This window comes from Syngnathus acus, chromosome 10 (assembly GCF_901709675.1).
Source record: "Syngnathus acus chromosome 10, fSynAcu1.2, whole genome shotgun sequence".
Taxonomy (NCBI): domain Eukaryota; kingdom Metazoa; phylum Chordata; class Actinopteri; order Syngnathiformes; family Syngnathidae; genus Syngnathus; species Syngnathus acus.
The window spans coordinates 15,471,382-15,726,955 of NC_051095.1; the positions used below are offsets into that span (position 1 = coordinate 15,471,382).

The 255,574-nt window shown below is 41.7% G+C and overlaps 14 protein-coding genes and 1 long non-coding RNA gene across 33 annotated transcripts; 13 read left to right on the forward strand and 2 right to left on the reverse strand.

The window, feature by feature from the left end:
* Positions 1-8,729: 8,729 nt before the first annotated feature.
* On the forward strand, positions 8,730-26,773 carry LOC119129023 (ras-GEF domain-containing family member 1C-like). 3 transcript variants are annotated; one of them, XM_037261987.1, is made up of 15 exons: positions 8,730-9,101; positions 9,896-10,003; positions 20,055-20,266; positions 21,270-21,392; positions 21,503-21,640; positions 22,852-23,073; positions 23,998-24,072; positions 24,459-24,560; positions 25,214-25,316; positions 25,390-25,469; positions 25,655-25,750; positions 25,827-25,922; positions 26,013-26,136; positions 26,345-26,417; positions 26,621-26,773. In XM_037261987.1, exons 3-15 carry the CDS (start codon positions 20,057-20,059, stop codon positions 26,643-26,645), a joined length of 1,467 nt encoding a protein of 488 aa, XP_037117882.1. In that variant the 5' UTR covers positions 8,730-9,101; positions 9,896-10,003; positions 20,055-20,056; the 3' UTR covers positions 26,646-26,773. The 3 variants fall into 3 exon arrangements, with proteins under 3 accessions (XP_037117882.1, XP_037117883.1, XP_037117881.1); XM_037261988.1 differs by lacking the exon at positions 9,896-10,003 and adding an exon at positions 18,004-18,121; XM_037261986.1 differs by lacking the exon at positions 9,896-10,003 and having other exon boundaries at positions 8,731-9,101.
* Positions 26,774-28,474: 1,701 nt separating this feature from the next.
* On the reverse strand, positions 28,475-29,890 carry tmem126a (transmembrane protein 126A). Its single transcript, XM_037261992.1, has one exon. The coding sequence runs from the start codon at positions 29,741-29,743 to the stop codon at positions 29,126-29,128; it is 618 nt and encodes a 205-aa protein (XP_037117887.1). The 5' UTR covers positions 29,744-29,890; the 3' UTR covers positions 28,475-29,125.
* Positions 29,891-30,122: 232 nt separating this feature from the next.
* On the forward strand, positions 30,123-34,949 carry LOC119129022 (dual specificity protein kinase CLK4-like). Of its 2 annotated transcripts, XM_037261984.1 has the most exons (13): positions 30,123-30,278; positions 30,692-30,852; positions 31,209-31,452; positions 32,012-32,114; positions 32,396-32,462; positions 32,544-32,660; positions 32,729-32,895; positions 32,971-33,065; positions 33,160-33,289; positions 33,366-33,448; positions 33,528-33,607; positions 33,687-33,777; positions 34,310-34,949. In XM_037261984.1, the coding sequence occupies exons 2-13, from the start codon at positions 30,692-30,694 to the stop codon at positions 34,481-34,483; spliced, it is 1,512 nt and encodes a 503-aa protein (XP_037117879.1). In that variant the 5' UTR covers positions 30,123-30,278; the 3' UTR covers positions 34,484-34,949. The 2 variants fall into 2 exon arrangements, with proteins under 2 accessions (XP_037117879.1, XP_037117880.1); XM_037261985.1 differs by lacking the exons at positions 30,123-30,278; positions 30,692-30,852; positions 32,012-32,114 and having other exon boundaries at positions 31,316-31,452.
* Positions 34,950-35,432: 483 nt separating this feature from the next.
* On the forward strand, positions 35,433-127,054 carry LOC119129021 (collagen alpha-1(XXIII) chain). 10 transcript variants are annotated; one of them, XM_037261980.1, is made up of 32 exons: positions 35,434-36,066; positions 36,507-36,576; positions 100,080-100,124; positions 102,201-102,208; positions 103,204-103,230; positions 107,796-107,822; positions 107,912-107,938; positions 110,124-110,150; positions 110,818-110,844; positions 115,264-115,338; positions 115,840-115,956; positions 117,943-117,969; positions 118,103-118,129; positions 118,242-118,295; positions 118,390-118,449; positions 118,545-118,589; positions 118,903-118,980; positions 119,227-119,250; positions 120,102-120,146; positions 120,309-120,353; positions 120,426-120,506; positions 120,754-120,807; positions 121,051-121,107; positions 121,181-121,207; positions 121,292-121,351; positions 121,440-121,511; positions 121,589-121,615; positions 121,695-121,748; positions 122,668-122,754; positions 122,906-123,004; positions 124,002-124,040; positions 124,416-127,054. In XM_037261980.1, exons 1-32 carry the CDS (start codon positions 35,770-35,772, stop codon positions 124,416-124,418), a joined length of 1,812 nt encoding a protein of 603 aa, XP_037117875.1. In that variant the 5' UTR covers positions 35,434-35,769; the 3' UTR covers positions 124,419-127,054. The 10 variants fall into 10 exon arrangements, with proteins under 10 accessions (XP_037117878.1, XP_037117875.1, XP_037117877.1 ...); XM_037261974.1 differs by lacking the exon at positions 102,201-102,208 and adding an exon at positions 101,910-101,917 and having other exon boundaries at positions 35,435-36,066; positions 124,771-127,054; XM_037261975.1 differs by lacking the exon at positions 115,264-115,338 and adding an exon at positions 114,876-114,935 and having other exon boundaries at positions 35,435-36,066; positions 124,771-127,054.
* Positions 127,055-128,174: 1,120 nt separating this feature from the next.
* Positions 128,175-130,940, forward strand: rack1 (receptor for activated C kinase 1). The gene is made up of 8 exons (XM_037261990.1): positions 128,175-128,404; positions 128,817-128,988; positions 129,347-129,494; positions 129,609-129,704; positions 129,914-130,024; positions 130,189-130,329; positions 130,531-130,641; positions 130,829-130,940. The coding sequence occupies exons 1-8, from the start codon at positions 128,296-128,298 to the stop codon at positions 130,892-130,894; spliced, it is 954 nt and encodes a 317-aa protein (XP_037117885.1). The 5' UTR covers positions 128,175-128,295; the 3' UTR covers positions 130,895-130,940.
* Positions 130,941-131,401: 461 nt separating this feature from the next.
* LOC119129025 (nucleoside diphosphate kinase homolog 5-like) lies at positions 131,402-134,157 on the forward strand. Its single transcript, XM_037261991.1, has 6 exons — positions 131,402-131,597; positions 132,368-132,564; positions 132,975-133,075; positions 133,165-133,283; positions 133,384-133,479; positions 133,932-134,157. Exons 1-5 carry the CDS (start codon positions 131,472-131,474, stop codon positions 133,468-133,470), a joined length of 630 nt encoding a protein of 209 aa, XP_037117886.1. The 5' UTR covers positions 131,402-131,471; the 3' UTR covers positions 133,471-133,479; positions 133,932-134,157.
* A 969-nt stretch (positions 134,158-135,126) lies between these two features.
* On the forward strand, positions 135,127-137,520 carry LOC119128587 (nucleoside diphosphate kinase homolog 5-like). The gene is made up of 5 exons (XM_037261106.1): positions 135,127-135,431; positions 135,622-135,818; positions 136,330-136,430; positions 136,509-136,621; positions 136,705-137,520. The coding sequence occupies exons 1-5, from the start codon at positions 135,285-135,287 to the stop codon at positions 136,786-136,788; spliced, it is 642 nt and encodes a 213-aa protein (XP_037117001.1). The 5' UTR covers positions 135,127-135,284; the 3' UTR covers positions 136,789-137,520.
* A 1,194-nt stretch (positions 137,521-138,714) lies between these two features.
* On the forward strand, positions 138,715-142,145 carry hnrnpaba (heterogeneous nuclear ribonucleoprotein A/Ba). Its single transcript, XM_037261104.1, has 9 exons — positions 138,715-138,865; positions 139,258-139,454; positions 139,829-139,997; positions 140,073-140,231; positions 140,304-140,435; positions 140,506-140,602; positions 140,680-140,847; positions 140,950-141,032; positions 141,422-142,145. Exons 2-8 carry the CDS (start codon positions 139,273-139,275, stop codon positions 141,015-141,017), a joined length of 975 nt encoding a protein of 324 aa, XP_037116999.1. The 5' UTR covers positions 138,715-138,865; positions 139,258-139,272; the 3' UTR covers positions 141,018-141,032; positions 141,422-142,145.
* A 419-nt stretch (positions 142,146-142,564) lies between these two features.
* Positions 142,565-146,393, reverse strand: phykpl (5-phosphohydroxy-L-lysine phospho-lyase). Its single transcript, XM_037261099.1, has 12 exons — positions 146,047-146,393; positions 145,813-145,931; positions 145,568-145,727; positions 144,952-145,026; positions 144,791-144,878; positions 144,596-144,712; positions 144,446-144,528; positions 144,154-144,379; positions 143,893-144,047; positions 143,717-143,806; positions 143,140-143,273; positions 142,565-143,060 (listed from the first exon to the last, which is right to left on the reverse strand). Exons 1-12 carry the CDS (start codon positions 146,103-146,105, stop codon positions 143,020-143,022), a joined length of 1,347 nt encoding a protein of 448 aa, XP_037116994.1. The 5' UTR covers positions 146,106-146,393; the 3' UTR covers positions 142,565-143,019.
* On the forward strand, positions 144,937-153,955 carry LOC119128584 (protein FAM53C-like). Of its 4 annotated transcripts, XM_037261101.1 has the most exons (6): positions 146,609-146,665; positions 147,317-147,363; positions 148,218-148,417; positions 150,093-150,153; positions 150,228-151,051; positions 152,627-153,955. In XM_037261101.1, the coding sequence occupies exons 3-6, from the start codon at positions 148,340-148,342 to the stop codon at positions 152,870-152,872; spliced, it is 1,209 nt and encodes a 402-aa protein (XP_037116996.1). In that variant the 5' UTR covers positions 146,609-146,665; positions 147,317-147,363; positions 148,218-148,339; the 3' UTR covers positions 152,873-153,955. The 4 variants fall into 4 exon arrangements, with proteins under 4 accessions (XP_037116997.1, XP_037116995.1, XP_037116996.1 ...); XM_037261102.1 differs by lacking the exons at positions 146,609-146,665; positions 147,317-147,363 and adding an exon at positions 144,937-145,059; XM_037261100.1 differs by lacking the exon at positions 147,317-147,363 and having other exon boundaries at positions 146,560-146,665.
* A 1,624-nt stretch (positions 153,956-155,579) lies between these two features.
* Positions 155,580-174,187, forward strand: ctbp1 (C-terminal binding protein 1). Of its 4 annotated transcripts, none has more exons than XM_037261637.1 (11): positions 155,580-155,709; positions 157,637-157,685; positions 159,398-159,524; positions 166,955-167,109; positions 167,238-167,382; positions 167,470-167,676; positions 167,786-168,000; positions 168,315-168,445; positions 168,533-168,660; positions 168,865-168,982; positions 170,320-174,187. In XM_037261637.1, the coding sequence occupies exons 3-11, from the start codon at positions 159,464-159,466 to the stop codon at positions 170,504-170,506; spliced, it is 1,347 nt and encodes a 448-aa protein (XP_037117532.1). In that variant the 5' UTR covers positions 155,580-155,709; positions 157,637-157,685; positions 159,398-159,463; the 3' UTR covers positions 170,507-174,187. The 4 variants fall into 4 exon arrangements, with proteins under 4 accessions (XP_037117532.1, XP_037117530.1, XP_037117531.1 ...); XM_037261635.1 differs by having other exon boundaries at positions 155,614-155,796; positions 170,320-170,506; XM_037261636.1 differs by lacking the exon at positions 155,580-155,709 and adding an exon at positions 155,889-156,039 and having other exon boundaries at positions 170,320-170,506.
* A 6,717-nt stretch (positions 174,188-180,904) lies between these two features.
* Positions 180,905-195,025, forward strand: spon2a (spondin 2a, extracellular matrix protein). The gene is made up of 7 exons (XM_037262330.1): positions 180,905-181,206; positions 183,221-183,302; positions 187,160-187,388; positions 189,744-189,964; positions 192,823-193,014; positions 193,412-193,583; positions 194,227-195,025. Exons 3-7 carry the CDS (start codon positions 187,160-187,162, stop codon positions 194,415-194,417), a joined length of 1,005 nt encoding a protein of 334 aa, XP_037118225.1. The 5' UTR covers positions 180,905-181,206; positions 183,221-183,302; the 3' UTR covers positions 194,418-195,025.
* Positions 195,026-197,017: 1,992 nt separating this feature from the next.
* On the forward strand, positions 197,018-216,268 carry kdm3b (lysine (K)-specific demethylase 3B). Its single transcript, XM_037261482.1, has 25 exons — positions 197,018-197,516; positions 200,095-200,250; positions 200,714-200,827; positions 201,011-201,116; positions 201,356-201,480; positions 201,548-201,607; positions 202,115-202,810; positions 203,289-204,495; positions 204,572-204,788; positions 204,892-205,106; positions 205,893-206,045; positions 206,165-206,272; positions 206,368-206,495; positions 206,569-206,866; positions 206,960-207,213; positions 207,408-207,680; positions 207,821-207,992; positions 208,081-208,171; positions 208,285-208,415; positions 208,531-208,650; positions 209,505-209,528; positions 211,434-211,573; positions 211,683-211,859; positions 211,935-212,069; positions 215,349-216,268. Exons 1-25 carry the CDS (start codon positions 197,310-197,312, stop codon positions 215,427-215,429), a joined length of 5,388 nt encoding a protein of 1,795 aa, XP_037117377.1. The 5' UTR covers positions 197,018-197,309; the 3' UTR covers positions 215,430-216,268.
* LOC119128755 lies at positions 209,535-210,215 on the forward strand. Its single transcript, XR_005099075.1, has 2 exons — positions 209,535-209,770; positions 209,845-210,215. It is a non-coding gene; the product is annotated as an uncharacterized LOC119128755 (long non-coding RNA).
* Positions 216,269-220,683: 4,415 nt separating the features above from the next.
* Positions 220,684-228,911, forward strand: reep2 (receptor accessory protein 2). The gene is made up of 8 exons (XM_037262292.1): positions 220,684-220,999; positions 222,918-222,990; positions 224,239-224,315; positions 224,528-224,648; positions 224,750-224,863; positions 225,088-225,268; positions 225,761-225,924; positions 227,217-228,911. The coding sequence occupies exons 1-8, from the start codon at positions 220,968-220,970 to the stop codon at positions 227,283-227,285; spliced, it is 831 nt and encodes a 276-aa protein (XP_037118187.1). The 5' UTR covers positions 220,684-220,967; the 3' UTR covers positions 227,286-228,911.
* Positions 228,912-255,574: the final 26,663 nt, after the last annotated feature.

Here is a 255,574-nt window from a genome sequence, read left to right on the forward strand (position 1 = left end):
ATAGGCTCCGCTGCCTCTGATTACATTCTGTGTGCACTTTGTGGCTTATGTCCGATGAGGTGATGTCACACTCCATTATTCTCGGATTGCCCCGTGTGTGTGTGAGTATGCGTGTACGCATGCTCGTGTGTGCGGGCATGAGTGTATCCACTGAGAGCCTGTCAAGAGGGGCAAGCGAAGGGCCGGTGTGAACAGGAGTAGAGTCGCCTCTTGTTAAATTAAGGAAAGGATGGGAGACAAGGGGGCAGGAAGAAAGTTTAGAAAGCAGATTTCCCTCAAAGGTCCCTGTCACGGTAAAGGGACTTCACTGTCTGCGCTCCCCCGCCATTGTTATACCACAATCTTGTAAGACACAGTGAGAAATGTCTGCTTCGATCACAGTCCGAATTTAATCCGCACATATAATGGTCCTGCATGTTAGAGTGGTTGCCTCCCACCTTGAAGGTTGTGGGTTCAACCCTCAACTTTGGTGTCCTTGTCAAAGTGTGACACTGAACCCTGCTCCCAATGGACCAGGCAGGGGCCTCCCATTGGTGTATGAATATGTGTGTCAATGGGTGAATGTCAGGCATTGTAAAGCTTTGGGTAGATAAAGCTCTATATAAGTGTAGTCCATTTACCATTACCATGGCAACGCTAAGTCACGTTCTTGTGCTGTCTGCAATGCTGCAACCAGCAGCGTGAATTGTGAAGTGAATTGTAACAAGTTCATTAGAATCTGCCTTGTCGGAATTTCTGTAAAGGTGGCTGCCAGCCATTTGCAACACATATGAACAAATAACTATTCACATTCACACAAATGAGCAATTTTGTGAGTCATTCAAGCGAGACATGACGTCAGACCTCGAGTGGTATCATGAATATGAGTGATAACGACAACAATGCAAATGCCGCTCCAAGTGAGGATGTAGAACACATAGTACAAGCATCTAGCTCCATTTTATACAAGCTGCCAGAACAGAATCAGAGTACTTCCGTTTTGAGGTGCATATCTTTGGACTTTATCAGCTGTGTTTAAAAAAAAAAAAAAATCGGGGAGAAAATCCAGGTGTGCACATGTGCTCCACGTGAGCAACGTATTGACGCTGCAGCTATGATTCATCACACGTGACATTTGTTCCTGAGTGATAGATGATCGCTCTTTTGGGAGCACGCTTGCACTCACTATCATTACAAGCCAAGAGCAGACAGATTATTAGACATTAGCGATTCTAATAAGTGACTCAGCTAGGATGATGTCAGTGCTTCTGTAGCGAGACTGGCTGAACCATGATGTCATGGGCTCCGGCTAATCATGTCCGGGGCTCTTCATTAGCGCACGGTAGCCTGACTGGATTGGCGGAAATGCACAATGGATGATGTCATCTGCCTCGCTTGCCGCTGGCCCAGTTGGGCTGAGAGGGCACTGTCAGTGTTAACAATGAACTGTAAGTGCTGATGCTTAGTGACAAGACAAAAGACCAAATGCAATTCAGAATCAAACAAAGCTGATTCGTCCTCAATGCTTCACATGGGGAACTCATTGAAACATTGTTCTCTACTCAAAAAATCTATTTCACCCGTTAGAGCATTAATAATTGTCACTAATTCTATGCGAAATACATATTCACATAGTCCATTTACCATTTTACCATTAATATATTAAGGTACAAGGTAGCCTTAATATATTAGAATCATGATTTAGTTTGTAAATATGTATGCAAATTCTGAAAATATGAAGCTAAAGTAAAATGCTGTGGAATTAGAAATTCACTTGATTATTGATTTGTTGTCAATTTATCGTTGCATCTCTAGATTAAAGTGATATCCCTACATTTTTCACATTACTTAGAAAATCGAATTTATTTTTGAGAATTTTGGGAGTACGTAGTGCTGTAGATGTCCCGAAGCAGCCTAACATTCTGTATGTGGGGAGTGGTTTGAACGAGAATTACTAGAAGTATGCATGTATTAAATATGACAAATAAAATCAATTAATTTGGGGATTTTAGTTTTGGAAAAAGTTTGACAATAGGAATACTTCCAAATTTTGGTGGGGATCAACTGAACATTTTGAAGCTGGAATGGCTGAGGAAGGCTGGTGGGAATAATGTGGAAAATGTCTTAATGTAGGAATTTCAGTGTGACAAATTATGAAGTGCTATTGTGAAAAATGTAGAATTTGGGGGATTGCAATATTGTTGAATACATGTCCCTGGGTAAGTTGAATAAGTTTGAGAATTTGGAAAGGTAATCATAGGGAACTTCTTTGCTGAACATAAATTTGCATGGTAAAAATAATAGTTGCCTTCTCGTAAATATTTGGAATCTTATGACTGTTGGTTTATTCAAATCAGTTGAGAACAGTGGGACGCTCATATACTAATGGCGACGACAGCAACATTACGTAGGAATTGGATTTTATCTGCTCGTGGTCTGGGAAGTCAATGGCCAAACAAGCATGTGAATATCTCGTGTCGGGAAATAGGTGCTCAAATGTTCTGTCAAAAGTGAGTCAGTGATGCCGCAAAGGCACCAGCATGCTCTTAAATTCCTCTGCAGCCTTCAGGCAGAGAGTACGTAGTGTTGAGCCGATTGCGTGAGTGGCTGTCACACTTAGAAACATAAACGGACACATTCGGTGTGCACTGTTTCTGTGGCACTTCTGTCATTTATCATCGCAAATATCACCTTGCCACCTTTCTTTCACTCTCTCGCACTCAATCATTGCTATAAGGATGGAGACAGAGTCTTTGGGCAAAGGAAACCCATCTATCACCGTGGCAACGGGGAATGAAGGGAGGGACATGATCCAGCAGAGGCCTGCTGTCAGTCATGCTGCCTGCAGGAGCCTGAATGGTTGATGAAAAAAGGCTGGGTAAGCATCGATGGAAGGACATATTCAGAGATGTCGTGTCAAGAAAGTATTGAAGGATCAGTCACCCCACTTTTCTTTTACAATCACTTAAGGAATGACCCATAAAACATTTGATTACTGTGTTTATTGTCAGCAGAATAGTGCCTCCGTCATTGTCATAGCAACCCTGGGACAGGCTCTTACGTATATTATCGATAAACGTGAACAGAGCCAATATTTTGGATAAGACGTCATGTGCAAGATCAAAGCGTCCAATTAGATTACTATGATGTCATCCCTCTATACTGGTGTGATGGCGATGATATTTTATTCAGTGTCATACAGGAAAATAATTAAGCGGATACGACTCTATTGTCCATTATTGAGTCTCATACCGATTCTTATTAGGTGATGGAATAAAATAGTGCAAATGATGTATGATGAAATTCATTTTATTATTATTAGATACATCTGCATACATTATATTAAAAAAAAAAATGTCTGTCTGTACATTGGAAGTATTTTCCCTATTTAACGAAATTGAAACTTTGCAAATGGCCCCGGTATAATATTTTTGCGTGAAATATGGCCAGATTTTACAGTGCTTCTGTTGGAAAAGTTTAGCACTGAATTGTCAGGAAAGCAAACAAGTGATTCCTTGGAACCAAATTCCTACCTGGGATCAAGTGTTCAAAGAGAAAAGAGGATTTTTGATAACTGGCCCTATTCATTACCTATTTTTATTAATGGCATTGCCAAAAAAAAAAATCATACCATGAAGTTGGATTACCATGAGTAAATCCTGTGCATTGTTGCATATCTGTATGTTCTGTTAGAAGCTGTATTGTCCAATAACTCGCCTAAATATTTACATGAGAATTCCTCTTTTCTAACCAGTTAGCCTTCCTATCCAGCTTGGTGTCAAACAGACATGAAGTCAGATTTTTATGACTGTTCTGTATCATTGAGTTCCCTGAGAGGTGCTTGAAATAAAATGCATGATGATTACCGTTAAGAAAAAGGATGTGCATTTTTTTCACCACGACTTGATACATTTTGAAGTTTACCTTCTTGGTCCTTTTCCTCAAAATTTAATTACTTTTTCTTTATACAGTGTGTATATTTATAGAACTTAACTTCAGATTGAGCATAGCTTCTAAATCTAGTGTTTTTTTGGAGGATATTTTTCTCCATGTGGTTGTGTAATCTCCCGCATCCTGCTGATCCGTGAACCACAAAGAGAGTGAGTGGACTCCAGTAAATTGAACGAGCTCTGCTGTGGGCCCATGAAGTACCTAACAGACCCGTTCACCCCGGGGACTCTGTGGCAAATGAGAATTAGGGGGACCTCTGCTTGGAGGCATATTTGAGACAATAATGTGTAGCGAGGAAGAGTGAGTGCTACGAGGGAGTCCCTGAATAGACATACCCTTTCCCTCTGGTTGTTTCTGAAAAAGCTCAAAGACGACTCACGGCAGTTTCTTGAAATAGCTTCATTTTGGCGTCATAATTCTGTTGAAAATACACTGACCCCTAAATGAAGACAAATGTTGCTTCTTTTCTTTCTTTCTTGAATAGTGCAGCATGTGCATCATGTTACGAGAGTTTGAGGCGGCAAGACTTCCCATTTTTGTTACTGAACTGAAGGGATTTACGAAAGCCCGTACTGTAGTCCAGTTTGAGTCCATTTATTGTCACTGGAGAGAGCGGCTTTGATGAACTCTAGCAGCTGTGCATTCAGAAGGGTGAATGGGAGACGGACTGGTTCATCGCCTCTGTCGTAGTTCATCATAAAGAAGTTTAAAGTGCTTGAAGTCAGGGGTTTCAAGTCCTGTCCCATCAAACTCTCCCGAGTGCTTATTTAGGAACTTTGCTATGTGTAGACATTCTGCAAAATTTTGCCACAATATTGGGGGAAGGGAATGAATTCCTGCTATTGATTGATTAATTGATTAAGATGCATGACTTTGTTCCATAATTTATTGTTTGCTTCATTTCATTGAATGTCTCATGGCTACACTGTTTTAGTACACATAGTATTTTATGGTATGTTAGATTTTATTTTCATTTATTTTATTACTTTATTTTAATCTTTGACACTGTTTCTTTAACTAATATCAGATTTTAACTTCATCCTTTGAAGGGCATCTTGCGGGCCCTCGATGATGTCATTATTTTTCTGCCGTCATTGGTTGGACAGAGCAAGCCTAGTTCGACTCGGAAAACACGTCTATGGCGATCAGCACATGTTAATATAATAAATACTCAGGGTCTCTGGTGGGTATGATGTGTTTCATTTAAATTGTTTTTGTCATGTCAACTACGACAATTTCTGCCACTGTATTTGGCACAGGTTCTGTCATTGCAATTTTGTACAGTATCAATGGGTTCTATAATTAATATGTAGAAGTGATGTTTTTTTTTTTTTTTAATTTAACAATCAGTAACTCCATACACATGCTTTCATAACCCTTTTTGACTTAGCATGGACCATTCTGTTGTGCTTTCTGTTTTGTCTCGTCGCTCCTAAGTGCTTGGCCGAGGGGGCAGGCCAGGCTGGCAGAGTCAACCAACCTGCCCTTTCCTCCTCTTCCCCCACAAAAGACTGCTCTTTTTGTCACATTAGCTGTTTATCCCTCCGTCTTTTGAAAGGGAGGACGGCGGGCCAAGACATTCGGCGACACAGAGGCGCCTGGGGAAATGAGAAGTGAATGACCCAGGCTGGTAGCCGAGACTGAGCCACATGGCATATGTAATTCTTTTGCTATCATTTACTCTAACCAAGTGGCAGTACACAGTGGATTGCACAGGTCCTTCCTCTCTCATCCAGACCTCTATGCAGTGAAGTGCTTTAAAGGGGAAGAAGTCAAAAATGTTCTTTACATTCATATGCTCCATATTCCCCCATTAACCTTAGCATGTTTTTTGTCTTTTTTTATCAATACTGTGTTTGTGGACTAGGAATTAAGCAGGAACCCAATTTTATCCATTTCACAGGGGACAGGTACTTTGCCTTGTCTCACTTGCTGTAGACTAAAAATGACATCACAGTGCCTAAGGTCTCAGGTAACGCTTGTAAAGCTTGTCTTCTGCGGTTGGTCATGTGACATTGGCAAATGCAATCACCGTCTACTGCTTAATTCATAGCCACAAATGCAGTACTGATCAGAATACCATGCTTAGACTAGTTGGGCACATTGAGAGCACATTATGGTAAAAAACATTTTTGACTTAATTGCCTCTTTAAGGCCCATGATTGCAATTTTCATTGCTCTCCTTGCTCCCACCCAATATGTCAATCTGTCCTGCTTTGCTTGACAGAGGTCACAGCACCTGAACAGAACATCTTTTATAGATCCTTCTTGGCAAGCCATTTTGTCAGTTAGAACAGGATCCATGCAATGTTTGACTGACAACTCATTTCTTTGTCCTGTGTAACAGCCCATTTCAGAGGTGACTGAAACACGTTGCGGATGGAATTGCGATTTCACATCATTTTCGTTCCACTTTCAGCAAACCACATTATAATGAGGCGTTTGGGCCTGCGGGGGTGTGAAAGGTGTTGGAGAAATATAAAATATATATTATGATAGCTAAAGTCTGGAGTCTGGCGTGGCGTCTGAGAGGCCAACAGCAGAGGAAACAAAAGTTAAGTTACTAGTCGTAAATCAGCATAGATAGATCTGAGACAATAACTGTAGCACCATAATGTACACCTTCATATAAACCATCTGCCTGAATTAGGCATTTGTGGATGCCTTTACCGGAAAATAATATAATGTAGACATTGTGTGAAATCAAAAGTATCCTCAGCTCTCGTCATCAAGAGCAACAAGGCGTTAAATAGTCATTTCATCTTAATAAAACTCTTTGATTTCACGGATCAATTGCAACAATACATTGCTGTCAGATGTATGTACTGTAACACTTCCCCAGGTCGCTTCCCCATGCAGACGCACCAAGCAACAGCTTCTGATAAAGGCCAAATGTGGTTGTTATATTCCCCATGCAAATCGTCTTGGTGGAAGAGAAAAAAAAAAGGGAAAAGAGCAAACAAGCACTGTTACTTTGTAAGTGTGAAAGCGCCGTCACGGATACTGTTGCAAGACGCCGCTTTATAATTTTGGCGTCTGAGGGGAGAGAAGGGATGTGAATCAGTTGAATGGCTGTGTGTGTGTGTTTGTGTTTGTCACTATGTCTCTGTGTGTATTGCTCTGTGGGCCTGTGTGTGTCTGCTACCCAAACTGTTAGGCAACAGCCCTGTTCTGAATATGAATAAAGCCCCACTGAAATAAATAAAGCGTATTGGGGATTTTGATATTTTCCTTCTCCTTTGACAGTTGTCTAATATTTGAATGCCTGTGCTACCCAATAAATAAATAAATAAATAAAAATACATATGTACATCTTCTGCTAGAATTTGTATTTTGGGTGGCTGCCATTTTCTATTTTCCTTTCAAAACGCTTTTAGTATCGGTGCACAAGAGATTTCCAAATATATCTCAATCCATCACTGTACACTTCCTTGCAATTTAATTAGCCCCTTTTGACAATTTTATACTATCCTCATAAGAAACACACCAACTGCAACAACCATTTGTCGCAACTTGTCACTCGGGCTTCTCTCTCAGCGAGGAAGCTTCTCCCCATTCTTGTGCTTGAATGAGGTTAATGATATTCATTAACTGTAGTTTCAGTGCAAATATAGTCGGGCTCAAAATGTCAGGGTCTCATTGGAGAGATGACCCTGAGAGTGTCACTCAAACAGTGCTCATGGAAGTGCTTGCCCTGAGATTGCAGATGAAACTGACTGTTTCCTAATCTTCCAATCGATGTTTGTGTGTTGCCATTTTCATGTGTCACTTTCGCTGATTAGGTGATGCAATTGGTTAGTCAGTCAATCATGTTTTAATGTCAATGTCATGCCATGTAATCAGCATGTGTGTGTGTGTGTGGGGGGGGGTTCTCAGGATTATGAGTGGATGCCATTTAATTATATCTTCAGATTTAAGATTAAACCTCCCCGAGGTTCTATTCTTTTCTAATCTGTTAATGATGTTGAAAAAACACGTTTCTATATTCACTTATGAAAATAATAATAATAATTGTCCCTTTCATTTCCCGTACCGCTTGTCCCCACCGGGGTCGCAGGCGTGCTGGAGCTGATGTTTTTTGAATGCGGGAGGAAACCAGAGTTACCGGACAAAGCCCACGCAGGCACGGGGAGAACATGCAAACACCACACCGGCAGGGTCGGAGGTGGACTCCAACCCACAACCACTGAACTGTGAGGTGGTGCTAACCAGTGTCACCAGGCCACCAATAATAATAATAATAATAATATAGCAATTTATTTAGTAGTATTTATGAGTTAAGGGTCGGAGGTGGACTCCAACCCACGACCACTGAACTGTGAGGTGGTGCTAACCAGTGTCACCATGCCGCCAATAATAATAATAATAATAATAATAATAATCTAGCAATTTATTTAGTAGTATTTATGAGTTAAGGCTTTGGAGTCAGTAACAGGTAGAAGTTTTTCTTAATGAAAAGTAATGTGAATTACAAAGCAGGGAATATTTCACATTGTGCAAGACTTTGTAGCTCAAACTTAAAAACAAGACTTAAAATATCTCAAAAACCTGGTGTGCTAGAAAAAAATCAGAACTTTTTTAAAACACATCAGAAATATGTTCACAAAAAAAGCCATATTTAATTAAAATTTGCGGTTGACCAATGTAATTTCAGACAAGTAAATCATAACGGTTGGGAAATACTAATCTATAATGATAGCACCGCCCCTTCACAAAATGTGGTTAATGAGCACTGATTGTGGGGGTCAAAATCCTGTTTTATTTATTGTGAAGGTCTGGACCGGATGTATCGCGTGTTATTCTCCTCACTTGATGACTGCGAGTACTTCACTCCTCTCGCGTCTGATCTCCTGCACTGTGGACGTGTTGATAATCTCCATCGTGTCTCGTCTCAACGCGGAGCAGGGCGGACGCCACGCCTTTGGGGAGCCACTTTGACACCTTGTCAGATTATCTCCAGTGTTCGTCCTCCCCACCTGACAGGATTGCGTCCGCTCCACTCCAGAGGAACATTTTCTTCTCCATCATTTACGCATGCTGCGCTGTCTTTTTGGAGTGTGATCGTGCTGCTGCGTGAACGTCAAATCAGGGGTGATATCTGGAAGTCCCCCTCGTATTTACATCGGATAGCAACACGTCGGATCAAGAATGGGGCTTGCAGTGTAGTGGTGGTAAGAACACGCTTTACATTATCCTTATTAACGTAATTGTATTAGTCCACGCCCTCGGTCAGTACGTTTCCTCTGTGGAAACCTGACGATGGCAATTTTCAATTGCACTTAAACGATGCTTGGCGCGAGTGTGTGCGTATGTGAACGTCTTAAACGCCTTTAATTGGTGACCATGTGATGGTCCAGTATTTGAGTAAGATGATGATCATCGACCGTTCATGAATCGTCACACTGCTGAGTGAGAGTGGAAATGTTCTTTTTGTAAGATTGGTGAGTAGAACAGAAGGTACACCTGCGCACTCATGAGAGCCAATACAAAACCTAAATAAATAAATAAAATAAAAAACAATTACTGTTGAGAAGCTGAAAATCCAAGGGGTGGGAAAATGTATCATTTAAAAAAGCTGTCTTAAAACAATTAACGGTTAGAAATAATTATCCATTAATTTGATAATCGATCAGTTGTCGATTTAATCGTTGCACCTTTAAGGGCTAACAAATGAGTAATTTTCGTTGACAGATAAATTTGATGCATGCCCATTGTTGTGTATTGATGTAATTACAGTATCAAGGGTTAGAAACACTTCTCAGGATGATAGATTTCCCCGGCACCCACAATAATAATCCGAGAATGAATGAGCAAGATCATTGGCATCTTTGCCTTTTGGCTTGTGCAAGTGTAAATTGCATGTTGTGTATCAAGTTGAACAGATGCATAGGTGGGATTCATTCTATACGGTAGGAAATGAATAAAATCTGAACGGTGCACTAAAGCAGTCTTTTTTTTGCCTCAGGCTGACTGATGTAGCAGCTTGGCAAAGCAAGCCGAAGAGGATTTGTTATCGGTCTTTGGCAGCTTACTGCAAGGTGCACAAGTGCGAGGCGAGCTCTGTCACAAACAGGTTAGGTGGGGAGCAAGTCCAACTCGGGCTTTTGCTGATATTACCAGTCGAGCCAGCCACTTGCGTGCACTGCGTTCCCACGCCCTCAGCTCCTCTCAACCTTTCAGTGCTTCTCATCACGTTTGTGCAACTTTGAAGCTTCCTCCCGCTTTGAATACCTCACTCACAAATGTGTCTTTGCTCATAGCTATGTTGGCTGTGTTATTGTTGTTGTTGTTGTCGTCGGAACCGCACGTCATCTGAACTGCGAGCTTTCCTGCCGTAATGACCTTTTCACAGCAGTCGTGATGACTTGATAACAACTCTATTAATTAAAACTCCATTCAATTTAGGCTTTGCAGCTTCCCGCAACTTGATATTGTTGTACAATTTAAAACGAGTAATAGAGTAGTCAAGCTCACTCTTAGGAGAGGCTGGTACATCTTAATGCACATGTACCGTATTTTCCGCACTATAAGGTGCACCTAAAAACCTCCAATTTTCTCAAAAGCCAACAGTGCGCCTTATAATCCGGTGCGCTTCATATATGGACCAATATTGAGCCACTACAGCAGGCGTGTCCAAATATATGGACTTATATATGGACAAAGTTTTAAAATGGGCCATTCATTGAAGGTGCGCCTTATAGTGCGGAAAATACTGTAATATATTTTAGTGATGGGACAGAAAAGCAATCAAGGCTTCAACATAATTGTAAGTGATTATTTAGAACACAAGGGTTTGAGTTTACAAACATCACATGAACTAGTTGGCACAAGAAGGCACACTCAGGTACTCTTTTTTTATTTATTTTTTTATACTATGTCTTATATTAATGTCATGTTTTTGAAACAAATATAGACAGTGTTTGTGACTTTTACTACTTAACATCAGCTAGTGGGAGACTTGGTTGCCACCATTTTATCGTGGTAAAAGTAGCTCACTGGTGATGGGACATTGTGATTTCCTATAAATTTTGTAGATGTGATCACTTTAAAATGTGAATAGGCTACTCGTCTTAGTAGGACAACAAATAGATCTATATTTTGAATCATTTGATTTGACTGTATTTGTTTCTATGACGGTCTGTCGAAGTATTGCTTTAGGTGAAATTGATCCAAGTGTGCAGGTACATACAGACAGAGGCAGCAAAATGTTGTTCCTTGCAACTTGACTTTGGTGAGGAGAGAACACCAGTTGTGTTGCCGTTAATGAGACTGTGAGGCAGGTCTGCAAATTTGGAGGCCTCTCAGTGTGTGTGCAAGAAGAGGGCAGGGACTTTTTCACTGTCTGGGGCAGGGCGACAGGGCGGGAGACACGGTCGTACGTTTGCAATGACAGCTTTATCGCCGCCGCAAGGTTTATGGCCCTGCGCGGTGTACGAGAGCCGAGGCTCGTGCGTGTGCGTCAGTGCGGGAATTCCAATTGACTATTCCACAGACATGAGATGATTCCATCATGGCCTTGAGGAAGAGCAATCAAAACAGCAATATAGGAAAGCGCATCTGCCGGGAATTGATACAATCCCAAAGAATCTTGGGAATCCTTTTAATCAATTAATTAATCTGTCATGCTGTGATTGGCTGGAGAGTAGTCCAGGGTGTTCTTTGCCTCTTGCCCAAAGGCAGAAGGGATAGGCTCAGCTTATCCCTAATGAGGACAAGTGCTAATGGCAAATGGATGAATTAATACAATTCCATATTTCCAATTAGTGCTGTGCAATATTCAGATTTTTGTCACTATGCTATATAAAAATCTCGAGCATACAATCCAAACTATCATTTCTGTTGTTTTGATGCAGCCTGGCTCTGTTGCCTCACTAATAAAGTGTCTGAGAGGGAAACAACATTGGTTATGCCTGGAAAGTGGGACGCAATAATGACGAGTGACAAGAGACAACAGTTGCTTTTTTTGTTTTGTTTTTTTAAACAACATCCATCCTTTCATTTTCATTTCATGTAGCTATCATGGTAGTGTCTCAATACCAAATCTTGTATGTCTGATAGGAACTGAAACCTTTTCAGGAGGTCTCCTGCGAGGAAGTTTTGCAATAAGAAAAGGAACTACTTCATTCTATATAAATAGGGAAAAATCAAACAAAAAAAATGCCCAGTGTGCATTTTCACCTCATTATCAAAACATCTTACAAGTGGTTCTGCTCAATGGGGAAATACCTCAGTTTGACAAATCACAGTATGTAGCGCAGGGATGGGAAACAAAAAAACATTTTGAGTGTACCCCCCCTCACAAACACATCTTCATGAAATGCTGATAACGACCCCACGCGTTTCAAAATGTTTAATTGCGCTTGCATTGGGTCTTATACTGCCCTATACTACGGGAGTACGCCTAATATTTTTTAGTTGGATTTGGAATGAACATTTTATACATGCATTGAAAAATTCATTATTAAAAATTAAATATATTAAGAACACTTTTTTTGCATGTATGCACACAATTATACACATTTTTAAAACAGCATTTTTTATTCTACAACTGGTCGCCAGTTATCCCGGCCGGGTCATACCAAAGACTATAAAAAATGGGACCCATTGCCTCCCTGCTTGGCACTCAGCATCAAGGGTTGGAATTGGGGGGTTAGATCACCAAATGATTCCCGAGCGCGGCACCGCTGCTGCTCACTGCTCCCCTCTCCCCCAGGGGATGGATCAAAATCACATGGGGATGGGTTAAATGCAGAGGACAAATTTCACCACACCCAGATGTGTGTGTGACGATCATTGGGACTTTAACTTTTTTTTTAACTTAACCTATATGGCTTTGGAGTAGCAATGATGAAAAAGCATTCAACTTGCAATTCCCCGGGGGTGGGGTCAGTCGGGCAGCATTGTGTCACTTCCCGCTCCGTTCTACATTTGATTGACTGATGGCCCGAAGTCAGCTGGAAGTCTCCAGCCCACTGTGGCCCTGAACAGGATAAGTGGCATAGAAAATGGACTGATGATTAGAAAGGAGGACAGAATGTTTTGATGGTGCACCTGACAGAGCTCACATGATTTCATCAGACGGCCGAACTGAGAGTCAAAAGACTGGTGCGCCTCGATATAGGGTCAAAAAGCAAGGAAAATGAGGAATTCTGATGGAATACAAGGAGAGACGTATGTGTGTGAGGAGGCACAGTGGGTAATTCAACAGGCATCTAATTACCTCCCAACAGGAGCCTTGACTCCATGGAAACGCTTCACATAGTCAGAGCGACCATTGCTGCCGCCGCATTGCAATTGACGCACATGCATTGGGCCGGATTGAAAAAGCAATGCGATATGATTGCATCCGACTGGACTCAATCTTCTATTATTCCCCTCATCCCAGCATCTTACAACATCTCATATATTGATTTCTTGGGTCGAGCCAACTAATGATTGTGCTTTCCCTAATCATATTCGGACAAGAATTACAATCAGAGCAGATTGTGTATTCCCCCAACGCTAATTACACATCAGTCGCGATACGGTGTGCGGCATCTGCCCGTAGTAGAGTCGTAATGAGCAGATAGATATCTCACCTGTACAAGAAGAGACAGCCGTGATGATTCCAGTAGACGTCTGATGATTAGATTCCCATCTGTGAGCGTCATGCTTGCATATTGCGCAGGTTTGCTGTGTTTGTCCGTGTGTACATGCTCATTAAGATGAAACCTACACAGACTTTGAGGTATTATGCACGCATGTGTTTCAGCATTTGCTCTTGTTTTTGTTTCGTCATTCTTCCGTTCACTAGCTCTTAAATGGGACAAAATGTTGGTATTTAGAGAGGAAAAATCCCCTATTTTATCCTATGTTGCTTTCAGGGATAGTTGCAGATTGGAATATTTGGAAGAATACGTGACTCCATTTCAAAGATTTATGTCTATTTTGAATGGCGGATTTAGGACACTCACAGATAAGCTTTGTCACCGCCAAGCGAATACCTCATCTCGGCTTCAATTATGTGTAAATAAGATGCACATAAAACGTCAGACACTCAATTCATATTTAGTGTGCCATTATACAGCATATCAAAAAAAGAGGTCAAACATTGTATTTTTTTTATTGTATTTTTTTTATTTTTTTTTACACGTAGAGTGTGTTTTCAAGTGGTGTTGTCGAGTTGGATAATGGTAAGCTTTGTCTTAGGGCCTAAGTGATCAGCCTAAGACTTAGGCTGATCACTTGTCTTTTTCACCTTCAGTCCAGTGAAGCGTAATTGACAAGGAACGGAATGCAGTCTGGTTTGGGCCATTTGTTTACTTGACATTGTCAACTGCGTAAAAATGCTGGAAAACAGCAAAAAAATACCAAATAACACTTAACCAAAAAAAGAATTGCAAAATATTAAGGGTGGAACTGTTCATAAAATCCAGTTTGGTTTGTTTCTCGGTTTTGTGCTCACAGTTGTCGATTTGCTTCGTACTGAATTTTAGTAAAATCATGTCTTGAATGGTTAGGATAAAGTATTATGTTCACATTATTATGAATATTTCAAGTATTATATTTCTTTTCTACTTGTGCCAGTGCCATATAGTGGCAGGCATAACATAAATTATAAACATAAATTCAGTTTGATGACAACGGGTATAATCAACCTGTGCCCACTTGTTGCGCTGCAGACAACAGAATTAGTCATGGCCCTGCTAAATACAACACAATGCATCTTTATTTAGATAGCACTTTTACAAAGGCTTTTGCGGTAACAAAGTGCTTTACAAAAACATAAAATTACAGAGAGGGGAGAAAAAAATTGCATAGACCAGCTGGGTTTTGTTGTGTTTCCATGTTGGTTGTGTTGGTGACACCAGCAAGAGCAAAACAGCAGCAACGGCAGTACCACCAAAAGCAAAGCAAAACAGACAAGATTCCAGCAGTCAAAGTTTCGATCACTATTCAATGTGCGCTACTTTTCTTTTTCTTTTATTTTGAGTGAAAGGACTATAAGAGGATCGCACGGAGGGAAAGTCGCTGCGGGCTGATTGCGCCAAACATCAATGCCATGAAGCTGTGCACTCAGTGTTTATTGCTTTATGTTTCTTTGCCACGGGGACTCACATTCATTCAGGGGATGATGCTGAAAATTTGAGCAAGAACAGCATCTTTGTACACTCCTTTTTGTCAAACATGATGTGATTGATATGCTTTTCGGTCTTCATTCACAAATAACCATTGCAGTAGTATACATTACAGTCTTTTCATTCCTTTTTAATGAATGGGGATCGTTTGGACAACATTGTCCTGTACCTTTCAAGCCATGCAGCCTGCCTTTGCATAGTGTCTAAAAGATATACTGTATCCCCCTCCTCCTCCTCTCCAGCTGAATAGTAGCACAGATGGTTTCACTTACAGAGAAGGTGTGACTAAGTTACACTCGCAACTCTTTCAGCCCTTTCGTACAAGCCCATACACATGACCCTCCCATATGCTTGTGCACAACTGTGTCCAAACTCGCTCAAGAATGAGGATGGCTTGGCGGGGCTGTGGAGGAGAATTCCCAGTGGTCTTTGCAGTCGGATGGTGGCTGTGGAACAGGTGCCTCATGTTGACCTGCCTACTCTGAGTCACATGACAATAAACATGACAATAAAGGGACGCAGGGAGGCTGTCCCTGATGAGTTTGAGTTCCCCCCAACATGTGTCCAAGCATATTGCCTGAGAGGAGAATGAGTGTGTGTGTGTGTGGAGAGGTGGGGCAGAAATGCCTCTGTGGTAACTCAATCCTATGTGGGGTTGCAGCGTGGGTGCAAGTGTGCATGCAAGTTTATTTTTTCTTCAAGGCACAATGAACTCATTTGTTTGTGGGTTTCGCTCCTCCTCAAACAGACACACACACACCACAAACCACAATGGATGAACATAAGGGTGCTCTATTACATGTTTAGTGTTGCATGTATACATCGCCATTCAGTCTAGCCACATTGGGGTACAAAAGCCCCCCAATAGGGAAGCAGAATGTTGACTGGGAAATGAATGGAGGGGCATGCAAGTGGATTTGCCAGAAGGGACAGTGTCAGGACCAAAATTACACGAGGAAGCACGTTTTTAGAGCAAGCTCCCAAAATAGAGGACAATGCCATGTGTTAAAGGAGCCATCACGTGGGTGCTAAATTTGTGTAGGCAGAGACAATTTTTCCCAGTTTGCCCCTTTTCTTACGGCTAAACTTATCCCATCCATGAACAAGGAAGTATCCACAGAAGCAACGCATGTCAAGAACCCTTTAAATCTCATAATGTGCCCCTTAAGGAACTTTTGACATGATGTTTTCATGAAGTCATCTATGGAAGAAAGCACATCCAGCCATAGATGATGAGGTGGGACACAATTATTGGGAGCGTATGTGATATTCTGGAGCTTTTCAGGAAGTCATTTGCACAGCTGATAAAAGGAAAGAGGAAGGTGTATATGACATTTGTTCTTTATAGTCAAGTGTTGTGTAACTGACGCGTCTATGCAGCCAGTAAGCGTTATTTCCTTATTTTGACTCCTCTGCAACACTTTTTAGTCAGAGAAATTAGTCATGGGACAGTAATTTGCACTCCAGTTTGCCTCGATTGATTACCGGCACAGTTAATTAACAGTAAAATCTGCACAATCATCAGAATTCTTAACCCTTGATTTATCGACTAATCCCATGTGTGTGAATTATATTGTTTGAGGATATGTCTGGCATGTTCTTTTTGTGTAAATTATCTATGGAATTTTTGCGTGACTATCATCGTTGTGGGCAAAATAATTTAACAGGGTTCCTGTGTGATTATAAATACGATGACCTTAGAATTCTCTTTCACAACCTCCCAAAATTCCCCATTGCAGATAAAGCCAATATGTAGCCTTCAATTTTTTTTTCACGAGAAAAACACCACAATGTGATAATGGATAGGATAGAGTCAGTCCTTCGACCACCATTTTACTGACTCTGTAAGGACAAAGGTCAGATTGCAATTTGATTGGGACTGACTAAGCCTCTTGTCTGCTGCCTTTTAACCTAGTTACTCCTTACGCACACTTACACACACAGTGTGTGTTGTGCTAGTTCTATCCAGCGAAACAGGTTTCACCAATGACTACGCAACCAAAGAAGAAAAACTATGCCGTTAATCTGTGTGGCGGCTTCAGGTTTTAGGCCATTGTTTCATCCACACTACGGTGACACACCTCCGCTCGACTCACTCACAGCTAGACACACAAACACACAACTAGACAGCCATCCAAAGGTGCTGATCAAATAAATGACTCCAGACAGTGGCATTGTGTTAATCAAATTCGAACAAAGCAAGCGGATCCCCCCGATGGCCAAGATAACAGGCCCACTGAAGCACAGACGACACATGCACGCTCCCATGCACGCCGTAAAAGGGCTTGGACAATGACGCTCTCAGTCTAGTCTGAGAGCAGGGCTGCTGTGGTTTTGCGGTCACAGCACCACACTCACCTGTTCTTAGCTGCGTATTTTTATGTGCATTTTCATGCAGCGTTAATACAAAGTGACAGCCACTGAGAAGAGAGTAGTGTCTCTATGCTTGATATCTTGGTCAAATTGGAAGTAAAAATTCAAAAGTCAAAATCGAGTTTAGAGATATGTTCCAGACTTCCCTGCACCAGAGCTTGCTCTCATTTAGTATTTGAAAGTACGTATACGTATGTCACTTGCATATATTTTTACCACAAGCTTTGCTATTTCATGTACATATGAAATTATAAATATGGTCAAGTATTGTAATGTGTACTGTATTTCTGTTCTTTGGTATGCGTCTCACTCACTTATAACCAAGAAATCTATTTTTTGCCTGAATGAAAGCTTCTGTGTATTTTGATCAGCTACAATTTGCGTCGTTGCCACATCGTGGAACTGCCATTCAAATTTGGAATCGCCGCAAAACCAGAGGCCGAGACTGTCTCACTCGGGAAATCTTGTGGCAGAAGTCAGCACACATGCGCGAGTGTGCCTTGGGAAATCCCAATAAGTTTTATATCTGTAGCTAATTTTTTCGTGCTTGTAAACATACAGCGTGATTTGATGTGTCATTTAGGTGCAGACATTGATGACTGGTTTACATGTGTGGAGTGTCTGCCTGAGCAAACAGACTTTGAGATATAGTTGCTGCAGTAGGGCTATGACGCAATGACCAATCACAAGCAGGCAGGCCGGTAAGTAGTAAATAGGGAATACTTTATCTCGAATGATACAGGAAGTCTTTGACAGTGTGAGGGCGAAGAATAAATCTCACTAAATTTTTTATTTGTCAAGGTTTGCATACATGGAATGATTTATGGATGCTGGATATTTAAAAGACAAGTTTCTCCCAATTTTTTCCCCTTTATTTATCAGGCCACATCTCTGTGGTAATGCAGTCCAAAGGAGGTTACTGTAGGGACACCACCAACTAATTTAGATAGTGACACATCACATTTTGAGAGAGAAACACGAGATAGGGACCTATTTAGATTTTTTTTCCAACTTTAAGTCTAATGCCACAAAAAAGTCAACATATGTAATAATTTTTCTTTAAGATGTCTAATATTCTAGAAGGTATGGGCATGAAGCTGGACATCTATTTGTCAGGTTTCAGAAAGCCAGTAAGACCACCCATCCCCCTTAGCCTTTTGTTTGCCTGTCTGTGTGTGTTTGGGTCGAGGTGTGTACACATGCATGAAGAGGTTCTCCTGTTCAGAAGAAATGGGGAGGGGGGCGCTAAACAAAGAACAACTGAGCTATTCTCACAGGAAACTCGAGACATGTGTGCCAGTGAGGGGTTGACCTAACCCAGACACCCGGGGGGGGAGGTCGAAGGTCACCCATGGATGAAAAAATGCCATTCTCAAGTTTCTTCCCGTAACAGAGGGCGTGCTAAATTGATCGGTATCGTCATTTCCTTGAGTGATTTATATCTTACGCGATCACCTCAGTTCAGTATTTTGCTCAAGGAAACAATGAACTGTCAAGCTTCAGGTTGGAAAAACCTTACAAGCTCCTTCACACAAGCTTTAATCAGTTAACTGCTAGCTTCAACTTCTTTGCTAACCAAAACAGCAGCTCTTACTAAGTCACCAATTGTCTCGCAGATAATTTAACTGTAGCGGAAGCTGCCATTTGGATGTAGTATTTCCAATGGTCTTATTTTATGTTGTCTTTGCTGGCATTCCAGTTGCCTCTGTGACTATCCATAGACTTAAAGGTTTAATGGATGAAAGTGTTATTCATTTTTTGGTCAAAACAGTTTTCGGGTTGTATTTGTTTAAAAAAAAAAAAAAAGACAGACTGATGTAATGTCAGAAATGAAATCTTCCTTTTAACTGTTGTGCGATATAATTTTAAACACTTGAATCATTTTGCATAAAAAATGTCATTGCAATGCTTTTGTTCAATAGAATCATCATCATTATTGCAAAAGCTGATATATGAATAAAATTCAGTCACTATTACTAACCCTAAGAAAATACAAAAAAAAACAGTAATTTCTTTTTTTGGAAGGCAATGTCGTTTGCGTGGCCCGCCTCCTCGCTAACTTGAGCAAGAATAGGCATTGTCATCATCTGAATAACATGACATGTTGCTTTAGATTTCTCTCTCAGCTTGTTTTTTTTTTCCTGACAACTGTACCTTGAGGAACATGAGAGCATCTGTTTGTATCGTACCCGTGCACATCTCTCATCTTACACAACAGTTCGCCGAGTGCTCAGATGCAGTGTCAGCCCAGCGAGGGAAGCAACATGTTGAATTTTTAAAGCGTGTAACCGCAAAGCCTTTGTACAGTGAAAGACATACAGGGTGGAAATGGAGGCCACGCACTCGTTTTACAGCTGGTTTCCTTGGCGACTGAGTGACCCATATTTTCATTGGTTCTTCTGTCATGTGGGAGACGGGACAGCTGTTGGGGCGGGGGGTACCCTCTGTCCCGCAATGACGACAAAAGTGAAAAGTGCGCTGGGAGGATAAATAGAGGCGCTAACACAGAGCATCATCCTCTACTGTACCCCTCCTACATGACAGTGTTTTCTTTTTAGCTAACTCTCCATCCTCATTCTGTCTTTTTTTTGCTGATAATATATTTTTACGTGCGTTTTGTTCTATTCCACTTAGGAATGCCCCAGACTGGGTGCTCAGGCACAATGTTCACCACTCCTAGTGGCTTCAGCCCCCATCTGGCCTGCGCTGAGCCTGAGGAGGAGGAGGAGGCTGCACAGGAGGGCCAGGGGCCAGCAGCTTGCCTGGCTGATGGGCCCCCCATCAGCTCTGCCTCACTGGAAACCCTCATCCAGAATCTCGTGCCTACTGCTGACTACTACCCTGAGGTAAAGGGCACTTGAATGACTCTTTGTAGAGCGCTGACCTCGATTACAAAGCAGAAAAATCTCAACTTGGATCAGCACCAAATTTTGCACTTCCTACTTTTGCTTTCGTTCGTGCATTGCTTGTCAAGAGACAAATGTGAGAATAAATCTTATTTTACAATTGAAAGTGAAAAATATCCCCTGCGACATCACTTTGCTTTCTGTCAGTGCATCAATTATCGTAGAAATGCTGCCAGTGCGGCTGTGATTATTAGCTCGTCCATCTGCTGAAAATGCAAAACTTTCTTTTTAGTCCTAAAGTCTAAACATAAATCTTGTTGCAATACACTTGTTACACACTTTTATACACACTTTTTTTTTTTATACTTTTCTACACTTTTTTCAAAACAAGTATTAGCGTTCTCACTCCTGTTTTCAAGAAACGGGGGAATATCAAATCACTGGAAATGAAAAGACAACTCACTCGCTCAGTTCTGTGTATTTGTCATTCCCAGATGGCGTTTATATTATGTATTCATTAGCCATAAAAGAAACTCAACCAAATAATGTAATTTCGTTTTAATGCAAGCCAATGGTAAAATAAAGTGCAAAAACCATAAAGGGGCTTCCAGAAATTACCATCAATGTTATGGTCATTAAAAACCTTCAAAGAACAGAGCACCAACACAAACAAACTAATCTGATCTGATCTGCGGGAACAACAAATATTAAAAAAAAAAGGAGCTACTGTGTCAAAGTGCAAGGACGTTCTCTTTGTGCTGTTTATTACGCTGCCTCTCCTCCAGTAAACTTCATTTCTGCCTTGCATGTTGTGGCACGACGTGCTACAACTCCGAAGCCGTGCACTAAATGTAGACTTACTTATTGTAAAATAAAAATCCGAATGGTCACAGTGGCATGGATGATGAACTGCGATGTGCGGGGTCCAAACCATCGTCATTCACTTTACAGATGAAATGTTTTGTTGACACGTGAACTAATGTCTCCTTCTGTCCTTTGACAGAAAGCGTATGTGTTTACGTTCCTGCTGAGCGCCCGTCTGTTCATCCCTCCTGCGGAGCTGCTGGCGCGCGTGTGTGAGCTGTGCATCAAGCAGCAGCAGCTGGACCAGAGCCCACTTGATACGGTGAGCACTGCAGCACACTTAAAACCACACGGCACTCCATAATGCACATCCTCCCTCTTCTCTGCATGCACGTATATGACCGCTTTATGATTGTTCTCATTCAACAACAGGCCAAAGTGCGTAGGTTTGGCCCAAAGATCCTGCAGCTGCTCACAGAGTGGACGGAGACGTTCCCCTCTGATTTTAAGGAGGAGAAGATGGTTGGACTCCTTAAAGACATCATTCACAGGATCGCTCCCTGCGATGAGGTCAGTCCATATTTATTCCTTCTTTGTTTGGGAGTGACGCTGCACTCCAAGCAAGTTACGTATCTGTGGCCATCATTACATAAGATGCTATATAGCTGTCATGTGGAATGCAGTGATGGGGAAAGAAATTCTGCTAAATCACTACCACTGTGTCAGCGTGAGGTTGAGTAGCCACGTCACAGTGTTACACAATCTTTGTACAGCAGGGCTGTGAGGAAAGAAGGACAGTTGGATGTGCAGCCTCAAGGGAGGATGGATGGATGGATGGGCCGAGAACTCGGGGGGATGGGATACGGACAGCAGTGGGGAAAGGTAGAAGAGGAGAAGGAATCTTAGCAAAAGAGCAGGCAAGATGGAGGAAGAAGATTTGCGGGCAGAAAGAAGGGAAGGGCAGGCAGTGATGAATGTGTTGCTATTTTCAGCCCGTGTGTGTGTGGTGGGGAGGGGGGGGGGGGGTCATTCATTCGTGAGGCACACTGACCTCGCGGCCTCTGTGACCAGAATTTGGAGGGAGGAGCGAAGCGAAACACTTACTCACCGCATGGCTGCAACTGCATGTGTGGAAAAACATGGAGTGAATCACATTTTCAGAAAGTATTTGAAATGTCTGAGTTACATCATTGACAATTTTTGGGTGGAAATGCATTGAGTTGACCACTTTACAAATATGACTCGTTTTGCAAAAGAAAAATAATGATTTTGCAGTAGAATAGCAATTAAAGATACATATATTGGAGCCATGGTGAAAAGAAAAAAAAAACACCAAGCATGGGCGTACTAGAAGAAAAATATTAATAGTATATTTAGTATGCAAATGTCCAAGGTACAGTATATAGCAACACAAAAAATTAGGTTTTGTTTTAATGCATCACATTTGTACAACCACTTGAAACAGATCAAACTGATGATGGTGTTGACCACAAGATCCTCATCTTTTTGTTAAATGATGACTTCTCCCCATTCATAATATACATTAAAGTACAATAAGTTTTTAATACTAAAACTTTGTTTTGTGAACTTTCAAGCATATTTTTCTAATAGCTTACATTTATAACCGTTTTTCCAGTGGACTTTATTCTAATAGTATTGATTTAATTTCCAGGGTGGCCATGATACTCCTTGGTGCAGATGGAGAAGTGTCTGCTAAAATATGCATTGTCCTTAATTAAGACTTACTGACTGATCTCGCCTCTCATTCTTCTTCTATTCAGGCTTACTGGAAAACCTTAAACCAGGTACTGCAGAAGCTAAGCCAAAGGCTGGCCTTGATGAGTCAGGGGGAGGAGAGCATCATCAAGGTCTCCCTCAATGCCTCCTACATCTCCGACAAGCTCGTGGCCTTCAAGACCAAGCCCCCGCCCATCCAGAAGGACATGCTTTCCATCTGCAATGACCCTTACACCCTGGCACAGCAGCTCACCCACGTGGAACTGGTGAGGGAGGGGAGCTGAAGTGGGGGAGGAAGGGAGGAGGTTGAGGGTTGGACGGAGGTCAGGAAATGAGATGATAGCAAGGAGAAACGGCTGGTGGGAGATTGGAGAGAGGAGGCCAAGGTTGGAGATAACATCAATGTGCCAGTAGGTGAGGAACGTACTAGATGAAGGGAAAGAAGTGAAAATAGTTGGGCTCCGTTATTGCACATCAAGATATCACAAAATGGCAATCAAGCACTACTTTTATGTTAGAGCAAACAGTGAGTGGATGGCACATCAGTCTTGCAGCTCTGAGGTTAAGGTTTACTCTGCTCAACAGCACCTCTGTTGGTGGTGGCAAAGTACTGCACTCCATTTTGCAGTCAACAGACAAATGCAGTGAGGAAAAGTACATGGCAAAAGAACACTACTGATTGCGTGCACAGTCCCTTCAGTCCATGTGTGTGTGTCTGCGGTGTGGGTGGTTGTGTTTGTATAAGCGTGTACACCCGTGTTTGAGTGCTGACATCACCCCACAAGTCAGTCATTCGCCTGAGGCAGCAAACTACGTGGATAAACTGCAGTGATTGTATGTGATGTGACAGCTTCACACTCTCCCACTTCCGCCCCCAGAACACGCCAAACAAGGATCCGCACGCTCAAACTTAACATTCAAATGATTTGCATTTGTTTCCTTGGGACGTTAACTGCAAGCTTTGTAAATTTCATGTATGCAACACAAGTTGTCGTTTGATGGCTGCACAAGTTGACAGTAGTTTACATTCCCGCTTGTACAATACTTGCATTATTATCTTAATAGACAAGAATATTGCGTCCCCTTTGAGGAAATGTAATTCCTGTGAATTCCGTCCATGTGTGGTTACGTCCTGTTGATCGACTTTCATGACTGAAATGAAAATAAGCATTTGTGTGGGTCTTTTCCAGGAACATTTGAGTCATATTGGACCGGAGGAGTTTGTTCAAGCTTTTGTTCAGAAAGACCCTCTGGATGGAACCCGGGTAGGTTTTCAGAAGTCACGTTTGAATATTTTTGGTTAAATTTAACTTTCCAGAAAAAATGCATGCATATTTTTATTTTAGTAATGTATGTGTGGCTATTTGGGTTGACTTATGTTATGGAGGGTCAAAACAAGCACAATGCCATTGTTGAAAAATGTCAGGGTTTACTTTCTCATTAGCTTGCCATCTCTGAAGTGCCATACGGTCTTCCTCACGCTATCGATCGTGTTACCGCTGCTTTCAGCCTGCTGCTGCCTTTGTCATTTACGTTCGCACAGGGGGTCATCCTGTAGACAGGAAGCTAATTACCATCAGAGCAATTCCCTCTGGAAGCATTTCCGTTACTCACTTGTATTTGCTTGTGTGTGTGTGTGTGTGCACATCAGCAACAATCATGTTTCAGTGACCAGAAGAAAACCTCCAACCTTGAGGCATATGTCAGGTGGTTCAACAGGCTGTGTTATCTGGTTGCAACTGAGATCTGCATGGTGAGTAGTGGAAATGGGTGCACTTACTGAGAAAAAGTATAAACACCTGTCAACATTTTAGCGTGTCATTGTGTTGTGGGCGGCCAAAGGTACATTTGCAATAATCATGCTGTCAAATCAGTATTTTGCTAATTCCGCTCACAACTGGACATATAGTGCTCACTAACACAGATTTAGACAGATTTGTGAATAATATTTAAGAGAAACTGTCTTTTGGTGGATATTAAGGTTTTGGTTTAATCTTTTAAATTGCGTAGTTCGAAACAATGTAATGGTAACAACTGTTTTGTAAAAAAAATATCTATGTGTACATTTTGTTTGATAGATTTGCTTCATTTTTTGGAACCCGTTCAAATTAAAATAGGTTTGTTACGAATCGTGACTACCCTCTAGTGGTTACTGTTTATGCAAGACGCTAATCCTCTGTTTTTATTATCTTAACAGAATGTTTTTTTTATACCTTTACTATGCTTTTCAGCTCTTTATATCTACAGTAGTTACCATTGGCTTCCTTGGATCTTCTTTGGCAGTAAACTCATGGACTAGCCAGGCGTCTGACCTTTAGTGAAATAAACGCTTCGATTCCACACAATAATGAACAGACCGATCGATTTGTCTCCATACTTATTATGGTTGTTCATTGCCTATTGCAGCCTGCAAAAAAGAAGCAGAGGGCCCTGGTGATAGAGTTTTTTATCGACGTGGCCAGAGAGTGTTTCAACATCGGAAACTTCAACTCGCTCATGGCCATCATCTGTGAGTCCACTAATCTTATGCTTGATTGAATTACAAGGCATTAATAATTAAAATGTCTCCCGCCCCTCGTTAGCCGGTATGAACATGAGTCCTGTGTCAAGACTGAAGAAGACCTGGGGCAAGGCCAAGACTGCTAAATTCTTTATTTTGGAGGTAAGAAATTCTGTACGGCCATTCACTAAGACCATCATACACCACACAGTAAGATGTGTCCTAATGATAAATTGTTTTTAATAGACTATGCCCTTGGGAATGATAAATGCTTGTCCATTTTTTCATTACTACTGCCACAGCAGGTTCTATTCTGAAGTTGACAGTCTTGCGCTTTCCCTTGACAGCATCAAATGGATCCTACAGGCAACTTTTACAACTACAGGACCGCGCTGAGGGGTGCCGCCCATCGCTCTCGGACGGCTAGCAGTAACAGAGAAAAGGTAGGCGTCCATGTTGTCTCTCGGCTTTGCTCGCTCTTTCGCTTGCTTTGCCCTCACTTCTGTTTCCCCACCTCAGATTGTGATCCCCTTCTTCAGTCTTCTCATTAAAGATATTTACTTTCTGAATGAAGGATGCGCCAATCGACTTCCCAACGGCCATGTTAATTTTGAGGTGAGATTTTTTATATTTTTTATTGTGACCATCCAGCAACAAAACACAAAACGTTCTCTTTCTATTCTGTTTCTGACAATGTTATTTTAGAAATTTGTGGAGCTGGGCAGGCAAGTTGGGGAATTCATGATCTGGAAGCAGGTGGAGTGTCCATTTGAGGAGGATCAGGCCATTCTACATTACCTCCACACTGCCCCCATCTTCAGTGAGGATGGTTAGTGTCTCGTGCACTTGTTTTTCCCTTAGGGCCACAGCATTGGGGACACCTCAAAAATCTGATGAGGGAGAGCAATGTCCTCCCCGCTAAATTATGCCTTTCGATAATAATGCTCAGATTTTATTAACAATGTCGGTGTGGTATTAATGTAATGATATCTTAAATGTTTCAACATTCTAATGTTGAGTAAATTGCTTCTTCCCAGGACTCTACCTTGCATCCTATGAGAGTGAGAGTCCAGAGAACCAGGTGGAAAAGGACAGGTGGAAAGCTCTCAGGTAATTGTTGGAATGTTGTGGGATGCAAAATGTTTTAATGTAATTTGTGATTTGATATAGGCAAATCTCTCTGGGGTCATTCTAAGCCGAAAGTCAAACAACAAGATTCTGAATTGACCTGCAAAACAGCGACTGTGTGTGCATGGTCAAGGAGCAGACTTTGACAAGAACCTGTCATTCACCATCTCTGTTCTCCCTCCCAGGTCAAACGTTCTGGGAAAGACATGAGGCACTGAAGGCAGCTGATCCTCTCACCAGCGAGGGCGCGCATGTTCCCATTGCACTATAATGAACTGAGAAGGAACCAAGCTGGTACTTAGGTGTTTTCTATCAAGAAAAGATTACTAAAAAAAAAATGGATGGTGAACAGGATTCATCAAGAATATGGTGTAATGAAGGAAAAAAAAAAAGATGTGAAAATAATGAAGCTACTGAACAAATTATGATATAATACCATGATGAGGATGTCCATGTACTCTGTGAAGACGTGTTTGTTTACTACCACGGAGTGTGCAGTTACAGGGAAAACTAGTTTATAACAACGAATTCCTACTGATGTTGTTGCCGTTTTGGTATTTGCTTTGCTCTCTTTTTCTCCCCATCTTAGGTCTAAAGCCACAATAGCTATTTTATTTGATGTTTTCCTTGCATTGTAATGTACTGTAATGAAATATTCCATGATGTGAAGGGCGCTGGTTTGCCCATATCAGCTGTTGAGTTTTATAATGTTGGTCTACTGTAGTGAAGGAATTGCTGTGTGTGCCTGCGAGGTTTGGGAAGTATTTGAAGTGTGTGTGTGTGAGTGAGTGAGTGAGTGAGTGAGTGTGTGTGTGTGTGTGAGTGAGTGAGTGAGTGAGTGAGTGAGTGAGTGAGCGAGCGAGCGAGCGAGCGTGCGTGCGTGCGTGCGAGCGTGCGTGCGAGCGTGTGTGTGTGTGTGAGAGATTGGTGTCCACATGAAGCATCCAATGTCAACTGAGATTGCCTATTATAAGAATGACTGGAAATTCTTATTTGTCTTTTTTTATTATTATTTATTGTATTTTATTTTGCAGGTGGGGGTAATATGTGCTGTTGCTAAAGTGTTTACTCCTATCAGATGTGTTGTGCCATGAATTTGGGAAAACTGCAGTTAGCTTAGGCAAGTGTGTACATTCAGACCCCACCTTTCTGCTCCTCAGGAAGTCTTTTCTCTTGACTGATGTTCAGTTGTCTTATATTTATGGAGATTTCTGTGCTGACAGATGTATTGTTTTTATTGTATTTTGTTTAATATGAAGTGATATGGCATGTTCGGGTGGGTTATTTCATAGAGAGGCATTGGGCGAGTTCACCTTGTGACCACTACCGCAAGCTGTAGTGATGATGCGTAGTGTTATGCTAATGAAGGAGAGTGTGAAGGAACAAAGGACGATCGTGCCATATCGATTTACTGGTTCAGGTCCATCTTATGTGTGGTGTGATTGTTTTGTGGGTTTGTTTTTGGCCCTTTTCTCGTGCTTTTTGGAACTCTTTGTAAGGATGTCCTAATAGGAAAGTAAGCGGAACCAGTGTATTTAGAAGCATTTTAAAACCAACCTCTTCATTATTATAGGCTTGATGTCAATATTTTCTCCTAATAATTTTCCTGTAAATCTAATAACTCTGCTCCTCATTCATAAACTTTCTCTAACCCACATATCAGTTATGACAACCACAGATGTGGCGTCCAACCTAAGATTGGTTTTGCTTGCATCTGTCCTGTGATTTTGATGACAATCGCCGATACACAACATCCACCACATTCATCTTAGCAAGAGTGTGTTTTAAGAATGGGATGCACCAGTGTTTTCCTTTATTTGGGTCAAACTGAAACCTTCATGATTCCAGCATCACTGCAAAATGTGTGTTCCTTAAAACCTTTAATAAAGTAAGCCATGCTCAGTTGTTTAACTGATCTTTATTTGCACCACCACTTTTTAACTCTGCAACATGCTGACACTTTACTCGTTTGTATGTTTTGGTGATCTTGTGCTTTTGAATAGGAAAGTCTAAAATACTGTTTGCCTATTACACGTCTGTCGTTTGTTGAACAGTTTTATTCCAAACAATATAACAGTTCATAACTTTTGTTTTGTAGCATATCATATTTTATGATGGGTGTGTCATCACTCATCAGTTTACGAATTAAACATTTTTATTCTGGTCTACTAACACCCAAGATAACGAAATCTCTTTGAAAAGGTGACAAAAGCACACATGCTCTGTAAAAGTATGGATACTTGAGTAAAAGTGGACACATGGTAAAATTAAAAGTAGGCTTTTGATTCAACTCATTTACAAAGTATAAAAAAGTAGACTTGTTGCCTTTTGGGCTGGCATAAAACATTCATCACAAATCATTCCTACAGATCTTTTGCTTCTATCATCGATAATACTGCATGATTCTCATTCCTCCATGTCGCTGCTTTTTCATCCCTGAAGTTGATTAATCAAATCTCATTGATGACTTTACAAATCAGTGATTCCATGAAACAAAATGATGCTGATCTAACAAATTAAATCCAAAAACGCATCCAAGTAATATCAATGTATCATCCATCCATTTAGTAAGTAGGGCAGTGATCACATGAAATTAAATCATGCCTAATTTATGTCCAGTAAAAACTAATCATACCCCACAAGAATTGCTCTTAGGTCAATAGGCAGTTTATTTTTATTTTTTGCACATTCTAGTTATTTAGTTCCTCTGCGTGCGGACCAAAAGTGATCTTGGCCAGTGTGTGGTAGCTTTCAAAGTGCCTGGAGCCAAGGAAAGTACCGAAAAAGGCCTGGAGGAGAATCACTGCCCTCATCTTCCTTAAAATCGGCCTGGAAAGGTCCAGCCAATACCGGAGGACGTTTCCCTTCTCCGGCAATGGCGCCGTGTTGTATCTGGACGCAAGGCCGATGTTGACAGGTAAAGCCAGGATGATGGGGTACACTGCGCCGCCGATCACACCCACCAGTGCGCCCCTCATGAGCGCGCAGGTGGGGCAATTGAGGTCACCAGACAAGAGAGGGCTTGACACCGTGGCGTTGTAAAGGAAGTACGTCGTCATAAAGGGAAGCGCGGCCATCGGAAGGCTGGAGCTGATGGGCGCCTGAGTGACGTTCAGGGCTCGGCGGTACAAGCTGTTGGCGATCAGGCCGGCAAGCCCCCCGTTTCCTCCCAGATACATGGGCCCGTACAGGAAGAGCTTTTGGTCAATGTCGGGCAGCTTGTCGAAGTTCTTTGCCAGCAATTCGGCGATCGCCGCTTGTGAAAGTCTCTTGCCAGCGACGCTGTCCTTTGCGAAGTATTCTGACATGTTCCGAGTTATTTGAACACATTCAACTAGGACCAGGCCGCTAAAGGGTAAGATAAGGGCATCTCAACGTAACACGGGGTAGCGTTTCATTACTGTCAAACAGGGAGCTGACATTATTTACCCACAAGGCAATGCGTACGATTGAGAATTTCGCCCTGAAATTTGTCTTCCAATCCGCACATTTATTTGAGCTAGTCCAAAAGAATGGTACTATAATCTGTTATAGTGAGAATAACAAACCAAAACATATTAACTGATAGTAATTCAAATAGCTTATTTTTAATTGAAATTGTGACAATGTGGAATATTAGGTGCCTGGAAGTGTAAACTCGGAACATCAGAAAATAATACTACCGTGGGCGGATCTGTTGTGCATGACGGAAGGAGGGGGTGGTCTCATCCGCCACACGGTGAGGATTCACGGCATTCGCCATCTTTGAGAGAGAGACGTCGAATATATTTTCCATCTTTTATTAAGTTTTGTTTCTAGTACGCTTAAAATAAAGCGCCGTGGTCTACTTGTATATCAAGTGAGGTAAGGTTAAATGTTAAATTGTTGAAAAAATAGCTGTTTGAAAGCATTAGGGTTTATTCCAAATTACGACGGCTAAATTTAGCCAGTTAGCTTTTATCTTCGACGCCTCGATGGCAGGGCCAACATGGCTGCTAGGCACTTTAGCTACGTTAATGTTAACGCTCATAAATACTAACAGCCTTTAGGAAATCGATTTTGCATGGATTTTTAAAAAATATTTTGAAACAATTGTAGTTTCATTACATTTAAACTCCAGCTGCAAACTTGCATATATCTTCAGTCAGTGATATTTCCACATCCATCGGGCCTTATACAAGCATCGCGGCGGAGCTAGCATTTACCGTTGTGTACATTTGGTGCATTTGCTGCATTTTAGCGATTACCGTGCATTTATTTTCTGCAATCTTATTTAGATGCGCTATTGCACAAGTGTGTACTCTCCGGGTGTCTGGATCGACGAGTACAGCTGGGAAGAAAGAATGGAGTATCGCAAACGGAAGGCCCGGGATTCGCACAGCAGCGAACGAGAAAACAAGTACAGAAGAACTCATCGATACCACAAGACTAACGACGGGTAAAATAAACATATTGTCGGTAAATGTTCACTTGGTAGTTGTTTTTGCTAAAGCGTGCGGTGGGGTGGGGGCTAAGTGCTGTTGTTCCTATGTCGTCCAGGGTGAGTACTGAAAAAAACAGCGCAGACATTCAGGCGTGTCACTGCGCAGATGCATACCAAGCATTTTCTTATCATTTTTTTTATGTGAGCACAAAATAAGCACGTAAAGAGAGAACAGCATTTAATTCTACTTACAATTATGTCTTTGGCATTCACAGAGGAACACATTAGATATATTAAGGAACAAATGAAAATATAAGTGAAATTGATTGGGGTTCTTTTATGGCACTGCTGATATTTTGGCTATTTTGTAGGTTCTACCTAGAGAATCGAAGCTTGAACCACAGTGTGGACTCGCGGGACAGGGAGACTTGGGAGCGCAATTTGGATGTGGCCTGCGGAGAAGACAGCCATGACTATACCTTCAAGGACAGAGACCGTGATTGGCACCATTACAGCAAATCATCCGGGCGGAGCGGGCGCAGTCGAAGAAGCAGACGAAGCAGACACAGAGACAGAAGGCACAGGCGGAGCCACTCTCGCTACAGGTCGTCCTCGGTATGAGTAACCCCTTTTCCTTTCTGAAGCACTGTGTATCACAAACCATCAAAAGGGTCATTAGCACTTTTACTTAGCCAATCTGACATGCATATACAATTTTCTTTTAATCATAATCAAAAGTAGGAACATAACGGCTTAGAAAGATTATTGTTGAGAAAGAGAATATAACATGAGTGCTGTTATGAAATCTAATGAATGACACAGTAATGCAAGAGTTGCAAAAAGATTCATGTAACAAAAGATTTGTCACTTCATTTTTTTTTCTGCACTACTCTGAGAACGTCTCATCTGAAAATCTTGTTGCCATGTTTTTCTTCTGTAACACACACTATGTGGTGGCTGGCGCCCAATTTCTCGATGGGGCTGAATTTGAATTTGCTGCTCCGTCCAATCGCCTGGCGGTGTTACTGAACGGGCCGAAACTATCCACCCCTACATCTCCCCCTTCGGCCTGCTTGAATGAATGACGATGTCGCGTTGTGGTGGCCTGGTGCCGGCTGGCTGGCTGACTGATGGGTTATTGATGTGATGGCGGATTGCGGCGGTTCCGATGCAGAGGAGGAGCCATCGGCGCAGGAGCAGGAAAAGATCCCGGAGTGTTGAGGATGATGACGAGGGTCACCTCATCTATCACAATGGAGACATGCTGAAAGCGAGATGTATAGAATATACACCTTTTTTCCTACTGTTCACATTTTTTTTCTTTCACACTCTTGTCTGGTCTTTATTTCTAAACATGATTTAGATAATACATGTTTGCGTTAGATGTAACTTTTTGGTTTGCTACTTCTCGTGTAATATTAAACATAATTTTTTTCATGACAACTACTGTCAAAGCCTCTTACACTAGTGTAGCTATTTTAGTTCAGTGAAGCTGCCAAACGGCAGCGCTTGACCTTCCACTGCTTTGTATCTAACATTCATTCTCTATTTTGTGTAGATGAGATAGTGTGTACTCTTGGAGAGGGTGCCTTTGGAAAGGTTGTCGAATGCCTTGATCACCTAAAGTAAGAATCAACAGGACTTGCTTGTCAGCCACTCTCCTTTCCCAGCAGATTTTAATGCTTTCCTGCTTTTCTGTCTTGCAGCAAAGGAGCTCGAGTGGCTCTGAAGATCATAAAAAACATTGATCGCTACCGCGACGCAGCAAAGTCTGAGGTCGCTGTGCTTGAACATCTCAAGTCCCTCGATTCTCAGAGCAAATAGTAAGCAGCTGCACGCCATACGAATTGTCACCAACATTGACACACCTTGACATGACCTCTCCCAATAGCGCTTGCGTTAACATGCTGGACTGGTTTGACTACCACGGTCACATCTGCATCGCCTTTGAGTTGCTGGGCCTCAGTACCTACGATTTCCTCAAGGAGAACAACTTCGTACCTTTCCCCATTGAGCAAATCCGGAAAATGGCCCATCAAATTATTCACGGTGTTAGATGTGAGTTGATGATGACACGACGATCTATTTTGTCCGTATTTATTTCACAAATGTCTTTTGTTTGCCTCTTTTCAGTTCTGCATAATAATAAGTTGACCCACACAGACCTGAAGCCTGAGAATGTTCTTTTTATTGATTCAGAATATGGTTTGGATTACAATCCATCAAAGGTAGGTAAATTTACGTGCAATTGTATTTAAGATTGATTGGGATTTACATTGAATGCGAGCAGTTTGATCAGCACATGTGTATTATCATTCCAAGAAACGAGATGAACGGACTTTGAAGAGACCTGATATAAAAATAATAGATTTTGGAAACGCTACATATGAACATGAGCATCACACATCAGTTGTTTCCACACGTCATTACCGCGCTCCTGAAGTCATTTTAGGTAGGTGGTCTGTTTAAAAATGCAACAAGTTTAGTGGCTGCTTCTTGTTGAGTGGACTGTACATTTTGTTTTTCAGACCTTGGCTGGGACCATTCCTGTGACGTCTGGAGCATTGGCTGCATCCTCATCGAATACTACCTTGGGTCAACCCTCTTCCAGGTGTGTGTGTGCCTGTGTGGGCTGCAAAAGTGTAGAGTTTCTGTCCAAAGCATTCATCACTTTCTGTTTTTACCTTCAGACGCATGACAGCAAGGAACACCTCGCTATGATGGAGAGGGTCCTGGGTCCGATTCCTACGCATTTCCTTCAGAAAACCAGGTTAGGGGCAGCTTTTGGAGCAAAGCCATTCAAAACACTTGTGTTGCCATCCGTAACCATGGGGAATATTATTGTACAGGAAACAGCGCTATCTCCACCACAACAAGCTGGACTGGGATGTTGACAGCTCCGGTGGCCGATACGTCAGGAAACACTGCAAGCCACTCAGGGTGAGAATGAGAAGACAATGTATGCTGCCACAAGCAGTCACGTATTGTTTCCTTCCATGGACAAAAATGTTGCCTTTGAACAATCTGGTCTTGTGAAGAGTCAATAGCAAATGCTGTTGATGCCTAACAAAATGACAGAATACAAGTACCTTATTTGAAAAAGTGATTTGTTGGTGTAATTTTGCAGTTTATACTAGAATTTGTAACATCAATAATTTCTGTTAGCAGCTTTTTTTTTTTAACTGCACATTAGATCAGTCCTTCAAAAATGGTAGTACTTATTAGAATTTCAAAGACAAACAATTCTATTTATAGTCATTAAGAGTTCAGGTGCGTGAAATATTTTCTTCCAGAAGGGGCATAACAGAAAATAATAAAGAAGCGCTGCATTACATATGTTTGTCTGTATCAACGAAACCGCTTGAATTTTAGTAGTATCGGAAAGGAAATTAGTGGTATCAAACCGATATTTCACATTATGAAAGCAATATATGCTGATTATTCTGAAAGCTTTGTCCTATCTTTTTTATAGCGTTACATGGTGTCTCAAAGCGCAGACCACCAGCAGCTATTCGACCTCCTGGAGAAGTTAATGGAGTACGATCCAGCTAAGCGCATCACGTTGGATAAGGCGCTCCAGCACCCCTTCTTCTCCTGCTACCACGAGAGCAGCAATGCAAGCAGTAGCTCCAACAAAAAGCTCTGAGCCTCGAAAGTGTGTCATAACGTGACCTCTTCAACAGGGTGCTCGCTCGGTTCCGGCCTCAACGTCCTCACTCTCCAAGAGAGGTGAACGCACATGACTGTATCAGTCCTCTGCCTTTCTTCTCTATGCCGGTCCTTGCCCAACATTTATTTACATCTCGTGTACCAATCGCCAACTAATGTCTATTTATTTGCCATTCATAAATGACATATTTTGAAAAGATGCTTTGAAAATTAGATTTGGTTTTCGCCATCATTGGTCCAAATTAGTCTGTTATTTTTGCATTGTACAGTTCCTAGTGGGTGGTGTTAATCATTGTCAATAATAAAAATTAATGTGTATCAGCAAAATTGTATTGTAAAAAGTTAGGGGGCAGACATTTTTTGTACTGTACATAGAAATGATTGTGGTATTTTGGTCTCTTGCAGTATCGTGTTTTCTCAATAAATATGAATAATGTCAAACACTTTGGTGGATACCTGTGTTTTTTAGAACAATGCAATTGCCTCGCTGATACTTAAGGTGGCAGCAAAACACTTGAAAATGCGGCCCGAAGAGGTCAGCGTTTACAGTATACTGAACCACGTGTGAAACTAAGCAGACAAGACTGTCACCAGTGCACACCTGAAGGCCTCCACCGCACCTACTGGAACAACTGTAGATGTTTGATTGAAATCCTTTTATTAGTTATTAATCGTACCTGGTACATGGGGATTCTGATCATCGCGTTAAGATTAAATAAAATAATTTTCAAATTTCAATGCACCTACTACTCGTATCAGTGGACGCTTGAGGTCATGTAAATTTAATTTTGAGGGGCAAATTGTCATTTGTAATAGGCAGTCAGGCATTGTTATGGGCCTGGCCAATCCGCTTCTGTCTACCTATCAGCTGTCAATCTGTGATGACCCACGTGTTCAGGGGCGGTCTTATGTTGAGTTGACTTGCAACTTTTAATGAGGCAAACAATTGCATGTGCTCCAGTGCGAGTCGCACCTACGTTTGCACCGCACAGTCAACAGATACCTTTGCAACGCAGCGAGCTCCACCTTAAGAGGCACCTCTTCAACCCTTTTGGGATCCGCAAGCAAGCATCTATTGGCGGCGTGAACCCCTTGTGCACCTCCGGTTCCGATACCGGGGTTTGAAAAGCACGTTGGCGAATGATGTGAATGTGTCACGCGTCGATTATTGTCCACGGAGGCTTTTGGAGGAGTATCACCGCTTTGACGCATCTTTCCAATTCACTCAAACTTTTCCAAGTTCTAAAGTAGGAGGATTTCAGCATGGATTCTTTGCGCGACTCTGCCGGGGACAGCAAACCATCTGCGTGCCAGTGTGCGCCTAAATCCGACGTCCACCGGTGGTCTCCCGGGCTCCCTGTGGCCATGTGCATTCTCATGTCCCTGTGCTCCATCAGCGTGTGTCTGCTGATGAGTTTCAAGACTCTCCAGTTGGAGCAGAGACTGAAGATGGAACTGGACAGAGTCCCCATCTTTCATGCAGGGCACGGAAGTTTTCTCAACGAGGATGGGAGTCTGGTTCCAGAGTTGAGCGCCTCCGTGGGGAAACTCGTGGAAGAGGTACTTTAGAATGTTGCCAGACACTACTGACACTGATCACAAACGTGTGTAAAAACCTGTGATCAACGCAGCTCAATATTCCCTGTGCCTGTGGCTTCCAAAGTTATTGCATCTGGCCAATACGTTTTTTTTTTTTTTGTCAACTCAAAATATTAACTTGGCATATAATATTGGCCGTTTGCAAAATATATTTGCCTAGTAAAACTAACAAAAACCAAAGTGTAATTGTTTCATGTAGTTGTGGTTTAAAATAACTAACAGCAATAGAAAAAAATAATTTCTTGTTTGCGGTGCAACAACAACAGCAAATCATATAAAATACAATAGAGGAGCTGTTTTTAAATAATATAGGTTATATTTTGCTGCTGTGCTATTTGAAGTGGTCAGTCAGTGTCACTCCACTTACAATAACTTCATCTTGCTTTTTGTGTATTTCGCAGAAAGTCATGGTACTGATGCCAAAAATCCGAACAACTCGAGATGTTGGGCAAGAATGCGCCTGTCCTGCAGGTAATGTGTCTCTCTCTCCTCACAAAAGTAACTGGATAACTGAAGGTTCTTACATCAGTGAGCGCGCCAAAGCCAATTGTGTATTTGCCAGTGATGCTTTTGGCACTGTTCTGTGTGTTTCTTTTTCTGTGTTGGAGCCTTCAAGTATGTTCCGTAAGCTTTTATTGTGACAGCCGTAATCGAACACTCTCGCTCCTGCCAGTGGGAGATGCTCGCCTTGATCCATTTGGCGTCTTACTGATGCAAAAAAGCAGTGTGTGAGCCACACCATGTAACTGTCTCTTATTTCCCTCTGAACTGAATGTAAAGCGCTTCATTCAACTTAGTTGTGGTTGCATGTCGAGTACTGCACCTGACTTGAGGTCTGCAAACAATACACACCAGTGGATGCAATTGTTGGTTGGTTCCTCCTCACTTAATGAAAGAAAACCCCCAAAAAAGTGTCTTGAGTCGGATAACAATAATAAGACACAATGAAAATCAACCATTGAAAATTGGTAATGGGTGACAAGTTGTCTCAGGGGATTAGAAAGAAAATTATAGGAAGGTATGTGAAAGGTAAAATGACTGTCGCCAAACTACTCTGGACATGGCATCAAGAAAAACATTTGTGCAACTTAAAGGCATGGTTTCTGAAAAGAAAAAAAAGAAATGTTGGGTAATTCCAAATTGTATGACCTAAGAGACTTTAGATGTTCCACTGCATTTATTTTTGTCAGTTTGAGTCCTGGTGAGGCGGACCTACCTTTGAGCTGAAAAGATTTTGAGAAATGCTGACATGACTGTTTCATACAAGTATTGTTTAACCTAAAGAGTCAGGATTAGTTTGTTGGCATATTTCTTCTTTCCTGTGAAAATAAGGACCGCGTGTGCGCTTATCAAAATAGTGCTGATTTATTTTTTTAAGATGCTTATCTGCAGATTTCGGGAATATTCTCTCCGGGCTCCCCGTTTTTCCCCGTTCTGCAACAGCTAGAGCAGGTGAAAGTGTTCACAAGTGGAATTTCTGGCCTGCTGTCAACACATTCTGTTTTTAAGTGTGAGGTTTTGTTTGCCAAGACGGAGCACTGCCTCTGACTGGCTGGACCATCCACAGCCAAAGCTACCGATGCTTTTAACACAAATACAACTGTAGGCACGTCATAAAATGTTGATTTGGACAAACCTGTTTTTCCTTTTTGCATGTGTAATTCTTTTGCCACTGGCGGAGCAAGGATATTGCAGAAAAATCTGATTTTTGACACAATTCTCATCTTTTCAACACAGCCGCAATGCACTTGAAGTGAACCAAACAAGATGTTCTTAAATTTGAGGGTATCAAATCAGGTGAACAATATAGAAATTGCAACACTTTCTCCCACATTTGAAGGGAACAGAAGTAATGGGACAGTCATGAGTTAGTTTTTATTTTTTGATACTTGGCAGTAAATAATTTGCAGCTAATTACATCCTGAAGGCTGGAACAGACAGCACCCGGATATGGGGTTTCATCCCTGGTGATGTGCTGCCAGGCCTCTCCTGCAAGCGCCTTCACGTTCTTGCTTGTTCTTGGGGCATTTCCCTTCAGTTTTGTTTTCAGTAAGTTAAATGCCTCCCCAGTTGGATTCAGGTCATGTGAATGACTTGACCTTTGCAAAATATTCCTCACTTTTGCCTTAATCAAACAAAACTCCTCATCAGGTCATTGTCCATCTGCACTGTGAAGCACCGTCCAATGAGTTGTGAAGTATTTGGCTGAATATGAGCACTGAGCAGATAATATCGCCTGAAACACTTCAGAATTCATCCTGCTGTTTTGTCAGCGGTCCCACCGTGAATAAATACACAAGAGAGCGAGTTTCCTTGGTAGCCATGCATTCCTTAAGCGAGGAGGTGGTACTTATGCTGACTTGAAATGGAAGTCAAGGAACAATTGTTTAAAGTTCTCCCGGGACACATATCATCAAGGCCCAGATCTGGCCTGTGGGCCTTGGATTTGACACCAGTGCCATCGGAGGGATTCAAATGTTTGTTTCTGCTCAGCTGGTGTTGCTTAAATCAAGAATTCGGCATCTTGATTGTAATTTTCTTTATGCATTTTCTGCTTGTTAGCAGTGGTATTTTGTTTAGTTCAAACTCTAGCTGCGGTGTGCGCCAAATTGCCTGTGGACTTGATATGTTTTCATGTCCCAACAATTAGATTGCTCAATAGAGGGTTGTTGGCGTTTCTCTGAAGATTGTGCTGGCTTGTTTGCTTGCATAGGGCAGGAACTATGTGCGTGGCTATTGTTGTTTTTATTTGTGAGGCTCACAAGTGGAAAATGTTTCAAGGGGCATTTTGCCGGACTTTACATGCGTGCATCCCGTAAATTGAAGCAAAGTCTTTGAGAGGCCGACCCGGGCTTCTCTCTCAACACCTCACTGTAAGAAGAGACCCTCCTCTCTCTCTTTAGCACCAGATCGTACCACTTGAAACCCGAGGTTTATCTCCAAGGCATGCATTTGTGCGAGAGATACAGCACCACATGCAGTATGAGTGGCATTTACTTCTGCCACGACGACATTGCCCTCCAACATTACGGGGCTCACCTTTCAGCATGCGTCAGCCTGCGGCCAACAGGGGGCGGCATTTCAACTACATCACTTGCCTTTCAAAGATGCCGGTTATATCATTAGCGCAAGACTTTGTGACAGCCAGCCACTCTGTCTTAAAAGATAGCATGACACTACTTTGATAAGAAAGCGGGGTACAACATTTATCTTGTGCCCTCTCAGGCCATCATGACACTTGCACAAACAAGCTGCCTGCACCCACCAAGGGAAACTCAGTGCAGCGCTGCTTGCAAACTTGTGTGTTTGCTATGAACACCCGCTTCGCGCACACACGTACACACACATTCATTGCTTGCACATGGACACAACAGTGCCCTAGTCTGGGCTAATTACAACCATGTGAGTGTTGTATGCAGACTAGAGTGTATTGTCATTGCTGCCATTTGCTTTTAAAAGCCTTTTAACAGGTCTGATTCAGCTAAGGGGGGGGGGGGGGCAGAATTAAGTCTGCCCCCTTTTGGGCACACGTCCAAATTTTAAATGTCAGGCAGACGTGCCTATTAATACTTGCGTTTCTCGGTGAAATTCAGTTGGAACTTTTCTTAAAAGATGTCTTGACACTCAGATGACTCCCCAATGCCCACCAGTCAGCCAGATTTAGTCGTTAAATTGTCTTGAAGCAACTTATTGACGTCAACGATGGAAAGTTGATCTTCATCCACACTGTGGCATTATTCTGACCAATAGTACAGTTTCTGCAATCACATTAAAATTGATATTTGAAAAATACATCAAATAAATTGAGTGATTCCTCATTTTCATTCTTGTCAACGGAGGACATTCAAATAAGTGAAATGTCCATGTAAGGATAGGGCATCCAAGTGTTGGATGCAATTAAGTCTGCATGGAGGCATGAGGTCAGACCCCTGACTGTGTGGTCAGATCTATTTCCATCAGATAAGAGCTCATTAACACACTGAATGGCAACACAGACCTCCAGATAAGAATGTTTGTGTGTATTCGTATAATGGAGAGGGCATGTTCATGGTGGGGTTCCTTGACACTCAACATAAGAAAATAAGATAAAGTTTCTTGTTGTGTTTTCTGCAAGCTTGGCCTTCCCACCCTCATTGTGTGACGCTGAATTGGCCGCACACGAGCATACTGTGTCGGTCCGCCCTCACCTCGTAGGCAGAGGGGAGCTTGGGGCTCTTCCTGCTCCCCTGCCTTGAGTTGAGAGTGAAGCAAAGTCAGCTTTAGGGGGAGACTGAAACCCAGGATGGGGTGAACAAACCCCCCTGAGCTGCAATTGTTTTTAAAGCCACAATAAATCAAGCAGGAAGCTCGCCTCCAGCTAGCCAACGTTACGCCACAGGAAGAATACGTGGGCCATATTAAGGGTCATTAATGGACATTTGAAAAGTGTAAATGTAGGAAATGAGTTTTTATCAGGTGTTCTCACTTATTTGTTCAACTTGGCTGCTTAAAGAATACATCTGGCTTGTACCGTGACTCTCATGCAGTATAAATTATATATATATGTATATATGTGTATATCTATATTTTTTATTCATTCTCTCAGGCCAGAACATTAGGTACACTGGCACAGTCTTATATAATGGAAACCAAGGGCTGGTTGAGAAACAATCAGCTTTGATTAATGTTTCACCAGACTTGGAGAAAAGTCTTACCAATTTCCTTTCATAGCCTTCCGCTTAGATGACCTGAATGAAATAAGAAATAAAGTGCAGTGTGAAAATCACAGATTTGGCACTATTAAGACAAAAAAAAAAATTGGTGTAAAAAATTGTCGCGAAGTGAAACCAGAATAGTAAATTAGTTTTGAATTTGCATGCACAAAATATAATATCTGTGCATATTTTTAATTTGCGAGTTTGATCACGTATGCTTCACGGCCTAGGTAGTACTTTAACAAATTGTACAATCGCACACTATACTCATTTAATTAATATTGTGCGATTCAAAACCAAGAAATACTTGAGATAAGACTTTGAATTTTGATTGTCACTATCACCAATGCGTTGATTCATCAATATTTCGTATGATATGGTTGTAGTTTGCAGTGATAATTCCATTGCGTTTAGTCCAGTATTATTAATAAACACATCCTGTCGTTAAAATCACATTTTGAGTGATTCAAACACGTCTGAGCGATAACATTCACTAGCCACGCCCCTTTGCCTTGAAATTGTTTAGGCATATATGTATGTAAATATCTCATTGCGTAGAGCCGCAGTGGCTGTTGTATAAATTCTGTATGGAAGAATATGAATAAATCCAGTGCAAAAGTGGCTCCCACGAGGTCGCTTTACTGCTTCAGCTGCTGCGTCGGCAGTTTTCATGGCCATGAGAAGCATTTTCTTATCTTGATGTTTTTTTTGCTCCATTTTGAATGATGATGTAGGAACACTTGCCAAAGTGTGTGTGCAGTTTATTTGCAGAATACGAAGGGGACCGCTTGAACATTTGAGGCTATTTAGCTTGGAGATGTTTCTCGTGGTATCTGTGTCTCTGGAAGTTTGCTAGGACACAGCGGGTGTGTTATTTTTTTTTTTTAAGGGTTGATCAAATTCTAACTAACCTGCTAACTGGAAGTGAATAATAGGGTTACATACTTAAAACCCACGCTGTCGCCAGGAAACATCTGCAGCACACCGTAATTGTGAACATGAAGTTGCAGGTATGACCCTAATGTGTTCCTAAATTACAAAATGTATATGTTTCAGCAATAACAGTTTTCATATGGACACACATGCACACAAACCATATCCTGAACCCAAAGCCCCTCGGCCTCTCATCAGCCGTCTTATTAAAGTTGGCTTTGTGCATTTAATAGTCGGCCCGACATTCTTTCTTTTTGAAAAATAAACAGTTGGACCCAAACCGGCCGCTTAGCAGCCTGCGCAGGGGCCTCGAGGGTCCACAAGGAACGCACAAAGGAGCAAAGGGCTAAGCACCCAGCAGCCCCCGCCCCCTCCGCACATGCACACTCACACACACTTGTAGTGTTGTCATAGTATGCTTGCGACACTTTCACATCATCTGCTGGATGCATCAATATGGAAAGAACATGTTTGCTCATGCATCCATCCATTTTCTAGATCGCTTGTCCTCTAAACTGGGGGGGGGGGGTCATATTGACAAAGTACCTCTTCCTTTTTTCATTTTTTAGCTCATGACAGACAATATAGTAGTCTTGATTTTAGTTTACTCCCAAAAGTAAAGTTTCGGCCATCAAATTGCACGCAGTCCTACTGAGGAATGTTCTAATTTTGATTCATTCCACGAGACAAGAGAATATAAAAAAACTTAGAACTCATTGTTACATTTTGAAGTTTTATACTTTTTTGCCCCCGCAATTGATAATCATTCTTTGAATAACTGGTGAAATTGTTGCCTAATTGAATTTCGTTTTACTTTAACTGGGATTATACAATTTCATTTTGACTATTATGAAATCTAAATTCAATGCTTGGACTACGCGTGCCCTAGCAATGCAGCCACGTGCTGCACTCCACTTCGTTTTGCTTCAGTTGCTGTATTTAATCCACTTACACGTAATGCAAACATCAGTCTGTGCTCCGGATCTCCGAGACCTCAAAGGTGATGGATGATGACGGGCGGGGACTCTTAAATGCTCAGAGAGGGGGGAGCGAGCCGATGCGGTCAAAACGCCTGTTGTAACTCTGAAGGGAAAAAGAATTATGTGCACCTCAAAATGTTGCCCCTGAGAAGAAGTAAGACGGACACACTCCCTCGAGCAGTGCTGAGCAGACAATTTGTAAGTGTGGAAACTATTAGAAAGTTGTCTTTAATTATCACAAGTGGGAGGTGACAAGCTGGACAGACTTTTAATGCAGGAGCAAAATAAATGTGCAACACCGCCACTGCTTGATTCCATAGTAAGGTCACACAAGCCTCGTAACTTCAAATATACAGCCTATATAATCTTCCAACATACCTGCAAAGCACACCAAAAGGCTTTGATGTAAATTGTGTCATCTGTTAAAATGTCTAACTTGGAAATGCATTTGTATCGCTCTTTTGCGTATTATTTACAATCTAGTTAGTGTAACAAGAATGTAGTGCGTGTGAGTTTGACTGCGCTATGGGCTTCAGACGGATGTACCAGACAGATAAGCAGTGCAGAGTTGGAGAGTTGGAGCACAGGTCATCATTCATTCCTCTGTCCCTCCTCCATTCCTGGATATTTGTCTTTGGGAACTACCAGTGTGCTACAAGTGTGAAGGTCGGTGATCCAGATGTTCCTCCGTGGCTAACGTCGGTGCGCCACCGTTCGCCCCGCTCAGCCCAACAGGCTCGTCACTCTGCCGGCACCTCTTTAATGAAAGTAGCGCTCATAAAAATGATGCGGAGACCTTTGAACGAGCCCTCAGCGTCAACGTTCCATGTTGTTTTGCCATAAGGGGGAGTGGAGAACAGGATGGCTCTCAACAAGTTAACACCAGTGCGTGGGAAGGGCAGCTAGGGGGGGTCCGTGTTGGTGTGGTGCGCCTGCTTTCCCTCTGACTTTGACCTCTCCACATCTCACCTCTTGTTACCACTTTTTTTTTTCTCCTTCGGATGCCTTAAATCCTGTGGTGACAGTTGTTACTCTCTTGCTTAACTATTTGCAGACTCCACACACACCAGCCACAACATTAAGCGCATATTCTCAGGAGATCCAATTCAAAAGCTGTATCAAAAATTCAGATTCCTATCCAGTGAAATGCAGGCTTCGCCAAATGATGGAGTTTGTTTTCTCTTGCTATTTTTACATCTTCAAAACAAAAGCAGGTGGTTAACTTGGTCATGTTTATTGTTCTGTTGTTAATAAAAATAAAAGGGACAAAACAAAACAGGCTGGCCTCGTAATACATCGTGGCCAAATGTTTTGGCTGTAACTATTGCGCAAGGCGATGTGGCCTCCAATTCATAATCATGGTATAAATTGAATCCCTTCATGCTATTGTGAGATAATATTTCTGAATGGGTAAATAGCTACATTAATAATTATTTAAAAAAAAACGTTTATGGTTCAAACAAATAAATAACATTGCCGAGTGGTATAAATATTGAATGGAGGCTGCTTGGGTGACCTTAAAGGCACCTTCCTCTGGCTGATGTATGGGAATAACGTACTGATCCAGTTTTGGGACGTTTCTGCTTGCTGTGTTGAAGTTGTATTTGTGATTCCAGTCAGACTTGTGTTGAAATTGTATTGTAGCACCCAAGCATTTATTGTGATGTTTCTTACAGGAAAGGTTGCGTTGCGGTCAGCATCTCTTTCTTCTCCTGTTCGTGCTCGTGTGTGTGTGTGTGTAGAGCTACTGTGGAGAAAGTTAGCTTCACCTAAATTTCTTTGACATTTGTCATACCGTAACAAAATGTCAAATGTTTCTTCCTTCATCTGTTGCTGCTTTCTTCAATGCCATTGGGAATTTGGTAAGACACTTTTGTGTAATCCAGTTTACACAAATCAACGTACAGAAATGGGATCAAAACATTGCCAAATCTTTTGTGTTTAGGAACATATTTGTGGTTGTAGTTTGCAGTGTTGTAACAAGAAACTTGCCATGAAAGTTTTACTTGATACAACTCGCCTATTGGATGTCATTGTACAGGTGTGCCGAATAGTTTGCCTGGGGAGTGTCTATTTCAGCCAAACTGGGATCTGGATGTCCCGAGCCTGCTGAATGCTTCCACATTGTGACCGGTATTCTTCCATTGTGTAAACATTCTCCAAGTTGAGCTTGCAGTTAGGGTGGGGATGAAGATGGCATATGTTGTAAACAGAAGTGAGTAGACACAGAGGGATACTCGCAGGATAAAGAGGCTGGCTGATTTGATCTCCTTGTTTTCTCAGATCACACGATTCCATGTTAAATTGTAGAAATCCATATATATTTGCTTGAGTGCGAAAATGGAGAAAGATTTGCTGAAGGCGAGTTGACTTCATGTATCACATTTTCATACGGGATATGAAAACTTAGAAATTGTGTTCTGTATGAACTGCAGGTGCTTGAGATGTGAGCATCTTTCCACACACGCACACAAGATATTATACTGTCACGCTATGCGCAGTCAGCTGTTCTTTAATATCTCATCTTCAAATTCAACATATGGACGGACCCTTGAGTAAAAATCACCGTTGTGCAACGTGTACACACAGGTATGTTGCAACATGGTTTATTTTTTTCTCCTCTTTTACCATCACAGATACCTTTCTGTGGTGGCATCACGAAAAAACTAAACGCACTTGTGCAGTTAATTGAGAATATTTGCCAAGAATCGTATGTTCTGTTTTGGTTTTTGCAATTGGGAACTCAAGTGAAAAATGTTAGTAGCATGAAGTGGAAGCTTGCATCACACTGAGACAGGACAAGTTGAGACTTTTTTTCAGTACCGCATCAGTTTTTTGTTTTTTTTACCTTTTAAGATGACTTGGTTGCACATCTGGGCCTGTATGTCAAATTGCTTCATGCATGTCCATTCTCATGTTTGAATGTCCCAGCGTTTCTCAATAAACAGCCCATCTGATCAGTTGGCTTCTATTCGGGGGTCCTTATCTTTTCTTTTTGTATCTGCATAGATACATTTTCATGTAAAAAAAAAAAAAAAAAAAAAAGGATACCCGAGGGCGTTTTTGGATGCGGGAGAGTATTTCTGGCTGTGCCTTTTGAAGAAATATCATGAACATGTGGACAATCTATTTGGCAGAATCTTTTTTTGGCTGCCCTCAAATGTGTCCCCACAGATGTCCTTCCATTTCCTTGCACATCTGGATGTTTTGATGTTGGACATGTAGCCTTCACTACAGTGATCTAATGGTCATCCAGTTAAGCATTTCTGGCTAATTGTGTCTCATCTGCAAGTGAATTGAGAGTTCACAGCCCACATCAGAAGATGAAGAAGAGGGTTGCTGTGGTTGGAGCATAAACATACACGCACATAATCATGCACACAAATACGGTGTGTATGTTTTTAGTGGCAAGTGTCACGGTTTGACTTGTTTTTCTGCTGATTCGATCACCACATCAGTGATGCTCTTCCGGCTTGTTAATGTGTTGGGGTTTCTCGCTTCCATGTGGTTCTGATTTTGAGCGAGGACAGGAATGGACAAAGATGAGCCCTGGAAACTGATTGCATACAATGTGGCTCTTATAATACAAAATACAAGAAGCTTACCTTGCAATGAAATGTAATATTGCAATTTGTCCCTCAAGTATGTTTTATCACCGGGAATGAGCTGCAACACATTCTTGGCTATGGCTCCTCTACCCCCCACCACCAACTTTAAGATCACTTTGGGAACGATAGCATTGTTTGGCATTACAAAGTGACCTACTGTATGTATGCGAACCTGTAACGTGGATAATATTTTCAAGAAGGAACTCATTTATAACACATGCAACTGAGCAATAGGAATACATATTCGCGGAACCAAAAAAGACAAACCACTCATGTAAAGAATTTATGAATACACTTTAAATTAAGACAATTTGGTCACGGAATGAGCTTATCTTGAATCCAAGTTTCTATGACTGCAGCATATTATTTGTATCAATATGCTGTATGCAATATGTTTCTGTTTAAGACCAGTCGTACCATTCTTGCTCAAAAAGTCAAAAGTTTGAGGTCTGTTATTTGTAGAGCTCTCTGTGCTTTCTGTGGGAAAAATGTCTGGACTGCAGCATCCTTTATTCTTCAGGGCCATTTGTCAGTTTTTGACTTAAAGTCATTTGATGGATAATCAAGTGTCCCGGGTGTCCATTGTTTGTTTTTAGCCTTGTGCTGTTTTCTCACTCTTATTTGGTGGATTCCTTTTACTAGAATCCATCTGCTTGCTGTCTCCACAAAACCAATAAATCTCATATTTTCCGGGGTCTATTATTGTGGTTGTAGTTTTCAGTGAATCATACTTTGAGCCACTCCCAGTATGAACGAGTGCAGTTCGTCACCCCTGCGAGCCACAACCACAATAATGAACAAACTGTCAAGTATATACCAATCTGTCAATTGTGTGTCATTGTATCCCAGATGTGATGTACGTATTGTCTGCAACAACCATCCATCACTTTTTTTTAATGTGGGTGCGGAACATAGCAGTCGGTTGTCAAGACATGTTTTCCTTCACGGTTTGGATCACATTCAAAGGCTGGTCACTGTTTTAATTATTATTGGAATCTGATTGTATCTCGTGCAGTGAAGGTGGTACAGGTGTACCTAATTTTATGACCTGTGAGTGTACGTTCTCTTAATTTTTCATTATTATATGTATACCGAGGTTCTCCGTTCCTGCTTGTGGAAATGAGCCGTGACATGGATGGAGGAAAGACAGCTACCACTGCTACTAATTATTTAGCTAGTATGTAAACACTTGGGAGGCTCTAAAGTGATCAAATTTACATTGTCTGTAGATTAACAACTGTTGTCTTCACACTGATCAAATATACACCACACATGCCACAGCTGGGTCACAAGTACCATGCAAACTAGGAAAACATATTGCTGTTCTGTTAGTGTTTAGCACATGCACTGTGCAAAAGTATTTGGCCAATATTTTTTGCAGCATTATGCAAACGTTGCCCAAAGGATTCTGACTGAACTTTGTGTGGTTTGATACATGGCTCAATTGTGTGTTCCCTTTTGATTAGAGTTTGGTGGATTTTTTTTTTTGCCCTTCTGTTCATCCGCCACCGTGGATCATAAAGTAGCCACCTACAGCTATGTCAAACATATGAACAGGAATGATGGTCAGTTTGTGTTTGGTTGCTATAGCAGTGCTAAAACCACAATTCCAAAGGTGGCCTTTTGCAAAATGCTTCTAATGTCAGCATTTTCTTATCACTTCCACTTTTTACAGTCTGCTACACTTGAACTCCAAGCGAGCACATTTTGCCCGACGTGACTCCTCTTGATCCTTTTAAACAAGCACATGTCACAGGGGATGACTTTATTGGCACTAAATGCCCGGCTGCTTTATCGGCGGGAGATGTGTGTTGATCCAGTCAGACAGACGTGATAATGGATCTGTCTGGGACTCCGGTTCATTCCCGGACGAGATCAGCTTATTTGATTTGCCCTCATTTGCATGCAAAGCGTTGAACTTTGTTAACCCGGCCGTACGTGCAGCATTGGTTTTGCCTTTTGTTCTTCATATCTGAAGCGTGTGCTGTCTGGTGAAGGTGGACGACATGTGCAGGTGAGAGAGCGCTTTTTGCTCTCCCCAATCCACCAAAGCCTGATAAGATCAGAATGGAGGGGCACAGCTGGAAGCTTTCCTGAGTTGACCCTTTTTTTTTTGTCTACTCAAATTCCTCCAGACCTCGCTGCGCTGTTTCCCCCCTACCTTCCTTTCCCGTGCATTGACCCATCTTTTCTCCCCCAGCCAGCTCCATTATTCGTTACTTTCCCAGCAATATCCTCATTTGCGCTTCCTCGTTTTTCCTCCTCCGCGGTGTCTCCGATTTTACTGCTCCCTTCTCAGTCTTCCTCCTCCTCTCAGCAGGGCTTCAGTAAAGTGGGGTCAACCTTTCACATTTAATGCGATGTCGTGCCTGCTCTTTGACCACGTTCATTAATACAAGCCTCTCCAAAGTGACTGATTGCCTTTCATGTCTTCCCCTGGGTCGTGTCCTAGACATGACAGTAGGCCTAACATTTCAAAGTCAGGCCCCGCAGCGGGGACGTGTCTGTTTTTGTGTGAATTTACATTCGCAGGTCCGTGCAGGTCAAAACGAAGCAAAAAATAGAGCAAAGCGGATTTGCTTGTTATCTTTCGGGCCTTGTTTTAATATCAAGTCACGATGGCGCCGTTCAATGTCGATTTTTCTTCACGCCCCCCCTTGAAAGTGAAAATTCATAACCCAAACGAGGAAGTGTAAGTGAAGACTTGGAAGGAATATGATCCCTGTGATGTCTTGGAATGATTGTCATGTATATTTAGCTTTGCTCAAATGGAGACACAAAGACAGCTGTTGTTGCGAGCTCACTTCTATTTTGGCTCCCTGAATCGGAACCCTATCTGCAACTAGTCTGCTGTGTGAAGCAGATCACATATGGCAGACCTATTTCCAATATTAGTACAAGACTGAATTTCATCATCTGATGAAACTTGCATTCAACTTAAGCCAGTCTGGGGTCGTTTTTAAAGACTAGTGTGCATGCTGGCTTCCGTAGAGCGTCACTAGTGTTTATCTCATTCCCTCCATCCAGTAATGATCCTCTGCCAGTAACTTTGCAACCCCTTGACCTTTTTTTTTTGTTTTACAAAAGTGGATAATCTCTCCTGAGTTAAGCTTTAAAATCTAAATAAGTCCCATTTAGTGTGTCCAAAACAGGATGCCAGCAACACCCCACCCTACACCTCTTTCCAGTTCCGCCTCTTCCGACACCACACAGCTACACCAGCTGTATTGAAACCTCGCACCAGTCTCCTCTTTCCACTTGGGTCTGAACCTCCATCAGCACCCAAGCGCTGTTCTCCAGTCATATGTGCAGTGGGAAGAGTTGGACGAGTGATGATGAAGAATGAAGTGGGTTATGTGAGGAGAAAGAAAAGGGGAAAACCAGGTGTTGGAAAGTTAAAAGTAATGCCCTTATTGAACGTCAACAATTCACACTCAATTGTTTTCTTTGTAATTCACTCTTCACATTTAAAGGAAGAAGATGAGCCTTCAATTGGACTTTGAGGTTTTTTTCCATTTCTGGTGCATGTATAAAATTAGAAGGTATCCATCATGTAAAATTTAAATGGACCTATTTGACATTTTGAGACAAATGGTTTTATTTTAAAAAAAGAGATACATAATGGGTAAATAACAAAATATGGACATAATCAGTTTTTGTAAAATTTTGTCACAATGCTCAGCCATGACATCCATTCATTTTCTGTAGTCCAGCCTGTAGTTACTTGTGTTGAGAGGAGACTTTCAAACTGGATTGGTCACCAGCCAATCACAACATAATGGTCATGTAAATGTAAAGGTTTTGAGCGTTCGGATTTTAAGAGACAAAAACAGTACCATTTACAGGAAGGGATCCTGAGGGCCACTAAATGAGCTACAACATGAATCATGGTCAAAGCTTCTCTTTTCACTTTTTGTTACTTGCGGGTCAAACAGTGGGAGTGTGCCATGTGGTAGGGCATGTAAGGCGTTCCAGTAATTCAAGAGCTCACTCAGCATTTAAACTTTGTGTTTTTGGACTTTATCTGGCTAGCATTAAGGATAAATTGATTGCCGATGTGATAACATCTTTGGGCTGTTGGATTCAATCTGTGGTGCGGCGGGCAATGTTTTGGCATCTGATAAGCCCTTCTGACTAACTATTCTTATTCCTTGGTCTTGACTCCCAAGATCTTATTTCATGATGTCACCACCTGAATGTTTGGGAAAATGCCTTAATCCATGTTTTTTTTCTCATCTGTATCATCTTCAAGGATTCTGCTCAATTAGTATTCATGCAGAAAGAATGAGATAAGGAATAACGCATGTTTTTTAAGGATTTGTAGGGATGTCAGCAGGAGATGCTTGGGGAGGGGGGACTATGGGGCGATGAACTTCCAAGCAGGACAGGTCAATGAGGTCAAATGGCCCTTCACCAAAACCAGATCGGATGACCTTGCTTTAATGGTATTGAAGTGTCTCTCTGTCAGCCTGCCGGTCTGTTTACAAGCCTGCCCACTGTCAATCAGCAGTCACTTAGTCTCGTGCATGCAAACACACACACACACATAGCCCCAGTCCAAACCCTTCGGACCAGTACCTGACCCGACCCCTTATTGATATTAGTTACTTTTAACGTCAAGTAATCAGTAAAGTAACTAAATGACTTTTTCAAGGTAACGGTGGAAGACGGGACCATACACGCTATACCAAGTATACTTGTAGAAAGACGTGCACATGATGGTGAAACAAATTCTGGCTTGAGCCCAACAAACTCACAAAGATTGGGACTGTCTCCACTTCAAAACAAATAGAACTTCTCGGGCTAGGGACAAAGTTAAAAAACAACTCAACGTGTGGAATTTTTTTGACACCCACGCAGCCAACTTTCTCTTGCTGCTTATAATTGTGCATGTGGTATTGGCTTCTTCAGTGTCATAGTTGTGCAATTCGATGCAGCTTTGTGGTAAAACACCGGGGGGCGAACGACGCTCTTCTTGGTGATTAAAACATCTTCAGAGGGGAACCCTTTCACATTCAAAACTTTCACACACTCTGGTCCAAACAGGCATGTGTGCACTCTGTGTACTCTGTTTTCCTGCAAGTGCAACCCATATGTGCAGGCTGTTCCGACGCTAACTTTGCATATGGAAGCGGACTCGCACAGCAGTCTGTTTCAGAAACAAAACAGAAATGTGTTTGGGCCAAAAGAACGTGCCCGGAGCAGTTTTTCAGCTCTGCATGCAGAAGATCCCTCAACCTGTCTTTTTGAAACTTAATATGCATTCATAGCATAATATTTGGGTAATAGATTTCACTTCATTGTCTTGATTGTCTAAGAAAAATTTGATGTGACAAGTTGAGTCAGTAAATCTCTGCTGGGTGCAGCCACGTAGTGCATTCGAATTTAGGATGTCCGATTCTGTTCCTTGAGGGCCACTATCCTGAAGCCTGATCAAAATCCTGATCATTTGAATCAGGTGAAAGACAGCAGCCCTCGAGGATGGGTTTGGACGCCCCTACTCTATTGCCTCGACACAAGCAAATTTCGAGGTTTCTGGTCTTGCTGTAGGATTTTGTCATCTTATAAATAATTTTCCTCTGTGAATTCAAAACATTTTGAGAGGAAAGAAGTCTTAACCTCTTGCATGAAATGTTTCTTTGAAGTGGAAATATCATTAAGGAACTTTTTTGTCAGCTAGAAGTTTACAGAAACCTGCAGAAAGATTTTGGAGAATAGCATGCTCACATTATTGTCATATTTTACTCACATCATCATTTCTACGCTCATGTTCAACAAAGGTCGGAATGTGATGACTTGACCCTTAACTTGAGAATTGAGCTAATGCTGCCGTTTTTGAACATGTTCAACATGACAGCAGCGTATGCTTCTCTACTTTACAGCTCCTTTTTGTTGAGCAAACCAAAAATGAAACGGTGGGGGTTTTCAAAGCCCCTCCACAGTTTACGGACCCACCGCACCTTTCCCTTTCTTCAAGTATGTGCATCAAGCTTGATTGATGTAGCAGAGTTAATGCAATACAGCCTTTCATTTGTCATTTGAGTATTAAATCTAATAAACATAATTGGACACAGTGTCTGAAAACAATACATTTTCATTTAATTTCTCCCCTGTGGTCTCTCGATGAAGAATTTAGTGTTTGGCATCTATTGATTGTTAAAACCCCAATCATGAATCGTTTTTTTCTTTTTTCTTTCCTCGCTTCCTCTTGAACGTCAGATGTAAATCCTCTGTTTGACTGAGCAAACATGAGCAAGACGCAGCCAAAGCCTCCAAGTCATTTCCAATTTCGTGGATCTCCCACTTTGTTCTCACCGTGATTCAGTCAAGCTGTTTGCAGTTGTTGAGGACTCCAACATAATAGTATAATTAGGTTGGCAGCACATTACTTGACAAACCTGCCTGCCAGTTTTAGAGTGCCGCTCACAAGTTGCCGTCCATTCTGCAAGCTCCTGCCTCGTTTCTATTCTTCGCCTTGGCAACAGATGTTCAGGCCATTTAAATGGCCTGACATCGAGTGTCAGGGAGATGGCGTTATAAAAAAAGAGGACAGTACACGTCTTAATGCTTTGTTAACCATCAACTGACCTGAAGTAGTCAGTCAGAAAGACAGACGGACAGAGCATTTGTGTCCCCGTACAGAATTCTAGTTGCCCATCCCTGTTTTAGATAGACCACTTTTATTCCAAGTTTATTTTCAAAAATTATATAAACTATATTCCAGCAATTCAAGATTGAATCTCATGTTGCAAAAAAAAAAAAAAAAAAACTACGAAAGATATCAGGAATAGAAATGCTCCAGGACCTGAGGCTCTGTGCTAACCATCTCCACATTCAAATGGCAGAACCATCTGTGATACCCTAAAGAAGAAATAGTCGCAATCAGCAGTCTCCAAGTCCGGTCCTGGAGAGCCCCTATCCAGCCTGTTTTATGTTACCCTATTTCAACACACACAATTCAAATGGTCAGGCTTGTGCAAAGTTTAATAATACTTGCTAATCACTTGAATCAGGAGTGGTGGGTAACAAATAAGACAGGCAGAATAGGTCTCCCGTGGAACGGGCTAGGAGACCCCTGCTCTAAATGTGCTAAAGTTATTATGATGCTGTGCACTTTTTTACATTAGTGTTCCAGTACATGAATCTTACCTCTCGTTTGGTTTTCCACATGAGACTGTGCAAGAGACTTAGAGAATTATCGTCACATTACCTGCTCATTAACATCAAATTAACCTTGAAGTCATGGCATTTTGCTCCCAAGAATCATCTCTTTTTCTCCACTTGACTTCCTCTGCCCTTCCCATTAAGAATTTGCAGTCCACAAATCCCCAAAAGTGTTTCTTCTCTTTTTTCCTATGGGACTCCATCTAGCTTCCACCCTAAATTCTTCAAATTCTTTTATTTATTGTATCTCACTGGAGGGATGAGTGCAACAGGGTTAAATTTAGGCTTTCATTATGTGCCCCATGTCTCAGTGCCTCCGCCATTGTCAGACAGCAGACACAAGTGTGGCGGACAGCCGGGGCTTTGGCGCATATGCCTGCGTGTGTGTGGGCGATTTAATACTGTGATGATCAAGTCCAGAGACCAGAGATGATGAGAAAGATCATCACCTCGACCGAGAGACAGATAGCTAGGAACAGATGCTTCGATGGGTGAACCAGGAGGATAAGCAGAGAGGCAGACAGACTGAATGATGGACAGCTGGAGGTGTGAAATGAAAGCAGCAGAGAGGAGGCGCGCCCTGACAGCAATCAGTGGGGTTGTGACTCCCGACAGGTGTGGTGGATGGATGCCATGGCTATAGCGTGGCATGGGGTACAAGTGAAGACAACGGATCATGGACTGTATCAACCTGTGTGTGCATGTGTGCATTTTCCGTATCCCACACAATAAACTGGGGCCTCACGACACTTGCAAACTCCACGCCCAAGGGTCACAGAGAATGGTTGTGAGGCAGAGGTGCTAACCACTAACGCGCCATGCTAAATAATTTGTTCTTGAGTGCTTCACATGCTTAAAGATCAATGTACGTACTTATATTTTACACAAGTATGCTTGCAGGGTTTTTCTCTCTCTCGCTCTGGCTCTCGCTCTCTCTTTACAAGTCCATTTCATTTGCCCATTGTACAAGAGTCAAACGATACTATTGGAAACTATATCATCGGTATAATTCAGTATAAGTCATTGCGATGGAGAGAGGAAATTAGTTTGCGACACGTGTGCAGGGATAATGGCAGCACACACCACTGCACCATGTACTATGGATCTTCTTAATAAAACGCCATCTCACTTTTATGATTCCACCCCATTTCGTATCCTAAGCCAGTGCAATGATGGCAATGCTGCCTGCATAAAATGCACAACGCTGTGATGACGTTTACTGAACAACACACACGGCTTAATGCACCACTTAAAGATAACTATTAGACTCTAAGGAAACTGAAAGTTATGTTCCAAAGCAGTACAAATCAAGCCTGAAGGGTACATCGATTGCATTTTAGATGGACTGGGGAACACATTTGAGAAAACAAAGAAGTTGCAAAGCTCGATTTGACTTCAAATAGCGAAGGTCTCATTGCACACCAATGACCCTTTGACACCTCATGCCAATAATTTAGCTCCTGCTGGAGGATCTGGTAGGACCCCTCATTTACTCCCCGCTTGGAGCTTTTATACCACCTGTTACTCAAATGAGCGAGCGACACCTCCGTGACAAATTCCCATTATAAATCCGCATCCTTGGAGAGAAGTGGGCACTCCTACTTAAATACTATGTCATCACAAAGGCCAAATGAGGATCACATGTGGCTCCCAGCTAATCCCCCTCAATCGGCGCAAATGAAGCAATGGGCTCGGAGGCTGTTGTGATGGAAAAGCTTGCATTTTGCAGATTGTGTGCGGTGCAGAAGGTTCTGCCAGAGCTTGAGTGGTGGAGGCTGGGATGCCAGGCATCATTGCCCGGGAATGCCGGGAATGCTGAATGCCCTTTCACACTGACCTGCATTTGCTGTGTCTTTTAAATGTGTGTGCAAAAGATAATTGAGAAACGTAAGAAGTATGCTTGTGGCCTTGAAGACTGTATTAACGCCCTCACCGCCACCCCCACCCCCTGTGAGCACAGTGACCCTGCAGCGATGCTCCATAGCGACAGCCAAACTAAATGGCCCAATACATTTTCCACGCCTGCCTTTGCAATTAGACTCTTGTCTTGCGGCGCTCTACTTATTTAAACTTCTCACACAAATGGTTTAATGTGAAAGACTTTGTAGTTTTCATTCAAATCCCCAGACAGACAATCAAAATATACTATCTTGAAGATCTTCTTGGACTGATAATACCTCCTTGAAATAAATATAGTAAACTTCTCCAGTCAGTCAAAAGCTGTCCCAGGATCCTCATCAGCCTCCAATTCTGGTCACTTTTTGAAATGTTAAAATTTCACAATATTCCATTCGGTCAAACTTGCTGTCTATAAGCTTTATTGGTTTTCTGGACATTTTTACTTTTATTTGCACCTGCCCACCAAGTTATGATTTCGCTCATGGCCATCTATCCACCCATCCATCCATTTTCTGCACTGCTTCTCTTCAGTAGGATTGCTGATCTACATAATTTGAAATAACAAGGCTCAATGCACTATATGGAAGCCCAGAAAAATAGCACAGTTTAGCATTCACTTTCAATGTTGTCTCATCAGCATCTGATAACCGCAACTTCTCTGGCAAAGTTGCCAACAAGGACGTATTTTTATTTGCCAGTGTGACCTGACACCTGGAAACTGTCTGTACTGGTAAGATCTTTTATAGTATTGTTAAGTCCTATTGGAGTATCAAAATATTAAAAATGTTGCTATCAAATATTTTTTGATTTGATCAATTCTTCCATCGAATCATTGGATCAAATTTTATTTAGCCTTTAAGTGCAAAAGCATATGTTTACAAATGTCTTATTTTGATTCAAACAAAAGGTAATCGGTCTGCTTGCGTGAAGAATGACAGAAATCAGAGAATAATTACTGCTGAGAACCTGAAATGCGACGATTTGGCCAATTTTCACTTAAACAGTGCTTCTAAACAATGACTTGATTATTAAAATAATTAATGTGATAGTTGATCATGCGTGTTTTTTTCTTTTTGAATGTCAGGCGTTTTCCATTTTTATCCTTTGATCTATCTGTAGGATCTTGTATTGACTAATCATTTTTGGAGTAATAAAAAAACAAATTAACTACTATTTACAACTTTCCATGTTGCGGTTGGTTTCCTTCCCAATGGTATGTTTCGTCATCCCTTCTTCGGCTTGCCACTATTCATATTGTTAGCAGTTGATGGTGACTTTTGCAAAACGTCACCAATAAAACGGACAGCTCACGCAGCTGAAATATTGCAACACATCATGCACAAGAGCATTATTCAGCTTTAGAGAGTTATCCTTCCTGAAACTTGAAGTAGAATTCATAATATTATAACATGCAGGACGTGAGACTTAAAATGTGGATTGTGATCTTGATTTGCTTGTGTTTTGCTTACTTGAGTGACTAAAACCCCTTTCAGAAATACCAGTCAATAAATAAGATTTGGGAAACATTCATAATCATGGATGTTGATTTGTGGAGTCATTTGTCTCCATGATGAGTCACGATCAGTCAATGTTACCCTTTGCATGAAAAACGCAGCCCTTGTGTTTAGCATCTGTCATGCTCTTATCCTGATCGGTTGTTTGAGCTTTCTAATGGGATGGCCCTAATTTGTTAAAATGACAAGCCAGAATAATCCAATTGGACTCAGGAGCGGTGAAGAGTCTATTGCCGTGCAGAGCTTGTTTGCCGTGGCACATCATGTAGATCATTGTTGGGAACACGAAAGCCGAGGAGTGTCTTGCACCAGAGGAGCCAAGGCCCTGTTTAGAGAAGCGTTGGAATGCTTTGGCACGTTGTTGTCCCGCTGGTGCGGCGATGGCGGTGTCAGGTTAAAATGAGATCCTGAGTTACTTGCATTCCTTTCATCCCCTCCCAATTCCGCGGGGGCAAAAACATACCAACAAGCCTACGACTGGAATCGGATCGCTACATCACACCCGCCGTGACTGTGCCATCCACTTCCTGGCTTCAGCGCACATAAACATACATCAGCTGGGAAGAACACGGCGACCTTGAACCAACAGGACTTGCTGTTTTAAATAAACAAGCAACCGGGCTGCTCTTAAAATAAATCCAACCGGATTGACCGAGGCGTGTCTTCGTCTCGGGATCACAGTACACTTGACTAAAAAGAGGAAACGTATACCCCCTACTCATGGATGGGGATGCTTATTTTAATTCATGTATGCTTAGTTTCAAAAAGAGAAATAATTAAATGACATATATTCAGAATTCACATGATATATGTAGTGTCACTGTAAAATCTATGGAAGGCAGGCCGGATGTGGAAGCCAGATCACCATATGCTCACTTGGCCGTCATTGTTATTACATCTGCTGTGCTGCCGAATGCACAATCCCTAATCGACTTAAATGTCCCCTAAGATTTGGGTAATTTTTGGGGCTAAGCACACCGTGTGTGGTCAGCTGTCGCTTGGCTGACTAAAATTACTCGGCTCCCTTCGGGGAGGTTTATGTCACTGTACTGCACTTTAGCTCACCTTCAAAAGGTTGTGCTCATTACAAACTCAGGATGTTACTTTTCAGTGCTATTTGTTTTGTTTTCCTTTTAAAGCAAAGTGACAAGTTGGTTGAAATTACAATGGAGGTGTCCTGACAAAAGTCATCCAGTATGAGAATGAATGTGAGTGCTTGGTTTTGTCTATCTGTTGGTGATTGGCTGCGGGTTAAGATGGATGAAAATAATGCCTTTCATTGCTGTGTTACAGCAAAAAGAAATTACTGTAATTACATTATTTTTTAGACATTTATCCTGACAATAGATTTGACATAGGCAATCATTTTTAAATGTTTGGAGACAAAAAACCCCCCAAAAGATTACTGACCGTAAAATACGGATTGGAACTCTTGACTTCATCTTCTGTGGCTATCTTGGATCAGATAGTACCTTTCAAATTTGGATTCCTGTTCTCGGAAACTGCGATTGATGGAGTGCTGAAAAGCAACATCTACAGACACAAGTCCGATGTCATCCCGTCGATTTGTGTGGATTGCAGTAATGGGATTGCGGTTTGGATGAGGTCACAAAAGAACAGTCAGAATCTTATTGTCCTTGTCAGTTTATATTTCACAAGATATACATTTAGAGGATGTCTCTCTTGAGTTCGTTTGTGGTCTGCACCCTCAACCGTTTAAAAAAAAAAAAAGAAAATCCCATGTCCACATTTTTCCTTTCCCAAATTCCAAACAAAAGCCTCAGGAATCTTCACCACTGTCAGCTATTATCTCATCGTCAATATCAAACCCATGGAGCCTGCTCTGGCTGAGCTTCATTTTCTGACCTTTGTGATACATCAGATAAAAGCATCAATAGCGATGGGACTTGTTTAAGACATCGGCAATTACATGCTTCTCATATGTTCAAACTGTTGTGTCATTAAGAAGATATGGCAAAAACAGATGTAGGTGTCATTATATTATATTATTTCGTGTCACCCAGGTCTAAACCAGTAAGATTTGGCAGTGAGCAATACTACATTGGACTGGATGAAAATCTTTTTGAAATATACTTCTTTATGCTCTGTTAGCAGAAGAGGTACCCAGATTGCTTCAACAGTATTTGACACCACAAGTAGGTGGTCCAGTATTGCTAAATTATGCTTTTTAAATGGGGTGTTTTTGCATAGGAACAACCAGCAATGTGCAATTTAAGTAGAATGCTGTTGGTTACAGTTGAAGATTTGTTTATTTTGTTTTTTTTTGCAGCGATTACCCAGATTGTGTAGGGGACTGATCTAAAAGATTGCACTCGGCTGAACTGCACATGTGTTTTCTGAAGGAAATCACAAATTATTAGCCATGTGTGGCTTGGCGTGTGTGCCGACGGTGGTTTGGCGTGTTGTCACTCTCTGATGACTATCACTGTGATTGGAAGTGTCATTAGTTCCAGCAGCGCCTGAAAAGTCCTTGAGCAAAACACGTTTATCTTTGGACGCACGATGGTTACACACGTATACAAATAAACACACGGAATTCAGCATGAAAATGCAGCACACAAACTATTTGAAGGGATACTTTTTCAGCCACTTTCAGCAGTGTTTTCTATTGAATCAATTTGATAATTTCTGTATTTTTATTGTACAATATAATCAGTGTTTGGAGTAACGGCGTTTAAAGTAACGGCATGAGGTAACGCCATTATTTTTTCAGTAACGTGGTAATCTCACTAATTACTGTTTCCATTGTTATAACGCCGTTATCGTTGGTGAACGTTAAATGCCGTGTGTTACTACGAATTGATTGAATAAACTGCTTAATCCTGATGCAACCCTGGCTGCTCCACACACAAAGTGGAAACTGGGTGGGTTAACAACAAGATAAGCGATGATGATTGGCTAAGGCAGAGACGTGTTTCATGGTAACCAATGTCTACCAGACCAGTTGTCAGAGATTGTGAGAAATGTTTACTTTTGTTGTGAACAAAATACTTCAAGTGCAGGATAAACATTGTGCAATAAATATTGAAGCTTATGTCCATCAGTTCCACTCATTTCAACTGACTTGTGAAAACTGCTCAGAAAAATCAAAATTCTTTGACATAGAGCTACTTTTTTTCCAGTAACGTAAGTAGTTACTTTCTCTGGTAACGAGTTACTTTTATTATAAAGTAATTTAGTTACTAACTTAGTTACTTTTTGGATCAAGTGGTGAGTAACTATAACTAATTACTTTTTTTAAAGTAACGTTCCCAACTTATAATATAATAATATAACTATTTATATAGCAAATTTCACAACAGCTGGAGCTATAAGAAACCACTTTAAGCTTTGCCTTGTTGTGTCAACTTTTCTTTGTCATACAGTCTGTTCCTTTTGGATGAACACCACCTTTGCATCCATCCATCCATTATCTGAACCGCTTTATCTTTTATCCATTTAAAGTGGTCACATCACTTCCTCCGTCACCGCTGTTAGAACAAGTTTCTTTGCTATTAATGAGCATAAGTGCCGTCTAATGCGTGCAGGGTGGTTCCTAGGTTAAGTTTGTGTACTTCTGGAGGGTAAGCAGATGTTTGCGGGTAAACAGTGGCTCTCCTCGAGTGGAACATCAAATGAAACATGTTCGTGGGTGCTTTTAACCAATAATTTATTGGCGCAACGTGTGTATGACATTAGACTTCGGGTGTCTTCCCACGCTCCACCCTAAGATGCGATACTATGCTTCAACTCTCTCTCTCTTCTTGTATTTTATTTTTTTTTACAGTGGAGCCTTCAAAGTTGAACACGATCAATTCAGAGATTCTGGTTGACCTCCATTTTGTTGGGGTTCAAATAATTTTCCCAGAGGAAATAATGGAATTGTAAAAATATCTGTTTAGTCATTCTATCGCCATTGTTTCTGAGCAAGCAATGCTTTATTACGTTACAAAGCTCTCTCTTAACTTTAATGACAAATGAGGAGGACAAGCTTAACCACTGTAAAATACAAAATCAATAAACACTCGCTTTGATAAGAAGTCGTAGCCTGTCTGTGGCTCGTCTTATTGACTGACAGTAGCAACAGAAATTATGGCGCTGGTGCGTGCCTCCCTTTATAAGAGCTTCCAGACTTCTGGAAGCACTTGTGCAGGATTTTGGAGTGGCTCTGTGTCCATTCATCCAGACAAACATTTGGGATCTAGAGAAGAACCTGAGTGATGGCCTTCTGCCTAACAATGTGTCTAGGAGTTCAGTTGGACCCAACATTTATCCCGCTAATGACTGACTTTGTTTTCATAGAATTGCCCCAAAAGCCCAGATTGAAAAGAAAATAATTTGTTTCAATACTTTTATGTCGTTTCTCACTATGTATGAGATACTTCCTTCCTTCCTTCCTTCCTTCCTTCCTTCCTTCCTTCCTTCCTTCCTTCCTTCCTTCCTTCCTTCCTTCCTTCCTTCCTTCCTTCCTTCCTTCCTTCCTTCCTTCCTTCCTTCCTATTGATCACCATGTTGTCGCCCCGTAAAGTGTTGTTGTTTAGTGTTCTATAGTCTGATAGGAAGACACTGTCCCTGATACTAGCCAGGTCATACTGGGAATTTTAATACATATGACTAAATTTGATTTTTTTTTCCTCCCAAACTCTTTCCACCAATCTCCGTCCATGACCCTCCCAGCCTGGCCTCCATCTTTACCACACTGCCCTCTGTCTGTTTCCATCAATGTCAATGACAGAAGAAGGCCCATAATTACAGTTCCTTGGAGACCATCAATCCCCTGCGTATGCATGATCGACCCATCGTCAAGGCAATCTTTCGTCGTCGTGGCCTCACCTCTAACAGTCAAACATACAAAAGCTTATGATGCTGTGAAGACAGATGTGTGCCACTTCTCATCATCTTCTCAATAACATGACCTCACATCTGGCTTGAAGGGAAGCACCACAGGGTGAGGGAGGGGGTGTTACGAGTGTGCCTGTGTGTATAGGGTAGAGGTTGAATCCCTACAGTGCAGTTTAGAAGACCTCACTTATTAGCAATATACGTAAATACATAGCTGACATTGCAAATTCGGTATTATTCAGGACTATATTGCTGTTTGAGCTGCTAAAAGTTCTTGCTTGGAAGTATGCATCCACATGCATATTGAGCTATAATCACTGGCTGATGTCAAATGGGTTAAAGTCTGGTGACCTTTCGGGCCTGGTCGCTGAGGGAAAGTTCATTACCAGAAATGGAAACATCATCCGTGTGCGAGGCCCACACACAAGCAGTGAGACAAGGTGCTTCTCAACTACTCAGTGAGGAAATGGAAAGAACAGCACACTTGTCATTACAAACAATGTTGAAGTCATCCAGAGATATCATTCAACCTTGTTTGACAGAATGATACGTTCCCTTCCAAAACACCAACACAAATGGGTTCTTCATTGGTCCTCTTGTGGGGGGAAAAAAAAGTTAATAGAGCATGAGAGTGGTGATGGGCAACACCCAAATCGCTCCACTCCTAACAAGAGGGAAATTCTTTTAATGCGTCTTGCATGAGCACATTAGTCAAAAGAGACTTCTGTGTGCCGTTTACACTAAAGCTAGTTATACACACACAGGATGATGGCATTTTGGTCAATTCTTCAATTAACTTGTTCTTTCCATGTTTACACTTGATGTTTCCAGTTGTAATTATTCTTTATTGCTTCTATGCTCATGGACACCTGCACAAGCTATAGAGCCATTTTCAAAGATGCTGCTTGATTTTGACCACAGCTAAAACATAATAGGAACCATACCATACAATTATCATTTTCATACGGCCAAACTTACATACTTTCATACTACTACTATAGCAATAATAATAATAATAATAATAATCATAATCATAATTATAATGATGGACAGATTTATCAGTAATATCAGTAGTGGATACCACCAGACATTTTTGTTTCCAACTTTTATCTTACTTATTTATCGTGTGTTGAAACCGATTAGTAAAATAATGTTTTTTTTAAAATATCTTTCATGTTTAGCTGCTTTTTATGCATATGTATTTTTGTTGTGCCTCCATACATGTCATTGGAAGCCGTCACAACAAGTGTCTCTTAAAATATCTCTTGAAATATAATATTCAGTGGTTTCTCCATGCAACACTGTCCCCACCCCACCCCCAGTACTAGTAGACCTTCTCCTATCTCCTGATGCTTTTCCAAGTCTTCACTCCACCTTTATCCTCCCCAGAGGCCGGCCACAACGGGCCGCTCCAATCTGCTTGCCGTGGGACAAGCTGTGCTTCCTGGTCGGTGATAAGTGACTGAGCAGAGACAGAGTGGGCAGGGTCCACTGGGAACAAGCCCGGGGAGACCATGGGGGTGTCAGAGGCCACGCCACAGGTCGTGAAACACGGCTCGATGAGGTTTTGCAGCGCAGATGGCGCAGGGATTGCGCTGATGTTGCGGTCACCTCGCATCCCACGCTAATTAAGCCCTTTGCTCGCTCACCTAAATCATAATAATCAACGAGGAGAGTGGTCTGACTGAGGCAATTAAGAAGTTTGTTTTCTGAACGTCTGCTTAAAGGAGCTGACACGCCGCTCATTAATCTTTTGTGGTGCTAAAGGTGAAAAATTCCCATTATGATGCTGATCAGTGCGCCCACTTTGAGAGGCTGTTTATTGACCATGAAACTTAAGCCACCAGGGTTGTTAGCTTTATAAAGCTGTATCATTGCTGCTTTTATATTTAGCTGGGAACTTCCCTTTAGTGAAGGTTCAATGCTTTGGCTAATTAGCTAAGTGTGAGTGAGACAAATTAGGATGAGATTGAATGAGTATTTGTGGATAATATGCACATCCACGTATCAAAACTTATTCTGAGTAGCCCAGCTTCCATTGAGCATGTTATTTTCGGGGCGTAACCAAAAGTAGAATGGAATTTGTGTCTTGATGTTATTAAATGTCTTTCTGTACAGTGAAGCTAATTAGAAAATCCCATGCCTGCATTTGCTGTAAAATTATAATCAAATTTCCTGTTTTTCAGGAAAATCTTGTAGGTGATAAGATCTATTTGTGTAAAGATGGTCAAATCAAAGCGGCTTGTAATGGTTTGCAGCAGATGAGACTTGCTGAGGTCATAGTTTGTTTCCACGTAAGGAGAAGGTTCATGTCCTGAAAGTACCCTGGTTATCGTCTTTTGATTTACTTTCTTCCATTTGAAGTTCTCTTATCACACGTCAGACATGGGACACCTGATGCTATGAAATACTATTTCTAGATAAATTAGTTTGCTGTCTCCCTCAATTTAGCCCATATGAAAGCACACAAGTAGAACATGTAAATTGTTTTTATTTTATCCTTTTATACCCCAGTGTCAAAATGTGAAGAGGACGCTTTAATCATGAATTTGAATTGAACCGGGAAATTTGTTGGTTGATTTGTGCATCAAACACCTTTTTGATGTTTAGCTCCTTGTTAGAGAACAGAAAGTTCTGTTCTGAAGGACTGAAACAATAAACAGCTGGACATGTGAATTCAGACGTTAAGAGAAGGTCAAACTAAGTTCACCTGTAAAGGTTGGAGTGCATTTCGGTTCATTTAAAAATGTCACCGACAGTGTTTTTAGGGGGCTTTGGAAATGGGTTGTGGAGGTGTACTGTCTTGCTTTTTCATATCCGTCTGCTGCTCTTAAGCAGTTGGTAGGATCATTGATCCTTGTGTCTCTTTCATCAGCAACATTTTCAGGATTCTTTCATCCTGTGTTTTAACATCGCTGCATGCGCTTCGAGTGTGTATGTCAGTGCCCAGTTTATGCCGCAATGTCATTTTTTAGTGGAAACACATTTAGCCTTATGTTAGTGTCGGGATCAAATGTGCTCTGGCTTTCTTCAATCAGTGTTGGGAGCACAGGAGTGTGTTTCTTGCTTGAAGTAGCGACGTTTAAAGCGCATATCAGATTATGTATATGTTTTCAACAGTGAAACCCTCTTGAAGAACTCACTGTACGAAAGTGAATTCTTGAGGGTTAAAGCCTACTGTGATAATTTGTCATCACAATATGATAAATTGCAAGTTTATATCAGCCTGCTGTGTGATGGAGCCAATGATCATCAGCCTGCTCTCCCGTTTACGCAATCCCAGAACAACACGGAGCCAAAAGCAATCTGATTGGTCATGAGAGCAGCACTAACTTCCTCTGTTTTCATGGGCAAAGATGTCGGGATGTGAATGGGTCTTTTCTTTCTGTGTACTGACCTTGTTCATCCCAATTCAAACACATCTGTTATTATAAATGTTTGTGTCTGCTCTGCTTCTAGTGGCTGTTTAGCCAGCACACACGTTTGATTTGCTACAGGCGCTCGCACTCGCACACACTCTACTTCAGTACATAAACACTCGGTGTGCGTCCGCACTGTGAGTCAGACCTTATTTACGTCGTCGTGAGAGAATATACCTGTGATGTATTTTCACCCAAATCCCATTGGAAGTTGTTGTTTCAAGCTGATAAGCATGGATAATTGCAAACATTTCAAAAGAATTGTCAGTTCTTTCACACTTGTCCTCATTGGGGTCACGTTTGAGCTGAAGCAGCTAACACAGCATGAGATTGCCCTTCTTTTAGTGTCTTATTAGTATTTATATATTTTTTTTAACAACAGTTTTTGTTCCGTCAATTGTTTTGCGTTTTCTGCTTTATTGTTATTTGTGTATAGCACTTGTTTTTTCAACTGAGGTTGTTTTAAAAGTGCTCTATAAATAAGAGTTGAGATGCACCAGTATCACGCCAATGGTGGTTCACTGGAATGCAGGTGGTGTTTCGTTTCCGTTCTACTTATTGTCTCAAACCTGACTTTCAAGCATGACCCTAACGAAACAACCTGCAGCTTTGACAGATCAGGTTTACTCCTGATCTGATCAGCTCAAATTCAGATTTTGCATTTGCCAGTTTGCATTATTGGATGCGCTGTCATATCTCATCAGGCCAATTCATTTATTGTGTTTACGTTGGATGCTGTTATAATCTGAATTTGAATGAAAGGATCCTGGATTGCACCTATTCACTCACTGATGTCACAGATTCTTCTTTGTGTTTATTTCCTTTGAACATATCAAGTCGTGATAAGGTTAGAATTGATGACTTTAGTTGACAGTGAATGACCAAACATGGGAAAGCTCAAACTCTCACCCAGCATATGAACAAGGCTGACATTGGACTGACATACCGTTTATCCGGCCTTACATGTGTGGCGGGTGGGTGGGCGGTTGTGACGTCTCAGTATATCTGTGTGAGAGCACATTTGTCCTCAGGTTACACGAGATAAACGCCTTGCGTGATGCAATGTCATGCTGCTTTAAAAGCCAGGTGGAAGGCTCAACGCTTTGCTGACATCAGGATTGCCTAATGAGGGAGTGGAAAACTAACCTGGTTATGATTGGGGTTTTTTTGTTTCGTTTTATTTTATTCGCTCATCTCAAATGAAGCCTGAGATTAGTTTCTTGCTTTTCTTAATTGATGGCATTATGTCCATCCGTCCTATTCTTCTGCACCTTCTAATGTGAAACGAGCAGATTCAATGCCCCGTGAATGAATGAATGAATGAATGAAACTTTATGAATGAATGGCTAATGCATCATTACCAAAACACTACCAAAACATACATCAATGCAGTATGGCTTAAAATCAGCCTGCCTTGCTGCGGTGTGATAATTCCTTGCAGCCTTCCAGCACATGCTCACGAAACGACGACGGTGCAGTGCTCACATCCTCACAATGATCAACCTCAATCACGATGCTTGTAAATAAAGCACTAGCTTTCACAATGAACAGCCTAGGATATATTCCAACTGTTGCTCTGTTTCTGCTTTTCTACAATGCTATCATTAAAGTGTTTACTGACCACATTAGGTACACCTGCAAAATAGACTGCAGTGGTTGTTATAGCTTGATTTCCTTGGGTTTTACACATCTTAAATTTGACATATTGCACAGTTAGTTGCACAGTACTGCATAACAACAAATGTTGTTATTTGCCACTTGATTCTCTTGATAAAAAAATCGATATATTTGACTGTTGCAATTTAGCCTGGAGCTTTACTGTGCAACTTGATTATAGGAGGACAAAGGCAGGTTGAACCTGAGGCGCTGACGTGTTCGAAGACTCACTGGGGGTTAAGCTGCGTTTTCAACCAGCATCCACATGTCAGAAATCCAGGGTCTCTCTATGGCCTGTCGAATACAAGTAGGTTGGCACAACTTGAAGTCAAACTGAATGGATATGAAACGTTGCCTTAGTGTTGTCTTTAGGTTCATTTCCTACCACAGGTGGACATATACGTAGTAGGCTCAGGGGTCAGAGGAAGGGAGATTAAGGAGCTAGTCGTCAAGGTTGAAAGGTTACCAAGTTCCTGGTTCCCAATGATTGTGGGCCAGCATGATGTGTGCAGCCTTGTGTATGTGCTCGGACAAAGCCAAGCTTGTGTGTACCGACACACAGCTGTGAGAGCCGCGGCGCGTTGATGAAGTCTTAATCAGCGCGCTTGCTACCGGGGTCAAAAGGTGGGCGGGTTGACGCGAGGTTTGGATTGGGCCTCTGGGAAGCCGAGGGAGCCGCGGGGCACGCGGGCCGGGTGGCAGCGGAGGGCCGCGCGGCGGTGACACCGCTCATTCGTTTCGGTCAGCACACCCAGCACGCTTTTTTTGCTTTGTTTTTTTTTTGTTGGCACATGAGTGGGAACACAATCGCACACATTTGAAGGGCCACCACACACAGACAATAGCCAGAGGTTTGTTATTACAAGGCAGGAAGAGCCTACTGTGTGGCTAAAGAAGCTTTAAGCATTCGCCATCTCAGTCTGTGCAGTAAAAATCCCATTCAAACATAATCTAACATTATTAAAACTGTCAATCTGTGCAAATGGGGGGGAGATAGGGATATTCTAGTGGAGTTTTATGGGGGAGTTCCTCTGCTTACTGTGTTCTACTTGATATCATGCCAAGTGTCTGGAGGCCAACACTCAGTTATTACAGCTCGTAAACCAGTCTGTGGATTTATTTTAAAATTGTCCTCTTTTACCAAAGTTATCAAGGGAAGTGGGGAGAATAGATGAAATAGTAATTACTTGCTATGTCCTTTTATTCTTGCTGGCAATGCTTTTCAAGCCTTGGTAAACCCAACACATGCTATTTTACATCAATGGATGTGAATACAAATCATTTTGGGTATTTTTTTAAATAGGTACCTTCTGTACCTGAAGCTCATCTTTATACACTGCAAGATGGTAACAGTTTGGGTGGAGAGATGCTAGAACAGCGCTCACCAACTTTTTTCAAGTCGAGAGCTACTTTTGGGTCCTGATTATCACAAATGACTTCCAGTTTGATACGGACTTCTGAAATAATACATTTGCTCAAATAACCTTTCATGTTTATTATTATTTTATTTTTAATAATCATTGGTATTTATGTGAAGACCCATGTTAATAAATTCTCACAATGATTATAAAACAGGCAAGGTACATCACACGCCCAACATCCTTATGCCTACACTCCAAGAACTGCTGGGTCAAAAACAACCCACTTTGGTTTTGCTTTTGAAGAATTACAATTTGCATAAAAATCTAAGATTAGATAAAATAAAATGCATCTGAGAGTGTTAAACAAGGTAGTTGTCTTTTAAATAAATCAGAAATTGCTGTGGTGGAATTTGGAACACAGCTTTCCAGTGCTCATTTATTTTGTGCATTTAAGTGCAAGAACTTCATCCTGTGGGCCACTGAGAAGAATTTGTGACTGCAGCCCTTGCCCATGTGTTCCGGGAAGGAAAAATTGCAATTGGGCGTGCGTGTGCATGTTTCGACTCCTGAGTGTATGCTGCTTGAATCAGTAGGAGATTTTTGGCAACTTGCCACCAACACCTCAAAAACTACTGACCACGCACATAAACGACGTTGATAAGAAAATATTGCAATATTAAAAACAGACATGTTCAGAATGTGGACTATTTGAGTCATGGCAGAATGACTCTGCTTTCAGAGCAATAAATCTTTTACACTGTGGGAAATAACAGGAAATATTAATATTAAACCAAATAAAATGTAATAGTTGCTTGCGTTCAGACGGTTCCATTGAGACTCATTCTTTAGACTTGTGGTCCAACATTTCCTTTCTCCTCAGCCTAACTTGCCTTCAACTTGCACAAGAAGTATGAACATGTGGAAGGTGAAGTCGAGGTCACTTTGGAACTACTGGCTTTTCTCCTCTCGGATGCCCTTTTCACAGAAGAGACAGCTGTTGTTAAAGCTCTCTTGAAATTCAGCTACTTGTAGTTTAAATAAATCTAGAACTCCGATAAAGAAATGCAACGAACCCCAGTCATAAATATATTCTTGTCCTTTGGACCTGTAGATAACTTGTTGGAGCGCCTCATATCTAGCCTGTCTTGTACTTATACTGTAAATTACAATTAATTTGCCTTGATATTCATGATTATGTTCTGATTTGACTGATTTTGACTATTTATGATTGCGTAAGTTATCTGGAATGGCACAGTTAGGAAGCGTTTCCATTATTTTTTAACCTCAAATCTGTCCGTTGTTTTTACTGGTGCCACGGTTCAGTCAATAAATCCTTCTTTTGAATTTCATTACTTTGAAAACCTTCTGCTGTTTTTTTCCCCCAATTGAGAGGTTTGTTGTAGTCCTGCCATAAAAGTCCACATGCACACTTCCTCATTCACAAACGAACTGTCCAAATGAATAAAAGGTGTGCTGCTCACTTGCGCTGACGTTATGCTGCACCACTGCTTCGCGTCAAGGTCCGCTTATTTCGATAATTGTCTCTGTTGTCTTTGATATTCTCTTGATTGTCTCGAGTCAAGTTGAATTTAGTTTAGAGCTTCAAAAGCCAGACGCTTTTTGTGAGTGTCAATCATCATACTGCTGGAGGCGGGAACGCTGTTGGCATGTCGTCCCAGCGGCACGCATGTAGAGATGCACGTGCATACACTCACACACAGAGTTTTAAGCACCTTAATCCAAACCATATTGGTTGGTTTTGTACTAGCAAAAATCTCCTCAGAGCCTATTGCAATAATTAAATGCCAGGTGAAAAAAAACAGATTGGGAGTATTTCAACACAGCACTTAATGAAGCATGTTTGCTTTTGCAAATGTGCTGAATTATTGTCATGAGAATACATTGTGACATGGGATTTTCAAATGTCTCAGTAGAGATGTACAGTAAAATCAGCTGTGTTGTGTCAAGCCGTGAGTGATACAGGATCAATAAATCTTTTCGACTCGACACTCTTACATTTGTCTTTGCGAATTTCAACACAGTCTGTATAGCGCCCCAGTTCTCCCCTGCAGTAATCTACTTCTTTGTGTTGGGTAGTTTGTAACACTCTGGGTTTTGGTCCTTGCCGAGTCTGCAGGGTGTATCTATGGGGAGATTAGCGGCTTTCCGCTTGCCTGGTAGGCTCTGTTAGTATAAGGATTTAGTATTATCTCCACAGGCTGGTGCAGCCCTTTCCAAAACAGCTTTTACATTCACTAACTGGGTGACCCACATCGGCTTTGGAGGGAGGAGAGGAAACAGGGGCATGTGGGAAAGTTAGAAGAAAGACATCACCTCCCTGATTAGTCTTGTAAAAGACGAAAATGCAACCAGCCTAGCAGCAAAGGGATTAGAGATGATTTAATGTGGTTATTAATTGATGAAGTTGCACTCTAAGCTCTGGAAAAGCCCTTGAGTGAGAGCATGTGCGCCCAGATGAAACCCAGACCCTCCCCTCTGCGTTTTTAGCTCAACTCTGTTTTCTCAGGAGGTGTAAAAAGCAACGAAAAAGCTCAACTCGTGAGCGCCATAAAGGGGGCGGATGATGGAGAAGGCTGAGTAGCGGGACGTCCCTGCCAGAGGTTGCCAGATGTGCGACCCCATGCCTCCTCTCCCGGTGATAAGAGCGACAGCTGACTCTCAGCTTGAAGCTCATGGGAATAAACGTGGGTGCATGCACCCAGTGCAGACTGCTGGGGGGAAAGAAGACGCACACTCTGCTGGATTAAAACTTCCAGATTTCTATTTGCAGTTCACATGTGCAGTCACGCCTACAAGTAGCCACGCCTTCTTCCACGACTTGCTTTCACTTCTTCCCTCATTCTCACATACACTCATGCATTCTAATCAACATGGCAAAAATGAGTCAGAGTATGCAATAATGTGTAGGAACCTTGCAGCAGGGAGGAAAGGCAATCGACGTTTATTAGCAAAGTTTGTGTTTTAATGGACTGCAGACACTGCCCGACACAGATGTTTGCCCCCGGTGGCTCGGGCTTTTTTTTTTTTTTTTTATTTAATAATTTTCCCATGAGCGGATTGTTAAGATCCCATCAGTGTGCTAACGGCTCACTATCGCTACGATCTGCTCAGCGTTTGACCTCCTATTGTGCAGAATAAAAACGGGCCACATGTTGATCCGTGTTGTTTTAGCCCTCTGGGGAGAAGGAAGAGAGGTGATAAGAATCTCACTGGGCTTTTGGCCAATTCCCATTGTGGGAAGGTTAATGAGTGCTCTTATATGTGCTTTTATTACACTTTTCTCAACCGACGACCGGCCGTGTTCATACTGTAACGTGCTCATCGCAAGCACCATTTAGTAGTACTGCATCATCAACCCCAGGGTCAAACGCAATCTGTTCTAGGACATTAGCCAACCTCTGACTTGTTTGGAATTTGAGAGAAAAAATCTCTAGCAAGGAAATGAAACCTTCACTATTATAAAACTGTTTATACCGGCAGTGATGAGGATACATTTAATGTATTTATTTATATGTAGACTATAGTTAAAATAAAATGTGGTTGTGTATATTTTGTGTTTGTGATTCAGCATTTAATAACGTTATGCTTATGCATATGTAATTTTTTTTAAATGAACTACTGTCGGATGTGTTTGAAAGCCTCTTAAATCAAAATCAGTGCAGTGCAGCTATGGTTTTATGTTGCAAAAGCAAAGTGGTTTCATTTCATTTATGAGACTGAGAGTATTTTTCACCATTATTAGTTACTGCCGCCATTGCATCAGGTGTCCTCGACCTCCCACACATCAAATCACTTCTCATGTCTGTCTTTTGCGAGGATCTGTATCTGTCAAGTTCCACGGGAACATGACTGTTTTGCATTAGATCAGATTCCATTCAATTTCCAGGACTAATGTGTTTATAGCGGTTGCATGTTTTGCATTTATGCATGTCACAGTGGAAGAGTAACATATCATTTTTTAAAGAAACTATTGTCCTCAGGTCACATTGCGGAATGAGGAGAAAATACATGTGAGGAAAAAAATCCACATGGAACTCTTAGTTGCTCTTCGTTGATTAAGACACTTCAAAATTTGTGTAAAATGTCTGACTTTGACTTTGATACACACAATTTGAGCACTGGGATGAGTATCAGCAGCTATCTAGAGTAAGATGCATCTTGCTTCAGCTTCTCCATGTTGGTCTTAGCATCCTACAAACCATTTGATATGTTGCAACAGGAATGCACACATTCACAAACAGTGAAAGTATTTTTGCTTTATTTGCCACTAACCAATACCCCTCTCCTCTTTCTACTTGCATTCTTCGTGGATTTCCAATGGTGTTGACGATGCCGTTTGAATGGGTTCCATCTTCCTTCATTGCAGGTATGTTCTTTCTTAGTGTTTTCTTTGTTAGACTGACAATCTTTGAAGGAATGTCAATCGATTGTGCAATTATGACTTCTGTACTGCTGGTACGAAAACCCCGTTATATATATTTAATAGTAGTGATTTTTTTTTTTTTACATTCGCTGTTCTATACAGTTGAACGAATATGCCTCAAATTACAATGCAGTCAACGTTTCCAATCAAGGTCTCTGTGTTGCTCACTGGTTTACAAAACCACCATGCTGTGTCAGCACTGAGTGACCACCAGGGGTCAAGGCAGCACACAGACACGACCATATACCGTAGCTGTGGTTGGTATGTCGACGATGTGCCGGTAAATGGTATTAATCACGATCCTGTTTTGGTTCCGTTGAATCGCACTCCCATGTGGAAGTGTTTTATGTGGCTAAGAAACTATTCCACTCTTGTATTCTGGCTACAGAATGCTTCATAGTTTTTGTGTGTGTTTTCTATTTTCTACTCCAGTTGTTGTTGCTCATACAGTGATTCTGCACATGTACACCACATCCATAAGAAAAAGGAAATAGTTGAGTCTTGATTTGATTAAATAATATGACTCCAGTGCTACCTAAGGTAGTTCTCTGCATTGAATTAGCTACAGTATGCAATGGGATTTGGTTTGGTATGGAAGCACTTCAAACACATTGAACTAAAAGAGAGACACACAAGTGTTCCTGCCAAAGAAGTCAGTTTTTAGAGTTAAAGCTGCAGCTTTCACCTGTCGCAGGTGAAACGCTCGCATGCCCCTACAATTTTCTCTGTAGACTTGTTTTTCACCTCCTATGGTTGGACTGGCTGGACCTTGGGCTGGGCCATTATCGAACAAATAGTCATTCGTCCCTGCATGTTGAACATTTTATCCTTGAACACTATACGTTTGGGCATTTATCTTTTTGTTTTGTTTACATTATGACCCCTGTAAAATGTCACGTGGAATTCAAGCCTCTTGAATTTTCATTCTGCTACATCCTATCATGAAAAAAGCCTCAACATGTGATCTACAGTATGATCTGAAATACAAGCTTTGTAATTAATATATGGAATTGAGGTTAAGCAGTTTGGAAGATGAGTGACTGAATAATTGAAGTTGGTTGTTGAACTCTTACTTAATGAGTAAATTTGACTTAATTGCTTGCTCATTCAAGGGCTCATAAGACAGTCATGTTTATTTTCAGAACTTGATTCTCTTTTCCAATGCCAAGTTAGAATACTCGTAAAAGGCTCGAGGCCACCATTCGTATTCAGCAGACGAGGTCCCTATTTGCATGCAGCAGTGAAGGCTTCTGCTGTGCTGTAAATGGAGCACACGCTTTCTTTCGTGTCACTTCAAAAGACTGTCCATACTGTACAACAACAAACTGAGAGACTAGCACTCGTGGTCACTATTAGAAAGTGACTGTAGAATCCAAACAAAGTCGGCAAAGCAAATAAGACCCCCTACCCTGACCCAGCGGATACGTGCTGGGGAGGGGGCGCAGCTTGGCTTGCAAGGAGGCTCTTGAATGTCTGAAGAACTGTCTTGCTGGAATGCCCTTCATAAACAAGCCTCGGATCACGTGTGCCAGTCCTTTGAAATTGTGTGTGTCGTAAGTCAATTTTCAACCTAATCCAGTCCAGTGGTTTTGGACCTGGGATAGACCACAAAACCACACTGTGGTCATCACTGAAGACTTGCAGCAGTTCTGAACAATCCTTTTTCAATTGCCGTCATAAATTTCTCTCTTGCTCTTTCCAATCTTTATTGTTGTAGAGACAGTAAAAAGGAGCACAGGATTGTTCCCCTACAATTTTGTGTATGTCCGTACAATTTGTAATGATGATCCAAAGTTGTATTGTACTTTTAACTAACTAATTATTGAATGATTTAAAAGCAAGACCAAAATAATAACATTACTGTAAGCATTCTAAATGATCAATAACAGCTCCATACCAACTCATCTTGTTTACAAACTACTTTGTATCATACCTGTAATACTGATCTAACTTCCTCTAAAATCCAAACCAATCTGCAAAGTCATCATTTTCAAGACTAATTTTTGGATTTCCAACACAGGCATAGCTAATTTTGTGACCAATGCATAAAAACCATGTTAGGGCCTAGGACAAGCATGACAACGTATCAAGAGGAGACGTTTCATATTAAATTATTGCTATAAATGCTTCCACATCATACTACTATATTTTTCTACAACATAGTATCTGTTTTTGATTATCTTTATGGAAACAATTTTAGCAGGGGGATAACCTTAGGATATCCCAACCTTAATTTTTGTGGTGGTTTATATTCCTGTTGCCAATCATGTTGGCGCAGATATGTTTTCCTCATATTCACTCACCACCACCATCTATCTTGTTTGAACCGCTGTATGAAAAAAAAAAAGACCACCTAAGCAGAAATGACAATATGAAGCCACACATTTCATACTTTATTGCGTAGTTTTGAACTTGTGACAATTGGATTGGTTGGAAAAAAGTAAATGTTGTACCTCGCTAAATTTTTACATGATAATAAAACAACGGCAGCAGCAATTTTTGCAACTGCGGAAATTTATTACCTGTCCACTTGAAGCGCTATATTTTTTTTAACTGGTATTGCTTCTGCATGTCCAGTTAATCCCAAGACATGAATATGCACCTGATCATATGCTGCAAGTACAATGAATAAACGGTGTAAAAATAAGATAAATATGTATTAGGAATGTTCAAATTCAAATATCCCCCCTCAATACGTATTAGTTTAAAAGCAATAAAATAGATCTTTCTAAAATAACGAACTATTGCAAATTCAGCCACAAGAAACACACCAGTGGTCACCATAAATCAAAGTGCGAAATCATATTAATGTGATAACACTTGCATTGATATAAAACACCAGACCTTACAGTGTAATTATGTGTGTTTGTATAGCGCTCAGACAAAAACATCGGAAGGTAAAATTAACCTCAGTGACTTAACATGGATGCACTGCTTAAGCAGCTGTTCATTTCCAGATGTTTGCTTTCTACCATGACATGTGAGAAATTAAGAAACCGGGATGTGTGCGTGCCTGCAAGTGTGTTAATTTCCATGTAATTTGTTTATTAATGAAGCTACTCTTTTTTTCATGAAACCACACCTGCCCCTTCTTCCCCGGTGGTCTTTTATTCATTCTGAAAAGTTGCAGAACTTAATATTAGCCTCCCATAGAAATGAGAGCTGTCCCTGCTGTTGTTAGACTTGTGGCAGCCCCTAGTGTATCCGATGTTAATTGTTTTCCAGCAATGGGTAATTTATCTACAAAAAATAGAAAAAAAGTCCTGCAGTCCTGCAAGATGTGTGCGTGCGTGCGTGTGTGAGGAGCAGCAGTGTTGTATTATCCATTGTATGCAGAATCCCTTATTATAGTTTATACAAATGGACAACAAATGTGTGTGTTTTAACAAAATCCCTGTGACCAAATTAAACCCAGCTGCTGCGTTCTGCTCACTTTCTGTCTTCAGTAGCACTCAGGAGAAGAAAGTGCTCATTTTTCCTTCAATAAGACTCCGTAGTGCTCATTAATGTCACATCAAAAATGAAACTATTTTTACACAATGTTCTGATGGAGGCCAGGGCGGTTCTTGCGGAGTCACTTGTTTCCACTTATTTTGTACCATAACCTTAAACGTGCACGCACACTTTCTCTGATGTGCGAGGCCTATTCCCTCTTAAGAGGTCCCTCCCGTTGCGTTGAAGCGCAGCAACCTTCCAAATACAGTCTGACATGTTAGACGTTGCCTTGTGATTGAATAACTCGCCTTACCGGCACGAAAGACGTTAAGTGTTTTGCATATTTGTAATGTTGGTACACAGGGCTTTATGCAGGGACAGATTTGCTAAACATTGAAAAGGAAACAACAGCTTGAATCCTCTTATCTAATTTGTTGTATATGGGAACCCAATAGTAATAATCACCCCATCATGCTACATATAATTGCCCATGCGTTTGATTATAATCATTTTATGACTCGGTATGACTAGAAGTCAAAGAGGAATTGTGGCAGGGTATTTTCACTGGCAAAATAAAATGGCGTGAAGGGCCGCGTCTGAGTTTAACATTATTCATGATGTGCACCAAACAAGCAGACCAAGACCACTTGAAAGGGTGGACTTGGTCTGCTTGCAAAACAAAACAAAATGTAGTGCGGTTTAGGTCAGGTCAGCTGAAATGTGTAAAAATTTAATCATGTAAACACAAAACCAATTCACATCTGTAAGCCATTATTATTTGGAATCGGAGTTTCATCACACTCAGGATGGTCCGAAACCGAAAATGATGCATAGATCAAAATCTAATCAGGGATGCTCGTTGATGTTAAATATTTATTTATGTATTTATCTATCGATCGATCGATCGATCTATCTATCTATCTAAATGCTAATTATTATAGATAATAATTGGAAGTTAAATAATCCAAGGCAGTGAACAAGATGGATGCAAACAAAGTGTGTCAGGGTTAAAATATCTTTTTAAAAATCAGTGAACATGAAAGAACAATAACGTCATAGTGTTCTGGGCTGGTCCACTAAAAATAAAGTCCACTTTGTCACTATGACAATGATAGATTCTTCTTATTACATTGTTAAGGCTGTTATTTTAGGCTTGAATCACTCCACATTTCTGCTTTTAACTGTTGTTCAGTTACTCATAAAGTAATGGGAGCCAACATTGATGATATCATCTCAGATAATAATGTTGTATTTTAAGTTTGAGGCTGTTTGCTGTCTGTATTTAATAAAGCTGTCCAGCAGGAAATGATAAGAGGCAACATTTTTCTTTTTTTTTTTTTCACGAAAGAGTTTGAACATCTTTTTCTTCGCTCACCACAATGTAATTTGCTTTCACATCACATTGGTAAAAATTCCAAAGCAGAGTGAATGCATACATATATTTATCAAAACCACAGTTGTAATTTTAAAAAGCTGTTGATACAGACAAGAAGAAATCAGTGGTTTTGTGGTGAATTTCAGTCCAGTGGCGCAAATTCCGTACTGGATTATGATACTGTGTGAAACAAATGCCATCTGATATATGATATAGAGATAAGCAATCTCCTGGTGGGATTATCGAGTTTGAAGTCTTATGACTGACGTGAGAAATTGTTCTAGAAATAGATTTACATCAGACGAATCCCATCCAAAATCAAAGAGTAAATTAAATAGAAATGCAAAAGATGTGAGTTGTGTCATTTTATACATTTTTGGGAGGCTTTAATCCCACAGATAGGCATGCGCTGACATAGGCGCATGTGCCACTGTTTGATCCCCATGTCAGACGACTCCTGTTCGGGCTACAGGTCACCTCAGCGCAGCCTCGTCCTGCAGGGTAAAAGGGACACCTGATCTGAGGGGCTGTCAGCCATAGTTAGCCAACATCACCCTTAGGAGGGCAGGCTGAAAGTGGAAGGTCACAGATGCCGCTGATGGAGGTACACTTTAACTCTGTCGGTGATGGGAGTCCTTCCTCGTCAGTCCTCCATCTTCCACGTGGAGGAGAACCTTGATTGAGTTAACCTGCAAGGTGGAACACAATCCATTCCAAAAGGCTGATCAACATAAGATTTGCTTGGAATGGGCTTGTTTGTGTAATTGTTGGAAATTACTGCAATGACTACCAGATCCCTGTAGAAGGCGGTGTTGCGACAAATTCGATTTGAAATCAGCACAGCTTTTGAGGAGAAGATAAAATTTAGCCACTGGATTTTGGCTTGTCACGTTGATTATGAGGGAGGGAAATGCCAACACCGTGAAAGTTGGACACTTTGAAAATATATAGTATGAACAGAGTATAGTAGTAGAAAATGTGCTGTGATTATGAGAAAAGATTATGCAGATCATGGAGTGAACACCATGTAAAAAAATGACAGATGTTGAGTTAGTATCACGCATAGCACATTTCTTAGTTACATATCACAATATTTCTGCCCTTTAGCCTATTTTGTTTTTGTTTTTCACAAAGCTTTTTGGTCAGAAAATATTTTTGTGAAAAAAACTGGTATTCTAATGTTTTTTTCTAATGAAAAAAACTCCTCTATTCTTTCTTTTGGTAGATTTATTGCTCACATTGTCACAGAACACACTCGACAGGCATTAAACTTTTGAAGAGATTTTCCTCCTATTATTTTTTTTGTTTTGCTCTGTTGACATTATTTTCTTCCTGATGTTTTATTGGCAAAATTGAAAAGGAAGACCATGACCAGAAAGAAATGTGCAATAGATGCTTGATCATAAAATGCACTCAGCTTTGGGATTGGATCCCAGTCTGAGAGGTGCAAATTGTCGCTCCCTGAACACTATTCTGTTTCCCCCCATGATGAGGATGTTGATAAATAATTACAGCATTTCCTGACTCTCTTCTCGGAAGAAAAACCAAACAGTCATGATAGTGAAAAGTTGCAATAATGGTGACGGGAAAGGAACAGGTTAGGGTGAAGCCATATGAATGTCCTCAATGCTCCCTTAGAAAATTGAACAAATTCCTTAATTACCGTAATGCCTCCCCTGAGCTCAGAGCACCTCCAGCTTTTTTGGCACCACTACACAGGAATTCCAAAATTATTCATCTTTGTTGTCTCTTGCTGGATAAGGCACATCAAGTGCTTTGAGATGGAAAGTTGAGATCCCATTTTTATACTGGAATGCGTATAAAAAGTAGTTGTCAAGTGGCACCAGGTTTACGTACAGTGCAATACAAAATTCAGAATCTGTGAAATAAAATGTACCGGCTGCATATCTAATGAATTCCCTACTGTTTGTGTGTTTGTGTTGAAGTGCGATGCATGTTCCCATTTATCATCACTACAGGACCTGTCAAAGTAAATGGGCTTTTGGTACGGGTTTAATAAATCCTCGTAACGAGAAAAACAAAAACAATGATGAAAGCCGCTGCTTTGTAGTAAAATGAATAATAACAATAAAATCTCATCACTGTCAGATTGAACTTTGCAAAGAAAAAGATAAAGGTCAAGAGCTGTCTCCAGAACCCCATGCATCAGAAATGTGGTTACTTTATTGAATCCATCAATAACTATGTACCTCATAGTTTTCTTTTCTTGACTTTTGTTCACTTTGCAATGGAAGTACTTTTTTCACTCTGTTTACTCTGCACTCCTATGAGAGCTTGCCCGTGGCAGTGTTGATGAAAAAAATCTGCTGCTGACTGCGGCGTGGTTGTCTTTGTGACACTTTTTTGGTGATTATTTGGATGTTTATCTCTGAAGAGCACGTCAGACCAGTCACAGCATTAGTAGAGCACGGTGTGAGGGGCAGAACATGTACATGTGAAGTTTCACAACACTGGTCCATATCATACTGTACTGTAGAAGGTGAGGCACCTGGACCTCATGTGATCTGTGCTGAATATGGTAGAACACATTATAATCTATCCACAGTTAAGATACAATTTGGACAATTTTTTTACTTTATATATCTTAGGAGCAGTGTGGTGCCATGCATAGATAGTTCTGTGTTGGAGAATCAATGCACTACTATAAATGGAGAATAGCATCAAATTAAGGTCCACACTTTCAAGTTCTTCCAGACCATATGTGGCCGAGCGTGCCATGCTTCATATCCATTCCTCCTTAGGCTTTGGAACAGGTTTGTTCCACTGGCTGCAACTGAAAAGAAGGGCAGGTGAGGTTACCTGCCCTCCTGACCTCTGACTTCCGCAGAGTTAACCTCCTGTATCTCCTTTAGCCACAAACAGGATGCTGCATTTGCCCTCGGAGGAGGCTGCGCTCTCCTCATCTGTGACTGCGTTTTGACCCTGATCGGACATTCCCGGACCGTTCCCACACCTCTGACCCAGCCGGATAGCATCTAACTTATTTTACTCTTCTTTGCATACCATCCTCATTGGCTACATTGTCTCTAAGTGAATTACATTGTCGCTGGAGGGAAGGAAAGATGAGCTCCCGATGAGAATGGTCAATCAATTACAGACATCAGAAAGGATCTTTGGGCCTGGAGTTCTTTGTTGTTAGCACATTGTATATTGTTCTCTAGCCTGAAAACGATAATGGAGGTGACAATGATGTGAACTACCAGGAAGGAAGAAGTTCTGTTTTTCCTGATGGTGGAAACCACAATAATCTCTTTTCACAAAAAACATCCAGTACAGAGGATTCCTACATGCATTGCTTGATCACGTTGCATGTGTTTATGTGTGTGCACATGTTCTTGGCATGAAACCTGAACCGTACATCTGCAGTCTCTGAGGGATGTGTTGTGGCGTCTGGTGTTCCAGGCCAAGGACAGAACATGAGTATTGTCCCCTCCCACCCTCGCTGCACCTCTCTGGCAGGCTCCAGCTGGAGTCAAAGTGGTGGCCCATTTGTGCATTTTGTCCTTCTTTAAAGACGACAAGCCACAGAGCTCAAACCAGATCAAGACAGACAATGGAGAAGAGAATGTTTTTGCTTTGGAGAGGGGCAAACATCAAAACAGTGGAAGCACGACAGTAGTGCACACTTCACTTTGTGCAATTTGGTACTGGGCCGCACAAAATTGCTGGTTTTCCCAAAACTAGTATGAATTCCACACTCGGATTTGAATCCCTATCCATATTAAAGCCAAGATCCACATAACTCATACGAGCCACTTGTTTCAGCTCATCATTGTCAACATGTTGAACATCACGCCCTCTCTCCTGTTTACAATTTAGTTTATAAAGGATAGCGTAGGGAAAAAGTCCAAGAACAACAAGAGGTTTGCTGGAAAGAGGCTTTTTAAGCTGACCTTATTCTCTCATGTGGCTTTAAATGATCAAATCCCATATCTGATTTATTTTCTAATTCAATAGTAAACAGCTGGCATATCTGCCTGTTTAATATTGTTAAGCCTAACTTCTTCTTTCTGCTCCTTAAGTATTGTGATGATTCACTGTCATCAAACATAAACCATTCTGATTCACTGAAGCCAAACCAGACGATGCCACAGCTTTTAGATCTCATCTCGTGATTTTTCCCTGCAGTACACCGCGGATCTGGGAAAGGATCCCCTTTTTCACATGAAAGAATTAAACCTAATAATTCCCATCAAAGGAATGTTCCTCCTCCAGGCTACTACCTTTTTACCAGTGGAAGAACACACGGCATCTGGCAATTCATTGAGTGAAGCCAGTTAAGAGAAATCAGTGACGTTGTCCTAAATACTGTTTTCACACCCGTTGTTTGTTCTGCTTTTAATCACTTGCATCTTGATTACGTTAACACACAGTAAAACCTCTATGAATCGCTAAAAGACATTATTGTACCAGCCTAATAACGTGCAAACATATACACTTTGTCGCATCCTCCTTACTCACGTGACAATCGTCTTAGAAAGCAAGACTAAAAGCCTCAGTACCTCTTGTGAATCATTACTATCATATTAGCTCATTTGAAGGCCCTACCCAGTCCAAACTACATGAGACACTTTAAGGAACGCTTCTTTAAAGGGTATATTTTCACATTATAAGCCAAACCAAGCGCCTCCTCAAACCTTAGAATTAAATAAAATCCTCCATAACGTTTGCCCCGAGGAAGAGGTATACACTTTGTTCCAATACTTGAAATACTTGAATGTGTTGTAATTGAAAGTTAGGATCAGAATTAATTAATTAATTTTGGGATGGTGGGGCTAATGGTGATTTTAATGTATAAATGTCCAATAGTAGGTCTGTAAAAGCGGCAACAACATTCTAATCCTGTTGCTTCTGCATCTGCTTTGTGCTGTGCAGCTCAAACCATTTTGGCCGTCTTATTAATAGTTTCCCAGAAGCATATTTTTAGAGTTCACGTCCTTTGACTTTTATTTGTGAGCAGTTTTGTTCGTTTGACTTTTCTCCAACCACATGTATGAGATTGTTCAGCGAATCATTGAAAAGCTCAGGGGTTTTGTGTTACAGTCTGTTCGCCAGACCTCCGTCCCTCAACAAATTCATCAAAATTGACCATTTCCTTAAACGCTCCAATCATCCGATTCTCGTCCATCCGACCACATGCATCGCCTTCTCTCAATCCGCTGATAAGTGCCATCATCTTCTGCTTCAAATACCTCACCAAAGTCCTCACATACAGCCATATAATCTCACTCTTGTCATTTCGCATTGGTTTTGATGAAGTTCAATGACGTTGGGCATCGTCTCAACTTTTGAAACGATACGTTCCTTCATCTGCGTGACATCAAGCGATTAACCCCTTACTGCTTTGCTATGTCACTGTTCGTTGGTGTGATTACCGGCAGACATTGTGTCGATGCAACATGAGCTTCACACTGTCCGAAGTGATTTTGGAGAAGATTGGCAGTTGGTTTGAGGCTGTGGTTTGAGACTCTTTGAATCGCTGTTATGAACGTCTTTGGAGGATTTCAGGCTTGATCAGGCAGGAAATCACTTGGTAAGCCGCACAGATGGAACAAACACCAGTGCAATAATCATGCAGAATGTGTGCAGTTGGGAATAACCACAGTTGTTTCTACCTCAATTGCCTGATAGTTTGGCAAATATGCACACCCTCTTTAAAATGGAGCAAGGTGCGGCAATTAAGGATGGAAATTAATTGAATGAACCTTTATCACCTTTATCACTGGTTCGCCTCAGAGGATTAGAAGAACAGGTCACATTTGCAGCTTTGCTTTATCACAGATTTGTAAGAATGTTTTTATTGAGTTTTCACGATATACAGTAACGTCTCAATTTCATGCCTTTAGTTCCATATCACCTGGTGCTGTGACTGCAAGAGTTTGAGCATGTAAATTATTGGGCTTGACAATTTGGAATTTTTTCAAGCCGATCCCGATTTTCGGTAGAAAAAAAATACAGACTACGAATTAATTGTCTGATTAAGGACAACAAATTTAGAATGTATAAAATAACTTTTTTATTCTACCCAATGCATTTCAATGGGTGTCAGTTAGGCACGGATCGTCTCTATTCAAGGGCTTAATCTGTCCCAATTCACTGCGAATGGCAAGGGGCAACTGTAAATTTATTATTTACCAAAAAAAAAAAATATCATTTTCAGATCCCAGAATGGATTGCCTCACCACCTGAGGGAGGGACCAAAGGAGTAATGTGCGTATTGAGCTGGGCAGCTGCCTTGATAGTCTGATCCCTGGTTGCAGAAGCTAGTTCTGGAGACATGGAATCTCACTATTCTAGCGGAGGAGGAGCCAGAGCTGGTGTGCGAGGCAGGGAAGTTTGGACTAGACATAGTCACACATAGTGAAGTGTGCACTATTTTCATGCTTGCCCTGTTTTGGTACTACTTGGGTCCGTTGGACCTAAATGTTTTTCGAGTATGGACAGTAAACGGGGGTTCACTGTTCTCGTATGAACACACATTCCCTTTTTACGGGTCATGTTGTCTCAGATTGACGACAGCTCAGTTGAGTGGTCATTGTTCATTTGATTTTCAGTATGGGCCTGGAGCTAACCATATCCAGACATGTCTATGGGAGACTTTACTGTATACCGCAGGTTATAATTAACCTGAGATGATGCACTGACCTGTAACAAATAGACTGTAACACTACCCCCTCTCTGCTCAGCGTAGCATGGTTTGGCTCGGTACAACTCGCTACATAGTGTGATGGAGTCCGAGCGGTCCGGCAGAGCCTGAGGCGGGGGGTTGGTACATGGCAAGAGAAGGCCAATGCAGTTACATCAGCTTTCTGATTAGCTGGCGATACACTTTGCCATTAGCCTCCGCAACTTTACATACTGTATACTCCTGCCATCTTGCCAAGCATGGATTTTGTAACAAAAAACACAACAACATAAACTCCCTACAGCTCTAAACGGCGCACCACCACAAGTATGTTAACTGGGTCTGGCTTTGGTCACTGTGCATTAGCTGCACATTCCAGTGGTGAAGATAATGGCGAGTTCTATTAGAAGCTATTTGTGGCTCTTTTTGTGGCATGTTTCACCAGATTCCAACATTAGTCTGGGTTTTAACCTCCTCTGGTGGAAGAGACACAACAATAGGGAGGTGATAGAGTCCACACTTGCATCCCTCTGTCATGTGTGCAGATTTGTCTTTGTGCCTGTGTGAAGCTACTATTCCCATACCATGGGAGACCATGTTGCTAAGCAGAGAAGGGTGGCCTGTTGACACTGAGCCCTTGCCGGGGAACTTCCTTCTCTCGGGCACATAGAAAGCAAACAAGCTAATCAGAACCATCATGTCGGCCCACTTTTGACTCTGTGGCCATTTCAGATGCATGGGACTTCAACTACAGTGGAGTTTCACTAACAGTGATCACGCAAAATATAATATTATGATACAATTATATATACTAAGTTATATTTCTGAAATTAAGATTTAAAATATTTTTTCCCAATGTGTAACCAATGTATTTGTGAGCTCTATAATTCTAACTGTATAAACGTTTCCCCCCAACTGCACTCTACATACGCTTTGACCTTAAACAAATTTCAAACTAATAAATAATGGATCCCCAGTTACAAAGTTGCATACAGTTTACCAAGTTTTAGAGCTACAAACATACAGAAGCTCTTACCCTTAAGAGTAATCAGACGTGGGTGAAAGCAATGGAGTCCTCCCTCCAGTGTTTAGATGCATCCAAGTTCCAAAGTTCAGTGCGTGTTGCTAAAATCAGGTGCAGGTTTAAAATATTCTGTAAACTTTTGTAAACTCACTCTGTCATTCTCATCGAATGACTGCAGACAAACAAACACCAACATGTGTAGCCTGTTCAAAACAGGCACAGCTTGATACAAGATGACTCCACCTTGTTCGATCACAAGAGAGTTGGAGGTTTTAGGTTAGGTTTTACCCATAATCCTTTGTTCTCAACAGGATACGTGCTAAGGGGAGCCAGATAGGGATGATGTATGTGGACCTTTTGCTCCATATTGAGTTAGGTCCATGAATTTCGGCCCTGGCCATATCTTCTCCTGTCAGCACTCTCATGTTCATCATTGACCTCCACCGGGGGGGTACAGACATACACTGAGAAGGAAAGGAGTGATGTTCCTCCTCCAAAGCTTTATTGGGCCCTTGGCTGTCAAGTTATGGGTCTCTGCTCCCTCAAGGTCTGACATTCATCCGAGACCAGCACGCATGTGCAGCGTCTGCACAACAGTGCACTGAGTACATTTGAGTACATCATGCACTGCACACTTCTTTTGATATTCAGTTTGGGGAAATGGATGATCAGGGGTGTACATGTAGTGGAATTGCCAAAATGTTGGAGAACTGACGTCAAACTCATTTTTCTACATGGAAAATAAAAGTCAGTTCTATTTCCTTATACGTGTTTAGAAAACCAAAAAAAAAACTTGCGTGGCTCTTTTACAATAAATGCTCATGAAGCAGGTATAATTTACCTGAGATCAGGTGATGCCAAGTTCTTTATAAAAACAAAATCCTCTCTCATTAGAGGGTTTGTTTTTTTGTGAAGGAAAAATGTCGTTCATGTGTAATCCTGCTCACCAACAAACTGAAATGAAAACCAGACAAATGTCCTCAGTGTATCCCATGAGACATCTTTGGGTATTTTTATATACACATGTATAGCAAGTATTTCTGAATTAGGATATAGTTGCTCTATTCAGTTGGGAAATTTTTTATTCCAGTTCCAGCAAACCTTTAACCAGTCTTCAAATAAATTTGCCAACAGATTATTCAGATGCAGATTATTTCCAAGTGTATTATTCTATCCTCACATCATTCATCGTCAATGTAGTATATTGCATATGGAGGGCATTCCACTCTGTACTGCATGCCAAGAAAATGGGAAACATTTAGAGACACACACATTCATAGTATCAACAAAGCACAGATCAGTGTAATCGAGATGCCTATCTAATGCAGCCCTAAATGGAAAAAGGTGCCATAAATGCTGTTCCTCACAACCGTGAAAACGAAAGTCCTCACAAATGTCTAAATATGCCAAACACGCGTGTTATCAAATCAAAGGCTGCCTCTGTTCTGCTCAGTGTTGACAGAATCGAGAACTTCAGAACACGCTGTTGAATAAAAGGAACCAATTTTTCTTCGTGGCTACGCAGTGCGTCGTGTCCCACGCATTACTGAAGCAGAGAGAAGAGCCATCACAACACACCCCAGTCCAAAGTGCGGGTCAAGCATGAAAGAAATTCTATGCTTGATGCAAACTTGATTTTGTGGCAGAGAACAGCTGAAGAGCATTCATACTGTGCTTACCTGCATGGGACATTCACTTCAGATATGCATGTCTTTGCTTTAACCCACACGCAGACGCTCTCGTAAATGATACACTGCAGAACACCTCAGTGGGAGTACTGTGCGTGTTAGCGTGTGTGCAATTAGGAGATTAGGGCGTCTTGTGTGTATGATGGAGAGCATGTGTGCACGTGAACCCGAGAGCGGCTCCTTGAACCGAAGCAGGTACAGGTCTCACTGTGGTGAGTCATAAGATTTTGGAAGCCTTTCAAAGTGTGTACAATCAAATGACCTGAGAGAATCTGGATTTAGCAGATGAAAGAAGCAGAATACGGTACTAAAGGTAAAGGTACATGATTTTGCTGTAGATGAGTTCTCTGCGTTTAACCCATTCCTGGGGGAGCTGTGTATAGTGCTTTGACCGAGGCAACTGGCTGGAAATATTTTTGTAAGACATCGCCTCAAAGTCGGCTGTTCAGGGTGGTTCAAGCTGAGAGGAAACTGGAGAACATTTAACCACACTACCAACTTGTCCCAACTTGTCACCTAAACCATCCAACCATTTTCTACTACTTATGCTGTTATACTATCAGTGACCTTGTGGAATTATACAGTGATTTATCTCTGGGGATATGTTCCAGCCTCACCGGTGATAGCTGAAAATCTGTGATGTAGTGTTTCCCCTCCTGCATGCTTTAAACACACTCAAGCTTATGACAACACACTTTTTCAAGTATTCTTCAGTGCAGGGGTAGGGAAGCCTGGTCCTCCGAGAGCCATAGCCTGGCTCTTTTCCATGTCTCCCTGCTGCAACACATATGATTCAAATGATCAGCTCTTCAGCAAGAAACCCGAAACGATCCTGATCATTTGATCAGGTGTGTTGCAGCCGCTTGGGATGAAAAACATGCAGGAACTGGTTCTCGTAGAACCAGGCTTCCCTACCCCTGCTCTAGTGCTTATCTTCATTCCCTCACTGGCAAGAAATAACATAATAACATCACTTTGAGGAAAATAACCCGCTTTCTCATGCAATCTTCCAATTAGAAGGCAATGTGTGCTCAAACACTGAAGCAAGGGTGGGAAAGATGAACCACAATTTATAATATGAACAACAAAAACAATTTACCATGTTAACAGAATTATTCACTTCTCAGAAGTAAATGTCAGGGATCGTGAGGTCAACGTGTAGTTAAGAGTGAGGGGGAAAAAAGAGTGAAGCCACCTGGCTGATGGTGCAGCTGCACAGGGCAATGCTGATGGCAAGTTAACTGTGAAGCCTGCAGAGTCATCTTGAGAGAATCCATCAACAACTGTCTGAATTCTCAGAAGATGCAGCTGGGGCTCTCAGTACTGTACTATTGAAACCATGTTTTTATGGCCATAATTGATCAATAAATAAACATTCAAGCAACTCATATGAAAAGATTAAATGGGTAAAACTTTTTTTCTCTCCACTTAATAATGTTTTTATGAAAACAGTGGTTTGAACCTTAAAGGAATTCTTTCAGTGATTTCTATCTGTGATTTGCTGGCAACCAGTCCATGGTGTAAATTAGCCTGACAAGCCAGACCCAAGGCTGTACCAGCGATTAGGTCTGGTAGGGAACCACAGCTCATTTCTGAGGCGGGGCAAACTCGTGCAAACAGACAGTTTGAAGGAAGCAATCAGCAAAGAGTCAATGTGACGTTAAGGGAAAAAAGCCACTCTTTTTTTAAAAAAGATAAATCCTTTTTAAATGCCACCAGAATGAAGTTGAGTACTATAGAAAATGGATGGATTTATGATTTTTTTTATGTTAAAAATGATCTCAAAGTATATACAAAATAGAGAAATACCTATGAAATAGATGGTGTTTGAAATTACAGCAAAATTTGGCGAGATTTGTAATTTTGTATTTCATGTCTATCAAACAGCATTACCTTTATAAAAGTATACCTCGTTTTCCGACTGGTGTGGATACTTATTTTTTTACGGGCACATTTGATAGTTTTCATGTATACCTTCAGCAATAACAAACTATAAACAAGGGAAATGTCTGGTCCCCCTTCTTTGTTAAGTGAGCCTGGCCTTACATTAATGTTATCCCAAGCCATGTGTTTCCCAACAGCTGTGCTGGCTCACTGAACCAAAGCAGCACGGATGACTGCTAATAACCCAGCCTAATAATCCCTATATTACCTAATGCCTTTCATTCATTCTTTGCCATTTAATAGCCATTCATTATAGTGCTAACAGTCAGTGCCGTTGTGACTAAAGTCCCCAAAGCGGGCTTGAACGCAGGACAGCGGCCACTTGACTCTATGGTGGAGCAGAAGGGCTGCCTCCTGCCCTGAGGAGCTGATGCTTGGTGATTACGCAAGGTCCCACAGAGGTGAAGAGAATGGAGGGGCCTTCTTGTTAATGAGTGCCTCGAACGATAGGAAACACACACACAAACATCGTCTCAAGGAAAAAATGAATGTCTTCTTCTTCCTTCCATAGAACTCTGGGAGAACCTGCTCAGCTTCCTCGCAAGTAGCTTGATGTTAAACACACTCTTACGGCTTATTTTAAGTTACAGTCACGCTTCCTGAAAGTGGCTAACTCGGAGCATTTGCCCAATGATATGACGGAGTCATGCAAGTGGTTCTGCTTCAATGCAACTTGCCTTCAACTGCTTTGACCTCAAGTGCTTTAAATCCCGGATCAGGTCTGCGTTTTGGAATATCAAGAGGCTCAGCAGCGCATGTCTTGATTACACTGTTGGGCCCAATTTGGACGCCCAGAGGAGGCTCCCCTTCAGAATGGCTGAACATACATGAGGGACTCTTTACAGGAAACCATTAAGGAAACAAGACATTTCCGACTGCAGGGAGCCACCGAAGAAGGGGGGAAAAATAGACTCTTAAGGAGTGAATTGTTTGGAGTATAATAGTTGCATGTGTTGTTTGTGCGTTGCTATGTTGTGTGAGGTCTCCCGGGAAAGCTTGTGTGCCAGGTACAGGTTGCATTAAAGTCACATCCATCCATGTGTGTGAATTGGATAGTCGTGCCCTTCTCAGGTAACATTGTTAAAACTGCAAACCCACCAAAAAATTGCTCAGGTAGAGGCCAGCACCAATTAGTCAAAATGAGATGCTGAATCAGATGCAAGGAAATTCAGAGTTGAAAGGAGATTTGTCACGGTGATATAGCATGACTCCTTCTTCTGACTGGCTGCAAGTCAGCCCTTAGATCATTCAGAGAGTGTAAATTGCCTTTCGTTTTGCCTCCACTCGGGGTGGCACCACTGTATGTGCCGGTTTTTGCATCCGCTCAATTTCTATCTGCATATACTCCTCCCAGAATGCACGGAATGAATTGCTCAGGAATATTGCCTCCTTGGTAGACACAAACCTGGGTTCTGCCACATAGGTATGCTTATGCAATCAGGTTTGGACCCATTTTTTTAAGCACGAAAGTTTAGTAAGTCAGGCGCTTGGTGCTGTGAAACGTGGTCTCTATAGATGCTTAAGCAGTTGGTGGTTGACTGTGTATTGACACATGGAAGCAATTGTGAGTGCCCCCCCCCCAGAAATATTTATGTATTGGTGAATTATTCTAAGCATGTCCCCTATGTTTATTTCTATAATCCTGGCAGGACAGCCAAGCACTCGCTTAGCAGAGGAAAAAAAAACATCTGATGTCTAAAATGGGGAGCTAATGACAATACTACAGCAAATGTGAGCCAAACTTATGCCTTTGAGTTCCATAGCCCTGCTTTCGCTTAGGCTTCTTAAAGAAATGTCCAAACACTGTTACTGGCTCTTCATAATATTTTGATATCTGTCATCTAATTCTGTTATGAAGGACCCAAAGGGAGAGGAAGTATAGTGTTTTTTGCGGTATTCATTCCTACCATAACACGGCATTGCCAGTCTCCAATGGGAGCGCTTGTTGTGATGTCTTATGGCAGCAGTTCAAACACACACACAGTCTACGTGAGGTCCAATGCGCCACTCCATTTGTTTAGTTTTGGCGCATAGAACTTCTTTCCCTGACACTCAGCATTGTCTATTGTTTTGCTGTCTTGACATGGATGACGATAAGATTAGTAAATGCTTTGCTAAATGTCTGATCCGAGTGACTCTCCAGATTTGGATGATGTAGAACATGCATTTTTATAATAGCACCGCACAGATGTTCCATTTTGAAGCTTTTTATTGGCCTTCCTATGTTAGGTTAACATAGGCGACTGTTTCCTCACTGGTGTCGCCTGTCTATGTGCACCAGATGTGTTAAGTAATGTAATACAAATGGAGCCTCCTGGGATGGGGATGACAGCTTGTCAGAGAGTTCCTTCACGCCAATACACCAAACATAATTAATGGCTGCTAAATGGCTTGTAAGAATGAGAATCCTGCATGGACTGCTCCGTCAATGGACCAGCCAGCCCAGAAACCTTCTCCTCTGAAATATGTCCTTAATAGATAAAGATGTGTCCTTGTAGCACAACCTGAAATGATCACAGTATGTAGTATAATTGAGCCCCTTTTTTCCCCAGTGGTATAGCTGCGTAATCATATATCAGACCTCGAAGCTCAAAACTCCATGTATTCCACCGAGCCCATTTCAACTCTGCTGCTAACAAAAGCAGCAAATCAATGTTATGACTTGCCTATGAAAGAGGATCTTATGAGCAGATTAGCCCCACCCAGTATTTAGTGAGTCAGTGGCAGGGTTTCCCAACCTTCATTACATTAAAAATACTAAGACGAAGAATCTGCCAGCACCCCACCCAAAAAAAATGTCAATTATGAATGCTGAAATAATGATGTGAAATCTGGGCCTGTATAATTAAACATAAAGATGAAATACTCGCAGAAAGCTACAATTTATTCTGTTACATGAATGGCAACAAATGGATATGGTTTATGGAAACGGTGTATTGTACCTTCTTTCAACAATAGAGCCGCGTTTAATAGGTCAGCTTGTCACTATACGTTGCTGACCGATGAACAGATATATATGTCAAGAATACATTTCAGACAAATTAGGGCCTTGGCACACTGGTTGGGCATCACTCGTCTTTGATTTATAGCATTTCAATTAATTGAGCAAGTATACAGGTTATATATTTTCCTCTCCATTTTCCAGAGCGTTTGTCCCCATTAGTCGTGGATGAGCCAGGGCTTTTTCCAGATGACTGGTGTAAGGCCAGGTACACTCTTGGTCACCAATCAAGTAGTACATTTGAAACAATCAACCACATTAATGTCTAAGGGCAATGTAGAGTCAGCAATGCAAATAAAATATGTTTTGGGGGGAAATGCTGGAGCAAATTGGATTATTCAGGGAAAAGCCTCTTTGCAAACATACTATTTAATATTTACACATGCAGTGTCCATGCATGTGCTACATTGACTTAAGTCAGTTACATATCACAGCTCTAGGGGGAGCTCATTGCCCCTCTGGAGATGCTAATGTAATTTTTGTTAACAACTCTCAAGACACATGCACACACAATCAGTAATAGCCCCACCCTTCAGTACAGTGAGGGGAAAACTTGTTTATAAGTCACAACGGAAATGTCAATGTAAATCATCGACGCACTTGTTTAATATTACAATAGGGTGGCTCAGTTGACCATAGCATATGATCGTGTATGTTTTTTTAAGTGTGTCACAGACTGAGGTGGGTGGCGGGTGATGGGTCCGCTAGAATCTGAAACCCTGGCAAGCGGTGCTGATGGAAGTCAAGCATACCAAAGGACAAGTGCAAGCTGACTAAAATGTGACAGAATGAGATCAGAGGTGGCTGAAAGAGCAGCAGGAGTGAGTAAGGGGGTTGGGGGGGGGGGGGGTGCCATAGGAAGTGTTGAGCCAGACGAGAAGACTTGACGGGAACATGATACCCCTTCTCGCACTGACATCAGCGCTGCACCCATAGAGCACAAGTAGAGCTGTGGGCACTTCAGGTCAGAAGGTGAAAACAATAGCACAAACCACAAAGTGAGATCTCGAAATGAAGCGAAAACACATTTGCTTGTTGGTGTTTCAATCAAAACATTTCCAATGCAAAAGTGAGCTGAGGCCACAAAGAAAATGTGTGTTCCTGTGTGTGGTTCGGAAGTGTGAGAGTACTGCGGCAGATTTATGGTCTCCATCAGCCTGAGGGATGGAGGTCACATGTTGACTGTGTTACACGCCTAAGCAATCACATACATCCATACAGGAAGCTGTAATGTATGCAAAAATACCCTCCAAGTTGTGCATGTGTCGAGGTCTGAGTAACACTAGTCTAGACCGTGAATGAGGCCCGAGACAACTTGAGTGTATCAGACAGATAAAGCTTCATATGGTCAGTGTTTCTGTCACTGATGAGCTTGTTTGGTAGAGACATTTGCATGAACCTGTCGACTCCTTCAAGTTCTTCTCTTGTTGTACTTACAAGATAGTCAAACTTCAAAAGTACCACAGTTTGACAGTTTGTTTGATCTTCTGCCCTCTGGGAAGAGGTACAGGAGCCTGCGCACCACCAGACTCACCAACAGCTTCATACTCCAGGCTGTTAGGATCCTGAACTCTCTCCCCCCTTCTGCGTAGCGTCCTATACTTTTACGCTATATTCTGACTGTCTGCTGTATGCGCACTTGCTCCATTTTTGCTCCTCTTATTTATTATGTTATTTGTTTATTTATTATTTATTCATCACTCTTATTTAGTCATTGTTTGTGCCTTCTTGTTTTTATTTTTTTTGTGTTGTTTACTTGTATGTATATTGTGTACTATGTCTTGTCACCGTGGGATAGCGGGAACGTAATTTCGATTTCTTTGTGTGTCTTGGCATGTGAAGAAATTAACAATAAAGCAGACTTTGACTTTTTGACTTTGAAACTGTTTACAATTTTGAGTAGAGAACTCCAAAAGAATTGAAGTGTGCCTTTCTGCCCTGGTCTCAATTTGCTACAACAACCACAATTTCCAAATGCATTTTTGGGGGGAAAAAAACATCAGAAAAGTTCATTTTGGAGGGAAGAGAAATGTGTTCCCTGATTTATTGACCGGGATGACAAAGGCTTCATTGTTAAGGGGGGTAGAAAAGTCCAGTTCAACCATAAACTGTTTTAGAGGAATTTATTAGACGGCCTCTGCTATAAATGAAAATATTAAAAATATGGAGCAGAGGGCAAGTGTCCTTAAATAACATTCACATTGGCTATAGATACATTTAGTCGTATCTCATGCCACCCGTTGCCTTGCCACGCCATTATGCCAAGATTATGTCTGCGGTTGTTCTGATGCTATCAGATGAGAATGGGAGAAAAAAAAAATTGGGATTGCACGCCAGCGTGACTCCAAATCATCTTTACTATTTAGACGCAGTCGGGGACAGGTCATTGCCTCGGGGTGTTGTGTGTTTTATCACCAATCAGCCTAAAAGAGATTAGCATGTGTTTTTGTTTTCGGTCATCGGGGTTATCATGTAAAGAATAAATTCCATAACATCAAAAAGTAGAGTTGTAGAGGCAGAAGTGAGATGAGTTTCAATGAGGCAAAAGATGAGCACGTGTTGAGTGACAGGAGCTAAATGATCACGTGTTGCATTGCTCCCTGTGCAGCTGCACTTTACTGCCACTTACCTGCATGCTCCCACTGGAACATAGTCACCTGGTTATAAATGCTGATGGAGATGCAGCCAGTCAACAGGGCTGAGTGGACAATAACTCTGTCACTCCCTCCCAGCTGTGTTTGCCTTTGCCTTTGCTCAGAATCAGTTGCATGTGTGAATCTCGGTGTAGAGGTGTAACAATGTAAGTACGTAACATGAACCAATTATATTCTGTGGTGGGAAGTACTGCTATATGTTGCACTCTGCCATCGACCAACTCATCCAGTGTCCAGTAGGAAACATGGTAGCGAAGTGATGGCAGAATGAAAACATCCATCCATCCATCCATCCATCCATCCATCCATCCATCCATCCATCCATCCATCCATCCATCCATCCATCCATCCATCCATCCATCCATCCATCAGTTTTCCGTACCTCTTGTCCCCATATACTATATACATTTCTGTACGAGTCCGTACTTTTTGCTTGAGTGTAGGTTTTCAAACAACACAGAAGTACTGTATTTGTAGTTCTACTTTAAGTACAAAGTGAGTATTTTTTTTATGCCTTTGATACGTTTTCATGAAGAGTTGCACGTGTGTGTACCCTCAGAGCTTGAGCAGCTGATTGGACCAAATATGGAAGCCACCAATCAGAAGCGGGGGATATTTGCCACCCAAATATCCCCTTCCCTAATATCCCTCCCTCCAGTTCACTCTCGGCCAAGACTGCACCTGCCATGTTAGTCAATTCACATGGCATTACAAATATAATGTCCCTGACCTGGAAACATGGTGTATGTTACCTCAATAACGTCCCAGCACAGACATGGGCCAGTGATGGCATCCAATGTGTAAGCAGTATGAAATTAAATCTTGTTGGGGAACGTCTTTGAAATAAACACATGATCGTGTTTGAAAGCGTCCGCAATGATTTGATGAGTGGTGGTTGAAATAGCACGGCTGCAGATAACCGTCCGGCAGTTTTAAGGACATGGAAAACTAATGATAGTGCTGAGAAGGTCGTTACGAGTAAACTGATGGACTATAATTGCCAGTATGTTATGTCATATGCTTTTTTTTTTTTAGCAGTTTTAGAGAATCCCAAGTCTACAGAGATAATTTACAAATGTGCTATTCTAGTTAGCTTTTTATAGATTATGGCTCCGTAACAGCAGATCCTTTTTGTGTTAAATTCATTAGTGAGTTCTATTTCTAGTTTAAGGGGAAAAAAACAAAGGCCAATGTGACAGTGGTTTTCTTAGTTGTTTTCCGATCATTAGCAGCGAGCAGAACTGTTTGTTAGCTTTCATCTTAGTTTTCCGTGCAAACAGGTCTTCAACGACAAACTTCAGTTGTTTTCAAAGCCCAGTTTGATGTGTCAGTGATGATTCAACTCGTGTTTTATATCCATCCAAGTCACTTGTTGAGCTGGATTAGTGAGTCTGAGTAATGAGTAAGAGTGACTCTCTAAACATTCCTGTATTGCATTCCCTGTTTGTGTTTAAATACTGGAAGAAATAGCTGCATATTTTTAGCAGGTGGTAGCACAAGCAATATCACCTCAAAAGTTGGTGTGTAACAGCTATATGGGGCCGGATTGATATGAATCTGTTTCCTCCAATTGGAAGAGTACTTTTGAGTCATAATTGTAAAAAAGTACATGATTAAAAATCAACTGCTCTTTTACCCCTGACGCTGAACTTTTGGACCCCAGGAAACATTTTGGCTCCAGAACATCTCATACAGCAGACAGTCAGAATATATCTGACTTAAATGGCCCTGATCTGGTTACCTGTTCGATGAGCGGGCAGCTATTTGTACTTCTTCCAAGCAGCTGTAAAGTCAAATGTCAAGGGTATAAAATGACTGAGCACTTCAAGGTACCGACCACGTGGAAAAACATTGAACCGTATGTTATAAAATGTATGTAGCTTTGAAAAATATCTTGGTAAATCTCTGATAATAGTAAGTCATACCTGCTCTTATCTTGACCAAAGCCACAGTGGCTGTGTTAGCTGTGTTTTGTCTTAATTTTCTTACACTAAAAGAACCTCCCCAAGAGCTGCTGGTTGTACTCAAACATGTTCCAAAACATTCAACTAGATGCACATATTAGGATTTAAGTAAAGTATTTAAGATGTACTAAGTTTTTTCAGAATTTCAGTAGGAAAGTAGTATTTGAAATAAGACGGAGACAAGATCTGACAAGCCCACATTTACAGAAACATATTATTACAGTACCTCACAGCTAATCACATTAAAGAATCTACATCTATTCAAGTGTCTGTATTCCAGTTCAGGTTTATTTGTCTGAGCCTCTTCAGGTGACCCAATTGTTTTTATTTTAGGCAAGGCCAGGTTAACCATGTTCTATATCATGTGAAAAAAACAAGCTTGTTCAGCACACACATACACACTCACCAACGAGAACAGCATCAACAAACACACATTGTAATTGAGAAGATATTTATTTGAACACGTGTGTGATTTACCGGCGGCTGAAAATGGTTTGTTTATCTGGGTTTAGCTTATTTCGAGCATTATCACGCCAAGGAATTCTTTTCAAGACATGTCCTGCACTGACATTCTCAAGGGCTCAGAAGATAGATTTGGTTCGAGTTTCCCTTTTATCAGGTTTATGCTTTTTTGGGTTTAAGCTTTTTTGTGTGCATTTACTCCGATGCAGTCCCGAGACACAATGCTGAAAAAGAGTTGATACAGAATTCCTAATTAGCATTTTCAGGCTCCGAAGCAGAAACTAACAGCATGACGGCACCATTCATGTCAGTGTCATGTAATCCAGTGGTTCATAATCAATATTTAAAATAAAAAAAAATAAAAAAAAAATGCAACCATTTCAAACATTTGTCGTCATGTTGTTGTTGTTGTTATAGCATTAAGACCGTTGATTGTTTTGGCTGCGTCGCTCCTCGTCCAAGGGGGCCTTCGCCTCACGTTAAGGGTGACACGCGAGAACCAACACGCAGGCTGTCAGCACCAGCTCAACACAAACCACCTGTTGGACTTGCACAACACATCACCACAGCAGACCTGCACAGCGCCACGGTTTCTTGCACACCCGCACATCAAAGTATAAACACATTAAGTTCTCCAAAGTCCACACACATTCTGTCGCAGAAATTACCCGCCGAAGAAGCCCAAATGATTCCAGACATGATGAGCGTTTTCTTGATGGGGCTAACGGGATAATCTAGCATTCATATACTCTTTACAGCTAAACAGCTCTGCGGTTTTGTACAGCACAGATGTTAGCGGATTGCGATAATAATAAAATCTCCCCTGACAAAACATGTTGATCATAACAGTCATAAAACGTCTTTGACACTTGCTGTCAAAAATAAAAGAGGACCTATAATTTTCTTATTACACACAACCAGCGCATGTGTAGAGCATCCTTTTCCAACTTAATATTTTTCACTGAGAGGTTAAGTAAGCACTCGTAGTGTTCCCAGCTGTACGACACACGCATGTTTATATAATCTCAGGAAAAAAAATCTATTAGCATAAAACATTTTTTCCATGAACAGGTTAAATTCTCAAGCATATGTTTCTCTTCTTTTCTCCATTGACTGACATCCAACTAATATTGATCCATTATATGAGCAATTAGAACCTTAAATAAAGTTGCTTACAGTGAACATAAGCTTCTGCTCTTTACTCAAAATAGAATTTAAAATTTTCAACACTAGGTTGAATTTAAAATGACAATTTATGTACAAAAAAAACACTATTATCCCTAAATGCTGAGGACGTATTCCATCAAAGTTGATTGTGTTCAAAACTTTAGTGATTATTTATTGTGCCAGAACTAATGGTAAACAGCATTATTTTTCTTTTCTGCTTCTTTCCTATTCCTCATGTATGATTGTATTTTGGAGAAATTAATATTAATAAACTGAAACTGAACTAAAAGCATTATATTGAACATTGAAATCATGCTCACTGGGTGCTAATGTAGGAAAACTTGAGTGAGTAAGCAGTTAAGTTGGAGTCCAGTTGAGATTGTGCCCACGAAGTAAATTATTTCACCAAGTCGTGTTTGACCCCAAGAGGAATTCACTTTGCCTGAGAAGATGAGTCACCCAGCACTCCTGTGTGACTCACCTCCTTTTTTAATTGTTTACATCCACAGCGTGTGTCTGCCCTTCCTGAGTTTTTATTAGAAGGGAAGTTGGACAAATACTAGGAAAGTTTAACAGATCAGGTGATTTTATGTCAGCTATTTGGATTCATGCGAACACGTACAGAAAGTGTGATAGTGATAGTAGTTGATCTGAAATAACATTGGAGGTTCATTAATTAAAGGCTTTTATCTTTTTCTCTGCCTTAATTGTTTTGACAACACGTGAAATTGTCAAAATGCAATTTCAGATCAACAAGGGTAATAATACTTGTGTGTTTTTTATAGCGTTTATTTCATTTTTCTAATTCAGTTAATTGTTTTTTGGAGCAGGTTTGCAAGATTTTAGTTTTTGTTTTGCTTAGAGAGACAGTCACTGAACTGCGGAGAATTATCTTTTTTGGACGAGTAATTAATCAGAAACTTTGGTCCTGTGTACGTGTGCGTATCTGTGTGTTCATTTGAATCTCTATTGTTCTCAATGATTGCACACAATGTGAGTTACAAGTGTGGGAAATCGGGGCAGTGTTCTGTAAGTCCTGCACTTAGTTACCTGGAAACCTTGTTTGCAATAATACATCACAATGACTTATTTAAGGCAAGCTGTGAAAAACAAAAAAAGAGTGTCTGTGTGCATGTGTGTAATGCCACAATTGGTAGACAGTCGCTTTTTGTTGTTTTGAAGACACTCTTACTGCCAGTATTAAGGTGCTGATGGAGAAATTGCTTCCACACCTGCTGATCGCTTGCATTTGTCAGAGAACAAATTGAATACTCTAAACATTAGACTGATTGACTTGTGTAGTCCTGAATCATTGCAAATCAAGACACAGATCTTGGCATGGATCCATGTGTTAGTTTCCTCAGATATCAAGCCTCAAGCACACTGTCAAAAAGGGCCGCATGACCTTCTATTTGGCTGCTGTATAACACTGGACCATAGCCCACTTAGAGGAGTGTAGCAACATTGGAGGTTCATTTTATTTATTATTATAAACTATGTCAAATGTAGTTGGGATTCCCAAAATAGACATGCAGATGCAATTTAATAGCCCGTATAGGGCTATCCGCCTTCGGTGCAAAATGAAATAATATTCCGCCAAAACCCTTGTGATAGGTCAACTGAAATGATAGAGGTTGACGTAAACCGGTAGTGGTGTAGGAATGATTCACGAGCATGTAGCAGCATGAAGTCCGGGATTCTATAAATTAAGCGTCTCACTGACCACATCACATCCTCCACTCCACGCCTGTTAACATCCCGACCACACCAGATTCAGCAAGAAGCCAAAGCTGCGAGGTTTGGCAAAGCTGGCTGCCCTCCAAAGAGAGTACAGAAACATGCCCGAGGGCCCATCCTATCCGGAACACAACATTTTTTGTTTTCTCATCTTGTATATAAGGTTTGAGCGTACGTCTTCTTCGCTCATCCATCTAAGGTTGACGCATAACGTGCGGTTGGCTGCGTGTGATGGGCGCACAGCGGATGCCAGACACCACATGACCGCCTGCAGAGAGACAACAAGCGAGGCTCACTTGTTCTCTACTCGAGCATTCTGTGCCGATTTGGGGAATTTATTGCTCCATCTGTGTGTTTTCGCAGGGCCTCCCGGAAAGCGTGGAAGGATGGGAAGAAGAGGTGAACCGGGTAAGTGAAGCCCACAACCTGTTTTGTTTCTTGTCTTGCCCTTCCTGTTCCATGTCACCAACTCGCTCCATCACGCACTTGGTGACTGGAAGAGTCGTGTAAGAGTCGTGAAAAGCCTGCGGCCTGGCGGCTCAGGCCTTCAGGCTTTAGTTGGCCCATCTTCTCGTGTTAACCTGGCCCATGTGGTAGCACTAACATTGTCCAGATGTCCCTGAGCATTAGCAGCTGCTCAAGACCAGTGAGTGCCAACATCTCTGCCGCATGATTTGGAATGATAAACCCTGATATGCCGTTCAACCACCAGTTTGCTGTCTGGATGGTCGTAGCTGTGTCACCACTTTCCTCGTTAAACTTTGAGTTCAGTATCATAATGCTGCAACTTTGTCTTAGAAATAGGAGTATAGAAAATAGGAAACTGTGATTCACTGACACGGACTATTTACTTGAGATTTAATAGATAGCGGGACTTTCTGTATGGTTTGTTCTATTTACGCCTGCTCTTTACTCCTTTCACCTTCTACCTCTTAAATATGTACCACTCGAGTTTCTGTTTTTGCCATTGGTGTCAAGTTTAAGGTTAAGGTTGCTTTCACTGCATTGCTTTTTGACTCTGCATGTTTGTTTAGTGTCTGGCCCAGGAGGTCCTTGTCCCAGCGTCTAGACACAAGCAGCCCTAATTGACTTGGTCTCCATGCCTCATAAACTCCAACGCCGCACACCCCTCCTTTTTTATTCATCATGTTTCTAAAATGGCGTTTCTCTTCAGTCAACCAGGAAAAAAATGACAGCTCATGTAGATTTGGGCAGCTTCAGTGTAATATTTGGTTAACCTGTCTTTATACTGAGGCACATAGAGGAACTCTGAAGTATAGAACGCCCACTAACGCCCATTCCAAATTCGGTCCAAAAAGTTAGGGGAAAATAGTTTCAAAGTTCAAACCACCCTTATGAGATTGTGTAAAACCTGGTTCACGCGGCAGGATTATTTTTCCCGAATCTCGACAATCGCAGGTTAGACCTGATTCTAGTAATGGCTCCAAAGATAATCTTAGCACATCATCATGCCGTGTGGGGCGTCCTCAGACTGATCTTGGCCGTTCAGAAGGACGTCCGATCTCAAATCTGGGAAATTCAACCTGTTGGATTTTTTTTAGGCTTGACTTCATACCGAAATCCCTTTGTGTTGTTGTGTTACTTTTGCCGTGTGGCCACACAGCACACACGGTACGTTCACAGCTGTTATACCTGAGATTTTTTTCTCAACCCATGTGGGGTCTATCATAGTTTGGAAGTCGGCCGACCATTTGAAAATGTTGCCGTGTGCTCCAGGCTTAAGATGTTTGAGACCATATAACGTTTGTAGAGTTTATTTCAAAATGAGTACCAGCAGAAGAGCTTCAATAATACACACTGGAAATTATGTGAAGTAAACTCTCCCAGGGTCTAGGGTTCGGGTATATTCATTACGAGAAGACTCCAACGTTTTCATACACCTCACCAGTTATCTATTTTGTTTGTGTGAACGAGTATTATCAGAGGTTAACTTACTGCATTTTAACACTTTGACGTAAGATGAATAATAAGAGAGCTGCTTGAGCTGCTACACTGGTGCAGTAGCCCCACCAGAAATCTGCTAAGCTCCTTCAACATTTACTTGATATTTTAAAATTGTTTTCCTCACCCCCATCCTATGCATTTGTCAAGTACTCCATAAGATCAGGAGAGAAATAAAATACTGGGTCCATCCCTGTTGTTGAGGTGTGTTTATTTAATTTGCAGATCTAAGGACCCCAGTTTGAGAACCACACCTCTATAGTGATAATTCATGAACCAGGACTGAAATGCATTCTCTCCCATCAAAGTCCTGACCTGACTTCACAACCCAATGCAACCCATTAAAATGATCCAGATGTGTGTTTATCATAACAGCTTTACCACAAGCTCCTTTGGCAGCCGATCTCATGAACTTGTTTTGTAGCATGTTTAGGTGCCCGATTGTAAACAAACCACAATTAATGTTCAGCCAACAGAGATGTGCACATGATTTGCTAATGTCTGTTTTTGTCTTTGTTGCAGGGCCTCCAGTAAGTAAATTTCCATCTCACCCAGTAAGGTAGTATTGAAGTTAACTGTGGAGTATTATGGCATGGAACATGTCAAATTCACATTCAGTGGGTGTGTATTGCTGTGTAAAACATTCTAAACGTCACAAAACATGTTGCACATTTGCACCCACACAAGTGGACCACCAATGGAAGTGTGTGCATGAGTGTGTGTTAGGGTCAGCAAATAAGTTATTCTTCCCTGAGGGCTCATATATCATTTCTACACACATACAGACACACACCATTCATGTTCTTACCAGACACAACCGCTGTCTTCCGGTTGGAGATTCAAAGACTCAAAATTCCCATTGCCTGCAACACATCATTGTGGTGTTGAGGCTTTGTAAGACTAAAGTAAACAAAATACTTCTCAGTGTTGCCTTTGTTTTCACTGAGCACATGACAAATATGTAAATATCTTGAATCTTGATTAGGATATCAAGAAGATTCAAACAGAGTAGGTGGCGACCCTCTCGAGTAGAGTGCATGTTTTCCTTGCATGGGCCCATGAAGGTAAACTCATGCCAAAGCCAAAAAGTAACATAAGAAAGAACATAACATATCATAACTGGCCTCAGGTCAATAAACTTACCCAAAGTGCCAGTAAAGAGGTTACAATTGTAAAGTTGTTCACTTTTTCCTAAAGTATGCTACAGTGGAACGTCTGAGGACAAATACAATCTGTTGCGGCTTCTGATTTGTTGCGAAACATTTCTTCCTTCTGGAAGTAAAACTGTAGCTATCATAAAATCTGTACCTGCAAATAACATTTGTGACATTCTCATGCAAGTATAAAAGTGTATCCTCAGAGGCATCAGACTTGAGAGGGTCCACCGTATCCGTTCGTACATTCACAGTGCAAATAGATCTAAATCTTCATTTTCATTCAAATCTTACATGATATTCCGAAAATTGTCTGCATCCCTGTTCTAACCTGTTTCAATGCTTCATCCTTTAATCTCTAACCTCACCAGGGCAAGGCGGGACGGGATGGATACCCGGTAAATTGGATTTGTTCTCTAGCCTGTCACTCCTCTCTTGACCCAATCATGAGCTCTTTTAAACCTCTTCTGGACCCCCCCCCCCCATTTTCCTTATTTATTTGCTTTTTATAGCCCTGTATTCCAACTGTGCTGTCCCCCCCATCTCATATGACACGTAATTTATCCTGCCTCGCAATATTTGAATGCAAACACAAGGTGTCTTTTGACCCTACCTACAGTACATAATAGATTAATTTGCTTTCACAAGAAAGAAAGTTATCGGGACAGACTTATCTTTTTAAGTCTTCTAGGGGCCCCTAAACCTGTCATTAAAATTGATTCTAAAAGATTTATTTTATTTGAAGCAACTGTTATTGTTTTATAACTAATTCACACGCTTTATAAAAAAATGAAAAATATAATTGTTTTGACTTCTCCCCCTTATTCCCTTCCCTTCCCATGAAATAGACTATTCCATATTGTTAGGGCACAGTTGAGGGCCCCCAAATGGCTAAATATGCCACTTCAGTTTTTGCACGATCCTAAAAAAAAACATTATGGATATAGGCCAGAAATACACAAATGCATCAACATTTTATGAACTTGCACTTAGGGCATTTTTTTTAATTTAAAAATTATTGATTTTTTTTCATACACTATATTGCAGCTTTACCAACAGCTGGGAGTCGAGTTTTGTGCTCATGTGGTGTGTACTAGTTTTAATTCATAATTTTTACCGCACTAGTAAGGTTTTGAGCAGTGCTTATGTCTTTTGAAGCCTTTTGAGCATTTACTTGATATCCTAATACTGTGTTGAATTGTCCTACCAGTGAGGACACACTAGTGTCTGGACCTTAGGCTGGGATAATTAAATAAATGCTCCAACTGCTTTCCATACGAACACAATGTTATTGAAATTAAAAGGTGATTAATTTATAGAGAGCTCCACTTGTAGCCCATTGTGTGCTGCACAGAATAAACAGTGTGGTGCATGGGTGGCCGTGATGAGATGAAACGGTTCTCAGTTATTAGTGCTTATTTGTGGTTTCAGCATCATCAAATTGCCATCGGAACACACCGATACACGCTCGCCATGAGTGAGTTCAGGTTTTATAAGCAGATTGATTCATCACATACTGTGTTTTAGTGCACGCGGGCGTAGGTAAACTCAGCTCGGATTATGCGAGACAACTTGTCTAGCGTCTGGCCACAACGGTTGACTGCACACAGTCATGGTACTTGTGTTACCTGGTGTGTTGTTCTGTGTGTCGTCTGATTGGCAATTTTGGGAAGTAGATGCCCCGAGGGCTTTGTAGGGGTTTTCTCCTGGTCTGATTCCCAGTCTGACTGGCAATGCAGTCAACCTGACAGGAAATGCCTGTTGCTAATTACATACAGTTGGAGCAAAGTCACAAAGTGTGTGAAATATTTGTTTGTGTTTGTCTGTGGCTCAATTCGTCTTTGTTCAACGTCTTAATCAGCACGCCCTTAAAACAGTTGAAAACTGATTCTTCCACCACTTAACATTGACAAAATAAGGCAAAGTGGAGACATGTCTCAGTAAAATGCAGTGCAGAAATGCAAGGGTTAGATTATTGTAGGGAGGGATGTATAAAGATTTTCTGCATTGTTATTTGCTTACGCAAGGATAGAAAAAATTTAACAGATTCACCATAACATTTCTTCTTGAAAATTACGTCATTACTGATTCAAATCCTAATCAATTGCACTTATTCAAAAGCAATATCATGAAAATGTAGTAGTATTTTGTATAAAATGTAATGTACTGTAGTTTAGTAGTCATATTTTTTTTAATAATGTATGCTCGAACCCCCTTAACAGACCATTTGTGGTGTTGCCACGCTATGTCCAGCATGACTGCGGTGTGCTTTACTGAACCTCTGCTGAAATTCTTATGTGCATGTTGGTGGTCAGGTATCTTGAATGTGTCACAATCGTTAGTACCTCTTCCCTCAAATTGGTTGTAGCAATTAATGCCATCCATTGTGTGACTCCAGTTGTGTGCATACGTGATCATGTGTGTTGATTCTTCATGTCCGAGGCCATATTTCTTCCTCATTAATCACCGCTGCGAGGCTTGAGACTTCCTGCTGTCAAAAAATCGACATCTAGCAGACTGACAGGACTCTGTAAGATGGAAACCACACACCAAATGATTGCAATTGATATGCGCAGTCACCACCGGGGTCAGCGTGTTTATACAACAATGCCAGTTTGTGACCGACAGCGGGGCGTGGGCTTCCATTGTTGGGGCGCTCTTGGCTGCTGAATGCACATTAAAGCCAGACGGTCAGCCAACAACATGCCAGTCATGGTTATGTTCCAAGTACACTCTGCTGTGCTGTCCATTTAACAGGTCAATGTCATGTTGCACAAATTGTGGCCATGTTCTGCAGCTTTAAGTGCTGTTGTTGTGGAAACTTGAGTTGTTGAGTGAGAGGAGCACATACAGTAAGATAACATGGAGAGGAAATGAGCCCTTGTTTTAGTATCACATAATGGCGCCTTTGGAGCTTCATAATGTTCAGTGGAGACGCTTGTTATGATGCGTAGACCAACTTTTTAAGGTGCATTCTCAACAATTACACCCCACTGACTAATTGGGGGTCTGCACTGTTGGCAGCGTAGTAAAGAAGGTGAGGACTCCCCTTGCACTGTTTCATTGGGACTAACATTCACAAACATGTGACCACCTGTGGCCAAGTTAGTTTCCAGAAAAGTCTTTAATGTCCATAAAAGAAGTGGGAGTGCTGACCATTCATGGAAAGCTCTAAGATAGACATACAAAAATGTTGGACACATGATGTGGTATGGTATGCTTTGGATCAGGAGCCGTGCCTTTCCTTCTGCATACTTTTCACATCCCATCATCATTGGCTTCCGGTCAAAGAATCTGATTCCAGAACATGGGTTGATCTTGATGCAGATCTTCTTCAATACTCATGAACCTGTGTTTGTTGTAAAACTTTTCATTCACATCTCCACACTGTTTGTGAGATAAGGAGAAGGATTTTACTTCAGAAGAAAAAGACATTCTTCCTCTTTTCCTCCTATATTTCTATTGATAGTACCCATGAGTGTGATAAAGTAGAGGCCATGCTTATGTAAACTATTCAAGGCCAGATGGTGATGGTCAATGATGGATTCCAGTTTGCTTGAGTTTAACGTATGACCCAAGGGAGGCTGTAAAAACAGTTAGCTTAACATTGTGTCTGCTTGTTAAAGGAGGGAAGCCAGTGTTGGGCATTTAAGTGTTTTCGGAAAGTTTGATCCAACTTCATGTTCAAGTGGTCTTTAAGGCTTTTGAACTGTAGAGGCCCTTCAGTGACTGCTTTGCTTTTCTTCCCTTTTATTTTTTTAAACACGGGTTAATATGATGGACAACTTTCACTGCCGTTTTTTCACTTTCATGGGTTTTGACAAATAACGTGCCGCTTACATGCCTTCAGTGAATTTTTTCTCATTCTTGTTCTGGTACTACAAACAGATGCACACTAATTTGATATGGCCATGTCCGATTTTGTTGTGATTAAAACAGATGGACTTGATACGTGCAGTCACTCCAAATTGTGCTTTTTTTCTTAACATCACAATCTATTAATCACTCAAACGCATCATGTGAGCAGGAAAAATAAACTTTGCTATTCTATGTACCGTAATTTTCGGACTATAAGTCGCACCGGAGTATAAGTCGCACCAGCCATAAAATGCCCAAAAAAGTGAAAAAAACCCATATATATGTATATAAATCGCTCCTGAGTATAAGTCGCCCCCCCACCCAAACTATGAAAAAAACCCGCGACTTATAGTCTGAAAATTACGGTATTGTACAATTGTCATGCATTCATGCATGCATTCAACTGTCACTCTGGTTCAAATGAATGGGGCAGGATAAATTACTTATATTAAGCCTTATTTTTTTCATCTTGAGCCTTTTCGTCTGTTTTTCTCCTCATCTGACGTGCCTGCTTCTATTGTATTCCAATTATTATATATTGATTATGTGTAATTCATTTAACATTTAATAATAGCAGTCATACCATTCCCTATTCTCAACAAGGGATGTCCCTTTGATTAAGTTTCTTTTTTTCATATTAGAATCAAAATGTTCTTAACTCCTGTTTGTTGCCAGTGTCATACTAAGCAGAATAATGCTGCCTTACTGTAGCCAAGTAGTACACTCCATTTGATGTTTCAAGACACAATCAAAAGGCAATTCCACACAATTGTCAAAATGCTTAATGATCTATTAATTGATTTTTATACCCATCCTTATACTTAACCTGACATTTTTGTTTGGCTGATGAGTTAAACAATTTTGCTCAATGGATCACATAGGCAACACAAACACTGTGTAAAAATTTGTTCCAAAAATATGTTAGTCATAACTTTATGTGCAAGGAATATCTTATTGTGACAGGTTACCTTTTTGAGCGTTAACACCTTTTGCCCTTCCAAAGAATGAATAAGCATTCTTTCCTAAAATGTAAAACATTTCTAACAGCCAGCACATCTCCCCCAAATGTGTGTTTTATTCATTCTCTTTATCGGCCTCCTAACAGGGTCCACTTGGCCTGGATGGTAAACCAGTAAGTAGACCATAAATCACAAATACAGAACATGCTTCAAGTCTGCATTAGGCATGGTTGAACTCTAACTGTGTTTTAACTCCTTTCAGGGAATACCGGGTCTCAAGGGAAACCAGGTAGTCTGTTCACACCGACACACACACACACACACACACACACACACACACACACACACACACACACACACACACACACACACACACACACACACACACACACAACACAACACCTGTCGTCTTGTTCTTGGCTCACGTCAGTGCCTGTCATTTGCACCAAAGGAATTCCCATTTTTGGAGCAATGCCTCCATGTGGGTGTTTGGCCTGGAACCTCATCAGTCACTTTCACTGCTCCTAAGGGAATGTTTCAAGTCCAGTAAACCACTGACAGTAGCCATCTTGTTTTTTGTACTACCGCCTAAGTCGTCCAGAGATTGGAGGGACGGGGCTGGATTTGGTCAAGGTCAACTGCAACAAGTGGTGAAAGCCTCGTTGCACTTCAGTTCTGAGTGCCATTCATCAAACTTTCCCTGAAATGCTGCCCCACTCTGGGACACCCTTTGGTGTTGCGTGGAAACCGAGCGAAGCACAGCAATTAGGACACACACTCGTGGGAAAATGAGTGAAACACTTTGCATCAGGGGACATTGAAGGCCCCCTGAGCTCTGACATTTCATCTGGTCAAATGTTAAAACCCCTTACCACATCGTGACCGTTCATAGAACAACTTCCTCTCCAAGCACCATTATTGAGCTATTTTGGGCATGCTGCAATCGACTTGGTCTTAAAAGGGACTATAGAAATCTTGGCTACATAATAATGAATGGTGAAAAAATGTCGAACAATAACCTAAGCATAAACATATGTGTAAATGTACATGCAAGCCTATTTCAGTTAAGAGCAATAACGTTATTTCTGTATGTGTTGATTCGTTCTCCTTTATTGTGAGAGCGACTTAATATTACAGAAAGATTAATTCCCACATCTTGTCAAAAGGCAACCGGTATGGGAAAGTCTAATGGTGATTGCTCTGAGACTGCGAGGGAAGCTCAGTTTCCCTCAGAAGCCCCGCCCCCCAAATGAAAATAAAGTGGTGAAATGCTACTGCTATGTGTACATTTCATTGACTATATATGCATTAGAATAGCGTAATTTTTTTTGTTCAGAATCAGCTCACAGGTAACTGACATGACTTCTTCTCATTTATGCTTCCAATTTAAATTCAATTTTAATTAAGAATTTACTCACGCCCTCTTGTGGGGCTCATTTTGGGTCAATTAATTTTTCAAAACCCTGCATGCCTTTCTTTGATGCAGTAAATCCCCATTTCTGCCACCAAAAATGACAATTAATGAAGGTGTAAGCCAGCCGTTGGTCAGTGTAACCTACCTTGAAGTCCTGATGTTATGTGTGAAGGAATAACAACGTTAGAAACGTCAGGAGAGCATGTGTTGCTGGATGATAATAGCCTTGGGAGTCTCTCACTGGAAAAACTGAATAAAACGTTTCAATTACATTATTGAACTCGTGTTCACATATACGTGTTTAAGGTCATATTTCTCAAGAGGATCAAGCGTGAAACATTCAGTTTAAAGCTTGACATTCTTGGCCATATTAAACGAATCTGACACAATGTTTAATTATTTAATAGCTCACACTTGTTGAAGTTATTTATTTTACAAATCAACTTGTCAGAAACCGGCATTTTTGATGGACAGGTGCCCTCCCTCATCTGATGTCCTGGTCATGAACTCAAACTGAAAAAAGAAAGGGTCTCCATTATTGTATCCTACTGGGATACGTTCAAGATTTTCTTGTACGCGAGGCAGAGGCTCTCAGTTTCGTTTGTGTAAAAGCTACTACCAATAGTTTTTCTGTAGCCTAATTGGTGTTTTTGCAGTAAAATATATTTGAGGAAACAATTAAGGTTTGAATTTAAAGTTAGGGAAGGTAGATTAATTGAGATATTTTTTTTTATTGCTTTTTCATGGTTTTTTTTAACCTCTGGCTTCCTCTTCCAATGAGTTTCTTAAAATTCCTTGACAGACTGATTTCTTTCCTCCACTTTAATCTCACCAAGACAATGGATCTTAAAAAGGATTCTTGAAAGATGCTGCGTCAAGACGTAATATCTTCCTATGGTGAAATGTCTTCAAAACTGTTTGAAACAAGAAGCATCACTCATTGCCTTAGCTTGACGTTTGATGAAATGCTCTCAAGTGCCATTTTCGGATACATGTTGCTTGTCTGATCGATGATTTATCTTGACCATCTGTCTCCACTTATCTCCTCCCCTCACCGCAGGGACCAGCGGGGCCCAAGGGAGAAAAGGTATGTTTCACTACGGTCCGACAGTAACTAAGCGCTTTTTGCATGTATCTCACATTAATTACCAGACACCACTATGATTGCAAACAACTGATTGGGTGTTTTCTCCTTCGTCTTAACATGTTCACGTTCATTGGGCATCCATCAAAGGAGCCGAAGATTACATGTAGAAATGTGGGAGCTCATGTGTCTCGACACATTCTCACGTCAGGGCACTTAACAGGTTTACAGACCTCGATGATAGCCAGATGTTTTTTCCCGCTCTCTGAACCACTGGCCAAGCCGAAAACAATTGTGAGTGATGCGAGAGCTGGCAGAGGGGCATCATGCATGGGAGGATATTTTGTAATTACATTCATCCAGCTGTTAATACTAAACTTTGGCTTGAGAAACTCATGCGAGAAGTACAACACAATTGACAATTGAAACAGCATCTGTCAAGGTCTGATAGCAGCAAACTGCAAACGTCACCTGATGCCAAAATTTGGAAAATCAGCACATTTATTTCATGCTCGGTGATGAGTCTCCAATTTGTCAGATGATTTCAAACTGGAACAACATCCAGGACTTGTTTGGGGAAACATTACCTTCTATATATACTGTTTCGCCCAACTGCATTGCATAGCTACTCCCCTGTACGAAATTCTAACTTTTTTTTTTCTGTTTCCAGGGTGATCAAGGAGACATTGGGCCAAGGGTAAGACACTTTTCAACTGTTGCATAGAGATTTGCACACAAATATCACACAAAATCAGACAAAAGGCAATTTTCCAGAATTTTTGAACAGTCAGAGCCATCTAAACTAATCAGGGCATTGCACAAGAAAGTGAAATTCTTGCTCAGCTGTTTAGGGTCTGGTTGGTTAAAACTTGACTCATGGATGAGCCTGAAGGCCATTTGGATCGGAATTTATTTGTCAACATAGCCTTATGTAGCTGCAATTGCCCCCATTTCGCAAAAAAAATGGAATCAAACAATCACTATGCTTAAAATTCCTACATATATGCTTTTTAATTCAAGCTTTGTGTAAATAGAAGATCAGATAGCTGCTTGGCTGACTATTTGATGGTATTACGCCCCACTCGTAACAAGGTGAACAAACATTCTAAAATACTTATCTGTAATCATCTTGTCCAATCACATATGACATTTAAAGTATACATGGCATGGCAGGCGCTTTGGCCTGACCTGTTCACACAAAGACGTAATGAATTTATCAAGCAATTATAAAACTGAAGTTTTGTTTTTGTGAATAATAAAAGTATCATATTGAGAACTCAAGGTATTGTGTCTAAAGCCAACCAAAAGCTTCCTGTTTTGAATAAATAATTTTCTCCAAAGAGTGAAAATGCAAACTCAAACAAGACAATTTAACAGACCATCACAAAGTGGAAACAAAAGACCATCTTTGAATGGGGTCACACCAACCGCAACAACATTGTGTTAACATTCCGGCCTCAGTTCTCAAAAGTCACGTGGATAGTTTTACATGACAACTCTTTATCAAACATCAGTAAAGTAAAATAAAGGTGTGCCTGTGTGTGGAATGATTGGACAAATGGCAACTTTTCCAAGTCCCACTTCCGGCAGTCTTCTGCGAGCAACTTTAACATTAGTATTTTTGATGACAACATATTTTCCTTTTTGAGATGCAACCAGGCAAACAACTCTTTCTCAACCAAATAAATTACACAAAATGAAAACATTGCAAAGCGAGGAAATGTGTTTACCTTATACATTTTCTTCTGGAACATCACCAACACTCATCTGGCTTCCCAGATGAAGTTTAAAATATCCTCATCATCTAACCATGATAGCTATAGTTGAGAAATTATGATACAGCATAAAGACAGACTAGCCACAAAAGACAAAACAATAGTTGTGGGTGCGCCAAAGTTGCCATCTAGTCTCAAACCAGTGTTTTTACATTCTGAAATTACTTAGCTTTGTAGTGTATCTGGTCCATGTTGTCAGTCTTGCCTTTTCATGTGATAGCATTCCACTCACCATGCCATAATGTAATTATCTTCATGCAGTGTGGTTTTAAAAAAAGAACCCCCCTGTGCTTTACCCAGTGGATTCTTTGATGGCCCCACGTACTCGATTAATGCAGAATGTTTGCCCTTGTTGTGCCTAGAATATCAGGCTATGAAAATAAAAGAGGGGATCACCCTTTGAGGTAATTGTGCAATATTTGGGGTTCAAGCGCATGGAGCCAAACTGCTTATTTTGGCTGACCACTTCCTGTTTCAACACATAGGCACCGCACACACTGGAGCAAAAGCCACCCACACATTTCCTAATTCCTTTATAACTTTAAAATAATACTTAAAATGTGTTTAAAATAATACCTAAAGCTATCTGTATGCATAATATTTCCATTGGTCTGGACTAGAAAATAATTTTGGAATCTTTGAATAAATACAGCAGCCCCAAAACAAGCTTGTTTCAGAACAAACAAATCACTGCTTAGATTCACAGTGGATTGGTTTCCAACTTGAATATCACGTTTTTTCCCAAAGCATCAACTAAAACATTTACAGTTACACCCACACTGACTCGTAGCCTTGCCAAATCTTGGGCTAAGATGCCTTTTTATGTGTTTGATTTGTATTTATTGGCTGGGAATGACAAGAGAAAGAGGCAATGTTTATAAAAGGTAATTAATTGATGTTCAACATTTTTTGGAACATTTTAAAAATTATTATTGCTGCCAATGTTATATTTTTCAGCATTTTAGATATAAATGTATATTCATTCAATCATTCTGATGACTATCGTAATTTCTGGACTATAAGCGGCTACATTTTGCACAAGCTTTGAACTTACTGTCTTCGGTGCAGCTCATCTATGGATTTTTCATGATTTTATGATTTTGTAAGAGGATTTGTTTTGGTAATACAGGTAACAGAAATGAGGACATTTCATTTCATTTAAAACACCTGCTTTTTATAGTCCCATGCGGCTTATACATATATGAACAAAACAGGATTTTCCCCTAATTTTAGCTGGTGCAGCCTTTATTCAGGTGCGGTTTATGGTCCAGAAATTATAGTAATTCTATAATCTAAAGCATTCTTATCAACTATCAGGGGTGGCGCCAGGCATTTGGAGCCGTGTGACAAAAATATCCCTTTGGGGTCAGCCACTTCAATGTGGCAAGTTGAAAATATAAGCATCCTTCTTTTTCTCCCCCTTAGAGTGCCTCTGTCAACTGTGTATTTTGAACGTTGGCTATGGCTGTATAGAGAAAGGATATGAATATTTTGAGAGATGTTGAAAATAATGATGTTAAAAATTATTAAATTCTGTGAGCGATATAGTCCCGTCTCTGACTCGGCCTGACTGGGCGAGGCCCAAATATGGACAGAAACCCAGGAATGAGGATGGTGCCCACCTCTGATAATCTTCAGCTAAATATTACACCCAGTGCAGTTGCACGGTCGTTATTTTCCTGCCAGTGGCCTCCTTTGCCTCTGAACTATTTTAAGAGGCAAAGAGAAAATTTGCAAAACGGGAAATGACAATGAATCTCGGTCAACGTTTCACTTCCTATCAATCGATCATTTTGAGTGCCTTTGTCAAGTGTCTTGAGAACTAATGACAATTGCAGGATACCTGCGGCATTAAAACACAATCAGATGTCCTGAAAGCACCGGCAACCCTGCACTAAAGGTCATGTGCAGTGCAGGAATAAATCGGCCTGCCTTCATAGCGTCCAATGCATGTGGAGGAGATTGTCACTGCATGTTTAGGTTACTTTCAGTTGAGTTGAAAAACGAGACGCCATATTCCAGTTTCATCCTCGACCAAAGCATTCCTTTACCCCCCACAGAGTACACGGCACGTTGGTTTAATGTCTTACTATCGAGCTATGGTCTGTTGAAAATGAGGGATAGGAGAAGCCCAATGTGAAACAGATACTTATAAAGCATGTAAGGAAAATGTGTGTGAGCTGCATCGCCAAAAGAACACATTATAGGCTACAGACAAAAAAATGGGAAAATGTTTGAAAAATTGAAAAAATGTCAGACTGCCTTGCACTCGCCACAGCCCTTTAATAGAAACCTGATGAAGATGACGCGTCTTGTCATCTTGCGGTTCATCTTTTAGGCGTTCTTCATCCTCCTTTACATTTAGTGGACATCTGAAAGGAACGCAAGCAGGAAAGCTTAACTAATGCTCTTCATTTGTTGCTTGGTTGGTTGGCCTCCTTCAAATTGGTGTTTAGTGCAGCAACCATTTGAGAAAAATCAGACAAGCATTTCTCTGACTCCAAATATTTATCGACTGTTGGATTGGAACGTCCAGTCTCAAAACCGAGTCCATACAGATTGAGCCAGTGTTTTACTTATTTTCCAATTGTATTTTTATACATTTCAGACAACAAATGATGATTTATGATGCACAACGCAAATACATGTTGTCAGATTTCAATGATACCAAATGGCTAAATAAAGGCTAACTAAAAATAAAACCATTCTGCCATTCACACCAACTAGTGGTGTTCAATCACAAACTAGGGGCTGAATCAGGATTTTTCTTTTCTATTGATATAATGGGCCAGGTAAGTTTATAATTAGTACATATGCAAGGTATGTTTTCACCATTTGCAGATGATGTCTGCGCCATGCTGAACATGACTATTTTGTACATTCTGTAATATTCTGCGCTATGTCCTTCTCCTCGCCACATCCAAGGTGCTCACCTGTCACTTCCGCTTCTCAGGGTCCACCTAACTACAACACATTTGCAGGACTGCACAGTAATCAGATTCTCACTGTCAAGGTTTGTCCTTAGCACTGAACTCTTGTTTGCCTCCCACCGGTCGCTGCTGTCTGTCGGGCTGCTGATCTGTCTCTTTGTCGGTCGGGAAAGGAGAACCATCCACCCTGAGAGATTTCTCTTGCTCTTGCTTCGGGTTTGCTTATCACCCTCCTCTTATCCCCACAGCTGTTCTGCTTCCAGAATCCCTCCCAACGCAAATTTCCACACTGATTTGTCTTTTTATCGCTACCTCCCGACTCTATTGCTGCTTCTCTACCTTTAACTTTATGACTTCTTCTTCTTCCTTTGTCCTTCTCTGCATTGGCTGCATCTAATGCTCCTTCTGTAGATGGTCTATCCAAGATTCGATCACGGCTTTCTCTCTGGTGACCAGTCCAGCACCTTTCAGAGACGTTTTCTGAAGGTATACCACAACTAAGGCATGTGTGCTCTTTTAACATTTAAACTAAACTATTTCATGCCATTTTAATCACCTCTGCACTTTTCTTTTCCTTAATGTTCAAGTTGAATGCTGTTTTGTTATTAAATTTATGATTCTAGTTCACACAAATCCTGCACGTTATTGAATAAACGTAAATTTCTACATCAGTCAAGTCAATTTTATTTATATAGGCCTCAGTCCAAAACATGTCTCAGAGGGTATCATTGGCCACAGTTGACAATTATTTTAAAAGAATCCATTGTTGCTGATGCTTCCAAGTCTATGTTATAGCATAACAGAGAACAATAGCCAGTCCTGTCTGTCAACTTAAGCAACGAAGGCCCAGCATTGATATGGAAAGCACTTATTGTTTTCTTCACATACTGGTGATCGTTGCTTATTAGACGTTTTGCTATCTATCTCCCAAGTGTTTCAGTTTTGTCCTTTTAATTCCTCATTCTTCTGTTTGCTGTATCTCATCAGGGCGACCAAGGGCAGGCTGGACCTGCCGGCCCGCCTGGCCCCCCAGGTCCCTCAGGTCCCAGAGGCCCCCCTGGGAACACTGGCAAAGATGGACCTCGTGGACCACCAGGAGAGCCGGTAAGAGCATTTGCTTTGATGTACTTCCAGGGCCCTTCAAAGGTCTCATGGAAAATGATCAGTAAAGTTTTCTTAAGTAATAATTCACACACTTAAAAGACTGATCAAAATGATGGTTTATCATAATCGTTTTGCATGCTTCCCCCTCGCTTCTTCAGATGCACAATTTTGGTTTAGCTACATAAAAGCAACTGTTAATATGATGCAAGGCAGTTCCATACCTCTGCAACCACCTGCTCACAATATTAATTGTGAAGACATTTTTCAGTGTAAATTGAAAGTGAGCATCATCTAAAATAAATAAGGCATTTGTTATTGGCTCTCATTCTTGAATTGAGCAGTGACTGTGTAGAGAGAGAATGGTAGCAAGTATCCTTCAAGTGAGCTCTCCTGACTCCATCTGTTTTATATACTACAGCAGCCACAAGTTTCTTCTGCCCATGATAGCATCCACCCCAGACCCCTCCCTCGAGGATCCTGTCTGAGGAATCAGTATGGCACTCCTGTCTTGAGTTCTCTGGTAGTTTGCCTGCCCCACCAAACAATAGCTGTGCCTCTCGACCCAGGCCGTTTATGTTTTCCAAGATAACTTTCCCACAGCTCAGCTCATACTCCTCTACACGGTGGCAACAAAGCTGTGGTTAAAGGATGGAAGACAGAATAGTTTTGGTTTACTCGAAGGAATGACTACTTCATAGTATGTTCCCCGTGAGTGGCACAGGAGCACTTAGGGACTGCGTAGGTATGTTGACAATAAGACCATGAGTGTAAACAGACAAGTAATAGAGAAGGTCCCTCGACATAGACAATCAACTTTCCATGCTGATTGAAGGAATTGCAAAACCCCAAGCTGTGAAACAAAATTTGCTGTCACAGGGGGCTTCTCCATGTTGTGTGCAGAGGTCTGCTTTCAGAATTTTCTGCAAACCAGTCTGAGCCATTGCGCTCGATCCTGTCAGATATGTCATGTAATATTTGATGGCTGGAAACAAGATTAATATTATTATTTTTATTTACTTTTTAACTAAATGTATTTCTACTCTGCTGTAAAAACTGCATAAATCCCAAAAAGCCTTTCATTGGGTTATTTTTTTCAACTTAAGTCTATAAGACTTGATACAAGATTGATGTCAAATTTGTTGCCTTTACAAAGATTTTGTTTACTAATGTTACAGTTTATTTCTCTCTTCGTGTGTGTGTGTGCGTGCGTGCGTGCGTGTGTGTGCGCGCGTGCGTGCGTGCGTGCGCGTGTGTGTAAACAGTGTTTCATGCAGGTGACTTATAACTTAGTATAGTAGAATACCTCTCATTCTGTAGGGGCTTTAAACATGAATTTAGTAGGTTATTTTTAGCCTTTATAGCATACTATGTGTGTGTGGGGCAAGTGCGCTCTGCAACATTTTGAGTTGGCATTGGCAAGCTCATAAGATGCTCTGCCATGCACGACTTCATAACAGATGTTGAGCAGCTCAAACAGCCACACAAATTGGTGTGTTTACTTAAAGCGAGTCTAATTGCTGCAAGAAATGGGATATGGCAGTTAGCATTTGCATTATAGCTATTCTATCTCATTCCTCATTTTACACAATTTTATTTTAACGTCCACGGCGTTGCAGTTTTTCTCAATACTAAATGAATGTGCATATACAGTTGAGTGAAAAATGGAATGACATCCATCAAGACATGTTTGCCTGAACTTAACTGATGTGGTGATAAGATAGTTCCCATTGGTCTGATGATTATAGCGAGCACTCCAGCGCAAATTGTGTTTCAAGTGTCCAGCTGCTTTTAAATCTTCTGAAGGTCATCATTGAACATTCATCTGTCCCCATTAATGGAACACTGGTGGATTGTTGCTCCATTTATCATTAACAGTATCCTGCACTTGCAATTCGGCGTTGTTTTCCTTGTTGAATACTGCTATCTAGTGGCCATGTACGACCAGTCCAAGTGACTCGTTCTAATTCTTTTCCTGTGTGCCTTTAGGGTTTTCAAGGTCGTGATGGCATTGAGGTGAATATAGATCACATTCTTTTGTTTCTGTTTGACTCTTATGCAAACTTATTTTTATTGCTGCCTTGTAATCATTTTTATTTGCCTGAACTAAAAAAAGTGAAAGATTTTTGTTGTAACATTTCTGCTTTAGGGACCTCAAGGATTGCCCGGGAAGTCGGTGAGTGTAATACTGACTTACACATTTGGATATTACGAGTCTGATGCTCTGTACCTGCATTGTGCAAGTGGTTAAAAAAATGAACACTGAATTGGTTGTTTTTCACTCTCAGGGAGAAGATGGGGAACCTGGATATCCTGGACCACAGGGTCCTCCAGGACAAAAGGTACATAGATCAAGAGATATTGTATCTTTTTCCCCCCACATTCTTATCCCCTGGTATATGCTGAACCACATGTGATTTACTGTGTATGAAATAGGGCGAGGCGGGAATGGGAGGAAAAGGCGAGCGGGGCATGGATGGACTGCCAGGATTAAAAGTAAGACATTCAAGCAAAGGGTCAACTCCAAACATTAGAATTGTATTTGCTTTATGTGTTTTGTGTGCATTTAACAATATCTTTGTACCACACAGGGAGATAAAGGAGAAGTAGGAGAACAAGGCCTACAAGGTCACATGGTGAGTGTATCACCCAAAAGTAGTTTACCAACCGCCTTCAGCATGACATCCAAATTGCTTATTTGGTTCTCCTTGAGGACCCACACTCATTAACAGTATGCCAGAACTGGAAACTTTTGTACCAAGTACTAAAAATGGGGAAAAATCGCTTGGCTCTCCAACTACCACAGTATTTATTGACATTAAAACATTTTGATGTATTTGTCACCGTATATTATTTTATTATGCTTTGCGTTTTGTATATTCTACTGTCTCTGTGTATATATACAATATTTATATGTATCTATGTGTATCATTTTTAATGTTTTTCTAGGGTTATCCTGGTGAAAAGGGCAGTTCAGGCCCCTCTGACATCATTGACTTTAATGGCAAGCTTCTTGATGCGTTCCAGGTGAGAGAACAACATTCTATCAATTTTGTGATACAATGGAACCAACAAAACACCCCAAAAATAATGCAATTTGAAAGTCAATTAAGTCAAGTTTATTTATACTGCCTTTAATCTCAGAAACCTCTCCAAAGGCTTCCATTGACTTTACATTTATTCCATTTTGAGTGTCATGATGCATAACATATCAAAGACAACTTAAATGAAAAAAGTGAGATGGTCATGCTGCATGATATCTTTGTTTCACAGGCCATCAACACAATCAGTGTTTCGGTAATCTGCAACTGTTTTTGCATGGGTGTTGGTGGTGTCAGCAGTGACTAACCCACATGCTGAACAAGCCTGAAATGCTTAACACTGTATTAAATGTCATTCTTGACACCATATTGGAAAAGCTTTAATTAAGAACTTGTCTGCTGCCCATGTGGGAAGAGCTACGAAGCTCATATCCATTAGAGCCAAGATCACAAAAGCATGCTCATGCGGAAACATCAACAGCATTTGTCACGTTGATTTAGAGTGTGCTTTCATGCCATCTGATGCCTCACAATATATCAAGCAGCATGGTGTTTCTGTGTGTTTGAACATCACTTCCCTCTCGACACACCCAAGGCAGACTGAGCAAACCGCGCCTCTTGCTACACAGTAATACTGAAGTGGAGTGTGTATTTAGTTTAAAAATTGTTTAATTTTAAAAAGGCATCGTATGGTTTCATCCTAAATGATGATGAGGTTGGAATTTAAAGTTATGTTGAACAGCATGTAATATACTGAGACTTTCTAATATTTCTGTTGCCTTTTTATATTCCGTGATAATGAATAAAAAAATTGTTTGAAGCAACTTGATGAACATTTCAACCACAATCAGATGAGATAACCTCTATCAGTCTCTACATAAAGATCATGTTAAGTGGATATCTTCTGATTGAGTGTACTCAGTGTTGGGTCTAGTAAGTGTAATATACAGACTTACAGTATATGTAGTATTCTGTAATATGTTTTTTTATTGGTAGCTACTGGCTGCAGCTAGGCATTCTACCATTAACCAGCTCACAAGTTTACATGGCAGAGAAGGTTTGGTCAAAAGCATAACACAATTTTTTTGTTGTTGCTTGTTTCACTAGGGCCCACCTGGACCACCTGGCCCCCCAGGTCTTCAAGGAGAAAAGGTAGAGCAATAATGATGATAATAATCATAATATAATCATAATCACAATTTAATTATAGTCATCATAATAATAATTTATACTCAATTACATGCTGGTAGGTTTGTTAAGGGCTGACTTTACTTTAGGCCATAATCATTAAGAGGTTCTTTTTTTTTTCTTCAGGGAGAGCTTGGTTTACCTGGTACCGCTGGAATGGATGGGGAGAAGGTACAGAAAAGAAAGTCAAGAAATGTGTTGTTTTTGGTTGTTCACTAAATATGTATACTTTTTTTCCACCAGGGATCTAAAGGTGATGTGGGATTAATAGGACCACAAGGTGAAAGAGGAGAAAAGGGAGAGATGGGCCTTTCTGGTCCCACGGTAAGTTGTGAGAAAATACACTTACTAGTCAGTTCTTTTGGTACAGCGGCTCAATCTACTGAAATCCAATAGAAGAACCACTCTGTATTGGCAACTGTCGTTAAAAACACGTAAAGCTCCCTTTTGATTGACAGAGCCAGAGAGTTAGTCATTAAACAATATTTTTGCGTTGGTTGTTGGTATTTGTTGGTATTGTTCATACTGAGAGATGTTTTGGTTGAAGTTCATCTTGGGCTTTGCCACACAGGGCATGGATGGACAGAAAGGAGAGAAAGGTGACTGCAGACTGGACGACAACCTGGTCAGTGGACCGCGCACATTTTTTTCCCCCCTCTTTCAGTCTTGACGATTGTTTTTTATAATAATGTATCCTAAGTAATTCCCGAAAGAGTTGAATGTAAAAGCTTCAGTTGTCAAGACAAGGCTTAACTTGCATTCACAGAACGATGAGGCAGAAATCTAAATGAGGACTAGTATGTACTGTGATCGATTCCTCCCTCACCTGTGATTTTACACAATGCTCCTTTGATTTTTATTGGCACAGGTTCAAATGATTTCACAGCCAGGCCCACCAGGTCCACCAGGAGCTCCTGGATCCATGGTGAGTGCTCTTATCATTATTGCAAGCAGCAAAAGATTTAAGCAATTATACATATACTCCTTTTGTTTTTCAGGGTCTGCATGGAATGCCTGGTCCAAAGGTAAGCATGAAAGGCAACCTTTCAGTTATTTTGTGGCTGCCGTGTCATGTTGTTTGGTGCTTAAATTCCTTTATTGCAATATAGGGAGAGCCAGGATTTGGGATAAAGGGGGAGAGGGGGGACCCCGGTTCTCCAGGACCCAAAGTGAGTAACGCCTCGCCAATGCAAGCATAATGTTAAGGAAACAGACGTGATGCAGCAATGATAAGGTGCTTTTGTGCTGTAATCGCAGGGATTGGACGGCCTTCAAGGTGCACCTGGATCCCCGGGCTTAGTGGGTCTTCCAGGGGCCAAAGGAGAAAAGGTAGGCGGCTGATCACTTCCACAATTGGAGCACCTATCATTGTAAAACTGACATTCGTTATGTGTACCTGTTCACAGGGCAGGCCAGGGGAACCTGGACTTGACGTGAGTAGCGTCTCAATGGGAATTTAGAATTATCCTGCACAGAAGCTGCCCTCTGACCTTTTTGTTGATCTCTTTGCAGGGTTTCCCAGGCCTCATGGGAGAGAAAGGTGACAGGGGAGAACGGGGAGATAAGGTTGGTACAAAAGGAAACCAGAAATATTTTCTCAAGCACCAGAACCAGTGATATTCTATTGGCACACATTAACTTTTGACACAATCAGTGAGATCCAATGCCAAAGCTGGATCAAACATTAATGGCGCATACAGTAGTGTGCTTCACAATGTATTTGGCCATCACCCAAGATTTATGCCTATATTCATGCCTGCCCGAAATAAACAGCAGTGATAATCATTGTAATTTTACTGTAATAGTTGAGACCCCACTATGTAGAAATCTCTATCTGTGAAAGTTCTAATTGATGTACTTTTTAGTGGGAGGCTGAATAGTAAACCCCATTAGTCACTAAATAACTAACCCTTTTTTAGGCTCAGTGGCCTAGTGGTAGAGTGTCCGCCCTGAGACTGGAAGGTTGTGGATTCAAACCCCGGCCGGGTCATACCAAAGACTATAAAAATGGGACCCATTGCCTCCCTGCTTGGCACTCAGCATTAAGGGTTGGAATTGGGGGGGTTAGATCACCAAATGATTCCCGAGCGCGGCACCGCTGCTGCTCACTGCTCCCCTCTCCCCCAGGGGATGGATCAAAATCACACGGGGATGGGTTAAATGCAGAGGACAAATTTCACCGCACCCAGATGTGTGTGTGACGATCATTGGGATTTTAACTTTTTAAGATTTTTTTTTAGGTTTTGAATGTTGTGCGAAATGTATTTCTGACTCCTCAGAGAAGCTCGGTGCGCTGCATCAAATTTGGTTGTAGGAAGGTGAATTCAGTTTAAAATTCTGTTGAACAGTCAAATGTTGAAACCTCTCTGACAGGTTCATTTAAAATAAAACATTTTAATCTGTAAGGCATAATTTTTGTGTAAATGAACTCATATGTGATTAATCGTAGATGTTGGTTGCTTGAAGTGTTTTTGTCTTTGTCCAGGGTGACAGAGGAAGTGTTGGGAAGAGAGGGCTGAAGGGTCAGAAGGGAGAACAGGGTCCTCCAGGCCTGGATCAACCCTGTCCTGTGGTACGAAGCCCCAGATTATTGACCACGACTTAATGTATCTCTGTCGTGTCTTACTTTTTCATGTTTCTCTTTTACTTCAAATTCCAATTTTCTACCTCTCTGCAAGTTTCTTCCTCCAAGTTGTGAATGTGTAACTGACTCTTGCTAACAGGGTTGTGATGACAAAAAACATCTGTCTGTGAAAGGAGCGCTTTCTTCTCCTCCACCTCCTGTTCTTCCTCCTTCCGCTCCTGTGGCCCTCTGTCCTGTGGTATGGTATCTCTGCTCCTTCCTCTGCTGGCAATCGTGCGTTTATTTCATTTGTGGGTCTTTGTTGACTGCCTGTTGGTTGTTTGGTGACACTAAGATGAATATTCACAAAAGTCTTAGTTATACTTGGGGAAAAGCCATTTGTAGAAGGAACCAAAATCCAGATATGATTGCTCCCCTGGCAAATTTTGATTTTGTATTAATCGATTGGGTATCCTCTGGCTGGAAATGAAACTACACCTAAATCTCAATTTTACGCGAACTTTGAGGTCCAAAACTTTGGGAAACGTGTCAACCCCAAACGGGCGTTGTATGGAAAGTCTTTTGTTTTATTTTTTAGAAAGGCATGTTTTTAGGCAGGTTTTTCTCAAGATGAGACCGATATGAATACTTTCAGTTTTTTAACCTGTGCAACTCAATTGTAAAATAAAAATAATCATAATTAAGAGGGATGTAAAAATAAACAACTGTGATCATGTAGTTTCACAAATGCGCACACCCTCTTCTAACTGGGGCTATGGCTGTGCTCAGTAACCAGTAACACAACATGTTACTGGTTACATGTCACAACATAATACAACTCATGTTAAATGGTCAGCACACACTTGGCACTGGTTACAGTGCACTGATAACTCCAAATAAATAACATTTCCTTACATGTGTTTCTTTCAATCAGAAACCTGAAAGAGTGTGCTAAAACTAAACTGTAGTTGGACCTGGGCCTCAGTCTAGGTGGAGGAAAATAGGAACTGTTCCAAATAACAGTCAGCATCAGGAAAAAAAAACCTTCAGGCTTCTGCTAGAAAAAAATGATAAACTTGAGGAAAAGTGCACGTTAATTTTCTTAGGTTATCAGGGGCATTTTACAAAAACCTTGCATTTGAACAGGGGTGTGTAGACTTTTATATCCACTGTAAAAATTAAATTAAATTATGTTTTATTTTTTTACATTTTGTGGCTTGTTGATGAAACATTTGTCTGTTGTTGTTACTGCGCAGGGACGTGATGGGTTGCCCATACCAGGCTGCTGGCACAAGGTGAGGAATCTAAAAGGGCATTCAGTTTACTGTGAACCTATTCCCCTTTAATGACGACTAACTGGGAGAATTACAAACCCCAATTACAATAATGTTATGTTGAGACGTGGAGTAAAACATACATGAAAATACTACTATTTTATGCAATGATTCTTAAATGCTACATGCTTAAATACACCACAAAGACAAGACATTCAATGATTAACTCATCTTATTTATACACGTATATTTGATCATTTATATGCATACCACTGTATGAGTGTGTAGTGCTAACATTTTGCACATTTGAAGCCGTGAGTTGAAACCAAATAGATTGTAATAATATTGTGATTACTAAGCAACTAATTGTTTCTCCCCTTTATGCTTCCTTTGCAGTGATGACTATGACTAACCAGCCGCATGGAGTCTGTACATAATTGTCTTGGTATATATTGCAAGTGATTACCAATAACTTTTCATTTGTTTTTTGGGTTTGTTTTTTTTAATAAACATTTTTATATAATATATTGAAACATGGACAACTCGGCATTAAGCAACCGTGCTTTGAAAGAAAGAAAGCTGAACTGGATGTGGGATTCTTTGAAGGGCAGACCAGGCACAATGTGCTGAAGTCTAACTACCTTACTAACCAAGTCTGACTTGCTCGGCTTGATGGATGCTTGAATAGATCCCCGCAGTGGCCGATGAAGGAGTGTGCGTCACTCTTCTCGTCCTCTCTGTTTTCCGAAAGGAGGAGATGGCCAGGCAGAAGCTTAAACGCAAGCGTCTTATTCAGCCTTGAAGGCGAGCGGGAGTGACTGCTGGGGAAAAGGACACTTAAAAGGGCCGAGGGCACGGAGGCAGATTGGCCTTTATGGAGCAGACCCCGCCCTGCAAAGCCTCTGTGTCTTACTGAAAACTTAAAATCCCCCAATGTGGAAACTCTCCTGAAGGGGTCGACAAATCCACTTCGGCTATCCCCTGAAATCTCTTGCTGATGATGTAGTGTGACGTCACTGGCACATAGGGAAGGATTCAGCCCATGTTATAATTTGAGTCGTTTTGTCTAGGATCTTCTAAAATCTTCTGTAATTAACTGCATCATCTTAACCAATGTTGTGGATGAAATCATAGAAATAATAGCTTTTCAAGCACTCATAGATTTTCAAATGTTTCCTCTCCATGTTTGGCAGTGGAAATCTGTTTGATGTTACATTTTGCATTCCCATGCATGCCATGTTTATTGACGGAGTTGAAGGAGCTGCTACAGTATTCATAGTAAAGCATCATTCAATGGGGCTAATTAGCTTCATTGTTTTGCTGGTTGAGTTTTAACAAGTTTAAAACCCACCGTGTGTAATTTAGTTTGACTGATCGTGGTTATTATAGCCCAGATGAAGACATTTTGGTTCTCTCTTGCTGCTGACTTGTATGTTTTTATTTCTTTAAAAAAAAAAAAAAAAATTAGTCATTAGAAATTGATGACTGACGAACTAAATTATTTCATTTTGGTCAAATGTGTACCAACGTTTTTATTAGGAATTGAGTTTTATTTACTAATCATACACTGGCTTTGAATGCCAGTAATGCTGCCTTTTGAATAGTTTTTAGTCCAAGTAGATAAAAGGCTTTTGTAGGTGTGTTTTTGTCTTGGCCACACATTTACAGACTTTTATTTTGCAAAATTCCTAAAATGTGGCATAGTTATTCAGAGATACAGGATAAATAGAATTATTTTTGCTACAGGTTCACAAAACAGTGATGATAACAGAACTACATTTTGTAAAAAAAAAAAAAAAGTACATTAGATATTGTAGATTGAACATCAGTAAAAGAATATTTTTGTTCTCATGATTGACAATTGAAGTTTGTTTCTTTTAGTTAGTTATGAGGCAAAAAAAATGCTATGGCGCTGAAATGTTTCCTTGTACACCACAGTAAATGGCAAATAGAATGTTCAAGTACTAGTTTTATTTTATTTGTAAAGCTTGGACTGCAATTTGCTAAAACAAAAAATGTATAGATGACCTACTTACGCTTACTGACCTGTTTTTTTTTCTCATTATCAATATTCAGGCTCTAAAATGTCACAAAAGCAAGTGATGCAAGCTTTATATACATGTGCTAAATTTCTATACTGACGCAACAACAAAAATCATAACAGAAGGATTTATATGTTGAAGTCAGTTTACGTATACATAAACATTTACATATGTGGTTCCGCTTGTATTTGATAGACTTTCTATACGCGAGAAGCTTCCTGTAAACTATCATATATATTAAACCTGATCAGAAATGCAAAGCAGTTTACAGTCACTGTAAGGCATAAAGTGTTGCCATTTGACTGGAAGCTGTGTGGTTATCTGACAATCAACATAGGACTAGGATTTGTTTTGCAGGTTCTATTCATTGGAAGACTTAACAGAGTAAGTAACTAGCACAATGTCTGTTCTTTGGTGTTGTAGCCAATAATATCACAGTATTAGCTTGACTTTGTGACAATGTTTGGTTGTGTACTTGGTTGTAAAAGAATGAAGCTATTTTTGTAATTATTGTCTAAATATGTTGAACTTGGGTCAATTTAACTTGACTGAAATAAACGATGGGTTTATGCTTTCCTTTTCCTTTCATATACATTTCAATTGATTTAACATGAAGCCTTTTTTTTTGCTCCAGCTTTACCCTGCAGCTGCATCCATTACTCGATTTTTTGTTTGTTGCATGAGTGTGTTAAGACACTTAAATGTTTTATTTTAAATAATCTCGCACAAATGTGCAAAGGGCATGGACATCAAAGGTCAATGTTGATCTCAAATTTGCCAAATTCTCTTGAACTAACATAGGGCCTGGGATAAACTCTTCATATTCACACTTGCCCTTTTGTTACTGATTAAAAGGTTAAGTCTGAGACTCAATCACTAGTAAGATAATAGTTTGGTCTACAAAACCTCATCATAGAAAAGTAACATTGGCATTTTTCTGAACTGTTAACATCAACTCTGTTCTTAAATATCAAATAAAGCTGGTGTGAAAAATATCATTTTGTTTTGTATTTGGGGCTGTGAGTTGTTCATGAATCAAAATTTGGACTTTGTTTGATCCACCCTTTTGTCTTTTGTCACTGCAGGAATTCTTTGTGAGCAGAACAGTTTTCTTACTGTATTTAAAATGTCAACAGGTCTTTTTTAATGACATTTTCTCTGACTCAACACCATTCAGAAGTATGTTAAGACAAAGGTTTTAGTTATTTGTTTATTTAATTCTTATTTTTTTGAAAGGCTCTTTATGCAGTTTATCCATCACCACTGCACTTAAGAAAAAATGAAACATGTACCTAAATGCTCCAAATAATATGTGCGACACACAAAAAAACATATGTACTTTTTACCTTCCAAAAGATTAAATGCAAAAGAACTGTACTTGGGCAATTCTATTGCATACCACTGGATGGCGCCAGTTTAACTATAACATTTTGAGAATTACTATTTTGAATTTTCTATCCATCTATCATCTAGAACGTTATAACAAATATAATGTGAAATGACTTTTGCATTTATTCGTGTATTTCCTGTGTACATTTACTACATAGCACCAGTTATTTTCAGTTTGGTTCTTTTTTCTCTCTTTTGATTTAAATAAATAAATTAAAAAAACATCTTTCCATTTTACAGAAAAGTCTGCATAGAGTTCTCCAGTAATAAAGCTACAAGCGTTCTTCCAAACAGTTGCAGTGTGTACAGATCCAGAAGCGGTGCTGGACAGTTTCAAGGTGGCTTTCTCAGGAAAGAAATACTGTTCACATTAATGTCCCTTTTAAACTTTGTAATGTAATGGTTCACGGGATAACATTTATGAGAAATTTGGTATGACACCACTTTTACTTTGTTCGTCAGGGGGAAAAAATCGCCATCGTCCATATATACTTTTTCCCTGTCAATATCATTGAGAAAAGAGTTTCAATAGACACATGAAACTGATGAAAACTAAAATAAACTCTACAATAATTCACGAAGACTTCTTTTACTATTGTTATTATGTGCCAGACAAATCTTCCCTATTTTCCCTGTTGTTTACCGTCGCTGCCAAGCTTATCCGTAAACGTATTGCGTCACCATTTCCCAGAAACCTTTGCTGGCTTCTCACCCCTCATAGTTTTTGCATCCGGGTCTCAACTTCCTTTTCCTCTGTGCCCAGATGCAATGAGGACCTACAGTTAATTTGGGCCGCTGAAAATCCGAATCCATCCTCGTAGAAGGCTTCATCGATCGACGCCAAAATGACCGAGCAGATGACAGTGAGGGGGACCCTTAAGGGGCACAGTGGATGGGTCACCCAAATCGCCACTACGCCTCAATATCCCGACATGATTCTGTCGGCGTCCCGAGGTGAGGTTCCACCGCCGGTTTCGCCAACATGGCTGCGCTAGCGTGTTGCGGCGAGCGATTTGCCCGTCGTGGCGTCAAATAAACCACAATGCTACGCAGAGTGCATGTCAAATATATACAGTCATTAATTGTGAGGCAATACCTAGTTATTCAGCCTGATTCAACTGGACAGACATGAGTAAATTATTTGTTAGCCGCGGTTGCTAACGCTTCAGTGGCACCTGACTGACTGTAGGTTGGCGAAGTCCGAACTTCTCATGTTAAAATCCCAAAGCTATTAATGATGGTCGATCGAGTCGTACTAATTGCAAATGTTTGTTTTACGTTAGCATTTCTCGATAACGTTGTTCCAGTCACCTTCCAAAGGAAAAGTCTATTTGCTCTGAAGACCTCTTGTCTGCCTTCCTCACAGACAAGTCCATCATCATGTGGAAGCTGACCCGCGATGAGACGAACTATGGCATCCCCCAGCGCTGCCTGAAGGGCCACTCGCACTTTGTTAGCGACGTTGTCATCTCTTCCGATGGACAGTTTGCCCTGTCTGGAGCCTGGGATGACACCCTCCGTCTGTGGGACCTTACCAGGTCAGTATACATCAGAGGCTAATTTAATTATTGTGGAAGATATGAAAAAGATGATGGCCTCAACTATACACAAGTTTAATGATTGTACCTTCAACCCATTTTCCATGGCCTTTGCTATTCAACTTGGGGAAACGTTCCTCCACTGATAAATTACCAAATCAACATGAGATTTTGCATAGGATTAAGATGTGTAGAACTAATTTAATGCTTAACCTCGGATATCATGGATTTGCAAAGGTTTTGGTAATTTTCTAAAATGTTCTGTCATTGGGGTGTTGAATTTGAGGTGGTTGTTGTTGTTTTTCTCCATTTAATGACTGATTGTTACATTGAAGTGCTTTGTGCGATGTCTCCACAGCGGTAACACCACCCGCCAGTTTGTTGGGCACACCAAGGATGTCCTGAGCGTGGCCTTCTCTGCCGATAACCGCCAGATTGTGTCTGGCTCTCGGGACAAGACCATCAAGCTGTGGAACACGCTTGGTGTCTGCAAGTATACCATCCAGGTAGGCTGCTGAACTTGAGATATATGTATTTGAATTTGCCTTGAATATTACCTGATACTGTGACAAAGATCATTCCAGCAAATGAACGATATCTCTTACGTTTTCCCCTTTCAGGATGAAGGCCACTCTGAGTGGGTGTCTTGCGTGCGCTTCTCCCCCAACAGCAGCAACCCCATAATTGTGTCTTGTGGCTGGGACAAGATGGTCAAGGTATGCTGTGCCATCTAAAATGCACATTTGTGAAATAAGGCACATTTCTAACATGCCTTTGCCCGGTGATTATTTTAAAAATGCATGTATTATCTTAGTTTCACACACTGATGAAACACTTTTAGTATGAGGGCATGATTCTGTGCAGCATCATATGAATCGTGTGTCATCTTCATTTCAGTAAAAACAATTTTTTTTTTTGCACCAAGGTGTGGAACCTTGCCAACTGCAAGCTCAAGACCAACCACATCGGCCACACCGGTTACCTGAACACGGTGACAGTCTCTCCTGATGGCTCCCTTTGTGCATCTGGTGGAAAGGTAAACTCAAGGTCCAGCTTGCTGGGTTCTGTGTTGAAGTGTAAACTCATCTGTTTTGCAGCAGTGATAAATAGCTTTTTCTGAGCATTAGGTCCACTTAAAATTATTATTGTCGAAGTACAATGCCAACGTTTATTAGAGCGTGTTCATTTTGTCCTCTTCAGGATGGTCAGGCCATGCTGTGGGACCTGAATGAGGGCAAGCACCTCTACACCCTCGACAGTGGTGCCACCATCAACGCCCTGTGCTTCAGCCCCAACCGTTACTGGCTGTGCGCTGCCACCGGTCCCAGTATCAAGATCTGGGTAAGATTACTCTTTTCCCATACTCCAGAAGCCGTGCCGGTTATATGTAAAGTTCCACAGTGTGTGACAATGATGTGACTTCCATGCCAACTGTATTATATGATGATAACAGAGGCTGTTTCTGAGTCAACAAGATGAGGCTTTTCTTCTCATCACTTATTGCCCTCTGTTTCCTGACTAAGTATTTCCCTATTTCTGCAGGATCTGGAGGGCAAGATTATTGTAGATGAGCTGAGACAGGAGGTGATCAGCACAAACAGCAAGGCCGAACCCCCACAGTGCACCTCCCTGGCCTGGTCTGCTGATGGACAGGTATGTGCTCGATTTAGTACAGCGCTGAAAGTGATTGTCTTCCCCCCCAGTGATTATCCAATTCACTTTAAATTCTGATGTCAACTGATGACAGTCCTGCAAATATGAGGGGCCAAATGGATTATTTTGTGTAGACATGACCATATTTTAGCTTCATGTTAACATGTCTCCTTTTGTTTTTGTACAGACCCTGTTTGCTGGCTACACTGACAACCTGATCAGAGTGTGGCAGGTTACTATTGGAACCCGATAAGAACTTTTGCTTAAAGTATCTTTGAATAAAAGACTGTTTGAAAGAATCTGGGTTTCATGCTGTTTAAAATGTGTCAGGACCTAATCTGATATTTGATACAATGTATTCTGCTTCTATACCAAAATTGTTGCACTGTGTTCTACGCATCTGTATAATTTGGAAGTTTCAAAAAGTGTTACATTATCTACATTTTAAGTTTTGATGGATATTCTTTTTTTCCTGCTATTGTGTACTATGAAGTCTAATATTGTCTCACTGTCAGTCTGTCCACTGGTGTGAGATTGGTAAAAAAAAAAAAAAAAAAATTGCCATTTGGTATGCCTTGTTGCCCACGAGATGTTTGTGTTGTCCCCTTAACCAGTTCAAAGCAGTTAACACTAAACTACTAACCAAACAGGTAATTTATGTAAAAGTACAGTATGACAATCAAACCTGGTGGACCGTGAGATTGCAGAAAATGTTATACTTGTTTGTCCTGCGGATCTGCAGTAGTATGTTTATCGTATCCTAGCAACATATCTCAGACCGCACCAAGCTTAGACCTGGAACACACGCTCATTCGTCATTTCGTCTACCCATGGACACTGCGTCGTTTCCTCGTATTCATGTGGAAAGAACTTTGGCGCTCATTAAGCCAGATGCATTTCACAAGAGTGAGGAAATTGAGGACATCATTCTAAGAAATGGCTTCTCTATTTTGCAGGTGGGTTTGGATAGCGATAGATACTTTCTTGATATTTAATGCATTGGCGCAGATGGCATTTGGGGTGGGTGTCCCCCGCAGTTTCATTAGGACCACGATGTGTCCACAGCACTCAAAAGCGACAAAAAATCCGGTCAAACAGGACGGATCGGGACGAGCCTGCAAAGCGTATATTGTGCTGCTGATGCGTTCATGTTTCACCAAAGAATGTGGAAATTTGTACTTCTCTCCGAATTTTCTTCCTGACGTCGGATATTCAACTCGTGCTATCGACTCCTCATGTAAAGACTATAATTTCTTGTGCTGTAAAGCTGGCAACGTGCACACCAAACAGCGTTTTGAGCGTCTTTTCCGATTCTCATTGACTACGCTTTCAGCCAGCGCGTCTTTCCACGCTGGAAAAAGTTAGGTGTTTTCTCAGCGTGAAAGACAAAAGGAACCATTTTCTGATTTTCAGTTGTTTGTACGGTTTTTCTACTTGGCTAGTCTGGCGACATGTACTCAGGAATAGCTGAATTCAACTATACTGAAAATGTTTGTGGAAATCGTTACATCTTTGGTTGTATTTTGACCAGAGAGTGAGGTTTGCAGCCAGTGTGAGGTGTCCGTGCAGTGCCTGTTTAAAATCTTCAGAAATAACGCTGAAAATGAAGGGGGAAAATAAATCCCATTGCTAAAATATGGTAGTTGATTGTTCTATGTATAGTAAGAAAGGTTCAGAAAATTCCTTGGCACAATGCAAGATGTGTATAACAACTCATATCCAACAGAGGAGGAAACTGCAGATGACTCCAGAACAATGCAGTGACTTCTATGCAGAACATTATGGAAAACTCAACTTTCCCAGCTTGACTGCCTACATGAGCTCTGGTCCAATCATTGCCTTGACTCTTGCCCGAGACAATGCGATAGCCCACTGGAAATCAATCATTGGACCTGCTAGGATCACAGAAGGTCACATAGAATGGTAAGCTGCATAACATATTACTTAACATTACTTTTCTTTTTCTTGCCAAGCAATGCAACATTTGTTTTTGTTCCCTTATTTCATGAACTAAACTGAGAGAATTGAGCCCTTTTCTGTGGGCCTTTTTTTCTTCTCAAAATGTGTCCACATTTTGCAAAGGCAAACTGCTCAGTGGAAGGGATGGGACTTTAGTGCACATAGAAAAGTCTAAGCTCTTTCAGTTTCAATTCAGATCCTGAAATATTGGAGCAAAAACTTATTTCACATTCATATTGGAGCAAACATTTATTTCATATTCATATTTCGTACTTACTAGATGTTCTCAGTGTAATTCAGGCCCCCAGTATCTAATACAGTTCTAGTGAGTGTTGATCTTCTTGTGATGTGTACTTTGATTTTTTTTCCTGTAGCCTTAGAGGAAAATATGGCACGTCTGATCTGCAGAACGCTCTCCACGGCAGCGAGTCATTTCATGCTGCGTCCAGAGAGATCAAATTCATGTTCCCAAACAGTAAGATGCTTACACGCACACGCACGCACGCACGCACAAACGCATTGTTTGTTATAACACATGCATATAATTGTGCTCAAAATACCCAGCTTTGATTGAGGCCTTTCCCACAAGAAAAGAAACTGAAGAATACCTGAGTCGATATGTGAATGAAACATTGCGCCACGGACTCACCGAGCTCTGCAAACACAAACCACTCAACCCATTTGTAAGTATTTAGTTGTTTTAACACTCAAGATGGGTTCATTTTGACCAATTACTATTATGACCTCAGGTTACTAAAGCCTTAACATTGTGTCCTTAACTAGGTTTGGCTCGCTGACTGGCTCATCAAAAACAATCCAAACGGGCCTCAAATATGTGATGGAGCCTTACAAAAGAAGCAAAATGACTGACAAAAAAGGGTAATACTGCGGAAAATCAACCGTTTACAATGGGATTTCATGTTCTGTAGGGTGAATGTATTTGCTCCATGTCAAACTATTTACCACATCTTTACTAACTGTACAGACAAGGTTTCAAGTCACAGTTTAACATTTTGGACTGTTATAAAGAAAATAAGTGAAACTACTTTTTGGAGAGGCGGCACAGTGGCCCACTGGTCAGCAAATCCGTCTCACAGTTAGGAGGGTGCGGGTTTTGACTCCACCTCCGGCCCTCCCTGTGTGGAGTTTTCATGCTCTCCCCGTGCCCGCGTGGGTTTTCTCGGGGCATTCCGGTTTCCTCCCACATCCCCAAAACATGCATGGTTGGCTGATTGAGCACTCCAAATTGCCCATAGGTTCAACTCTTGTTTTTTTAGGCTCTGAACTTTTTCAACTGTTGGTTTTTTTTAGGTTCTGAACTTTTTTTTGAGGTTCAGATCTTTTTTTCGAGTTTCACACTTTTGACCAAAATCTGGCATGGGCGGCGCCTTGCTCAAGGACACTTTGACGTGATGACTGAGCTTGGGGATTGACCGTACCACCTTCAAGTTGTGAGTCTATCACATTTGATATGTGATTTCACAGGTGACTCATTGTTTTAAATTACAAGCATTTGTTTTCAGTCTTAAAAATGATGAATAAATTGTGTTGAACAAACATATAGTTCTCATATTTGTCTCGCACTTCTGGATAAATTGTTCAGGTCACTCTTTTTGAGGCCTTTTCTTATTTATTTTCTGTCATCTTGTCAAATCAATGTTTTCAGTCTGTAGCAAAAATTTAATTATTGCCATTTAGTGTTACGATGTTTGATGTGAATTCAATTACGACCAATACTGTCAATCCTCTGATCAGATTGCTTAAAATGTACCCCACTGCATGCATTTATAGAAATCCCAACCATAGCAGGTACATTAACTTAACAGTCTCTGTTCTGTTTTAAGTACTACAATACTCAGAAATGCCTTTTGGAACACATGAAATGAAGAAATCCAAATTTGCTGAAATTTGAGTTGGTCCACAAAATTAAAAAAAACATTATAAAGTGATTGAAATACTTATCTGTTCTTCAGAAGAACTCCAAAATGAAACGAAAGTAATGATTCTGTGATGCGACGTGATCCATGTTATTCCGTATTCACCGAGGGCCGAGTGTGACGTTATCAGTAGTGTTGGCTCGTGAGTGAACGATTCGTTCTTTTGAACGAATCCTTTCAGTGAACGTGAGTGAACGGATCACTTCCTGAAGTTATTCGTTCTTTTTTCAGTTCATATGACTTCAACCAACATGCAATGACGTAACTTATCCCACACCGTAGGTGTCGGTAATGCGCATTGAAGCTGGTGCCACCTCGCCGTAAAACAAAACGAAGAAGAAAAAATGGGGGCGGGTGTGGCACTTTTCACTTTCAGTGCAGCTTTGACCATGATTTTTCCCTAATGAAGTGGCCTGTTATTAGGTACACCTCATGGACACTTCAATAGGTACACTACACGAGGTAAAAAAAAAAAAAAAAAAAAAAGAATAAATAAATAAGAAAGTGTAGCGAACGATTTGGTGAACGATTCTTTTGAACGAGTCTTTTGCGTGAACCGATTCTAAAGATTCGGTTCACTTAAAAGAACTGGCATGCACATCACTAGTTATCAGTGCGGGTAAAAGCGCAACGATTGTGTGACGTCATAAAGTGCCGTTCGCCTCAATTGTGAATCTTGGAAGACGCTCATCCTGCTATCAGAATGCCAAAACAAAATTGAGGACAAAGAAAACAAACAAGGATAAGATGGAGGACCAAACGGGGAAGCAGGAGGAAACTGAATTCCCCCGTATTTACGTGGAAAGAACTTTGGCCATTATTAAGCCAAATGCGATTCACAAAAGTGTGGAGATTGAAGACATCATTTTGACATCGGGCTTTACTATTTTACAGGTTGGTCTCAAGTCAAAAATCACAATGTTTTTCTCTCACCAGAAGGGGGTGTCTGAAATCGCTCATTGTCAGTTGTTGTGGTAATTGTGACCAAGTGTAAAGTACAGTTGCTGAATGATCAATCAAAAGTAGTTGTATTGAACTTCCAGTTAACATTTCATTGAAGTGTCCAATCATTCATATTTGACAGAAGAGGAAACTTCAGTTGAGTCCAGAACAGTCCAGTGACTTCTACACGGAACATCATGGAAAACTAGCCTTTCCCAAACTCACAGCATACATGAGCTCCGGTCCAATCATTGCTTTGACTCTGGCTCGAGACAACGCAATAGGCCACTGGAAGGCCATCATTGGACCAGCCAAGTTCACAGAAAGTCACCCAGAATGGTGTGTCCCACTTTTTAAGTTGGCTTTTTTTTTTCAACATACGCACAACTGACATTATCCAGTAGAAGGTATTTCAGTTATGAGGAAACTTTTAATTGGATGGAATTTACTTATTTTTCTCATGGTGGTGTTTCTATTGAACATAATTCAGTCAGGAAGACTTGTGTCAATCTTTTGACTGAATCACAACACCTCACAGTAGTGTGACCCATCAACATGAAACAATTAACCCATTTCTTTATCATTAAGTAATTGACTCGTAGATATCATTATTTCCCCCATCATATACGGTATGAGCTATGCAGTTAAGTGGCCAAGCATGGGGAGAACACGAAACTCCGTATAGGAGGGCCTTGACCTTTCAACTGTCAGGCAACTTTCATCAGGTAATCACTAGACCTCAGAACTGCCTAGCAATCATTAAAAAAAAATGTCCCTGTTATTTTTATTTTATTTTAATTATACCGGTTATTGAGATTTTTTTTTAAAGGTTTCCGTGTTGTTCCTCCAGCCTTCGAGCAAAGTATGCTACGTCTGAGCTGGAAAACGCTCTTCATGGCAGCGAGTCATTTCATGTGGCGGAGCGCGAGATCAAATTCATGTTCCCAAACAGTAAGAAACACACCCGCAACCGCGTGCTGTTGGTTGCATTCAATGCAAAATGAGTCTCTGAAATATACTTTTTTGTAGCTCTAACTCTTCCCACAAGAGAGGAAACAGAAGAATACCTGAGTCGTTATGTGAACCAAACTTTGCTACAAGGACTCACTGAGCTCTGCAAGCACAAACCACTCAACCCTTGTGTAAGTGAATTATGGCACATGTATTTGTCACTCACTACTGGATGGAATTGTTTATGTGTCTTCCCCAATTACCCTTTCAATAGGTTTGGCTTGCTGAGTGGCTCATCAAAAACAATCCAAACAAACCTCAAATATGTGATGGAACTGTTGTAGAAGAAGCAGAATGACATCAGGGAAAAAGAGCAAAGAAAAAAAAACATGATATTGCGATACATCAATCATATTTAAAGAGGAAATGCTTGTCTTTGCAGTGTGTTCAATGCAGTCCCATTAGTATAAAAACACACAGAGCATTCTGATTGGATGGAATTAAGCAGGAAAATCCACTCATTTTTTAGGGTGTGGCCATTTTGCCACAAACATGACATCAGTTACTCAGGGCTCAGGTAACAACCAAGCACGGCTCAGCTTGCAAAATTCGCATGACCAAACGAAAAATCCTGAGCCTTAATTGGTTCTTACCTGAGCCCTGAGCAACTGATATGTCATTTTCAGACAAAAGCAGGTGCCAAAATGGCCCTGAAATGGATGAAAATAGCGGAATTTTGCTGCTTAATTCATATTCGACGAATGTAATATTAATTAAAAAACGTGTAGTTTTACCACATAGAGCATATTTTTTTAAAAATGTTTCACTTATAATAATATTGACAACTGTACTTCCAATGCAAGTGATAATACTACTTTTAGAAACAGGTAAAATCAGTTATTCAATCTGATCTCAGTAACTTTTGTGTTAAAGTGTAATCTGTTATCATTTAAAAAACTGAAGTATTAAAAATGAAAACGTGACATGAGTTTAAGTCATTGCACTAAGGTAGTTGCTGTTAAAATTCTATGAACAGTACAAAAACAAAGACAAACTTTGACTGTAAATACAGTTTCTATGAATATTCAAAGTGCATGCCTATTTTTTCCAGCTCAACTCATTTACATCTGTCAAACAATAACACAACAAATAACAGACTTGAGCTATTGCAGGTATAACAAGATTTTTTTTAGGTATAACAGAAGAGGATTGAGGAACGATAGGTATAGAGGAAAATTAACATCAAATGTTACATTTGGCTAAAATTGCTTAACACACACGCACGCACTGATAGCCTACTAGTTTCATCAGCATGCCCACATCAATTAGAAGAGCTCTCCATTTACATGAATTTGGAGATTAAAAGGCTTACATTGTATATTTTGTGAAGAATATAGAAATTGGATTGACTTTTGCTGTGGATGCGATATGCAATGTTATTCCCTAATGTCTTTAAAGTGACAGGTCTATTCAAATTTGCCTCTTGGAGAAAAATCATTTTATTTCGTAAAAACGTTCCTTAATACGTCACGGATATGAAAGTGTTGTTGCGTAGACAAATTCCCAGTGCTTGTATTCACATCGCACACAAACTAGCGTCGACCCTACACATGCGACGCACGTTCTCTGACCTTGAGCACTTAAGGTATGATGTTCATTATTCATGTAAGCCTTTATTTGAAGTTAGCATGTGTTGTCCAGTTTACAGGTAAAGTTCGACAAATAACACGCATCGAAAGCGCTCCTAACATGGCCGAGTGGACGGTTACTCAAAATGTCGCCGGCGTATTCGTTAGCCGACAGAATCAAAGATAACATGAAAACACTCGCGGCTTTTACTTCCTGTTGCTAGGAGGAGCAGCCATCGCATTTGAGGGCGGGATGATGACAAATAACTTAATAATCATGTTTAGTTTTAAACATGGTAAGTATAGTAATACGTACAATGAAATCTTTCAAATGCATATTCTATGAATTAAATAAAAAAGGGAAAATAATATTCTATATTTTAAGGTGGATGGTTGCTTATTTTTAAGAGCCGGCTCTCTCTTTGGCAATAGATTAATCGTATGCAATGATTGCTAAATCATGAGTGAAGCGGTCTGAACAGTGTACAGAGTCCACCCACCAAATGACTAATAATGTATGTTCTTTAGATTTAAGTGATAGCGGTGAAAGGAAGATGGTGCGTATATGATTGGTCGGGGCTTGTGTTTGGCTGCTATAATTGGTCAATCTAGTGATTGGCAGCAATGATTGACCAATCGGATTGCGTCTCTCTCGAAATGACGTTGTCCGGACCACCGGTTCTAGAAAAACCAACCTCCACAAGTCGGCGTCGTGCGGGAGAAACCATCTTTAAGACAGCATTTCGGCTTTGTGATTAGCAAGCGGATTTGCGTAGTTTACGTTGTCCGTTTACACCGAATCGGCAAGTAAGTACTTCGATTTTTCGAAAGCAGATCGTTTTACGAGTTTTGTGGATTTAGTAATGAAGCGAAAATACTATATTTGCTAGGCTTGCGATGCGGCTGCCGCGGCCTATGCATTACGTAACTGTTAATATGAATTTAATGCTTAATTGTAGCTTTTTACATTCATGAAACAGATGTTCGACTATGTGTGTTGAAAAAAATGTGGCACGCGGAGTAATAATTTTGCTTCGTGAGCACATTGCAGTTGGATTAGCTGTCAAATTGACAAAATCGTGCCGGTCAAAATGGTGGGTAATGCGTGCAAGCATTAGCAAATTGCTGCTACTAGTACGACGAACGCCAAATTGTTGCAACCCATTCGAAGTAACGTAACGATTTTGCCTTGTGTCAAGGTGTATTAAAACAACATGGCAGAAACCGAGCAGCAGTACATGGAAACATCAGAAAACGGCCACGAAGTCGATGACTTTAATGGAGCCGGCCAGGCTGGGGAGGGCGCCTGCGGTGCAGAAGGGCCCGACGACGACAACCAGAACGGCGGCACGGAGGGTGGTCAAATAGACGCAAGTAAAGGAGAAGAAGATGCAGGGTAAGTGTTAACGTTGATACGAATTGATTGTTTATCCGCACTTCGGTACGTTGCTGTGTGTCTTTTGTTCAACCGGCCTTTGTTGGCGCCATGTGCCGTGCAAGTGGGGGATGGGCGTCAGTTAACGAGTGAGCCTAATCTATTCCGAAATGTTTCTACAGTCGCATACAGCTCCTAGCGATCGTATCTTTTTAAGGAAAACCCAATTAAAATCGAATGCCGAATGCACTGTCAATGAGTGTTCTAGTACAGCATGTACATTGATACCCCCCAGATGCCCTGACCATCCCCCCTAGCCACACATACCGTGGAAGTAGCGCAATGGGGCCGAATGCATCAAATGACCCATATTTTTTGCCCCCTCTTGCATTCAGGAAAATGTTTGTTGGTGGCCTTAGCTGGGACACAACCAAGAAGGATCTCAAGGATTACTTCTCCAAGTTTGGCGAGGTATCAGACTGCACCATCAAAATTGACCAACAGACAGGACGGTCACGAGGATTTGGTTTCATCCTTTTCAAAGATGCAGCCAGCGTAGACAAGGTGGGGGGTAGCACAAGGCAGTTTGGCTGTTTTGCATCTTTGAGTCACCTAACCTACGCTCATTTGTTATTTTAGGTTCTTGAACAGAAGGAACACAGGCTGGACGGGCGACAGATTGACCCCAAGAAGGCTATGGCCATGAAGAAGGATCCAGTCAAGAAAATATTTGTGGGGGGACTTAACCCAGACACGGCAAAGGAGGTCATTGAGGACTACTTTAAAACATTTGGAGAGGTATGATTAGTACTGCTTCATGAATAACATAAATTGAAATTTGTTTTAAGTCATTGTTTTTGCCTTGAATAGATTGAGACAATTGAGCTTCCGCAAGATCCAAAGAGTGAGAAGAGGAGGGGTTTCGTCTTTATCACCTATCAAGATGAGGCTCATGTCAAAAAGGTCATGGAGAAAAAGTACCACACTGTTGGTGGGAGCAAGGTAAGCTAATATTTTTCTTTCAAGTGTAAGTTTTGCCTCTGATTTACCAATGTTGTGCGTTGTGTTGTAGTGCGAAATTAAAATAGCTCAACCCAAAGAGGTCTACCAGCAGCAGCAGTACGGCGTTCGTGGATACGGTGGTGCGCGTGCCAGGGGGGGCCGTGGAGGTGAGTTCTCCTAAAAGAAAGACACATTTGCTTGTGTCCAGAGGAGTTGGAACCATGGCTCCATTTTGTTTTTCCAGGTCAGGGTCCAAATTGGAGTCAAGGTGGTTACAACAACTACTGGAACCAAGGTGGTTACAACCAGAACTATGGAGGCTACGGACAGCAAAACTATGGAGGCTATGGCGGCTATGGAGGCTATGACTACTCTGCTGGTTATTACGGCTATGGGGGTGGCTACGACTACAGTAAGCGATAAGCGCCCCCGAGGGAAAGCGCGGATGGGAGAAGCTTATTTTTTGGTCCTCCTTGTTGTACAGAACTCAGTCCCTTTTTCTCTTGTCCTCCAGACCAGGGCAATACAAGCTATGGGAAAACTCCAAGACGTGGCCACCCGAGTAGCTACAAGCCATACTGATCACACGTAGTGCAGGTATGCATTTTTGCATCATCCGTGGTAGTATGAGAATATAGCTCCTCTTACCATTGGTGCCTTCTTGATCCCCCTCCACCCAAAAGACCTCCATCAATTCAAATTCCATTCCAACATTTTGGTGGGGGCTAGTGTAGCCTGTTTGATGGGGTCTGGATCCATTCCACCTATCATCTTAAGATGCATCCCTACAAACACTACTTGATCGATAAGGGTTGAGCTGGTGGTGGTTGAGAATAAATAGGACGTCGGTGTAATTGCTTCCGGTTCTGTTCACCCTCGAAAGTCTTTGTCCACTGACTTCGTTCGACTCATTCATGCACCTGTCTGTCTTTGTGTAACGTTTGGTTTATTCTCAGTAACGTTAAGCAACGTGTTTTTCTCTTAAGGTCTAACGTTAATAAGAAAAGAGATCCATGGTCTGACCACAGCGAACATGGGCTCTGGCTTTTCCTTTGGAGTTGGCAGAAATTTGGACTCATGCTCCATTTGTACAGATCAAGTGAGGAATTGGGGAAGCAAATGTCACTTTTCCACTTTTTATTTTATATTGTTTTGTGTCCATTTACATTTCCAGTGATGGAAGTGTTATTTTTACTGTACTTTTTGGTACCTTTTTGAATCTAATGTTATTGTATGGTTGTATTTTTACATGTCTACCGGATTTACAAACAGGAGCAAGAGCTTTTAAAGCTCTCAAATAAAACAATATAGCTTCCCCCCTCCCCCTTTTCAGTGTTTCTAGACCTTTGGTTTATGTACTACCGTGCTGACTGTCGGTTTGCAAGCTGCATGGCTTCGGATGTGGGGTGAGACAAATTTAAGGGATTGAAACTATTCAAAGGGTTTATTTGTAAGCGTGGTAAATGATTGTTTGCAGATGGCCTCGTAGTTAAAGACAACCAGCATATGTTCTCTGTTTTGTTATATTTTTGTTTTGCTTTTATGGAGACTCTTCCCCGATCGCGTCTGCAGTTTTAGGTGGCTTTACTAGTGTAATACAACTCAATGCAAGCCTGTTAAATGTAAGAGGGTACCCCCTCTCTCTCACTGGATACTCATTCCTCTAGTGTCTTGGGCAAATTGGTAGAAATAAACTTTTGGTTTATATTACAAATGGATCTATTTGTTATTATTTGTAAAGTTAATGTTAAATGTTTTGTACTGTTAAATGGCTTGCTTGATGTAGCCGGAGTAATCATCGCGACGGATGCCTCATTGGGAAGCTGCGGGAGCGTGCTTCACCACCTGCAGTGTTAATATTCAACCCACTAGATGTGGAACTGTGATACTTGAACGAACATTAGTGTGAGTGTGGTATGGTAAGTGCTAATCTTTAACATGTGTTTTGATTTTAGTAAGAGTATTTTGACCCAGATTTACAAACAATTCAAAAGTGAACACAACTGTCCACTTCAAATGAGTCAAAGATAACTGCAGTTTACATATCAAAACGGCAGTAATTGTGGAACTGATTGAGGTATGGATTGAATCGGCTCATTTTAGTCTTGCAAAAAGGTGCACAATCCCTATAGGAACAAAACGATTGTTTATTTTCGTATATAACAAGTGTTACCACACTTGGTTGCCTCTGATTTGAAATTTCTAAATACAGGGTGGGCCATAAGTTTCCATACGTAGGGTTTGTATACTGAGGGTACATCACTGAGACTTAGCACATCGTACACTTTACATACATATGGTTCTTCAAGGTATCGGAAACCTAATATTTCATCTTCTGTATGTATGGTTTGTACACTTAAGGTATCTAAACTGTAAATGTATATAGATGTATAGAGAGATTATACATTTTCCTACTGTATGGAAATGAACTGTCCACCCTGTCGAACGTCAGACAATGGCAATGTGTGAAATGCTTGAGCTTTCTTTTACTGTCAGATAGATCATCTCTACCTCTGAACCTAATGAATGTGACCATCTGACAATGTCTGATCAAATTAAAACATTTTTTACAGGAGCAACAAACCTAGATGTCTTCCTTTTCCAGCTTCACATTGGCTTCCATATCTAGGGAATGACAAGTAGAAATTGTTTTGAGGGGTAAAGTTCAGTTAAGTGCTGTTCAACGCTTGCGTTTGATATGAACCTGTGAGGATGCGATCAATGCAGCGCACCACCAGCTCAGCATCCTCCATGTTGAAGCACATGGGTGGTTTAAACTTCAAGACACTTTCCCAGGGTCCATCTGTACTAACACAGATTCGATCCTCCACTTTGAGCCTGAATGAGAAAAGAGAATTACAGCCGTGGGGGAAAAAAAAACCCCACCCATCCCGGTTTATTTTTAAATGTCAAGAGCAACTAAAGGTGTATTTGTTGGGATAAGTTATGGTAACAAAAATATCTCAAGACTGAAAGCGATGACATCTATTTTCTAGGGTTTTCTTGAAAGTACAAATTATTTTTGCATCATAACTCTGGGATTGTACTGCTAAAGGTGTTTCCATTCTATTTTCATGTCCTACACCTTCAGTGGCACCAAGCATTAAAAATAAAGCAATCAAATTTGTCTTGACTTCAGGCTTAGACCCTGCTTGTTGGGTGGCCTAAGCGACAAACTTGCAGGCCTTTAAGGTGGCCTAATAATTTTTTCTATTATAAATTTCTGCAATATGGAAACTGATGTGGTTTTGGTGTATTCTATATTGTAGTTACTGGTGTACCTTTTCACCACTTGTGCTGCTGCTTTAGTGGCAGGTGTTCTCAGTTCTCTGTCTTCTACCAGCTCAACTCCTATGAAAAGTCCCGCGCCCCTGTAAAATGGCCCAAATTATATCTATACTCCTCAAAACAAAAACTTTTGGGAGAGCAGATGTTACATCCCATATGGCACTATTACCTAACGTCTCCAATAATTTGATGTCGAGTTTTCAGCTCGGTGAACAAATCTTTTAGACGAGTGCCGACCCTTTTGGCGTTTCCTCTCAAGTCCTCTTTCTCTATCACGTCAAGGACAGCCAAACCAATTGCACAAGACACCGGGTTCCCTCCAAACTGCAAGAAATTGATCATTCCGTACAGGATTTTGCTTTGTAAAGAAATGCAAAGTTAGAAGTTTGTCTAAAATTTTAACGCGTCGACTGCTGAAACAAAAACTTACCGTATTGAAGTACTCTACTCCATTGGCAGTGAAAGCTCTAGCTATCTCCACCGTAGTTGCTACGCATGCAATGGGATGCCCATTCCCCATTGGCTTGCCCATGGTCACTATGTCAGGGCAAAAATCTGCTCCTTGCAGCTGAAAAGCCCAAAAGTGGCTTCCCACGCGTCCAAAGCCGGTCTGCACCTCGTCACACACAAACACGCCGCCCGCTGAGCGCACATACCTGTGGAAAACAAGCAAAGCATTGCGGCCTTGTTCTGATCACAGCCATCAGCATTACGAGACTTACTTTGCAACTTTAGCCGAGTATCCTTGTGGCAGAATGATTTGTCCTCCCACGCTTGGCATTGATTCGGCAAAGAAGGCAGCTATCTGTGGGAAATGGGAATTATGTTGCATGACTGATATATGCCTTTGTTGACTAATTTTCTTGTATCACCTTGCGACCTTTCTTGTGCACCTCCTCTATTATGTCATTGACTGTATTTGCATAAGCTTGACCTGGATTTGGCTCATCCTCTTTGTACATGCCTCTGTAGGTGTCTGGTAAGGGTGCCTGACACAGTGAAACACATTACAGTATTTAACAACACAAAAACATGTTTTAGCAGTTTGGGTGATCATATTTACACACCACATGAACCCATTCTTTTTGTCCATTCAATTTCCGGAACTTGTATGGACTGATGTCGATGAGGGACACTAAATGACCGTGGTATGCACTAAAAAGGACATTTGACACTGATGAGTCACAGTGAAGTGAATGAATGTGATTTGTTGTAGGGGAATCCTCACTGATCAAGCACGATGACGTCTTCGTGTTGAGTGTACTGCTGAGCCAAGCGTAGCGCAAGATCGTTGGCCTCGGAGCTGTCAGAAGAACACATGTTGAAGCACTGTTAGGTACTGACAGAATTACACTACTTTAAAAGTTGATATTGGGGTTTCGGGTCATATGTCACGATGGAACCGAAACTTTAAAATGCACATGCACCTGTTAAATATTTCAGTACTTTTAGCACAACTTGCTTTTTCATAATAAGGAGCTCAATGATAAAAATCACAACAGGAGTTTAATCCATGAATCATTCCATAATTTTAGTGGTTCATTTAGAGTGGGCATTTAAATAGTCTTCCTAATCGAGTGCTGTTGATCGAGAACAAGTCGATGCCCAACAATGTTAAGCTTTTGAGTGTCACCAGCATGTTGCAACCGAGACTGGAAGATCACAGAAAGACACAGAATTAGATGTCCTCGTTGGTGGAAAATGTTAATTTAGCTGTTCAGCTCTTATTGTGAGGATAGCAAGTTGTGCAAAAACATCACCCATTAAGGTTCAGTGCTTTTTGGTTTGCTCCCACGTTATCCCAAGAGCTGAATATTTCTCACTTATTCTGTAGTGTTACCTACCCAGAGTTAACAAAATAGAAGACTGACAGTCTCTCAGGCAAGGTGGAAGCCAGGCGGTCTGCATACAGGACTAAATTGTCGTGCAGAAATCTTGTGTTGGTGTTCAGAAGTTCCATTTGTTCTGCTGCAGCCTTTGTAACGTTGGGGTGGCAATGGCCCACTACAGTTCAAAACCGTTTGAGTAATTCTTACCACCAGGTGGCACTAGAAACATTACGAACTATGTACCCCGTAAAATACTTTACCATGATGAACATTGCTGATGCAGTCCAAATAGCGCCTGTCGTTCTCATCAAAAAGATATTGCCCCCTTGCTCTTACAATTTTGACAGGGTCATCTGAATAAAAAAGTCTGCACGATTGCCTGCAATCACAAATATGTAACAGTTATCACATGATGCATGTGAGACAAACTATCATATAGTTTACAATATACCTAAGCAGTTCAATTACATGTTTGTTTTTTTAGGAATAGTTACCCGATCAATCGCCTCCTCATTGTTAGGGTTTCCTCTTTTCTGAGGTGCTCTGAAGCCATATCTTTAGGTTGGAGTTGTTTGCAACACTTAAATCACTGTAACGCTGGTTAGTAAAAAAAAAAAAAAAAAAATTCAAACGGTTCTCTTATACGAATTCTTGAGTTCGACAGCGCAGGCATGAGCTCAATTAGTCGTCTTGCGTTATAAACGTGTTACTAATCCAAATGTCTGTGCAGGAACATGATATGTATCAGAATTAGATTAGATTGTTTTCTGCAAATATATATGTAAAATTACTCCCGTCTGTCTAAGTCGTTACGACATTTCCGCCTTCGTTTTCGACTGTTGCCCTTTGTGGATTAGTCTATCTAGGTTTAGCATACGTAGAGCGTAAATGTCGATTTTGTGGTTACGAATAAAAATATAGCAAATAAATTATTATACACCCGCTACTTTACAATGGAAGTAGTGCTCGCGGTGTCTTCTAATGGTAAGATTTAATTCAGAGTATTTCCCTCTCGGAATGGTATCGTCCAAAGGCTATATAAATAGTCTGCCTAGCACCTCTCATCCGGTGCACTGCGTGCAGCTTCGGTTGCTAAGGAACCACTGAACGAAGGTAATACATCAAGACAGCTGTAGCACGCTAGCTTGCAAATAAGCTGCGTAAAGCTAGCTAAATGTGATCATATCTGCTCGGATGGTCTTATTCCGTCACGCCATGTTGTCTCAACAATAAGGGCAGCAATTGTGTACAATGTCAAGCGATTAGTCGACATATAATTAGCCGATTAGACGATGGATAGGGACGCTTATCCTACTAGCTGGCTAGCAGAGGCGACTGCTACGTTGTGTTAGACGAGCTGCATCGTGCTGCTGAGCTAACTTTATTTAACACTAGACACGGTGTGGCTAATTTTAAAAAATGTAAATCGTGTTTTGACAGTGACAATTTGCCTTGTAGTTGACGGTTAGGATGTACGAATTGAGTGTTTGTTGTCCATTGGGGGGAAAAAATGGATGCAGAAAACTACTCAAAACGTTGTAAGTTAGATACATTTGAACTGTCCCGTGTTGTCATTCGCCTTTTTCAAACAATTAATTGTAGATTCATGATGTGTCATTATTTGAGATGCACTTCAATTTATGGCTAAAAGTCGTTTGAATAGTGGTTGAGGTGCCTGATCATATCTGTGAGGATCTGGTCTGCATGCTCAGTTTTTTTTTTTTTTTTTTTTTTATAAACGTGGATCACCACGTTTGCCCTTAGGAGGAAGGCTCTCGAGGCCACATCTGACTGCCAACACCAAGTATTGAGTGAGACGATATTGTACCCGTTGCATTATGTCAGCAGTTTTAACCTGGACTTGGAGCATGTGTTCTTTCTAGAACAAATGCAGTTTGAATCACCTTTGGTTTCATATTTACTCAATGCTGTAGTGCCCATAAACTACCATATTATCTTTTAATCCCAGTTATTGTTTGGTTAATGTTAATATACAAAAAAACCTGTCTCTCTTGTTTTTAATATATAAATACATCGTAAGGAATTTGCATTTGCCTTGGTATCATAAATGCTGAGTACTTTGTCATCTTTCCTTTGTACCTCTTGTAAAGACTCTATGGCATGCTTCCAACTCCTATCCCCATTCATTTTCCTCACACTTCCCCCATTCTCTCCCTTTTTGGTCTCCCCCCCCCCCCCCTTCAGTTTTCTCCACAAGTCACAACTGCTGTTATCTGTTTAGGCTGACCCAACTAACGTTGACTCCCACTTTTTCACCCACAACCTTTCCACTTGGGACTTGTTCTGCATGCTTTTTGCTGTGACTGTAGATTTTTGTGCGACTAATAAGGGATTGCAATGCTCACTTACTAAGTGACCATGATGGAATGTGAAGTGTTTCTTTGTTCTGGGTCTCCTCGTGTCCATGTGTGTTCTCTGCTTTTGTGAACGTGAACTTCTGCTCCTGGCTTTCACGAGTGCATTAGACACTTATTGGAGATTCATACATTTAGAGACTCACTCCTTTTGTTTTTTTTCTAGCGTTTGACAATATCAAGACCGGAATATACTAGAATATTTGATATGTGCAACTGCTGTTGAATTAAAATGGCTTTTTCCAGATGTTTTGCGCTCCTCTGTAATGATTTTTCTCATCTCCCTTTAGGTGAAATGAAGATGGTAATAACATGTTCGACCCAATGAGGTGTGGAGGGCACATGGCATAAATAATGCCAGGTGTTTGAAAAAAGGGCTCTGCGTGTCTGTTCCTGGATCAGCGCGACCATTATGGTGACACTTATCACGGAGCAGCTCCGAACGCAAAGTTTGGAAGAACCTTATCACAAGGCTTTCAATGTGAATGTGGTACGTAATTTGCTTCAGTTAGGTTCCACGGTGGTACAGTTCAGCTCAGTTTGGTACGGTATTTAATTATGATTTTTCAGTATTTAATGACCATTAAAGTTAAAATTAAAAAAACATGGATAAGTTTGTATGTTTGGTACATTAAACTAACCAAATACCACCCAACTACCTTAAACATTTGCACATAACAGAATTTGTCTTTTGTTTTTGCTTTATTTGACCTATGATGCACTATTCTTGCTGGAACTATAGTATGTACTTCAGTGTTGATTAATGTGATGGGTTACCTGTTTGATACAAACTTCTAAATCAGTCAATATATATGCTCAAACTACATTTCATTGTTATTTTTATTAGCTGTAATTATTGTTCAGGGTGTAGCCTGCCTCTCGCTCATTGTCAAGCGGGATAGGTTCCAGCTCACACGCAACCCTCATGGGGATATGCGATACAGAAAATAGCCGCAAGAATGGGGTGGATATTTATCAATCCGAAGATGGGATCATGTTAATGAATTTACACAATAATGATCAACAATGACTTAACAAGGTAGGATAAATATCAAAATACAACACTCTATTTCTGTTGAACTCAGCGAGCATCAACACAACATTTCTAGGAAATCATAATGTCCCATCACTGACCTGTTTTTAGAACACTCCCCTGTGCTGCTCATGCAGTCCACAAGCACGTAATGCTGTCCAGTGATTGGCCAAAAGAACGCTCACCATTTTTATTAATTAATTTATGTTGAAAGAAAAACTTGATTGGTTGGGGTGAAAAATCAAGATCACATTGTAGATTACAAGTGGAAAAGGATTCAAAGCTGTATTTCCGGTTTTGGTTGTGCTCTGGGGATGGGCATAATTAATGTTTTCATCTTAATTAATCGTGTCTTGTTGTAATTGGAGTCAAATGGCACCTTTTGAGTGCAACCAACACAGGGTACGTTAATTCAGTCTCAATTAGGTTGTACTCTGCTAGCTAGTTATGACACAGACATAAATAAGAGTTAAGTACATTTGTGGAGATTCTCTCGTCACAAAATGTTTTTAAAATGACGTAGCAGTCATTCAAGGAAATGCAGTCAATTGCCCAGTGTGCACATCGGACTCTTTGAAGTTGTTTATGTTCTTTGTATAATTAATTACAGGACAATTCCATGCAGTTTGTTTGGTATGGTATGATGTCATACTATATAGCTGAAGCAGCTCTTGCCATCTTGCTGACACACCCGTGGTGGAAAAACAAACCTGTATTGCTTTGTGGAAATGTGGCTTCACTCTAGGACAGGAGTGGCCAACCAGTCAGAGACTAAAAGCCACATTTTGTACTGTTACCGCAAGGAGCCACATCATATACATGAGCACACATGAACAACAACTACTACTACTACTATTTTTTTCCCTGCCATTTTGAGAGCGAAATTGACACTAATTGTTTCCTCGAATGGGTTTGCCCCTCCTCCTTTGCGGGATTTCACCTCATGCGCATGACGAAAATACCAAATTGAACTCGAGCGAAGCGAACACCCACAAATGTTGATATGAACGTAAAGGAGCCGCATGAAACCAGGCAAGGAGCCGCATGCGGCTCGCGAGCCGCGGGTTGGCCACACCTGCTCTAGGGTTTTTTGGGGGGGATGGAATTTGAATTAGTTGTCTAATGTTTTCAGACCCTCCCTGCATTAGGCTCCAGCCCCACTATCTCCTGGACTGCACGCAAGCCGACACAAGGCAAGTTCACTGAAATAAGAGATGCATTTGTAACATGTGACAATCTGCGTCACGGTTTCCCTTGGCATTTCCAGAAAGCAGCTTTGCCACACAGCCATCATTCAAAGCCCAACCTGCAACCTGTGGACTGGATACCACGTGGCCTCACCAAGTGGCAAAAGCTCACCATGAACCTGAGGTTTCCATTACAGCTGACTGTTTCCAGTGCTCCCCACCACCACCCCCTCCAAAGCGTCACTGTCGCTCCCTCTCTGTTCCGGAGGACCTGTCTCAGTGCCGCTCCACGTGGCATCCTTGTGCATCCAAAGTTTGGACACCAGTAAAACGTGCTACCCAAAGTGCAGGAACTTCTCATTTAAGCTCGGTTGCCAGCTCATTTCCTCTTTGCGGCCCCAGAACTTTCTATAAATCATCCTCTCTGCATTCTTCCACGAGCCCTACTTTCTTTAGCTTAGCATTATCCGCTGACTCTCCGCTGTCGTGGAACTTTCCGTGGGACCCATGTGACTCCCCCAAAACAGCTTGCTCTTCGTCATTCGCCACCCCATCGTCTTGCTCCTCGTCACCGACGCCCCTTGTGTGTCACGCTGCGCTACACCGCCGGTACTCCCTGTCACCTTTGCAAGTTCTGAACACGTCAGTGTTGTCCCAGTGCCCCCAGCTGGCCCACAACTCTGCTCTGCCATATGGCTGCTCCGGTATGGATTGCTCAGCTTTGTCACCATCCCCTACTTCAGCCTGCAGTACACCATCCTCCTCTCGACGCGACCTGCATCGAGCAGTACCGCGATGCCGCTCACAGCCGTGCGACATGCGCAAACCTGGCTTGAAGAGGCCCCACGACCCGGATGTGCTACCTGGCCCGAGGCCGGGCCTCGACTTTAGCAAGATGACACAGGTTAGCTTGAGTTACTCCTTACAATGCCGTGTAATTGCCTCAAGAATCTCAGCTCCCTTCATGCATAATTTGTGGAACAATACACCGAAATCTTGATTTTATGCGAACTTTGGGGTCCAGAATTTGGGAATCTTGTTAACCCCGAAAGCGTGTTTTATAAAAAAAACTTTGGTCCTTTGTTGCGTTAATTTAGCTCAGGCATGTTGTTGGACAGCCGAAGGTTTGCTCCACATCTATGTGGATGAGGTGCTTCTGCGAACTTCCCCCTTTCAGACTCAATTACAATCCCAGCTATCCGTAACACTGTGATAAAGTAGCCATAAAGAGCAAACAGCCCCACCTCTTATTATCAAACACCTTTAAACTGGTCACGGAAATGCTAAGGATTACGCGCTTGTCATTTAGCTCTGTACGATCCTTATATTGTCCATTTAAAATACTACTTGAAAATGTATTTACGACAAAAAAATTGGAGTCCATGACCAAACTGTGTCAGACAGAAAGTCGCGTGGAATCGAAGGGTGTAAAATCGAGGTTCGGGTGTATAATGTTGCTCACTAACACTAGTCAGACTTTATAAGAAAGTAGAAGAGGTACAAAGAGACACCGCAGCAGTGTTTAAGATGGCAGGCAATCAACCAAAGCAGCTGATAATGCAAGCTGTCTAGCGGGTTTGATTTATTCATCATGCTAATCCAGTCACTCTACCATTGTTTTTTATTTTTAATTACTGTTGGGTGTGGTTTGATGGATTTAGCAAATTGGCAGTGTTAAGATTAAAAAGTTCACATCCAAGGTTGAACACAATCTATTGAATTTCTTGGAACTGGTCCCTTGATCAAACTGTTCATGGTGAAACTTTTCACTGAGCTGGCAATGTTTTATCAATTTACCATTATTAACAGACAGGGTATGGTTGGGCAACACGAAGTTGATATAAAAAGTCTACACACCCAGGTTTAAATTTTAGGATTTATTTGTTTAAAAAAACAGACTAAGTAATAATTTCTAAAAAAAAAAAAAAATCCTGCTATTGTGCTCAATGACTTGTACAACTCAAGTGAAGAAAAAACATCCTTTTGAGATAAGAAATAAAAATAAAAAATTGCGATATTATGGTTGCCCATAGTACACACACACACACACACTTTTTTTTTTTTTTTTGGCTGTATTCAGAATTGGCCAATCACATCCGAACTTGTGTTAAAGGGCGGTCAACATACACCTGCCACTAACATATCAACCCCAAAGAAATTTCAACTGTTCAAGGTTCATTGGACCAAAACACATTTATTTCCCAATCTGTGGTGGCCAGTGTGTGCTGACAGTCACTTAATATAAGTTTGAATGTAATTAGTCAATTCTGAACACAGAAGCTAATCATTGGTTGTTTGAATGGTGAAAAAAGTTGGGAAATTATTTTCTTGGTCTCATTTATTTTTCAATAGCAAAATCCTGGGATTTTCAACAGGGGTGTGTAGACTTTTTATATCCACTGTAGTCACACTGTATGGATTTTTCTTCTATGATGTTTGTAGCGTATGTCACCCTAATGACAATTTTGCCTTTCTCCAGATTGGAAATGGTGAGGCCCAAGTTTCATGTTCAAATGCTTGCACGACCGTGGCACACTCCCAAATGGACCAGAATACTGCTCCGTCGCCTGTGGAGTTCTTGCGTAGAGCCAGCATCAGACCACTGAGTGAAAGTGAAGAGGAGGATGAAGACGATACAATTAAAAGAACTGTGACGCCTGAGGCCAATTTGCTTTTTGAACGAGACTGCACAGAATTGGATTTGAACCTCATAGAAGAAAACTGATGATAGATGGAAATCGCTGCTTCCTGTGGTCACAGCTTCCTTTACTATGTTCAGCACACTTGTACATGCTCGCTGCCTCTGGCTTATGACTATATTCACAATCGAAGCAGTTTGAAGCTATAAACAAACCACTCTCGAGCTAGGTACTGTTAAAAAAAAAAAAAAAAAAGTCATGTCATAGTGCCTCCCTTTTCAGCACTCAGTGAAATTGACAAATCTTTGTGCAGGCAGACTCTTGTCTGTATGGCTTTCTGCTGGTAAATGATTTATTTAATTTAAAGTGAGGCTGCCATGTGGCTGTGTAGTAGTTGTCCTGTTATTCTTTTCTGGAGTTGAGCAGAGTAGATTGGCTTTAGAGAGCAACACAGTTTGCCAGCCATTCAAATTTTAGTCTTTGGAAAAGTGACTAACATGAAGTTATACAGTAGGTTGCACAACAGGCGTGATTACTCATTCATTGGCAGTACAAACATTATTGGCAGACCCCCCCCCCCCCCCCCCTCTCTCAAAATTTTCTTTTTTTAACATTGCCATGTAGGTTTCGATCAAACCATAGTTAAAAAAAATATATGTTGGAAATGTGTTTTCAATTCACCCTGTAAAAGTGTTTTGAAGCGTTTCCCAGTGTATGCTCACACTGGTCAGAACATTAGGCATGCAACCTTCTGCTGTCCTCTTGAAATTTGTGGGTAAATTGAGCCTATCTCAGATGACTTTGGACAAGAGGCGGGGTGTTTTCTGTACTGATCATCAGTCAGTCTCAGGGCTCATGGACAAACAACCATTAAGCCATGGACAATCAAAAGTATCCAATTACCTTAACATGCGTCTTAAGGACGCGGGGAACAGTTTTTTTTTGACTGTCCTGCACCGCACAGTCGAATGAAATCAGTACAAGAGCCAAATCAGCATTTTATACTTTACAAAGACAATGCTCAGTTTCAAGCATTCTGACAGATCATTCTCCTTCTTTATTGTCATATTGTACTGATATAATTTAATAACTGAAAGCTGACTAAGTTCAGATAGAAGCACAGCCCATGCTAATCACCTTGATTAAAAAAAAAAAAAAAATTCTCAAAGTAAAATTAAGATGACTACATTGTCTCTGACTAGGTCTTCCATTAGCGGTCACTAGATTGCGATGGTGTGCCTAATATTCTGACGAGTGGATGCATATCTTATATCCTCACTGAAAGTACACCTATTAGCTAAACTTGAATATTTGGATGTTGTGGCCGCGTACAGTATAACTAGTCTCTGATAAAGTCACATCCATAATGTTGACCCACCTTTCCAGGAAAATGGGCATTGTTACAGTTAAGGTTGTAGTTAAAGTTTGAAACTATCAGCCTTTGGATTGAGGTCTTTGGATGTGACTATGAGTTGAGGACATAGTACTTATTAGCTGAATATACTGTACATAAATTTAGGCTCCACATGATACATTCCGAAATACTGCTGCCAATCCTGAAATCCCTCATTCACTATAGAGTTGTTTAGTGTTTGAGTATGCTAGAGCATTTTTGAGTCATCCTTTTTGTCCAGTTATCCATGTTGTTCAGGGTTCTCACCTGTCCTCACGCTGAAAAGTATTCACAGGTCAGATAAGATCTGTTTGGAGGCTTTCGTGGATTTTGTCTACCAATTTGACAAGTCGGGAACACCTCCTAGTGCCTCTGCCACTGCAGATCCCACAGTTATCTTCCATTGTTTGAACTGATTTAACTTCCATGTTGGTGGTTTGGTTATTAATGACAAATGTTTGGAATTGGACCATGCCTTAAACTTAATATAGAGCTTTATGAATTTCAGTTCTTTGGAGTGGTTATGTTCTGCACTTGACTAGCCTGCCGAATTACAAAAATTAAAATGCTGCAGCCAGCCCATTACATATAGTATGGCACAATGTAAAGGATTGTTAAGTGAATAGAACTGAGTCAGCGTGGGTGTGAATGAATAATACAAATGAATTTTGGTGGCCTTTGAAACGATTGATTTTGCATATGTTTTCAGATGGAAATATTCTGGATATGAATATATTGCACAATTTATGTACCAATAAAATTTGATAGAGAATGACACAAAATGTCTGTCTCTTATGTAGCTCAAAGCATATTAGAAACACCTCTCAGTATGATACAAACCACTGCTTCACAATAACAAATTTGCATTAATTCCCCTGTGCCTGTCAATCAAAAGTAACGTGCATTTAAGTGACCATTTTTGGGTGTGCACACTTATGCAACCAGTTTCTTGTAATATGGGAGAAAAAATATAAACCTTCCTCAAAAAAGCATGAAGCATGCTAGAAGAATGCCATCAATTCAAGTTGACTATAACGCCTGGTCTGGCAGGCTGCTAATACAATTCAGCAAACAAGCCGACATTTCTTGACCAGTTGTACCTTGAAACAATACAATGTTTGTGGTAATTGCGCATCGCATGGTACCATATTAGCCACGCCCCCAAACTTAATTTGTGGAAAAACATCTTCAAAACTGAGTAAAGTGCTACTACATAGTACTATAAATTTCTGAATTCTCATTTCAAGGTCTATAAGAGAATATGATGGTAGCCTGAATGTGTTCTGCCTCATGCCAGCCTAAATATTTATACCAGTCAGTTTTTTTTTTGTACCCAAGAGTAAAAGAAGGTAAGTGTTCCGCCATGAAAGGTGAGGGCGCTCCTTCCAGACCACCGCCGCTCTTTCTCACACTCACACTGCCCCCCACCAAACATAGCACTTCCTCTTTTGTGCAATTTCATGGCGATCGGGAGAGAGGGAACCGCCGTCGCACTCACACTGTCTCAGCACTCTCAAGAGTTTGTTCGGGGTAAATAACTTACATTTTTTCCCCCCAATATTCGAACACAGGCTACCGCTGTAGTGCTACTCGACTTCAGTCACGTGGGCGAGCTGAGTATGTTTTCAAGAAATGTTGATTTTAGTTGAACAATTTTAGTTTCCAACCAACCGTATAGCGCCACTCACTGATAACAAATCGAGCGAACTGGGCATCTTCCCCACACACAGCGGCACGTTCGTTCAATGCAACAGCTAGCTAGCTAGCTAGTGTTAGCACTGTTGATCACGCATGTAGTTATGTAAACTGCTTCCGACCATCATTTTTCACTTCGTTACATGCTGCACTCATCGGAAGTCGGTGCGGTTTGGTATTTCCCCGTTCAAATATCAGCAATTTAGATCCTCGAGATGTTTGTGCTAGCTAGCCGTTATGCTATGTCGTTAGCACTAGTTGAGAGAGAGGTGTGAAACATGAAAAGTAGTTACTTTCAGGGTGAATACAGATGATATATTTAGAACGCGTTTAATACCAAACGGACCCGACTTAGGAAAGTAAAGTCCACCATTCATTGTATTGCTCTACTTTATCGATGCCTGAGCTAGCGTTCTCGGCTAATTGGTTAACGGTAACTTACTTGCCTGCTAACAAGGGCACTTTCTTATCGCGGTATCTTGCAACTTGCTGAAATTAGTTAAACTAGTCCTGATGCTGTATTTCACTCCCAGTGGTTTTACGATTAACGTGTGTTTAAGTGTCAAATATTCTATGTATCCTATGGGACGTATTATAAGCTAATTTAGCACTTAATTCCCCCTACTTAAAACTACAAAACAATGTGCTTGATATTGCGCATAGCTGTGAATTGCGTACAAAGTGATTTATCCCTATTTTGTGGGAATGTGTGTAAAATCTAATTGAGTGACATGAGAACAGCATTAATAGACCGACCTTTAAAAAAAATGGATCCCAATTGCAAGTATAATTTTTTTTAGTCAAACAAGATAGAGCTGTGTAAATACACCAATTTCTATTTAACATTTCATTGCTAAGACAACAGGTCGAGTTTTTTTTGAGGGGGGGGGGGGGGACTGAGCTTTTTTTCTTTTTGTTGAATTCAAATTTCATACATCTTACTCTTTAGGCTATCATATGTTCAACCACAGAACATAATAATGGTAAACTTTAAGTAATTATGGAAAGCCAAGGTCACAGGTTTTCAGAAAGTCTACAAAATATTCAAAAGCTGAACACAGTTTACAGATGGTGGGCTGGTGATGTGTGGTTAAATTTGGCACTCAAACATTCATCGACAAAACAACTTCAGTGACCAATAAGTAAGCAGGGATAAGTTGTTAAAATGCATAAAAAGGAACATAGCACGATTGATCAAATTCATGGAGTTAGCATCAGAAGCGTCAGAAAATATGAGCCACCGTTGTGGGTCAGAGTAACATCAGAAGTGAGTTGGTCACAAAAAGTGTATGCGGGTTTGGCAGAAGCCTAGAAATATACAAAAGAAGCTCTTATGGATTTGAAAAATGGCCTTGCTCACCTACAACTTTTTGATGGAGTCGTGTGTGAACTTTAAATTCAGGGAATGTTCTCAGATTATTATAACGTGCGAACTTGCTCTTCTGAAAAATTTGAAAACATTTTGAAAAAGGTTGGTGGTATGGTGAATAAGGTGAACACGGGGTGAAAAGAAAACACTCCGGACAGCTAGTCAGCGGTTGTGTGCGTACACAACTGCATACGTAAACCTACAAAGTGCGTGACATCATCGTGTGATTAATTGATTGCAAGTATTATTGTACATCCGTATTCCATTAAATGTTGTCACTGTGGTTATTGTACATGACATGATATTTATTATCAGGACGGACAAGCACATGCAATGATGCCACAACCATGACAACGTCAATCTAAAGTTTGTGTTCCTGTTCTTTGTTTACAGTATAAACTACTTTGACAGCCAAACAGTGACAGCAGACACTGCTTTTCAGGTGAGTGCTGTCAACATCCCACTACTTCTTTATTTAGATGTAGCAATTGCACTTAATCTCTGGTGACAATTTATGTTATATAAACGTAATCACAAGGTTAGTTCATGCCAAATTATATGCAAAGGATAGCCTGATATAAGCATGCAGCTGAAAGGACGTTAACCATAATTAAATCATTTTACAAGAATGTCTTAATACCATGTTAAAAAACGGACATATTTGGTGATTGTCATAGCGCTTTAAAGGTTGCAGTTCATAGGAATGATTCAATGACAGCAATTCATAAAACATCTTTTTTTTGTGTCTACTCATTTTGCATATCTGCATCGCCGTTCTGAGTTTTGGGTTAGACTCCAACTCTACTACGACCCCAATAAAGATGAGCAGTACTGTTGGAAAATGGACAGATGGATAGAGCTTAAAAATTGGTGAAAGAAAAGTTGATGAGAATAAAGGTATAAGATTAAGTTAATGTCGTGATATAATCGGACATTGTTTCAAAAAGTCAGCATTTTGGCAGAGCAACTGCATCATCAGTTTAATTGATGTGATTGAACAAATATTTGCTCCAAAGAAAGACATCAATTTTTTTCTTTTCTCCTGATTAATTAGATAATTAAATAATCAGATAAAATCAGGGTTGCAGTTATGACTGGTGATCCTAAACACTTTCATGGATGTTCATTCCTGCACTCGACCACAAATAATAGCCACCCACCACCTTGGAAAAAAGTAGAGCAGGCCAGTGACCACCACAGAAGAGAGCATTTAAAATGTAAACGTTTTCATCTACTTGCAGAGTACCCCTCACTTGCAATTGAAGGTATTGCAGCAATGAGCATCTTAGTGAGTTAGTAAAGTGCTTTCAGTGTTGTCATCCACAATTTGGTTTGTTTTAGTCTCATTAACAGGAATATGCCTCTCTACATTGACAATGCAGTATTTTATCTTCAAACTTATTATTTTTGACCTTGTATAAAAGACCCCATATGTCAATACATTTACTGTCAACCTCCTGTTTGTGTTGTGGAGTTGGAATCAAACCATTGTTTCTCATGAAGATGAACTCAAGCTCTGGCTAAAACTTGTCTTAAATTATGTCAGACAGGATTGCGACACTGCCATTTGACAGTGTTGCTTTTCTTCATAACCAGCTCAGTGGCCTAGTGGTAGAGTGTCCGCCCTGAGACTGGAAGGTTGTGGGTTCAAACCCCGGCCGGGTCATACCAAAGACTATAAAAATGGGACCCATTGCCTCCCTGCTTGGCACTCAGCATTAAGCGTTGGAATTGGGGGGTTAGATCACCAACTGATTCCCGAGCGCGGCACCGCTGCTGCTCACTGCTCCCCTCTCCCCCAGGGGATGGATTAAAATCACACGGGGATGGGTTAAATGCAGAGGACAAATTTCACCACACCCAGGTGTGTGTGCGACGATCATTGGGACTTTATTATTTATTTTATTATTATAAACACTGCTAACAACCATATTTTCCGAATTTTGGAGGCATCAGAGCTGTAACAGGTGGTAAAGTGGGACATTGCCTGAGTGAAAGAAAATTGCACAATTCCAGGACAATTCCATATGTGCAATGAAAAGACAAAAGCTGATAAATATAAAATGTTAGTTTAACAAAAATTAAACCAAATTTCATTCAGAAGTAGGCTTAGATTTCGTCTTTATTTTCAACTGCTGTCTTTTTTGTTTGCAGGTGTGGAGATTATTAAGAGGCTTTTCTATTGGTTCTACTGTGTTCAACATCTAGACTCCTCAGTCTATGGCTCTGATGGACAAACACAAACAAGTCAAACGCCAGAGGCTCGACCGCATTTGTGAGGGTGAGTTTTTCTTCATTTGTCCATGTGTTGTTGCAACAGAAAACAGATTATTCATCAACCATAGTCATTTGAGAACATTTATACAAGTAATAATTCTCAATTTTAATTCATGTTCCAGGCTAATATTTTCTGTACTCTGAAAGTAGCTAGGACTTGAAGTGTCCACTCACTGGGCACATAAGGACAACCTATGTACATCTAAAAAAAGATTCCACGCAAGAGCTCAATTAAAATTCTGGATGGATTGATGGATGAATGGATGAATATCTGTTTTATGAAAATATTTTGAGCAATTTATGATGTAGATAGCGTTATACAAGTTATGCAGTTACTAATTAGCTTTTTTTTCTTCTTCAGGAAATAATTTTTTTTTTGTTCTTAATATTAGTCTCTATGAATAGTTTGTTTGAAAGTTTATTGATGGATGACTTATGGGCTGTCGTTGCTCATCTTGAAGGTCTTTGGTTTTGTAACTGGAGTCTGCCGATTCAATTTACGCTGAGCAAGACATATGGCACCTAATTGCTGATAAGATGTGCTACACTACTGTAAAAGGTACTGAGAAATGTTGAATGTGCCATGAATTTTTATTCAGTACCCTTAAGCCTCACACTAAGCACAAAATTAAAATAATAAATAAATTATTGATGAATTCTTATTAAAATTAAGTCCTAAGTACCACTGAAATGAGGTGTAGAACAAGAAAAGTTTCTGAATTTCTGTGGCGGAAAGTATTTTTAGTGACCTATGTTGAAGTGTCATGACGGCCCGTAGCACATGACTAAGTTTTTTTATCGCGCTTAGTTGAGAGTTGATGAGGATGGAGATGAGGCGTGAATGGCGTTCTTAAAATGGAGGGAATATTGTGGGAGAGTCTCTGGAGACAGATGAGGAGGAGAGTGCAAGGTGAAGGGTCGCGGCCACAGCCGTGGGGAAACAGGCCAGCTGTCTCTTTAAAAAACGACAACGGCCCCAAACTGCCCTCAGGGCTCTGCTATATGCTAATGAGGTTAGTGCTGGTTGGCTAGCCCTCAATGAAGCCGCCTGTGATTAGACAATGGAGGTGTGGGGGGGCGAGACTGGGTGTGGATGACAGCTGAGAGAGCTCGGGAGGGAGAGAGAAAAGCAATAGAGGGAGAGCGAGGCAAGGGAGGAAGAAGGGCTGACAGACTTCATAATGCAAGGTTAGCTCTTGTGCTCATGCCGTTCAATATTTCCGATTGTGTTTTGTTAGATCTGGGACTTGGGCGGCTGGTGGGAAGGGTGACGTCTCCGGTTTTGGGTGTGGTGCAGCGAAATATGTGTACGCTCCCATGTGTGTTGCTCAGTGCGCCATAGCGTTGTCGCAGCCGTTAAGAAGGAACTGAATAACAGTGTGTGTGCATGCGCGCGCGTCTGGGTGGAGTACCGTTTCTTACTGCATTATCATCATCTGCTGCCCCTCCCCCCTCACCTCTCGCTCCTCCAACTGCAGCCAGAGGGAGCATGCGGAGGAGGGGAGGGGAGGGGAGGGAGAATGAATGAATCACTGAATGAAATGTATTGTGTGCGGCCATGCTTGCATTTTGTCGGTCCGCTATGCCAGTGTCATTTACTCAAATTACCCCGTGTGTAGGCCTACTTGTGTATTTTCCCGGCAACTTGTTCTGAGGCCTTCTTTGTCACGACGCCTTTTCGGTCAGTCTTTGTCCCCCCCAGTGTGTAAGAAGTAAGCCTGTTTGCATTCTCGATCAATCTGCAATACATTTCAGTCTTCAGTTCAAAATGCAAAGGCCTTTTTCTATTACTATTGTGTGCTTTCACTTCCTTTGTGTTGATAAATGTCAGACATTTGTCAACAGGAAGTGTTAAGTATTATTTTTTCCCCCCTACCCTTTGCTACTAGCTGTCTTTCTCTGGGTACTCTCACCGTTCCCCCTTGCCTCTTGTCCAAGTGTATTTTCCAGCTTGCCACATTACCCCTCCCCCTCACTCCCGTGACACACACAGACACCTGTCACACAGCAGGATCAAGATGGTATACAGGGGGAACAAAAATTGGCTTTGCTGTTAGAAAAGTCAAATCCGATGCCTCTTTTAGTGGTAATGTAGTTCATGTCCCTTGGATCATATTTTCTGAAATGCAGCATTTGTTGGCGTGATGCTGTGCCTCATGAACGTGGGGTGGGGGTATGGGGAAAAATATGGATGAGGAAGTCTTCCACATTGGAGAATTTAGGTCATGACTCAGACTCTGTCACGAACCCCCTTTCTGCCTCTCCTCTGAGACCCTGCAACTTTCTACACCCCTCCCCTTCATCCACAGCCTCCACACTCCCAATCACCTCTTCCCCTCCTTCCTCATGCATGAGCTCTAGACATACAGTAAGGCAGGTCAAGTTGTTGGACCTCTGTGTGAGCTGTACGAAATGGTGCACCTCTGTCACACATAATGGTCAAGCAGTTATTTGTTGGCGGCAGAAGTCATGGAAATATAAATAAAATAACCCTCATCTGTTTCTATTTTAACATTTTCAACTTTTGAAAAGTGCAACAATAAGTTAACCACCACTTTTAGGAAAATGTTAAAATGTAACCACTTAAGTTGTGAAACCAATCCAACAGTCAAGCCTCCAAGTCCCTGCACAGTGAACATTTCTATATTTCACACATCACAAATATTGTTAATAACAGTGACAAATTGAAACGATTAAAAAATGACCAAAAATATACCGTACAAAATGAGGCTTCAAAATCATGGAAAAATTCAACTGTTTTCGCAGTTCTGAAATGCAGTGAGCATGTCTGCTGGAACTGTGTCAGACTCTGTTGACTGTCCACTCCACTCAACGGATGCTATTTCGTCTTTTAATGTCTACACACAACTATACGTTTGAACTAAATTTACTACGCCAGTGTGTGTCCCAAAATTGATTCCATTTTATTTCTTTTTCTATGTGACGTGTGTGTACTCACAGCTGTAAAAGTGCGAAAGCGACTGCGCCAGCCACCAAGACTTGTCCACACACTTACTGTCCATTCAGACTTGTTGGTGGGTGGCGTGGACTCGATCCTTGCTCTTAGCCCTTTGTGTATTGTGCGTCCACTGATGGCTGACAACTGAGGCCATCTAAACCAGCCATGTCACCATACTATTGAACAGGATGATGCAAATTGTGTAGCCGTAGCTAACTGCATGTCACAAATATGCCGAATAACAGCCGATGTGTACAAAGGTGCTCAAGTTCTTACACTATATAGTGAGAAAGGGGTGACTTATGCCCCAAACTCGTCACACGAGCCGCACCCCAAAAATGAGGGAAACTTGAAATCCCTAAGATCTTGAGTTTGATCATTTCTTGTACGCTTCCTTGTCCGTTTACAGATGCCGTGACGCGTCACGTTAATAATCATGGAAAGGACCCATACAATTAGTTTTTTCTGTGGGAATAATAACCATATAATAACTAAAATGTCATCTAAGAACCAAATAGGTGCAATACATTGAATTACAGTACCCTGTTTATTATTGTAGTAATTGCTCCCCACCTTAACTAATTGAGTGTTGAGCTGTTTGCTTGAACCCTATTTAGCTACTCAAGTCAATCACATTGAAATCTCAGCATTACTGTTTTGTTTTAAACATCAAATTTTTATCATACTGCAAAAATATAACAATACACATGTACTAGGTGCTACAGCATCATCTTTTGAAAATTATGTATTTACTTGTGTATACAGTGGGTCCTGCATGTTTGTGTTTCGGCATTTACAAAATTAGGTACACCAAAACTGCGGATTTTTCTTTTTGGGAAAAATATTTATATTATGTTATATTTATTCTTTTTTATGTTATATTATGTTATATTTATTCTTTTTTGCAAAAATATAACAATACACATGTACTAGGTGCTACAGCATCATCTTTTGAAAATTATGTATTTACTTGTGTATACAGTGGGTCCTGCATGTTTGTGTTTCGGCATTTACAAAATTAGGTACACCAAAACTGCGGATTTTTCTTTTTGGGAACCTATCCTCCGTTATTTGTGGAACAGCTCGTACATCAAACTGGTTGTCCAGCCAAGTGAACATACACCGCGGAGACAGAAGGTTGACGCCTAAACAAAAAGCTCACTCATTCCTCTGCCAGCCCTGCTCGCTTAGTCAATCAAAAATCTAACAGTAGCCGAGTTACATTTCTGATAGAGTCAGTAGGAGATCAGAGTTAGGATGATGGCACCCATGTTCACTGTCGCTGCTTTGGCTCATTAAATGTTCGCCAAACTAAGACTAAACATAGTAAACGGCAAAAAACAACTGTTGAATCTGTACCATCTCAGTGGAGCATTGCTCAAACTACCGTATTTTTCGCACCGTAGGGCATCTCGGGTTAAAAGGCGCGGACTCAATTGCGGGGGCTATTCTGTACTTAATCGACACATAGGGCGCACCGCATAGTCAATCAATCAAGCAATCAATCAATCAATCATTTATTTGAACAGCCCGTTTACATTTACAAGCTGTTATATGCTGATATTCACAGTGTATATAAATGCTGTAGCTGGTCGAAAGAAAGGCTTAAGGCCGAAGCTGAAAGCTTATACATTATGTGCAGAGTTACTATTAGGCAAGTGCATATTTTGACCCTATGATTATTTGTATGCATATTTTCCAACTCCATGCTGTACATGTTTTAATGGTCATTAAATACTAGCAGAACAAGTGATGTGTACTTGTGTAATGAGGGATGGTGGGGTCTCAGCAGATCAACATTGGTTCATTGGGTCTACATATTTCATCCACATATTGCGTCCCTGTGGCGGCAGCCACACATTTAAAGATTTTGGAATTCGGTCCTTGCAAAAGATGCAACTTATTAAAAGCCACCCCTTCGGTTTTTGAGAAAATTAAAAGCATTTAAGTGTGCCTTATGGGGTGGACAATATGGTAATACCTTTGAACGTCAGTGTGGATCCACCGGTTTGCTGTCTGCAAACACCAAAGAGCTGTCTTCTGGATCCTTGACTCTTGTGCCTTTGGCTGTTATTGTTTTGGCATCGGCTACAGCCCACAGTGGCAGTGTTTATGAATTGTTGTAAAAGTTGAGACAAATGACTATAATTACTAGAGTAATGTATGGAGTAATCAATTGGATAATCTATTCTAAATGATTTGTTTGTCACGGCGCTATTTTACATCAGATTTCACCGCTACAGCAAAACTTATCATCAAATCGCTGGCTTAACTCTAAGATGTTTGGTGTGCTTTGTTGTTAAGGATTCAGTGAACTTTACCAATTTTTCGCACATCATTTGTACTTCGTTCTTCGTCTGGTCATCCTTCCGTCACTGTCAGTCCGTCTGTCAATCGTAATCCCGCCTCAAAAAAAGCTCCCAACTCGGGAATCTGTCCGGGTTTCGTGTGTTGTTAGGGCAGAGCGCTAATCCTTGCATTAAATGATCTTGGAGAAAACCAAGCTCAATAGTCTAGTCGTGCTGTAAGCTGCAGTCATTCACACCAAGAATACTGTGAAATTCATAAGCAGCCGTGTGCTTCTGCCGGTGACAGAGGGACCATTCCGGCCCAGTGACCAAAGGCACACCTTTGAGTATTAGTATTGTAGTTGATTTTTAGTTTTTACTACCGTAATTTTCGGACTATAAGTCGCACCGGAGTATAAGTCGCACCAGCCATAAAATGCCCAAAAATGTGAAAAAAAACATATATAAGTCGCTACGGAGTATAAGTCGCATTTTGGGGGGCAATTTATTCGACAAAATCCAACACCAAGAACAGACATTAACGAGCAAAAACAGGCTAAACGATACGGTATGCTAACGTGACAAACACAAATGAGGAGCTGAGAACGGGCCTGACGTAACATTCAGAGTTATTAAAAAAACTATTACATAAATAACACGTTTATAAAACCATCTGTGTCACTCCAATTCATTAAATCCATCGATCGTCCTTTGTCAACAATGCCGTGTGCCGCGCCGCAGTTCAAATTATTCCACAGGCCCATACAACGATATATAAACTACCGTTTTTTTTCGTGTATAATGCGCCCCCATGTATAATACGCACCCTAAAAATGGCATGTTGATGCTGGAAAAAAGCCTGTACCCATGTATAATACGCACCCAATTTTTATTTATTTATTTATTTATTTATTTATTTTTAAGTCCCAATGATCGTCACACACGCAGGGAGGCAATGGGTCCCATTTTTATAGTCTTTGGTATGGTCTTAACTAGGCTGGATGTATTTTTTTTTTGTTGGCGTTGATTTCTCCGACTGCCCGTAAAGGCACCACCGCGATCAGATGAAAAGAGAGGAAAGTGACGTGCGGACATGTGAAAAAGGCGGCTCTGTATGGGAGAGACGTTGAAGAGGAATAAAAACACCCTTGGAAACCAAAACTTGCCCCTCGTCGTGACTCGGAGCCGCAACAAATGTTTCGGATTTGTGTAGGGTACATTGTGACAGCAAACGAGCAGGTGATCGAGCAAGCGTCTGATACGAGAGCATTGCGTTCGTATGGAGCGTGTTTGAAGTGAACAGCAGAGATGAAAGGAACAAGGCAAAGTGTTGTGAAATAAAATATTACCTGTAATACGCATTTTGTTATTTGCTGATTGTATTAAACGATCACATTCATTGTCAGTCAAGAAGAGAAGAGGACTATTATCCCTTCTTTGACGAAATGACCAGAGCACAGTACAAACACACTATTGTCGGTCAGTCTTGTTGTTGGTTTTGTTGTACCATGATTTTCTTAAAAAAAAAATTTAAAAAAAATTAAAATAAATTTGTACCCATGTATAATGCGCACCCCAGATTTTAGGACAATGAATTAGTTAGATTTTGCGCATTATACACGGAAAAAAAACGGTATTTTAAATAACTATCACATAAACAACAATATTATCAAACCATTTGTGTCACTCCAAATCATTAAATCCATCGATCAAATTTCTCGTCCTTTATGTCATCCTGGTGACAGAGGACATGTCCAGAGTATATGGCGCTTTAAAGTGTTAATTACTTTATTTGATTTTTTCTCTCTATTTTTCATGTTTTGAATATGTTCAAGATAAAGATATCAAAGCACGTGAAGTGATCAACTATACTAAAAATAACATGTGAAGTGGTCAACTATACTTGTAAGTAAGTGATGTGTTAATGATCAAGTAAAAATTTGTGAAAAAAAACATATAAGTCGCTCCTGAGTATAAGTCGCCCCCCCACCCAAACTATGAAAAAACCCCGCGACTTATAGTCTGAAAATTACGGTAATATAGACACTTATAAATTTGAGCGATGAGTCAGTTATTCTAGAGTCTTTCTAGAATGGTTATTTTTTAAATTGCAGAGCGGGTCCGACCAAATGCTAATCCAATCCCCATGCATTATCTCGCTCATGGTTTTCTTTCTGCTTGACTCAGGTATCCGACCCCCCATCCTGAACGGGCCTATGCATCCACGGCCGCTGGTGGCACTGTTGGATGGGCGCGACTGCACTGTTGAAATGCCCATCCTCAAAGATGTTGCTACCGTGGCCTTCTGTGATGCCCAGTCTACACAAGAAATTCACGAGAAGGTAAAAGAGACTTTGAACTTTGGGATGGCAGACATTCAAGTCATCAAGATGTAATATGAAATAATCATGAACTCGTCTGCATGGTGTCTTTATGGTTAAGTTTACTGGTGCACATTTGTCTTTTGTAGGTGCTGAATGAGGCTGTGGCCGCCCTGCTTTATCACACCATCACTTTGTCACGAGATGACTTGGAGAAGTTCAAAGGCCTCAGAGTAATTGTCAGGATCGGGTCAGGCTTTGACAATGTTGATGTCAAAGCAGCCGCTGAGCTTGGTGAGAGAATGAACTTCAATACGAGCTTTAGCATTTTTCTTAAGGTCAGAACGAACCATTTGCTTATTGTTCCATTTCTCTGTGTAGGCATTGCAGTGTGTAACGTTCCAGCAACCTCGGTGGAGGAGACAGCCGACACGTCGCTATGTTTGATCCTCAACTTGTACAGGCGAGTCACCTGGATGCACCAGGCTCTCCGGGAGGGAACCCGAGCCTCCAGTGTGGAGCAAATCCGAGAGGTAGCTGGTGGTGCTGCTCGTATACGAGGAGAGACGCTCGGCATCATTGGGCTTGGTAGGTAGATGACTGTCCCCTCCCCCCTCCCAAATTACTTTACTAAGAATGACCTACCTGTTTATTTAATGCGTGAAATGATATGGCTGTTATCATTGTGGCCTTCCAGGGCGCGTTGGACAAGCGGTGGCGCTGCGTGCCAAGGCTTTCGGGTTTGGCGTGATCTTCTATGACCCCTATTTGCCTGATGGTGTGGAGCGCTCCTTGGGCTTGCAGCGCATGGCCACCCTCCAGGACCTGCTCATCCACTCAGACTGTGTATCCCTGCACTGCAGCCTTAATGAGCACAACCACCACCTCATCAATGACTTCACCATCAAACAGGTGAGCTGGAAAAAGGAGATTTCATGAGATTGTTTTTTTTAAGGACTATACTGTAATTCTGTTGAATCACAATTCAAAAGCAATTCAGATTTTCATCAGTAAATTTTCTTTCCGTTTTTTTAATCACTTGTCAGATTCAAGTTATTTTTGTGACGACTGTGGGTTTTTCTTTCACCTGTATCAGAGGGGTACCAACAGTTTTTTTTCCCCACGTGTGTATACCAAGTTACCACGGCACTAGTATTCTTGTATGCATGACAGAGTGTGAAAATGGTTTGTAGCTTGACTGAAGCATTGCTAACTCCACAACACAGATGCGCCAGGGAGCTTTCCTGGTGAACACGTCAAGAGGCGGCCTAGTTGATGAGAAAGCACTGGCTCAGGCCCTAAAAGAGGGTCGGATACGAGGGGCTGCTTTGGACGTCCATGAAAGCGAACCATTCAGGTAACTGCTCCTTAACCCCAGAGAGGTGCGTGTCATGCAGTACTAACACATCGCTTCCCTTTATACCAACCTTCTGCTCCTACACAGTTTTTCAACTGGCCCCCTTAAAGACGCTCCCAACTTGATCTGTACTCCACACACATCTTGGTACAGCGAGCAGGCCTCAGTAGAGGCTCGGGAGGAAGCGGCTAGGGAAGTGCGCCGTGCCATTACTGGTGAGGATGTCAGAGTAATTGTACTTTAAAAGAGTTTCATAACGTGAAACATGGCATGAGCAGTGTGACTGGCGGCCTCCTTATATTTGTTGTGTCTACTTCAAAAGGAGCTATGAGATAGATGAGTGCAGCATGCTGCAGCTATCCGCACGGCTGGCACTGAAGTACATCTTGTCAAAATGCACCCTGATTATTGTGTTCCAGGGCGTATTCCGGACAGCCTGAAAAACTGTGTGAATAAAGAGTATCTGATGGCAGCATCTCAATGGCCCAGCATGGAGGCTGCCACTGTTCACCCCGAACTTAACGGAGCAACCTACAGGTGAGAGACGAATGGCCAAACAAGGATGCTGGAAGAATTGTAGATTGTAGATTTTGATTGGCTTACATCTTATTTGGCATTATTTACAGTACAGGGGTTTTTGGTGTACGACAATCGGCTGTGGTTTTGAGCTTAAGAGCGGTGCGCAATGAGGGAGATTGCACAGCGGCTGCGTCATGTCGCGACAGAATAAGGCCGTGTTCAGTTGACTGCGAAACGCTTGTTTACTTTAGTTGACAGTTTTTTCTAAAATATTTCCTGTAAACATTACTTCAGGCGTGTCTGAGCTTTTGTCGGGTTACATCAGCACTGTAAGAATGTCATAAACTGAGAACCCCTGTAGTCACTGGCCAATTTTTAACGCTTTTGTTAGGCAGAATCCTCACATCTCCTAAACCATCAGTTTTGAGAAAAACAAAACATGGCATATTTGTTGAGTCATTAACATTGCATCATCAAAGTGAGCAAACCATTTTCTACACTTAAGCTTCTGACAATGATTTGTTAACCTCAGAGACTTGTGTGGTTGTCAAATTGCATCAATTTGTGAAAAAATATGAAACTGACCTAATTTGTACATGGGAGGTTTCTGCCCTGCAGTGATGTTATGTAATCTAATGAGCTCCAAAACTAGAGCTGTGTCAGAGGTACAGTGCACAACATTAAACTAAAACCTTTCTGACATTATCAGTGTCAATGTGTTAGTTTTAATGAAGAGGTATTTTCGCGACGGCAGGTTGTTTTGGTCTCATCAGATTAGGGGTCAGCAAACTACTGTCCTTGATAGTTTTATTTCAAGTCTAAACTGGACACAATGGACATTAATTAATAAATGTGTTGTCATTTTTACATTTATTTCATTATAGTTAACTCATTTAGTCAAAATTTTAAATCTGTACGCTACCCCCCCTCCCCCAAATCAGTTAGCTAAATACAAAAAATATATAATAATTAGCCAATCTTAGGAAAAAATTTACAACTGAATCCTACGAATACTAAATGCTCGGTGAGCCAGATTAAATAACAGAAGTATGTATGTGGGATATGAACACTAAGTTTCAATTGGAGTATATCGCGGTTTTCATGCTGATCCTTCTTATGTCACAATTTTCACAATCATTATTGGTCAGTCTAGACAAATTTACAGTGTTTAAAATGGCTTGCTCCCTTGGTTGCTGCTATGTTAATGCTTGCAGTTTTTGAGGTCACCAGAAAAGTGATGATTTTTGGAGGTATAAGCACTCTGCCCAACACCAGCGATTGTTAGAGTGAGCAGCGTGGAGATGAACGGAGGTGGTGCATCAAATCAAATATAATCTTTTCAATCTATGTTCCAGATTTCCTCCAGGTCTGATCAATGTTGCCGCGGCAGGGGGTCTCCCGGGAGCCGGAGCTGGGGTCGAAAGCCTGGTTTCAGGAAACCTGGCCCATGGCATAGCCCCCGTCTCGCACCCACCACACGCCCCTTCCCCGGGGCAGCCAAATAAGGCCGAAGGCGACAGAGACATCCCCTCCGACCAATAGCCCCCCTAGCCACCCATACTCCCCTCCCGAACCCCTCACGTTGACCCCCTGCTGCCGCCAGCACATTCCGAAAACCAAGCTCCAAACCTATCTTCCTCCCAGCATCAGACACATTTCGACCCCGACCCCCCCCCCCCCCCGAACACCACGATGACCTGATGTGACTCCACGTGGTCTCACATGACCAGCCCAGGACCCCCCCCCCCCCCCTCTCCCTCCACCCACCCGCATCCATGCTCATTTCACCAACACCTCCTTCCCCACTCACTTCCTAATGTCAGCAATAACTTTGTTCTCAAGGATTCAGTGATCGGATTGGTATTTTTCCCTAGTTGGCTGTTGTTTCAATGGAACGTGGATCCGTTGTGACTCTAGGTGTTCATGTTTATAAAGAAAAAAACATTTCTGACATCAAGGCTTTCCAGTTGGCTGCATCCTCGACTGACTGACCAGTAGAGGTGCTCAGGCAGAAGTGCCCCTTTGTCCATGAAAGGCTCGTGTTTCTGCTTTTGTCGTCTTATTTTTGCCTTCCATTTCCCATCCCCACCCGGTATCATGTGTACTTCAAGTTAAACCACAAGAAATTGGAAAAAAAAAAAGCCTCAGCTGCCCAGTTTTGAATTGTTCCACTTGTATTTAAAATCCTTCCCCCAGTGTTCGCAAATGCCCCCAATCTTCAGTCTCCTCTCAGGTTGACGAATTCGCCTCTACTTGGATCCACCCAAGGGCATGAACTTCTGTCTCATGTTCAAAAACTGCAGCGCGAATACTCCATCATGCGCCGTACACATGCGGGGCCTCGCCAGCAGAGGGCGTCGCCCAACCACACATTTCAGTCCGAGGAGGCAGACGGTCTCTGGATTATGTTTGGTGAAGCAATGACCCCACACTGACCTAACCAGGCCGTCGTATGTCTAGCTCCCCCACATCCGCCGCCGTGCCCCACACATGCTCATGAACCCAGTATGCATCCTTCCTTTAAATGTTTGAGGACAGTAGAGTTGAATTTCTCAGTCAGAGCTAGGGGGACATTATCTTTTGCATGCTTGCTTTGTTAACGACAGTGGTGTGTACAAGGATGTGCGTGAGTGCGTGTGTGTCTGTGTCCCTTTACGCTGTTTTCTTTCCAAAGGAATAGTCCCTACGAGTAACTCTTTAACCCTGTCGCTCCGGTGTCAAGGAAACACCTTTCTAGTACCTCAGTAACAGATATTGAATGTACCGTGCATACCCTTTTATTTTTTTGTACAGATTTTCTAGATTCTTCTTACTGTTCTTTACCAGAAGGGTTGTGATATTGTAGCAGTAATAAGATAAAACGATTGAAAAGGAAAAAAAAAAAAAAAAAGAATCCCCCCCCCATCATAAAACAAAGTGACACATAGGATCCATGTTTCTCAATATAGGTTACTGAATACTCAGGCTTGGAAACCAATGCTCGTCTTTTTGCCTTGACCGTGGCCCCTTTTTCCTCCATCTTACTGGCTAATGATTCATGAGGAACAAAGAAAGGTGGTTCTTGTGCTCTGCTAGTTTTCGTTCACTGGAGCACTAGTGGTAGATGCTTCATTTTTCTTCTTTTTACGTCCCTTTTGTCATTGCCCTGCTGCTCTGTTTTTTGTGCATGTGCGATTTTGTTTTAAGCAGATAGAAACAACTTCTTACAAAATGGTGGCTTCTCACTCTGCGGAGTGTTTTTAGCCTCATTTGCCGTTTTTTGTCGTGGTCAGTTTCCAATAATGTGCAGTTTAGCCCTCCGGACCGCACCCTTCCCCCATCAGAGTATACGAGTGACTAGGAGCATGTGATGCTTGGCTCCTCTGTCATGTGATGAGTATATATTTTTAAGAATACCCCCCCGCCCCCATATTGTCCCCCATAGTTCCATTGATTAGTAATCTTAAATTTGCTGTTGGTCATGACTATATATATATATATATATTTTTTTTTTTTTTTTTCATTTCAGCCGTGCACTGTCATTGTATACCAGTTAGTTATAATGTAGATGTCGATTTCTTTTTATGAATAATTGCTGTCTGTTCTACATGTTGTACTGAAAAATATGAAATCTCCCTCTCCTACTACCACCACCCTGACTCCGCTTCTCATCTAATGTCCCAATTCTCTCCTCCCAGGCCTTACTATGTCCTTTCTTACTGTAGCCGTTGTAGAAAGTCGCCATGGAACCACTCACTGCCTTAATACAGTTGACCACAGAAAGTGACCAGTAGAAATGAACACGCCAAAAACAACAAAAAAAGCTTCCCAGTCACTCAGCAGGCTGAATTCTACAAAGGTGTATTAAAGTCACACTAAAAGGAGGGCTAAAAGAGATGAGAAGTAAAAGTCTTATTGTAAACAGTGAGTTTGCAATTTTCCAATAACAAAATGAACGCTCAACTGTTATGACGTGACAATAGCCCATAGAAGTGTTCCTGAGGGTGCACGACTAATGATAGACACCTTGAAAGTCACGCTACTGGCTCTAATTGTTGTTTGCTCCAAATCAAAATAGAGGCATGAAGGAGTCAGATGGCATTTTGTTCCTTTTCCCCAGATTATAGTTCTCATGTACCACGCCAGCTCATAATGACAGTTAACGAATATGACTGTTTTTATTTTTATATTTTGCAAAAATAAATGTCAAAACACTTACATGAGACCAGAAAATGAGGCTTTCTCTGGAGACCAGCCTTAGAATATTTGAAACACTTGATTGAGCAATCAAGAAATAAGAACATTTGGACAAGCACGTTCAACTGTTCAAACTGATGGTGGTGCCGATGTGCCTAAATGTTGACTTTCATTGTGAACGAACTGTGGCTTTAATACACATTTGACGAATTCTACATCACCTTTGGAGCAATTGAACCTGGTGTTGAAAGTTATTTTTGCATCAAAAAATCATAAATCATGTAAAAATCCTCCCCTGCACTTCTAAAGTCACGCCAGCAGTGTGTTTGTGCTCTGGCTAACAGATAAGCACAGTGTGTGTGTTTGTGGTCACAAAGCTCCAGCTGATATTTCACTCTTGGGTGTTAGAATGCAGCCACCACCACTCTTCCTTCTCCTCAAACTACTTCTGCTACTTTAGAAGGGTCTTTCACTCTGCTGCCAGAGACTCCAAAGGGCTGGAGAGCTTGGGCCAGAGTAGACACCGGCGTCATCTGTCCAAAAATCAAAACGAGAATTGGTCACGTTTTCTCTCTCAGGGTTGAAATGCACACGTATCCTTTAGCAATTTTCTCCTCCCTCCGAATGTAGAACAGCCTCATGTCTTTTTAGAAGCCGCAAACCTCTTCTCTTAAGAGTTCCACACCTTCCTTTTTCGACGTTCTTGTTTTCCTTTTGGCACTGACATCTAACCATCTAACAAGGAGTGAATGAATGCTTTGAAGTGACTGCGTGTTTGTGTGACTTTAAGATTGGGAAATGTATTTTTACAACATGTGAACATGTATTTTTTCCCCTGCTCCCTGTCACCCTCATTTGTGAACTGATTTTTCACCAGACTGCAAAAACAAAAATACAAAAATGGGAAAAAAAACATCTCTGTAACTAGGCTCTTAAGCTTTATTTGTTTTGTTTGTTTACTTTTTTATTAGAAACAATCATGTTTGTGATGTTAACTCCCAATGGTAAACTCCACACCGTATTTTAAATAAAAGCTTAAAAATTAAACACTTGTTTACATGTTTAGCTTTACTTTACGTTTCATTGGTTCTTGTTGTGTACATGGTCTTTCCAGCTCATTTGGTCTTAAAGGTCTGAGACTGATTGCCAGTGTGTTGTCCCCATGATTACACTTTGCTGCTTTAGGACACAGGCTTGCGTTTACAGAACTTGCACTATAAACAAAATTGTTTATCGCAGTCGATCGTTCTTTTATTGGGCATCGCAACGTGCCGCAGTGCCAAGACGACCACAAGTTTACGAGTGGGCAGGCTATGCGGGTTGCGCGGGAAAGGGCCTTCTGTTTAGACCTGCGGGCTCGATAGAGCAGGGTGGGGGATTATCGGGCCTAAAATTGCTACCACATGCACATAAGTGGAGACTTGTTTATTTTAAATGACGACTCGCTAAAAGCAGCAATCCAGTCACTTGAGGCACCTTTAGTAGCCCGCTGGCTGTGTTTTGACACCCGCAGAAGTCGCAGTTGATTGAGCGTATCTGTGTTTTGGATCAACATTTTTTTCTCAGCCTCTTTGTGGGTTTACGCAACCACGCCTTAGTAAAAGTCGGGATGTTTTTCCCTCCCAAAAAACACGTAGAGACAACACGGACCTGACTAAAAATGCTGCAATGTCGGCCTACTGTACATGCTAGGCCAGTAGTTGGAATTGTCATTTTGTGAGGAACCCAACTACTTGTCCTACTAACAGAATCTCTTGGACAACCATTGTGTGCATATTTATGAATGAAGATAATTCAGTTCATTATGAAAACACTACACAGCACTTTTGCACTTTTGACTGCAATCTACTTGTATATGTATAATTTGTCCTGTATTTGTGTAAAGGCGACCAACTGAAAGAAAGCTGATTTTTGTTGTTTTTTTCCCCCCCCTAAATTACAGCCTGCATTCTACTACACTGCATTGTGGAGTTGAACTCGATTGGTCAGCCCTAGTAGATATGTAATCAGTAGTAGAAAAAAGTACTTTTAAAAGTACTTTTCAGAGTCTGTGGAATGACAATAAAGTCATTCGATTTCTAAGTACTTCTACTTAAGCACATACAGCGTGCTATTGTTTTTGCTCCCTCAGTGCATGCCTAATGTCTATCGGGGAAGGAGAGACGGATTACATAAGAGCATGCGGTTACAAGTTTTTGTAATAGGAGGCCCAGGATGCATGCTGTATTTTTCAGACAAACTCCAAACATACTTTGCCTCATTACCTCCAAAGGTCCAACTTATGATTGTGCAACAGTGCAATACTTATAGTGCTGTCAGCTGCCATGCTGGGCTGCCAGAATATATACTATTTATTTGTCCACTTCCACAAGGGATGACGAATTATGACACTGAAAGCCCAGCAGGTTTGATCTGGTGTGAGAACCTGCCAGACCATTGGAATAGGAGTGCGCTCACTGTTGAACCTTCTGCCCTATAAAAGGGTCCCCCCTGATTGTGTAACTCCTCCAGCCCTTGTGTTGGTGGCCAGTCGGTCACTGAAGGGAAAAACAATTCAGTGTGGATCAAAGGTTGAAATAATATTATTGGAAGTTTTTAATGCAGGATACTGCGCCAATAGCTTTGACTGGGAGAAAGAAGAGCATTTGGACAGATCAGGATGTGCGTGAGCGCGTGCATGCGACTGTGTTTACACTGGCTGCGTGATGCATTAGTCTCCTGCTCGATGACCTAACAGACTTGGATGGATTGTCCCACCAGCTTCAAGGCTGAGTGGATGCATTAACTTGCAATAATTTAAAATGATAGCAGCTACTGAATGACACAGTTGTTACATCACTTTGAGTCCACAGCAACTTTATTTTCCCTGTCACAAATTAATACAACGCAGCCTGTATAAACTATACAGTCTGTTCTGTGTAAACTCTCTATTCCATTGACGGCATAGGGAAGTCATTAGAAACTAGAATGACAGACCTTTGCCAAGGCTCAGCATTCCTCCATATCAGCACCTTCAAGGTTAAACTGTCTACCACAGATTAACTGTGTAAGCAAGCAATGTTTCTTTTTAACTGTCAGACAAAGCATACATATGTAAAAACAATAAAACACTTGGCAAGTGAAAATAAATGTCCTCTAATTTGGACACACCAAAATGAAGGGTTAACCCTTTTTTTCTTCCCTGAAATGATGACATGATGAACATTGTTTTTTTTTTTTTTTTTTTTTACCGCTACCTTTGTTTTCTCCACACAGTAACAGTGCAACAAACTCAAGGGGATGGAATGCCCTCAGGAGCGTTGCATCCGGGAATGAGGGTATTTCCCCACTAAACCGAATTGCTCTTCCAAAAACACTTTTGGAACACTCATCCTATTGCTGGCAGGCAATGGTGGGACCACAACCTTTTGCAGGTAATCTATAAAATTGTAATTGCATTTGTTACCTCCTCTCAGTTTACATGACATTCATGTTGATGGAGTGCGCATTGGCAGCGTCCCCCCCCCCCCCCCCGCCCCCCACTTTGGCTCTTAAACCTTTGAATGATTTAATTGATTCAACTTGGTGGAATGGTGGTTAACTCATCTGCTTCACAGTTAATAGAATGTGGTTTGAATCCATGTTGCAACATCTGTGTGGAGTTTGCCTAATTAGCCATATGCTCCGAAAAACCTAATTGTCCATATGTGTGAATGGTTGTTTGTGTGCCCTGCTTTGACTGGTGACCAGGCCAAAGAGAGCTTCCTAAAGTCTTACCAACGTGAGCGTACACAGGGGATCGAAGCACACACAATGAGCCATATTTTCCGGACTATAAGCCGCTACCTTTTGTACAAGCTTTGAACCCTGCGTCTTATAGTCCAGTGCGCCTTATCTATGGATTTTGCATGACTTTTATGATTTGTGCATATTCTCTCATATATGGAAATCAAACACTAAAACACCTGCGGTTTATAGTCCAGTGCTGCTCATATATGAACAAAGCAAGATTTTAGCTGGTTCCTTTTATATTCGGGTGCGACTTACAGTCCAGAAATTACGGTACATTATCTGAGTTGGCATGTACTGTATTCTTCCACGGTATTGTGACAAAACATTAAACGACGAGTAATCCTGTTTAAATGTCAGGTTTTTGCAATTTAAAAAAATGAGAAACGTATATTTCACTTCCAAACCGTGACTTTTAACTTGCATAACTTAAATGAAAATAAATATCTTTTCAAGCTAAACTTGGATGCTTGAGTCGCGAGTCTGAAATACGCACGTTCGAACTGTGAAGTGCATGTAAGCACCCCCACAAAAACAGAATGGATTATATTTTGTCTCGTTGAAGCAGCACTTCATCACCGACCCGCTGAATTACACTTGTACTGGCCAATGTATGTGAAGCATGCAGCAGACATATGGCCAAGCACAAATAACCTATTGCAACTGTGTCCACAACTTCCCCTCGCAATGAAGTACAGTATGTGCTGCTTGTCAGAAGCTAAGGCTGTTATCTTATGCTAATCTGCGCAGCCAGCCAAACTCTATGCAGTCATGCTTGCCTTTGTACTTTAAAATTATTGCATTCCAGAATAGTGTATTTGAAAGATGGGGCATCTTCATCCAGCATCGCTGCCGTTGGTGTTGGCGCCAATCTCAGAACTGCGAGGCAGACATGTTAACCACTCAAGCACCATGCTGCCAGGAATCTCCATTTGGGTTAGGGTTTGCCCAAAAAAAATATTTTGCACAAAAGTTCAATATATAGAAGGTATCATTCAGATTGGCATCATTGCCCATTAACCCCACATTGACAGCCAAGTTGCTGCCACGTGGTTGTTTAGACTTCAACGTTATAAATGCAATGAAAATTCAGAAGCCCCTGATTGCGACTCTTGGCAGTATTTTCACTGAATGCTGACATTTAAGTGCAAGAGGCAAGTAAAGAGCTACAGTGCGAGGCCGCTTGCTGGGCCATATGTGCCAACCAGATATAGAATTCGAGGTCTGACTCAATTTAGTGTCCCCCCCGAGCCTTATTTGGGGTATAAAGATTCGACATAGCATACGTCCAAGTCTCCACTTTGTGCTGCCATCTCGCTATGCCACGCATGAACATGCACGCACCAGGCCGCAGCAGCTATCATAACAGAGCTCAGATTGCATTGCACATGTGGGTGCATGACTTCATTCTTTGCCCAGAAGCCCGTTTCCCTCATTGTATATTTATAAAGCTAATTGCTGCTATGGCAATGTTAGAACGCTCACCCATATACAAAAACATTCTTAAAATACTATTAAAAATGACCAGGCTTTTTTTTTTGGTCTAGAATATCACCAGTCATCCGTTTTGGCCATACACTGCAATCTTCTCGTATTTTTCTTCCAAAGTATTATTGGTATTATTACATAATACAGTTTCATTCATATTCACTTGCTCCTTGGGAATCTGCTATACATTAGAATTTGAATGACTCCACTGGATGCACAACTCGGAAAATGACAATCAAAAAAACGTGCCTGAAATGTTTCCCAGTTCAGTGAGCAACAAAGTAACCTGTTTGAGTCTTGCGTTGGAGAATTTGTTTAAACCTCGTTTTCATATAAACTTATTAATAACACTAAAGATAATTGTAAAATAATTCTTTTGACTCCGTGATGAAGCGTTGCCCTCGTGAGGGAAAATAGGATCCATAATTTGTAGGGGCTCTGTGTGCTTTACAGTTGGCACTTGGTTTTTTGGACTTGGAGCCACTCCTAGTTCGCCCTAGTCGTCATGGTAATGAAATCCATTCTCACGCTAGAACTAGCAGTACGTGCGGTGGGACGAGATTGGTTGGGATCCAGTCCGAGTTGTATCCCGCCTCTCCGCTGAAATCGGTACAGAAAATGGGTGGATGGATGTATGACTGTGCCCAACAAAATGTAACACTTGTCCAGCCATACACTTCCTGACAGTCAAAAAAAAGGAACCTGCAGCATGTTTTTCTTGTTTGTGTGTTTCTGTGCGTCCTCCAGTTTCTGCTCATATTCCGCATGCACCTTAGTTCATTGCATCAATCCATTTTCTAGAGCGTGTATTGTTATTAGTGTTGTGGGTGAGCTGGAGCTTTTCTCGGCTGATTTTTGAGCTAGAAGCAGAGTAGCGCGTACACAGGATGTTCGGATAATCGAAGACGATAAATATTTCAAAGGTGTGTATGTGAATTGGAATGGCTGTTTGTTTCTGTGGACCTTGTGATTTACTGACAACCAGTCTGGACTAAAGTCAAACAAAACCAAGCAGGGCCGGTGCCATATACAGTATTGTCACTCAGTTTGACATAATGGCACTATGCTGCGTTGCATTGCAAATAACTATTTCCAAAAGGATATTTTCTGTCAAAACCTCAGTCACAAGATATGGATTATATGCTGATCTGATTTCGGTTCTCATTTTTTTCAAACCAATGCTGTGAGTTCAAATAGTGTCCAGACATTGTTTTCAATGGCTTTGCCACCTGCCCTCCAAAGTGAAGTCAGCTGGGCTAGGTTCTGCCACCCTGAAGAGGATAAGATGTAGAAAAACATATGAGCATCGTGAATGTTACTTAAGGCAGTTTTTCCAACCTTTATGTAACTAAGGCAAATATTCAACATTTTGAAAAAAAAAATCTGAGGGCAAAATTAAAGCCCAATTTGTACGTGTATGATGGATTCACACATCTCGTGGAAGAACGTTTAATGTGTTAGGATAAATAGATAAACGATGATACTGTACATTATTTATTCGTAAATCAATAATTTTCAAACCAATTGGATAATTTCCAGCAGCACGAATTCCGATACCGTCCCAAGGCATAATGGTTGGGATAACTGTATACCAGTTTGACAGTTTGACCCTGGAAAAAATTCATCAATTTTCCATGATTTCCTATTGGACAATTTGTTTTGAAAGAAGTTAGTCCAACATCCAAGAATCATTTTGTTGACCTCAGAGGTTCCACTCTATTTTTGCGTTGTGCCGGAGGTTCTGAAGGTTTGTGTCACTGAAGCATTGAACGAATAGATTAGCTCCGGTTTTCTTACGCAATGCTTCACTGACTTGGCCCGTGTGACAATGATGTGTACACGTCATTGACAGGAAGCAACCCGAGCGCTCGTTTGGACATTTGCCTCATTCGCACAGTCTGGTGCATGTGCGTGTACTGTAAATGACCACAGTGTTCCAGGTAATCATTAAGATCTCAATGCCCACAATTTTGTAATGGGGTTATTGCAGAGTTCAGATAATGAGTCGTTTTGTGTGTCCACTCATGCATGTACACACTTGTGTATTTGTACTGTTTCTCATTAGTGTAAGATGCTGAGGTCATTGACATCAATCAGCAATGTAGCTCCCTCCCTTCATATATACTCCTGTTTTATAAAAACATTTCCACACGCAGCTTCATTTAGCGTGAGCTTTGACATGATGATGAGTGAGGGGCGGCCCATAACAAAAAAAAAAAAACCTCCCGAGTTGACCATGTGTGTAGCAGCTGTAGTGACTACACGTCTGACACACGCGTGCACACACACACACCGACCTGAAGAAAAGCAGCCTTTCAGTTGACATCACAGTTGGATCTGCCACATCATTCAGGCTTTTCTTCTCCACTCACTAAACAACTGCTGTCTCCATTTCAAATTTCCCCGACTATATATTCTTAGAATCCTCACACCTGCACATGAATACATAATGCAGAGCAGTGAAGTGCAATGTGGTGTTGATTAACTTGTCAGCAGAGAGAGGGAAAAGAGGGCTGAAGGAGGAAGGATGTAGACAGTGGAGGAGAGGAGAAATGCTCTTTTAACCTCTTTCCCATACAAGGGGAGGCAGGGGAAGAGGAGGGGGAGGAGAAAGCCACAGAAAGAGGTGGGCGACAGTGGGAGACAGCGATGAGAGAGAGAGAGAAGGGAGGGATAAAGCCGGTAAAAGTTGATAAGGTTGCGCCAGTGACAGCTTAGGCGACACGTGGAGCTTGCGTCCTCGCAGAGGTATCGAACCGGCCACCGGGCAGCAGCGTGTCTCAGCCACTTATTGATTTGAAGCAACACAGGTAGGATACACTACACTATAAAAATCGTTCTCTCCATGCAGAGACAATTTCTTCCATTCCCTGTTGAAGACGCAAATTGGAAAAAGATCTGCCGCTGCATTTGGAATTCCACTCAAGTGTATGTGAAGTTTTCATGTCGCAGTGTAGAGAATTTGGATACGTTTTTATTTTAAACTTCATTGTAATATTACACAGAGTATGTTGATTCATGCCCTGCTAGGGATTTTTTTTTATTTTCAAAATTCCTTTTCATTTGATTGCATTTGTGAATGGACACACATGCACACTCGCATACTATACTCTATGAAAACGTAAACAAACACACACTTGTTTATTTATACCTTTATTTTTTTCAGGGAGAGCCAGAGCCATAGAAGCTCTGTGGGAATCAGGGCTAATGCTGTAGGATGTGATGTGAAAAAATATTAGGAAAAGCCTGCAAGTAGAGCTCAACTTTAGAGTTTGTCTGCTAAGAGGGTGTGCACACTTTTGCAACCTCATGTTTTTATTTTTACTTGAATGAAATATTTTTTTCAAACAGTTGTGCAGTTTAGTGGTCGCTTTATCACATTTATGAACATAATCATTTTTATATCAACCATATGTACTACGTCTGTATTATGTATTATGTTATCTAATGTATTACAATATACTTATATATATATTTATTATTTCTATATAAATTGCTAGCAGTAGATCAACAGAGATTTGGGGCCCTGTACATATTTCAAAAGAAAAATGTAATTTTGCCCCACACCACGTCAACACTGCACATTCAAAATAGTGTCCCTGTCAGCCAATGAAAGATCATTACTTTTACTCACCTTGTGGCACCACTCCTTTATTTGTCCTCATTGAGAAATTCAAATATTCACTAGCTAAAATGCAGGCACCCACTCTTATCAATAAATATTACATAATAAAAAGTAGATATATTAAATTGTGTTTAAACACACACACACTCTCACACACACACACACACACACACACACACACACACACACACACACACACACACACACACAATGCATTTCAAGCTCCACCACATATTGCCAAGTAGCATTCCATGCAAATTTCTTCCACAAAATTTGAATACTGACCAAAACTGTCATTTCAAATTTTGTAGCATCACCTGACACGGGAGTATACTTCATTTCAGGTTCCTTCGGTTCAAAATATGTTAGTAATGGAGGCTTTGAAGATCTGTAGTCGTTTCACTTTCCTCTCTGAACGCTTGCCCACTCTGTCATTGTTTCCCTTTCTCTGCCTGCATGAGTCAGTCAACAGTTCCAGAATTGAGAGTATTTATCTTTCTCCGTACGTCAGCGCTTGCCAACTTTGATCACATCTGAGGAGGAACGCGCCGAATGACCTTCCTGACATTTTCTTGTTAAAAACCAACATCTGAGCTGACTTTGCGCGTGTGCAAATGTACGCTTGTGCGTGCATAACTCCTCGCCTGTGTATAAGAGCTGAGGTCAATGTGTATATTATCTCTGCATGACTCTGCCGTAATTACACAGTGAGAGGTGCCCATGTGGCGGCACATTTGGCCCCTCGCCACATCCCCTGCTTTTATTATGTCTTCTGTCTGGATGGAAAGAAAAAAAACACGGTGCGTCTGTGCATAATCAACGTAATAATGTAAGTGTGAAATCAAACTAAGCGTACATTCAAGACTGTGTGGTGCATATACTGTATTTTTTAGCAGCAGCAGCAGGAGTCATCAGTCTGTCATGTCTGTGTGTTGACTGACAGATTTCGTCAAAAGACACCCCAAGTCTCATTGTCTAGAATTGGGGTCAATTGATGATTGTTATTGCTGCAGTGGTCACATGACATCTTCTAATTGCCTGAACAGATTTGCCTTTTGCTCTTGAAAAGGACAAATTGCACAGAAATAGATGCGCTTTGTGTGTGTAAGGATGTGTGGGAGTGCATTTCTTTCAAAGTTGATGATTGATGATGTAAAACAGCCTGACAGCACTGACCTCCTTTTCCATCCTCAAAACAGAGCAGACGGGACAGTGGCTGTTAAGGAAAACCTCTGACTCCAGCTGGTGAACTTTCATTAACCCACATTGCTGAAAATCCAGGTCAGAACTTGTTTGTTGTACTCCGCACTGTCTTAAGATGAAATAAGCAATGGACCATTTTTGCAGTGACGTCTGTCCACGCTGTTATCTTTACTTCTACTACTCATATTTCATAGAATGGCTGGGCGAATATTGTTGTGAATAAATTTAAAGGGCAGCTTCCATTCGCCGAGAAGCAATTCAGCTGTGTTCACTCCCACAACGGCGCAAACACCTAGTGTGTCTAACTGTAGGCACCGAAAGGAAATGATTGTGCTTGGGCCAAATTTAGGCTCGGCATAAAAATAGGCCCCCTAGTGTTTGTTTTACTTTCTGATCAAATCAGTAAACCGACAGTCAGGCTCTCAGAACTAATTAATAGCAAGAGGTTCAAGAAAACTATGTTATTTGCCCAAAAACATCCGCCATGTGAAAATGCCTGTAGTGTAAAGATCCGAGATTAGGGAATGAGTAAATAATTTAGAACACATCCTAAAATCCTGGAGTGAGTTGTTTTTGTTTTTACAGAGATTTTACCAAGGGCGGGCTGTTCTTGTAATTGTGTTGGCTGTCACGACATCCCGGAATCAGATAGAGGACACAAAAAGAAGACTTGCACAGTTCCCAGAAAAAATTTCCGTTTCAAGCTGTCAGGCCCAGTAAAAGTTTGCTGTAAAACTGACAAAACGAAAGAAAATAGAAAATTGTGAAACAAAAGTCAACTAGATTAATGGTAACATATAATGGAGAGCACCATAGATGAGAAAATAAAAAATAGCATAGATTTTGCAGTAATTAAGTGTATAGATTTTCAAACAACGGTTTCTTTAATTCGCACAGAATAGCAACATATACTGTACGTTGTTGCATCTCATCCAGTAAACCTCAGTGATGTCCGGCATGTGGTGCCACAACGCTGTAATACAACGAAGGCATGCAGCTCTAAATTCAGACTTGCCCATATGCCCTTTTCCCGTCTGCCCCACTCGAGGATCGAACCCGTACTGTCACCGCCTGCTAGCTAAGCAGTCAGCACCCCGTGGGAGGTACAGAAAGTGAAGTTTTATGTACTACTGTGCAGCCCATGGCATCCATTACATCGGTATATTCTGTAAAGACCCATTACATTTTTCAAAAATCCCCAATATATCACAAGAACGGGACATAGTACATAATAATATAGCAGCATTCTTCACAATTTACCTTTAGTTATTAATCAGTACGTATTATTGCATTAGCAGCAGTCAAGATACAAGTTGCAAGAGACGGAGAGCAGGTCATCAGATATCAATTTAAAAACACTACTAAGTTGCTATGTCATGAGTTGAGTTCCACAAAAGTGACCTTCTAAAGTTAGTTTTATCACTTAGCATCTCACCTTCTCTACTTCTCCCACAGCCATTGAGATGATCACGTTCTTTTGCATCTCCGTCCTGCAAGGACTTTTACAGCAGGCTCTTAAAACAGTGCTGCACGCACGCACGCTTCGTGGAGCCCGGGAATTGATAAAACACTCGTCACGTACAGGCCTGGACTCTAGGGGGAAAAAAAGTGTCAAGACTTGGGAGTTTTGCAGCTCCGAGGGCCAAGTAACACAATCTGACCCCTTGAAATAGACCTTGGGGACAATGTGCACACGCGTGCTTTTTTGTGTGCTAGTCCACTTGACCAAATTTAACTGAGGGCATTCTGCAGCTGCTCCCAGGTTTAGTTATAGTATAGTAGCGCACCGAAACGGCACAGCGGGCTGTCGAAGGCTGTCACTCTCCTGTTTCTCCATCTCATGCACACACATAGTTAAAAGACTCAAAACACAGGCTAAGAATACAGCAAATACATACGATCACATTACCTCAAGGTAGGATGCCCTGGAGGAATGGGATGGTGGGATGGGAGTCGGGATAAAGAAGGATGACGAGTGACTATGTGGGAAGGAGGAGAGAATCTCAAATGGTGGAATTCACCAAACGCAGAAAGAAGAATGAATGATGGAGTGAATGTTGGGAGGTCAAACCATGGTAGGATGAGTGAGAGGACGAAATTAGATGGTGAGATCCATGTGAGGAGAAACTGAGAGTGGGAACAATAAAGGGAGAGTTTGGGAGGATGGGTTAATCATGGGAAAGAAGGGATACATTACAAGAGAAAGTAAGGTGATCAAAGGATGGATAATGGCTAAAAGAAAGGGATTATGGAATGAATGAAGCCAAAGAGAAGATGGGGGAGGGTGATGTGACCATGTCAATCACACGACTGTGTAAAAATAACAACAAATTGTATATTTCAGCCTAAAACAGTCATTTAAGCGGGTAGAAAGTTCAAAATATAAACGATGGACACTCATGGCACACCAAAGCAGTGTTTTTTCCAAAATGATTTTCTTTACGTTGGGATTCAATACAAGGCACAATAAATCTGTACACTTGTTTTTTTTGTTGCAAAATTCAGAAAAGCCAACTTTCACAAAAGCAAAACTTAAAATGTCTCGTTCAATTGCCTAACAAAGTTATTTTTAAGTTTGAGGTCACCCAACTCATTATTTTTTTAAACAGTGACAGGCTAAGGGAGGACGTGTGAAAAACGTAATCGAGTCACAAATGTTCTGCTGAGGGAATGAGTAGTACGGGTGCATTGTGTATGGTTTGCACGTGATGAAAGGACGAGCTGACCTAAATATTCAAACTTCAAAGATAAGCTCTGTCTCGCTGCTCTGCTTATTAAAGGAAGTCAGTACGAGTCTGACTTGGCGGCCAGCGCGTGGTCAGTCGCTGAGGTCAGTAGAGCAGCACAGCAGACTGGATTTGCGTCTATCATTAGGGATTGCGATCCATGTTGTCTTATTTTGGTATGGCTTTAACACTAGTGTAGGCACACACACACACACACACGCCCATACACACAACCATGGGCAATAGTGGAATTTTAAAAAAGGCAAAGCAGTTCAAACGGTTCACGGAGCTTAGATGAGATGGATGAGGTCGGTCTTTTATGAGCTCATAGCGACATTTCTATGTCAAGCCACCGATTGATTGTCCCGTATCGGTTACCTAAATGTTCATGATGATATCATCTATTTGTGTACATGACAATTTTATGAGGTGTAATTCTACAATAATCCCATTCTAGCTATTTTTGTATGGGATTTTCGGCTTGTCTCGTCAGGGGTAGCCACAATGAGTCACTCGCATGATTTGTTTGGCAGAGTTTTTACGACGGAATCCCTTCGTGACACAACCCACTGGAAACAGCAATGGATGGGAAGTGAACCAACAGCGTCTACATACATTTTTTATACATATACATTTCAATACAGGTCATAATTTTCTCTTCTTTATAACAACTGTTGAGTTTGTCCGCGTTTGCTGCAGCTCCTAAAATGTTCTTGATTGAGGAGAAAACTAAATAGTTGGCTTGTTTTGTGCACATAGCAACAAACAACTGGTAAACACGTTTTATAAGTTCATTTACATTAGGTCCAGTCCCATCTAAGTAGAAAGTGTGTGCGTGCATGTGTGCGCGCGCACACCTCTTCATTCAATTTTAGCCCGGCCAACATTTCAATGACAGTAATTGTAGCTTATAATAGTTAACAATGACAGTTATATTTAATTCTATTTAATAGAGCATTTTGACTGTGAGCAACAGACTAATAAAGTGGGATGCAAATTCTACCTCAAGCCACTTTAATGAGATGTTGAATGGCCATTAAATGAAGTTGGACAACAACAGCTGACTCACAAACAAGACAATTAAGAGTTTCAAAACAGGACATAAAAACAAGCATCTCTAGAGATTGCGAATGTCTTTGCAGAAATTCCCTGATTGTCAGAAACAATAAGTTAGTCAAGACACATATTTAACCCGTGTGTTTCTTTCAGATGATGTCATCACAACAACTGAAGAATGCTTGGCTGTGGCCGCTTCTAGTCGTGCTTTTGAAGCTGTGCCTCACTTTTGCTGATCCTCTGCGGCCACTCAACGGGAGCGAATGCGCAGCCAAAGGCCCTGCTTCCTACATTGTGGTATTTACGGGCCACTGGAGTCCACAGGCCTTCCCAAAGCAGTATCCATTGTTCAGGCCTCCTGCACAGTGGTCCAAACTCATAGGTGAGAAGTCATACTGGCATTAAATAGTACTTTGATCTTTGAATAATTTGGTAGTTTTATGGCTTGTGTCACACTGGTGTCGTATCCTGGCTTCAGCCTCCCTGTTGAGATTTTGAATGTTCTCCCCTGCGCTTGAGTTTCCCCCGGCTTCCTCCCAAATGATCAAAAGTTGCCTCTCAAACCAGCAGTGTCCTAACCTAGTTCTGGAGGGCCACTGTCCTGGGTGATTCAGATGACTCCCTCCGATTCAAATGATTAGGGTTGTGATCAGTCTTCTTCAGAGCTTGCTGGCAAAATGAATCAGCTGTGTCGGAGGAAGGAAACTAAAATATGCAGCTCAGCAGCCCTCAAGGACTGGAGCTTGACATCCCTGCTCTAAAGTCTAAAGACGAGGGTGTAAATGCTCGGTGGTCAACATGTACCATCAGAGGTGGCAAATCCAGGTCCACATTAGAGTTGAAGCACCTGTAGCTAAAAAATCCAGTGTGGCATGCTTTTCAATTCTGGCCCTGGATTTGCCAATACTGGCCCTCAGTTTGGCAGGCAAGCAGTCCAGTGTTCCTGGCTCTTGCCCAGAGTCAGCTGGGTTAGGCTCCACCTCACCCCTGATTCGACGAGCGCTATAGAAAATGGATCGATGCTTGCTTTTTACCAAACTGCTGTGTCTGCTGCCTCGCTTCTCCACTTACACCCGATGCAAAATCCCCACTTTGCTTAATTGAGTTTGTTCCATCGTAGTTGATGACATTCCACCTTCATCCTTTTCCAATCCAAACCATTCAGATTGCCCGCTGACTGGTATTTTTGCTCTCTATCAAGTGTCACTTTATGGCCTTGCTGTCAGCACGCACTTCTGCTCACAGACACGAGCAGTGGCGGGATGTTAATGAGCTAAGTGGTGAATAGCAGACGGCCTAAACGCTACCAGATGGATTTCTGTGTTTCTCTAACTGTCTCCTGACTGTCCAGCCATATCTATGATAGTTTTCTATTACCCTTCCTCCCGCCCACACCCACACATTTCCACTGGTTTACCACAGTGCTGGCGATAAAGAGTGCAGCGGAGGTTTGGGGCTGAGAGAAGGTGGGTGATGACTATCGGGGCGTGGTCGGGTCAGAACTTTCCTTAAAGCTCGGAGCAGAATGGGAAACAATTCAAGTTCATCTCGGCTCCTTTTTCCCTTCCAAATACGGATGGATGGCAGATGTTGATGCATGTGTGTGTCCATGTGTGTTTGTGCCAGACCACGGTTGTGCGTCAGTGCCTGTGGCGACCGTGGCTTGCTTCGGTTTCAGCCGCACTGGTCCTACCTTGCCAGAAGATGATGGCCTACTTACTCCATGAAGAGGCAGAAACCAGAGCTTTGGTGGCAAGAGTGTGTCATCAATGGATTTAAGAGGGGACAACCCATCAAGATGTTTGGAGAATGGTTTAAGGCTCCTTTAGTGACGGGACAAGGACACTGCTCTGGGTGAATGAAGCGTGTAAAAAAAAAAAAAAAAAAGGGATGCCTTAATATCTTGGTGGGGTTTAAAAAAAAAAACATGATGGGTGATTGAATTTCAAGGTCTTGATGCCTGTGGGAACCTAGTTAGGATGGAAATGCAATTATGGGCACAAGTAATGACAGAACGGGGAGTAACGGGATAGTGTGTGAAGTGTCCTGGTCACGTTGTGCGTGTGCGTGTGTGTGTGTGTGTGTTTGTGTGTTTGTGTGTGGCTTGCTGCGCTGTGTGCATTAATACATGTGTCAGGAGTGTTTAAGTATGACTGCGTGTGCTTGTGCGTGTGTGTGTGAACCTTGCAAAGTGAGGTAAGGCAGAACCATCAGAGCATTTGTCAGCGTGTTTCTGGCTAACCCTGCTCTGGCCTTAAAACCACTGGGTCCAGTCCAGTGCTACTGTGTTTTTTTTTTTCAATAAGAAGCTTCATTTTAAACAAAATATAGTGTCCCTTCACAGATAACCGGGACGACATCTGAGAATGTGAAACAAATGGTTTAGTTAGTTTGCAAACAAATATCAGTAAAGTAAGGATTTTTAGGAATTAAAGACCTGCGAACCGCATGGACTTGAACATCTTGACAGCCAAAGCACATTGGTTTTATCCGTGTAGATGAAGAAAGTATTCAGAGATATGCATTTAAGCTCTTTTGGGGCGGCGGCGGTGATTATGTGTTTAAATGCAGGAAGCTGGAGGCAGTCATTGAAATACCTACAGACTCCAGCACGGTGGAAGTGATCTCAGCGTCTGGCAGAGGCTCTGTGGTCCTTCACTGACATTGGGATGCATTCCAAAGAATAAGAATCTCACTGCTGTCTTCTCTTCTTTCTTGTGTGTCTTTCTCACTTCAGCGGTGAGCCATAATCGCCATTTTCGGCTCTGGGAGGAGGGCGCTAAGGCCAGCGAAGGGGTGCAGAACTTTGCCGAAGTTGGCGTGACGGTGGAGCTGATGAAGTCGGCCAAAGAGGCAAGGAGGAGACGCTCGGTCGGCACCATGTACCGGACGGCCGGCATCCCAAACGGAATCGGGCACAGCTCCACGGAGTTGCTCATGCTTCCCAGGAACTCACTGGTACTTGAAGTCAAACTCATTCACAAAAGCACACGCATATGCTCAGACAGCGTTAAAAAGCCACATTTCCTGCAAACGGTCCAGTTCAACCGGGAACGGTATGGTTTGGAGCCGTAAACTTTGATCACCGCAGGGAGCGTAGACGCAAAGGCAACTGCTGTGTCAGCTGTTGAAACGTGTGACATCATAGCATTGTGACACAACGTAACTGGGCTGTAAATCTTGACTCAAACTGGCCAGCCAATGTCTGAGTTAAACACATTTCAAGACCAATTTAAAGTCGGACGAATAAGGGCCGTATCTCTCTCTCCGGGTATTAGATTACATCTTCAAATCCCTTCCATGTACATAATTCAAAATTATTTTTCCCTCCTCTTCGTTTGTAGTCTTTTTCAAGTACAAAACGTTTGACCCCAATCTAACTCCATATAAAAGATGACGAGGTAGAAGTAAGCCTTAATTTGTCGGATCTTGAAAAAACTCGCCTATTGACTGCTTGCATAAACATAACCAACTACAAATGTTGGTGCCACGTGCTGCACAACATGACTGCGTTCCACTTAGTTGGAGGTCTGGGTCAAGGACACCTCTCTGGCAACAACACTGTATTTTGATCTGCTCTATCCATTGAGGACTTCAATCTGTCAGTTCTTAGTCAAGTCCTTGTAACCAAGACTGTGCTCCAAGAAGTGACAGTTCTCTGAAATCCAATAAGAGAAATGCTTTAGGGCAACCCCACACCACTTGAACGTGCCACTGATTTTTATAATGGTGCCGAATTGGAATTGTCTGACGCTCTTTTCTTGGTACCTTTCATACATTTTGATAAATGAGAAAAAAAAAACGTATTCAGTCCGACAGTGAACCACTTGAGCACCGATTTCCACCACCCAATCAGGCTGCTGGCCCCGGAGCCACAAACGCCCACGTGCATCCTGCACAGTCTGGACTCTGACGCCTGTCCCATTGAATTCTGTCTGATTGTCAGATGTCTTTAACGCAATAGTTGTGGCGCCTGCACTCAATCAGCTTTCTTTTGAAATTACATTACAATATAAATACAGCTAATTTCTTGGAAATGCTCAACCATCTCGCACCACTAGCGGTTTTGAAGCAGGTTTTACTTTCTCTGAACTATATTTAGATATGAAGACTGACACCAATCGGATTTTTGGATGAGCAATAAGAGGGCTCAACCATAAGTCTCCAGAGATTGCGTAATACCTCAGGAAATAGAAATGACTCCACTGCGATGCCTCTTTGTGTACACAAGTCTCAACACTTGTGTAATGTCGCACCAGTGTGCCATCGTCGGATAGTGTTACGGCATTCCTAAACAGCATAAGTACCTGGAATAAAATGCAGTGCTGTTTGAGCGACTTAGCCTACCGGTGTAATACCTTTAATTGATTGAAGTGACAACATATACTCATTTTGCATTAAAATATTCCCTTAAAAAATATCATTTGATACAAGCAAGTGCCACCATTGTTGTGTGATGTCAGACTTCTGCAGAAATCAGGGTAGCTCAATCAAGTGTCGAATCACTGTGGGATGAGGATGGCAAATTTGATTTCCTGGCTGCAACTTTGGTTGTCACGGCTTAGCTGCCGTACTGAAAAAAAAATTGCAAAGGTCAACCGGAGACTCTTCTGTGGCTGGGAATACATTGGAGTGCACCACTCATAAATTATTTAACAATAAAAATATATTGAATCTACACAGATAATATTGAACTAAAACACCATTTTGTGCGTTGCTTTATGTTGTCTCATGAGAAAGATGGATAGTGGTGTGTTTTTAATCATTGCTATGTGCCTGGTGACCTACATTATCTTTATTGGCCGCCAGACCTTGGGAGCCCTGAAAATCATAAACAATCCCGCTGGAGCACTTCGTTGTTGTCAACTTATCATCATCTGAGGCGTCTGTCGACCGGGCCGAATTCTTCTAGACCAGAGGCGGAAAGGCAATGCGGGTCAGACAGTTGTGCGGTTTGTAGAACATGACAGAATGATGAGTGTCTGTTGACTGCTTCATCTGTTATTCAGCTTTTATGCAAGCTTGTTTTTTAGGCTATCCTTCTCCAGCCATGCACAAAGCCACAAATACGGTGTCTCAAACACGGATAGTACGACATGTCTCCATAAACCTGATGAGCTTCTTGCTGTTGTTTTATTTGTACAATTGCCATTGTGAGTCACACTGGGCACGAATCCCGAGGTAAACATCTAGTTAGTGGAAGAGTTTTCTTGCTGGACAAAAAGAGAGACCTTGATTGGTTCATTGACGATGTCAGCATGGCTCCTATTTTCAGCAGTTCTTCAGATATAAAAAGGTTCTGCAGGTTTCTGGGTGTGAGCCAGCCCAGCATGTGCTGACTGACCCCCAGGCTACTTCCTGGATGAGGTCATGAGCTAACGGAAAATATTCATCACACAGGCAAACATGCATAGGAACCTGCATGCGGGTCTTTCTTTTTATCATTGGATGAAGAAATACGGTCGAGGTGGTTTTTACTTTGGCTTGCGCACGTGGTATCAACATGTCTCCCCTGGGCATACTTTTTGCCAGGGCCAGTAAATCCTAAACACGTCCGTCTGTCTGTCAGACTTGTTTTATCGAGAAATCGTCAACTGCAAGATCAAAGCGTACTGCTCCTGACCTACAGATGGAGATTCATCCTGAATCTGGTCGGTCACTTGGTCCCAAGTAGACTGTAAATGCAAAATGTGAAAATACGTCCTTGCATCTGCACAACAGAATTCAAGCAGTTTCTCTCACCTTTACAATTAAAATGTGATGACAACATTAGAAGCACAAACCTGAAAAGCATATTGATGATCATATTGTTTCAGCTGTCTCTGATGGTGAAGATGATCCCCAGCCCTGACTGGTTTGTCGGCGTGGACAGCCTAAACCTTTGCGAGGGCGGTCACTGGAAACAGGACGTGACCATTGACCTGCAACCTTATGACGCCGGGACCGACAGCGGGTTCACTTTCTCCTCCCCTAACTTTCCCACCAGTCCTCCAGAAAACATCTCAAAGGTAAATTAGGGTCTTAAAATGGTTACTCCTACAAAACAGACATTTGACAGCGGTATTACGTCTATCGACACTGGTTCTATGTATTTGTCCGTTACAGCATTTGAGAATATATTGCAAACAGTATACAAAGAGAAGTATAGCCATTATTTCCAATGTTTGACAAGATGGGGTCAATGTCTCAACTGCTCGTATGAGAAATAGATTGAGAAGTAGGACTTCAGCAGATTTCCCCTAGAAGTGAAAGCTTGGCAGAACTCACCTGACCTGAAGTCATATAATAAAAAAAAGACCTTTCTTATATAACAAAAGGCATTTAAAAGTTGGGCTCTTTGACATTTGTTGGCTCGCTGAGTGAATTATGCCTGACGGTATGTTTTTGTTTCTATGTGTCTTTCAGATCACCTCTCAGATGCCAAACCACCCCGCCAACTCCTTCTACTATCCACGCCTGAATGAACTTCCACCCATTGCCAGCATAAAGATCACACGGCAGAGCAGATCTCTTCACCGCCAAGTACCCATGTCCAATCACATCCTCCCAAACTCCATCACTCCTCAGAGATTCTCAGGTGAGCCCTCGTTGTTGAGATGATCAACAGCACAGCACAGCACACACATAATGATCATGTGTCTCCACCAACAATTGGAAATATCCTCCACCAAAGCAGATGTCTGCCGTAGTACCAGGATAGACCTGAGGGAGGCAGCAGAGTGACACAAGGCTGATACAGGCTGCCGGAATATAGGAAGAAACAGCACTGTTGCCAATTTAGCAACTGCCAACTTAGCCACCTGACCCCTCTACAATTTTGCAAAAAAGTCATATAAATTTGCTTACAACAAAATCACTCTTATCACACCCACAGCATTAGAATATTTTTTTTGTGACAGAAGAATCAGGGCCTGCTGGCTTTGGCCTTTCTGTGTGGAATTTGCATGTTCTACCCATGCTTTTTTTTCTTCTCAGTATTCGGTTCCCTCCCACATTCCAAATTAAATTGACTGTGTGTGAAAGGTTATTTGTTCATACCAACCATTCAATCATCACTGGAATTGTTGCTTGCCATATAAATGCTCAGGTTTCCTATAATAATTATGAAATAAAACTGTGGTTGTCATTTTTATGGATAACAAGAATCTTGTTTTACTACCTCATCGAAAGTGGTTCAGTTGCAGTTTAATCAATATTTATCTGTTTTTCCACTGACATAGTAACTCCACTCGACTGTGAAGTGTCTCTCTGGTCATCCTGGGGCTTGTGTCTGGGGCCCTGCTCCAAAGGCGGCGTCCGCCATCGCACACGCTACATCCTTCTACGGCCGGCCAATGCAGGCGATCCTTGCCCTGAGCTGGAGGAACAAGCTGAGTGCCTACCGCACAGATGCGTGAAGAAGCGCCACTAACCCACAGATCACGGTTGCTGCCAGTATTCAACACTGGGACTCATGGTATTACTGCTGGACTGAGAAACTTTTTTGCATTATTCCCTTGGTAATGCAAAGGATTTTCCTCCCTGTCAAGACTGCATTTATTGTGTTGCCTATTAGTTTTAGTGTGTAGTTCTCCCTTGATGGCAAATGTAGCAGAGTGTTGGACCAATGGTGAAAAACAACAACAAATAAAAATAAAAAAAACTTCATGTGAGGTGTTGTTGCTGAGGTGAGTAAAAGTTAAATGAATTCAAGTGAGTCCTCTGTAACCTCCATCAAGTCAGTCAAGTGCCTGCCCACAGTCGCTCTATTACGCACACAGCAAACTCTTTTCACTGACCACTGGCCACATACAGCACTTTCCAAAATAACCTCACGCCCCAACTGATGAACATGAATAACGGCTTAAAACATCCATCCAGCCAGTAAAGAAGCTTATTTGTTTTAAAACAAGATGCCATTTTTAAAGGGAATATTTATACGTTGTTCTATTTTGGTTATTTTAATGTTAACGTTTTGTATATACCGTATTCTAACTCATGTATTACTCATGAATAAACGTGAAGTGTTTTTCACAATAGGACACTTGTGTGTGGCTTTCAATTTGGGAAAATAAACATCTTCCTGTTTCCACAGCTCTTAGAGAACTTTATTAAGAAAGAGAACTTTATTGACAGCTAGCGATTATCCGATTCAAATTCTACATTGTTGAGGAAAATCTAGTCAACAGAAAAAGCTTAAAGAAAATGCCTTTTAATCCACAGTTATTTACTAAATCATACATATCTTTTTAAGAGTCTCTTCCATACTTAGACATCATCTGAAACCATTTTGTTCCTTATTTTACCTGACAGCAGAGTCGAACAGTCTGCAAATTGGCCTGTGGGAAGTAAAATATGTTCTACTTGGATCAGGGTTGTTTAAAGATGACCTCTGACCCCTAGCACAGAGAGCCTTCCACAGTTGTTGGAGGCATGCCTGAACCAGAGATGCAGCCACTTACAGTGAAATGAACTATGAATGACTGTAACCGCATATTGATCAAATACCACACGTCATCAGAGGGTGAATGGTTGCGTGTTATCTTCATAGTTAGTTTTTCTGATGGCAACAGATAATCCATCCATCCATTTTCTGTACCGCTTAGTCCCCACGGGGGTCGCGGGCGTGCTGGAGCCTATCCCAGCCGTCATCGGGCAGTAGGCGGGGGACACCCTGAACCGGTCGCCAGCCAATCGCAGGGCACACAGAGACAAACAACCATACGCACTCGCACTCACACCTAGGGACAATTTGGAGTGCTCAATCGGCCTACCAAGCATGTTTTTGGGATGTGGGAGGAAACCGGAGTGCCCGGAGAAAACCCACGCGGGCCCGGGGAGAACATGCAAACTCCACACAGGGAGGGCCGGAGGTGGAATCGAACCCGCACCCTCCTAACTGTGAGGCGGACGTGCTACCCAGTGCGCCACCGAGCCGCCGGCAACAGATAATTTCTCTTTTAATTACTTCCAATGGGAAAAAATTGTTTTGAAATGACAGCAATTTGGAGGTCAACTCATTGCTGACTTATACGCAAAATTACACTTCTGTAAAGACCTTCAAATTTGATTTGTTACCAGTCATCATTTAACGGATTCCTTCATCCATCTATTGCTGTGTGGCAGAAACACTGATTTGATTATAAATAAATAAAAACATACACACATATATGAATGAATTAATCAATAAATGATTCAATCAATAAATGATTCAATCAATCAATCAATCAATCAATCAATCAATCAATCAATCAATCAATCAAAAAAGACCTGGCTTAAAGTGATTATTTTGTATTTACAGTGAACTTGTTTATCATCCCGTTGCCGCAATGACGTTTTTAGTTGTTTAGCGCCATATAGTGGACACCTAAGATAAGGCAAGTATAACTTCGTACATGAGTGCTACCTGGCTGTTTCAACTCAGGAAAACTTCTGTTTAAATTAAAATATTTATCTGAACACAGGAAAGCTAATACTTATCCACACAAAAAGGATCCGAAACGGTGCCGCTAATAGAAACGCTACAAAATGAAAAGAATGTGGTTTGTCCGGAAGAGGCAGCCTCCAGGTTTTGTTTTTCTCCCGTGGATAAATGGGGACTTGACAAATACATAGGGGGACTGAGAAAACATTTTGAAAATATATTTTATAAAATAACTAAAATGCTGGAGGGGCTACACAAATTTTGGAGGGGGAATACCCTGTACCGCCCCGGTATCACCGGGTAATTAATTGCTGGTTGCAATGTGCACTGCATGATTGGGTTTCTGTTTTAAACAGTTTATTTGGTGAAATGGGTTTAAACGAAGAGCAGAGAATGGAATGCATTCAACATCCCTTTAACTTTAACTGTGTATGACGCGCATTTAATTCATCATATACATAAAAACGCACTTGTGAGGAGGGGGTGATTTCGTTTTCCCTGCAACAAGCCAGGAACCACGATTACGCAGTGGTTCATATTGCAATTCAGACTTTCTCCACGAGAGATCGCCACTCGCCAATACAAGAGCCCGTGTCTCCGCAGTGCTGGTTGCCTACGAGGAGTGCGTTTGATTGTTGCAGGGCTCAATGGCGGACGTAGCAGAGTAGTCGCGGACATCACCGAGGACAATAACATCTCCACCGTGTTAATTCCGTGTCGACGTCCCGTGCCGTGGTGTGCACGGCTCGATTTGCAGTTTGCGGTGTATTTAGCGGTACATTTAGTGGCCGCCATCGGCTATTTCCCCCTCCCCTGCTCGTCTTTTCGCACTTTCGAGTTCGCATCCGAGCGAGGAAGTTCATGCTGGCTCGATAGAGGCAGCTGGTTTGCGGGCAAAACATGGGGGAGTCTCTTGAATTGATCGGGAAGCGGCTACTCTTGCTGCTCGGCGACGGCGGGACTGCCAACGGATCCGAGTCGGAGCAGACGCCGCGAGCACGGGACTGGCTGCGGGGGACGGTGCGGGCGGTGAGCGTCATCGGCCTGGCCGCCCCGGAGGCTAGCGGAGGAGAGGCGATAACAACAACTCCTGCTGCGGGACTTACGGTTGGTGTTTACATACGGTGTTGTCTCGTGCAATGCAACCGAAGAACAAGTCAGGATGATTACCGCACGGAATTCCCCCCCCGTCTCACCCGATTGACGGTTGTGATATTGTGGCTACGTTTGTTGACACCTAGTACTAGCTTTGCCATGTACAAGCGACGCGCTTGCTAACGTCACAGGCAACCGACTAAAGCTAAACTCGAGACCGGGGATCCTATGGCCCCCGCATTGTTCGCATTCTATCATAATAACGAGTGTCAAACACCTTCTATAATGTTGGCAGATCGTCACCACACATAAAGAAACATCATAGCACTGATTAATTTATGGTCAAAGAGCATGAGATCGTTTTTGCTCCCCCTTTGCATTGACATGTAGCATTAGCTTCGTGCTTGCAAGCTGTCCAAGTGCACTAAGCGGCCTAATAAGTTGTGAAACAAATCACTTTACCGAGGCATTTACGTCGTCAATGTTTATGAACAAGGAGTTATATATGGTCATTTTTAGCAATGGGTGGTTTTAGCAAAGATGGACATTCTACACGGTGTAAGGCTGCTTAAGAAAGGCGTTGAGGTGGATGAAGGTGGATGACCTACATAAATAAAACCAATTAGATACTTGGGGGAAAAAAATCCTAATTTTAAAAATCTATTGATGGACCTCCCATGATGTTTTCAATTCTTGTAAATACTCAGATTTTACGTCATACTATAAATTATAATAAAATCTAGGCACCTGTCATAAGAATTGCTAAAGTAGCAATCAATTATTATTTACCTTCATTATTAATTTCCTTTTGTTGTATTTGCATTTAAATTTATAATTGCCACCACCCACAGCAGGCCCCTCTCAATGGATTTAATTTTGAGGGACGTTGTCAAAGATGGGATGAACACTCAGGTAGAGGCACAGGATTGTGTATTATATAATTATAACTATAAAGAATCAGAATCAGCTTCATATATGTGAATAATACTGAGAGGAAAGCAATATTCTCCTTCAAATGGGGTACAGGCTTGCTAAAAAGATGGAGAAAGAACGAGTTCAACAATTCAAAGATTCAAACTGAATGCAATTACCGTATTTTCCGGACTATAAGGCGCACCTAAAAACCGAAAATTTTCTCAAAAGCCGACAGTGCGCCTTATAGTCCGGTGCGCCTTATATATGGACCAAATTCCTAAATTTAAACTGGCCCGAAGCATTGTGTCATGAAATCAATCATAAGTGGCCCGCTGAAGACTATGAATCATGAATCAAAAAGACTATGGATCATTATTTTGTGATTATAAAGTAACTTGTTGCGTCTGAAGTTGAAATAAAAAAGATAAAATGGAGAATGATTTGATTTGGTTGAAAAATCTGACATGATGCATTAATGGTGCGCCTTATAGTCCGGTGCGCCTTATATAAGGACAAAGTTTTAAAATGGGCCATTCATTGAAGGTGCGCCTTATAGTCCGGTGCGCCTTATAGTCCGGAAAATACGGTAACTGAAGTTCGGTTGACAAGAGTTCCCACTAGGGATGAACAAATTCAAAGTTTGTGAATTTGTTATAGTGAACGCTTAAGACTGCAAGACGTGACAACTCATTAATTCATGGTTCATTTGGCTCTATATTAGCTTAAGCCTAACTAACTCGTGAGACCAAAACAATTACCGTATTTTCCGGACTATAAGGCGCACCGGACTATAAGGCGCACCTTCAATGAATGGCCCATTTTAAAACTTTGTCCTTATATAAGGCGCACCGGACTATAAGGCGCACCATTAATGCATCATGTCAGATTTTTCAACCAAATCAAATCATTCTCCATTTTATCTTTTTTATTTCAACTTCAGACGCAACAAGTTACTTTATAATCACAAAATAATGATCCATAGTCTTTTTGATTCATGATTCATAGTCTTCAGCGGGCCACTTATGATTGATTTCATGACACAATGCTTCGGGCCAGTTTAAATTTAGGAATTTGGTCCATATATAAGGCGCACCGGACTATAAGGCGCACTGTCGGCTTTTGAGAAAATTTTCGGTTTTTAGGTGCGCCTTATAGTCCGGAAAATACGGTATGTATAATAAATTGTTAATGGTGTTAATGAATTGATTTTTCACAACCGGTGTCATAAAACATGAAAAGTTGAAGAGATAAAGCCATACATTTGCATTATTGTTCGAATCCAATTAAATGGAAATCGCAATATTGATTGGGGGGATTGCAATTAGATTCTTTAGTCCTAATTCCTTCAGTGACAAAGTAGTCATAATTTCTATGGAAGTTAGAATCTGCCATAGTCACTCACTAACCACTAACCCACAATAAGGCAGTATTAAAGTCATTACTATGTATGATTAACACTTTTAGGTCATTTGTATAAAACAAACAAGGAACAGTTAGTGTGGCAGCAGCTGTAGTCTCTTTTTGAGTCGTATGACAACATATTTGGAAGCACCCACAGCATCACGCTGATGTATAAAATTCCACTCAATTCTGGTGCCGTAAGCACATATACACTTAAACTGGGTTGATCTTTGCCTTGAAATGTGGGTCACTGGTTCATTGTTTTCAACTGCAGGTGTTTGTGGAGTTTGAGAATGCGTCGCAGCGGTGTTCGTGGGTGCAGGTGTACGACGATGCCGTGAAGGCTCTGTTGGTGGAAGATTCCATTGTTTGGGCCAGTCGGAGCGCCGCTACTGCGTCTTCCGGGTCAGCCACAGCCTGGCCTGCTCTGGTGAGGCTGTGTTCACACTTCGTATGTTTGATACAATGTTTCAGGCCAAAGTTGAAAAAACAAACATAACAAAATAATACATGATACACATAGAGTTACTTGCGTACAAGTGTTGCAAATGGTTAAGATTATTAAGACAAAAATATTTCACAAATATTGTCCATTTGGCCCATCATTTTGGCCGATGTTTGAAGGGCCATAATTAGCCGATGTAATTGGTTGGCCTGTTAGTTGATTGGGCCCTATTGCGAACTAGCCAATAAATTGCGGCCCTAAATATTGGTATCGGTGCATCCCAAGCTTTGGCTTGTAACATTTTGACTTTTTATATTATGATTTACTTTATTGTTGTTGTCTTGTGCCGTCTCCTTAGAGCAATCGTGTTATTGATTGATTTGAATTGAAAAGTGTTTTCCCACTTCTAAGGCTAAATTTAATGGCGTGTGCTTTTCTTCTTCCCTAGGCTTTCCACTCAATAGTGGATAGAGTGGGTTTGGGAACTGTGCTTCCAGTTCAGTATTTTGGAAGCAACAGTCTCGAGTTCCTTCCTGATAAAAAATCTATCCACAGGTTTGAGGTGTGTTTCTTTGTTTTTCTTGTAATATTTGCCTTTCTCCTCATTTTAAATGACAACAACATAAGCCATGAAAGCCTACTAACAATAATCAATACGACTATTTTAACTAAATAGACGTGAATTAATATTGTATTTCTGGACGGTGACAATATTGCGGACATTTTGTTTTGTGTTCTTATGCAGCTTGAAAAAGACATAAGGCATCCACTGATGTTGGAGCAGCCCTCTGTACAGACTGCCATTTCCAGCTGGCGAAGCGATTTTGAATTGCAGGAGATTCTCAGGAAGGGTAAGAACGATCTCTTTGTGTCCTGTCCCCTTTCTATGAACAAAGCGTTGAAGGCTTGGTTGGAGTTTTATTTCTTCATTGACTTTGAACAGGTGTTGAAAATGGATGGATGCATTGTATTGTATTTTATCATATAAATTCCATCCTTAATATGGCTTTTTATGGCATTTATCATCCAGGTTCATTTTTCTTTTGAAAGACCTGCAAAGGTGTGTGAACCCTCACTTTTCTTTGCACAGGTTCGTACACTATTCAAGGACGAAGGGTTTGTGTGTACCAGCCAGAGCTTGAAGAATGCTGGGCCCTGGGACTTGTCTCACAACATGACCTGATCTCACACATAATGGAGATTATGTTGGATAAGGTGATAACAATGGACTTGAAAATAATTGAGACCATGGTGCCACTAACACGACACATTTTTGCTGTAGAATAAAGAAAAGCAGCTGGTGGACCCCCGCGTTATACATGTCATGCTGGGGGACGAAGAGGTAAAGCTTTTTAAAATCAATGCATGTATTTTCTGTATTTATAGGGCCATATTCTCTTATTTGTCTGTAATTTTTGTTTTATGCGCCAGGGCTAGCTATCTATGCAGTCTCCCATCCATATTTTTCTCACACCCACTGCATGTATGATAGGAATAAATATAGAGAAGCCAAAGAGGTGTGATGCGTTCAGTAATGTGTATTGGTTCCTCTACTTGTGAATGTCATTTAAAGTTGTGAAAAGACAAAGCAAATTTAAAATGTGAAAATACCCTATTTGATGACTGTTTTGTCGGCTAATCGGGATTTGCGAACTCCTCTAGTTACACACTTTGAAGGGGGAGAATGTCTTTTCATGATGAAACTGCACATCCGCGGGCATAGTTTCAATAGAAAACGACACAGTATATCATATTATCGATATTTTGTCCCCACCCTTTTTTGTCACAGTTTACATTTGTATACTGTTAGATATTTGCATTAAAGTAACTTCCAATCATTGTGTTTTAGCTTGGTAAGAATGGCCGGCGAAAGATGGACAGTGAAACATTGAAGGGTGACAACAGTCGCAGACGCAGAACCGCCTCTGAGGAGGAGGACATGAACTTGAAGCGTTTCAAAGGAGCAGTAGAGTTGGGAGCCGAGGAGCCGAGATGTGATGATTCTAACAAAAACGTGACTGAAGGGACAGACGTGTGGAGAGGAGACTCTGGTGAAAGAGTCAGCAGCACAACCAAAAATGGCGGCACCTCCGAGGGAAACTTTCTTCAGAGCAAAGTGTCATTCCCCGCTAATTCCTCTGTCCAGATGGATCAGTCAAATGTCAACCCGACACGTTATTACACCCATGTGAAAGAAAATGGGCGGATGCTCGCCACACAAGGGGCGGCAGACTCAACCACCTCAGTTTCTCATACCCCTACGCCGCCTCCGCTCAAACCGGCACCCTCTCCCTTCTCTGCCACATCTTTCCCCTCTTTGGGCCAGATGCCAAGCCTGGTCCCCGGAGCCCCAGTCCATAAGGCTTCTCCATCGCAACAACCTGTCAGAGAAGATTCTTCCAAATCCTTTTCCAAAACCGCAGCTCTTGTTTCCCCTGGGCCTGTCACCATTTCTTGGTCTTCGCCCGACAGCAGCCCAAGTGTAGCGCTGTCTGCCTCCGGAGGCTTTACTTCCAAGGCTCCTACTTGGGGAAGCCAGACGGAGGTAAGAAACAACAAATCTTTGTACAAATCTTGTATATTGTTTGTGTGAATGTTTTGCTGAGCCCTGTATAGGGACATCATTGTTTCTTTATTCTTGTGTTCAATAAATGTGGCAACACACACACACACACACACACACACACACACACACACACACACATTCAGGCATACCAAGTATGCTGCTGGGACTGTCGAGCCTCAGGGGATGTCTGTAATGTCATTATGATTTCCTCACTACCACCAGGGGCATGTTTGCAAGGTATTTTAGGATTGCTAAAATGATTTGTTGATGTTGATTTTCTTTCTTCAAACCAAATCTTGCCATAAACATGGACCCTGTTAGAACCTTATTTTCCTTAAGACTAATTATAAGCCAGGACTGTATATTATTGATATTATTTTGACTACATTGGATGTAGGATGGAAAAACATGAGACTGTCTACCTGAGACATCTATAATGGCTTTTTCTACGTTGCAGGCATCTAAGACTGCATCGGGTTATCGCCTCCCATCAGCTGTGGCCGCTGCTCCTGTTTTTGGAGAGGTTACCTCACAGACAAATGGAGCTGCGACTGCTTCTGCAACCTCACTGGACACTTCTCGACCCTTTGGATTTGGGTTTGGTAGAGATAAAAGTGAGACTCAATCCAAGCAAGACCAAAACCTCTTTTTCCAGTGCATGACAAAAAGTCCAGACTCCAGCCCCGGCCTATCAGGCGCTCCAAGCCAGTCCAAGGACACTAACTACTTTGCTGCGGTGTCAGAAACTCATAATAAGGAACCCCCAAGCCTTTTCAAGTCTGCTACAGAAGGGGTGAAAAAGCCGGAGCAGACCAAACCACTTGACATTCATCCAACAGGAAATGGTGTGCTGAGCAACTCTTCACCAGCCTTTCCAGTCATGGGAAGCCCTTCTGCTGGCCGGGCCTCTGCCAGTGGCAGTTCTGCAACAGCATCTGGACTACAAAACCTCTTAAAGAGTTCTAATAATGGTACATTGACAGGGGCTGTGGTGATGCCCTCTAATGTTAATCCTCCAGAGAACCATCAGAACCTCTTTCTGCAGGGCCCTAAAGAGCCAGCTAATCCATTTTTGGCCTATGGGGACCAAAACGTACACACGCCATTTGCTGGACTCTCCCGGGTTGAGTGTGTCACAGACAACAAGCCCAATCTTTTCACGATGGCAGAGCCACCCAAGGGTATTCTATCCTCCCCTTTCGCGGCACTCTCATCTACCGCTTCACCCAGCACTTCAGTCTCTCCAGCACCAACCACGACCCAGAGGGCACAGAATGAAGCCACTCTGGTACAAGACGAACAGGTAGTCGGGGAGATGCAGTCCTCCACTTCGGGCAGCTCTATTTTTGGCACTGCTGGCCCTGCCAGAGCTGGAAGCTCTGTTTTCGGATCGACTGGTCCCGTCAGAATTGATCAACTGCCTGTGTCTTTTGACCCAAACCTGACGCAGAAGTTTGCCATGGAGGAAAGAGCACAATCAACAAAACGTGACTCTGACCTCAGTAGTAACAGCGACCTGTCAGACCTGAGTGAGAATGAGGAGGGTCCAGACAAAGGCCAAGCGCATGGAGAATCATCACAGTCTGGAAAGGATGGAGCCATGCTGCAAAAAACTAAAATCCAAGGCGCCTCTAAAAGCCGTCCTCGAAATAAGCCTTTCAAAGGTAACCTTGGTTACAAAAAGTCAGATGCATAAAAGTTGATAGGATTTTGGATTTAATATTGCTTTTTATTTTCCAGTGGGCCAGTCTGTACTGAAAGACCAGAGCAAAGTGCGGCGTCTTAAGCAGTCTGGCGAGTCCTTTCTCCAAGATGGCTCGTGTATCAACGTGGCCCCTCACTTGCACAAGTGTCGCGAGTGTCGCTTGGAGCGCTACCGGAAATCTCGCATCGCAGATGACGATAGCGAGGATGACGACGATCCAAATGTGGCTTGTCGTTTCTTCCATTTCCGAAGGTACACTTTTATAGCAAGCGTTTGCTTTATACACGTGATGATGTTTCCACAATAAGATCGATATTTGGTGATTGTTTCTCATCCTTCTTTTGACTGTTACCAGGTTGGCTTTCACTCGCAAGGGTATATTGCGTGTTGAAGGTTTCCTAAGCCCCCAGCAGAGCGACTCAATGGCAATGGGACTGTGGCTCCCTGCTCCCACTGTGCAAGAGGGGCTCGACCTTGATACATCCAAGTATATCCTGGCCAATGTGGGTGACCAGTTCTGCCAGCTGGTCATGTCTGAGAAGGAGGCTATGATGATGGTGGAACCTCATCGTATGTACTGAGATCTCATATTTATTCTTTGGACAGTGTTCTGATTGGCCTGTATTTTATTATGGGCAGTTGCCGTGTGTTTCTCTGGTTAAGTCGAAAATGTTCTGTGCGCTGGGTTCATTTGATGTTTTCCATCAAGTGAGCAGGCAAGTGTGTATTATGCACTTGACTTGTAAGTACCGTGGCCGGTATCCGGCTGATGCAAGATTTGGATTCTACCAACCAATGGCGATTACATTTGTTGATGTCATGGCATCCTCCTCATGTCCAACTACACAGAGAGGGCAGCTCTGTTTTAAAAATGACTAATCATCGCCTCCATGGCTGCCAATTGGCTACAATTCTGACAAGCACCTTGATCACAAAAGGACGAGGAGGAATAATTAATATCATTATATCACAATAGAGTACTTTTGATTTTTACTTTTGAAATGCGCACAATACATGTTCTCAAAATCGCACCACATCGGTTTGTACTTATTTGAATAAATCCAAATTGAAACAAAAGAAGTTAGCTCATCAATATTCTGTCAGTGTGCAGTACTCAAAGCCAATGAAATCAAAATATAATGGAAATGCAGCGTTGGTGGGAGTTTTTCTGGTGGCTTGTTTGTTTAGGCTGACTTGAAAATGGTCTTGACGAATTCCAAAATGTTTCCGACAAACTATCCAGAATGTCACCGAGATGTGATGACCGGGTTCGGCATCTCTGCCCACAGTATTCAAATGACTCCAATGTCGCTCGACTATCCCGTGTTTACATCGCTTGTCTTGCTGCCTCTACAGAGAAAGTAGCCTGGAAACGTGCCGTGCGAGGCGTCAGGGAAATGTGTGACGTTTGTGAGACCACTTTGTTCAACATCCACTGGGTGTGTCGCAAATGTGGCTTTGGCGTGTGTCTGGACTGCTATCGGCTTCGCAAGAACAGACCAAGAGAAGGTAAGTCTTTATAGATGCTGGGCTTCAATTACAAGTTCCTCGTCAGTTTAGCTTTCCTATTGTACAAGTTTAACCTAAATATTTGGATGTGTGTCATAAACATATGTTATATGTTTTAGATTCAGAAGATGGTCCAGTGGATGATGTTTTCTCTTGGTTGAAGTGTGCAAAGGGCCAACCTCACGAGCCAGAGAACCTCATGCCGACACAGATTATCCCCGGGACAGGTAACAAACTTGCATTTATACAGTAAGATTGAACTTTTACTTTGTTGTCTGTCTTTTGGTTCAGTTTGGTTGTTCATGCTCATTGTTTCTCTTAGCTCTTTACAACATAGGTGACATGGTGCACTTAGCAAGAGGCAAGTGGGGTATTAAAGCCAACTGCCCGTGTGCAAGTCGGCATACAAAGTCCTTAGTTCGCCATAGTGCCCCCAATGGGATTTCACAGGTGAATCCTTATCGCACTTTTGTCACTTTGGGTGTTGAATGCGTTCTTACCGTTGCTTTGCTTATCTCAACAGACACCGCCAAACAGCGGTGGTATCCCTGGAGCTACGGCCATCGCTGTTGGCACAACTCCAAAGTCGGAAAGCGAAACAGCAACGATCAAAACTGAAATTACGCAAACAGCAGTATCGTCCGGTGGCGGGATGGTGGAAAGTGTGGGCAGTACTAGCAATTCCACTGGTGGTACGTTATCTCTCAGTAACCTCGCACAGTCCTCCGTTAAGGAGTCGCGCCCATCAGGAGAGGGCAACAGCTCTGCTCTGCACTGGCTCGCAGATTTAGCCACACAAAAATCCAAGGATGACACAAAAGGTGAGATAATACAAATCACTGAAAACATTTTCAAGTTACCTTTCAGTTTTCAAGTGTTACATCACTGTTTTTTTGTTCTTTTTTACCATTCAGATTCTGGTTCACTTCGCGCCATTATGAATCGGGAAAGTCGACCTCCTTTTGGCCTGGACTCACTCAGTTCCCTGTCAAGGCCTTCAGCTTCCAGCCCCAAGCTCTTTAACAGCCTTTTACTGGGCTCCAGCGTGACGCAGTCCAAACCTGAAGGGTCGAGTCTTCGGGACCTGCTCAACTCTGGACCCGGCAAACTTTCCCAAGGACATGGAGAGAGTGCAGTACCATTCCCATCCGTCTTTACCTCTGGAGGCGTATGTAGAAACTGTTTTTGTTTTTCTATACGTATGGCAGAACCATAATAATTTGTTCAGTAATGAGCCTGAAAGTTTTAGTACGTTGAAATTGTTGAAGGTTAAACTTTTGAAAACACGTCACTTCAAAAAAAGTTCAAGTATTCTCATTACTTGCTTAGCTTGTGAACCATTGGGTAATTGTCTTTACTCAGAGTGATAAGCTGAAGAGCAGCCTTCCCAACTTCTTGGACCACATCATTGCCTCAGTTGTGGAGACCAAGAAAGCAGAAGGCCGCCGTACGGGGATCTCTGAGGGAAGTGAGCTTGGTGTGTTGGGAGCCCGTAAAGATGGAATAATGGGTCTTAGTGTTTTGGAGCCACACACCTCGCACTCCTGGCTCTGTGATGGCAGACTCCTTTGCCTCCAAGATCCCAGCAATGGCAACAACTGGAAGATCTTTAGAGAATGTTGGAAGCAGGGACAAGTAAGAACCACTATTTATATTCCATATGCCCCCCACAATTAGTGTGGGGCAAGTTACATTTTTCATTTAAAAGGCGCAAGCTTTTAATATAATGGCAAATTATATTAATTTCTTATAATGGCAAATTCTTTTGTGCTTAGCCTGTCTTGGTGTCAGGCATACATAAACGATTGAAGCCTGAGTTGTGGCGTCCTGAGGCCTTTAGTGAGGAGTTTGGGGACCAGGATGTAGACTTGGTCAACTGCAGGAACTGTGCCATCATTTCTGATGTGAAAGTGCGAGACTTTTGGGATGGCTTCCAGATCCTCTCCAGTGAGTTCCCCAATCCTTCCTTGTAAATTCAGCATATTTTTTCTTTGCATTGCTACATTCAACAGTGATATGTTTTTATCAACTGCAGAGCGACTGAAAGACAGTGACGGCAACCCAATGGTATTGAAATTAAAGGACTGGCCTCCAGGAGAAGACTTCAGGGATATGATGCCAACACGGTCAGTAAAAGAGACAAACTTGTTTTGTTTACACTACATTTCAAACAAATTAGCATCTAAATTTAGAAATTTGTTTGTGTCTGTGTTTTTTATTTTGTGTGCGTATGTGACAGGTTTGACGATTTGATGGAAAACCTCCCCTTACCTGAGTACACTAAAAGGGATGGCCGGCTAAACCTTGCTGCACGTCTACCCAACTTTTTTGTACGACCAGATCTAGGACCCAAGATGTACAATGCTTATGGTGGGAAAACATGGCCTAGTTTAATCTATCTTTGCTCTCAGTTTTTGCTCCATTATTGCATTTCTGGTTTCATATCTAATCCTCTCACTTTAACATTGGCTGTTGTTTTTATCAGGACTGATCTCGACAGAAGACAGGAAGGTGGGCACCACCAACCTTCATCTTGATGTGTCGGATGCTGTCAATGTCATGGTTTATGTTGGAATACCTCAAAGAGAAGGAGACATGGAGAAAGGTCAGTGGGCTCTCACACTCAAACATTAATACCTGGTAGATTTTATGTTTGGAAAACGAGAGCTCTGCTCACACTATAAGCTATTATATGCGGTCATCATTTTCCTAGAGTTTGTCATTTTTCCCACCGTGAGATATACCATAAAATGTGTCAACAAACATTTTGAGCTGCATTGTGACTCACGTCATGTGAGAGGCTGCCCTCCCCTGAATCTTAATTCTTTGTCTTGCCAAACATTGTGGATGACCCTATGCTTCCAACTCTGGAATCAGCGTGAGGAGGGACTTTTTTTTTTTCTTTTAGAAAACTTCAGTTAACGATTCGGTTCGTTCTGTGGATGTGAATCTGCACATTTGCAAAAACTTGACAACTCAAATGAAACCTGAACATGGAACAGTTAACATAGATTGAAAACACTCCCCAAATAAACATTACAACAATTGATAAGAAACAGAAAAAACAGTTTGTTGGTTGTCCATTAAAATGTATGGACTTTAAATGAATGAGACAACATTTTAAAAGAAAAATCCCATAGAAATTCTTGTGCAATCTTCCCGTTTGACTTTTTTATTTTTCCCAGTTCAAGGTTTAAATGGGATCCCACTATTTGCTCATTCGAAATGATTAAATGTATTGCTTGAGATGGATAATAGAGCCATGTCAGTTCAGCTGGGAGTGAATTGTAGCTGGTGGTAGACACTAATAAATAATGTACTCGGGTTGACTCTCAGCCAAAACATCCATTATTTCTTTATACTGTTGTTCATTGCCACGCCTGCTTTTCGTTGGCACCCATAAAAGACAATTCAGTGGGTATCTGTCCTTTTCATTACGGCAACATTTCTCATTCACAGAAGCAGATATCAATGGACGCAAAGGTGTGTAGATTTTCAATTTTATCCCTTGAGTGGCATGCTTTCCTTCCTGACTAACTCCCCTTGACTGTTCCACTCTTCACTCCACAATAGGACTGGGGATAATGGCCTTAAAATAAATATACCCCTATCTTGCTTATTGAAAAAGTGAATTATAATGTCAAATAGATTTGCTAGCAAGTTTTCCCTCGTGTTAATTTGCATCAACTTCAACAAAAATAACACAAATACTATTCATATTTGTCGTCACAGACAATGTGCTTAAATGGTCACAGGCTTAAATAAAGGACTACGTGTGGCTTGGAAGAAAATACTTCAGGTCAAAAATGTACAGCGTTTCAAATCATCCTGCTTTTGCAACAAATAATTGGGATAAATTCTCGAGTAATGTGCAGTGCGATTGACTCAGTCATTACTTGTCATATGAAACATAAATTGAAAATAATTCAGCTTACTTTATCTGCTTTGTAGCAAGAATAAGATGTGAATCACAAGAAATAGCCACGAATGAAGTTAGAAAAGTCTCCAATTTGACACCGAGTTTAAAGCTTCATTGTGTTCCCAACCATGCTGTAAGTGGAATCAGTTCATGTCAGTCGGTGCTGTGAACTACAGAAGCTGCCAAACAAATGTCAATTAAAAAAAAATGTCTACTTTACATTTATTTATACAGTGCCATTCTGTATTTATGGGAACATAATCTTAACACTCCAAGTAATAATGATCAAAGTTACTCCCTATGGATGTCATGTTTTTCCTGTATCAATCGCAGAGCCTCCTAAAGCCCACCCACCCATCCACCAGCAAAATGTTGCTTACACGTCTTTGCAGCTTGCAGTATGTCCAGCTTCAGTGAACTTGATGGTGTAATCACTGTGGGAAAAAAAGTTTGAAGGGCATCTAGTCTTGGCCTCCATCTCTTCTGGCAGACATCTCTCTCCTTTCCCACTCTTTAACTGATGCGTGCGCAGGAAAACTCTGCTTTCCCCCTTTCCTGTTTTGCTCTGAACCAAGACGTGTTACAACATACATTACAGTCACAAGAAAGCAAATGCACACTTCATTTGGATAACTTGAGTAAATCATATGTACGAGATATCTGGTTGAAGAAATTTACAGTTGTCACATAGAGATAGACCAAAGCAAAGCCCTTAAAAATAAAATTCTTTGCCTTTCTTTCTGAATCCCTAATTCAGCTCTAATCATACGTACTGTAATCGCAGTCATTTCAAACTGACGTCAATGTTGTACCCTTAAGCACACACAATACCGCACATGCAATTCTCACAACTTAATTGCAGTATTGTAGTGAGAAGTTTAAATTTATGTTATGATTAAGTTGATGATGAAGAATTAGCGGTACAGGCTGATGATGATAAAGCGATGACAGCTCAGAGAAGCAGAGGAATTGCATCTCACAAAGTTTTCTCGGAACGGCTTGAGGAAAATAGCGAGGCACCTTCTCCTTCATGATGATAAAAAGGCTTTTATATATCTTGGGTAGTCGTGTCAGCGGTATCATAGAAAGCTGTACAGAAGTTTGGTTCGCGGTAATGGCGGCTCAGCGTTTTACAGGTTTACCTTCTAGAAGCCTTGTAACTTTTTGCCAGAAGCGTGAGAAGGAGCAGTTTTAACCAAGAAAAGCACGTAATTAGAAAAACAGTACGTCCACATTGAAATTTGGATGCATTAATGTTATGTTGTTAGTGGAGAATAAGTAAATAAAGATCATACGTATATGCTGTAAAAATCTCATAATTTTGGGAATACATTTGTAACACCGCTGAAAATCGTGTCTAGGTAATTTTGCAAAAGTGAAGGGCAAATAGGCAACGGAAAACTCCAAAGAGCACTGATGGAAGAAACTCTGTTGATGTCATTATGTTGATGTTTTGTTTGAACACCCAGAGGTCATGACAACGATTGAGGAGGGAGATGTGGATGAAATGACAAAGAGGAGGGTGTACAATGGAAATGAGAAACCCGGAGCTCTCTGGCACATCTATGCGGCCAAGGACGCAGAGAAGATCAGAGAACTGCTCCGCAAGGTGAGCAGCCAGTGGATACTGTCCCAAATGCTCCTCCTGGGACAAATCACTTGCAGCATTGGCACCTTGGCAAGTTTCTATGTTGACGCTTGAGTGTTTCTCTTTTGAGGTGGGAGAGGAGCAAGGTCAGGAGAACCCTCTCGACCATGATCCCATTCACGATCAGAGCTGGTACTTGGATCAGGTGCTCCGCCGCCGACTCTATGAAGAATACGGTGTGCAGGGCTGGGCCATTGTGCAGTTCTTGGGCGATGCTGTTTTTATCCCTGCTGGAGCGCCACACCAGGTAAAGACTTTGCATATGGACAGACCGTTTCTGTTTACCTTTCAATGAAGGTAACATTGCTTGTTCTTCTCTCAGGTGCACAACTTGTACAGTTGTATCAAGGCAGCTGAGGACTTTGTGTCTCCAGAGCACGTGAGACACTGTTTCCGATTGACACAGGAGTTCCGACATCTTTCTACCACTCATACGAACCATGAAGACAAGCTACAGGTATGTGTGGAAAATGCAGCCTCCTTTTTCATGCAAGGGATTTGTGCTTTTGCTGTATTATGCAATAATGACATTTTGCTGTAGATTCGGATCTTTCATTTGTTTGGAGCACTTGGTTTGTTACCATTTGTCAAAGTCAAAGTCAGCTTTATTGTCAATCCCTTCATATGTCAAGACACACAAAGAAACCGAAATTCCGTTTCCTCCATCCCACGGTGACGAGACATACAAGTAGGCGACACAAAACAAAAACAAGAAGGCACAAACCATAAATAATAAATAATAAATAAAATAAAATGAGCGATGAATAAAAACAGACCAATAACCCATTGAATATGAGGGGCAAAACCGAGCCAGTGAGCATACAGCAAGAACAGGACGCTACGCTGAAAGGGGGAGCGAGTTCAGGATCCTAACAGCCTGGAGTACGAAGCTGTTGGAAAGTCTGGTGGTGCGGGAGCGCAGGCTCCTGTACCGCCTCCCAGAGGGCAGAAGTTCAAACAAAGAGTGAGCGGGGTGACTCACATCACTCACAATCTTGGTCGCCTTGCGGGTGAGATGGGAGGTGTAAATGTCCTTCAAGGAGGGGAGAGAAGCACCAATAGTCTTACTTGCCGTTTTCACAATGCGCTGCAGGGCCTTCAAGTCTTGGTCAGTGCAGCTGCCACCCCAGACAGCAATACAGCTGGAGAGGACGCTCTCAATGGTGCCGCGGTAAAAAGTAGTCATGACGGCCGGAGGAGTCCCCGCTCGCCTGAGTTTCCGAAGGAAGTACAGGCGGCGCTGGGCCTTCTTCGCCAGCGACGCGGTGTTGGTGGACCAGGAGAGATCCTCACTGATGTGCACCCCCAGGAACCTGGCGCTGCTCACTCTCTCCACCACAGCACCGTCGATGGTCAGCGGCAGGTGTTGGGCGTGACCCTTCCGGAAGTCAACGACAATCTCCTTGGTCTTGTCGACGTTCAGCAGGAGGTTGTTGTCCCTGCACCACGCGGTCAGAAGGTCAACCTCCAGCCTGTATTGAGTCTCGTCTCCCTCGGTGATGAGACCCACCAGAGTCGTGTCGTCAGCAAACTTCACTATGCGGTTGCCGCTGCAGGTGGCAGCGCAGTCATGCGTCAGGAGGGTGAAGAGCAGCGGACTGAGCACGCAGCCTTGGGGGGCCCCTGTGCTCAGCGTGATGCTGGCGGAGATCTTGTCGCCAACACGTACCACCTGTGGCCTCTGACAGAGGAAGTCCAGTAGCCAGTTGCAGAGGCCGGTACTGAGGCCCAGCTTGTCAAGTTTGCTGATGAGACGCTGCGGCACAATGGTGTTGAAGGCAGAACTGAAGTCCACAAACAGCAACCTCACATACGAGTCCTTCCCCTCCAGGTGGGTGAGGGCCGAGTGGAGGGCAGAGCAGATGGCATCCTCAGAGGACCGTTTGGCTCGGTACGCAAACTGGAAGGGGTCAATGGTGGGGGGAGAACTGACCGGATGTGCTCCAAGACAAGCCGCTCAAAGCACTTCATGACGATGGGCGTAAGTGCCACGGGGCGGTAGTCATTGAAGCAGGACGGAGCAGGCTTCTTCGGCACAGGTACGATGGTGGCTGCTTTGAAACTCGACGGGACGATGGCCTGCTGCAGGGAAGTGTTAAAGATGTCCGTGAAGACACCCGTCAGCTCACCAGCGCAGTCCTTCAGCGCTCGACCCGGGATGTTGTCCGGGCCCGCCGCCTTACGGATGTCGATAGCGGCAAGCGTCCTCCTCACGCTGTCGGCGGAGAGGCACAGGGGCAGCTCGTGGGAAGGGGGAGTGGCCTTCAGCGGGCAAGTGCTGTTCTGAGCGTCGAAGCGAGCAAAGAAGCGGTTGAGGTCATTGAGCAGACGGACGTCGCCATCACAGCTCTGCGGCGCGGGCTTGTAGTCCGTGATGGTCTGAATGCCCTGCCAAAGGCGCCGTGCGTCCCTGCTGTCCTTGAAGTGGGCGGTAATTTTGCCCGAGAACGCCCTCTTCGCTTCTTTGATGCCCCGGGACAGGTCGGCCCTCGCAGTCCTCAAGCCAGCCTCATCCCCCGCCCGGAAGGCTTTATCCCTGGCCCTCAGCAGCCTGAAGACAGCCCCTGTCAGCCATGGCTTCCGGTTTGCCCGAGTGACGACGGATACTGAGTGTGTCACATCATCAATGCACTTCCCGATGTAGGAGGAAACAGAGTCAGTATACTCCTCAATGTCCGCCCGACCGTCGCAAGTGGCCGCCCTCCTAAACACGTCCCAGTCGGTAGAGCCAAAGCAGTCACGAAGCGCATCAGAGGCACCCTCAGGCCACACCCGCACCCGCTTGCGAACTGGTCTGGATGTTCTCACCTTTTGTCTGTATGCGGGCAAAAGCATAACAGTGAGATGGTCAGAAAGAATTTGTGTAATTCTGCTAGCTCAAACACATTAGCACAAACACAATAATGCACCAACATTTTAACACTAGTTTAGGTCTTCTCTGTCCAAATATGGTACTAATGGTAATAATGGTGTTATTTTTTTACTTTGAAAGAAAAAACATTCAAATTATGTTGCGATGCCATAGAGCACGTGTCAAACTCAAGGCCCGGGGGCCAGATACGGCCCGCCACATCATTTTATGTGGCCCGCGAAGACAAACTGTGCAGCAAATTCGTGTCATTACTAGAATTGTCTTCACTTTTAATATCTTTTTTTTTAAATATTTGACCAGTTTTTACTCGTCTGATTTGAAAATGAGTTATTTGTTAGTTTGTTTTGTAGCTTTTACTGTATATAATATGAGGTGCGCATACATTTATTTGGGTTGACAGTCATAATGGCCCTCCGAAAGAAGCTATGACTACAATGCGGCCCACGAAAAAAATTAGTTTGACACCTCTGCCATAGAGAGTTACTCCGCACTGTACCACTGCCAGTGCCTAATAGCAGTTGTGTGCAATTACAACTTTCACAACTGTTACAAAGACAAAACACTGTATTATATGCAACAAAAATGAACTAAAAACTACTATTGGTTTGAATACATGACAGAAGATAACCGAGAGGTAACAGGAAGGTGTTTTCAGCACATTAGTGTCTGCTAGTCTTTTTTTTTTCTTTTTTTTTTTTAAGTATCGTGGAATTTGTCAAACTCAAACCATCGTGTATAAAATCTGTATTATGTTTGTATATATGATGTCTTTGTAGGCAGGTCACTAATGATGTTAAGCATTTCTGTGGTTGTTACCATCTGTTTAACTTCAAATTTCTACCACCTATGTTGTTCTTTTTATAGGTGAAAAACATCATTTATCACGCAGTGAAGGACGCCGTCGGCACGCTGAAGTCCCATGACCCGAAATTAGCCCGCCCGTAGTCATTGACTGGTGTGCCGTGATGACTAGCCTCCCAAGACCACTTCACACCATCTCATAAGATCTTTTCATACGCATCTACATTACACACAAACACACACACACACACGCACACTAACACACACACTGCAGCGTGAGGCATCAAGTGTATAATGTCAAATTTGGGAGAAGGGTTCAACCTGGTTTTGTGCTTTTCAGGGCGCCAATGAAGGAAGTCCTTTATCGCTGTCGCACAGACAAACTTGTCTAGCTTTTTTTTTTCTTTTCAATTTGTTTTGATTAACTCTGTATTTAAAGTCATTGTGTTTGTTTTGTCGTTTCCATTGTATATGTACAATGTGCAAGTAAGGGAGGTAAAAGCTGACGTGCCTTCGAAGCAGATGTTCAGCAACCATATAAGAAACTGCTATGTGCGTTCCAGACTCATGTTTCTATTTTAATGACATCAGTGTATTTCAATAGATGCAAGGATTTGTAGATTTTTGTTGTTGTTCTTGCAGTTTTCAAACTGGGTGCTTTTACCCTCAGTGGCTGAAAGTGTATTTGTGAAGCAGCCAATGAAGGAAGCAGACCAAAGTTTTGTATTTTTAGTTTTCACTTTAAGAAGTCTTTTCTTTTGTACACCCCCTTTGTCATTGCACAAGTAATGATCAGGAGGATTTCATAGAAGAGGCTTTTTTTTGGTTACTATGTTTCACAGGCTGAATAACTGCAGATTTTCAAAAACATTGTTCTAAAATCACATTTGCAGCTGAACAGAACTACTGGCCATTAACATTGTATCAATATATATTGATCTTAGCAGTCTGTTTGATTTTTCACAATAAAGTTAAGAAAAATGGCTGTGTGTGGGTGTGTGTACGCATGTAAGTTACCATTCACCCGCTTCACTTTTTTTCTTTTAACTAATGAAATTTGAGTTAAACATTATATCGAGGAGCATCAGCTCTTATAGATGTTAAAGATTCCAAGCAGACAAACCCACAGCATGAAGTCCACAAGGTTAATATAAAGCAAAACAAAAAGTTGCTGGGTGATCCAGACGCAATTCATCATCGGCGTTCAACACCATCGCTCCTGACATCCTCCAACAGAAGCTCATCCAGCTTGCGGTGCCTGCCTCCACCTGTCAGTGGATCACCAGCTTCCTGACCAACAGGAGACAGCGTGTGAGGCTGGGGGGCATCACATCTGACACCCGGACCACCAATACTGGAGCCCCTCAGGGGTGCGTCCTCTCCCCACTGCTCTTCTCTCTCTACACCAATGATTTCTCCTCAGGTGACTCTCCTGTGAAGCTCCTGAAGTATGCATACGACACCACTCTCATCGGACTGATCCAGGACGGTGATGAGACTGCGTACAGACAGGAGGTGGAGCGGCTGGTCCACTGGTGCAGCCAAAACCACCTGGAGCTGAACTCGCTCAAGACCGTGGAGATGACGGTGGATTTCAGGCGAGACCCTTCACCACTTTTACCCCTCACTATCCGCAGTAATACTATTCTCTCCACAGACACCTTCAAGTTCCTGGGAACCACAATCTCTCGGGACCTGAAATGGACTGGCCACATAGACTCTGTCCGGAAGAAGGCCCAGCAGAGGCTGTACTTCCTGAGACAGCTCAAGAAGTTCAACCTGCCGCGAGAGCTTCTGAAGACCTTCTACACTGCCATCATCCAGTCTGTCCTCTGCACCTCCATCACCGTCTGGTTTGGATCGGCCTCCAAACAAGACAAGCACAGACTGCAACGGACAATCAGGACTGCTGAAAAAATCATTGGAATCAACCTCCCATCTATCCAAGACTTGTACCTGTCCAGGGCCAGGAAACGTGCAAGGAACATCTCTACAGACCCTTCTCACCCAGGTTGCAGTCTGTTTGAACTACTCCCCTCCGGACGGCGTTATAGAGCTCGATACGCCAAAACCAGCAGACACAGAGACAGCTTCTTCCCCCAGGCTGTTGCTCTGATGAACTCACACCACTCTTAGAGTCTCAGAGTCATTACTGTGCAATAACATGCTGCTCTCCACACCTTTTTTGAATTTGTCTACACTGTTTGTACTATGTGTCCTCTCTGCATCCATTGCAGCCTGGTCATCCTGGAAGAGGGACCTTCCCATCTGTGGTCTCTTCTCAAGGTTTCTCATTTCCCCTAGCTGGAGTTTTGAGTTTTTCCTTGCCCTTTTGGGAGTTTAAGATCAGTGGATGTTTGAGAATATTTGCCATTTTTCACGTGTCCTGAGTGTTGTTAGTCACCTAAATGTTGAACAGAGGGTGTGATTTACCGAAGTCAAATTCCTTGTTTGGCACGCTCAAACGTGGCGAATAAAAACTCTTGAATCTTGAATTGTCCTTTTCCTCTACCTGATGTCAAGCATTTCATTAGGCCTATCATATAGTCACCAAAATAGTTTGGTTTTTGGTGTTTTGGTATTAAAATCAGAAAAAATAAGAAGGCGTCAATGTGTAAACGCTCAACCACCATAGCCACAGTTGTGGCGGACCTCAGTGCGAGGCCGCTCATCCAGCAGGCCTACAGTTAGGGGTGGGGTGATCTGTTTGTCCTTTCGTGAGGTCATGCTCTCTTTGCATCTTTGATGAATTGTCTGTAGCCACAGTTGTTGGTAGACAGTCATGGAATTAAGACATGTTCTTCCGTTCTGCCACACAGTCATCTTTTTTACCCGCTGCAAAAAAAATTAACTCTTGCAGTTTACTGATTTACTATAATTAAAGTAAATAATACTGATTCACTATAATTTCTTAAGAAAATAATAGGGCCGCAAAAAGCACATTTTGCACCAGGACTAGTGATGTGCATTCCAGTTATTTTAAGTGAACTGGATCTTTAGAATCAGTTTACTCAGAAGATTCGTTCAAACGAATCGTTTAACGAATCGCCCCCACACACACACTGATCCGTTTTTTTTTGGTGAACCGTTCGTTCAAAAGAACGAATTTTCTTTCAGTGAACGAGAGTGAACGAATCACTTTAACGAATCACTTCCTAAAGTGATTCGTTCTTTTTTCAGTTCATATGACTTCAACCAGTAGGTGTCGGTAATGCGCATTGAAGCTGGTGCCACCACGCCGTAAATCAAAACGAAGAAGAAAATGACGTGACTTCCCGTTCACGAACGAGTCGTGAATTGCATTTCCCGTTCACCAACTGAACGGAGTGAACGAGTCAGTGAGTGAGTGATTTGCATTTCCAGTTCATCGCGTGAACGGATCAGTGAGGGAACGAATCCTGACTTTCCCGTTCGCGAACGAGTTAATGGGTCAACTGTCTTCCCGTGCATCAACGGATCAGTCAGTGAATGTGTTGCGTCTCCTGGCGTGAACTATGGAAGCCAGAATGTAGATTTGTCAAGGAAAGAAAGAAGCACTCAATGAAACACCACTTTTATGCGCGTTTTCTCCAAGCTAACGGCTAACTTTATTGCATGAAGGGATGCGCCGTTATGCAACAACGGGGAGATTATGCTTCTCTTTGGGTAACACTTGTAGTAGTTTTTAAATAACGTCTATGCATATACACGCCTAAATATTGTTATCCAATATATCTACTGCAATTTCACATTGGATTGCCGGTATGAAATGTACTTTTATTGTTATTATTTTAATAAACATTTATGTTAAAAATTGTCTGGTGTTTTATTCCTTGTTTTTATATTCGCCAATTAAAACATAAAAATCAGACATTTGGTTAACTGCTTTATATGACAACATGTGTAGGTACACCTCATGGACACTTCAATAGGTACACTACACGAGGTTAAAAAAAAAAAAAAAAGAATAAATAAATAAAGGGTTAGTTGCACAATAAAAGCACATTTAAGCATTAACTCGCACCTGGGATTGAACCAAGATCTTACCAAGCAAGAGCCCGTGTTACTAACCAGTCGGCTGTTCTGATATGACAGGCAATGGTCGAATGTACTCTTTTGTACTCGTGATGTGCATCACAGGCCAATAGGGAAAAAGCTTAAGTGAAAGTGAAAAGTGCCACACCCGCCCTCACCCCCACCTCCTGATTGGCTGTTTGAGTTGTGACGTCACTTGGACACTCCATTAGGTACACCGCCATTTTCAAGTGTACCTAATAACAGGCCACTTTATTAGGGAAATATCATGGTCAAAGGTCACAGGTGTCAAGCTCTAGTCCTCGGGGCCGCATTCCAACATGTTTTCCAAGATTCACCTCGTGTATTTCCCTAATAAAGTGACCTGTTATTCGGTACACTTGAAAATGGCAGTGTACCTAATGGAGTGTCCATGTGATTCCCTCGTTAAGTGCACCTGCGTGAAAAGTTTTAGCTCCTGCGGAACGTGAAAGTGACCAAAAACTTTTCCCGCAGGTGCGCTTAACGAGGGTCACTTGGATAACATGTTGGAACGCGGCCCCGAGGACTAGCGCTTGACACCTGTGACACTGGTTGGGAAACACTGCTCTAACCCCAACCCTAAACCTAGATCTAACCCCAACCCTAGCTTTAAGCCAGGGGTCTCAAACTCCAGTCCTCGGGGCCGCATTCCTACATGTTTTCCAAGTTTCCCTCGTTAAACACACCCGAGGGAAACTTGGAAAACATGTAGGAATGCGGCCCCCGAGGACTGGAGTTTGAGACCCCTGCCTTAAAGCATCCAAACATCGCATGACTGCTGATGCTGAGCTCCCATCAGGCAATGGTAACATTAGCCCAGGCAGTTCACCCATTGACTCGTTCGCGAACGATAAAGTCAGGATTCGTTCCCTCACTGATCCGTTCTCGCGATGAACTGGAAATGCAAATCACTCACTGACTCGTTCACTCACAGATCCGTTACGTCATTTTCTTCTTCGTTTTGTTTTACGGCGAGGTGGCACCAGCTTCAATGCGCATTACCGACACCTACTGGTTGAAGTCATATGAACTGAAAAAAGAACGAAGTTCTTCCTTGCCCTCTTGGGAGTTTAGATCAGGGGATGTTTGAGAATATTTGCCATATTTCACATGTCCTGAGTGTTGTTAGTCTCACCTAAATGTTGAACAGAGGCTGTGATTTACCGAAGTCAAATTCCTTGTTTGGCACGCTCAAACATGGCGAATAAAAAACTCTTGAACTCTTGAACTTGAACTCTTGAATCACTTCACTCTCGTTCACTGAAAAGAAATCCGTTCTTTTGAACGAATCGTTCACTCACGAGCCAACACGAATCAGGACCCCATGGAAGCTCTGGCCCGCCCTCCTTGTGTGACTGAATGGGAGGGGCAGCAAAAAGTTGAGTCCATTTCAGATTGGTGTCCCTTTAAGGAGCACCCTCGCTGCACTGACAGCAACCTCACTCCACGACGCAAAGCAGTTTTCAGCCAAAGACTGCAGCACATCCTGGGCTGCTGTCTCCCTACACCTGGCGGTAGGCTCCCCTGTCCCCCAGCTTCTTCACCACAAGCCGCGTCCACGAGCGGTATGGGGGCGCCCATAGCCCACTAGCTCGTCTCCTTTTCAACCCCGAGGCGGAGAAGGCAAGCGGCCGGAGGTCTAGCAAGATGGTGTCGTGGATGATTTCGAGGATGGTTGTGTGAGTAGTGGTGCTGTTTTTTGTTGTGGTGGTCCAGTGTTAGCAGAGCTGAGCGGCGGCTCCATTCATCCGCCTGATGCTGGACGCCAAATCACAAGGCAGTCTCGCCTGACAACTGTAAAGCTATGAGCCTACTCAGCCAACGCAGTAATAAACAATTCTGCCATTTCAATTTCATCTTATTTCAACCGCTAATTAATCATTGTGACGCGTTGCGAGCTAGCATTCGCCTGGTAGCTAACCGCTAGCCACCATCTGACCCGACAGCATTATTGGCAGGAGTTGTTCTCGCTTTCCCTAACTAAAGCAGCTCCAGATAGCCCGATTCGCTGCAGTAAACGCATTGGAAACTTACCAAGGGTATATTTTGTTTAAAAGAAATTCTCAGCTTCAATATGTCTAACATTTGTTGATCAAATATGATGACAAGGCAGTAAACGGATGCCCCCCCTGACTGCAGCCCCTCAGCTGATAAAAGCAGATATTAAACAGCATTGTGATGAAGGGATGGATGACAGGACGTTCCAGGGTGAGTCAAGTGTTTAGGCCCCCATATCGACGGGGAATGACTCGACTAAAGTCATGCTGCTGCATTGCTTCTCTCTGTATTGTGTAGCCAGATAAAGTGCCAGTTTAATCCTCTAAACTCGCAAGATGTTTGAATATCAGTGGTTTTCATTTTGCCTGAGATTATCTTCCTCAGATTGCATAAGCAGAGTTTGCAGATGGGTACCTTCTGATAGCATCCATCTGTCTTTTCTACATTGCTGCATCTGATCATGAAGACCAACGTCCGAGCAATGGATGCGCTGTGAATACCAACAGCTGGCTAGCAACTTTCTACTAGCAAGATTATGTACTATAAGCACCGATTTATAAAAAAATAATCAAGACTCACTGGAAGTTAAGATTTCTTGGAAATCTACGAAGTCTTTGGTTTCAGTCCATTCACTCAACATTTGTGACACCTAACAAGAGAGAGCCTGCCTTGGAATCTTTGGTTCTGGTCTTTGAGGAATAGAATTGTCTAAAATGTCTGGACAGTAACACAAAGTGAGGGGGCTTTTTCGTGTTTTATACAAAACCTCAATGATCTTGTAAGCAATGCAGGCAAGATGAAGGTAAAAGAACAAAAAGTAGTTATTTAACCAAGGCTGTTTCCCCACAATTTCCTGAAGTTCTCTGAGAATAATGCATGAATCCTGTGAGAAAAAGGTTTCAGTGACAGTGTAGAAATTAGGATTGTTTGGCCTTGGTGTACTACAGGGTGCGGTTCTCAATGTTAAATGAGAAAGCCAAACAGCACGGTGGTCAAGTGATGAACATGTCTCACCCCACTGTTCTGACGTTTGGGGCTTGAAGCAGTTGGTTGGCAACCAATCGGTCAATGATGTGCCCTCCAACTAGTAGAGGTGAATGGACTGTATCCCAAGACGTGATTGTGGTCTCTCTCTTTAATACTTAAAAATAGACAGCACTGAAGGAAACTGAAAAGTATGCAGCTGAGCCTACCAGTCAGAAATTCAAAATGCTTGTGACAACAAAGGAGAAGAGCAAGGGTGGAAATTGAGGCCACTCCAATACAGTCCTGATAAAAGTTGTCATTCTTTGTTGCTATCCGGCTGCCTCTGTTCCATCAACACGAATGAATGCACATCAGCAATAAAGCCCCCAATCACACAGTAGCCCACCCATGGCAAACTTCTTATCTGACTTCCCGACTCTGTGTATCAGGTTTGTGTTTTGACTAACCACTCCCCATCTCACAGAGGGCTTGATAATCGAGAATACTTCGAGATAAAATAGGGCTCACCTCATCATTTGTTTTTTTTAGGTTTCAGAGTCCACCAAAGAGGCTCTGTTGTCATTTTGTGTCCTCTAAGCGTCACTCTTGCTTTTTTTTCTTCTTCTTTCCTAGCCTCGCCTTTGGGACGCTCTACCCAGCGTACGCGTCATACAAGGCTGTCAAAACGAAGAATGTGAAGGAATATGTAAGTTTCACCGCGAGCTACAAAATCAAGTGTATCATTTTTGACCCCTCGCTAGTGTTCCAGTTTTAAGATGTTTAGCCTCAGGTTGCTGTCAACTGTATTTACCTCCACTGAGGAGTTCTTACTGGCTTGTGTTTGGTCCCTTTGTCAGCAGTGTTGAACAAAACTCCAGGCCAGGTTTTTCTTCAATTGGTGCAGGGCCTGCTGACCATTGAAATTTTAGTCATTTTAAATGTATTCAATTACATGAACCGTTGATAACACAGAGGCTTGTGTTTCATCATTACTCTCGTCCAAGTGTAGTGAAATGTCCCCAATGTTGGAGTTGAAGTAAAGCAAGACTTAGACAGACTTTGACTTGAATGTACTTCATCGGCAATAACGGAAGCTGCACTTGCTCTTTTGTCAATTATACATTTGCTAAAACAGTAATGCTTGAACACAGTCAGATTCGGTGCTAATTTAACTGTTGTTCATTGTTGGTGCAGTAGTTGCATCACACTAACAGCTGTTTTTGTATTTTGCCCCTCTGGCTAAATACTATTTTTGTATTCAATCTCATTAGGCATGCAAAGTATCTGCTATAGTACATAGAAATGAGTTCAATTTAACAGGAATGTGTTCACTTTCTTTATCCATTATCTGCAATTGTAAACTTGAAAAGTTGATTGCGGCTCGTCGAGAGCAGTCGGTGCATGGCTGAGTCTTAAACAGAAGGGGTCCTCCCTGCTTACCTCATCACTGCAAAGGATGAGCGTGAGGGGAGGGGCAGGAGCAGCAGCATGCTGGCCTGACGCCTGAATTCACACGAGAAAACAATCTCCTCCTTCCTGAGAAGTTACCATAGCAACCATCCCCTTTCTCTCTACCGTGTCTAGAGCAGACGGCAACATAAGAAGGGGAGTGTGTGAAGGACACCATTTTTAGAACGGTTTAGATTTCTGTTTGCTCCATTTTGGTGTCACCGGATTCAACCATTTTTTCCCCATGCATATAGACTTGATGGATGTCTTAATGTTGTTGGAAGCTAAAGTGACCCAATTTTGTGCAGTGATGACCTCTATTTCGTTTGTGTCTTTGGGAAATGAAACCATGCATACTGATGTGCATGACATGACTCACATGAATGGTGCATTTAGCATGAGCACATCTTATTAACCGCCACTGACTGGCCTTGGCACGTGATTCACCGAAAGGCTTTCAGGGGCCTTCATAATTTTTATCCTGTTTGTGTTTCCATGCTTTCAGGTGAAGTGGATGATGTACTGGATAGTATTTGCCTTGTTCTCCACTGCGGAGACAGCCACAGACTTGTTTCTATCATGGTGAGTTGGTAGCAGCACATGACTGCTCAGATCATCATTCTCTGTGTGCTTTAAATAAATAAGCGCTTATGTAATAGCAATTGATGTATTCATGTGTTTCCAGTGCTCCGCGTGCTGGATATTTTTAACACAGTCACTAACCATTTTTTAAATGAGCTTACAGTGAGTAAGGCTTCAACTCTCATTTCTCTTTGTTGGGTTTCATTGCACAGGTTTCCTTTTTACTTTGAGCTGAAGATCGCCTTTGTGATCTGGCTTTTGTCCCCATACACCAAGGGCTCCAGTGTTCTCTATCGCAAGTTTGTCCACCCAACCTTGTCCAACAAGGAGAAGGTAAAGCCAGTCACTTGGATGCTATCCTAATTGAACAGTTTATCTTTGGACCTATTGTTTTCTTTCTTCCTTTGTTTATTCATCCCTCACATCTGCTGCAGGAGATAGATGACTACATTGCACAGGCCAAAGACAGGAGTTATGAGACCATGATGAGGTTTGGAAAGAGGGGTCTCAACTTGGCTGCTAATGCTGCAGTCACTGCAGCCACCAAGGTGAGGGTGCGCTGCCGTTAATTGTGTTTTAAAGCCTTAACATGCTGCACTTGATTTATTTTTATTTTTTGGTGTTTGCATTGGGGCGGTGACAAGAACATCTACTTTGTAGCTATTTATGCATCTAGTTATAGATATTTATTTCTCAGATGTCTTCGCCCCAGCATTCGAATCATTATCATTTGTTGTCATGTCTGATGCGTGTTTTGTTGATTGCTGTGCAGGGACAGGGTGTGCTGTCAGACAAGCTGCGCAGTTTTAGCATGCAGGACCTGACACTCATCAACACAGAGCATGAGCTGTCGTTGCGCTCGTCAGATGGCCGCATGAGGCGAGACTCAGTGGATGACATGAGCTCAGGGGCCAGCACACTGCCCCGGGCCAAGAGCACCGCTGCACGACAGAGTAAGACCACATGTCCAAATATGCTGCATGAATTCTCATTGAGCTGGATGTCAACCGCTCTGAGATGGGGATACCTGGGCCCGGTGTCAATTTGATATTTTCTGTGCATGTTAGTGTTAAAATGCTGTAGGACTGCATTAAACACAATGAAAAATGACTGTGTTGCCCTTACAAAATCTGGACTAAATGCAGGAAAAAGCACACAGACGTGTACAAGAGCAACCCGTCGAAAATAAAACTAATGTAAAAAATGTTGGTATGAGGATTAAAATATTTCTGTGGTTGGTGTTCCATACTAGTACTGTAGTAAATGTGGTAAAATGTATGCTGTTGCTCCATTTTGTTGGAAGGAATTTAACAAAATCACTTCACAGCCTTTAAGAGTAGCAAAAATTTCAGGCAGTTGATGTTGCATCGATTTTAAAAATGAATCAAAGGTAAAAGCAAAAAATATGATCCGTGTCCTGTTTTTTTTTAAATCCAAATCCACAGCTCGCTCTATGGCTGCCACGGCCCTTGCCGACGAGATATCATCCCAACACAGCTCAGACCAGTCAGATGCAAGAACTGAACACTCCGATGAGGATGGGGGAGAAAAGGCCCCCAAGCGGACCACCGCCACAAAGACAACCAAGAAACCTGCTGCAAAGACGGAGGTATACACTCACATTGCCTGTCTTGCAACTGTCAAAAGAAGTTGACTATGAACAGTGAAGTAGTAGGTTTTGGGGTCCAGAATTTGGGAATGGCGTTAACCCCATCACTTTAATGGAATCCATGACCTGAATTTCTAACCAGTGATCATGTAGGGCCGTCGAATCTTGTTAGCATAATCAGAATTACCATAACAGTCCTTACCAATGGCCGTCTCTGTGGTGGCTACGTGTTGTTTTCCAAATGTTTCAAGGTTAGTAGTAAAATGTATTTACAATGAAAAAAAATTGGGGTCCATGACCAAATCGCGTTAGACAGAAAGTCATGTAGAATCAAAGCGCGTAAAATCGAGGCTTATTTGTAAAAAAAAATTTTCCCCACCAACCCTTCATTTCATACCATTTCTCTTGACTCTATTTCTTCCAGCACTGTTTGTGAATGTGAGATTTTTTTTTTTTTTTCCTTAAAATAGAGTATAGTGAATTGAATGATTTATTTTACCGTCTACATGAGCCACTACCTCTTCAAGTGTAAATTCTGCATAATATTGGTCTTATTGTCATAGAAAGTACGGAAGGATTGTTTCGGCTACAATAGAAAATATCGAGTACTGAAGGTCATGACAATGATTTTCCACATTATCTAGGTCTGTTACAAGTGCTCCAGATCGAGAGAGGAAGCTGCTTTAAAATTAGTAACAGATCTTACTTCTGTATAGGTTACTCAGTAAAGACTAGAAACCTCATTTAGAGTGGGGCTGGCGTTACAACAATTAAGCGGTGAGAAACAAGACAAATTCCTTTCGCCACCTACTTTAAAAACTCCTGTTTCCCTATATGATTCATTACTGCAAATACCTAGGTGTTTTAAGTAAATCAGTACCTTGCCTATTGAGAGTCCCACTTTGTCAAGTGAAAAGATTAAAGTCCCAATGATCGTCACACACACATCTGGGTGTGGTGAAATTTGTCCTCTGCATTTAACCCATCCCCGTGTGATTTTGATCCATCCCCTGGGGGAGAGGGGAGCAGTGAGCAGCAGCGGTGCCGCGCTCGGGAATCATTTGGCGATGAAAACACAAGTCCCAATGCAAATTCACTTGTACAACTTCTTATTTGCTTGGAACAGGGTTCTCATATGATATTTGCATTCTGTCGCAATGTGCGGATGGTACCGTTGGTCGAGTGTCGCCACAATATACTGCATATGCGTCTATGTTGTCCCGCGACTTCACCGGCTGATCTTTATTCTCTCTTTGGTCTCTTCTTTCATGTCCCATTCCTTCCTTGGGAAGACGCAAAGCAAGACAGTGAAGAAGGCACCAAAGAAAAAGACCACATCCAGTGCAGAGACCCCTCCGTGAGGGCCTCTGTCTGTTTGCAAGGCAGACGTTCTCGACATCCACAGCCTGACAGCATCCGCTCCTATGTCTGGTCTTCACATGAACACACAAACGCAACATAAGCACCAAATGCTGTCTGCATTTAGTTTTAGTTTTGATAGTTGCCCCTTCAGTTCTTTTGGGGGGGACTTGGTGGTTCTCTGAATTTGTCTCACTGTGACGTGCGCTTTCCCAGTAGTTCGTTTAACCTTTTAATTAAATTATATATTTGTGTTACTTTCTCGGTTTAGATGTACACTGTGACGAAGTGTAATAGCTGACAAAGTAACCTGACCAGTGTGTAAAGTGACATGCGTTAGGCATACAACACACAAAAAATAAATAAAATCCCATTCTGAGTTATTTTAACCTTTGGATCTAATCTGTGGCTCACCCAGCCTAGAATATGTTTTCCGATAAGTGAGTCTAAGGTTCACGCTTCAGCACCGGCATCCTTCCTCGCCAACTATTTGTGTACTTTACTGTAGTTGCTGTTGCAGCCTTTCATTGACTTTTTTTTTTTTTCTCAATTCTTTAAGGGTGGCACAAGCTAATAAATTCTTACAGTTTTTCCATGTTTTAACTTGGACAGATTCATGAAAATGCTATTACAATGGTTCATTCCTGTGGAGTTTGCATGTTCTCTCGCTCTTTGTGTGCGTGTTCTCAATTTACTCTGTCTTCCGGCTGCATTCCATGAACATGCCTGTTAGGTTATTTGAAAATTCTAAATTGCTCAGAGGTAGTAATATCAGTGTGAATGGTTATTTGTGTGTATGTGCCCTGTAATTGGCTGCCAATCAGTCCCCGCCTCTTGCCAAAAGTCCTTTGAGCTAGGATAAAGCGTGCCTATAATACAGACAACCACTATCAAAAATAGTTGGAGCCATTCACATCATTCCTATTGCTAAGCGCTGACTACTGTTTTGCACAAAGTAGTTCAAGTTGTCTCTTTTATGGCAATTTATTTTTCTCATCCCCATTCTGTTTTCTATCTGGAGGGAGTGTCTGGACTTGGCTGAGGTATTTGTCGTGCACGGGGGATTCACAGGCTCTGATGGGTTTAGTTTTCTTAGGCTGATCCCCTAAATGGGATTTGAAGCGCGATGCTGAAAGTGTGAAACCAGTTAGAAGCAGTAGGGGGCGACAAAGTCCGTTTCTACGACTGAATATGTAAATAGATGACTGTAAATAGTACAATGCGAGCTTGCTTGCCTTATCTTATTCTCTGGGCTTTCATCTGTTTACTCATCCACCATTTTTAATTCAACCTCTCGGTCATACCTGGTTTTGCAAATAGAGAATAACTCTATTTCCATTTTAAATTAAGTTGTGATGTTTATTTATCTTGGCATTGACACTCTGCTCCCCTTTAGACCCAGACTGACTGAAAGGTCTTGCTGCACCTATTGCTGGAATACTATGAATAACAAAACCATTAAGAAAAAGTTATTTATTGTTTACGTTCTTTTTGAAGTAGTATTGTACACCAAGATTCTCTCATGTACAGTTGTGCAAATTCTCAAAACTCATTGTGAAACGCAAAGGTGTGTGTACTGGAATCATCGATACTCATGTATCAGTAATAAAAGTGCTACTAAAAGAGAATTGATGGACTTTTTTCATGTTCATTCTCCAAAAATATTGAATACGTAAATCTGTTAAATTTAACCAACCTGAAGTAAGCATAACTGTTGACATATTTTAGATTACAGTATTCATGTAATTTGAATAATTTTTAAAAAACTTTCTCCTTGTATGTTTTTAACTTTATTAGTGTTTAAAATGGGGTTTTAAGTTAGGTTTCGGTTTTCAAACCGGTTGGGGTTCAAACGGGTTTTAAAATATGGTTAGAGTTTCAAACTAGGGTTAAGGTTTCAAATTAGAGTATTAGTAATTCATACCCCTAAGGTCTGACATAAAATATATAAACATGATATAATGTAAATTAATGTCATGTGCTACTTGATTAAAGATTAAAAAAATTGAGAACCACCACTACTAGCAAACGACGTGTAATGTGTGTTCTGAACACTTGGGGGTGCCATCAACCTGATAAAGCCCAGCGAGTTTGCGTTCTCCCTCCGGAGGGCAGCCCACCGAGTGCTTGCCATCTGATGTGCAGGAATGTGCCAGTATGTTGAACACATGGATTGGGGAACTTTCATTCCCATTTATGAACCTTTTGACGCGGAGTAGGCCATGCGGTGTTTGCGGCACCTAAGGTCATGTCTTTTAACCCTGCCATGCGTCGCGATGTAACCTTTTAGAGGCTGCTGAAGTGTGAGGAGGGCCCCCACTGTGTCCCTGTGCCTCTGAGATATACACTTCTCGACAGCTTACGTAACGCATCATCTAAAATAAGGAGACGTTTGTGTGTCGTTTTGAATCATACAATACAGCAAGTGGGTGCATTTGAGAGGATTTTGGTTAGAAAGCCTTTTCTTGCTTTAGTGAGTGTGTTAAATGGAACTTCAGAATCCAACTCCGTCATCTTTATTGGACATGTAAGCACACAAGGAATTTGTCTCCGGTTATTGAATCACTTCAGTAGCATAGCAAAAAAGACACTATCTGAAAATGCAGATATATGTGGGAAGTAGAGGGAGTCATTAAGCAATAGAAGGATCGAATTAAGATCTCTCTGATCGTATCGTAACATTTGTACTTTGTATTATTGAGCTTGTAAAGCAGGGATGTAAGCTAATTTTGTCCGGACAACATTGCAATTATGGTATTTAAAAAAGAAAGAAAATCAACATCCACAGCAAAATCATGTATGATCACCAATTTAATTAGTTAAAAATTGCTAATTTAATACTCTTTCATTGATTTGTACAAACACATGCAGCCAGCCATGCCCATCAAAGGCTTCATTTTGTTAAGAAGGGATTTGGTATGGTATAAAAAAAAAAACTTGCAATTTCTATTAAAAGTAAAGAAAAGTGCAATGCTGGAACCAATTTTCAGCCCAAATGAAAAAAACAGCAAACCCATTTAAGCAATAAACATGATATAGAGAACTTTATTTGCTTCCGAGCGCCTCATGAAATGACGCTGCTGGCTATATCTAGTCCCTATTGTCAATTATTTTTCTTACTTTTTCCTTTCTGGCACAGCGCTTATGTTAAATAATTGGGTAACATATTTACAGGGTTAGACTGCAGGAATCTGAGAAATTGGTTTATTACTTGTATCAGTGAACTTATTGCGAACATGTGCATATCTGAGCTGCTCCGTCTTTGTTTTTTACCAGCTGGAATGCTTGTGAGCAGCGGACTGAACACGAAGCGTTTCCCTCACTAATGCACCTGATGACTGCTTTTTCAACTGTCGTTCTTCGACAGACTTAGTTGTTAACGCGGATGACACGCCGCCAACCACCCTCTCTGAACTAAACGTTGTTACTTCTTGCTTTGCCTTTATAGCCTTTTTGTTTGCCTTCTCTCTGTCTCCACTTCTTGTTATTCCCCCCCCGAAACTCTTTCATCTATTTCCATCTTCTCTCCTCCAGCGCAGCGATAGATAGGAAGGGGAGGTATCCATAGCAACATGTTTGTGTGTGCGTGTGTAGCCTTTTGTCGGGGACACAATGTGGTAATTACCAGAGCTTACCTCTGCACTAATTAAGCGGCACTGTGGTAATTGGAGGGGTCAAGTGAGCAGGAAGATTGGCTCACCTTTTGAGCATCATCTCCTCCAGCCAGCCTTCGTCCATTTCTCCTCCACTGACAACTTCACAGCTCCTCTCTCCTTTTCATACCTGGCTGTCAGCCTACTTGACTGCAAGGAGGCCACCGCTCTCTTCTTGAGATGCAACATCTTTCTGTTGTTGTCTGGGTTGAGAGCATCATAAATTTCACTATTCTTTGGCCAACCCTGACCTGCTCCACTGGATTGGGCAGACAGACAATTGGCGACTAAGCAGGGGTGGAGTGTTTGACCTTCACAGCCTTCAGGAGCTTCCAACACTGTCTAATTAATTTACTTTGGAAAATCATCCATGTTTTTAGCTGCCTTTAGGTGAAAGTGATAAACAGGCTTATTCCAAAGAATGTGGATTGCTTCCTTGAAAAGTAGACACTTAAAACATTTAAGGTAAGGTTCTTAACAGGCAAATATAAAGATTTAATATTTACTTGCTTCACACTCAGAGCGTGGAGGCTACTGGTATCTAAAACCGTCTTGCCTGTTACTAACTGTGGTGATGTCATCTATATGAATGTGTTTGCTAATTGTCTTCGGTTCCCAAATTCTGTTCATTATTGTGCCTTGCAGATGCCATTTTGATTGGTGTGTGAAATCTAGTTGGCCCTCTCTCTGGGCCCCGTTTTGTGCCCATTACAAGGCTAGTGCAAAGCACAGTCTAACTGTGCACAGCGTGGAGTTTTCTTTTTCTTTTTGTGTTTTTGTAGAAAGGCACAGGTAGGAACGGGTGTTTGCGCCATCGTGCGAGTGAACACAGTCGGCTTACTTCCCGGCCAAAGAAAGAGGCTCCACTCTTTCAAGAATAAAAGTTATCCCTGCAGCTTCCACACTGTTTGGGAAGACTTCCTACAATACATTATTGTCTCTGAGGGCTGAAGTCACTAATAGCTCAACCATATATATGTTCCAGTTCATCCCAAGGGTGTTTGGTGGTCTTCACTGAATTCATCCAAGCATTCCTTGAAGGTAAAAAAGTGAAAGCCTTACCATTTGGTACTAACTCCATCATGAAACCAATTTCCAGATTTGTTCACGGCTATGCGCAATGTTGTCAAGGTATGCTCTACGCTCCATGCATCCCTCATTTCTCTTGTCCCATCCTCCTAATCCCTCTTTGGGGGTTTGGAATTCCACTCATCTTTCTTGTTCTTCAGGCCCACAAAAAGAAATCCACCTGCCCTTTAGGGGAAAGAGTAAAAAGTCGTCTCGTAGCTTTAATCAGACAGCAGGATGGATAGAACTCCTTAGGAAAGAGCAAAAAAGGAAGGCGGTGGAAAAGGGAAGTGTTTACAGGAGCAATGAGGTGAGGAAGCTTTGAAATGTTTGCCGATGGAGACAGGGGAGGCGCTGACATTACACGTGGTGAGGAAGAGAGTGTTAAAAGAGAGGTCAGGAAGGAGTGATAGATGTTGAGGGGTTGCAATGAAAAAGAATCCAGCAGAGAGAAAAAACTGAAGATGATGGACAGCGTGAGCGATGGGCAGCCTGAAAAACACCAGCAATGGTGCAATGTAACTTTGACATAATTATTTTTAGCTGGGCTTGTGTTTACAGAAATAAGTGTTTTGAGTGGACTCACTCACTCACTCACTCACTCACTCACTCACTCACTCACTCACTCACTCACTCACTCACTCACTCACTCACTCACGCACGCACGCACGCACGCACGCACGCACGCACGCACGCACGCACGCACGCACGCACGCACGCACACACCGTTGCCGTTGTGTTAATGGTGCTCTCCTTGGTGCTGAACCCAAAATGAGCTTCGCATCACAAGGCAGGACAGAGCAGACATCCTCTGCTGTTCTCCATATGGAGAGACTCTTGTCAGAACGAGAACTCTGAGGCTAAGTGGGGAATGGTGGGGGTCTATATTTAACCACTCATAGTTTATTAATGATCCGCTGTTTAGTCAGACCTGGGGTGCTGTTTAATGTATGATGACAACGTTGCTCTCAGGGGACCTTTCCCATCCTCCTCGCCTTGCGTTTTACATAACCGAGACAGATTTAAGGTGGTGGTGGGGGGTGGGCAGTGCAGCCATGGGTGGGGTTGAAGGGGGTGAATTCCAGGTTGGGAATTTTCTACATTACACGCTCAGACAAGAGGATATCCTCTCCCGGGCGTGCTTTGCACATGGGGAGGTTTAACAAGGGGCCGCGCTGAAGTTCCCATCTCTTCCTAATGCTGTGAGCAATACAGAAATGTTGCTGTAAGACCTTTTGATATTGTATGCATGCATACTTTACATGAACAAAGCTAAATAAGTGGAACTTGCCTTAACTCGCGGGCTAGAGTTCAAATAGGCACGCATATTCCAAAAATGAGGTGTCACATCTAAAGAAAATGCTTTACACATCAAGACAAAATTCTAAAGGAGACATTATAGTACATATATGCTTTTTCCCTCCACAATTTATAACAGTGCCAGTAGAGTTGAGTATATTGCTGGTATCTCCATCTTTATAATTGAAATTTAAATGAAAGTCCAAAGTGGCCTGTGTATGACCCATATACCTGTCATGTACACCGTCAAATAAATCTCACTCATACCTAAAGAAATTGCTTAAAAAATCGTACACCCCAGAAAACACTCACGTATCACATACCTTTGTCACATGCACCAAAAATCACTCGGACACATCCAAAGAAATTTACTCTTACTCGCGATCAAAAATGTCTCATAAACATCAAAAGACCTCTCACATACACCAAAAAACATCTCATGGCAAAACACCCCAATCACAAAACTTAACCAATGCACCAATAGAGCAAAAACTGTTACTCACATGCAAAAATTTGACCACCAAAAGATATTTCAGATTAAAATACCTGTCACTCACATGCATGTAGAACCCCTCGTTTATAATTGCACAAAAAGTAAACATTTTCAACAAAAATATCACATATGCAAAAAAGACACACTCATACCCCCAAAAATTTCAAACACACCCAAAAAACATCCACACCCCAAAACCTCTAAAACGCATCCCAAAAACTCTCCTCCACAATTCCACGTTTTTGTGTGAGAGATTTATTGATCCATGTGACAGGAACTGTAAATGCTATTTTTGGTATGTAGACCATATCATGCACACGTATGGCCGCACCTGCCTGTCATCACCTGAGCCCTTAGACTGAGAATGAGGAAATCCTGCAGTCATGTTTGAGTGACACACACTCATCTTGATCTACCTGGGACAACCTTACAGGGTGTGGAGTGAAAGCAAGCCACTTTGTTTCCTCATGCCAGGGCAATAAACAAACAGACACACACACGCATACCTTCACTTAAACAGGAGGGGGTGAGTCACAAGAACTCCACTGAGCTTCAATGTGCTGACATGGAGGCCAGAGAGAAGGTAGCAAAAAAAAAAAAAGAGGGCAACATAAACGCATTATGATAGCTCAGGTGTTGGATCTTTATGAGACACACTCTGGCTTAATTGTAGCATAAATGCATAATAATGTAACATAAAGCAGAATTTAATTAACATTCCAATAAGTGCTTTAATAAGGGAGGGATACAACAGGGAATTTTAATTTGCATGACAGGCACAAACAGCATGCACCACAAACCAGGCAAGAATGGATGTAATGATCAGGAACAGAATGTGGTTGATAATAGAACACAATGATTCACAGTGTTCCATAAAAACGCAGCAGACAAATGGTCGTATTAACACATTGAAGTGAGTGCAAGCACAACAAATGGGCATTAAACAGGTGTAAGAATGAAATTGCTGTTATCACGCGGGATGAAAATGCACATCTACTGCAATAAACGTAGGAAGGATCTCTTTGAAAATGAACTTTGACTCCTTTCCTTTTTTACTCCATTCTTTTTGTGCTACCTTTTTAGTGTGTTTTTTGCACACAACTCAATATATTGATGTGCATTTGACAAAATAATACTGTAACTGTATTGATAAATACGTATACACAGCAAAATGAATGAATGAATGAATACATAAATAAATACATAAATAAAGCCACTAGCGAAACATGCAGGAAGAAAAACACAATTTATGTGTCGCATGGAAAAGGTGGTTCTTATCTCTGTGTCATTTTCACTTCTCTCATTTAGCTTGTTTTGAATCGTTAATTTAAAAATTAGACTAAAAAAATGGAGTAATAATTGGACAGGAACTACTGTGTCGTGAACTACTTTTCATTGGGGCCACATCAAGGCTATGGTTGCTCCTGATATTACCAAAATGCAATTGTTCAGTGTTTTTACAGCTGGATTTAAAAAATTGCCGCACATAAACTGGCCCACAGGCCTTGAGATTGACACTGGTGCCTTATTGGTGAATGTGTGTGTTTATGTGTGTGTGCTGTATTAAAGAAGAGCCTTTGAATATGTTTTTATGTAAGAGTTTCAGGCTTTTTACCGTTCCATGTCATCGGGAAAGCCCTTTCCCACCCACATCCACCGCTTCAGTAGGTTAGGTCGTACACAAACACACACACACATGCAGTTACACGCACGCACTGCAACTTCTGTGTTGAATAATGAAACATGACCTTCTTGATATGGCTTCATGAATATTGCATTGCCGATCCAATTTTAATAGATTTTTCTTCGACGTAATCTTTGCAGTCTCCTGTTTGAAGCAGCCACGCAAACAAAAAAAAGAATCCTGAAAAGCTTTTCCACTTTTGGAGGATTTATGGGCTACCTATAAAATTATATGGCTAAGCATTTACTATGCTCTCAATTGCAACTCTGTAATTTAAAGATGGTTGAAGGGGTTGTTTCATGTAGGTTAACCTGCAGGATACTGCAGTGCTGTCACAATCTGCCGCGATTTCTTTACTGTCCAAACTCCATACGCCGTGTGTACTCTACTGAGTCATTCAGAAAAACACAGAGAACTGAGAGCGGGCAACTTTGTGAATAATGCATGCTTTACCCGCGATTCCACCTAGGTGTTGTTGTTTGCTTTGATATGAGGCCTGTTACAGCAGAAGGGAAGCCCTTTGTGCATGTGTGTGTACGTATGTTTGCTTTTGTAATGAGGCTGGTGGTTACTGGGGGGAAATGCCCGAGGGCTAACCTCCACCCACTCAGCATTTCTGGATGTGATTATACTGATTCAGTGTCTGCCTCCCTTTCTAGAGGGTGTGTGTTTGGGTGTTTTTAAGGGTAAATAGTCACCTCTGTTTCTCAGCCAGACAGGCTAACAAAGTATCAGTTTTAGTGATGGACATGTAAAAGCAAACGGTTGTAGACAGATAATACGACAGTGAGGCATACGTTCTTTATCCTCTGCAAAGAATGACTAATACTAAGACTACTAATACTTCAGCTTGTTGATTGTTTCCATGTGTATCTGTATGTCTATCTTATAGTGCCCACAGGTGGCCAAGGAGTAGTACGATGACCATGGAATGGAACAAAGAATGTGCTAAAAACTGTTTAATTCTCACATTTCACTGAAAAATGCAATTACTTTGTTTCCAGAAGGTACAGTATTATAGAGCGCTATGTTTCCTAGAATGCAGAATTGCAGCGGTCACCAACATTGTGCCCGTAGTCACAGGTAGCCCCAAAAGACCACATGAGAAGCTCAGAAAGCTGTTCTCAAAGTAGGTCAACGGGAATATTGCAATTTTGTAGGAATGTTGTATGCGGGATTAATTTAAAATTTAAACTCTGGCAGGGATTAAAAGAAATAAATCATTCCATATTGATATTTTATGTTTCCAAAGTTAACGCAATCAGTTTCTCTACAGAAATGAATAGCATTAATTATCAAGCATGACATAATATTAACATGATTAGAAATAATTTGAGCAAATGAGTAATTTCAGAAGTTTGAATTAACCTGGTGCCCTTTTGGACAGTAACAAAGAAGTAGATCTCTGTTTCAAAAGGATTAGCCACATCTGCAGCACTGTATTGAGGACAATAATAATAATAATAATAATAATAATTCAGGATCGTGTTGAAACATTTTTTGTACAATAACTTCAAACTGAACACCCAAATGAATATTCTCACTCCATGTGATCAAAATTAATTATTCAGCCAAACCCATGCTGTTATTATGGGGTAAACGTCACTCTGATAAATAATCTTCTTTAAGATGCAAAGAGTTACTCTGGCAAGCTTGCTTTGCCATGTAAAAAAGGCATAAAAAGGCTCGGCTCCCTCTTCACCACGATGGAGTGATACAGAGTCGGCTTTTTTTAAAGTAAGAACTGAATCGCTAAAAAGATGCGCTGTTACTCATTTGTGGTTGGCCTGGTGCGCTGCAGGAACAAACACAAGTCCACCGTCATCTGGCCTGCATCACACATGAGACTTGAATTAACAGTTCCACCCACGTCTAATAAATGCTAGTTGAAGATCCATGACACCCCCATGCCATGTCACATCAGTTCACGCCTTTTGATTTCATTTCCGTCGTTATTGAAAAATCTGTCGTTTGTGTGTGTGCATGTGTGTATGCGTGCGTTTGAATCTGGGGTAGATGAGGTAATAGGGAGAGCCTGCAAGTCGCATAGCGGTGGGTGGAAAGGTGCAGCATGATTCTGGATGCAGAGTGGGTGGCATCAGGGCTCCCCTGGCTACTGTTGATCTGTGGGCGGCTAGCAGCAGCCAGGCTCTCCTCGCTCTTCCAATGTCACCAGGCTGAGGGGGCGAGGGACTACCTCATCTCTCTCTCGCTCTTTCTTTTTCTCCCTCCCTCCCTCCCTCCCTCCCTCCCTCCCTCCCTCCCTCCCTCCCTCCCTCCCTCCCTCCCTCCCTCCCTCCTTCCTAGCCGCAGCCCCTTCCTGTGCTTGTCGTCTATTTTTTCTTTTTCTGTCTACCGCATCTCCATCTTTCACACTACTCTCTACATCAAGTTTTTGTTTCCTTTTGGGTTTTCCTCAGCTGGACGGACCCCCCACACTCGGGTCTCTGCGAGATCCACGCTGGTACAGGAAAGACCTTTTCGCGGAACATAAAAACCTCACCACCCACCCGCTTGACTTGCCTGCTCCAAGACATCTTTCTTCTATATTTACTTGTTCTGCTTTTGTATCGACCTTAGCACCACCTCACAATGAAACATGTCACTTTGACCTTTTCTCTCTCCGAGCGTTCTTTTTCTTTTTCCTCTCTGCATCATTGCTGTATGCCGCCGAGTTTGGTTCTGCTCACTTTATTACTGCTTCCTTTTGTGCTCACATTTGTGTGTGCGTGGTCAGCTGTTGACGTTACACAATTGATGTCAGTTGGAAAGTCTCAAAGCAATAAGGCAGTAATCTCTTAAAGGCCCAGAGGCTGAAAAGTCCACAACACTCTCATAGTGTTCCATCCTCTCTCCTTTCTCACTGTTGAGAAAGGGAGACCACGCAAAGGCCCTCTAAATGGATCTTCAGGTGCAGCGGCGCGCCCGATGGATTCTGCGCGGTAATGCATACATGTGTTCAAGAAAAACTGCATGAACACACACTTGCATGCCTCAGAATGTTTGTCTTTATGAAGCTGAGAATTATCTCACCATAGGTAATCATAACTTATAATACCAGGGACTCGTACAAACGCGCCCTGGGCCCTTTTCTCTTATAAGGTCTATACAATGATCTAATATAAAGCCTGCATGCCAGCACTTGATGGTCTTGTAACCGTTGGGAGTCTTCAGTGACCCGATGCTCTTTTTACTCTCTTAACTGGGTCCCTTTTTTTATTTCATTTTTTTTGCAGTAGACAGGCGCTCATCCTCATGCGTTTCCTCTGAAGGGTCACTTAAGAACGCCCTTGTCTTCATTGCAGCATGCGCAGAAATAGAAGCACGCTGCGTCTTTCAATACGAAATGTGCGCGTTGGGGCAAAATGAAATCAGTGCGGGCAGACATTGAAGAGTGGGAGCTGGCCCCACGCTAGCAATTTTATTATAATATGTCTAGGATATATAGCACACAGCGGATCCATAGCGTGGCTGGTCAACAGCAGAGTCATTTAATTCGGGCCTGTCGGAGCTTGATGTGCTGATGCGCAGATGATGCGTCTAGCTCAAAGTTTACAAAGAGCTTCTGCTGATCACAGTTCTACCAAAGTTTGAAAACCAGAACTGCGTCGGTTAATAAGAGGCCTCCGACTGAATGCTTCGACTTGCTTTGGAGCCGTCGCTATAGCAACCACTGGAGGCAGTTGCTGCGGTAATCACTTACTGCTCCTGCCCCTGGCATAGTTAAGTGTTTGAAGTTGTCTCTGAGGTGCTTCGCTGAAGGGGTTAACTCAAGGCTCCACTGATAGGTGCGTTCGCCAGCATGTCTCTTTGAAGTTGCCCTACTGAATGGTTTATGTGGAGGTGTTTGGCGTGAACAAGCATCGGGCGGATGTCTGACGTTGACGCTAAAGCCAAAAGAATAGGTCAATGTGTGTGGTGATTTGTAGATGTGGCGCACAAACGAGATGCCCACCACTCAGCGCGATGCCATGCCCGTGGTTACGAGCGTGTCAGCAGTCATTAGCCACAGAGACACAACGGGCGCTGACACCAGTCAGAATGGCAGATGTCCACACGACTGGGCAGGGTGGCACATGAGGGAGGGCACGGGGCAAGCCAGGGCTGTCACCTCAGGACATGGCAGGAATTAGATAGAGGATTTTCTATCGCGCACTTTCCGCCTCTCCTAAACTTAAAGCCACATTAGCAACTGACAGAGTTGTGCTTCATCTGGGACCACACCATGGTGTCTTGTGCTTTTTTTGTGAGACACTTTTTCATAAGATGACACATTGATACATGTAGCTTGCACGTAGACCGTCAGTGGCGTGTACCTGTTGATGGGTGTACCGTATCATTGTGAAAAAAAAAATCACAACAAACCACACGCAGAATTTTCATTGGTTCGCATAATCTAGTGACCAAAACAGTCGTAATGAACAGAGCAAACAAGCTTTGGTGATAACTTTAAAAATGTTAGGATGATCTATTAGACATTTTGACCTAATTTGTCTTCTTCAGAGTAAAAACATTGACGCTATTAAATGACATGGTAAACACTAACATACAAAATTGCCACGCCATACATAGAGGGGGATGCCAAACAGAATTTGATTTAAACAAGCTAAGTAATAATGTGATATGCATGCCTGATATTGTGGATCATGAATTACATTTTTTGAAATGTGACTGGTGTAGATTTTAAGTTTAGAAGTTCAGTCTTTTCTGTATGCTCGGTCAAAGTTTGAACCTAATATGGTCCGAAGAGGCTATCTCATGTCACAGAGGACACTGAATAAATGTTGGCTTTTGGGAGTTCAGAAATATACAAACTTTTCCAAACAGATGATAACCTGGGTGTTTTTCCATTCAATTTCTATTGTTCATTTGGCTTTCTCCACAGTCGTATCGGTGCTCTATTCAGTGATTCAGCTGTGTGCATGACAGGTCAGACAAACTGATTGCTTCAGTTTGTATTACCTGTGCCGAGCTCAGGTCTGTACATAATGCCTGTCAGATTGGGTTTGGTTATGATGCTCTTCAATTGAACTCAGGCAGCCACTTTTTTTTAACTGGTTGGCATTGGCAATCATTGCAAAAGAAATTTGCCTTTGACATCGAGAAATGCCTTCAATTTTGATTGAGATTAATCAGTAGAGTTTAAGTCCAAGCCAAACATAAATATATCATATTACTTTGTGAGACCTTCATTTTGTGACAATGTACCTGTTCAGACCCGCGAGAACATTGCAACTTCATAGTCACGTTTTCATAATCAATTTGCCTATACAGTAGGTCTCTGAGTTTTGGAGCCAGCCTCCATATAGTACACGTCAGTAGCGACTTTGCATGTAATTAGACAGAAAACCATGCAAGAAGTCAACCCTGGGAGTTTCCCTTATGTAAGCTTGGAGCTCTCATGCTGGCAGGCCTTCTGTCCCTACGTTTCGACAGTGCTGATCTCCACTTCTTCCATTTTTGTGTTCTCCCTGAGATTACCTCATTTTCTATGGCAAGGCATCAGAAAAGAATGAGGAATCCACAAGTGCAGATCATCTTGGAGTTGGTTCCTTTTACTGTAAATGCACTGTGTGTGCTGTTGTCCTGCAAGGAGTCCAGTGAGTCCTTTCGCCATGTAGACTGCGCACCTCTCTTTGGGCTGAATTTAAATAGAATGAGCTTGGAGATACTTGGATAGGTCGGGAATCGGCCGCGTTCCCTCCCACAATGATGCGCAATGCTGCAAACGCTCTCTTCTATCTGCGTAGGTCTTGCAAAACACCCCTCAAAAGAAAACTCCACTCACGCCTACAAACAGACTACGCCGGGCACGAAAAAATGGGCCTGCAACCTCACAAATGTGAATCTGAATGCCTTTTATTGTTATTATACATAGTATAACGAGATTAGAGCTGCCCAACAGTGCAAAATAAAACTATAAAGTATATAGAAAAGATAAAGTATACAAAAAATATGATAGATGTTAAACTATATATATAAGCAGATCCTCGTGAGGTTCACTTGTACTTTTTGTTCTCCCTCTCCAGCATGGGAGATGTATATGCATGCTGTGGCATGACATGGGATAATGAGAGTTTAACCACATGGTTCATAAATAAAGAATCTGTTTCACATCAAACGTATATAGCAAATTTCTGTTGAAATGACACTCTCTTGAAAGTGGAACTGTGAAGACGCATTATCGCACAGGACGTTTCCCATTCCATATTGTTTTTGCTTCTTCAATTGTAAATCTATAAACTGAAAACCACCCACTCCCCCTCTGCATTCACTTCATGGAAAGTGATTGGCTCATAAATTATGCCTAATCTGCTAATACAGAATGAGTCCATCGTCTTGCCAAGTATTAAGACAAGCCTTCCCGTGCACCCCCAGCCTTTGTTTTCCTCTGTGATGTAAATAGCAACACACGGGCCATGTTTGTCTTTACGATGGCATACGGCTAATCCCGAGCGAAGCTTGGAGGGATCTCTTCAGATACTCTTGTCAGCGGTGATTTGTCACCGACAGGCCTTTCATTTCCTCTGTAAGATGACACCGTGTCGGCACGATGGCGCGATAGAGGCCTCGTCGCATCAGGGAATCCGGGGCTCTGCACCTTGAAATAAAAAACAAGCTAACCAACAAGAAGTTTGTTGGGTGTTTTTGAGGATGCCGGAAAAGAAAACACAGCTTTAGCACTGTTCTGCACCACTTTATCTGTGCAATTGTTTGAAATAAGGGGACAAGTATTGAAGGTAATTAAAGAGTCCAATCATGTCTTATAAATTTGGAGCAGGAAAAAAAGGCAACAACAATTAAAAAACCTCAATAGGAACACCCGGCTTAAAGTGAGCAATCATGTCCAAGATGTTGGGCTTAAATGAGGATGTTGTTTTCTCTTTTCTGTTCTGTCAATCTCCGGCAGAAAGCGATTTCCTCCTGAAGAGTGGCGGCCAGGGCTAAAAGCATGTTTTAATAAGCACGCTGACACATCCATCTTTGTTTTTGAGAGATAAGTCACAAGCAGCGCACGGCAAAGCATTGGGGGGGGGGCTCGCTGGAAGGATGCCCATTGTGGCGTATCAGTCGAATGTGCTTATGTGCACAAAGCGCACACAAACACAGATGTGAGCATACATTGAAGCCAACGTGCACGCGCTCGCACAGAAGAGCTGTCACCCCAACTTAAATCCTATTTATCACCAAACCAACGGAATTTTTTTTCTTTTGCTTGGAGCCGAAGGTGGTTGGCATGTTCACTTTATGCCTCCTCGGAGATTAGTGAATTCAGCCCTGCTCTGTTCTCACTCAGTCTCCTTTTAAGTCTTCCTTCACACTCCCTCCCGCTTTTTTCTCTCTCAATCGCCCACTACACTAAATGTGTTTCTATTTGTTTATTTTCCTAATGCATTGGTTAGAAGGGGGGGGGGGGGGTACCTGCGACTTGTAGCTGGTCGAGGCTGGCAGCTGTGCGTGTGAGATTGCGTGACAGAAATGTCCTCATTAGGTCTGCAGTGAGGAGCAGAAAGGAGAAGGGAGGAGAGCAAAAGGGAGGGAAAAGGAGAGGAGGAGGAGAGCGGGAGAAAAGTTTGCAAGGTTTTGACACGCTGCGTCTTTTATCTATTCAGGGTTTGGTTTCAAGTATATGTGCGCGCTAACAGATAGTCATGCGCATGCACACGCACGCACACACACGGACACACAAAATGAGTCACAAAGTGCAGTGGAGTAACTATGTCATTATGATACACTATTAATTAAAGAGAAATAATAGAAGCCAGATGAACTTGTGTTCAGCCTAATTATCATGTCTTTGATAGCAAATTGTGCAGAAAAAGACAGTGAGAAAGCGAGAGCGCTAATGCACACACAGTATATCCGATAGAGAGGTTCAGATTAGGATTTGGGACTTTAGGAGTGAAACTTACACTCCACCCCAGTATGGCACCCATAACCCTTCTTTGAAATCAAAGTGGGATTTCTTAATTGGAGAATAAAAGGAGACACACTAATGGAGGAGAGAGATGGACTGTGAGGAGGGGGAGAACAAAAGGGTTGGTGTAACTGCAGAGGTGAAATGGTGCGGTGGTGGTGGGGGGATAGTTGCTCTGGGGAACAACGGCAACAACAAATAAACAACAATCGCCTTGTTTTATCTTGTTTGCCTTCTTTCCACACATCTCATTGTCGGCGTGTACGCAGTGATCTCTGAACTGCACGCTTCCACGCCAACTCCCCTGTTGCCTTGTTTACATGTTACTGGCACTGCTGTGTCGGCAGGGCATTGATCATTATCATCATTATGTGTCTATGATACCGCACTGTTGAGGCACAAATCAACATTGCTTCCGAGCCTTCCGAGGGGTTTAATGATCAACACTAACTTTGCAACCTTTGCTTTTGTCGCCGGATCTCTCCAGTCATTGTCACCGAATTGCTGAAGAACAAAAAGACACCTGTTTGCTGTCATTAGAATGGCTGTATGACGCAGGGCCACTCTGAAAATGAGGAATTCCTTGCATTACTAAAACGTAAAACTATTAAGACTCGTAAAAAATATTTTAGAATTCTAGAAGATGACTGCAAAGAACATTTTTAAAGTTGATCTAAACTGAGCTTGTTGGTGGTTGCGGGGAGGAAAATTACACGCATGCACGGACGCACGCAAGCAAAAAGCACGACACTAGCACCTGAGTACAAAACAGCTACAGATATATAAATAGGTATAATAGATTCAACACGCTATGACGATGCGAAACTGACGTCCTTTATCTTTGATGGGATAGTCACCCTTGCAAACATGGCCGCCACACTGACGCATGTTTTATTTTTATCGAGTTTATTGCCAGACTTTCAATGGCGAGAGCAGCACAACCTGGCGACATGTGACATCTGTCATTTACCGGCACTGTGGCAAAATGCGGCCCAATTGCGCGGCAAATTGTGGCCATTCGAAGGGACATTCCGAGTGGACTGTGTGTGTTGAATCGGCAGATGAATTTTGAAATGTTTAGATTACAGCTTTACTCTCCTAACGTGACGTCTTTATTTGAGTGATTTTGTGATTTTCTTATTTAAATGAGGTCCTAATTCATCTCTGTCCCAGTGAAACCAACTACTCTCGGCACATATTGTATAGGGAGGTTGGGCGCAGCGGGCAGAGCGATGGCCAAGCGCGGCAGGAGTTACGACAGGGTGATCAGCGTCCGCTTTTGTGCAAGCGTTCGGTAATAAATGCCGTGTGAGTAAGTCAAAGACGGAGGAGGGGGATAGATGGAGATGCGGAAGGAGGAAAAGTCAAAGAGAGACGGGAGTGAGGAAGAGGGAAGGAAGGAGAAAGTGGTGGCACAGCTGAGGTTGACACTAATGAGGAGCCTTTGTGATGGGACCTGACAGAGGAGAAGAAAGCAGAATCCCCCGACACCGATACTCCACAACACTCCTCCGCTTAATTGGGAGAGCCGGAGCCCACAACCGGGGTGTGTGCGTACGTGCGCGCGTGTGCGTCAAAAAAGTGAGAAGGCCTATATCTGTTTTAGGAGCAATAAGTGAATGTAAGACAAACTAGATGTGCATGTGCTCCTGTAATTAAACCTGCAGCACTTTAACTTGGCGTATGACTGCAAGTTATTGTGCTTATGTAGAGATTCACAGCTCGCTCCGTGTTCTTGGCGGATTTTCACACTTTTTGGTCCAGGATTTCACGCGTTTAGTTGATGTTGGCAAGACGCGCCGCTTAGAGCATTACGTAGACGCCGATGGCTTTGAGGTTCACACGTCGGATATTTGCCATCTTCTCACATTCTTTTCAGCTGACAGGATTCCTGCGTAATAAGCCCAGCATTCTGTCTCGCAGCGAGCGTACATGCAGATGAGACCCGCACACTGTAGCAGAAGACACACGACACGCCCGCGTGCAGCGGAAAGATTGTTGCGAATGCAAGTCAGCACACGCAAAAACATACAAGTGGAGACACTTGCTCACTCCCTGCGGTGCACTTTCCATCTTTGACTCTGAATCAATCATTTTTAATTTATCAGAGGGGATTTGTGTCATGAAAGCTGATGCCAACTCCAATAAGGGTTGGGGTGGCGAGGGGGGACAACACAACAGCAGTGAAAAAGCTTGAGCAAATCCCTGCTCTGATGCGATTAGAAGCACAACCAAATCAGGGCCGACTTGAATAGACACAGAACACAAAATCATATTAAGGAAAATTCGATGTGCATGGCATTACATTGCTCTCAATCCCCCCCACCCCTCCCCTTGCTTCTTTTTCTCGTCTTTGCTCCCTTTTCCTCTCTTTGACTCTCTCACTCTATTTCTTCCTGCTCCGCTTTCTATCTGCCAGCATCACAATCTTTCAATTTTTCAGTGCTAGTGACCTGAAAAATCTGTTGCCAGTGACTTACACGGTCGCTTCCTCTTGTCTGAGCTCAAGCGGCGCCCAATGTGATTCTGCTTTCTCTTCGGAGACGAGCTCCTCGGGTCACGGGTATCACCTGGATTTAACTGCAGCCCATCAATAGCTGGATGCGATACAGGTTTTCATTAAGTACCTCAAAATTGTTGACAGGCGACGCTCAAACACCAGAAATTTGCGCGATAATGTCAGGCGCTAATGATAAAATAGCTGTGCCGCAAGCTCGGCATCTCGTGCAAAATTGCTCTGTGATCGGTAAAAGAGAAAGGTGAGTCAGGGTGAGAAAGAGGGCCAAAAACCCGTCCAGCGAGTGCGAGCGGGAAGAAGCTGAAGAGATAGATAAAGTAGGGTTGTTATGTCAGAAGCAGTCGAGTCGCTCTCATCTTGCCATTATCTCAAGCACCCTTACATTACCATAATAATGGCTTTTAACCAAATGTAGCACTCTCCAAAGCAGCGCAGGCAGAATCTGTTGGAAGCAAATGTAAAACACTCATCTGCAGGCAGAGGCAGAGGGGCTTAACATTAACATCACCACAGACAGACGAGTGCCGCGTGAAAGGCATGTGTGGGTTTGAGTGGGAGTCTCCAGCTCAGATATAGTCTCCTGATGTAGTCTTGATTGTACATATAATGCACAAAGATCATTTTGCAAGTCATATATGCGCACACCCACGCACCGATATCCATCCCTGTTTAACAGCTGAAAAGATTACACATCACAATCTGAAATGGGCTTTTGGAACGGCCGACGCTTTAAAATGCATTATCAACTTAAAATAACTACAGCAAACTCTTCCGTTTTGTTGCCGGCGCCGTAGTTTCCGTTCACAGCTGATCGAAAATGTACACAACAGTGAGTTGCTTTGTGTGTCACTATGCAGGCGTTTGGAAACAAACATTTAGAAAATGCAAACCGCACGGGCTGAATAAAATGTGTTATGTAATGCATTTTTCTGAACATTTATGTAAGCACTTTGTTAAGTCATACCCATTGCATCTATTTTTAAAGTAAAACTGTGCCAGAGCAATCTGAGGTACACAAACAGTAGATTGTACTATATATGTGTACCATTTTATTTCCCAGTTTTGATTTCAATTTCATTTCGTTTCTGGCTACTCCACGTGGACTGCATTAAGAATGAAACCTCATATGTCATTGCATTGCAAATGTTTGCATCCAGATAACATTTCTGTCAATCCCAATCAAGCCACAAGCATATGGATGCCATGCCAGTAGTAGGCAATGTCTTGCTAAAAAAAATACTACACATGTACATCTATGTCCTTTGTCTCCCAAGCCTTTTCTCAAATTGTCCTTTGGGTACACTCATCTACATAAGGCTTCAAACCCCGGAAATACAGCTCGTGTCAGTTTTTAACATTGCGAGCTGCGATAAAATTTTTGTCATTCATGAAAACTACATGTTGAGCCTCTCGCACTGCACAATAGTCTAAAAACAAAAAAGTAGCATTACACCTGACAAGAACACATTTTAATCAGAGATGACTTGTGTGCCCCAAACCTATTTTTGATGCTGAGCTGAAAAACGTCATTTTTCTTTCTCGCACATCAGGTTTTGAGGTTTTCTTTCTTTTTAAGTTTAACCTATAAAAGCTTGTGTCATACAAATTTTACCATGCGTTGTAATTCATAGCTCACGTTTCAGAAAAAAAAATTCAACCTGTTGCTGAACCCAACCCTTAATTCATAAATATTATTAGACATGGTATTTCTCCGTTACTATTCTATTATTAATAATAATAATACCATTAATATTATTAAAAAAAATTGTGCTAAAGATAAAACAAGGGCAGATTTGGAATCAGCACAAAAAAAGTCATCTTTAAATGTTTACTTGTATCTCTAATTATTTTTTTTAAAGAAAACGTTTTGTTGATATTTGTATAAATTGAAAATAGTACTCTAAAAATGCATGCATGAAGAACTCCTTCCTAAATAGAATTGGCTATCTAATAGGAGAATTATGAATGCCACCTAAATGTTTTGGATTCATATGTGTAGGAGTGGGTCGAAAGATATGCCCACAGTGTTTCTCATCATGCCATGCTGCTCCGTAGGTGTGCGTATATGCACGTGTCACTGTGCACGTTCCTGTGCACCGGGCCAGGTCTAGCCAGGTGCTCTGCGTGTGTTTCCCCTGTCCAGATGGCCTCGCGGCTGGTGAGGGCAGGGGCACAGGGTGTCCTCCTGGCTCCCCACCCAGCCCAACACAGAAGGTCGACACGACCGCGCCGCTTTCGAGAGGAAACCATACCGAAAACCGTCTTGCTCGTTAGACAAGTGTAGCCATAATAACGACTGTTCAACAGAGCAGACAGATATAAATCTTGCTTTCATTTTTAAAGTCCTTTTTTGTTCTTTGGAGTGTCACATTCATCCCTTTCAATTGGCTCGCTCATCTTCCACCAAAGTGCATTTCCTTGTACGTTGCTGCACTCAAAGAACATCCACGGCGTTATTGTGCAAGCGTGTTTGTAGTGCACGGTGCCAGGAGGGTGTGTAGACCCACAGATGGTCGGGTGCTTTCCACTCAGTGAGATCTGGGCCACGGCCCACTCTCAGATTAGTGGGCTTCTACCGTGAAGCGCCACCCATAGCTTTCTGGGCAGACCTGGATCTGACACAGAGGTTTTGTTTTGTTTTGTTGCGCTTGCTTTGTTGAGCTCTTGAAAAGTGGGATGTCGTCTTAGTATGCCACGCATATATGAATACATGAATTGCAATTCATAATATGGTGTTAATACCATGCGGATTAGTAAAAGGCTTTAGATTAAGGAGATGATGCCTTCAGTGTTTTCCGTCTAGCTTTGTGTTCAAATTCTCTTTACGGATACCAACATGTCGAAGTGTTCCACACAGGCAAACACACATGGAAAATTGAAGGGCGCTACATGTAACCCCCTTGCATACAGGTGCCTTGTTTTGCCTCAAGTCACAATGTTAACAAAAGTGCTACGTGACATTGACCCAATTGTGCGTATCAGCAGTGGACTGAGATAGGACCTCTCCCTCAAAATGTATTTCTTGTCCTTGAGGTATTTGAATGAAAACATATCACAGACACGTTTATATGACTCGTGACATTTCTTCAATTGTGAAAAATAATGCACAACAGATATTTGGATTTCTGCTAACTTTATTATTAGTTTTGTGCAGTGCTTGTACACATTTTGCTGCACATTAAAAAAGATCAGACTATCAAAGTATGTTTATTTCAAGACAGGCTTACCATACAAGGCTAGTTTTGTAAGCCCTCCCTACTTGAATTTTAATTCATAGACTGCTTATTATTTCATTCACCCTCATGGCAGGTATGTGTTATATTATTCGAGAAGTAATATTTTAAACTAATCTCTCAAGAAGGTCCAAAAAGATATCTTTTGTTAAGTTCTGAAGGGATTTTTTTTTGTCTGTACTTCCAGCTTGCAAATATATTTTAACTTTATCCACATACTCATTTGTCATCAGCTGCAGATATAGATATACAATTAAATACAAACTACTATCGTATATTTGAGAAACTTATTACACATGAACTTGACGACTACAAAGTCTGAGATATACACGTTGTCTTTCCAATAATTATGCACTAGCTACCAATGTGTGGATGCATTTTCATGACTTTCCATTGAGTCGCAATTCTTCAAACATTGTTGTTCCTTTGTTCAAGCAAGCTTGGTAATGAATTTTCAACTGCAGTTGCTTGTATGCTTGCGAAGATGAATTATATTAGGTATGCTTCCCATTGCAAAAACAGCAACAAACCAATGTATATTATCTTACCTAACATTTACCCAATGATACCTTTCAGCAGATGCCAAGAAGATGGCCAATCAGGGAGGTGTGGTCCGTAAGTGGGCATGACAGGGCGTATGGAGGGGTAATGGAGTCACAGTGAGCAGAGAGGCAACCTATTGGATTAACCCCCAGTGTGACACCGTACGTACGTGCATGCACATACGCACACTCGCTCACACGCACATATGCACGCACATAAGCAAGAGTGACGGGGCTACACACACGTAAACTTTAACACTCATATCTTAGAGTAAGCCACTGAATTAATTACAACCACAGCCAGTGTGTATGGGGAACTAATAGGAAGTGACAGGGGCTGCGGCGATGTTCTCATCACTGCAGGCTTCCTGCGTCTCTGTGCCCCCCCATCACACACACCCTTCTCCCTGCAATCACCCAGCTTGACATTTCTGTCTTTGTACTTTGGTCACTGGTCATTCTTTGAGCAGCCCGTACGATCAGCACACGTACTGGCATAACTGTATGAGAACGCAGACGGTATGTGTAAGACGGAATCAAACTAACCCCCTTTCTTGGGATGTTCATTTTTTTTCATAGCCAAATATATGGCAGAAAATTTTGATTGTGGATTTTAGTTTTATCACGAAAACCCTCTTGAAACACTAACAAAATTTCAGTCTTAATCTTCATTTTTGTCTTTTTACAGCACTTGTGGTTATACTGCATTTTCTTATAGGCAAACCTTAAAATATGTAACAAACATTTCAATTTAAACTATCCTTTACCAACTGGCTCACTCTTTCCGTCGCCTGCAACTGGCTTAACCTGCGATGGTTTCTTCCTATTGCTTCTTTACAGAGTATCTCTTAACTGAGCGCCTTACAGGCGTACACACACGGCAAACATGAGTTACTTGAGCAGTTACAGATGATTAGTCCGCCTTAGGGGTCTGTGATTGGATGACTGTTAACAATTGACGGATCAACACTGATAGACGACTTCTTTTCAATCAGACCTGACTCTCTAGGTACCCCATCAGTCAAAAGCGACCTAAGACACTGTATCTGGGAAAAATACATAATTCTGTATGGAACTGAGCATTTTAGTTCAAAATGCAGGGCATGTCTTTATGGTATGTTAAATATTGAATCATAGAGCTATACGTTGAAAGACGTAATCCATTAATCTCTGACCTGTTATGCATAAACATGCAATTTTTATACACTTTCACTCAGAAATGTAATAACCAAATGACCCCATATAAAGACCAAGAAATGTAATGGGAAATATGTATTTTCAAACTGCACAGAATTTTTGAGCAAAATTTTTAATGTCTTCATTGGTCAGACTTAACAGGAAAACATAAAGGGCCTTTATTTTTGTGACTAACGAGGGTCTGGTGTGAGATATGTAAATCTGCACACGGGCAGGCTAGACTAAGTTTCGGTATTTTCTCGAACCCCTGGTAGGAATGGGCGTACGGAGGTCTTTGCGTCATCGTGCGCCGTAGTGGGATGAAGTCGATTTTTTCCAGGCGATCCGAGCCGTGTCCCTCGTTTGCATCAAAATCAGGTCGAAGCGCAAATCGCAATCCGCACACAAAGCAAGAGTGACGGGGGGACTTTTAAAATATAGAATTTTAAGATACTGATGAGTATAATCCGTTCAACTAATGATTAAGGATTGTCCCACGCTGGTATTATAGTATTTATGAATGACGTCGTCCAATTCACAACCGGCGGAGCGCCGATTAATCTGTCTGCGCATCCATCAAATACACCAAAATTGTTTGGAATTAGACTCGCTCTAATGCTCTTGAATTTGTTTGTTTGTGAACGACGTATCGGCTGAGCGTAAGAGAAGTCAGAATTAAAGTGAAAAACACAGCAAATACCTCGAATGACCTCTCAATTAATTATGTAATCTGAGATAGTTTTCCTTCCCCTCACCTCTCCTTCTCCTCACACCCTCTTCACACCCCCTCACTCCTCAGCCTTCACCTTCTGCTCACCACCTGTACAGCGAAGCATGTCCCTCCCCTCTCTCTGCGTGACGCTTCAAGCTGTTCCACAACAGCTCAAAGCATTCAACGTTGCTTAATATATTTTACATCTTATTTGCCACATTGGATCTCCTGCATGTGGCAGGCGGCCACTTGCATGACTGGATGCTACCTCAGGCCAAATGCAAAAGGTTAAAGGTCTGACATTTGAACACAACAACGACAGCGGGGTTGATGTTCATCATGTACACGTGATGCTGTCTGTGTGAACACACATACCCAAACATGCATGACAGGCATGTATGAGTGGAAAAATATATGCATGTGAATGTATGCTTTCATACAATTCCCTTCATCATGCGAATATAGTGCAGTATTATGGAACAAATTGATTTTTTTTTTGTGGTCATCACATCTGCTTCATAGCCCACAGGCACACAAGATTCATGCTTTAGAAATTGTCCTCTCCTTTCTTTAATTGGCAAACATTTTGTTGAGCTGGAACCTCTGAAGTTGAACACCCTTGCGCTGATACAATTTGTAGTTCAACCAAAAGATTGGAAAAATAGGTTTCTAAAGTAGCCTGAAGAAACCCAAAAGATGCAGTTCACTTCATCAAAGGTTTTTATCTTCAGTGAATTTATTTATGCTCTGCTAAAAATTGGACATCTAAGATGGACCAGCTTTTACTTGCATACATTTACTTGGATTACGTGATTGGAGGATTCTTGTGTAATCCGTTTATGTGAAGAAAGACTAAATGAGAGGGAGGGGGGGTGGTTGGATAGTGGAAGACCCAAGGAAGGTAAAAGGAGAAAACATTTTCATACTGGCTCTCACACGTGCACGCTCAAGATTATGGAAGGATGACAAGAGAGGAGCGATGATTTCAGCTCCTTACTAAAGATTACAGTTCCATGACTCCTCTTTTCTCACTTGTTCTCTGTCCTTTTATAGATGAAAGGCCTGCCTTTATTCTGTCAATGGCCTCAAGTCATCTGAATTAAACATTGATTTTATCGTCATTTTAGTCACTGCTACTATGATGCCCAGCTGCCTTCTTAACGTTTCATCGGTATGCAGTCAAAGCGAAAGCAATATGTGTGAAAGAGATGAGAGGGAAGGCAGGGAAGAGAGAAGATGTGGAAGCGAAGGAGATTGCAAGAAGACAAGATTTGAATGAGAGTAAGAGAGGGACACGGGATGCCCAGGAGGAGGACTCAAGAGGGATGAGAAAAAGGAAGGAGGAATTGTTGGAGATGCAATTAACAGAAGGAACAAGGGACGGAAAGAAACAGTTGGTTGAGATGAACGCTATGAAGAATTCTGCTTGTTTTTGTGTGTAATGTTGAAATATCTCTTTTCCACCTCCTGTTGGCCGACGCCCAGCGTCTCTTTTACGCTCCTCGTCTCATTGTGGCTCACACCAGAAGAACTACACACTTTGTTTCCGATCATCTGAGCGGATGCTTTGATGCAGCCAATTGTTCAGACACAGTGTAAGAAAGAAAACCCCAAAAGCTTTGGTTTTACATCTTCTAGGGAGAATAATAGAAGACAATGGCCCCAGAAGAGCTCACAAATAAAATAGGTTGACCCCTCACTGGGATGCTTTGCTCCCTCCCTTGGCCCAAACTTTTTCCTCCTCGATGTTTCCCTCTCGTCCTACATGGGTGGTTTGTTGTTGCTCACCCGGAGGAGACAAGGAGATGAAAGGGAGTCTGTCTCAGAGGAGCGCCAGCATCGATGAACGGGGAGGCCGTGTACTCCTGCAGCACTTATCCCCGCAGCGGCACGCCATCTCTGGGAGGTACAGGCGAGTTCTCCGCTTCCCTTTCACCCACCGTTAAAAGTGCACTGGGTGCAGAAAAGGTCTGGAGAATGTTGTCTCTGCACTGTGCATTTTCACAGGTGGAGGGACACTTCAGGGCGGTCGGTATTCACAAATAAGTGCAGCATAAGTTAACGACCTTGCCAGCAACAAATGGGTATTTTTTCTGAAATTATTGAATATCTGCGTCCTTCCCTTCTTCCTCTCCAAAAAAGCCAAAAATCTTACTCATAGTACTTTAGAACAATGCGCGACAGGTTACAGTGGTTTACAGTAATATTAAATATAATTCTCATTGTTATTTTCAATTAAAACTTATACCTGCTATGTATGTATGTATTTTAATATTGGCCATTATAGTGATACTTGGAGAGATAGGCTATGTTTTTAGCTGGTACTTGTTGGATTATGTTTGAGAACCACTGATTAATGAAGTTGTATGTAATTTGAATGTTACATTTCAAGGGTGGATTTATGCAACAAGGACCTTAAATCTTTATCTTCAGTGCGATGCATGCAATGTGGGTTGCTCTTTGCTCCTTTTGAAATCGCATAGCTGCAATTTCATGTGCTGTGGTTGACCTGCTGGTGACAATATATTCCACAAAGCATTACATTTGTCAACCGCAGCCCGCAACAGCCTCTTGTGAATTCTCTTATTCCAAGTGGCGTTTTTGTAGGCTGAAACGCCACATTTTTAGGCAGACACAAATGACAGCATATGGCATTCACTCTAGCTGTTTTTTATGCTCTCCATCCACCCGCGCTCATCCTCACTTGGCTTGGGGGTGAGTCGGAGCCTGTCAGTCAGGTAAATTTAGATTTCTGACATATTTACTTCTGCATGGAATCGCGCCTCTGTGGAGACTCTATGCAGTTATGTGCCTGGTTCTTTCGTGAAATGAAGCCAAATGTCACTGATACAGTCGTTACATAGGATTGCTGAATTAGTCGTGACACAGGTCTCCCTGCCAATGAATGAGGAACGGCAAATGGAGTGTACTGATTCGTAGAGTGCTTTTATCGACACCATGGTGTTCAATTTGCTTTACAAAGTCTTACTTTCACCCATCCACACACCCATTTATCTGCGCAATGTGTTCGGACACACCGTGTCCCCATTTGGAGCACATACAGCGTGCGCCGGCACTCTGGCACTTTTGAACAACGTTCTCATTAGAAATTCAGAACGTTATTTAAATGTGCCGTTGAGTCAACCAGTCGAGACGTATGAGCCAGATAGTAAACCGTTGCGTTGGGGGTGGTCGCTTCGTCACTGTCTGTAAACAGGGATGATGAATCATCGGCAAATAACTATGTTTTTGTTAAAGTTTGTCTTAAAATAGCTTACCGTATTTGCCTTGAATTGTGTCCCATAAATATGTCTCTTAGGCATTGCATTTTTGGGGCTCCTAAGGCAAACTGATGCTGTTTCGCACATACCGGTAGTATTTCTATATACGTCGCAGATATCATCAAAATTAATGTTGCATGACACTACTCTGACAAGTACGATTTATCCCAAGTTATTTAAGTAAATGTAGCTCATTACTACCCACCTTTGCTCTTGTCTGAGGTCTTTCAGCAGCACATGGTGACCCCCTGAGGGCGCACCTCTCTGATGGGAACACACTGGCCCATTTGGGTCAATCCATTTCAATGTCTATGTATTTCTCCTTCACTCATTTTCTTTGCTGCAGTATAGTAGGTCTGAATAATTCAATCTGGATTTCCTCTCATGTCATGTCTCAGCATGTCACCTCAACCCCTCCCATGTCCCTCAGTCATGCCCAAGTGTTTGAACACAAATCATTTAGAGGAGGTAAGAGGCTGCTGATCAAGGAGACTTGAGTTCACTTTGCAATTTGGTGCCTTCCATAAACTGAGAAATGACGAGTAAAAGAGACAAAAGTTGAGTCACTGCGAAAATGAGAGACCAGTTGGGTATCTGTCAAAAATGTGGATCGTTTTTTTTGGATCAGCTGAAGAGTAATATCCAGCTAAGCTTGTTCATTGCAAGCATTTTTTTAATGTACTGCAATTAAAGCACATAAGCACGCACATAACT

What these genes read in the sequence shown, in the direction of transcription:
- LOC119129023 (XM_037261987.1), top strand. Translation starts at nt 20,057, where the DNA reads ATGCCCCAGACTGGGTGCTCAGGCACAATGTTCACCACTCCTAGTGGC. An exon ending in CCCCATCTTCAGTGAGGATG is followed by an intron (nt 26,137 to 26,344) that starts GTTAGTGTCTCG and finishes GCTTCTTCCCAG; the next exon opens with GACTCTACCTTGCATCCTAT. An exon ending in GACAGGTGGAAAGCTCTCAG is followed by an intron (nt 26,418 to 26,620) that starts GTAATTGTTGGA and finishes TCTCCCTCCCAG; the next exon opens with GTCAAACGTTCTGGGAAAGA.
- tmem126a (XM_037261992.1), bottom strand. Translation starts at nt 29,743, where the DNA reads ATGTCAGAATACTTCGCAAAGGACAGCGTCGCTGGCAAGAGACTTTCA.
- LOC119129022 (XM_037261984.1), top strand. Translation starts at nt 30,692, where the DNA reads ATGCGCTATTGCACAAGTGTGTACTCTCCGGGTGTCTGGATCGACGAG. An exon ending in TGGATTACAATCCATCAAAG is followed by an intron (nt 33,066 to 33,159) that starts GTAGGTAAATTT and finishes TATCATTCCAAG; the next exon opens with AAACGAGATGAACGGACTTT. An exon ending in TTGGGTCAACCCTCTTCCAG is followed by an intron (nt 33,449 to 33,527) that starts GTGTGTGTGTGC and finishes TTTTACCTTCAG; the next exon opens with ACGCATGACAGCAAGGAACA.
- LOC119129021 (XM_037261974.1), top strand. Translation starts at nt 35,770, where the DNA reads ATGGATTCTTTGCGCGACTCTGCCGGGGACAGCAAACCATCTGCGTGC. An exon ending in TCAACACAATCAGTGTTTCG is followed by an intron (nt 119,251 to 120,101) that starts GTAATCTGCAAC and finishes TTGTTTCACTAG; the next exon opens with GGCCCACCTGGACCACCTGG. An exon ending in TGGATCAACCCTGTCCTGTG is followed by an intron (nt 122,755 to 122,905) that starts GTACGAAGCCCC and finishes TCTTGCTAACAG; the next exon opens with GGTTGTGATGACAAAAAACA.
- rack1 (XM_037261990.1), top strand. Translation starts at nt 128,296, where the DNA reads ATGACCGAGCAGATGACAGTGAGGGGGACCCTTAAGGGGCACAGTGGA. An exon ending in GATTCTGTCGGCGTCCCGAG is followed by an intron (nt 128,405 to 128,816) that starts GTGAGGTTCCAC and finishes CCTTCCTCACAG; the next exon opens with ACAAGTCCATCATCATGTGG. An exon ending in GCTGGGACAAGATGGTCAAG is followed by an intron (nt 129,705 to 129,913) that starts GTATGCTGTGCC and finishes TTTTGCACCAAG; the next exon opens with GTGTGGAACCTTGCCAACTG.
- LOC119129025 (XM_037261991.1), top strand. Translation starts at nt 131,472, where the DNA reads ATGGACACTGCGTCGTTTCCTCGTATTCATGTGGAAAGAACTTTGGCG. An exon ending in ATGGCTTCTCTATTTTGCAG is followed by an intron (nt 131,598 to 132,367) that starts GTGGGTTTGGAT and finishes CATATCCAACAG; the next exon opens with AGGAGGAAACTGCAGATGAC. An exon ending in CAAATTCATGTTCCCAAACA is followed by an intron (nt 133,076 to 133,164) that starts GTAAGATGCTTA and finishes CAAAATACCCAG; the next exon opens with CTTTGATTGAGGCCTTTCCC.
- LOC119128587 (XM_037261106.1), top strand. Translation starts at nt 135,285, where the DNA reads ATGGAGGACCAAACGGGGAAGCAGGAGGAAACTGAATTCCCCCGTATT. An exon ending in CGGGCTTTACTATTTTACAG is followed by an intron (nt 135,432 to 135,621) that starts GTTGGTCTCAAG and finishes CATATTTGACAG; the next exon opens with AAGAGGAAACTTCAGTTGAG. An exon ending in ACAGAAAGTCACCCAGAATG is followed by an intron (nt 135,819 to 136,329) that starts GTGTGTCCCACT and finishes TTGTTCCTCCAG; the next exon opens with CCTTCGAGCAAAGTATGCTA.
- hnrnpaba (XM_037261104.1), top strand. Translation starts at nt 139,273, where the DNA reads ATGGCAGAAACCGAGCAGCAGTACATGGAAACATCAGAAAACGGCCAC. An exon ending in ACACTGTTGGTGGGAGCAAG is followed by an intron (nt 140,436 to 140,505) that starts GTAAGCTAATAT and finishes GTTGTGTTGTAG; the next exon opens with TGCGAAATTAAAATAGCTCA. An exon ending in TGGGGGTGGCTACGACTACA is followed by an intron (nt 140,848 to 140,949) that starts GTAAGCGATAAG and finishes CTTGTCCTCCAG; the next exon opens with ACCAGGGCAATACAAGCTAT.
- phykpl (XM_037261099.1), bottom strand. Translation starts at nt 146,105, where the DNA reads ATGGCTTCAGAGCACCTCAGAAAAGAGGAAACCCTAACAATGAGGAGG. An exon ending in CATCAGCAATGTTCATCATG is followed by an intron (nt 145,728 to 145,812) that starts GTAAAGTATTTT and finishes TTTGAACTGTAG; the next exon opens with TGGGCCATTGCCACCCCAAC. An exon ending in CATTGATCGCATCCTCACAG is followed by an intron (nt 143,061 to 143,139) that starts GTTCATATCAAA and finishes GTCATTCCCTAG; the next exon opens with ATATGGAAGCCAATGTGAAG.
- LOC119128584 (XM_037261102.1), top strand. Translation starts at nt 148,340, where the DNA reads ATGGTGACACTTATCACGGAGCAGCTCCGAACGCAAAGTTTGGAAGAA. An exon ending in AGGCTTTCAATGTGAATGTG is followed by an intron (nt 148,418 to 150,092) that starts GTACGTAATTTG and finishes TAATGTTTTCAG; the next exon opens with ACCCTCCCTGCATTAGGCTC. An exon ending in TGCACGCAAGCCGACACAAG is followed by an intron (nt 150,154 to 150,227) that starts GCAAGTTCACTG and finishes TGGCATTTCCAG; the next exon opens with AAAGCAGCTTTGCCACACAG.
- ctbp1 (XM_037261637.1), top strand. Translation starts at nt 159,464, where the DNA reads ATGGCTCTGATGGACAAACACAAACAAGTCAAACGCCAGAGGCTCGAC. An exon ending in GCTCGGCATCATTGGGCTTG is followed by an intron (nt 167,677 to 167,785) that starts GTAGGTAGATGA and finishes GTGGCCTTCCAG; the next exon opens with GGCGCGTTGGACAAGCGGTG. An exon ending in CATGAAAGCGAACCATTCAG is followed by an intron (nt 168,446 to 168,532) that starts GTAACTGCTCCT and finishes GCTCCTACACAG; the next exon opens with TTTTTCAACTGGCCCCCTTA.
- spon2a (XM_037262330.1), top strand. Translation starts at nt 187,160, where the DNA reads ATGATGTCATCACAACAACTGAAGAATGCTTGGCTGTGGCCGCTTCTA. An exon ending in ACAGTGGTCCAAACTCATAG is followed by an intron (nt 187,389 to 189,743) that starts GTGAGAAGTCAT and finishes TTCTCACTTCAG; the next exon opens with CGGTGAGCCATAATCGCCAT. An exon ending in CACTCCTCAGAGATTCTCAG is followed by an intron (nt 193,584 to 194,226) that starts GTGAGCCCTCGT and finishes CCACTGACATAG; the next exon opens with TAACTCCACTCGACTGTGAA.
- kdm3b (XM_037261482.1), top strand. Translation starts at nt 197,310, where the DNA reads ATGGGGGAGTCTCTTGAATTGATCGGGAAGCGGCTACTCTTGCTGCTC. An exon ending in TCATGCTGGGGGACGAAGAG is followed by an intron (nt 201,608 to 202,114) that starts GTAAAGCTTTTT and finishes ATTGTGTTTTAG; the next exon opens with CTTGGTAAGAATGGCCGGCG. An exon ending in CTGCTGGAGCGCCACACCAG is followed by an intron (nt 211,860 to 211,934) that starts GTAAAGACTTTG and finishes TTCTTCTCTCAG; the next exon opens with GTGCACAACTTGTACAGTTG.
- reep2 (XM_037262292.1), top strand. Translation starts at nt 220,968, where the DNA reads ATGGTGTCGTGGATGATTTCGAGGATGGTTGT. An exon ending in CGAAGAATGTGAAGGAATAT is followed by an intron (nt 222,991 to 224,238) that starts GTAAGTTTCACC and finishes CCATGCTTTCAG; the next exon opens with GTGAAGTGGATGATGTACTG. An exon ending in ACAGACTTGTTTCTATCATG is followed by an intron (nt 224,316 to 224,527) that starts GTGAGTTGGTAG and finishes TTCATTGCACAG; the next exon opens with GTTTCCTTTTTACTTTGAGC.